General features: G+C 42.3%; 5 protein-coding genes across 11 annotated transcripts; 3 read left to right on the forward strand and 2 right to left on the reverse strand.

The window, feature by feature from the left end:
* The first annotated feature begins 689 nt into the window (after nt 1-689).
* On the forward strand, nt 690-33,872 carry LOC135884876 (tropomodulin-2). 6 transcript variants are annotated; one of them, XM_065412443.1, is made up of 10 exons: nt 690-815; nt 4,760-4,916; nt 20,529-20,651; nt 22,779-22,858; nt 24,046-24,058; nt 27,488-27,618; nt 29,197-29,304; nt 30,631-30,774; nt 31,096-31,240; nt 33,838-33,872. In XM_065412443.1, exons 1-10 carry the CDS (start codon nt 690-692, stop codon nt 33,870-33,872), a joined length of 1,062 nt encoding a protein of 353 aa, XP_065268515.1. The 6 variants fall into 6 exon arrangements, with proteins under 6 accessions (XP_065268515.1, XP_065268516.1, XP_065268517.1 ...); XM_065412444.1 differs by lacking the exon at nt 24,046-24,058 and adding an exon at nt 24,374-24,380; XM_065412445.1 differs by lacking the exon at nt 24,046-24,058 and adding an exon at nt 26,629-26,668 and having other exon boundaries at nt 22,779-22,801.
* Nucleotides 33,873-90,694: 56,822 nt separating this feature from the next.
* LYSMD2 (LysM domain containing 2) lies at nt 90,695-119,152 on the forward strand. Of its 2 annotated transcripts, XR_010561716.1 has the most exons (4): nt 90,695-90,941; nt 96,256-96,593; nt 101,133-101,278; nt 102,759-103,087. XR_010561716.1 is itself a non-coding variant. In XM_065412044.1 (3 exons), the coding sequence occupies exons 1-3, from the start codon at nt 90,711-90,713 to the stop codon at nt 118,379-118,381; spliced, it is 618 nt and encodes a 205-aa protein (XP_065268116.1). In that variant the 5' UTR covers nt 90,695-90,710; the 3' UTR covers nt 118,382-119,152. The 2 variants fall into 2 exon arrangements, 1 of the variants encoding a protein (XP_065268116.1); XM_065412044.1 differs by lacking the exons at nt 101,133-101,278; nt 102,759-103,087 and adding an exon at nt 118,333-119,152.
* A 14,554-nt stretch (nt 119,153-133,706) lies between these two features.
* SCG3 (secretogranin III) lies at nt 133,707-178,071 on the reverse strand. The gene is made up of 12 exons (XM_065412275.1): nt 177,984-178,071; nt 177,252-177,304; nt 176,590-176,635; nt 176,279-176,497; nt 175,013-175,155; nt 173,791-173,950; nt 173,273-173,461; nt 167,005-167,118; nt 145,182-145,265; nt 144,134-144,262; nt 139,785-139,865; nt 133,707-133,825 (listed from the first exon to the last, which is right to left on the reverse strand). The coding sequence occupies exons 1-12, from the start codon at nt 178,069-178,071 to the stop codon at nt 133,707-133,709; spliced, it is 1,425 nt and encodes a 474-aa protein (XP_065268347.1).
* An 8,704-nt stretch (nt 178,072-186,775) lies between these two features.
* AP4E1 (adaptor related protein complex 4 subunit epsilon 1) lies at nt 186,776-216,506 on the forward strand. The gene is made up of 21 exons (XM_065412714.1): nt 186,776-186,931; nt 188,448-188,519; nt 190,330-190,453; nt 194,039-194,112; nt 194,524-194,645; nt 195,512-195,671; nt 196,239-196,405; nt 197,413-197,486; nt 200,612-200,734; nt 200,829-200,938; nt 201,352-201,491; nt 202,666-202,778; nt 202,928-203,046; nt 204,069-204,371; nt 205,154-205,268; nt 207,513-207,648; nt 209,062-209,320; nt 210,210-210,785; nt 213,574-213,758; nt 215,509-215,666; nt 216,234-216,506. The coding sequence occupies exons 1-21, from the start codon at nt 186,776-186,778 to the stop codon at nt 216,392-216,394; spliced, it is 3,447 nt and encodes a 1,148-aa protein (XP_065268786.1). The 3' UTR covers nt 216,395-216,506.
* A 14,696-nt stretch (nt 216,507-231,202) lies between these two features.
* TNFAIP8L3 (TNF alpha induced protein 8 like 3) lies at nt 231,203-231,769 on the reverse strand. Its single transcript, XM_065412486.1, has one exon. The coding sequence runs from the start codon at nt 231,701-231,703 to the stop codon at nt 231,203-231,205; it is 501 nt and encodes a 166-aa protein (XP_065268558.1). The 5' UTR covers nt 231,704-231,769.
* Between the last annotated feature and the right edge of the window lie 56,589 nt (nt 231,770-288,358).

Raw genomic sequence — 288,358 nt, forward strand, 5'->3', positions numbered from 1 at the left:
TTTATAATTTGTACTCAGGTAAAGGAGAAAATCCCTGGAAATATTCATTTTTAGGAGGGGGTTCGCAAGACACGACATTTTAGTGAAAGGGGTTCACAGGTTGTTAAAGTTTGGGAACCACTGTCCTAAATTAATTCCTATTGCTAGGATACTTGCTGCATAGGCCGGCATGGTACTGTCCCCACTCTTAGGCTACATTTGGAGCTAGGAGTGTGATTCCCAGCTCAAGTAGACATATTTGCACTCTCTCATCAAGCTAGTGTGCTAAAAACAGTAGTGTAGCTGTGGTAGCCCAGGTAGTGGTGAATGGCTGCGTGGGCTAGCCATCCAGAGTACAAGCCCACCCAGACCCCATAGGTACGTACTCCCGGGTACCCCGCAGCTACACTACTATATTTAGCATGCTAGTTTGGTGAGAGCTAGCGTGAATGTTTGCTTGAGCTGGAAACATACCCTTAGCTTCAAGTGTAGATGTAGCCTGACACTGCAGAGCCAGAGAAAATGTTTCCTTTTTTAAATTAATCCATAAACAAAATTCAAATGTGACCCTCTGAGCTATAGGTGTCTAGTGTAAAAGGAGACACTGACAACCGCTTATTGTTAACAGTGAGTGGAACACCAAGAAGATTGCCTCCTGAATGGTTGAAATTTCTCAGGAAAGCATTGAGTGACGCCGTGCTGCAGGAGCCATGTCGCTGCCATTCCGAAAGGAGTTAGAAAAATATAAGAATATCAATGAAGATGAAATTCTCAGCAAACTATCGGAGGAAGAGCTGAAACAATTGGAACATGTTCTTGATGACCTTGACCCTGAGGTAGGTAATGGGACAGAAACGGGACTGATGTTTCAAAATGAAGTAAAAGAGACTGAGGCTTACTTGTATTCAAGGCACATAGAGGTGATCACGTGTTCTAAAGGATAAGGCACTAGACTAGGAACTCTCAGACCTTGGCTCTGTTCCCTGCTCTGCCACTGATGTGCTGTCTGACATTGGGCAAGTCTTTGTGCTACCCCTGCTCTATTTAGGCAGTAATTTCTTCAGGACAGAGATTCTCTTACTATGTGTTTGTACAGTGCCTCGCCTAATGTGGCTTTAGTTTGGTTGGGGCTTCTAGGCACATCTATAATCAAATCATCATCATCTGTTTGTGAACATCACATTCTTTTGAACTTCTGAAATATATTGACTCTGTATTTTCAACTTAAAAATTTTTTTTAAATGGGGAAAATTTGCTTTGCCAAGACTTAACTGAGCCAAACACTAGTCATCTCCACTCAATTATACAGCAGCAATATCTCTAGAGCTCTACATTAAGAAAATATGGTAGTGTTGCAGACTTGCAAATGGCATGCACAGTATGCTTAGAAACCTGTGACCTGGAGAAAAGATTACCTTTCACTTTAAGAAAGATGGGGCTGAGGTCACTGATATGACTGTTGCTGGGAAGCTTGCACTGTGGGTGCTTGCATAATATCAAAGCTTTCAAATTGACCTAGGAATTTAACTATCAGTTTGCTAGTTTTCACCAAAAGAAAATATTGGTTCCAAATGTTGAACAAGATAGAATGGAATGGAACTGGAAAGTACTTTCAAGGACACTACAAATTATTCAGAGACATTCCATACTGCTAGCATTCCAGTCAACCCAGCTTCCTGGCCAGTAGAAATGATTTTATTTCCTAAACTAGCAGACCAATTCTGGTTGACACTGGAGGGAAAATAAGGATGAAAAAAAAGGTTAATCATTTCAAGTTTCTTAGCACTCTATGTGAAGATTAGCCAGTAATGGCAATGACCAACCATATTTTCCAGTAAGTACTTTCTGTACACTCAATTTATTTACTGAATATTAGACATCTGTACTGGGATAAAAGTGGGGGGGATGGAGAAAGAAGAGTGGAAATAGAAAAGAAAAAAAAAGAGGGGAGAATTGGAAAGAGAAAGAGACACCAAGAAGAGTAGGTAAAGTTAGAAAAGGAGGGAGGTTAACTCTTTCCTCTACCCTTCACCTGTCCTGTTTATTTCAACTGTCAGCTTTTCAGGTCAGAGACTGTACTACTCTATGTGTACAGAGTTTGCACAATGGGTCTCAGTTGGTCCCTTAGCACTACTGTAAAAAATACAGTTAATAAGGGGTAGGAGATATTTGTCTGAGAGTACTTGAGAATGTAGTTTTAAAAGTTACATCTAGTCAATACATTGCTGCACATTATTTGCCACTGAAGAATATTATGTAAAGAAATGGCTCCACTTAAAAAAAAAAGTACCCTATAGCGGAGTTTAAATTCAGAACATTATACAAACATGGCATCACTCTCTCTAAAGTTTGTGAGTAAAGGAATAGCCAGCACAGAATTGCCAAGAACAAATCATGCCAAACCAACCTAATTTCCTTCTTTGATAGGATTACTGGCCTAGTGGATAGAGAGGTAACAATAGATGTGATATATCTTGATTTCAGTCAGGCCTTTGATGCAGTCCCACATGATATTCTTATAAGCAAACAAGGGAAATACAGTCTATGTGAAATTACTATAAGGTGAGTGTACAAATGGCTGAAAGACTGTACTCAAAGAGTAGTTATCAATGGTTCACTGTCAAACTAGGATGGTGTATCTAGTGGGGTCCTGCAGTGGTCAGTCCTGGATCTGGTACTATTCAATATTTTCATTAATACTTGGATAATGGAGTGGAGCGTATGCCTCTATAAAAAATTTGTAGATGACACCAATCTGAGAGTGATTACAAACACACTGGGGGACAGGAAAAGAATTCAGAACGACCGTGACAAATTAGAGAGCTGGCCTGAAATCAATACGATGAAATTCAATAAAGGCAATTAGGAAGGAAAAATCAAAGGCACAACTACAAAATGGGGAATAGCTGGCTAGATCAGGGGCGGGCAAACTTTTTGGCCTGAGGGACACATCGGGTTTCCGAAATTGTATGGAGGGCCGGTTAGGGGAGGCTGTGCCTCCCCAAACAGCCAGACGTGGCCCAGCCCGTGCCCCCTATCCGACCCCCCCCCCGCTTCTTGCCCCCTGAAGGCCCCCCCGAGACTCCTGCCCCATCCAACCCCCCCGTTCCCTGACAGCCCCCCCGAGACCCCTGCCCCATCCACACACCCCTGCTCCATCCACACACCCCTGCTCCCTGACTTCTCCCAGACCCCCCGCCCCTGACTGCTCCCCGCCACCCCATCCAACCCCTCCTCTCATTCCTGACTGCCCCCCCAGAACCCCTGCCCCATCCAACCACCCCTTCTCCCTGTCCCCTGACCGCCCCTGGAACCCCTGCCCCTGACTGCCCCCCGCTGTCCCATCCAAACCCCCTCTCTTTCCTGACTGCCCCCCCGGGACCCCTGCCCCCATTCAACCCCCCTGCTCCCCACCCTCTGACCGCGCCAACCCCTATCCACACCCCCACCCCCTGATCACCACCCCAAACTCCCCTGCCCTCTATCCAACCCGCCCTACTCCCTGCCCTCTTACCGTGCTGCCTGGAGCACTGGCAGCTGGCGGCGCTACAGGCGCGCCTCCCAGAGCACCAGGACAGGCAGCCGCACCACCCGGCTGGAGCCAGCCACGCCACCGCGCAGCACAGAGCACCAGGTCAGGCTGGGCTCTGCAGCTGCGCTGTCCCAGGAGCTCACAGCCCCACCGCCCAGAGCATTGCACCAGCGGTGGGGCAAGCGGAGGCTGCAGGGGAGGAGGAACTGCGGGGGAGAGGCCGGGGGCTAGCCTCCCCGGCCAGGAGCTCAGGGGCTGGGCAGGACGGTCCCGCGGGCCGTAGTTTGCCCACCTCTGGGCTAGATGGTACTGCTAAAAATGATCCGGGGTTATAGTGGATCACAAATTGAATATGAGTCAACAGTGTGATGCAGTTGTGAAAAAAGCTAATATCATTCTGAGGTGTATTAACAGGAGTGTTGTATGGTAGGACATGAGAGGTAATTGTTCCACTTTACTTGGCACTGGTGAGGCCTCTGCTGGAGTTCTGTGTCCAATTCTGGGTGCCTCACTTCAGAAAAGAAAAGATATGGATGGCTTGGCAAAAGTCCAGAGGAGAGCAACAAAAATGATAAAAGATTTAGAAAACTTGACCTATGAGGAAAGGTTAAAAAAACAGGGCATGTTTAGTCCTGAGAAAAGAAGACTGAGTTATAATTATAAGAATTATAAGTTTTCAAATATGTAAAGGGCTGTTATAAAGAGGACAGTAATCAACTGTTCTCTATGTCCACTGAAGATAAGACAAAAAGTAATGGGCTTGATCTGCAGCAAGGGAGATTTAAGTTAGATATTAGGAAAAACTTTCTAACTATAAGGATAGTTAAACTCTGGAATAGGCATCCAAGGGAAGTTGTGGAGTCCCCAGCACTGGAGGTTTTTAAGAGCAAGTTGGACAAACACCTGTCAGGGATGGTCTAAGTTTAGTTGGTCCTGCCTCAGCGCAGTAGTCTGGACTTGATGGCTTCTCGAGATCCCTTCCGGCCCTACATTTTTGTGATTCCCTGATTCTATGAAATGCTACATACCCAAAGCTTCCTCATCAGGGGCCAGATTCTCAGCTAGTGTAAATCGGCATAGCTCAAATGATGTCAGTGGAGCTATGACAATTTATGCGATCTGAAAATCTGGCCACCGGTGTCTGTGTTTTAATAGTATCATGCTGTCATGAGACTTGAGGACTTCTTGAGGTCCCTCCCAGACCAACGTTTTTATGATTCTGTATCTGCATCTCATATATTTTGGTAGAATGCACTTCTGCCGGCGGGCTTCCGACAAAAAGACCAGACCAGTAAAGCTGCCACAGGCCCTTTCGACAGAGATCGACTCCTTTCATACTTGGAGAAGCAAGCACTGGAACACAAAGACAGGGAAGACTTTGTGCCTTTTACAGGGGAGAAGAAAGGTAATGGTTCACCTTCACCAATGCCTGCACTAAGGTGGTATTTGAACATATTAATTACCAGCTGTGGGGCCTCTCAGGGAAATTAACCAGGGGGAGGTGGATGGAGGCCAAATCATAGGCTTTAAATTTAGAGCCAAAAATACTTTTTAAAGCAAACCTAATAAAACGCTAGTTTTATCTGTGATCTAGTGTCCTGCCCACAAGACCAGGAGCCAACAGCTCCGGAGTTCTAATCCCAGTTCTTATAGCAACTCCCTCTGTGGGCTTGGGGAAGAAGGTGTCAGTCCAGCCAGGTGCTGGGCACTGTGCCCCCCAATTCAGCAAACCACTGAAGCACTCCCATTGACTTCACCGGGTCTAGTCATGTGCTCACAGTTAAGCATGTGCTAGAATATTATTATGGATCAGACCCTTAAATAGACACTGTCAACTCAAATATCACACTCCTTTCTGAATAATTGTTACCTCCTATTGCTATAAGTAACACCTAAGATCACCGTAAAGGAAAGAGATTAGAGCAAACAATTATTTTTCCAGTTGCTTTCTTTGTACATTTGACAGCACTATTCACACATTCAGTTTCATCATTCCTCCTATTTTTATAGGGGTTTGCCATATAGCCACAGAGGAGAGAAAAATATTTTAAAACACAGGAAAGAGTGATTGTAAAACCCCAAACATTGGCAAGGTGACTTAGGCAGGAGTGGCAACTACTTTTAATTCACTCCTTAAACAGCTGACTAGATTTCAAGTATACTGTGTCCCTTTAACATCACTGCCTCATTTTCCTCATCTGTACATTGAAAATAATATTAACACTTGCCTAAGGCCTCCTATCAGCAAGGTACTTAAGCATGTACCTAACTCTGAGCATGTGAGTAGTTCCATTTATTTCAAAGCAGCATGCTTAAAGTTAGGAATATGCTTAAATATCTGGCCAACTCAATGACTAAATGATTAACAACCTACTCTGACCCCCAAGAAAATAAATGGCAAAATTATTGATTTTAATGGGACCAAGATTGGGCTCTAATTACTGTTTACAAAAGTGCTTGGAAGATATAAAATGCTTAGGGTGACCAGATGTCCCAATTTTATAGGGACAGTCCTGATATTCGGGGCTTTGTCTTATATAGGTGCCTATTACCCCCCACCCCCTGTTCCGATTTTTCACACTTGCTGTCTGGTCACCCTAAAAGTGCTATTTGTATGCTAAGTGTTGTTACTATTACTACATTTCATTTTCCTCCTTTAAAAAAAAAAGACATCATAAAAAAATCTTTTCAAAGAGTGATGACACCTAGATCTCTCTAACTGAAGCATTATTTTAGATCATTGCACATTGTCGTCCCTATTTTCTTCCCCAGCATCTTATCCGGTTTTTAATTTTAATGACATAAGGCCTGATCCTAAGCTCATTGAAGTCAATGGGATACTTACCATTGACTTCACTAGGTCAGAATTGGGCACATATTGTTTAGAAAGGAAAAACCAGTCTATCTAAGCAGGGATTTATTACTAACCCCTCCTCTTGTGTGACCTCTTATGCAGAATCGGTTAATATCATGTTAAACGACTACAGATTTCCTTTCTACTATTGACTAATGATTCTTCTTATGAGGCCTGTGCATGGATTTAAAAAAACAAAAACAAAAAAACTTGATCTGATTTTTAAACAATTATAAATCGTATTTTTAATTTAAATATATTTTTCTTTTAAAAAATAATCCTATTTAAAATTTAATTTGAAATTATGGCAACCTATGTTAAGCTATACATTTACCATAATCTATTAAAATTATTTAAATTAAATAAAAATAATATTAAGCAGTAAATGCTAGCTGCTAAAATTTTAAAGCAAGTCAAATTGTTGAACTGGAGAAAGTCACTGACTAAGCACTTGGAACTAGAGTCTGCTGAAGTGCTAAACCAGAGCTTTTGACACTACTAGCCTCTTCTGTAGAGGTGCAGAGAGAATATTTACTTCATTTCAGGTTATTCAGCAAGTTCATGGCAATAACTAGCTCAAAGTTGAGAAACAGATTGGGAGCTAAAAAAGCAGGAAAGCTTATTTTCCTCATCCAATCTATAAATAAAAACTAGGTATGAAAGGACAAGATCTACTAGTTCTAAAATCTTGAAGGATATGGTGACTAGACACAATCAGTTCAATTCACTAACGACAGATGATACATCCTTTATTTAATAAAGCAGTTAGTTTTAAATACAAAATGTATTTTGATAAACTTTTTTCTAATGTATCCAGCACATTTAAGGTAGTATTATTTAACTAATAAAATAATTTTAAAATGTTGTTTTTGTGTATTTTTAACTGAATTCCAATTTACATCCATCTAAAGTTTGACACAAATCACAAGTAAAAAATAATCTATTAAACAATATATAATTCATAATTTTCTAACATAAAAAGTGTAAAAAATTAAGAATCTGAATAAATGTGTTAAGCTATATAGTTGCTTAAATAAATGTATGTATATACTGCATATCATTCTGGTTAGCAAGAAGTACTAAATTCAGTGTAAAGGCTACATTTAGTTACAAATGAATATATTTTAATCAATGAGAATCAATCTTTCTTTAGGAAAGTAACTAAAAGGTACAAATGCAAAACATGATTAAAATTGATACTTTAAATCAAGTTTCCTGCTTGCTGATTTGAATCATGATTTAAGTTGGTGATTTAAATCACTCTGCTTTAAATCAATCCACCCTGGGCATGTGCATATTAGACTCATAGACTTTAAGGTCAGAAGGGACCATTATGATCTTCTAGTCTGACCTCCTGCACAACGCAGGCCACAGAATCTCACCCACCCATTCCTGTAACAACCCCCTGACCTATGTCTGAGCTATTGAAGTCCTCAACTTGTGGTTTAAAGACTTAAAGGTGCAGAGAATCCTCCAGCAAGTGACCTGTGCCCCACGCTGCAGAGGAAGGCGAAAACCCCCCAGGGCCTCTGCCAATCTGCCTGGAGGAAAATTGTTTCCCAACCCCAGATATGGCGATCAGATAAACCCTGAGCATGCGGGCAAGACTCACCAGCCAGACACCCAGGAAAGAATTCTTTGTAGTAACTCAGATCCCACCCTATCTAGTGTCCCATCACAGGCCATTGGGCATATTTACCACTAATAGTCAAAGATCAATTAATTGCCAAAATTAGGCTATCCCATCATGCCATCCCTTCCATAAACTTATCAAGCTTAGTCTTGAAGCCAAATATGTCTTTTGCCTCCACTGCTCTGTCACAGTCATGTCTGATTTTTAATGATTAGTTAGTGTTAGAGGTAAGATTTGTTTCCTTTTTGTCCTGTCTACATTAGAGAATTGGAACTTCCGCTGCTTGGATCCCCTCGCAGACCTGACACACACAACACACAAAATTGCTACCCATGAGGCGCAGGATTTCACACCGCCCTCGGGATTGCCCTTGCTCTGTGTAAGGCTAATCATTGCGTTGTCCACCACTGTGTCACTCTGCAATGTGATATTGGGTAGTTTTTCATCTTTAGGTTTTCTTTGGATACTCTTAAAAACACACAATTCTTCAACATGTCCTGGTTGTATTAACCCTGATTATTAATTTACAGCTTCTGTGATTTAGTAACATCACTGTTCCACAAACCACAAATAACTGTACTTCTCACCTATCCCTCAGCATAGAATCAGCTCAGCTTCCCTTGCACCCAAAGCTGCTGTTATCTTAGTTATTTAGTGTAAAGTAAGTACATCACAAATGCTGATTCAGGTGGTTATTAGAATATAGTTATACCAGTGTTTTTATGCTAAAGCAATTATTCCCTTGATTTCTCTTGTGTGTGTCCCTCATTTGGGCTCTTTGTCCCAGATTAAGTCCCCAGTGTGAGCCTTAGCAGATAAAAACATATGAAAAGAAACCTCATGGCCACTGCATTATGTAACTATTTGGCAATTATCTAAACAGGGAACTCTGCTCTACTCTCATAGAAGTTGGTGGCCAAATCCCTTGAAAATATCTGTGCCTTCCTTTATTAAGACTGACTATATTCCTATATTATTTTAAGATTTATCTATCTAACTAGATCAATAATGACAATTATGTCCCATTCAGCACCATAGCGTCCGAGAACTTGGTGATTTGTCCATCAATTTGTGTGCTGGTTTTAGTGCATGACTTCAGGAAAGAATCTGCCAACTTTAAGCCTGGCATTCCCTCATGCTGGGACTGTTGGAGCCTGTGTGTGCTGTCATCTGACTGAAGTGCATGTCTTAACAGGAGCATTCCATAGAGGTTGTTTTCACACACACAAAATCCTGGCTACACTGAAGTCAGTGGCTAAACTCTCATTGACTTCAATGAGGCCAGAATTTCGTCCTGTGTTCGCTGCCTTATTTTGCTGTCCTCCTTCCCTCTCTGCTACATAAAGGGTGAGATACGGCACGTTGTAATTTGAATCCAATAAAATGTTACTGAGACACCCATCTACCACATAAACAAGTACTGTGGGCTTTCTACAAGCTGTAAAATTAGTCTTCTAATGTGATGCTGATCAAATCTGATGAATGTTGTGTAAGGACCAGGAGCAAGTAGGGCTGGCTGTAGATCTTAGCACCAGCGTTCCTAGTCTCAGACTTATTTAGCTTGGCAAAACTCATTGAATAAGTAACTATGGCATGATTGTTTTGAAAGATTAATGGCTAGATTCTCAATTACATTAGGGGCTTATCTACATTGGGAAATTGACTGGAATAGCTATTGCTGTAAACTATTCTGAATGGCTGTTCCAGGATAGCTTCCCAGGGGGACACTCTATTCTGGAATAAAAGTCACAAGCCCTAAGGCCCCTTTAAATTCTACGGCCAACATAAAGGGGCTGGAAAGTGGGTGTGCATATAATTTAGACGCACTTTCTGGCCCCTTTACACTGCTGGAGCAGTATAAAGAGGCATTAGTGAAAATGAGAATCAGGCCCTACAATTTCATCTTAATTTTAAGGCTACCCTGTTAATTAAAAATTAAGATCTTGGGTCTCCGGTTCTGGAAAATTAGAAACGGAAAGCACAGAAGCCAATATGCCCTCCAGCACAATTCCCCTTTGAGGGATGTCTGTATGTCAGTGGGATTCAAGTGCATCAAGCTTTGTTTAAGGTTTTGTCACTATTTTGCACTTTGTTATTTGTCTTCCACTAGGAAATATATTCTTTCAAGCTTAACCTTTGGAGGAAGCATTCCACTTGCTAAGTGACATTTCTACATGTTGCTATGGGCGTTATGCAAAGCTTACCCTGCCATGGAAGGTCTGTGGCAAGCTGAAAAGAAAAAGGAGATGTAGTTTAAAATCCAGCTCCTCCCCCTTCTCCTCAAAGAGTTTGTGGTCCATCATTTTTCCTTATCCAGTGTTTCTGCCTTCTTTTGTTAGCTTTTCATCAGGGAGTTCTTGACAAAGAAGCCTCCAGCATCAACCAGATGGCTGAAAGATGAAATTTAGTTGCCTGCATTGGTTCTTATATGTTTAACATTGCCATAAGGTTTTGATTATGCTACACAACAAGCCAAAACAAATTCCAAAGCTAATGGGGAGACATTCAGAGGAGTCAGAACACAGGAAGTATTAAACACTAGCTCAAAGGGGACTTAAGGGTATGGAGAGTTGCCTTGTAGCTTATTATGCTTATTTGCCAAATACTGCAAGTCCCCAAGTTATGTGGGACTTGCAGTATTTGGCAAAAACAACAGAGCATATGGCTTGCATTATAGTTTTGGGCCTCTGCCATAGGTTAGCTTGTTAACTTGCTACATTAATTGCTTTAAGGAACTAAAGGTTCAATCCTGTAAAATGTTGAGTGCTCTGCACCCAGTTCAACAAAGCACTTAAGCATGTGCTTAATTTTAAGCATGTGAGTAATCTCATTGATTTGAATGGGATTGCTCATGTTCATAAAGTTAAGCGCATGCTTAAGTGCTTTACTGGATAAGGGTCCAAGTATTCAGCACCTTTGAGGATTGCACCCTAGATGGCCAAGAATTCTGTTGCCACAGAGACCACATCTCCGCATATGCCCCATGATAGCAGTTATCACTGTCCAAATGGTATTGGTTGTCTGTCCCCAGATTTGAGCCTGAAGAGTGTAGAAAATGGGCATTGCTTTTGTAGGTTCCTCATTTTTGGAATTTGCTCCCACTTGCAGGCTGCCAAAGCAGAGGTTTGGTGACTTTCAAGAGCTGATGTGAAACACACCTTTTTAGTCTGGCCGTCTCACTAGCAGGGGGTTCATTATTGTTGAGCAGCAGTGAGATGGTGGGAGATACGTCTGATTTTTATAGCCACAGGGAATGGCAATCCGTAATGTTTACTTTGTGGGTTTTTGGACTAGCTCTTATCTGTAACAGATGCTCTAGCAATTCTTATATAAGAGGCAATAAACTCCAGTTCAGGAGATACGCCTATTGACCCACTGCATTATACACCTCTACCGTGATATAACGCGACCCGATATAACATAAATTCAGATATAACGCGGTAAAGCAGTGCTCCGGGAGGGCGGGGCTGCGCACTCTGGTGGATCAAAGCAAGTTCAATATAACCCGGTTTCACCTATAACGCAGTAAGATTTTTTGGCTCCCGAGGACAGCGTTATATCGGGGTACAGGTGTATAAATACAGCTGGATCAATTGTCAGCCACGTTTGTACAATTATGGGGCCTGTCCCTGCATCACTTGTAAGTTAATGAGAGTTTGGTGCACAGGAAAGGCAGGATTAAGTCCCAAAATGTTAAACACCGATGATGATACTACATAGGCTCAATCATATTAAAAAGGAATCCTTTGGCAGGACACAGGAATGAGACTATGTAGGGGCCGTATTGTGGCTAAAATTGAACAGGTTTCGGGAATGGAAAGGATGATCCCGTGGCTCAGACATTTGACTGGCAATCAAGTAACCTGGGTTCAGTTCTCGGCTCTGCCACAGACTGCACAAGTCATGTCATCTTTCTTCCCCCCCCCCCCCATTTCCTGTATCTAAAAGAAGTACAATAATCCTACCTTTCTCTCTGCCTTTGTTTAGACTACAAACTCCTCGCGGCAGGGGCTCTCTCTTACTAGGTGTATGTACAATACCTAGCCTGTTGGAGCCCCGACCTTACTTGAGGTCTCTCGGTGCTACGAGAATACAGGTTTATTTATTATTAACAACATTTCCCCTTCTGCTTCCCTTGCAGAGGTTGCCCCTATGTGACACTAACAAACAGTAACTGAAAAATAACCCAGTTATTAAACATTTTAAGATATGACCATTCAAATTTAGACTGTAAGTAGTAAAAGTTGGGTACATCCTTGCTTGCATCCAGTACTGCTGTTTCCAGTCAGTCCTGCAGCATTATCCTTGTTTTCTATAATATCTCCTGTCCTTGCCAAACAATTTCATGTTGGGTCTGATCCAGCTCCCATCAAAGTCAGTGGAAAGACTCCAATGGATCAGACCCAGGAGGATGAGTGCTGGGAAGGAAAGGGGAAATCCACGCTCTCTGTATGTGACTAAATGTGAACATTTTTCAATCAGCTGAAAAACAAAAGAAAAAAGGAGGAAAATAATGACTAAACAAGAGCTTTTTTCACTGAGCTGTTGTCATCAGCCCCCCTACTCCCAAGAAGAGACCATCGATCTTTTATGTACTCATAGTGCCAAGAATACTGTCAGCGTTCAGCAATAAAAATGACAGTCATTTTCAGAATGAATATGGGCATTTTCCCCCAACCCTTTACTACAGTAGGTGCTTTTCTGATAATGGATTCATGTTTAAGGGTTATATAGCCTTCGGGAGGAGAAACCTAACTAAAATATCAAACAGCTGATAAGAGTGAAAAGTTTAAGTATTTTAATAGGAGATTCTGGCTGGTAGAAGGTTTTGTTTGGAAAGACTCTTTTATTTATTTTGTTTTGGGATGATAAACAAAAGTCAGTTTTTACTCTCCAAAGCTAAAATACTGTTGGCTGCTTTGCCTGAAATGTTGTCAGCTTCTTCAGGCTTTTTGGAGCTTTAAGACCTATGTCTGGTGTTGACTGTAACCTCTAGCATAGACTCCCTTACAATATTGTTAGTGGTGAAGCCTATGGTTAGGGTTGCCCAACACTTTCCATTATAAGACCCTGTTTTCAGTTACTTATAACTTTGCCAAATTTAAACTGTTCAGGCTGAAATTTCCATGCCGAGTGTCTACTCCAGGCTGATTTTTTTTTTGAAAGTTTCAGCTAAAGTGGTCTAGCTGTTGCCAAGAACAAAATTGGGAGAAGGGGAGAGACATTATTTTGTCGATCCAAAGTAAATTTGTCCAGCCGTTTAGTTGAGTCTCCATGTTTTAGAGCAGGGATTTAAAATTGTATGGTGAGTGTCACCCTGGTGTCAGGGCTGAGCCTTTTGTGATTCCCATGAAAATTTGCCTGAGTTATAAGCCTCTGAAAATTTTAGTTTGCACATGCTCAGTAGAGACGTGGTAGAGTCTGGCAGCTAAATTCTCCATATGACTTTCCCTTTCCTCTTGCTCTGCCATGCTCGTCTCCTTCAACCTCAGAGACGGCTTCTGCCTGTTTGACTGCCTCACCCACTGAGGCAGACTAATATTGCTGTACTCAGATCTGAGGTCCCATGGGAAGGGCCCTTAAGAACTGTTCCAGGATGACTTGGTCCATCATTTTCTCTACTGACCTAGTCTCGGGGCCTAGCCAGGAACCACAAGGTCCCATAATCTTTGAGCCACTACCCATTGTTGTTCCTACCAGGGAAATGGTTCAACCCAAAACTGGATTCTACATGTCTTTGGAGTCAGTCTCGGTTTATCTAAAAGGCAGCCTTCAACACAAGCTAGGTGCCCACCTGCTTGTCGCTTACTGCTCAGTAGGCTTCCTGTGTTTCGCCCATCAGGAAGGTGCTGTGTTCATTCTTCCCCTGCTGCACTTGTCATTCTTTCAAAGATACAGAGAAAGGCCTCCGGGTCATCACCTGGCCCCAGCTTCACAAGACCAGTTACCAGCCAGACTGAGCTTCCCTCTCCATCACCAACCACATTTCCCTAAGTCCCTTGGCCCAGCTGCTTCTGCAGCCACTCCTGTTGCTGGAAGTGGGCCTCTTACCACTGCTGTTGAGTGGCAAATTGTACCTTTTGTTGCTTTTGCAGACTGCCCATCAACTGCAGGACTATAACTTGAATCTGCCGCTATAACACAGTTGTCTGCTGCTACTGTTGCACCATCACCAATAAGCTGATCACCTCCTCCATCTTCTTAATTACCCAAGCTAGATGGGGTCAGTCAATCCTTGAGGCTTCACTTTCCCCCTTTCTTTTTTTCTTGGCACCAGCAATCCTCCTCACTCTTCCCCTGTATCAGGGACTGATTGCAGTGTCTGCGTTCTCCACCACATATAACGTGGCAGGGCTTCTCCCAAGCTCGCAAAGACACAGTGCAGCACCCACAGTCCCTTTGAGGCATGTTTCCTGTCCAGACTTAAACAAAACTGCTTCCCCTCCCAGAGGATTCTGGTAGCGATAGTGGTAGTGTTCGGTGATGCTGCTACTGCTTCATCAGCCAGTGCTGACTCACTGGGTCGCTCTCTGACCCTTTATAGACTCAGATGCAGCTCCCCCTCCTTAACTGGCCTAATTGGAAGCACTTGCTCTCGCACAGCAGAGCTGGACCTACTTCAATTACAGGGGCCAGCCAGCCACACTGTGACAGCAACTTTGGAGACTATGAGAACTTTTGAGTGCTTGAGTTTGCACAGTTAACGATCTTTTAATATAAGATTGTCGTGGGGTTTTTCGTATGTTTATTTGTTTTGTTTGGGATAAAATCTGATATAGGGTAAGTAGTCCCTGATGGAAAGGTGTATTAATGTGACAGGAGTTATACTAGACTGTTTTTATATTACTAGTTTTCAGCTTTCAACTGAATTGAGCCTGGCCAGTTTTCTTGTTTATAACTCAGTGTATTGCTGGTAAGAATTCATTTAATTACATTTTAAATAGAGTATTTTTAGTGAGGAATTTAAGTAAACATCAAAAGGAAAGAATACTTTACTTTAGATGGAAAATGTGAATCTTGTGTGTAATTTATGTAAGGCAGAGTTCCAAGATTACTGAATTTCACATCAAAGGTCACTCAAACATTCTGTAATCAAGAATAAATAGGACTTCATTTTTTCAGTGATTCATCGAATATAAGAAGTAATAACCAGAAAAATTTAAAGCAAGAGAACAAAAAAGACTCAGGCTGCAATCTGAGAATTACATATGCCTGATAAACGCTTTTTATATATATAAATATACACACACACACACACATATACATACACACAAGCTGCATGGAAAAAATATGAACCAAAACTCCCATTTGTATTTCAAACTCTACTCTTTTCATCAGTATGGATTTCTCACTGTGCAACAGGACAATTGGCCTACAGTAAGTGGGGCGGTACACAGATCCAGAAGTGTGTAGAGAGGCACAAAAATCAAATGCACATTTTGTCTAGGTTATACAAAAGCTGAGTGTGCAGTAAGCAATTCAAAAGATTATTTCATCAGCATTTTATCAATATAGGACTCTGGAATGGCAGCTCTGACCTACTCTGTAGGTCCTTATTGTTGAACATAGTTATGGCAATGATTCCTCTTTATGCTGTTGGAATGTGGCTGAGAGGTTGAGAAGTGTTGCTAGGACCTATGCAGCTGGACAACTGGGACAGCCATTTCTGGAGTCTAGGGGCTCTATAGTCCCTCTGATGAGGGATATGAGGAGACCAGGCAAGAAGATATAGACAATATTGTCAACATTTGTCAGCCCTGCTGTCCTTGTTTGGGATTTCATTTCTGGAGTTTAGGGCATTGTCTGGCTAGTTCATGCTGCTCAGTGCAAGGTCAGTAGCCTACTGGTATCACCATCATGGATGAAGACAGGTCAGGTCACCTCAAGGTCTTTCATCTACCTAACGTCAATGGCTGTCATGTTTCTTTAAGGAAACATACTCAACAGCCAATGGCCCACTCTACTGATAGTTTACTTAGATATTCTGATTACTTTTGGTCCTCTACCATTGAAAATGTGGGTTTGCTCCTTCTAGGTCATCCCGGTGCACAGATGATTCAAGACAGATGGGTGCATGATGACAACCAGACACTAAGTTTTATCAGCTATAGCCTAGGGGGATTTAAATCTTATGGTATGGCTAGGAGCATTTGCTTTTTCTTCACCATAGCATCTGCAAATCACATCTATCAGCACAGTTCTGAGTTGTGGATAGTCTGACAAATGTAACCTGCCTTCATTTGGAAACAGAGTTAAGTATTTCTTGCTGCAAGTTTTCTATGTACTACACACACAACACTTGCACTTGACTGTTTTCTTTGATATTGCTGGGATGTCTCTGAATCATGTCATCTGTAAAATGAGGATACTTACCTACTTCACAGGAATGTACTAAGGGTGAAATACATTTATGCCTATAAAGTGCTCCGAGATCCTTGGGTAGAATGTGCGACAGAAACAGAAAGTATTATTTTATCAGTCACTTGTCAGCTGGCATTTTAAGCAATTCTTCTTGTAGAACAGAGATTTTTTGTAATAAGAAGATGCCTTTAAAGAATGGAAGAGTTTGTGGGCAAGAAGGGAAGTAAACTTCTGGGCCAGTCATCCTTGACAGTATGTCTTCAATTTTCATTTCAAGAGTTTCTGAGCCCATTCAGTCTTTAAATTCATTGATGGAGGCTGACAGTACTGAGATTGGTGCAGACTTGCTGGAAGAGATAAATGAACTGGGTATTATCTGCCTAAAAATGCTAATCAGGACCATCATGGAAAAAGATTTAAGCCACAGAGGCATGGAGCTATTGAAAAGCAAAAGACACAGGAATGTGTAATTGAAAGGAGCAATATCAGAAGAACATTCATTTATAGTGACAAAATGGCATCACTGAGACAAATGAAAATAAAGCTCCAAGCATTTGATTTACAGTGTCAAAACTTACAGAAAATAAGACAATTTAGAACTGACAATGGACCAAATCCACCTCTATCCAAAGGTCATTGCAGTCTCAATACAAAGGGATTATCAAAAGCCTGATAGAAATTTAGTTGTTTAGGACTAAGGCACAAAGGGAACTGCTCAGCTGTATTTCTGCTAAATGAGTCTAACAAATTGGGAATCACTGATTTATCAGATTGATGGGTATTATCCAGTGCACTTACTCCACTGCTTACAAATGACAGTTGTCTGTTTTCAAAATTTAAATGAGTATAGTAGTGAACACAACATAAGCTGGTGGCTTGGCTTTTAATGTTGTCCAGTTCCTCATGAAAGTGAGCTAGATTTTCCTCTGATGCAGCTGTCATAGACTGGAAGTACCATAGAGATTGATGATCTTGGCCTTTGAGAAAAGCTACATGGAAACACCTGCTAATGCCCACATAAGAATAGTGTACAGTGGGGGGAAGAATTGAAAGGGTCTAGGATAGGTTGTACAAGGGTCTGTGGCAGGGAAACTACTTGGTCCTTTGGGGACATGTGGTTAAATCTAGCTCAGCTTCCCCAGCCTTGCACAGGTGGTCATGGGAAGACTGATCATATGATTGGCTGATGAGACAGAGGGGGCAGAATGTCTTTGGGAAAGTTGGAAATTACAGAGAGGCAGTTGGGGAATTGAATCCTCCTTACCCCGGTACCTGTGTGATAAGCTCAAATAATGGCTGTAGCTTATGGGAAGAAGTAGCAAATACATCTGCTTCACTCCTAGTTTTGTGCTCTGTAGTCCTGGGATCAGCATATGGGCCTTGGGAAATGTCCTTTTCAATGAATATCACAGAGTGCTGGATTAAATAAGAAATCCACAGGGCTACTGAAGGAGGAAGTGCAGTCCCTAAGAATGGTTTCACAGCTTATGTGCCCTTGAACAGGCTTCTGTTGAGTGGAAGGTTCCTGCAGAGGGATTTTTTGAATTGTTTTCAATTCCTCAGAAAGCACTGTCTTTAAACAGACCCACATCTGCCTGGGATTAGCACTCAGCCTGGTTCTACACCCATACAAGTAAATGCCCAATGGTGAGTACTTGAAAATCCCAACCACTGACACTGAAGGGTATCAATTTTATCGATAGCAGTTTTTATCTTATTCAAAATGATAATGCAAAACACTTTTCCAGGTACAGATAGAAGTGTCACCTCTTGTAGCTGACTGGGCCATGGGTGGTCATGCCTAGTGATGGAAGCAAGAGTTCAGCCTACCAGTTAGAGCTGGGTCCAAGATGGGTAGAGTCCAGGAAACAAGTCAAGGGTCAGTACCAGAGAGACAGAAGCCAAATGACAGAGCCAGAGGGTAAACCAGAGCCATAAGGCAGAGGGGGAGCCGTGGATCAAAACTGGAAGTCTGAAGCCAGAGGGGAGCAGGGGCTGGAACAGGGTTGGAACAAGGGCTGAAAGAAAGCAGGATCAAGGACTGGACCAAGAACAAGCACAGCTGCAGGCACGGTAGACATTGAGAAGCTGCTGACCTGCTCTGGGGGCCAGTATTATAAGCTAAACCAGCAGCCAATCAGGGGCTCTGTCAGTTCCAAGGCATTGCAGCTGGGTTTAGTGGTTGCCTAGCAGCAAAGTTAGTCAGGGAGCAGGCCAGCAGCTGGTCCCAGCTGATCTGTTCCTTGACGCCCCTCTCTAGTTATCACAAATAAATGGATCCCTCTTTTAGGGATGTTGCAGATAACACTTCTGCAATCTTTGGGATGGATCTCCTTTTCCCAAACCATTCTGTCCAACCTGCACATGGAATCCTCCACCACTTCCTCCCCAGCTTTTAACATTTCAGCATCTATCGTAAGCCTGGCGCTTTCTAACTGTTCAGTTGGCTTATAGCCTTGGTTACTTCCTCAAAGGTGATTGCTTTTAGTGATACAGGTAAGTCCACTGTTTCATCGCATCTCTCAATGAGTGTTAGTGGTTCTGACTGGTTAAGCACAACCTGGAAATGTTGCATCCAATGGGCTCTCTCTTCTTACTCTGGTTAAAACTGTACCATCTCGAGCCTTCACAATGCCACAACAGTTCAAGAATTGTGATGTCAATTGTTTAGATACTAGAAAAAGCTTTTTAGAATTCTCTTTCTTGTATGCCTTCTCAGCTTCTTTTACTTTATTTTCCATCCATTCTCTTCTCTGGCTGATATTTTAACTTCCTTGTCTTTGTCTGCATATTCTTGTTGCAGAATAGCTCGTTTGCTGCGTTCCTGTGCTTGTCGAATTCTCTTCTTTAATTCTTTCCTCTCTTCAACAAACCACCAGGGATTGGTTGGAGCCATTCTTCTTTCTTACATCTTCTCGCCCCCACTGTAGTCCTGGCTGCATCAACATTTGCTTCTTTGAAAAACAATGGCAGTTTTTCAATGTCATCCATCTGTGGCTTTAACTCTTCAAATCTATCGATTTAAGGTTGTTACTGGCATACGGCAAGGTTGCATACTATCCCTACTTCTTTTATGCATTGTTATAGACTTTGTGATGAGAACAGTGATGGCTGCTGCCAAGAACACTGATATTGTTTGGACAAGAGATAATATGCGAGACTTAGATTTTGCAGATGATATAATATTGGATTCCAACTTGGATGGAATGAAAAGACTCTTTTTGAGCATAAAAGCAGAAGTGGTCAAAGTGGGACTTTGTATCAGTGCATAGAAGACCATGATCACGGAGGCAGGAGAGAATGCTGTCAGCACTGTCAAATGAGTGACTGATGGAGAAGAGTTTAAAAGAGTTGATGACTTCATCTATTTTGGAGGTACAATATCTGCTAATGGTCAGCTCACTAAAGAAGTGAGGGCAAGAATCAACAAAGCCAGGGGATATTTTTTCAGTTTGTCAAACAGCTGAAAGAGTAAGAAGATACATCTACAGACTGAAATGAGACTGTACAATGTTATTGTTCTCCCAACGCTACTGTATGCCTCGGAAATGTAGCAGATGGTGGACGTATACAACTGGAACTGACTGAATTCCGCCAGTATTGTTTAAGACTAATCTTGGGGATTCACTGGCGAGATCGTCTAACCAATGTGGAAGTGTTGTGTTGCACAGGTCAGCAGACTGCAGACTCAATAATCAGACAGAGACAACTACAGTGGTTTGGCTGTGCCATCGGGTTACCCCGTGGCAGAAGCACAAGCTATATCTTAGATTGGGTCCCCCCAGAGGGAAGAGAAGGGATGGAGGACAAAGAATACCTTACTGCAGGATGATCAAAAAGAATGTGACCATCATCCAGACAGCTTACCATAGAGTCAAATATCTTGCTCTGGACAGACAGTAGTGGGAAAAATGGATTGTCGCATGTGCCACTACGCACAGGAGATTCCAAAGCTAAAGTATAGATTTTAGGACCTTTGCTTCCACAAAAATAAACTACCCCAACATACAGTAGAAATGTGCTGAAGGTGTAGAAATTAATAGGGAAACATATATTGGTGCACAATATAGAACAATACTGTTTACATAGGTCTCCTCCCTGTACGGTCAGGATGGGGAGGAGTTGTCACAGTAATTCAATATTCACTTTTGGATTTTTTCCCCCCTTAGGAAAAATATTTATCCCTAAAGAAAAGCCCATAGAAACCCACACCGAGGAGAAGGTAACCCTGGAGCCAGAATTAGAAGAAGCCCTGGCCGGTGCCTCTGATACTGAACTCTATGACCTTGCAGGTTAGTTAATGTGTTTGTAAGTGTACGGTCTTCTTCAGCCCAACACTGCCTGGCCCTTCCACCAGGAGTTTGAGTTGTCACAGCATGCTCTATTCTTACACAGGTTAGACCTGGTTATCTTCAGCCTCTCTATCACTCACCCTATTTTTAAGCCCTTTTGGAATCTAGGCCTCTAAAATGCGCACAGATGTTAGAAATGTGGAGCAAACACTGGTGCATAAGTGTTAGTATCATCTCAAGCCTGCATCGTTCTAATGGTGTTGCGAATGCACTTAGTTGTATGTACTTCGAGCAGGGGGTGTGATTCACAGCTTGAGGAGACACTTGTGCCAGCTATCATCGAGCTAGCATGCTAAAAATCAAGTGTAGATGCCTCAGCACGAGTGGCAAGAGGGGTAAGCACCCCAAGTACGGACCCACCCAAGACCCTAGGGACATTCTCGAGGTGGTTAGCTGCTCATGCTGCTGCTGCTACATTCTATTTTTAGCATGCTAGCTTGATGAGAGTTAGCATCAGTATGTCTCCTCAACCTGAGACTCGTACCCTCAGCTCGAAAAGTAGATATGCCCTGAGTGTCTTTTCACTCCAAGTGTATTTAATTTCCACTGTATCATTGGAGGTGCTCAGCACCTTCTAGAATTGGGCCTTCAATATCATTCAGAGCATTTGCAACTGTTTTCACTATTTTGTAAAAGACACAATGTCGTGTACCCGCAAACATATTTCAAACAACCAGAACACTGCCCAGCTACACCCAATGTGCATCTCACACAAAATACGCTATCTACAAAGTTTCTGGTTCATATTCTACCCTCATTTCACACACTGTTACCACTGGTGTGAATGAAAAGACTAAGGATAAAAAGTGGCTCTACATTAGGTTTTTTGTTTGTGTTTTACAATGGTCAATACTAGAGCTGGTTGGGAATTTTCCATTGAAAAAATTATTTTTTGAACAGAAAGTTCATTTTTCACAGAAATAAAATTTTCCATGGAAAATTTCAGCTTTACTGATTTCTTTTCAATTTTTCATTGGGAAAATCTAAAAATATTTCAGTTTGAACTGAGTTGAAACATTTTGTTTTGAGTCAGTTCAACATTAAATGACATCTGCCTAAGGTGCTGCATTGCAACAGAGGAGTTGTAGTTTACATGCTGCATGCCCCCACTCTCTCCTGCGTGCTGAGCTCCTTTACCAGACTATGTCTCCCATGATGCACTTCAGTCTCTCCCCTCTGACCAAACCCTGTGGTGAATCATGGGAGCTGTATGACTGCGGTACATCATTCAGCCAAAACAAATGTAGAAATATCAGAATTTGACCTGGGATGGAAATTCCAGATTCTGCTCAGCTGTAGTCAGTACCCAACTCCCTGTACAGCACAAATAAAGACTAATATATGATTATCTAATGGCCCTACCAAACAGAGGTTTGCAAATAGTCCATAATGGCAGTATAATAGTCACAAGTCATATTATCTGTAGACAGTCACTCTCTTCAGTGTCTGTGTAAGGAAAAACTGAGTGTAAAGAGTGAGTCATTCATTTTTGATTCATAGATACCTGTGCACAATAGAAAGGATCCCTCAGGTCCAAGCAGGCAACTAATCCGAGAAGGATCAGATACCCAACCGTTCTGTTGTTTCTGATAGAATACTGTGGAAACTGCCTCTGTACTAAGATAATTTTTATTTGTTGCCTCTTTTATTGAACGCTGGTTTCTTTCATCAGCCTATTTCTAGTTCTCATATAAATCCTTATTGCTGTGTCTTCCATTATGTTTAAATGTTTTATTTCCCCCTGCCCCATACTTTAGCACCCACAGAAATCCCAAGATGGTTATGATGTGCATGTATGAATGTAAGTGTACCAGGTTATAGACACATAATATGCATGCTCCACTGGTGCATTTGTAGGAAAGAACCTATAGTCAAGTTCTCCAAACTTTCAACTTATAGTATTAGAGGTTAACCAAGCCTCACCTATGAACACATATGACCCAAGACAGTAACAACGCTCTGATTGATAATCTAGCTAGGGAACTAAATTGGAATTTGTAAAGTGCATGTTTCTTTTGCAAACTTTATTAACATTGGATTCTACTACTGGCATTTTTATGTTTATAGCTGTTCTTGGGGTGCACAACATGGTCAACAACCCACAGTTTGATGAAGAAGGAACCAGCAGCAAAGATGGAAAAGGAAGTGTGAGAAGTAAGTAAACACATTTCCTTGTGTTCTTAGGTAGTTATATACATGTTGGGGCGTGTTGGTCTAATAAGTATCACTGGACCAATCCTTGATTAACCCAACATCATTAATCATGAGGAGGAACTCTTAAATTAAATATAATTTAAATTAAAAATTCATACTATCAACAGTGTGCTACACAAATAAATCACTCTAGCAGGGAGCTCAGCTTTCCTCACAATCAAGGCTTGCTAGATAGCCGTGGCAGAGAGGATTGGAAGTGCATAGCATAATAATAATGGGAGTGGAATGGGAAGCTAAGGCATCTATGTTTCCATATCAAGGGGCAAATGGATGTGGAATTCCAAAGGCAGTAAGTTGAGCACTGGCATCTGCAGTTACTGAGAAATGACCATGTGATCATTATGCAAGTCAGACCATCTCATCCAATCACAGTACATACATTTGCCTGCCCTTACAGCTGTGGGCCACTAACTGGGTAGTATCCCTAGCTGAGACAATTCCAGGTTAGTACAACTTGATGCTTGATGTGTTTCTAGCACAGTTCACAATATGTCAGGTCCACCAAGCTGCATTCAGCACTGTGAGGAGGGTACTTGAAAATAATGCTTTCCCTCTTATTGCATCTGAGCTGTCACTTGGGCTTTTTTGTTGGACTTAAAAATAATACCCCGCACACTTTAAATAATACTATTGTTTGACTGTTGTGTGTTCTTTCTGTGGTTAAGTACATTCTGCAGGAGGTGTAAGCACGCAGAAAAATAATAACAGTCAGAGTTGTTAAAAAAAAACCTAAACAAAATTCAAATCTTATAAATTCCTTTTCATCAGAGATGATCCTGAGCTGCAGAGTTTAGATCAAGATCTGAACTTCCCCTAATGTTTGGAGTTCTTTGGTCCAGGGGTTTGGCTCAGCCTGTCCGCAAACTTAGGGAAGCTGCAAAGTTTGGATCCAATGCCTTTGCACATCCTGAGTTCACCGATGTTCAGATCCAGGGTTCCAATTCTGCGTCCCTCTGTGTATTTCAGTATTAGATTGTGATGGGCCCTTGCCTGAGTACACAGGAAAAGGTAGCCACACAAGAAGTCTCCCCTCTTGTATGGGCTGTGACAATAGCAGTTGTTGTCAGCAGGGACTTTTCATCTCCGCCCTTATCTGTGTGAAGAGATCACCCAAGAGGAGGACATGGAGGTAGGCAGAACAGGACTGAGATATCTCTGCAACCCTTCCCAGTGAGAATCTGTGCAAATTGGAGGCTATCACAGAACATGCAACTTATTATGGTACTAATTCACATAAACTTGAGCTTATTTTTGTTGCATTGGGTCACAATGTCAGCTATGTGGGTTTGCTAAACTATGCTCCAATCACAACTTTAACACCAGAAAGTTGCTCTGTCAGATCACTTTGTTCCTTGGTCCAAAAGCAATAACTTTTCCTAGCTAAGTGTAATTTTTCAGTAAAAAAGGGGAACACATTTCAAGAGCTGATTGTTAACATGACAAAACAGTTCCCTAGTTAAAGAAATAAGATAAAATTCATTGGCAGTGGCAGGCAGCATAACAGGAGGAGAAAATCACTGCTAACTACTCATGACATGGTAAAGTAAAAAGTCTACTCTGTGGACAGGGTTACAATCTCTAACAAACAGTCCTTCAATGGCTGGTCCTTGGCTCTCAGCTTAGTAGAATGCTGCTACAAATGCAAAAATGTTTTGGTGTAATTTTTAGTTTGAATCCAAAGGGTGGTGAATTCTCCAAGTGCATTTTATTAGCAATCTCCAACATCAGTAACTCTCTGAAGGCTGTTACTGGAGTATTTATGGAGGCATTGGGAGGTCCTGTGGGGAGTGGACTGGGACATGCTCCATAGCAAAAAGAGTTGGAATCTGCTCAAATAGTGAAATCCAGTTCAAGGTTTATGTAACACTTAAGTTCTACAAAGAGCTTAGGTGTGATTTAATTGGTGCATTGGCTTTGTCCTGTCCCAGTGCACCAGGATGAGTGTCACCCATTGCACCTCATGGAAGTGCATGTAAACTTTCAGGTTTCAACACAAGCCCCTTGAATAGAACATGACTTTCTGCACTACAAAAAAACCATGTTTAAACTCAGTTGTGGTCAGTAACACATTCCTTTCTTGGCTGTAGCAGCTTGGGTGGGCAAGGCTTATTATTCATCTCCACAATTATAAGCTGGGGAATTATAGGTATTAATTGTGTTGTATGCTATGATTTTTATGCATCTCCTGGAATGATTGATTTTCTTTTATAGTACATGGCTGCCAACATTAAAAATTGTATTGCTTTGGAGCAGGGATATGCAAAGACTTCATAAATCTTGGTGTTGGCAGAGAGCTGCTTTTCATGCTTTGATAGTTTTATTATTTAGAATGTGCGGATGTTGCAATTTTACAAGAGCTAATTGAATTTATAGATGGGCTGCTAATGTCAGAGATGGAGGTGGACGCTAAGGGGCCTCATCATCATAGTCTTTGATGTTAGCACTGTGTGTTTAGAGGGAAAGGGGCACTTTCTCAGAACATAACCAGATATATTCACAAGCGTATCTCCCTTTGCAGGCTTTATGGCAGGACCATAAACCCTGGGTTCCTTTCAATATTGCTATTTTATATCCTGTGCAATAGACTACATGCTTCCCTCAGAGTTGGATGCACATGGTTGGCTCAGAGTGACTGCATTGGGAGCTTTGCACATAAAGCTGAGGACAGAATTTGTCCCTAATGATACAGCTCAGGACTCTGGTCACATACCATAGGCTAACATGCTTCCCTTCCCAAGGACAGATGCACAGAAGGGGCTGGTACTAACCTGACTGTGTCTGCAGGTTCTCCGGTGCAGACTTCCTACCATACGCTCTCCTTTGTGGTGATGGGGTCAGAACTTCCAGGAGATGGCAAAGATCTGCAGTAAAGGCAGGGTCCAACCCAGAGTAGCTCATAGGATGAGAAAGGGTGACTGTCCACTCCAAAGGGCACAGTTTGGGTTTGGTTTTAATTTCAAGGAAAATAGATGTTCATTAGATTTGCTGGAAGGGAATGCAAAGGGGATACATTGCAGCACCCTAGCAAGCACAGCGGCTCAGCATCTACACCAGAGGTGGTCAAATTACGGCCCGTGGGCCACATCCGGCCCGCGGGACCATCCTGCCCGGCCCCTGAGCTCCTGGCCGGGGAGGCAAGCCCCCAGCCCCTCCCCCGCAGCTTCAGTGCACCACACCGCCAGCGCTCTGGCCTGCTGCTCCTGCCGGGCAGCGCGGGCGGCGTGCCTGGCTCCGGATGGGCGGTGGGGCTGAGAGCTCCTGCTGCTCTGAGCAGCATGGTAAGGGGGCAGGGAGCTGGGGGGGGGGTTGGATAAGGGGCAGGGGGTCCCCGGGGCAGTCAGGGGATGGAGCAGGGGACGGTTGGATAGGCGTGGGAGTCCCGGGGGGGGGGCTGTTAGGGGACGGGGGTGTGGATAGGGGGCGGGGCAGTCAGGGAACAGGGAGCAGGGGGAGGTTGGATGGGGCGGAGGTTCTGGGGGGGGTGTCAGGGGATGGGGAAAGGGGGGGTGTGGATAGGCATGGGAGTCCCGGGGGCCTGTCTGGGGGCAGGGGTGTGTTTAGGGGTCAGGGCAGTCAGGAGACAAGGAGCAGGGGGGGTTGGATAGGGGTTGGGGTCCCAGAGGGCAATTAGGGGCATGGGTCCCGGGAGGGGGCGGTCAGGGGACAAGGAGCAGCGGGGGTTGGATGGGTCAGGGATTCTGAGGGGGGCAGTCAGGGGACAGCAAATGGGAGGGGGTGGATAGGTGGCGGGGGCCAGGCTGTTTGGGGAGGCACAGCCTTCCCTACCCAGCCCTCCATACAGTTTCACAACCCCGATGTGGCCCTCTGGCCAAAAAGTTTGCCCACCCCTGATCTACACCATGCCTGGCCTGGAGGAGGTGCAATATACTCCTCCCTCCATGCCAAGTCAGCTCTGCTGGCCGGTGTGGAGAGGGGAGTGTGGTGTGGCCATGCCCTTACCTAGCTCCTGCCCTTTGTAAGAGTCCTGCAAGGGCACTAGGAAAGAGAAGGCCTGTGCTCCCAACTGCATTGTAGCTGACCCCTACAGAGAGATGTAAGAATGGGGGAGAGCACGGTGCTGGTCACAATTTGGTGTATAACACTAACTCTAGTGTATATAGCACAGTGAATGTCATACCATACACTTCATGTCACCTTCATCTGGCTTTGTTAATGGGTCTGCTAGAAGGTTGCCCCCCAGGAAAAGTATTTTCTATGACTTTCCCACAAACTGGGAAAAGAAGTGTTCTAAAGTGTATCTCAGTTATTCATCTCCACGCTTTAGCTGCACTTTCTTTCTTGCGTATAGCTGCACAAACTAATAAACAGTGGGAGAGCCAACTGAATGTGATACCATTCTTTACTGGCCACAAAAGCATCAGCATCTCAGAGAAACACTAGTCAGAAATCCAGAACCCTCCCTCCACAGCTCACAAGTATTCATCACAAACATGAGATTCACCACAGCAACATCCAGCGTGCCTCAACCCAAACATAAGTGAGAGTTCGGAAAAGCCAGTTTATTTCCAATGATGCATGTTTAATTAGATCCTGTGTTTCAGATGTGGTCAAAGGTGAAAAGGTCAAGCCAATTTTCGAGGAGCCACCGAATCCAACTAATGTGGAAGCAAGTTTGCAAAGGATGAAAGCAAATGACTCTAGCCTCCTTGAAGTCAATCTGAACAACATAAAGGTATTTGGATCGGGGTTGTGGCTTCATTTTCTTTGCTGCAGGAGGGTTCATCTGAGATGACAAGATTTACAATGTTTTTTTAGAAACGTGGGGTTTTGTTTTCAAACATGTTGCTGCATTGACAATATTTGGGAGGAACAGGACACTCAGGAGAGAAAGAGGGGCAGACAGGAATTGTCCCAGTTATTCCAAGGGTCACCAACACCTGACATTGAATTAGCTGCCAATTAGAACTCCAAGCAAGGGGTCCCTTCTGCCTTCATTTCTCTAACAGCTGGTAAAGCAAGATACCTCATGGGGCACCCTGGGGTGCTGCCACAATTTGTATGGGGGGGTGCTGAGAGTCATTGAACCAAACTGTAAACCCTGTATCTGATGGAAACCACTTCAAGCCAGCGGGTGCAGCAGCACCCCTTGTTCCAGCACCCATCGGGGTACCACACAATTATTGGCCTAATTCAGTTAGCCCACAGATGAAAAGGGAAAAGTTGGGAAGCTCAGACGCAGAACAACCTCCGCCGCCTTTGTCTGCACAGTTTAGAGTGGCTGGTTGGATCTAGGAATAGGATAAAGCTTTGTTAGTGTTTGCTTTGAGCTCAGAGGTGGTGACAAATAGCAGCTCATTATTTTTTCCTCTTTCTTGTTTCATATTGTTTTAAAACTAAGTAATTTTCTAAAAGGACCAGCATGTTGAGTTGATTCATTGTATCCTTCTCTTTATCAGTACAGCTTGTTTGGTAGCAATCTCACCTCCAGGTGTCTAATTCCATATCAAGACAGGCTTATGCCCAAAGCTGCCGTGCCTGTTGTACTAAGGGTTTATGGATTGGTTATTCACCCCACATCACACTGTTTCTGGACACGAGTGTACATTTGAAAAAAATAAGCAATACCAATGATCCAACAATACAACCACAAAGCTGTACCACAGCTAACCACTCACTCTCACCTGCCGGTAACAAATCCGCAACCAATTACTAGACCTCCTCGCAGCCAGCAGCAAATTTGTGTCCCAGCTAAAAAGTCAGATTTAACAGATAAATTTTCGCTCCAGCCCATGGGGCCAAACTCAGGCTTTGTCAGATTGCAAGAGGGAGCCTATGCTGACGATGGGGGCCCGCCAATGAGAATATTATGGCCATGCTTCAGGATTTCAACCCTGGAGACAGACAGCAAGAGATTGCCACCAGCCTTAATTTCCAGGATGGTGCATGGTAGAAGAGATGCCTAGAGGATCATCAGTTCTCAGACTGTTTAGGAATTTACAAATAAATCAGCACCTTTCATTGCACCTGGAAATGAATACGAAAAACAGGGCAGAGCAGTGTTTTCACTTTGGCCTGCCTTGCTTAAAAGGTGGTGGCTGCATTCTGCCCTAGCTCAAGGCATTGAGTGGTCTTCAAGGGCAGCCGCAAAGCTGAGCAAGTTACAGTACTCTGGCCTGACGGGCTTTGTAGAGCACAGGGAATAGCTAAGAAGTTGTACAGAGAGGCAGTGTTAATTAATGTAGCAATCATCAAAATAAATGTCTGGTGATGTGATTGGCTGTAATGTTTACTGGGGTTTGTCTTAATGTAGAACATCCCAATTCCGACGCTGAAAGAATTTGCCAAGGCTTTGGAAACCAACACCCACGTGAAGAAGTTCAGCCTCGCAGCCACTCGAAGCAATGACCCTGTTGCTGTTGTAAGTTGAAACACGGCTTGAAAAGACAGAACTGTTCACTAAGGCTGCATTTGTCTCTAGGAGGGTGTGGCGGGGCGACAACTCACTGGCGCAGCCCCTCCTGCTGGTTGTCCTGGGAATTAGCTCTTCCAGCCCAGAGCGCCCTCTGCAGGCCAGTGTCTCGCCTGCCACTGGCCCATGTGTTCCTCCCAGACCCCGGTGCCCTTTACATCAGGGTTCTGCCCCTAGCAGTAACCCACAATCTGGGTCTCCCCACCCAGGGGAACCCCCAACTCGCTATCCCCACCTTGCCTCAGTGGCTTCTGCCAGTCCCTTCTAGCCCCCATTCACTGGGGCAGACTGCAGTCAGTAGCGTAGCTAAGGGGGGAGCAGCCGCTCCCCCACTGAGCACAAGGTGGTGCCTTGTCAATTTCCTGGCACCTTTGTACTCACCCGGGGAAGCGATTTTAAAAAAATAAAATAAATTTTAAAAGTGCCACCCGCTGTGGTGCTTTTATTTTACTCACCCGGTGGCGCTCTGGGTCTTCGGCGGCACTTCGGCAGCGGGCCCTTCACTCGCTCCGCGGGTCTTTGGCGGCATTTTGGCGGCGGGACCTTCAGTGCCGCTGAAGACACCCGGAGCGCCGCCAGGTGAGTAAAAGCGCCACAGCGGGTGGCGCCTATTTATTTTTTTTTATTGCTCCCCCTGTTCCCTCCACCTGGCTACGCCACTGACTGCAGTCTGTAAACCACTCGTCATCGGCCAGGGGTGTTAGGATCTGCTGCCTTCGCCTATCTCTGGGCAGCCCTTCTGCAGCCCCAGTACCTTTCATAGGCCCTTTTCAAGGCCTGCAGCCTGGGGGTTTTTCAGGCTGGAGCTCCCCAGCTCCCTCTGCCCTTCCCCAGCACTGCTCCACCTTGGGTACTCTTCTCAGCTCCCAGGCAGCCAGGTCCTTCTCTCTCAGATAGCTAGAGAGAGACTCCTTTTGAGCTCCTGGATCACAGCCCTTTTATAGAGCCAGCTGTGGCCTGATTGGGATGTGGCCCCAGCTGTGGCTCCTTCCCCAATCAGCCTAGCCTTTCCCTGCTGCAGCCCTCTCCAGGGCTGCTTTTAACCCCTTTTTGTCAGGAGCGGGGTTACTGCCCCGCTACAGAGGGGCTTGTTTTTCAGATGTCTCTTGTGACTGTGCACAGTGGCATTATAACCTGTTCTGTTCTAGGAATACACTCTTCCTCCATGACTCTGTTTGCAATGCTTTTCTAGGTATTAACCACAATTCAGATTCTTGGTGTTATCTGAAGCTTTCAGAGTTTCAAACTCATACCACCTCTTCCCTGACTCTTCAGGCTTTTGCAGATATGTTAAAAGTGAACAAGACACTGAAGAGTCTAAATATAGAATCCAATTTCATCACTGGGGCTGGCATTCTGGCACTGATTGATGCACTAAAAGAGAATGAAACCCTGACAGAGATCAAAATTGACAACCAGGTAAGGAGCGGGCAGTAAACTGGTGCCTGCTTTGTTTAGTTTCTGGTAGGTTCCATATGTTCTTCTATAATATTTTAGGTTTGGGATCTGTCAAAGAGGCAAGGCAAAATCCTATGGATCAGACTTTCTGCACCTCGTTCCCAAGCACATGCTGCTAAGCAATAGAAAACAAAACTGACAAATGCTAAAAAGAAAGCCCAGAGGAAGTTCTCCAGAGATGGGTTTCTCTCTCCAGTTTGTAGCACATTACTGAATGTAACCACTTCTCTTTCTTTTGTGAGAAGATGTTTCCTTTTCTTTTCACTGTGTGTCACCCAACAGAGGCAGCAGCTGGGGACAGCTGTAGAGATGGAGATTGCCCAGATGCTTGAGGAGAACTCCAAGATTCTCAAATTTGGATACCAGTTCACAAAGCAAGGTCCAAGAACCAGGGTAGCTGCAGCTATTACTAAAAATAACGATCTAGGTAAGATGCTACAGACATTCATCGGCAATTCTTGCAGGCCAACTCCTGCCCTCCTTATACATTCTGTAGACAAAAAATAATCAAATAGTGCCAGATCCTGAGGTCCTTAATCAGTTTTTACTGAGTCCTTTCTCAGGCAAACACCCATTGACTTCAGTCTGGGTTTGCCCCAGTAAGGACTTAGCAAAAAATGAACAAATGCATACTTTGGTGCAGAGACTTTATTTTTTAGCAATACTTAAACATCCTGCTGAATTCCCATGATATGCTTTATTTCCTGAAATTCTAATTGTCCCCAGCAGGATAAAGGCTGGTTAAATCTCTCATCCTTATCATTTAGACAATTACTCTAGAATGTTGCCTTCTCCTGGTTTGCATCTAGTCCGTTTTCCTCTTTTGCATTGGCAAATTATCACTGACTATTTAGTACAATAGAATACTTCATAAAACCATATCTGGAAAAGCACAACATTGGAAGCAGAGGCAAAATGACGGACATTTGCACTGCAAGGCTTTGGGATAATGCAGTCTGTTTGCCAAGAGCTTTAATGTTTACATTAAAGGAAGTTCATAGCCAGAGATTGTCATTACTGGCATGCTGCAATGAGAAGTATTCTTCCCGCTCTGCCTGTTTTGGTCTGGGTATTTCAGAAACCCAGTATCACAAACATGGTATCCCAGTGCAGTTTGGTAACACCAAAGCCTATCTAGTATGAACAGCATTAATCTGGCCTTATGGCTCAGTGCAGACTGAACAGGGTTACAGAATAGCTAATGCTGTGGATGGCAAGGAGCACCAGCACAAAGGACTAGTTAGAACTTCCCAGGCCCTCTTACAGTGCATTGCTGAGTGCCAGGGGACTCCTCCATTGCATTGCAGGGAATAAGACATCACCCAGAGTAGCCCTGCTCAGGGCACAATAGTAGAATGTCATTGATCCGTGCTTCATTAAACTGCATCCCCCCAAAATAATCCATTTTCAGTGCAGATTTGTGGGTTAATTAAGGTTTACTGTATTATCCAATGGCCCATGCAACCCAGAGATCTATTCTGAGACTAAAATGTTTCCTTTTGGGTCTGATTTGTTATTTTCCTTGTTGTTAGTAATCAGTACCATGTGAAAGTATATTATAAAAAGTCTGATTCTTTCATACAGATATGTTTCTCACAAGGACATCAAATGACTTAACCATGCATATTTGCATGTAGTGTTAGCATATGGAACAACAGAATTTTTACTTATTTCGTAACCCCACAAGAGAAACTCTTGCAATTGGAACAGCTGTTGATTTTTGGCTACATCACCCTTAAATGAATCCAATGAGGAGGATCTAGCACTCCCACACAGCCCACAGTACCTGTTTCAATTTAGTTGGAGCAATATGGCCTTTAAAAAAAACAAATGATACAAGCCATACTGATAACCTAAATTTAACCATTGGAACAAAATACCAAGAGGAATGGTGGATTCTCCATCGCTTAAAGTTTTCATATCAAGACTGGATGCCTTTCTGGAAGATATGATTTAGCCAAACCAGGGCTGCCCAGAGGATTCAGGGGGCCTGGGGTCTTCGGCGGCGGGGGGCCACCACCGCCAAATTGCTACCGAAGACCCGGCTCTTCGGCGGCAGGTCCCGGGGTGGAAGGACCCCCCGCCGCGGGTCTTCAGGGCACTTTGGTGGCGGGTCCCAGGGCGGAAGGACCCCCCGCCGCCAAATTGCCGCCGAAGACCCGGAGCGGAAGAAGCTCCGGGGGCCCAGGCCCCGCGAGAGTTTTCTGGGGACCCCGGAGCAAGTGAAGGACCCCGCTCCAGGAGCCCCGAAAAACTCTTGTGGGGGCCCCTGCGGGTCCCGGGCCCTGGGGCAAATTGCCCCACTTGCTCCCCCCCCACCCCCCCCGGGCGGCCCTGAGCCAAACTCAAGTTTCGGAGCTCAATACAGGCATAACTGCGTGAAATTCTGTGGCCCGTGGTTACATGGTTACTCAGACTAGATGACGTAGGTCCCTTTTAGCCTTAAACTATGAATCTGTGAAACCTCTGGACACAATCCTGTACCTCCTAGAACAGGGATCGGCAACCTTTGGCCTGCCAGGGAAAGCTGCTGGCGGGCCGGGCCGGTTTGTTTACCTGCAGCGTCTGCAGGTTTGGCTGATCGCAGCTCCCACTGGCTGCGGTTCGCCGTCCTAGGCCAATGGGGGCTGTGGGAAGGGCGGCCAGCACATCCCTCGGCCCGCGCCATTTCCCGCAGCCCCCATTGGCCTGGGAGGGCGAACCGCGGCCAGTGGGAGCTGCGATCAGCAGAACCTGCGGACGCTGCAGGTAAACAAACTGGCCTGGCCCAGCCCACCAGCGGCTTTCCCTGGCGGGCCGCAGGCCAAAGGTTGCCAATCCCTGTCCTAGAAGATACTGATGGGCCAACCCTCCCATTGATTTGAGTGAGAGTTGAAGGTACTATGCACTTTCCTTAACTCAGTCCTTGAGAAGGGAAGTACGAATAACCCAGTTTTCTAGTCCCAAATAGTGTCACATTGAGACGTGTGCTTGGGTGCTTAGTAAGTTAACGCTGAGAGATGGTTTTTTATTTTACTGGTATAGTTCGTAAAAAGCGAGTGGAAGCAGACCGGCAGTAGCCATGCCTTGGAGGATGCAAGGAGGTATTGAATGCAGCCGACACAACGGCAATCTCACAACATCCACTGGTCAGAAGGGAAGACACTGGAAAATCATTGTAATGAAGGTTGCTCATTTCCGTTACTGTCCCCTTTAACCACTAAAATTGTTAACTTTCATATTTAGTTTAATGTTTATGAAAATATGATTGTGTTATTGGAATATATGAAGCTGATATCCACAACCTAGGGGTAAAATATGTCTTACTGAGCATCACCTGGAATCACATTGAATCTTTTGTAGTCCTTTTTTTAAACTCTGTTAAAAAACGATCGTTTTACATTGATAAAGGATTCTCTATATACAATGGGGCTTTACCACCCTGTCCTGCAATGCCTTAAGCATGTGAATAATCCTCACTTGTGAGAGTAGTTCCATTGAAGTCAATGGGCTGCTCAGGTGAGTAGAGACTACTTATGCCAATACCGGTTTGCGGGATCACGCCCTTAGGCCCCAATCCTGCATTCAGATCTGTGCAGTTGGAACTCTACACTTGTACAGGGTTCTGCCTTTGTGGATCCAGATGTAGGATGCATTTGTAAGTATTGTCAAAGCCTATTGTTTACATGTGTTTAAGTTAGGCTGATCACGTCATCAATATTACACTGACGTGTATTCTTATTCCATGATGTAAAGTAAAAATATTAGTGTTGCCAAACCTAGAATACCTTAACATTAACAATGTCACTTTGTTATTTTTCTAATCCATTGAGGATTTTTAAAAAAAAAACAGAATGCCAGGTTTGCAGCTATAAATCTCATTAATGGAAACCAGTATACTGAGCAGTGCTCGTTTTGCTTTGAACCACACTGTTGACTGGTTTTTTAATTTCTGGTATTTATGTGCATTTATTAGTACAAATGACAGAATTGTTCTCAGGACCGGTTAGATAAAGAGTGAGTAAAATATTTAATCCAGGGCGGCAGCAGCTCTACCCGGAGATGGATAACAATCAGAAGAGTAACATGTACCAATCACCTAGTTTACATTTTTAGCAGCTGATTCAACACTCATTGTCTGTTAAGCAAAGTGCTTAAGCCTGTGCCTGATTCCAATGGGACTTTAGCAATATTGCTGAAGCACTTTGCTGAATAAGGATGGACGTAAGTATGTGTTCCAGTGCTCTGCTGAAGCAGGGCGTTAACCCAGAATTCTGCACATTGCGCTGAACACATGGAAGATACTTATGCAGCAGCAATTAAACCCAACAACATTAGAATGAATCAGTGGGGTATTGTGAAAAGATTGTGTGAAGCGTTTAGTTTGCAATATAATTTCATTGTATTGTGTATAGTTTTATAGTATCAGACATTAATTTCTAGCCATATATATGTATATATATATTGTCTTTGCCAACATCTGAGTCTGTTAAATAGCCGGGGGTTCACTTTGATCATATTTAAATGTAATGCAAGAATTAAGGAAGGATGCTATTAACTGGTTTAGCTATACTAATTCTTTCAGAAAGCTAAAGGTGTTTAACTGGGGCCAACAACCTGCGGTATCCTTGAAACATTAGCCTCTCTTCCCTCTTTCTGACCTACACACGCCCCATCATTTGTGCTGGCAAAAGAGTTCTGGCCAGGGGAATATGGAAAGGGAACGAATGGTGCTCTGACATCTTTGAACCCGCAGAAGACATTGGGCTGGGGTCTGTTAATCAGGAGGGGATGGAGTCAGGGGAGCAGTCAGGGTGTGTGGGATATTCCCCTCTGAACCTGGCAGATTCCTGAACAGAAATCTTTCTGCGAGTCAGTGCTGCTTCAGACAGTATAAATTCACTCTCTATCTGTCTAGTCTATGTCATCTATGCCTCTTTTAAAATGGGTGGGACCAATGGCAGCACTGCTCCTGAGGGGTGCAGTGGGGGAGGGCTGGATCTCTGCTCTATGGCCCTGGTTGTATAAAGCACTTAAGCACATGCTTAAGTCCTAATGACTTCCAGACAAGCATAAGTGCTTTGCTAAATCAGGGCCTAAGAGTAGTATCCACAGTACAGCCATCTTCCCTGAGGAATCTAGGGTTCTGAAGGGCTTTCAAGGCCCTCTCCCTCCTCCAGTGCAGGGTTAGAAACGCCTCCTCCTCAAGGGAAGAATGGGAAAGAAATTCTATGAGAGGACCTTGTGGAATTACCAGAGGGTTTTCCCCACCCCCAGGCAGGATTTGCTGTGAGAATGGATATAGACACACATAGTCTTAAAAAAAAGGGAGCGAATTCCTTCACATGGTCCGGATTGTGCATACCCTTATGTGAGCAGTCCTTAAAGCCAATGGGGCTACTTGCATGCGTCACAACTACTCTCGCATGATTGTGGGTTTGCAACATCAGGCCTGGTATGGGGGAAGAAATTTGATTCAAGTATCCTTATCCCCAAAGCCAAAGATTTCTGACATGGACAATCTTCAGCCTGAAAAGAAATTTGTTCTGACTCCCACACATTTTCCCTATTCCCTTCTTTAGGTTTTTTTTTTTTTTTTGGGGGGGGGGGGGGGAGGAGCAGCGGGTTTCCAAGTACATCTGGCTATTTTTTTTAACATTTTAATGATTTTTTTAAAAAATCAGTTATGTCTTTAATGGGATCTAGTGTGTTCAGAACAAACAAGCGTGATGCGTTTATAGTCTGAACCTCCACTCAAAATGTAAATGACACTGTATTTGCATGCAGCAGTTCTGTAACGGGCGGATTGGTATGGCTGCTTTGTGATGTATGGCAGCATCTCCCCCTGTGTCCATTTGAGCAGAGCCATTGTGAGGTGGCTACATTCATGTCAGCAACGGTTTGTAACATTCCACTTGATGGGCTAAACAAGGAAACAGACTTTGGGAAGTGCGGGTAGTCTCACCTTCCCTTCATTGTCCATGACTGCAGGCATCATGCACAGATAGCTGTTTTCTAAGAGAGTGACTCTTCAGGCACTGAGTTTCTCCTATTAAGAGCCAGATGGTGCCCATGCTGGGGGTGGCCTGGGGACATATAATTCTGGGTGTGGGGTAGGAAAGGGATCGGGGAGACATTGTGTATACTGGAGCTTTCCAGTGCATGACATCCCTTCTCTGGCCTGCCAGCTCTGCTAGCTGGCTTGGGGTCATAGCTGCGCCTCCCTTCTGCCCCTTTTTCTCTCTTTTGGAGGGTTTGCTCCCGAGGGGGCACTTGCAGGGAACAGTCCTTGGCCTCAGGAAAGCACAGGGACTGCAGTGGCACCAAGTGACTGCCCAGGAGTCATGAGGGGACCTCCCCTTCTTGCACATCCGCATGAGGGCTGGCCATGATCTAGCCTTAAGCATTTTATAGTGAACATAGTGACAAACCATGTATGAAAATATAAGGCTGTATTCACTATAGCTATAGCGAATCTAGTGCAGTTATCGGTGGTCTAAATATTAACCTTAAAACAGAAGCAGTTGGCCAGTTAAAATCCCCTCTACTAGTATTAAGGGGGTTAATATTTGACTGGGTCATTTTTAAGTACAATTCCAAGCAGATGGTCATATTCCCAATCAAGTAGCTCTGACACCGGGGCATAAATAGAGGCCCCCTTTTTAAACAAAACAAAGACTGGGAGTAGCTGGGCTCATTTGCACATTGCTTCTCATGTTGATAGTTTGGGTTTTGTTTGTATTTTTTATAACATTTTTCATGGAAAAACTCAACATGTGCATATCCTAACATTTGTGCGTGTTGTAGAGTGCACTAAGGAACGTGAAGTGTATGTGTTAAACACGAGAAGAAAATGTTTGATCTGGAATATAAATGATTGCATGTGCACAGCGTGGTGCATTTTACACAAGGGAAGGGGAATCACCAGAATATGTAGCAGTGACTCCCAAACACCTTGGCTTTTATAAATAAACCTTCATAAGGAAATTGGCTTTCTGTGTTTACTTGCAGCTGTGCTAAGTGGCTGTCAATGCATTGCCACAGATCCTGGAGTAAGCAACTTTCCTCACCCTCACGGCTTTCACTTGCTCTTGAGAATCATTCAAGTTTCACATTCTGTCTCCCAGGTAACAGAACTTCAATGGGAATAAGGCATGTATTTGACATGTATACGCAAACCCGACTTACGCAAATCCACACTTACGGGAAAAGTTCTGTAAGCTAGAAATAGGAGGGTTTTTTTTTTTTTTTCCGCGTAATGGTCGGGTATATGTTTCCGACTTACGCAAAATTCGAGTTACGCAAAGTTTTTGAAAATCCTACATCTTTAGGGACCTAAATACCTTTAAAAGGTGCCTAAGTCACTTTTAAAAATGGGCCAGAGGCTCCTTAGCCACTTAAGCACTTTTGAAAATGTTACCCCAGAGCTAGTCCAAGGCCAAAATGTGAGATACTGACCTTTTTAAGATGACATGGCTCCCAGATTAAGTACATCACAAAAAAACCAGAGGAAGCAGGAAAAAGAGGGGCTCTTTTGTAGAAGCACGACTAATGTTTTCTATAACCTCAGTTTCAATATTCTGCATTTATGATCCCAATAATTTGTAACTAAGTAGTGAATTATAACAGTAGGTTTATGCAAGACAGTGGTAAGTATTGCTTCAAAGAAAGAAGTGCAATTTACAATAAGGTGCTGGTACAAGATCTCATCTGAGCTAAAAGGTGGCTAGATTGTTAGAAGGTTTAGTTGTGAACTCGGTTTGGCCTTGGATGTATTTTCCTCATTTTAGTGTTGTGCAAGATCTAAAATCCAATTCACATTCTTGGCTTTGGGATTTTAAAATGAATCTCAGTTGTGCTCATTGCAGACTTCGTTGGACTCTGCAGATGTGTTAGTGATCGAAGTTTCCCAACACGTCTCAGCAGGGATGAAAACTGATCCAACAGAACAGCCATAAAGAGCTTTCTAAAATCTAAGAATCAGCTCTCTGATCCCCTACAAGATTAATCAGTCATTTATCAGATTAGCAACAGAGCCTCTCACTGGTCAATGGACAGTGACGACTATGACATTATTTTCTTCTGTAGAATATTTTTATACAGCAAATAGCCCTTTGTATTCACAGCAATTATATGTGGTGACACTCTGGTCAGTAGCAGCCTCATGCGGGTTATTGCTGATGTGCATGTGTGGTTGTTAGCACACGGTTGCTATTGCCAAATCAGGAGCTTGCATCAAAAACATACAGTATGCCATATTTCACCTTGGAGTATCCCTCCATAGCTCATTTTATGGAGAGCCTGCAAAACGGGCTCTCCATGGGTTTTGGATGGTATACATCTGCCCTATGACTCCTCACTGAGTGTGACCTTTCAGTGGTCACTCTGCCAGATTTTGCCCCTATTAATTTATATTGGTTTCTTCCAATGTGTACAGACATCTACAGATGTTCATTCAATGTTCTATGGGCAATGGGAGTTAGGCACTTTATCTGCTCAGGTGCTTCCGTAAATTCCACTAGAAACCATTCTGCATCTTTTGGCAAATAAAGGACTGTGTAAATCTGGCCCTAGGGGCCTACCCCATACCTTACAATACACAATACAATATCAAGGACTGCCCTTACATAAATAACTAGTTAGAAAAACTGAGGAGTGCAGCATGCCCGGAAGGCTATCAGATCCGAGATCAGGAACCCGCTCCAGGAATGCCCTACAGCAGTGAAATAGCTCTGACTGAACCAGAGCATGTACTGCGCTACAGATATTTTCCTCAATAGAAAAGAAAAAATCTCAAAAACACTTTCTAACTGTTTGGGCTCAGATTTCCAGCCAAAGCTTTTACTCAATCTCTGGACTAAATAAATCACACTCACACTAGCTGTAACAAGTCTTTCCGAGTTCGTGTTACAACAGGCTCAGTACTCGCCCCACATGACGTTAATAACTAAACATTCATTGATCCTCCCTCAGTTCAACCACCAGTAGATTTTATTTTGCCTGCAATAGCCGGGTGACGGGCTAGATTTACTTGTATAATAAAGCTGAGGACAGCTGCGGTCTGCCCCTTTATTGCAAACTGAGTGCAGCCCGTGGGTATCTGACAGGCAGCCAGTGCAGCTTGGGTGCCCCAATTTAAAACATTAAGGCAAATCCAACTCCTGCTTCCCACTCTTGCAAGCATGCAAGGCAGAAATGCTGCTTTTCTGTTGTGTGAGGGAGGGGAACGAGGGAGTGCAGGCAGCCAGGAGCCAGCACAGGGCACATTCCTATCCCCATGTGAGCCCCGGGGTGGGGGTTGTACTGCTCACTAGGACTAGTTGTCAGAGCATGTGAACAATGTGGTCACATGAGTCACCCCTCGGTCTCAGTCTCCTGGGTGATACCTCAGTGGCTTGGAGTGGCAGCAATAACATAAGCTTTAGGGAGAAAATGAAAGGGCTGCATGCAGTGGGAGCTTTGTGGGGGTGTTAGGAAACTCCTAGAGAAAAGGGGAAAAGGAGGGAATTGAAGTTGTCCCCAGGCTGGCTGAATGGGTCAGAAGGAAGCGGTGAGGTGCTCTGTAGTCTCTGTAACTAGACCCAAATGGACCCCCCTAGCCTAAGCTTTGGCAGTGTCCACCTAGATAGGTCAGTAACCATTTATTTCATTGTCATCTGATCTCCTCCCTCTATTCTGAGTAACCCTGGTTTTGAATTGGACCAGTTGGGCTTTGCTTTGGATTCTTTGCGGACTTCACACATGCCAGCTTTGAGAGGCGGACCCACCTGCCAGCCCAGCTCTCCAAGGCAGTGCAAGGGGAGGTGTCCTAGCTCGGGATTCTCAATTCATAGGGCATGTCATGTGCAGGGCTGTGTTGACAGATGCAGGGGAAACATTGAATGCCTGTAGATGAGTGTAAGGGGCTTAAGGGGACACTCCTTCACCTTCAAGCTTCAGCACAGTTGCCATCACCCTTTTACTGCGGCTTTAATTGAAGGCCAAGTTTTACCCTTGACCAATTAACGTTACTCCCACCCACTTGCCCAGACACAGGCTGTGAGGAGACAGACATGAAAAATCTTCACTGGCCTTCTAATTTCTGCCTTTACTCCCACCCCTACTTTCACTGACATCTCCCTGGCTTTCTGTCATCTCACAGCACAGCTGCTGTGTGTTTCGATGAACTTCACAAAAAATTACGGGAGGAGCGCGTGTTAATGGCAGAAAACAGTGCTAATGCGACAGCTGTTTCTGTGCTGCTGTTTGCAGGGAGAGTCAGTTGCGAGAAGAAATTGGTGAGACAAGTGCTTTGAGATCTTTGGGTGTAAGAGGTTATAAAGGTCAGAGGATTATTGCTCTCTGCCTTTGGCTCTTTCACACAAAGGCAAAGGGCTCTTTGGAGAGTGGTGCTTGGTCCTGCATCCTTTTCACCACATGGCTCCTTTTGAAGTCAGTGAGAGTTTTGGCTGTGAATGGGCTACAAGACTGGGGCCAAAGGTTATTCGAGGGCCATGCTCTCAATTTGAGTTTCCATTGTAGGAGTCAACTTCTCATCCTGCTCCTCTGGCTTTTCAATATTAAAGAGTAATGTAAAAACAGCAGAAGATTCTTCACTTACAAAAAGAAAAAGGGATTGAAGCTATTTCCACAGAATCTCTGAGCATGTGTCTTGATTGCTTGGCCCTCATTCCTGTCTACTCTAAGTTCTGTCCCATATGGGGCCTGAGCACCAATGATTACAGGCCGAAGTAAAATCAAGTGGAAGTTTTGCCTCTACAAAAGGTGCAGAAACCTTCCCATGTGAGTGAAATTCATGGCTGCATGAATGCAGCAAGCTGAATTTACCCATGGACCTTCGCCTCCCTCTGCTGCCATTCACAGCAGTAAGGGCTCCCCACCCTTGTCTTTTTGTGTAATGATCAAAAAAACAAATTTTAACGATTTGTATTGACATGAAAATGTTTGGTGTAGCTTGAATCCAGCATTCCAGTGGCAGGGATGTGACTCTGCCAAGGCATTTAAAGTAGCTCTGGTCAATTTCTTTGCCTGTGTGAGTCTCAATTTCTCTGCATCCAGGGCACCACATTCTGTTGCCAGGGACAAATTGCAGCAAACCTCTCTGAAGGCTGGTGTCCAAAAAGCAGCTCATGGTCAGCTCTCATTGCTGCTGGTTGGGGAGGGGAGGGGAGGGGGCAGAGAGAGGGAAAGTAACATTCCTATAAATATTCTAATATTTGTATTTTTAATTAACACAATTCCACTAGGTGCCAGTATCTCTGCATAGAAATCAGTAAATCTCTGTTGTAAAAGGCTTTTTCTTCACCCTGACATCCATTTAGAAACTGATGAACATCCACTACAGCTGAAACAGAGGAGGCTGAGCTAACACTTGGGGTTTGCTGCTGCAGAAAAAGAAAACAAAAAACACCCCCCCACCACCACCTCCGTCTCATTCCTGCCTGAGTGGCATTTTTAAAGCAGAGTTTTGCTCGGAAGGATCCAAGCCACAATGAAATGCTTTAAAATATTCATGCTATGCTTGTCCATTCTAGTAAAGCAGATGAGCACAAACAAAAGCAGGACGACGGGGACTCCCTTAATGAGGGTCTGGCTGCCTCCTAGAACCATCTGCCTGATTTAATCGAGTCTGACATTAGAGAAAGACACTCGGGGGAGCAAGAAAAAGGCAGCTAGGCTAAAGCAATTGCACAGATCGTTTGCCTCTCTGGTCTTTGCTGATTTCAGTTGGTACTGAAAGCCCTTTCAATATACTGAACGGCGTAGGATCCGAACGCTACATTTCAAATCGTGCAAATTAGATCTTGCATCCTGTGCATCACTACAGGCTCCGGCCCCCCACGCATACGCCCTTTGGAGTGCGAGTCAAGCTGTACCAGTGAGTGCTGTATAAATGAACAAAGATACAAAGTTATCCGCTGTTAATTCCGGCATGTTCCCACCTGCACAGAACATGAATCTGACACAGTGTTCGGAGCTGTGGGATAACAAGGCTACAGAGCTAGGAAATGACTGAGTGGTACCTGTCCAGTAGGCCACTGTTAGCATTTCCTGCTAGTCCATACACCCAATGCGGCAGCTGCACACGCTGGGGGCTAATTTCACACATTGATCAGGGTTTATTGGAAGTCTAATGGGCATTTCAACCATATCACTAAACCTCCACACTGCTGGGCAGAACAGAAGGACCCACCCTGGAGGGATTTCCTCCTCACTGTTACCTGACAAAGACCTGTTGGTATCTACCTTTGTCCACTAGAGGGCATACTAGCACTTTAATACATTGCTGTATATTTTCTAATTTGCTTGCTGGTTTTTTGTTTTAACATTTCTTTAGCTTCATACTGTCTAGTGCAGTGGTTCCCAAACTTTAACAACCTGTGAACCCCGTTCACTAAAATGTCAAGTCTCGCAAACCCCCTCCTAAAAATGAATGTTTCCAGGGATTTTCTCCTTTACCTGAGTATGAAATATAAAAGTAGTGATCTGGGAAATATAAAATTTGTTTTTATGACATGCTTATTACACACTATTTATTATGAATTATTATTGATAATTACAGTATTTTTATTACATTATGAAGACAGCAACACTCTTCCAAGTTCTCACTTTCGCAGCTTGTATCACTTTGAATAAGCCTGTTCTAGGACAAGACTCCTATGTTTCATCAAGGAGTATCAGATGTGAAACAGCATGAAGGGGTATTTAAGAAGCCAACTCAAAGAGTTCCTCCTCCACAGTCATTCAGGTGTTGAGCAGTCCAGGCAAACAACGCACATTACAACAAAGCTTAAACTTGTTCTTCATAATAATTTTAAAAACACCACTAGCTGCCTATTTAATTTTAAAAACAGCAAAAAATATCCACCTCCTTTTCCATTTCTTATAAGGAGTCTTGAAGTTTAAATCTCCTCAGTGTGATAGATATGCTTGTTTTGATCTGCTTAGCTCTTGGAAGTCCAGGGGCTCCAGCCTGCTGGCTCCCTGCTGTCTGGGGTCCCTAGGGACAGCTCTGTCCGCCATTTGGGAATTTTTCCCCGAGAGCCCCCTGTAACATTTTGCGAACCCCCAGGGGTTCACAAACCCCAGTTTGGGAACCACTGGTCTAGTGTATAGAGCATGGGACTAGGAACAGCCCAAACTTCAGAAAGTAAGGGGGATCTGCTCAAAAATAATCACCTTCTAAATAATTTACTCAACGATTATTGCTGAGCGTCCCAGTTGGATGTAGGGTGCAGGGTGTATTAGGAAGTGTAATTGAGGGTAACTACTGTAATAAGCTTTCCTTTTGACCCATTGGCTCTGTCGTGCATTTCGAGTGACACAGTACGTATACTGGGGGAGACCCTGGACCAGATTGCATTCTCGTGTACTTAAGCAGCACTCCAATGAAGTCAATGGAATTGTACCCAGTTACTCCAGCTCTGAATTTGTCCCCGTATATCATGTTTGCATCACAAATCAGCACTAATGTGGAAGACCTGATGCAGTGGATCATACAAGAGAATGAAAGTCTGATATGCATAAGCAAGTCAGACAAAAGTACCCAACATCCGGCACAAATCTAGAAAGAAAGGCGATGGGAGGTTATGCTACGTGTCCCTCCCCATTACAGGTGGTCATCACAAAGACTGGGAGGGTACATCTTTTGAAAGTTTATTTCTACAGTGCAATCTATGCAGATGTATGAAAACCAAAATGGTGATAAGTTTTAATTCCAATGTCATCATGTATTGGCATCCGTATGTTATAGCCATAGTCTTAAAAGCAGTTTGACAGTGATTAATGGAAAGTTCACAATTGTGCTTAGTCTCTAAGCAGATGTTTGCATGGTATACTGTAATTTTAGTGGAGTGTTCACGCAGGGACAGCTCTAGCTTTTTTGCCGCCCCAAGCACGGCAGGCAGGCGGCTTTCGGTGGCCTGCCTGCGGGAGGTCCCCGGTCCCGCGGATTCGGCGGCATGCCTGCGGGAGGTCCACCGGTCCCGCGGCTTCAGCGTACCCGCCACCGAATTGCCACTGAATCCGCGGCGGACCTCCTGCAGGCATGCCGCCAAAGGCTGCCTGACTGCCGCCCTCGTAGGGACCGGCAGGGTGTCCCCCGCGGCTTGCCGCCCCAGGCACGCGCTTGGAGCGCTGGTGCCTGGAGCCGCCGCTGTGTTCACATGAAAAATCGTAGGTTGTCTCTAATAACATGGAAGTTTCATTCTTTTGCTCCTCTCACTCTGACTTCTTAATTAAATGAGTAAGTCCGTGAATGTTGTTTTAATCGCTGTGTAATGCAAACACTGTCCTTGATCAGGAGTTAGAGGGCACGATCCTGCACTCCCCTGAAATCAGTCGGGGCACAATCCTGCACATGCTTAGTGTTAACATCATACATAGTCCCATTGACTTCAGGGGGAATATCCACAAGCTTAATGTTAAACTCCCACTTGAGTGCTTACTGCTCTGCCGGATTGAGGCCTCAGAGTTTCAGGTACCTAAGGAAGACAGGATCAGGTCCATAGTTTGCAATTATAGGACCACAATTTACAAAACTGCTCAGTCCCTGATTCTGTGCACACAATTGCTGCATAGGCAAATGTCCAGTTAGCTGCCATTCAAAATCAATGGTCAGCTGATCCATCTAAGTCATGCTTTGTATACATAATTGCGACCATTACCCTTGCTGTAAGTATGCATGCACATATCTGGATTTGTAAGCATCTGTTGTTCTGACCATTTGGGCACAGCGATGCTGTTTGTAGCCGTCTCACTTAGGTTTTGTCGAACAACCAACTGTTCTTGTTTTCAGGATGTTTAATGTGAGTTTAAACATTCCATCCTAGGTAAGTGAGGGCTCAGCCTGCTAACGAATTTGCAAGAAAAGTTTGACTCTTTTGACGGGCTGATCCTGCCATCCTAAACTAGGCAAATCTCCACTGAAGCCAAAGGGAGTTTTTGTCCAAATCAGGTTTAACTGCTGGATGGGACCCTGAGGGTAAAAATCTCATCCCCAAGACACAGCAGAGTTTGGGGGAGATAGAATTCCCCTCCCAACCTGCAGTGCTGGGCATCTGCATAGAGGCTGCTGATCTAATGACCACTGAAGTCAGTGGGAGCCTTTCAATTGATTACAAAGGGTGTTGGATTAGATCCCAGAGCCGTGGGGGCTAATAGTGCCCTGGCCTACTGCACCTCTTCTTAAGGGTTTAAAATACACCCTTTCTGCTGCTAGAGCAGAGCAGCGTGCATGGATTTCCTGTTACCAGGCTGCATCTGAATCTTACCATGTTCATGGACTGCCAGGGGAAACCCAAGCGAGCACCAATTCACTGCTTGTTCTCTGCTATTCATCGTCACAGGATAAATGGTGACGAGAGCCCCTGGGATGCATTCCCATGGAATCCCCTTGGAGTTTCACTGTCACCTAGCATTAATTAATGTCTCCTTATTGGAAAGGGAAACTGGGAAGGAATCAGCTCAGCACATTTAGTGAACAGCCAGCCTTGAAACAAGTGCTGGGGTTGGTGTCCAGTCTAGCACCAAGCAATCTACAGTTCTCTGGGCTCTCAAGAAATGACTCCTCGGGGCAGCTGGGAGTGGCGTTTGGTAGGTGGGGGCTGGTCGTACATTCTGCAGGACAAAGCAGCAGCCCGGGCAGGATTGCAGAATGTGTCATTATGAATTAATGAGGGGCGGGGGGAGACATTGGACAGAAATGGGGACCCGGTTTTAAACTCAGCCTGCTGTTTTCTAACAGGTGCAACAACCTGTTAGGTCTGGAAATATTCCCTCTTGCCTTTCCTGTATCAAGTCCAGCTATTGAATGAAGCAGTAACAACTGAGTGCATTTTCTGGGGATTAAGAGCTGGTTTGGAGGAATGGATGGAAACCACCAACTCCAGCTGGTCATCGATCCCTAGAACACAGCCTCTGATGAGGGCTATATCCTTGTAAGATCAAACACATTTTTTTTCAAAAATGCCCTAGAAGAGGAGGTTGAGATGAGGAGAGAGAGAGAGAGGTTGATTCTAGAGGAGGCCCTAGAATCCCTGTTGTACTCCCCATTTTGGGCGTGCGATTGGCTGATACAGGCATTGGGTCACACGATTCCGGGCATTCCTAGATCATTAATAAATACTAATGTTTTGCACTTGTGTAGCACTTTTCATCAGAGTTCAAAGTGTTTCACAAAGGTGAGTACCGTACTCCTCCCATAGTACAGATGGGGAAACTGAGGCATAGATAGGTTTAACAATTTGCTCCAATTCACACAGTGAGTCACTGATAGAAATCTGTGAACACAATCCAGCTCTCTGAAACCCCATTCCACTAGATTGCGTTGCCAGGTATCTTACCCTGTCAGACTAAATTCAGTTACCAGCCATCCGTTTGTTTCCAGTATAATTATTCCAGATCTCAGCCATATTTTCTCTTTTTCTCCCTCTGGTTCAGTGAAGCCTGTGCTCACTGTAGACAGTCGAGCTGGGAGATTAGCTCCCATCACATACATATGCAAGCAGCTTTTGAACATAAGTAGAGCAGTAAAGGGAGCGTGACTCATCCAAGAGCATCTGGGGGCGACGTTGTCATGACAACAGAGCTTTTAACTTGGTATCTTTGTATTATTCAGACTTCGGAGCTTTTAATTAACGGCTGGATTCCTCTCCCTCCATTTTCCCAGATTCTTAATATTTCCACCTCATTCACAGTGCAAGGGAAGCCTCGTCCAGATTTCAAACAAGCCAGCCAACGATCAGCACAACAGAGAGCCAGTCCACACAGCCCATGAAAGAAAAGAGGGCAGGCCCTGGGGTTTAAAGAGAGGCACTAAATAGGGGACAGGCTTTCCAGACGAGGCCAAGTTTAACCATCATCCCAGTTAAAGGGCTTCCCCTGCGAGTCACTGCTCCTCAAATCCTCTGTACATGGGGGGCTAAGCATGGAGGCACCCTCCACGCAGCCGTAAGGACAGCCCCTGGCCCAGAGCAGATCCCCTGCCAAGTCGATAGGGGTGAATGAGTGTGTTCAGTGCTCTCCGTTCCCCAGTCACTTTGTCCTCTCCCGTCTCCTTGTGCAGACACTGGACCTCACGGAGAGCCCTCCGCAGGCAGGATCCCAGGAAGGGGAGAAGCTGACGTCAAGGAGGCAGCTACACAGACAGGGAGAGATCCAGAGTTGGTGTGTTCCCTCCACACATGGATACGGAGGGAACGATCCTCTCGCCGCTTTGGGCTGCAGTTGGCCCTTCATTAAAAGTCACTGGGGAGCGGTGAGTATGGATGTCGCTGGAAATGAAGTGCTCTGCAGGTGGGAAGTGTGACGGGTTGGATCACAGAAACCCCCTTGGGAGCTGCCACCCAATGTACTAAGACTACCCCTGTTCCTGTTTTCCCTGCCAGCTCAGGACTCCAGCACCCTGTCTTGCTGAGCCAGACACTCCCGTCTGCTCCAACACAGACCCAGGGTCTGAATCACTTGTCCCAAAGCTGCAAGTTTACCTGAAAACAGCTCACAGAAGTGTGCTTGTCTTTAGCACTCAGATGCCCAACTCCCAATGGGGTCTAAACCCAGATAAATCCGTTTTACCCTGCATAAAGCTTATGCAGAGCAAACTCATAAATTGTTCGCCCTCTATAACACTGATAGAGAGATATGCACAGTTGTTTGCTCCCCCAGGTATTAATACATACTCTGAGTAAATTACTAAATAAAAAGTGATTTTATTAAATACAGACAGTAGGATTTAAGTGGTTCCAAGTAGTAACAGACAGAACAAAGTAAGTCACCAAGTAAAATAAAGTAAAATGCGCAAATCTATGTCTAATCAAACTAAATACAGATAATCTCACCCTCAGAGATGCTTCAGTAAGTTTTTCTCAGACTGGACACCTTACAGGCCTGGGCACAATTCTTTCCCCTGGTACAGCTCTTGTTCCAGCTCAGGTGATAGCTAGGGGATTCTTCATGATGGCTCCTCTCTCCCCTTTGTTCTGTTCCACCCCTTTATATATCTTTTGCATAAGGCGGGAACCCTTTGTCCCTCTGGGTTTCCACCCCCATCACTGGAAAAGCACCAGGTTAAAGATGGATTCCAGTTCAGGTGACATGATCACATGTCACTGCAAGACTTCATTGCCCACTTGCCAGCACACACACATACAGGAAGACTCACAGGTAAACACAGCCATCTGCGGATAATGGTCCTTGTTAATGGGAGTCATCAAGATTCCAAACCATCATTAATGGCCCACACTTTACATAATTACAATAGGCCCTCAGAGTTATATTTTATATTTCTAGTTTTAAATACAAGAGTGGTACATTTATACAAATCGGATGATCATACTCAGTAGATTATAAGCTTTGTAATGATACCTTACAAGAGACCTTTTGCATGAAGCATATCCCAGTTACGTTATATTCACTTATTACCATATTTTTCTAAAACTATCCCAGTTACATTATATTCACTTATTATCATGTTTTTATAAAACCATATAGACTGCACAACGTCACAGGAAGTTCTGTGCAAAGGCACATGTTGGGCCTGGTGTACACTACAGTGTTAGGGCAATGCAAGGCTACTTACATCAACCTAACTCTGTAAGCGTCCACACTAAAATTTCACTCCCACTGATGTAACTTAACGTGATGCCGACTTAACTCCACCTCTGCGAGAGGTGTCGCATTTAGGTCAACATAGTTGGGCCAATGCAGTGTTAGTGTAGATACTGCGTTACTTACATCGTCTTTAGTGGCCTCCAGGAGGTATCCCACAAGGCCCCACCTTGACTACTCTGGTCACCGTTTTGAACTCTGCTGCCCTGCGGCCAGGTACATGCCCCTCCCCTTTAAAGCCCCACAAATTTTTGAAATTCCATTTCCTGGTTTCCTGGCGTGCAGAGCTTATCTAGCAGCGCACGAGCATGCCTAGCAACTGCCCAGCTGACCATGCCGACTACACGCTGCAGACACACTCCTGCCTGGACTACGTGGGAGGTGTTGGATCTCCTGGGTCTGTGGGGAGAAGAGGCTGTGCAAGCACAGCTCCGATCCAGTCATAGAAATGTCGATATCTATGAGAAGAACACTCGGAGTATGGAGAAGAAGGGCTACAAGAGAGACCAGTAGCAGCGCTGCGTGAAAGGCAAGGAGTTCCAGCAGGTGTACCAGAAAGCAAGAAAGGCCAACAATCACTCTGGTGTGCACGCTGACTTGCTTTTACAAAGAGCTGCATGCCATCCTCAATGGAGATGCCACCACCACCCTCAAAAGCCCGGTGGATACCTCAGGGGAGCACGAGTCACAGGCCCCTGCCATGAACAGCGAGGTGGAAGTGGAGGAGGAGGAGTATGGGGGACAGCCAACTGGCGGATCCAGCAAGGCAGTGAGCCAGGACCTGTTTTTGACTCCTGGACAGTCCAGCCAGTCCTGAAAGTCCAGCACAGGTGAGCCTGATGATGGGGAAGGAACCTCTAGTCAGTATGCAGTTTGCTTTGAAATTGCAGGGATGGAATCCCCAAAGTAGCAGGGCACATCCGTTGATTTACTCTTTTTTACTTGCGCTGGAAGAGGTAGAGAAACAACCAAGAGAGGTAGAGTTGCTATCTGCTTCTCATTCCCCTGTAGAGTTAAGCAGAGGCCCTGCAGAACAGTTTGTTTATGTGCACTGGAGTGTCCCATGAATCCTCAAGGAAATTTTTGTGCAGCTAGTCTGCAATTCTCTGCCCAGGTTTTTGGGCAGGGCTGCCTTATTTCTTCCACTGCGGTAGGACACTTTCCCACGCTACTCAACGATTACTTCAGCAGGCACAATTGCAGTACACAGGCTTGCAGCAAACAGCCCCGGTCTGCAGCCAGATGCCTGCAAAAGCTGTTTCCTTTCAGCCTCCGTTACCCTCAGGAGTGAGATATCAGCTAAAATCACCACTGTCTGTGGAAAACGGAGCCAGTATTCAGTTCAGCTGACCTATCTGCATATACTCATGCCTATGCACTATCTCCCTAAATTCTTCTTATAGCCCTGGTATCCAGCTGCTCAAAATCAGCAGAGTCATACCACCTCCGCCCTGCACCCAGCAGAAACTTTTCCCCCTTTGCTTCAGAGATATTATGCAGGACACAGCAGGAAGCTATAACCACTGGGATATTTTTTTCACTGAGGTCCGATCTCATGAGTAGACAGTGCCAGCGACCTTTCAAACGTCCGAAGGCACATTCAACTGCAATGCTGCATCTTCTAAGCCTGTAGTTGAAGCACTCCTTGGTGCTGTCAAGGTGGCTGGCTTTATGAGCCACAGGAGTAAGGGGTAGACCGAATCTCCCATGATCACTATTGGCATTTCAACATCCCCAGTGGTAATCCACCAGTCTGGAAAGAAAGTCTCTGCTTTCAGCTTTCTGAACAGTTCTGTGTTCGTATAGATGCACATGTCATGCATCTTCCCTGACCAGCCCGCATTGATGTCAATGAAGCATCCCCGGTGATCCACCAGCACTTGCAATACCATAGAAAAGTAGCCCTTTCTGTTGATGTACTCTGTGGCAAGGTGGTCTGGTGGCAAAATAGGGATGTGTGTGCCATCTATTGCCCCTCTGCAGTTTGGGAAACCCATTGCGACAAATCCATCCACTATATCCGGCATGTTGCCCAGAGTCACAGTCCTTCGTAGCAGGAAGCAATTAATGGCCTTGCATCACAACAACCTCCACGGTGGATTACCCAACTCCAAATTGATTCCCAACTGATTGGTAGCAATCAGGTGTTGCAAGTTTCCACAGAACCATCACCATTCGCTTCTCCACTGTCAGTGCAAAGCTCATTTTGGTGCAGCTGTGCTGGAGAGCTGGGGCGAGCTCAGCACTCAGATCCAGGAACGTGGCCTTGTGCATCTGAAAGTTCTGCAATCACTGCTCGTCATCCCAAACCTGCATTACGATGCAATCCCACCAGTCAGTGCTCGTTTCTCAGGCCCAGAACTGGCACTCCACCATCTGCAGCTGCTCTGTGAATGCTGCCAACAACTGTAAATTGTTTCTAATGTCCCATAGTAATCTAGCTTCCAAGGAATCGTCATATTCCCTGTGATTCCTCTAGCGGCTCTGTAAATACTGCAGGATCAGACACTCTGTGCTCACACACTCATCACAATAGTGCAGAGCTGTGTAGGATCCAGGCTTCTGACACAGGTGGCAGACAGTGAGGAGGAACATGCGAGTTTGTGAGGATTTTTGAAAAGAGGTGTGAAAAATTATGGGATGCAGATGACATTATGGGATGGAGAACAAGGCATTATGGGACATTGGAATCATGTTCCCAGTCACCCCTGTGTGACTTGTTTGGCCCCACGAGGCTTTGCAAAACCTTCACAAAACACCCTGTGCTAGATGGTGGCGAGTTGCACAATGGGGGCATGTCTACACTTACCTCTGGAGCAATCGATCCAGCAGGGGTCGATTTATCGCGTCTAGTGAAGACGTGATAAATTGACTGTCGAGCGCTCTCCCGTTTACGCCGGTATTCCACCAGAGCAAGAAGCGCAGGCAGAGTCGATGGGGGAGCGTCAGCAGTCGACCTACCGCAGTGAAGACACCGCGGTGAGTAGATCTAAGTATGTCGACTTCAGATACGTTATTCACATAGCTGAAGTTGCGTAACTTTGATCAACTCCTCCCCCCCCATGACCCCTCCCCCCCAGTGTAGAACAGGCCAGGGATAGCTACCCTTGGTGCATGGCTCTCTGCATCGATGCAAGTGCTGCTAGTGAGGATGTGCACTGTCGACACAAGGAGCATAATGTGGACACACAAAAGTGGTTTAATTACTGCTGCAGGTGTGTGCCAGCATAACTTAGGTGGACATAATTTTGTAGTGTAGACATGGCCTTAGTTTCTCAGCTCTGATCCTGGTGGCCAAAAGTGACACAAACCCTCTCTCCTCAACCTCAGGTTTATCTCCCTTCCCTGCCTTTTTGTTATCATTTAAACAGACACTCTTTCCCCAGGGATGTTTCCATAGACATTCAAGATCTGCATGAACGGTTTCACTTTACCCATCCCTGGCCAGTCGAAGATCCAAACTCTGTCCTCTGACTGCTGCACATGGTTCCATTATTGTTAATGGGGGTAGGGGCATCTCAGGGCACAAGGTGGCCTGTGTCAGCCGTTCTGGAATCAGCACCTCCTGCCAGTCACTCAGCTGCCCTTAATGCAAGAGCACACCCAGCAGTTTGCAAATAAACTGTATCCCAGTTCTGTGCAACAATCCGGAAAGTTTGGATTTAGCGTGGGCGGAATAGCTGGGATTCTTGCTCTTTTCAATTGCTGTAATAATTTGGGTTCTTCGCAGCAGATTCAGCCCGAGACAGAGCTCCTTCAGCTGGGATTTAGTCTACGTCTGGGAAAACTGGGACAACTGGCGATTAAGTGACTTGCACAAGGTTAAAGATTTAGCACAATCCTTGGAGATGCTGAGGGCCCATCGTCTCTAGCAAGAGACAAAGGCAGCTCAGCATCTTGCAGGATCAGGCCCTTTATTTGATGTCCCCTCACTGTAACATTTTCCTTTTGGAAGCGGCAGCATGTTGGCAGAGAGTTCTGTAACAATGTGAAACAAAATGGCATTATGCTCTTTTTGTAATTTAAATCATTTCCAGAGACACTGGCTGCTGATGAGAAAGAGACTGCACTCTGGGGCTTAGATGCACACTCATACCCTCCAGGCAGGTCAATGGGAGCTGGGCATTCACAGCTGAGAGCAGGGTTTACTTTACATGCAGCATCCCCAGGGGTTTAAAAACCAGCATCAATTCACCATTACTGTATGCAATACACATCTGTTATGGCTTGTTTTCTGCGAACTGTACTTTTAACTGGAAAGACCTCATACTCTGCTGCTATTTTGTGTTCAGATGCAGTATAATATGTCCTGTGCTCTCCCAGGAAGCCCTTAGTTTTGTTTGGCAGCAGCCTAGCATAAAAAGGAGACTTTTTTTGGTGGGGGGTGGGGGTAGAATATACTGCAGGGAGTCCCATTACTGTGAGATGATCGCCATTCTTGTGTTCTGGGCCATCAGTTTCATGAGAACTGTGTACCACTGATGCACTAACTCTTGGGATTATGTATATGAAGAGTGTGTTCAGATGGAAGGAGCAGTGGGAAAGAGAGAGGGTCTGAAATCTACCCCAGTGGCTGTTCGAAAGAGGTATTGTGAAATGTGAATCAAACAGGGAAGGAGGAAAACCAATCCTGGGGAAATCTGTCCTTCATGGTCAGGATAATTAGCTGGAAAAGGCTTCATAACAAAGGAAATGCTGGTTACAACAGGTGCTATAGAACACCTCTTCGGTCTCAAGATGAAAGCAAGAGTAGATGGTGACAGGGTGCTCCAGGGAGGACAGAAGAAGCAGCCAGGGGACAAGGTATGCAATTAGCCACAGAAGAGCCGCTCTTCAAAAATGAGGATCTGCAATTAGCTGCTCGAGGGAAACGGATTATCAATCTGTGCTGAGCTCCCATAGAGATGGGCTAAACAGCTAGTAATTGAGGTGCACAGGCCACCTCCAGGAGAGACAGGACAATGAAACACTTCCATAAAACAATTAAGTTGCTTCTTCTTCTTCGGGTAACCCCCTGGATGTGAATCCCACATGCCTTGCTGACAGTTCTGGAAGCACTGCCTATAACCTTCCTCCTCTCAACTAACGTGGCAGGGTGCTCCCCACCCCGAATTTTTACAATCATCTGGCTCCATCATATTCTCCTTGTGGTACTGAATGGAACAGCAACATTGCTAATTAAGAGTCTGCTCACACCAAAAGGACCATATATGCTCCCAATTACTGCTTTCGCCTTTCAGTCTAAAAATTTTCCAGGCTTGGCTTCTGACTGAAGACTATTTCTTATTTATTTGAAAGTTGCAACAAAACCAGCTAAGCTGTTATTAAGCACCAGGGATGGGGGGATGTGTCTATATAATATAATACAGCACCTCCACCCTTTATTCTCATATCACCAACACCGGTCTTAGTCATCCAGATACCCCATAGATTCATAGATTCTAGGACTGGAAGGGACCTTGAGAGGTCATCGAGTCCAGTCCCCTGCCCTCATGGCAGGACCAAATACTGTCTAGACCATCCCTGATAGACATTTATCTAACCTACTCTTAAATATCTCCAGAGATGGAGATTCCACAGCCTCCCTAGGCAGTTTATTCCAATGTTTAACCACCCTGACAGTTAGGAACTTTTTCCTAATGTCCAACCTAAACCTCCCTTGCTGCAGTTTAAGCCCATTGCTTCTTGTTCTATCCTTAGAGGCTAAGGTGAACAAGTTTTCTCCCTCCTCCTTATGACACCCTTTTAGATACGTGAAAACTGCTATCATGTCCCCTCTCAGTCTTCTCTTTTCCAAACTAAACAAACCCAATTCTTTCAGCCTTCCTTCATAGGTCATGTTCTTTAGACCTTTAATCATTCTTGTTGCTCTTCTCTGGACCCTCTCCAATTTCTCCACATCTTTCTTGAAATGCGGTGCCCAGAACTGGACACAATACTCCAGCTGAGGCCTAACCAGCGCAGAGTAGAGCGGAAGAATGACTTCTCATGTCTTGCTCACAATACACCTGTTAATGCATCCCAGAATCACGTTTGCTTTTTTTGCAACAGTATCACACTGTTGACTCATATTTAGCTTGTGGTCCACTATAACCCCTAGATCCCTTTCTGCCATACTCCTTCCTAGACAGTCTCTTCCCATTCTGTATGTGTGAAACTGATTGTTCCTTCCTAAGTGGAGCACTTTGCATTTGTCTTTATTAAACTTCATCCTGTTTACCTCAGACCATTTCTCCAATTTGTCCAGATCATTTTGAATTTTGACCCTATCCTCCAAAGCAGTTGCAATCCCTCCCAGTTTGGTATCATCTGCAAACTTAATAAGCGTACTTTCTATGCCAATATCTAAGTCGTTGATGAAGATATTGAACAGAGCCGGTCCCAAAACAGACCCCTGCGGAACCCCACTCGTTATACCTTTCCAGCAGGATTGGGAACCATGTAGGAAAAGTTCCTCAGTCACATAGAACACCCCAGCTGCCCTCCTCCAATGTCTTCACTAATCCTCTACATTTTTCTTTTTTCCTTCCCAGGTTAGATTTCCTGCTGCCAGCCATTCTCTCACTTCCCAAACCAGGGCTGCAGATCAGTCAGCGACAATGAACAGCACTATCTAGTAGTCTACTTTGGCATATCCCTTCCATCTTAACTTTCCCTTTAATTAAAGCGCTCAGTGTGCCATGGCTTTAAACATGCATAATGTCCTATTCCAAAAGACACCAAAAAGTGTCATGGCCTCGTTCTTCCACATCCTGAGACATGCACAGTGCATTTTCCCCTTATGCCCCTGAAATACACAGGTAAAGGAAGTATTTGTTGTGATTAGACAGGTGACTAACTCAGCTAACGGCAGAGCAACATGATTCAACAGGAACAGCAGCACAGTTATTTGCTTCCAAGACTTTATTCCCAGGTTTGTGTGTTCACAGCTTGTAAGAAAGAAAAATTCTTCACTCCTTCAGTTCCCATTGAAATTAATGAGAATAAGAGCACTCAGCACTTTGCAGGAGAGGGCCCTCTGCCAGATGTGGTAATTACCCATCCTGGAGCACAGCACAGCTATTGGGGATGGATGGAAGGAGCTGTCTCAGAGGGGTACCATCCAGAATCCTTCCCTCACCTTTCTCATTCTTTTGGTTTCCCCTTGACCTTCCCTGGGGCCAAGAAGAGTTGCAAGTGTCTCCCTCCAGAGCTGAACAGTGCCACTTCTTAAGGCTATCGGAAGGGATGGCTAGAGATGCTGTCACTAACTTCAAAAAAGAACAGGAGAACTTGTGGCACCTTAGAGACTAACAAATTTATTTGAGCATAAGCTTTCGTGGGCTACAGCCCACTTCATCAGATGCATAGAATGGAACATACAGTAAGAAGATATTTATACATACAGAGAACATGAAAAGGTGGAAGTTGCCATGCCAACTCTAAGAGGCTAATTAATTAAGATGAGCTATTATCAGCAGGAGAAAAAAAAGTTTTGTAGTGATAATCAAGGTGGCCCATTTCATTCAGTTGACAAAAAGGTGTGAGGATACTTAACATGGGGAAATAGATTCAGTTTGTGTAATGACCCAGCCACTCCCAGTCTATTCAAGCCAAAGTTAATGGTATCTAGTTTGCATATTAATTCAAGTGCAGCAGTTTCTCGTTGGAGTCTGTTTTTGAAGCTTTTCAGTTGCAAAATTGCCACCTTTAAGTCTGTTACTGAGTGACCAGAGAGGCTGAAGTGTTCTCCTACTGGTTTTTGAATGTTATGATTCCTGATGTCAGATTTGTGTCCATTTATTCTTTTGTGTAGAGACTGTCCAGTTTGGCCAACGTACATGGCAGAGGGGCATTGCTGGCACATGATGGCATATATCACATTGGTAGATGTGCAGGTGAATGAGCCCCTGATGGCGTGGCTGATGTGATTAGGTCCTATGATGGTGTCACTTGAATAGATATGTGGACAGAGTTGGCATCGGGCTCTTTTGCAAGGATAGGTTCCTGGGTTAGTGTTTTTGTTGTGTGGTGTGTGGTTGCTGGTGAGTATTTGCTTCAGATTGGGGGGCTGTCAGTAAGCGAGGACTGGTCTGTCTCCCAAGATCTGTGAGAGTGAGGGATCATCTTTCAGGATAGGTTGTAGATCTTTGATGATGTGCTGAAGACAGACTAACATGGCTGCTACTCTGAAACCGTCACTAACTTCGTTCATCCTAGGGACTGAGCATGCCATCTCCGCTGCACTCACAATTGACAACTGAAATGGACATTCACTACCAGTGCAGCTAAAGAAAACTTTTTGCCAAAGTTAAAGATTTAGGAACAGATTCTGATCCCAGTTACACCAGTGTAAATCAAGAGTAATGCTGCTGGCTTGAATTTCTCTGGCTTTGCACAGGTGTAAAAGGGATCAGAAGCTAACCTTTATTCTTCATTCAGTTCATGAAGGATTTTATGAAAACATATTTTGCAGCATAGGTGAATCACAAGATATGTTTGTGACAAAACACGAAATGCAGAGATAGGAAGAAATTACTAGAGTACACCACTAAGGTGTCAGAGAAATAATAGATGTACTAGCTTGCAAAAGCAGAAGGAAACCCATTACCTTAACATGATAAGTGCCACCTTAAAATGAATCCTTGTGTACAACTAAAAGGCTATTTTTGTACATAGGTAGGAGAAATTAACAAAATTTCAAGCATAGAGGCTTGCAAACAGGATAATCATATTCGTAAACTAATGTGTTTGCCACTACGATACTTGTTCAATTAATGCAATTAGGTGACTAAGAGATACAAGTATGGCATGACGACGTCCATTAAATAGAAATATATTTTAGTCTCATTATTTCTTGGAAGACTATATTCAATGGCTTTTCTAGTGTTTAATCCCAAGAGGCTTTACCTTTAAAATCCCAAAGTCATGGCAGGTAAACACATTGAATTTGCTTCATTCACTTGAAAGGATTAACATTCAATATGGGAAGCTTCCCTCTTTATACAAACAGGTGACGGAGTTATTGCTGCAGAGATACTGTTGTGTACTCTTACAAGAATGGAATCAGTGAGACAGCCCAAGCAAGGGTGAGTAATGATGCGTATTTCCTGGAATGACTGTCAAAAAAGAGCAATCATGAAGAGGTTGGGACTGCAAAAATCAAGATTTGCAATGCTGTTAAATGAAAAGTTATTCAGCGGCAAAGGTAGGTATGATTTGTAACAAAGCTTTTAAGGAGATGAGCCCAAGCCCTGCACTGGAGCAGCCCAGATGGTGCTCAATAGTCCAGATCAGTGGTTCTCAAACTGGGGCCGCTGCTTGTGTAGGGAAAGCCCCTGGCGGGCCGGGCCGGTTTGTTTACCTGCCGGGTCCACAGGTTCGGCCGATCGCGAATTCCACTGGCCGCGGTTCACCACTCCAGGCCAATGGGGGCTGCTGGAAGCGGCGCAGGCCGAGGGATTTGCTGGCCACCGCTTCCCGCAGCCCCCATTGGCCTGGAGCGGCGAACCGCAGCCAGAGGGAGCCGCGATCGGCCGAACCTGCAGCCCCGGCAGGTAAACAAACCAGCCCGGCCCACCAGGGGCTTTCCCTACACAAGCGGCGGCCCCAGTCTGAGAACCACTGGTCCAGATCATTGCTTGGGTCAATTCAAAGTCCATAGCTACAAAGGCAAGAATACAAGTTTATGAACACTGTTTGTACATAAGTAGTGCCTAGAGGCCCCAGCTGAAATCGGGGGCCCCTGGACTGGGCATTACATAAATACATAGTAATATACAAGACAGACAAAGGGTGAGAGAAAGGCAGTATTATTATTTCCATTTTACAGATGGGGAAGTGAGGCACAGAGGGATTAAGTGACCCACCCAAGGTCACACAGGAAGTCTCTGGCAGAGCCAGGGAATGCACTCCAATCTCTTCAGTCCGAGCCCAATGCCTTACACACAAGACCATCCCCCCTCTCTATTTGACACCTTAGTCATTAGAACAAGAAGCCTTCTAGATCAAACCACTGCTATTATAAAAACACATGGAGGAAGTTGCAACAATATTTGGAGAAAATGGCCTGCTTAAAAGAGAAATCTGATTTCATGCCATTCATTTGCACTTCCTTATTTACTCTAGTTATCCCAGAACGCATCAGATTCATTTTTTAAGAGCGAGAGGTGATAAAAATGTTGCAAGTTTACAAATCAAAACTGAATATTATTTGTTTTTCCACTGCCCTTGCTGGTGTATTGGGAAAAATCCTATCCTTACATGACATACATTTTTTTCAAAGACACTAAAATAAAATCAATAACTGGAAATTAGCATGGTCTTTAATCTGATGCTGCAATATCTGGACAGAAGGGTGTTAAGTTTTTGCAAAAAGTCCAATACTGAAAACAAGTTTTTATTTATACTTAAACAAACCTAATAGCTGTGATCGCTATGGATTGCAAAGGTCACTACATAAACCAGTCCCAGTAATTACTGTTATTTGTTTTTCTTTCTGTAACAGTATTAAGAGAATAATTATAATTTACAGAATGATTAAACATTTCAATTAACATTACTTCCTCTTGTCAAGTGCATTCTGGAAGGACTGTTGTGCAATTTATGTGGTTAGTCTGCAGGGCACAACTTCATTTCCTACACAAAGGTTTACTTTACTTGTTGAGCATGGAACAAATCTTCATTTTAAAATCTATGGTTTTTGTCACTCGAAGTATAGTCTGCAATTTGTTATTTAGGTCATTTTAAATTCACAGCCCAAGTCTCAAAACTACTGCCAAACACTGTCTACCTGGCCTCATATTCCTTTTTAATGCACTTATCACTGCAGTGTCTAACCCCAGGCTCTCTCAGGCTCTATGAGTCATTTTAATAAACATTTATAGAAATTACTAAGTGCACTTGGTTTCCATGAGGGAAAAACACAACTTTACAAAATAACGTTCTCATCAGACCCATTTTATACCCACGGCACTTCCAGCCTTCAGTGATGATGATGTTCTTGGAAACAGGTTCTTGGAGATTTTAAATTAGGTTAGTGAATGTATGTCTCCTCTGATCCTGCTTGGTCTGATCACAGGAGCAAATTTTACTTTAAAGTTGGAAAGGTCACTTATATATAAAACCTTGCCTTTAAAAACATCCTTCTTTTTTATTACTCTGCTTTCATTGTTAAACTCCTAAATTACTATTAACTAGGTACGTGAGCCATTACATGGATAGGGTAGAACCGTACTTGTAACAGAAGAAATGAACACGTGTGATAGCTGAAGTTAGAGCAGTAACTGACTGATGAGAGCACATGGGAAGTGGGCCCCTTTTAACCACTTAAGGAGGTTGCTATGTTCTGTATATTTTAGTCTTCAATTTATGGCTTCCATTTTATCTTATCTAACAACCTTCCCTGCCTAATATAGCCCAGATATCAAAGTCCATGGGATGGGGTTCTGAAGGAAGAAGTTGCTGCTAGGATAGGGTTACCATATTTCAACAATCAAAAAAGAGGACACGGGGTGCCGCCCTAGCCCCGCCCCAGCCCTGCCCCCTCCCACTTCCCGCCCCCCTCAGAATCCCCCTACCCCCTACCTGTCCCCCCCACCCTAACTGCCCCCAGGACCCCACCCCCTATCTAAGTCTCCCTGCTCCCTGTCCCCTGACTGCCCCAACTGCTCTCTACACCCCCTTCTCCCGACAGCCCCCCCAGAACCCCCGACCAATCTAACCCCCCCGTTCCCTGTCCCCTGCCTGCCCCAAGCGCTCTCTACACCCCCTTCTCCTGACAGCCCCCCCAGAACCCCCGACTAATCTAACCCCCCCTGTTCCCTGTCCCTTACCTGCCCCAACCGCTCTCTACACCCCCTTCTCCTGAAAGCCCCCCCAGAACCCCCGACCAATCTAACCCCCCAGTTCCCTGTCCCCTGCCTGCCCCAATCGCTCTCTACACCCCCTTCTCCTGACAGCCCCCCCCAGAACCCCCGACCAATCTAACCCCCCCTGTTCCCTGTCCCTTACCTGCCCCAACCGCTCTCTACACCCCCTTCTCCTGACAGCCCCCCCCAGAACCCCCGACCAATCTAACCCCCCGTTCCCTGTCCCTTCCCTGCCCCAACCGCTCTCTACACCCCCTTCTCCTGACAGCCCCCCCAGAACCCCCAACCAATCTAACCCCCCGTTCCCTGTCCCTTGCCTGCCCCAACCGCTCTCTACACCCCCTTCTTCCTGACAGCCCCCCCAGAACCCCCGACCAATCTAACCCCCCAGTTCCCTGTCCCCTGCCTGCCCCAAGCGCTCTCTACACCCCCTTCTCCTGACAGCCCCCCCAGAAACCCCGACCAATCTAACCCCCCCGTTCCCTGTCCCTTGCCTGCTCCAACCGCGCTCTACACCCCCTTCTCCTGACAGCCCCCCCCAGAACCCCCGACCAATCTAACCCCCCGTTCCCTGTCCCTTGCCTGCCCCCCCCCCCCCCCCCCACCAGGCCGAGGGAGAGCTGCGGGCTCCACGTGCAGCCAAACAAATACAGCGCTGCTCTGCGGGGGAGGAGGGAGCGGGGGAGGGGGAGGGACTCTGGCTGCTAGAGGCCCCAGTGGCTGCGAGTGGCTTTCAATCAGGCACAGCCGTCCAATCAGCCACACCGCACTATGCATGAGGGGAAGGGGGAAATCCCGGACATTTCTACCTTATTAGAAATCCCCCCCGACGGCCATTTAAAGCTAAAAAAGCCGGACATGTCCGGGGAAACCCGGACGGATGGTAACCCTATGCTAGGATCTCCTTGCAGCAAACCCCTTACACTGCAGTGAAAAGGTCACACAGGGGCCATCCCTAAACCTGGCAGATTGCTCAGGATCTATGGAAGGCCAGGACCAATCATGCAGAGACTCTGTGCTTCTGCAACAGCTGAGCTCCCTTTTCTCCCTGGCCTCATGGCTCCATTGGAACCCCATTGCCAGAGACCCTCCCTGGCCACAGCTCCAGAGATGGGATTATACAGCCCTAGGCAGTAGTATCTTTTCAGTGTAAGGCCCATCTCAGCATGCCCCCCCAAGCTACACTGCGTGCTCCTCTGCTGCAGTATGTCTACATACGTACGTACATGTCTGTGTGTGTGTGTGTGCGCGCGCACATGCGCGCGCGCCTGCTCCAGGACTCTGACCAAAGGAAGTTATGTTCTCAGGTCACAACAAGACATCACACACGGATCACTCATATCAAAATGCAATGGCCTCTTCAAAAAGGGAGAGACGCAGAGGGGATGGGCTGATGTAGCTAGGAACATCCAAGAGCGGGATTCTCCCAGTGTTGGTGGGGAGAGAATGATGGCTGAATAGACAAGTTCAGCCCCTTCACCTGCCGTACCCACAGCTCCACCCCAACATATGTTATAGCTCACATTATACCCACTGAGCAATGCAATGACAGTGAGTGTGTACACACATGCAAGAGCATTTTAAAAATATTAATATATAAACAAATACAGTACTTATGTGTTCTCCTCCCAAGCCAGGAGATCTGTCCACTCCTCTGCCTGCACCCCTCCCCTCAGGTCAGGGCTCTAGATACCTTGTGTTGCCACCTCTGAGGTAAAAAACTCGAGGACATCGGGATGATCCTGAACTCATAAACTGGACAGCTGGCACCATGTACAGAGCACCTTGACAGATACCTCAAAAAAAGAATAGCCCTGGGAAAACCTGGAGAGGTGGCAACCATACGGGTATCTTCCTCCCACACTCCCCACCCTGGGCAGGACTGTGGATACCCCTTCCTCTCCACCTCCAACACCAGGGGCTCTTTATCCTCCAACAGGGACAGGGGACTCACCCCCTGGCAGAGGTACCTTCCCCTCTGGATTCCAAGTGGGACCTCTCTCTCTTCCCGCCTGTGATGAAGTGGGAATTTTTTGTAATTTTTTTATGACTCCCATGTGCGCCTCAGGTTCCCTCTATATTTTATATTGCTACCCATTTTTTTTCTTTGATGTATTTCTTCTCTGTACTGGGATGCACAAGCAACCAAGTTCTTTCCTGATGCTCAACCTAGTTCCACAGGCCAATACATCTTTGTACTTTTAAGGGGTTGCAAAAGCACTGGAGGAAGCTCAACACACAATGTTGTAGGTTTCTCCCTCAAGGATTTTAAATCCACTTCTTATCAGGCTATGATAGAAAGACTAGCTGAATAGGCTAAAGGCAGGTTCTGTCCATTTGTTGGTTCTCTAGCAGTTCAATCCATCATAAAAGTACCTCACATTTGATTTCTTTTGAGTTTCATTCAGAAACTTAGAGCTAAATAAACCTGAAGTTAGTCATTTTTCTGCCCCAAGTCAAACTAACTTTTTTCCAAGTGATAAAATGTTGGGTAAGCATGGAATGAGATTCAAGAAGGGAATGAGAACACAGGCCAATTCCTGTTGACAGTTACAACTGTGTAGCCTTATTGACTTCAGGGAGAACAGATTTTTGCACAGGAATAGTTTTTGGTCCCTCTGCTTTTTCACACCTGGTATAAGCAGAATCTCATTCACTTTCCTCCCCTAAACTCTGAGCACTTTAAGAAAAAAAATAAAATAAAAAGCAAGGTCTGCTTGATTTACACATGCAAACGAAACAGGAAGCTCTCCCTTCATTCTACACCAGCCTTAAACAAACACAAGACCTGATGTAACAAGGGTGTCACTACAGAAGCCTTGGTTGGACTGTTCTTTTGAAAGATCCTTAATGGTTCTTTTAAGATGCTGATTTTTAGTGAAAGTCTTTTTGTTCAGGGGGGCAGAGAACACAACAGGGAATAGCTCTGTTTTGTCAACTCCTAGTCATTTAAAAGCTGAAAGGCTTTAGATTAAGTTTGTTTAATGTTTGCACTGTGATTTTTGAAGAGCTAACATAGTACAGTGCTAAATATTATGACTGGGCAACCATCTAAAGATCTGTGTCACTTCTAGTTGTTACCTTTTTCTTACAGAAAGCTTAAAACAAATGCAAACCATAGGGGGCTTGTTCACACAGAACTCATGCTTAAAAAACCTCATGTCAGAGCTGCTGATCATACATTCTAGAATAGATAATACTTAGTCCTGCCATGAGTGCAGGGGACCGGACTAGATGACGTCTCGAGGTCCCTTCCAGTCCTCTGATGCTAATTGTGGAAGAGCTTGGTGACAGAATGGCCTGATGTGGTGAATCACTGGAGATTAACTACACAAACTGGGTATCATTCCATAAATAATATTTGGGTTCAATGTGAAAACAGTAATTCATTGTCCTCAGCCAGTGCAACACTGGGAGGCAGCTTTCAGAGCAAGACAGCCTAAAATACAATGCCACCCCATGTAATTTTCCCACTACTACTTCCGCTATTTCAGTGGATTTTACACCGGAGTGGTTTTCTTTAACATAATAAAAGCTGGCTGCCTCCCAGACTGCAGTCGGAGTGAGATAGGCTATGTGGTGTAGAGGCCATAGGTTGGGGGAAACACCTGCAGGGCTTGGCTTTGCACTGTGCCATGTAGAGAGCTGAGGATAGAAACACAAGGCTGAAAGAGGTGAGCAGGATGGGGAATGTTGCAGTGTTCACTCTCATACAGATGAGCACTCCACTATCTAGGAGGAAGGAGGCCTACGAGAAGGACATTGTAGCATCCCTCATGCTACCTCTTACTCAGAAGTATCTGTTTGAAGAATTGAGTGTAGTGAGAGTAGATTAAACTTGTTAATTTTACATAAATAAATAATATGTAAATATGTGTGTAGATAAATGTTCCATGACTTCATAATTTTTTTTGCAATGTGTAATTCATACTTAGGCCATTCCCTCCCATTAGCCGTAGGCCCCTCATAACCGTAATCCAGCCCTGCCCGTAGGATCTGGCAGATTGCAGGGGGTTCCTCCAAGAGATATTCCAAAGCTGGGGGCATCGCACGGATCCTGTGAATCCGTGACACCTCCACAAACACAGCACAGGCTGGTGAGGACGCAGTCTGTTGGCAGAAAGAAGCTCTCCTCTGCCTTCTAGCTCCCCCTGATGTCTGAGTGTGGCACTGCTGAGTAGAGCCCTGGCACAGAGCAGGGTAAAGAGGAGACTGTTCACAGATCTGAGGCAGTTTTGGTCTTCACCTCTTCCCCTTCCCTCCCTTCAGGGCTGGCTGAAAGTTGGAGGGAAAGGTCCCTTCTAGTTCCCCATTAAAATTACGGCCATTGGAATATCTGTTACAGAAAAGCAAACTTGACTTGGATTCTCTAGTCCTACACCTTGTGTGTTCCTTGACACCCAGGCTCAATTAGGACCACGTGGGTATGAAATGATACCAACAGAATTCTCCCTATGCTTACAGCTGTGGTAGCATTTACACCCTCTCTGCTGTCTCTTTACATCAGAGTCAATGACTGCATGTGGGGCAAAGCAGTGCAGAATCAGACCTTCCCACCACTTTTTGCTTGAAGGCAAGACAGCGAGGGTCAAATTCTTCTCGGTTACACCTAAAGCCAGTGGAGTTGCACAGGTGTAACTTAGAGAAGAATTTGGCTTCCAAATACCTACACTGGTTCTAATCCCTGCTCTGATGTGGACTCCTTCTATGGCTTTGGACAAGTGGCCATAATCTTTGGATCCCTGTCTGTGAAACATGCTGTAAAACCATAAAGACATCTGTGTCTAAAGACATGGAACTAACCTGACCTATTAGAGAGATAAGGTGGGTGAGGTAATGTATTTTATTGGACCAACTTCTGTTGATGAGACAGACCAGCTTTCAAGCTACACAGAGCTCTTCTTCAAGTCTGGGAAACAATTTGTTCCACCTTGTATTTACCTGTGACTCTCTGAGTATGTTTCCCAGACCTGAAGAAGAGCTCTGTAGAACCTCAAAAGCTTGTCTATCTCACCAACAGAAGTTGGTCCAATAAAATATATTACCTCATCCACCTTGTCTCTCTACTATGTCAGGTTAGTTCCATGTCTTTAGATGCAGATTGTCTTTATGATTTTACATGTTTCACCACAGCTACAACAACACGGCATATATCTGCTATCACCCTTATCGCTACTCATCTGATGGAAACCCTCTCCAGGGTCTGTATGCTCTTTTAAGGAGCAGGGATGCCAATGTACCATAGTGAAACCCCAATCCTGTTTAGCTGCTACTGAAATATAAACAATAATAATGAGTGAGGGAGTCTCTCATCATAGGTAAACTGGGGTGCTGCTAATATTAATGGCATAATGCACTTTTTGATGAAGAAAAGTGCTCTGGAATTTCCAGTTAAGGAAGGTGTTTTATACCAATGACTCATCTTTTTCAGTACAATGTTGCAAAGAAAAATACAGTAAGCTCAAGTCTGACACTAAATGCTAATGAGTTCAGTGATAGTTTCATGCTACATGAAGAGAACCTGCCAGGTCAACTAATCAGGAAACAGCAGAAAATTAATGCTGAGAAACAGAAAACACCTTTTCAATCTCACAAACCTATTCATGTGGCCAGAGGTTAAGAAACTAATTCAGAACAGCCTGAAGCAATTGCCTAAAAGGGAGTTAAGACATGAAGCAGGTTACAGAGTATCTGTTTGATTATCTACAGGACTGGAGTTTGCATAAGGTGGGTTTGGATTCTATCAATTCATTCTTCTGATGGCCTTACAACTTTGGAGACAAATGAAAATATCTATTCAGCTGCTGAGAGCTATCTGACCAGATACAACAGTAACGAACTACTCCTTGTGGACAACTCCATTCAGGTGAATTAGCTAATTGTGACAGTTAGTTCTGTAATTCTGCCAGGTTCCCTGCCAGCAGTGGAGTTCATCTTCGGAAAAAGCAAACTCCTAGTGCCAAAGAATAGAGCAGGCATAGTGGGGCAGTCTATTTAAAAAAAAAAATAGCTGCCATGTCTTGTTAATATCATTTGCAGATACACCACACAAGACCAGATGGATGCTGGACTCTGTGGAAATTAAAGGGGGAGAAAAAAAAGCGGTTGGAGAGGGTTTCAGCAAAGAAAGGGGTGAAAAGAGGGCAGACTTTCAGCAGTCTCAGAATCAGCATTCATACTCTTATTCATGTGCTGTATTTTGCTGCCTTTTAAATCATCCTTCTAGGGACACAAGATGCCAGGAGTAACAACACTATGAATATGTTGTGGGGTTTGAAATTCAAGGGACTTACCTGTCACCAACAGTAAGCAGCAATTTGACACAAGTCTTACCAGCAAATATCTTCTGCCATCACCAACTCCTCACCCTACAGCTGTGAAACGGAGCTTAGATGCGGTAAGCTTTCTAGAAAACCCAAAAATGGAGTGACAATCCAGAGCAATACCATGGTAAACAGTCATGAGAATTAGAGCTGGTCTCTCCATTTCTTTCACTGAATTATTAACCTTTTCCTATGTACAATCAAAAGCAGCATCCCCTTTCAGTTTTATTTCAGATTCTAGTGTTCCCCTCCCTGTACATTGAAGCACAATTCACTCCACCCACAGACTGATCTATTTTATTCCTTTCCTTTAGGCTTAATCTTTTCTCAGAAGCCCAGGTGATGGCTTTATGTCCCTTCATCACAGGGACTGGAAACTCAGATTTCTAATGACTGTGCCTTCCAGGTGACCTCATGTCAAGGCTGTATCCCCACTTTGAACTTTAGGGTACAAGTGTGGGGGCCTGCATGAGGACTTCTAAGCTTAACTACCAGCTTAGATCTGGTCCGCTGCCACCATTCCCTTCCCTGGGAAGCTTTGAGAAACCTTTCACCAATTCCCTGGTGAATACAGATCCAAACCCCTTGGATCTTAAAACAAGGAGAAATTGACCCTTCCCCCCTCCTTCCTTTCACCAACTCCTGGTGAATACAGATCCAAACCCCTTGGATCTTAAAACAAGGAGAAATTGACCCTTCCCCCCTCCTTCCTTTCACCAACTCCTGGTGAATACAGATCCAACTCCCTTGGATCTAAATATAAGGAAAAATCAATCAGGTTCTTAAAAAGAAGGCTTTTAATTAAAAAGGTAAAAATCATCTCTGTAAAATCAGTATGGAAAATAACTTTACAGGGTAATCAAACTTAAAGAGCTCAGAGGACCCCCCTCTAGTCTCAGGTTCAAAGTACAGCAAACAAAGATAAACACTCTAGTAAAAGGTACATTTACAAGTTGAGAAAACAAAGTAAAACTAAGATGCCTTGCCTGGCTTTTTACTTACAAGTTTGAAATATGAGAGACTTGTTTGGAAAGATGGGGAGAACCTGGATTGATGTCTGGTCCCTCTCAGTCCCAAGAGCGAACAACCCCTTAAACAAAGAGCACACACAAAAGCCTTTCCCCCCCCAAGATTTGAAAGTATCTTGTCCCCTTATTGGTCCTTTGGGTCAGGTGTCAGCCAGGTTACCCGAGCTTCTTAACCCTTTACAGGTAAAAGGATTTTGGAGTCTCTGGCCAGGAGGGATTTTATAGTACTGTACACAGGAGAGCTGTTACCCTTCCCTTTATAGTTATGACACCTCATTACTCCTGTGTCACACTGTTGTTTAATACCCTGTGGTACTGTATATTCTACAGTTCAGGTCTGCTTGTTGCTTTGCTTGCTTTACTCTTAGGTGCCTGGGCACATTTCTGGTATCCCCATATTGTAAGGCTTACCTGCAGCGTTATTTAGAATATCTAGCTGTGAGAAACATTTGTCGGCAGAGGCAGCTCATGAAGTTCCAGTGATTTAACATTAATAAACCACACCTCAATGCAATTAAGCGGGGGGGGGGGGGGTTCATTTCATCATGGTGACAGTGATTGAGTTTATCTGAATATTTTGATTTGATAGTTGGGTTCCTATTCTGACATCTTAGCTCATTAACTTTCAGTGTAAATCAATGTGATTGGTTTATTTTAGCTGAAATAATTCACCAAACTCTAAAGAATTGGGCTCAACCAGAACTCTGGATACAAGCATCCCTAAAGGTTTGACAAGTTTGGGTCTGGTTCATATCTTTGTGGCCCTAGCCCGTGTCTATTGTTGTAAGGCAAGGCAGGTGCTATTTTGAGTCTGGTAAATGAAACATAAGCTGCCAGGAACCCGTTCACTGTCTCCTTCAGTAAGGGTGGCAAAGGCACCCAAACCCCTACATGCAGCAATACTTAAATAAGCAAGATCAACACTTCTCTAAAGCTCCCAAGCTGTTGCCATGGCCTGATTGGCTGGACAGTAGCTAGCACAGCACAGAGAAAAGCTGAGTTTTACAGTGCATGCCTCCTGGAGAAATACTGGTCCTTCTGAAAGATGACATTGCTGACTGGCAAAAACTGGGGAAGAGGACTTTGCTTAATATTTGGATACAACACAACAAACAATTCCTAGCTGTAGCCTGACTTCGTACAATACATACAGTCTACAGCAAACACATCTGCCTTAGTTATTTAATATCTTTGTTGCCACACTACACCAGATGTCGTTCCTAGAACTTAATTTACACTTTAATATTAGAGAGACAAGGTGGGTGAGGTAATATCTTTTATTGGACCAACTTCTGTTGGCAAGAGACAAGCTTTTGATAGAAGATATTACCTCACCCACCTTGTCTCTAATATCCGGGAACCGACACAGCTACAACACCACTGCATACTTTAATATTAGTAAATCAAACAAAGTCAGCAGTATCAGACTACAAAACCTCAACACTGTACTTGTAACTGTAACTTTCTGAGCATTTCCTTTTTATGATCCTGACTTTGGAACAGCTGAGAGAGAGACTGCACCCCAGAGAATCTATCCCCTGTTTAGTCTAAGCCTGGACAGAACTTCAGGAGTTTAGTTAGTGCTGGGTAAATATCATGCAGGGTAGAAATGAGCAAAGAAGGTCATATTTTCTGTACATCACCATCTAGTCTCAGGGCTTTGATTTAAGGTGCTCCCACTAACTGGGAACAAGCAGTAACCATTTCTGAGGCAGTGGTACAGTATTTGTTGCCTTCCGCTGAGCTACATTAATGAGGAGTTATTTTATCAGTAACATTTGACATTTATATTTCATCCCAAACGCTCACAGAAAGCTTCACATACTACACACATAGCTTTGCACAGAGAAACTTGCACATATAAATAATACTCTTCAACCTAATATTTTCAAAATCAAAGCTGGCCCAAAAACAAATAGAGCAGCAGATTAAATTTACTACTGATGTGGGTGTTAAAATAGAACCGGAATCTTGGCTCCATAACCTTTAGTAAAAACTAAAGACCTCTCCATTCCAAACTGTTGCTGCAAAAGAAATTAAAGCTGCTGTGTTATAAAGGCACAAATGGACTTGGCACACTATGCGGAAACTTCTGATTAATTACTGCACAATCTGGTTGGATACAGATGGCTCCAGTTTAGCAGTGACATATGAACCTCGATACACTAAGAGAGGATTTCCAGACACGCTCAATAAGAACATTGATCCTTCAGATGAGTCCTGGGGCACTAGTCGTGCAGAGAAATTGTATCTCAGAAACACTTTGAAAAAGTAAATACAGATTCTAGTGAGGAAGCAGGTGGGATGAATCAGCTGCTCCCCAGGCACCCACTGGGGGGCAGTATTTCGGTACGGCTCAAAGTGCAAAGGGACAAAAGGAGGGAGGAGAACACTGAACTTCTAAACCGGTTCCACTCTCATCCTTTGAAATTTTGTTTGTAAGTTAGAATGTTGAACTGCCCCTCCCCCTATATTAAAGGGGAGATGCTTCTCTGTGGAAAGAGTGTTACTAAATGGAGAATAGGAAGAAATGAAGAGGGCAAAGCACTTTAGAAGGGTAAGAAATAGCACCCCGAAACCCCCAACACACATTGTCAATGCCCCCTCCCGACTCTCTCATCTCCAATAACACCGTTAAACTCATTGGATCCTAATTCTCCACTGCCTTTCACCTAGTGCAAACATTTTCACCTGTGCACACTAGGGGTAAAACAATACCCCATCAAAAAGATTTCATACCCACTTTGTACAGAAGTAAAGGGCTACACTAGGTGTGGGAGAACATCACCCACTTGTAAAGCAGCTTATGAGGCTAAAAGAGCACTTGGAATACATAACCCCGTGTACACGTTCAGATGCTTCCTTAGAATTACCTCTGCCCTCCCACCCAAAATAATGCCCCCCTGACAATAGTCATACATACCATGTGGCAAAAGCATCCCCCTCTAAAGAGAATCCCCTCCTGGTTCCAGGTGCTGAGTCTTTTTTCATTTTCCACTGGAGGCTAACCTACAAGAGCACTTATATAGCCTAGAAAATGTCACCACTGTTACTGATGAGAGCAAAGTCTCCTGGGGTGCATTAGCTCCGTATCAGGTGGGCCGGCAGCTGATGGAAAATTAGCAGGCTCAGAGCTCTGGGACATGAGTAGACTAACAAGTGGAAGAAAAAATGCACAGCTTGAACATTAAGAAAATTGTTTGCTTTTGATTGTTTATTTTAAATGATACATTGGGGAAGCAAATTGGAGCCTAAGGGACTCAATGCTTCCTGTAAAGGATGGCCCCGATTCTGTTCTCATGCCACTTTTACACCTGGTAATGCCACTGGAACTACCTGACTTACACTAGTGTAAATGAGATCAGAACCACGGCCAATGCCTGTTATGCAGGTGGATGAAGGAGAGGGGAAAAATGGAGTGAAAGAAAAATGAAAGAATGAGAATAGAAGACCAGGCCAGGGGATGGCAAGGAAAGGTAGGGAGAAGGAAGGTGTCATGGCGGAGGTATTGGGGAGGGTAAGAATGGTCCAGTAGTTAGTACATGCAACTAGCAGCCTGAAATCCTGGGTTATATTTCTTCTGTCCACTGGCTCCATGTGTATCCTTGGGAGTCTCACCTGCAGGACCTTGAGGGCCAGTTTTGGGTGGTTGCACCAGTCAGAAGCTTTTTATTCTATTGTATCCCTTCTCTTCAACTCTTGCAAAGTGCATAGCTAGGGGCCTACCCAATTCATGGCCATGAAAAATGCGTCATGGACTGTGAAATCTGGTCTCCTCCCATGAAATCTGGTCTTTGTGTGCTTTTACCCTATACTATGCAGATTTCATGGGGAGACCAGTGTTTCTCAAACTGGGGGTCCTGACTCAAAAAGGGGACTGCAAGATTATTTTTGGAGGGTCACGGTATTGCTACCCTTACTTCTACGTTGCATTCAGAGCTGGGCAGCCGGAGAGCGGCGGCAGTTGGCCAGGCGCCCAGCTCTGAAAGAAGCGCCCCGCCAGCAGCGCAGAAGTAAGGGTGGCAATACCATACCATGTCATTCCACCATTACTTCTGTACTGTTGCCTTCAGAGGTGGGTGTCCAGAGAGAGGCAGCTGCTGACCAAGGGCCCAGCTCTGAAGGCAGCAGCACAGAAGTAAGGGTGGCAATACCATACCATGGCAACCTTACTTCTGCACTACCGCTGGCGGCGGCTCTGCCTTCAGAGGTGGGCTCCCGACCAGCAGCCGCCACCTTCTGGCCGTCCAGCTCTGAAGGCATTGCCACCGCCAGCAGCAGTGCAGAAGTAAGGGTAGCAGTACAGAACAATAACCTTGCGACCCCCCCCCCCGACTCCTTTTTGGATCAGGACCCCTAAAATTACAACATTGTGAAATTTCTGATTTTAATATCTGAAATCATGAAATTTCTGATTTTTAAAATCCTATGACCGTGAAATTGACCAAAATGGACCATGAATTTGGTAGGGCCCTATGCATAGCAAATAACTGTTGTGTGGGAATGACTGAACCACTCTTCTGAGGGTCAGATCAGAAAGATTTGCACTTCCTTGTGCTGCTCCTTTTTTCAGCACCCAGAAGCAGCTTTTCACTATGTGACATTCCTCATTCATTGATGCTATAAAATTTTGCACTAGGTTTAGCATCTTCCTTTAAAGCCACTACATAACCACCACTAGGGAAGGTAAAGTATCCACTAAAATCTGATTCTTTCTGAAGCAGCTATTCAGGACCAGACAGGACGATACTTTTCTCCATGCTCTGCTTTTTGCTTTGGGTCGCAAAACCAGACATGCGGTTAATTTCTGCCTATCGTACTCCAGTGGGTAGTTCAACTGAAGTCAATTGACTACATGGCTGATAAGTATATTACAGTGCCACTGAATTTAGTACATCATGGGAGTGAGTTGAAGTCAATGCAACTACTCACATTAGCAGTTTTGGGCCATCTCCATGGTGCCAAAGGCGTGTGCAGAGTCTGTGGGTCAGCAGCCATGGAATTTACTGTATCATAGCATTAGATTATGCTAGATTATAGCATTATAAATGGAAGGAAGGATTGTCTAGTAGTTAGAGCATTACGCTAAGATTTGGGAGACTTGGAGTTCAATTCCCAGCTCCTCTGCATACTATGTGACCTTGGGCAAATCACTTAGTCTCTTAGTTCTCCATTTTACAAATAACAGCACTGCCTCATCTCAGTGTTTTTTTTTAATAAGATGTTAAAGATTTGGAGGCATACTAGGGACCATGTAAGTACCTCTGTCTGGTAGCATAAATGTTAAAGATTTTTTGGAAAGTTAAAACTAATACAACTTTCTCATAAGTGTCACATATGGGACTCTGCTTTTAATAATTTGTATTTCAATATTATCCCTATGTAGTGGAAACTGCCAACCAAAACAAAACTGGAAGAAAGAACAGAATGGTCTATTCCTGGAAAGGGCGTGGGGGGTTCCACCTAATTAGGCATGTTTCCTCTTAGCCCACTGGCTCTTGGCAGAACTGACTAGAGCCTCTTTAGTAAAGAAGGTGCATAATAGCACTTCAAAAACACCACTCAGAAAAGTTAATACATGAAATGTCATTATATTATATTCTCCATGGGAAAAACAAAACATTTCGGAGAGTGAATCATCTGCTCGCCACATTGTCAGCTGAGGTATTTTGTCATCAAAAAGATTAAGCTGAAAACAATCCTCTTCAGGTACAGTAGAGAACAAATGGGGTGAAGAGGGAAATCTATTTCCATATTTCTTTTCTTCTAGCTATTGTACATAGGCTGTTCCCCATGACACAGCTGCCTCTGTTATCTTACTGCTCGTTTACATTTTAATGGAGGTCCTGTTGAATATCCAATTACAGCCAAATTTGTTACATTTATTAATCTTTCTAAATGAAAACTGTAGTGAGGTCAGAGAAGGTTATTTTCACCGAAAACATACCTCTGTGCATGCTTAAATATTCTATGGGACATAAAGGCATTATGTTAATCCAGAGCACATCTAATTGAAATGATTAGTAACTATGGTGCAGTGGGCTGATGTTAAAGCTATTGCAGGTGCATGGCTTAACTGGGAGGCAGGTACACATGAACAGAGTACATTGGGAAATGCAGTTGCGGGGAGGATGAGGCAGTGTGAAAGCAAAGATCTGTAATCAAAATTAAAGATACATTTAAACTTTTCCCTACTGCACGGTAACCACCAATGTTCTACATTTCCAGCGCACTCAGCATGAGTTCTCACAGATCAGTCCTTCTTTAGAAATAGAGTCTGTAAAATGGTATCGTGGGGGTTCCATATTATTATTAAAAATGGTCAAATCTGGGAAAAATTCCCAGGAAAATGTTCCCTTTCTTTGTCAAAAAAGTTTTGCTTCAAAATTTTCAACCTACTCCATTTATTGAGCCTTTGTCTCACTACCCTGCATCTGGGGGAGTCATTTTCCACTATCCACTATACCTGTCAGATGCAGGAGCATGTTACGCTCACTTGGCACAGGTGTAGATGATGACACAAGGTGTGAGGTCATGAAGAATCAGGCCCATCGGGTGGAATGGAAGTTAGGAGTCTAAATACCTTTGTGAATCCCACCCACCATCTCTCAGTTACTCCAGTTTAAACAGGCTCAGCGTGCAAAGAAAATGATGCTATTTTCTAACGGCAAATCTGCAAACTCAGCTTGAGATCTGAATGGCAAAATGTGTTATTTCTAATTTACTCCCCATCACTAGTAATTCTGAGTCAACCACAAATGTTGTACTAGAGGTGTATTTAAGAATTAGTTGAAGTGTGCCCCTCTAATACATGGCATGTGATGATACGTTTCTAGTGATGATGCATGAATCCAGGAAAGAGCCCAGCGGACTATTTTAGTTGTAAACTGAGCACATTTAGTCCGCAATTCACTGAGAAACAATACACATGGAATCCCAGAGTGCCATTTTAACAATCTCTTCTCAGAGCAGAGCAGCACTTTATGTGGTTTATGGGACTAATGAACATATGCTGCCTCCAAACACTTCCTACTTCTGCTCTGTTGCCTTCTTCATTTGAGGATTCATTAACCAGAAAAACCTGTAAACTCTCTAATATCCTAGGAGTTTCTGACTCAGATGAAAGGTTGGCAAGCAATAAAATGGCAAAAAAAACCCACACACAAAAATACTGAGTGTGCAGACCTGGAACTACAATTCTGAAAAACCACATGGGTGTCCTAGTGATTCCTACCCAGCTGCAGTGCCAGGGGCAATCTCCTCACCTACCAAGCTATGCCAGTAGTGGTGCCCAGAGTACAGCCCGCAGGCCCAGTGTGACCCATGAAATTTTACAGGGTAATCTGTGCATGGCCTCCTCTGTACTGCAGAGGCACTGACCTACAGGGATTCTATCTTGCTTGGAGCCACATGGCTGTGTTGATTAAGAGGCGGCATTGCAAATGTGGGCTAAATGAGTTGCACATTGTATTTAAGACAAGGGCAAATGTAATCTAGTCTATTTTTAAGCAAACGTAAACTGAGGCCCCACGCTCCTGGCTAGCTGTGAGTGGGGCCCTTATTTGGGCAAAGTTTGACTACCACTGCACTAACACACTGGATTCTATTGTTTTTTGTGTCCTTTTGGATGAGATACTGGGACCAAACTCCCATTGACTTCAATGGGAGCACCATTAAACCCTGTGCAGGTTCTTCCATATCACATACCCCCTTGGCCTGGAGTGTAAATGAGATGTAAAGGTGATCTCTTGCTGCAGGATGCCTCGAAGGACTGCTTTAAAATTCTCCATCAATTTTACAGACACTCTTAATATTTTTTGTATCCACCTAGGAGCTGCCTCCTACTGCAAACATTTAACGTTCACATAGTCATTTGCGTGCTCTCCAAGCATGACAGGGAAGAGAGGGACATCTTCCCGAGAAACAGTCTCCAGTAGAGGATGAAGAGTGGGTATGGATTTAATTAGGGTCCTCATGCTATCTTCAGCCTAATCACTTCACTTGTGCAGTCAATTGTTTTGGTTTGAGAATTAACCTAAAGAAAACTGCAGTACTTTACCAATCTGTGCTGGGGGACGGGTATGCCCACTCCTTTAATAAAATTAACATTGCTCCTCTCAGGTCCCTGGAGAAGTTTTGCTACCTGAAGAGTATGCTGTAGTAGCATGCCACAATTGATGATGAGGGTACTCACCGCATAGCCAAGGCCAGCTCTGCATTTGGAATGCTGTTGTACTGCCTGTGGAATGATAGGGGCATCAAAAGAAGCACTGAGCTAAATGTCTGTCGGGTGCTTGTGCTCACAACACTTCCATATAGTTGTGCGACATAATAGCATATCACCACCACATCAGGAAATTTGGTCATCTCCACATATGCTGTATTCAGTCTATCTGCACGGTCAAATGGTGGGACAAGATTCCCAATATTGAAATCCTTAGTCATTGTCGGATGTTTGGCATTGAAAGCGAGATAAAGACACGCTGAAGTCAAACTTGAAAGCATGTCAGACTGACCCCAGCAACTGGGAAGAAACAGTCCATGACAGAGCAAGGCGGAGGCAGATCTGTTGTGTCATGGTTATTGGCTTTGAAGCAAGGCACATTAATACCTTATATGAAAAAAGTGAACAGTGCAAAGCAAGGATACAATTGCCTGCAATGGTCATGAACAACCTTATCTTTCTTACAGTAGGGCGTTAGAAGGAGATTTGGCACAAATGGCAGTTAGGGTAGGCACCTACTTTCATTGACTTTCAGTAGGTGTCAGATGCTTAAACAGTCATTTTACCTTTGAAAATCTCTCCCTTACAGATCACTACGCACACATTGGAACAGATTCTGGCCTCAGTTACTCCCCCGTAAGAGAGGAATGCCACTGAAATCATCACACTTGTGTAGCTGAGATCAGAATCTGGCTCCTAGAATTTAACATGGAGGCAATTAGTGAGGAGAACACCTCATTTTATTTTATTTTCACAGAAATCCTTGAGGAGATGACTTTGCAGAAGGGTACTTTCCCCATTTCACATTCCACCCACCTATACATCCACACTTACATATTCTATTCACAGGTGGTGCCTATATATAAGTAACTCTGCCTTGAACTATTTGAGAAAGCTTTTTGGAGCTGGGACCATGCCCTCCTCTCTATGAGAAGCACCTAGCACATTCTGGGTGCTATGATAAACAAGAGAAAGAACCATTACATTGCAGTTACCCAGTGTCACGTAGACCAATTGGTATGATTTGTGTTACCTTTGTGCTTACACGAGAGTCTAGCTTGTAAAACCTTACTCACGTGAGTAGTCCTACTGATGAGTAAGGGCTATTTGCACGAGGAAAGGCTGCAGTATTTGGCCCCATAACATCATTCCTTATAGAATATCCTCACATCTGTGGAAATGCAATGTTTTGAATTAAAATCTGAGTTTAGTTAAGCTCTCGGATATTTTTAATGCATCTCTGACCTGAGTACCAATGTAGAATACAACTGCCGTAAAATCATGCAGAAGAAGTGGAAAAAGAGATTATCCACTCTTCTCTTCCTCTTTTGAGACTCAACACTTAGGAACCTCAGACTAGGGGTGTCAAATACAGCCCATATGACATACTCGGAGTCTCCAGAAACTTAGCTTTCATTTTTAAGAAAGCCAGTTTCTAGCTCTCACGGTTGCAGAGAAAACCTTCCAAATGTGACACAAGTGTAACCGATGCAGTGATGGCTGCCTGAGCCCGAAGTCAGCTCAGACAATGACTCAGAGGAGCGAACTTCCCAGTCCCATACAAATCTGGTTAGAGAGTCAACTCTAGAGCCCAATGATGAAACTTCAGTGTAAATATTAACTATGTGATCACTCATTATTGTAGAGGAGGCCATGGGATTGGGCAAGTGAAGCCCATTGGTTTGGGAATTGGGAGTTGCTGCAGGAAAGAACATGCAGAGAAAATAACAAAGATATGGGCGGGAAATAGAGAAAGGAGGCTGGGAAAGGAAAAGAAACAAAGGGTAGGGATAGCAATGCCCGTGGATTCTCCTGCTGAGCAGTGAATGCAATAATAAGGCACTGAACAAGAAATAAATAATATTCAACCTTTAGTTACTACTGATGTGGTCATAATCCCCCCTGGATCTCTATGCAAATGTCTTACTGACCTCAGTGAGCATTCCACTGTGTGGAGCGTATGGTCCTGAATCTATATGCTGGCCCAAAGATCCTAATTAAGTATAGAATTCAGTCCACTCTTACACATAAGTTTGACACCCCTGCCTTAGACATAGACAGAGCCTAGTTTTCTATCCAGGCATGAAAGGGATAAGAAAGCACCTCTGCCCGTTCCTCAGAAAATCCTTCCTTCTCTTACATTCTTAAACTAAAAAACACTGGCAGGCTGATATTTCCCCAACAGCAATCAGCCCATTGCAGAATTCTATATTATGGTCTCTATAGTTTACAGTAAATTGAATGTGGTATCATCACTGCTAATAATACATACACTTTTTATTTTTATTTTTTTCTTAAAAATACAACCTCATGATCAAAGCACTTTAGCATCTTTTATGTTGTATTTTTAGAATATAAGGATACTTATTACAGCAAAAAATGGTTTAGCAAACAGCTCTAGTTCAAATATTGTTTTCTGTAATCCTCTGTTTTCCGTAATCCTCTGTTTTCCTGTGCATTTACCTTCTACTACAGAGGAGGTGAGAGCTAGTCAGATCAAATATCATTGCCACATCTTAGATACAAAGGTCCCTAAGGAGATAACATGGATGGAAATTTCCTATTGTGCATTTCTGAAAATACCCACTAAGAGTGAAAATCCACAGTGTAATCCATGTTACTTTGTAATTGGAGACAATATCAACATTTACGGGAGAACAGGCAGGGTAATCATTTCAGAGTCAGAAACAACAATCTCTAAAACATGCAAAAACTTGTGTGACACATCCAGAAAAAGGAGGTCATACATAGCCTTCAAAAGGTTTATTACTAAAATAAATTTGTCAGCAGTAAAATACCTTCTGATAATTTTAAAAGACTATTGCATGTACCTAACCTAGGGGTAGGCAACCTTTCAGAAGTGGTGTGCCGAGTCTTCATTTATTCACTCTAATTTAAGGTTTCGCGTGCCGGTAATACATTTTAACGTTTTTAGAAGGTCTCTTTCTATAAGTCTATATTATATAACTAAACTATTGTATGTAAAGTAAATAAGGTTTTCAAAATGTTTAAGAAGCGTCATTTAAAATTAAAGTAAAATGCTGATCTTACGCCACCAACCTGCTCAGCTCGCTGCCAGCCTGGGGTTCTGTTCACCTAGGCCGGCAGCGGGCTGAGTAGGGCCTGCAGCCGGGACCCCAGACCTGGTGGTGGGTGTTTCAGGGGTCAGGGCAGAGGGCTGGGGGAGGGGGTGCAGGGCAGAAGGCTGGGTGTGTGCTGGGGTGTGGGGGGTTCAGGGCAGAGGGATGGGGCTGTGGGGGTGCAGGGCAGAAGGCTGGGTGTGTGTTGGGGTGTGGGGGGTTCAGGGCAGAGGGATGGGGCTGTAGGGGTGCAGGGCAGAAGGCAGGGTGTGTGTTAGGGTAGGGGGGTTCAGGGAAGAGGGATGGGGGCATGGGGGTGCAGGGCAGAAGGCTGAGTGTGTGGGGGGCTTCAGGGCAGAGGGGTGCAGGGCAGAAGGCTAGGTGTGTGTTGGGTTCAGGGCAGAGGGCTGGGTGTGTGTGGGGGTGAAGGGCAGAAGGCTGGGTGTGTGTTTGGGTGTGGGGGGTTCAGGGCAGAGGGCTGGGGTATGGGGGTGCAGGGCAGAAGGCTGAGTGTGTGTGGGGGGTCAGGGCAGAGGGATGGGGCTGTGGGGGTGCAGGGCAGAAGGCTGGGTGTGTGTTGGGTTCAGGGCAGAGGGCTGGGGGCATGGGGGTGCAGGGCAGAAGGCTGAGTGTGTGTGGGGGGGTTCAGGGCAGAGGGACGGGGCTGTGGGGGTGCAGGGCAGAAGGCTGGGTGTGTGTTGGGGTGGGGGGGTTCAGAGCAGAGGGCGGGGGGCGGGGGGGATGCAGGGCAGAAGGCTGAGTGTGTGTGTGGGGGGGTCAGGACAGAGGTGCTCGGCTCGTGGGGGTGCTCCCAGCCCCCTGCCCTGAGCGGCTCATGGAAGGGGGCTGGAAGGGATATGCCCTGTTCCACCCCCTTCCCCCAGGCTCCGTCCCTACCTCTCTCTGCCTCCTCTACGGAGCTGTGTGCACGCTGCCGCTCTTCCCCCTCCCCATCGCTAGGGCCATCAGCTGATTGGCCAGGGACGGAGAGGAGGCGGGGCAGGAAAGCACCGCTGGGGGAAGAAGCGGGGGAGAGGGGAAGCTTGGTGCCGCAGAACCAAGATTCTGCCTCCTGCCCCCGCAGGGGAGAGCGGTGGGGCTGAGTGGGGTTGGGGGCCGGGACCGCGGCAGGGAGCTGCGTGCCACTCAGAATCGGCTTGCGTGCCGTGTTTGGCACGCGTGCCGTAGGTTGCTGACCCCTGACCTACCTATAAATAACGCCTCTTAAGACAACTGAATGATATTTGCTTTACCTGTCAAACACCTTTTAACATTGATTCATATTGCATATTCGGCTCTCCGTATCAGCAATATTAAACAATTTTTCCATTTGGCTGACTCTTGCTGAAAGCTTCTTTAGCTGAAGTAATTGGTCTAAGAGTAATTCCATCTCCAGGCAAGTGCCCAGAAATTTGTAATATCCATTGATCAGCTCAAGAGGTAAAAGTTGAGATGAGAGATGTGGTGCTGCATACATAGTAGGCATTTTTAGTAAATGCTAGGGGACAGTTCTTCATTTGCTAGGTGGGATGTGGTTGAGCTGCAGAAATTCTGGTCAGGCTGAATTTAGTGGGGAAGTATGTAGTAAAAACAGTGCAGGAAGTGATACGTTAATTTCTTGCCGTCTCTTTGTTTGGCTGGCAAACTCAACTGGACAACACAGGGAAAGCCTCATGTTTCCTCAAACTACAAAATACATTGTATGACTGAGGATAAATGAAATAACTGTTCCCTGCAATCAGGCTGTGTCCATTTGGCCTTTTGTGCTGCTGCATAGCTGTCCTAACGCTGGCTTATTTAGCCACAGGAGATTTAATCAAATGAGCTTTTGGGGTGATGCAGAGCTGCTGTAGTGACTCCTGAGGCATCCCTCTCACTATCGCTGGTGCACATTAGCAGAGCAGCCTTTAAATTTCTCTAGCTTGTGCCTGAAGATTTGAATGGTACATATCGACTCCAGGATCAGCATGTGGTGCAAGGTCACTTTAAATCACTTTTGACACATCTATCTTGACTTATGTGGAGTGTTCCTAGGATCTGGACCAATAAATGTGATTCATTTAAAACCCTACAGACTATCTGATGTATACTGATGCACTTGATTTTTCCAAATAGTATATTTATGTGAATGCAGAGTTATATTTTATATAAATGTCCAACCAGACGCTTGGCGCCCCATCAATTAATCAGCCTATTCCCACTCTGGTCAACACCGCTCTCTGACTGCCACAACCTCGGCTGTGAACAAGTTTCTGCCTTAGGATCCCTGCACTTGAGTGTGCGCTAGTTGAAGCCAGGATGACTTTGGGCTGAATCTAGCTTCAGGGCTCTGTGTGAGCAAGAACTAAGCATGTAAGAGGTGCCACATTTGCTTATGCTGTCACTGCACTTCCCAGGTCACATTCACTGTTTTGTGAAATGCTTTATATTAGAATACATTCAGCCAGAAAGGCAAAAGGCAATATATGAGATTGCATTCACAGTGTGCTAGGAGTAAAGCATGCTGTGCATTAGACAGATTTTTGTTGTAACGATGATAACAATACTTAATAAATTGTGAATCCATTGCTCCCATATCAAAAAAGTATATAAAAACCCAACTGAAGGCCAGTCTTACTCCTAGTGAAGTCAACAGCAAAACTGCCACAATGTGTCATGTTACAAAGGTGAAGAATCACAGACAGAATAACTATCTCTGCTTCACTAAGCCTGTGCCTAGAACCTTCCCAAGCCCCTTCCACAAGACTTCCTGCTACAGATTTAAACAAACAGTACACATATCCTTACAGCACATGATGGGAATACATGCTGTCTATGAATTGCCTTAGCCCAGTGTTTCCCAAACTTGGGACGCTGCTTGTGTAGGGAAAGCCCCTGACGGGCCAGGCCGGTTTGTTTACCTGCCGTGTCCGCGGTTCACTGCTCCAGGCCAATGGGGGCTGCTGGAAGCGGCGGCCAGTACATCCCTTGGCCCGCGCCATGTGTCCCGATATTTTCTTCCTCTCATCTGGTCACCCTACCTAGGGAGCTGGAGGGCTAACTCAGCCTGGCTGGGGAAGTTTCCCAGCAAAACTTTACAAACTGGGAATCATCAGTGGAGAAGGAAAAGCCCAGCTGAGGGATCTTGCTTTCAGGTCCCTAGAGGCCAGTTCTCCGGGGGAACCCTGCATGCAGGCCTGAGACTTACTAGCTCCCCACACAGCCAGTCCTGCCCTTCCCCTGGCTGGCTCCAGACTGACTCAAAAAATGGCTTCTCCCCTTTCCTGAACTCCCTGGGAGGGGCATTTCACTCCCTATTGGTTGCCGGGCAGACTCTGAGTTTGCCTTGGCTCCCCCTCCCTACCAGGGACAGTGTGCCTCATCCCTGAGCTGCCAGCAGACAGAGCCCCAGGAATCTTGGTAATCTCCTTGGGGGTTACACTCCATCTCCCCAGCCTGTTCCCCTTGACCCCTTGTTCCTCTGGGAAGATTTACAGGACCCTCTCCGGTTTTAGTTTGGGACAAACTTTCCCCAACCAGATAAGCTCTGTGCATAGAAATCAACTCTTCCATTTCACAGAGAGCTGTCACAAAGTCTATGATAATTGCATATTCTTTAACATTTGAATATTTCATTAATAATTTGACATATAGAATCATAAAATGAGGGCTGGAAGGGACTTTGAGAAGTCATCAAGTCCAGCCCCTTGCACTGAGAAACCTATACAGTTTCTGACAAGTGTTTGTCCAATCTGTTCTTAAAAACTTCTAATGACGGGAATTCCACAACCATCCTTGGAACCCTATTCCAGAGCGTAACTACCCCTACAGTTAGAAAGTTTTTCCTAATATCTAACCTCAACCTCCCTTGCTACTGATTAATTCCATTACTTCTTGTCCCACCTTCAGTGGACATGGACAAAAAATTAATCACTGTCCTCTTTAGAATAGTCCTTAATATATTTGACGGCTGTTATCAGGTCCCCCACTCAGTCTTCTTTTTTCGAGTCTAAACATGCCCAAGTTTTTTAACTTTTCCTCATAGGTCAGATTTTCTAAATCTTTTAACAGTTTTGTTGCTCTCCTCTGGACTCTCATCAATTAATCCACATCTTTCCTGAAGTGTGGCACACAGAATTGGGCACAGTACGCCAGGTGAGGCATATGACACCAGTGCCAAGTAGACTGGGACAGTTACTGCCTGTGTCTTATATATGACACTCCTGTTAATACACACCAGAATATTGGCCTTTTTCACAACCGTTTCACACTCTTGATTCATATTCAATTTGTGATCTACTATCATCCCCAGATCCTTTTCAGCAGTACAACCTAGCCAGTTAGTCCCCATTTTATAGTTGTGCATTTGATTTTCCTTCTTAAGTGAAGTACTTTGCACATATCTTTATTGAATTTCATTCTATTTCAGACCAATTCTTCAATTTGTCAAAGTCCTCTTGAATTCTAATCCAGTCTTCCAAAGTGCTTGCAACCCCTACCACTTGGTATCATCTGGAAATGTTATAAGCATACTCTCCACTCCATTATGCAAGTCTTTAATGAAAATATTAAGTAGTACCAGACTCAGGACTGACCCTTGCAAGATCCCACTAGATACGTCCTCCCAATTTGATAGTGAACAATTGATAAATACACTTGGAGTACAGTCTTTCAATCAGTTGTGCACCAACCTTATAGTAAATTCATCTAGACCAGGGATTCTCAACCTTTTTCTTTCTGAGCCCCCCCCCCCCCCCAATATGCTATAAAAACTCCAAAGCCCACCTGTGCCACAACAACATTTTTTCTACATATAAAAGGCAGGTCCACCATTACGGGGTAGCAAGCAGGGCAATTGCCACAGGGGGCCCTGTGAAGCTAAGTTGCTCAGGCTTTGGCTTCAGCCCTGGGTGGCGGGGCTTGGAACCCCAGGCTTCAGCCCCATGTGGTGGGGATTTGGCTTTCTGCCCTGGGCCACAGTGAGTCTGATGCTGGCCCTGCTTGGCGGACCCCCTGAAATCTGCTCGGGGTCCCCCAGTGGGCCCCGGACTCCTGATTGAGAACCACTGATCTAGACTGCATTTCCCTAGTTTGCTTCTGAGAATGTCATGTGGGACTGTGTCAAAATCCTTACTATAATCAAGAGATATCACATCTACTGCTTCCTCCCTTATCCATAAAACAGTAACCCTATCAAAGAAGGAAATCAGGTTAGTTTGGTATGATTTGTTCTTGACAAATTCATGCTGGGTATTCCTTATAATTTTATTACCTTGTAGGTGCTTCCAAATTGGTTGTTTAATAATTTGTTCCAGTATTTTTCCAAGTATCAAAGTTAGGCTGACTGGTCTATAATTTCCAGGGTCCTCTTTGTTCCTCTTTTTAAAGATAGGTACTAGGGCTGTCAAGTGATTAAAAATTTAATCGTGATTAATCGCACGATTAAAAAAATTAATCACGATTTATCGCATGATTAATCGCGCTGTTAAACAATAATAGAATACCATTATTTAAATATTTTTGGATGTTTTCTACATTTTCAAATATATTGATTTCAATTACAACACAGAATACAAAGTGTACAGTGCTCACTTTATATTTATTTTTATTACAAATATTCACACTGTAAAAAACAAAAGAAATTGTATTTTTCAATTCACGTAATTCAAGTACAGTAGTGCAATCTTTTTGTCATGAAAGTTGAACTGACAAATGTAGAATTAGGTACAAAAAATAACTGCACTCAAAAATAAAACAATGTAAAACTTTAGAAACTACAAGTCCACTCAGTCCTACTTCTTGTTCAGCCAATTGCCCAGACAAACAAGTTTGTTAACATTTATGGGAGATAATGCTGCCTGCTTCTTGTTTATAGCGTCACTTGAAAGTGAGAACAGGCGTTCACATGACATTGTTCTAGCTGGTGTCACAAGATATTTATGTGCCAGATGCGCTAAAGATTCATATGTCCCTTCATGCTTCAACCACCATTCCAGAGGACATGCATCCATGCTGATGATGGGTTCTGCTTGACAACTATCCAAAGTAGTGTGGACCAACATATGTTCATTTTCATCATCTGAGTCAGATGCCACCAGCAGAAGGTTGATTTTTTAGTTTCTGCATCGGAGTGTTGCTCTTTTAAGACTTCTAAAAGCATGCTCCACACCTCATCCCTCTCAGATTTTGGAAGGCACTTCAGATTCTTAAACCTTGGGTCGAGTGCTGTAGCTATCTTTAGAAATCTCACATTGATACCTTCTTTGCATATTGTCAAATCTGCAGTGAAAGTGTTCTTAAAACGAACAACATGTGCTGGATTATCATCTGAGACTGCTATAACATGAATACATGGCAGAATGTGGGTAAAACAGAATCAGAGGCATACAATTCTCCCCCAAGGAGTTCAGTCACAAATTTAATTAACGTATTATTTTTTTAACGAGCATCATCAACATGGAAGCATTTCCTCTGGAATGGTGACCAAAGCATGAAGGGGCAAACGAATATTTAGCATATCTGGCACGTAAATACCTTGCAATGCCGGCTACAAAAGTGCTATGTGAACCTCGTTATCTCTAGACTGATTCTTGCCTGCATATTTATACCTACCTCTGTAAATTTCCACCACATGCATCTGACGAAGTGGGTATTCACCCACGAAAGCTTATGCTCCAATACTTCTGTTAGTCTATAAGGTGCCACAGGACTCTTTGTCGCTTTTTATAGATCCAGACTAACATGGCTACCCCTCTGATACAAAAATATTTAGTAAATTTCAATTAGTATTCTATTGTTTAGCAGTGCGATTAAAACTGCGATTAATTTTTTTAATCGCGATTAATTTTTTTGAGTTAATTGCATGAGTTAACTGTGATTAATAGACAGCCCTAATAGGTACTATGTTTGCCCTTCTCCAGTCCTCTGAGACCTCACCCATCCCCCATGTGTTCTCAATGATAATTAGTAATGCTTCCAAGATTGCTTTGGCCTTGGCTACACTCGCGGATTCACAGCACTGCCGCGGCAGCGCTGCCACGGCAGCGCTGTGAAGCGCAAGTGTAGTCGCGCCACCAGCGCTGCGAGAGCTCTCTCGCAGCGCTGCAAGTACTCCACCTCTCCGAGGGGAATAGCTTGATTACACTGGCGCTTTACAGCGCTGCACTCGCTGCGCTCAGGGGGGGTGTTTTTTCACACCCTGAGCGCAGCAAGTGCAGCGCTGTGAATTGCCAGTGTAGCCAAGGCCTTTAGCTCAGTGGTTTTCAACCTGTGGTCCACACACAGACTGTGTCTATGGAGTCTGTGAAAGGTTGTCATTACCAAAGAACAATGGTTTTCAACCAGTGGTTCAGAGACTCTGAAATTTTTTAGGGGTCGCAAATGAAAAAGGATTGAAAACCATTGCTTTAGCGAGTTCCTTAAGTACCCTAAGATGAATTTCTTCGGGCCCTGCCAACTTGAATACATCTAACATATCTAAATATTTGCTAACCTATTCTTTCCCTCTTTTGGATAATAATCTCTCATTTGGCCTCTAGCCTATGGGAGGGTCAGGCCTAAGGTCATTCGCTTAAAAAAAAGTAGAGCTTGATGGAAAAAAGTTTGAGAACCACTGCAAAGAGCTCTCTCTTTTGAATGTGGGCCACAATGCAAATGAGTTCACCCTTCAATCTGGTTTGATAATCTCATCACTGCTATGGCCAAGATCCAAATTCCTAATTTTTTATCACGTCTGTCTCACTGGCTATTCATATTATGGCCATACAGAAATGCTGACTGTATCACTGTCAGCATAATTAAAAGACAGAATTGTTTTTAGTTTGACTGTTAGAATATAGGAAAAATTATAAATATAATAATCCTGGGAAAATAGATTAATAGGCTTTAAAGTCAGAAGGGACCAGAATGATCATCTAGTCTGACATCCTGCACATTACAGGCCACAGAACCTTGTTAAAAATCCTTGTTAGAGGATTTGGGTCTTGAGATTTTGGCTGTAGTCAATTTTGTATGTGTGTTTAGCCAACAACATTAGGCGATTACAGTCGCAGCCATACAGTTAACAACAACTTACACACAGCAAAATCAAGTTGAACTTAAAGTTACATCTTACAAATATTTAATGAAACTATAAAATTGTATTATGTGTGCTATCAAAATACAACAGTTACCTTTCTAAATAGGAAAAATTGTATTAATCACTTTTATATTTATCACTACCTAGCTATTATACACCTTTGTCCAATCATTATTAACTTTAATGGGAAAATTATGAAGACAGATTTGCATATTGAAATTAAGTGTAATGAGAATTAATCATGCATTCATTGTGGAAAGCAATAACATGATGTTGAATGCCAAACCATGGAATCTCTCAGTTCAGAAACTGACTTGCTACTTGAACATCAACATGCATTTATAATGTGATGCAGGCCGCACTGAGAGAGTGTCAGAAATTGCAAAGAAAACTGTTCAGTTTTCCTTCTGAAAGTGTGCTCTGCCAATGCACTCTGATTTGTTTATGGAAATGTAAGTTGTTTGCATACGTATTGGCAATAATAGCATCATTTGTTTAAGGTTTGCATATGACTATATTGGAGATAATGCCATATATAGACAAGCTCTCACTGAAAGATTCACTATCCCTGATTAACTTTGACTATGTCTACACTGCAGAGCCTTGGGGTATGTCTTCACTACCCGCCGTATTGGCGGGTAGCAATCAATTTATCCGGGATCGATATATCGCGTCTCGTTAAGACGCGATATATCGATCCCCGAACGCGCTCACCGTCGACTCCGGAACTCCACCAGAGCGAGTGGCGGTAGCGCAGTCGACGGGGGAGCCGCGGCCGTCGATCCCGCGCCGTCTGGACCCCAGGTAATTCGATCCAAGATACTTCGACTTCAGCTACGCGAATAGCTGAAGTTGCGTATCTTGGATCGATCCCCCCCCCAGAGTAGACCAGTCCTTAGTGTAGATGCAGCATATGCTGATGCAGGAGTGTTTCTACTGGGGTCGGAACACCATCTCCCAAAACAACATTAGCTATGCTGACAGTATCACTCTTCTATCGGCATAGCTGCATCTAAACTGGCTACTATACCCAACTGACATAGCTATGCTGGTATAAATGTAGCCCAAGCCTTCATGTATGACACTCTTATTCTGGAATAAGGGCTTGTCTACACTACCAAGTTTTGTTGACAAAACTTATGTCAACACCCAAAAGGCGACAAAACAAAAATCGCCAAAGGGTGTTCACACTTGCTCCTCTGTCGACAGATCACATCCACATTGGGGACACCATCATCGACAGGGTGAGCAATGCACCATGGGTATGTATCCCACAGTGCAGTGTTGTGGGAAGGAAGAGCTGATCGCTGCACATCTTGGGATTCTCTCTGAGTACTCCCACAGCCCCCTCAGCTGCCGAGAGCAACATCATGAGTAGCTCTGTGAGCTCTCAGTGCTGAGGAATGGCAAAGCAGCACAGCAGTCTACCTACTGCTGTGTTCCTAGTTCAGGGCAGAACAGGAGCATTCCAAAGATTTGCTCTTTGTTTGTTCCTCAAAAGGAGCATCATACAGATACTTCCCGGAGCTTTGAAAGAGGAGGGGTGCATGTCTGCAGGGCAGCAGCGATCAAAATACTGAGCAGAGCAATCAGGGCAGGCATTGTGGGATACTGGCAGAAGCCAGTTCTGTCAACAAAACAACCAGCAGTGTCTACACTGGCTCTTTGTCTCTCATATTGGTGGAAGTTTTTTGTCACCAAAACTGGGCGTTTTTCATGACAAAGGTCCCATTGTACTGTGTACGCTCTTGCAGTTTTGGGCGACAAAACTTGCCAGTGTAGACAAGCCCTTAGAGTGCCTTATTCCTCTTTTGCTTAACCCGCGTCAGAAAAACCATTATTCTGGAATAAGAACCCACTACTGTGGAATTAATTAGGGATTTAATCAGGGATTTCTCCATGTTTAGACAAGCCCTGAGACATACGCAGAAGTCCATTAAAAATCTTTGTTCAGTTATTTTTATTTATATACATTGCATTCAGGTAACCCCTTAATATTAGTAAAAATATTGTAGGACGTCCCTCTATGGAACTCCCGTCAGCACTCCAGAGGGCCCTGGGTTATGTGGGCTTGACATCTGTTAATTTATTTTCCTAGTCTGTCAGCAATAATTGATGTGATTGCTCAAAACAGCATTTTACCAAGGTCCTGAACATCTCCCGTCCCCCCATCACATCCCCTGTTTTCATCCCCAACCCACTTGCTCCCCACCGACCTACTCCTCCAGGCATCCTTCCCTGGGAACTACTCCCTCAATTTTGCTCCCTGAACCCCAGATCTGCTCCTCCACTGCCCCTGCGACTCCACACAGCTCTCCCCCATCCCCTCCACTCGCTACCCCTCCATTCCGCACCTGCCCCTCGCTCAGCATCTCCCCCCCTCCCGGCGCTATCGCGGCGGGACAGGACAGGACGCAGAGCATCAGCGAAACTCCGGGCGAAGGGCAGAAGCTTCAGCTGGGCTTCACTTCTCTACTAGGCATGCGCACAGGCTTCGCGCATGCTCCTTAGAGCCGCAGCAGGGGTTTGCGCGTGCGCAGACGGTAGACGCAATTCTACCTGAGGCCGCGCACTTTTTTCCTGTTGCCCTGACTGCTGTGGTGTCATCGGCGCTTGGCCGGTCTCAGCCGCCCCTCGCTGCGGTGACTCGAGTTCCTCTGCAGCCGGCCATGCCCATTGCTCGGCTCGCTGCTGCGGAGGCGGAGCTCGCCCAGCACTGAGGGAGCCGCCGGCCCAGGGGAAGGCGCGGGTCATGGCAGAGTTCCCGCCAGTGCCGCTCTCCCTGCGGGAGGAGCCCCCGGCCGCCCGCTCTGGCTCCGAGTCCGAGTCGGAGGCCGAACTGTCGCAGAGCCTGGCCCGCACCAAGATCCGCTCGTACGGCAGCACGGCCAGCGTAGCGGCCCCCCTGGCGGAGCGCTACCTGGAGCATCGCCTCAGCGCGGGCGACACGCTGCAGGGCATCGCGCTCAAGTATGGAGTTACGGTAAGGGCGGCCCGGGGAGCGCCGAAGGCGGACGGGCAGGTCCGGGGACCCCGAGCCCTGAGAGGGGAGGGCGCCCTGGCCCGGCGCGACGAAGGATGGGCTTGTGGCCGAGGCGCCGCGCAGAAAGGCTGCTGGGTCCTGGCTAGGTCCCTGGGACATCGGGCGAGTCACTAATCTCCGCGGGCCCGCGTTTGTAGAAGAGGAGTCACGCCTGGGCCCGACCGCACCACGTGTGCGCAGGCCCAGCGCCGTGGGCCCTGAACTCAGCTGCGATCTGGAGCTACCAGAATATAATTAATGGGCCAGACCAGTGGGAGTGGGGGAGGAGTTCTCAGTTCGGTGTGAGACAGCGCAGCTGCAGGAGGAGGGATCCCTGGCGAGGTATGAGCCACTTGGGGTCTGGGCATGGGGGGAAGGAGGGATACCCAGCCAGATATATGGTACAAGAGCTACGCCGTCTGGGAAATCCTTAGCCAGCTGTGAGTAGGGTTGCCAATTTTGGTTGGATGTATTTTTGGAGTTTTCATCACATGATATCTTTAATTAAAGATTAATCTTTATTTCCTGGAGACTCCTGGAGGGCAAGCCTGGAGGGTTGACAACCATAGCTGTCAGCCAGAAGAAATGGGATGGAGAGTGACAGGAATCCTTGGTTAGATGTGAGCCATCTGAGGTTGTGAGAGGGATGGGGTGAGGTGAGAATCCTCGCTCACTGCTAAGGGAGAAGAAGGGGGCGTAGAGAGGAAAAATCCCTCCTCATCACATGCAAGTTTGGGGGGACAGTAAGGTGATGGGGGAGTTAATGCCTGGCCCTCCATGAGCCAGTGGTTTCTAATGGAGGAGGGCTCAGTCCCTCCCTGGCCATGTGTTAAAGCAGAAGTTGCAGGAATAGATGAAGAAATGCTTGGCCAGCTGTGAATAAGAGAAGACCATAGATGGGGACTCTTCATCCAGGTGCGAGTCTTTAATAAATGTATTGCTGCAGTAATACATCCACAACCATCCCTTAAAAAATAATAATAATCTCAAATTAATATCTACAACATGACAATGTGGCCCAGTCCACTGTGCAGGCTCCAGGAACCTGTACATGGTTGTTTCTAATAAGCTTTTCCAGATCAGCATAGATAGGAATTTTTTTTTTCTTGTGAGAGCCATGATCCATAAGCTGTGCTATACATTACCCATGCAAACCGCCACCTGCTCTCTCTAGCATCATGTCATAATAGTTTTCAAACCAAGTTTCAGCTGCCCTAAGGGAAAACATACTAAAAACCTTCTAGTAACAGCTTTTTATATACAGTTATAATTAACAATATTTGGCTCCCATTGTGAATAAGGTCAAAGTCTTTATTTCCTTTTGGAAAGAAGAGTAACTCTACTTTGAGTCAAATCCTGATTACTCCTTACTGATCGGAGTAATGCTGTGGAAGTCAGTGAAGTTACTCTGGGGTTTTTTGGTGTAAATGAAAGCAGAATCTGACTCAATAAGACTCTGTGAATAAGCTGAACTGGTTTGCCATTAGTTTTTTTATACACTCACCGTTGTAACTTAGTTTTTTCTCACACATTTAAAAAAAAACAACCCTCTCACGTATAGTGACAAATGGTGTTGGAAATGTTTAAATTTGGTTTTTATTCAGAACTGGGACTACTGCATTGTAATTCAATTTAATTAAAATACATTTGTATAAATGTATTTCTAAATAGGAACTTCAGTATTTCAGAGTGGCATTGTAGCATGGAATACTAACATTAAAAATTAAGCTCAATTTTTAACTTTGATTTAAATTACTTAAAATACATTTCAAGCCAGACCAGTCAAAGAATACACCTGAAACAAAATAGTAATCTAGCCCTCAATTTCAGATGTCAAGATGTGCCTTTTTTTAGTTCTCCCTATTTAAATTGCCATTGTGACAGTATAAGAAGTAAGTACTAATTTTTCACTCCCATTTGCTATCTACCAGACATTCCTAGCAGTCTCCTTAATTTACCAAGTCTTGAATAAAGGCTTTAGAGTTTTAATGCCCCCATAATGTAAACAGAAGATTTTTTTAAAATAGAAACTTAGGACCAACTTTTATTAAAGAATATCTTTGTATATGCCTTATAAAATGAAAAGTGCTTTAGCAGCAATCCCAGTCACACTTGGCTCTGCCTCATAGGGCTAAACCAAGTCACTGACGTTTAAGAGAGTCTTTCTGTTGACTGCTGGGAGTTGGATCAGGTCTTACTTCAGTAGGGGCTCAGAGTGATGTGAACGCAACATCCTCATCTCTTGAGAGGGTGAGGAGGATGAAGAACTTGCACCTCTAACAATGACTTCCTCCAGCTGTTTAAGAAGAGGTATTGATTGTCTTTAAAGTAAACAAAAGGTCCACATATTTGCCCTTCACCAGAAGAGTGCTGGCTACAACATGGGGCATCATGTTTATCTACCATAGGTATCTTTCAAGTTGCTCTTGCCATTCTATCCACGTGCCAGGTAGGGAAAAGGATATCCAAGGCCTTATTTATCTACCCTACTTTAAACAAAAGTTTTCTGCTATGGCTCCCTTCCTTATTGCTCCCATTGGTTGTAGCAATGATGGGAGCATTAGTGCTGACAGTCACTGTCATCTAGACCTGTTCTGAACAAGGGTAATGTAGTGTAGACGAAGCCTACAACTGACGAGAGATCACATGGGGGCGGAGGGGAGATGTTAGTTTGTGGTCTTTAGTGTAATCTCTTTGGTAATCTGGGAAAATTTTGATGTTTATAAATAATATATTTGTAAAGATCTATCAAGCTGATTCTGTTAAACACCAAATAAAATCTTCAGTCGAAATATTCTAAGAGAATAAGTGAGTGTGGGTACGTCACTGTGGGAATTTAAAGGATGATGGCTAGAATATTGTTAAATGTTGCTCCTACAAAGCCAAGAAGATGTGAGCTTTGTACAATGTAAACATTAATCCCTTGTAGGGTGACCAGATAGCAAATGTGGGGACAGAGGGTGTGGGGGGGTAATAGGAGCTTATATAAGAAAAACCCCAAAATCGGGAATGTCCCCATAAAATCGGGACATCTGGTCACCCTAATCCCTTGCAACATCCCTAAATAAGTGACTACTATTGGTATTTTTATTTTACTGTTTGTTTTCTCCAAACATAGGGTGCATGTATAATAGGAAAGTTCATAAGCATTTTCTGCCTTGGTACAGCTTCACCTATGGCTGTGTTAAAAAACATTTTTTACCACCAGATTGTCCAGTTCCAGGGTTGAACAACATTAAAGTTAAAATACCTGTACTCTGTTTGCATTGCAACTTCCAAACTTCACTTATTTTTACCACAGGTGGACCTATGCCAGTGCAAAGAAATGCTTATGAATTTTCCCAGCATAGGAAAGGTCACAGTGTCAAATTCCACTCACATTTACACCTACGAATCCTTATTGGAGGCACTGAAGTTCTGTGAGTGTAACTGAACTTAGTCATCAGTTCTCAAGCGATGTACCCAAGACTACTCACAGAATTTTAGAGTGGAGATTAAAACATAGGGGTCCCTTACTCCTACCACTAAAATACATGGGCTCTCTGAAGGGCCACAAGAAGATATACTTAAGCAGTATTCCAGGGAGGAAGAACAAACCATCACTGGCAGAGTTACAGTGAAGCATGATAAACAGCTTTAGGGTGCATTATTTATCAGCTATCATTTTGCTAGTCCCTTTACAAATGCAAGTCATGGTAGACATATTGGGTTTCAGCCTTTGTGCTACAGTTCTGTAGATTGATTTCTCCTTTAAAGAAAGTCATGCCTTCCAGTTACCAGTGTAATCAGAATTTTGGTATCGAGCAAGTAAATGATTCTGTATGCTTTGGTGGCTTCTGGTTTCTGGGGCCTTGGCCCTGAGATGTTCTCCAGACTGGAAGCTGGGGCTTCATCTCTGGCTTTGCAACCTATACTACCTAGTGAAATGGAGCAGTGTAGGGAGTGCACTGTGATCCAGCTGACTCTCCCTTGTGGGGAAGGTTGGAGAGCAAGAGGCAGTTGCAGGCAGGTCCCAACAAGGTAGGGAGATTAAAATAAAATTTCACATGATTGGATGTAGCAGAATGTCAGATTCTAGTGTAAAAATGCTAAATTCCATAACATCTTAGAAAATGGCAAATTCCACAGCCATGAACTCCTGGGAAGCACAAGGCCCTGATAGAGATGAATGAGGCAGCTCACACTTCTCAGAGCTATTGTTTCAGGCTCTCTGCAGTTATCACTTCATCAGTTTGCATTTAGTTCCTGTTTTTAAGGTTCTAGGGCTAGAAACAATTAAAAACAAAACTGAAAGCGGAGATTGTGCAGCTATGGGTGACTGTCACGGCAAATTCTGCAGCTGCAGAATCCGTGGGGCCCCTACCCATAATGATAGAAAGATGGGCCCCACTGAGATGTCAGTTTCTATTGTGTGATGGGCAGGTTACTTAGATCAAGATGGAGCACCCAGTGGTGAGACCTCCAAACTGCATTTTGATATTTGTATAAATTGATTGTGTAAAATAAGGAGGGTAGCCACTGCTCATGCTGTAGAATTCCAATGGCTGGTTTTGGCCAGGAAGTGACCACCTACAAAATATGGGACCAAGTTCAGGACCTAATTAGAGATCTCTGCATTTATGTAAAACCAAACACACCAAAGCAGGGAGTGGCACCACAGATTAAACATATTCGACTTCTCGAAAACCTATGCAGTTCACTATTTGTGGGTCTTTCAAGATAGGCAGACAGCTATATGGTCTAAACATCTTAGTGTACCCCTGAAGCCCTAAACACCTTCACATGCTGGGATTACTTATACTTTAGGTCTAAGTAATCTAGGCAGTTCTCTGGGGGTTACTCTCTCAGACTGGCCCCAACATGAATGCAAAATAATGCAGCTTTTTTCCTGCATTATTGTGTATTCTTTGCTGAGCAAAGGTGACCTAAATTTGGGTTCTGAAGAGAATGGAATACTCAAATTTAGGGAAAGTTTCTTTATGTAGAACAAAAAAATATACCCTTAGGGAGACTTCCAGTAGCATAAAGCCTCGTGCATGGACAAAGAAAGCAAAGCAAAAAGGCTGAGTTAATGGCAAGACAAAACATAGTTGAGAATAAATGTTCTATATGCAATAGCTCCTTTTATATTCTAAATTAAGACAAAGTAATTGTTTCAAGGAAAGTCCTCACTTATAAAACTGCTTGACTGTTGCGTATTTTGAGGATGGTGGCATTCTGTACTTTACAGAAATCAGTACTACTTCAATTTAATTGTTTTTCTTCTCTCTTCCAGATGGAACAAATAAAACGGGCAAATAAACTATTTACCAATGACTGTATATTCCTGAGGAAAACGCTGAATATTCCAGTTATATCAGAGAAGCCGTTACTGTTCAATGGACTTAATTCGCTGGAATCGCCTGAGAATGAAATTATTGACATTTCTCTTTGTGGTGAAGGACCAATGACAGTTCAGGAAGAGAGTAGTTCTTCTTCTCCCAGTCCTCAAGAACCTGACAATCAACCTGCTGCACCCGAAGAACTATCTGCCAAAGATTTTCTACATAGACTGGACTTGCAGATTAAGTTGTCCAAACAGGCAGCCAGGAAACTAAAAGATGAAGATATCAGGTAAACTTGACTTTAAAATGAAGCATCTAATTTCAGACTAACACTTACTCCTTTTTATATCTGAGTTTTCATAAGCCTATTTTTTGTGGCATTTGGACAAACACTAGTGATATTTATGTCTATAATCTTTCTAATTTAGGCTTATTTGCAGCACCCATCACAAATCACATTTATCGTGTCGTGTAATGGACTATAGGAAGGTTCTTGGATACTACGGTGATTAGGATAGTATAAGAAGCTATCTAGAATAACAGTTGTATCTAAGCCCTGGCTATAAATCAGAGAAGGAATAACGTTGTGTAAAAAGTGTTGGTATAACACAGATTTCTTATTTGGTAGATGGTTATCCATATAGGCTCTGATTCAGCAAAGTACCAAGCACCCAAAGACCCTGTGGGAGCTGAAGGTGTGTAATGATACATTACTGGGGCCCCCCCAAGCAAAAATCTGAAATGGCCCCCAAATCACATTTGTAGATGTGCCCAATCTCATACAGCTTTCCTTTCTCACCCAAGCAATCCTCATTCCCCCTAGTAGCTGTCTATTCCTCCTTTACCACTCTCATACATTCACCTTCCCTTAGGCCTTGCCTTCACTAGGGAAAAAGATGTATTCTTAGCTAAGAGGGGGCTCTAGTGGCTTCATCCCATATCTCCATACACAATCCCCTTCCATAGGGGGGTTGGCCCTTCCTTCTCAAACATGCACGCCATACATGCTCCCTGGGGGTTCATTATTCCTTCTCCTCTCACATACCTTTCTCCTCCTCCTCTTAGTGCCCCCCACGGCTAATCATCCACACTTTTCATGTTCACCCCTGGGAACCTCATTCATTAGTAGTTCCTTGGAGTGAAGCCAGATATCAAGCCTTGCAGCAGTTGTTCCTTCCAGCCCTCTGTTGGCTTCAGTAGGGAGATACAGGCAACTGCCTGCCCAGGTGAGCTGCTCCTTAAATTGTATATGAGAAAAACCACAGTGCGAAGAGGAGGGCATGCCAGCTGCTGAGAAGGAGCAGCTATCTACTTCTCCAGCTCTCAGGAAACAGAAGGTGGAGGTGGAGCATCTCCTTTCTAACTAACCAATGAGAGGCATCTCCCTTCTCTCCCCAATGAGAGACTTGGACTGCAAGAGCCCTTGCAGTCATTTAGGCTGCAAGATCAGTGTTTCCTCCTGCAAGGGCCCACGTCAGAGTCCAGGCCTCTCAAAAACTACAAATGCTGCAGGGTGGTACTTACAGCCTTAGTGCTCAGCACCTCACAAGACCAAATCTGCTGTATCAGATGAACTAAGTTAAAATTCTACATAAGAATGGCCATACTGGGTCAGACCAAAGGTCCATCAAGCCCAGTATCCTATCCTGTCCTCTGACAGTGGCCAATGGCAGGTGCCCCAAAGGGAATGAACATACAGGTTATCATCAAGTGATCCATGCCCTGTCACCTAATCCCAGCTTCTGGCAAACAGAGGCTAGGGACACCTAAATTCTATAATTTAGTATCTTATTGTGCAATTAAATATATTTTTAATGCTGTAAATATACAAGCATTGTTCCTGAGCTGTATGTAATAGCAATTAGAATAGCTGGGCTAGCAGTAAGAATATTTGTAGGAGGGGATTTGGCAATACAATTCTAGTGTTGAGTTGCTGGACAAACCCCTTGTCATGTACGACCCAGTGAGTCTAGTTCATTTTTCACTGCACTCTACACAGAGCTCCCTTGCCCTGAGGATGCGTATTTAGGTCTGTTGTCTCACATAGAAAGCTGTGGATGCTCTGAGTTAAGAGTCCTGTCTGATTAGCATACTTGTGTGTCATAGGGTAGACTTTCTGAACTGCTCTCTTCTTTAGCTCACCACTGTTAAGTCTCTTGTCCATCTCTTGATATGCATCTGCATATTTGACTGGCATAGGCTGCACTGTTGTGCTGTATTTCCCCAAGCCAGATTTGGGTCATGCAGAGGGGGAAAAAAACAAAAACCCCTCTCTCTTGCATTCTTTGGATACAAAAATCAAAAAAAGAGAAATAACTCTTTCCTACCAGAAAATAAATAAAGCATATAAAACATTTTGCGAATTTCCACACAGAAGAGCAGTTGTAAGGAAACCAAATAGAGAAGGGAAATACCTTTTCATTCAGAAAGGGGGGAAAAAAACATCTGAAGCATAATAAAAACTCAATATAGCTTAATAAACCATTTTAAATGTTTGGTTTTCCATTGGAAACCTGATATCTCCACAGCCCTTCCCCTTTAAACAGTTATTGAAACAATAAACCATTGCAGAGCAATTCTGAATTTGAGAAGGAGTTGAACCATAAGATATGACGTCCACACTTCCAATTCATCTCCTCTTCCACCAGTCAGAGATTGGACTCCAGGTTTTGGTTTGGTCTGTTTTGTGTGGATAGGAGGTCTGGCCATGAAATCCAATTTGGATTCAGATTTCCACCCCTCTCCACGTTTAGGGGAGTACAGATCTGGATTCCCTGTCCATTTCATGGGTTAATGGTATTCATCTGCCACTATCATTTAACTTGCGTCATCTTTAGCATGGTTGAGGACACTGTGCAGGACATTGCTATCTTAATGGCCTCTGCTGATGAATCTCATGATAAGCCTGCTAAAAAGGTGACATTAACATGTGAGTACGTGTTGTTGACTTAGCAGTTAAGCTGGGCTGACAGAGACCACAGGTCTCCAGCAAGGATTTTGCTTATTTTAACATCCCTTGCCCACAATAAAATGTTAATGTATAGGAGGGAATTCATTTCAGGACCTCGACAAAAAAGTAGTTGTGTTCAGCATGACTGGTTTAAAAAAAAAAAAGAACATTTTACTGTTCCTGTCTGCTTCCTTATGTGTTTTCTGGATCATAGCTTGGAAAACAAAATTTTATTGCTGCATTTTCTCCCCAGTCAAAGAGTCAAAAAAGGGCAAACGGCATTCACTTTTGTGTATGCATCGTTAACAAAATTACAAGAGTACAGATTTTTTTGGGTCATGATGCTGCATGAAGCACAAAAGCACAGCTTGATTATATGATTTCATTTTGAACCTCCATTTAGAAACTAGATTGTCAGTTATAGTCACAGGAAAAAGCTAATTTAGGAGGCAGAGTAAGAATAAATATGTAAATTTAATGGATAATGTTACTGAGCTACATGGGGGTTTTATTCTCCCCACAACTTCCATAGACTTTAACGGGAGTCAGGTGCTACAGCCCTGACAATGTGCCCAATGTGGTGGGAGGGGGCACTTATTTGATATCTTTCTAGTCTCATTTGTAAGTCTTACAGCATTTCAAACAGATGAGCACTCATTGAAGTGCACACAGGTGGGTTTCAATGTATAATCAGATATCTCGTGAACTTAGAAGCAATTGAGGCATTACAATTCTTCAAATGAGCATGCTGTTCAATGTTGCAATATGTGTAACTTTTACTTATGATATAGGTGGGATTTCACCTGTATTGAGTCACCTAGACCTTCATCAGTACTGTAAAAATAAAATTAAACGTACAAGTGTTGCCTTAAGCATATATGGCACTTTATCCAAAAGGACCCCAAAGCACTTTACAGACTGTGGACCAGAATCTGATCTGTTACATAGGTATAAATCAGAGTAACTCCCTTTGATTTTTATTGGTTGCCCTGGATTTATAGCAGTGTTAGTTCAGAATTGGGCCCTCTGTCAGTCTGTATATAACCTAGAAAGTTTTGTGTAAGTAATATAAACACTCTTCCCAAGTCTGCATCTCTTCTTGCTTTTACTGTTGTTAACTACTGAACCCTCTTCATAGCTCCCCAAGTCATTGCTCTCCAGACTCTAGCATGTGCAGAATGGTGTTGCTTGCCTTCCTACATACCCCACCCAAAGAACTCTCGGTTACCACTGTTTCAAGATCCCATTCAAAATTGCCGTCCTTGTTTTCACATCCTGCATGAATTTCTCTTCTCCCTCACTTTTTTTCTAGCATGTGCCTCCTCTATCTTGCCATTGTTTAGGAAACCTGCTTTTCTGCAGCTTCTGACACCTGGCAAAGTCTAATATTTTTTTCCCCTCTCAGCTCTTCAGTTTTATCTGAAAACCTCTTTTCTCCTGTGCATAGAATATCATTGTCCTCTCAGATTTAGGGTGGGGAAAAAAGCACGGATTTAACTCTATAAAGCCTTTTAGGATGCAGCTTGTGTTAAAGGTGCAATATGTACACAACATAGATGCATTGTAATGTTATCATACCCAATGGATTATGGGACCTTGAGCACAATTTGGCCACTCAGTCAATGTTGCTCTGTCGTCATTACATGTTAGTATGGTATGGCTATAATGAAGACCTTTTTATATGAAGGTAAAAGTGAAAAATAAGTAAAAATGCTACATTTCAGCTACACTGTACATTCTATTTCAAATGGCCTTGGCACATAGTAGAGAGCTTTTCGGATAATGTGAGCTTATGGGATGTACATCAGCATTGAAATGTCAGTTTGCAAAGATGGAAGAAAAGCAACATGTTCTTTATGTTGCTGCATCTTGAACCAGGGAGTAGAAGAATGGATCTGAGGTCTGAGTAAAGAAGACACCAGCAGCAGCAGAGGATTGACTCCAAAATTTGAAAAACGATCACCTTTCTCCTGTCAGCATGTCTGGGCTAGTGTGACATGCAGGCTAATGGGACATTGCATGTGGTAAGTTGCTCATTCAGTACTTTTTCCCTTAAGGTGTGTGGGTTTTTTTATTTTTTTTTAATTTAAATTCTATCACATGCACTCTTACATAGTGAAACTCAGTTACACATGCTAGGCCTGATTCCTTATGCTTAACAGTTCTGCAGGCAGAGCCACTGCAGGATCAGGCCTAATGTAAATACAGTACAAGATGAATACTTGAATTCAATTAACCATCACCTTCCAAAAATTCTAGCATTTAACCATGCCCCTTGAAATGACCTCAGTCTCCTTTTGTAGGATTGCTTAGTGGCCAAAGTCTCAGCTTTGGAATACTTACACCAGTCTCTGCTATAAATACAGCCTTTCATCTTTCTTAAACAGAAAACAGAGTAACATGTAGGTTGTGAAGGTGGTCTTTTGAATTAGACCTTAAACCTGAAGGCACTGTATGCCTTGCGTGGATGTTAATTCCATGTGATCTTTAACCACAGCCATTGTTGTGCTGTGCACTATTTGGCTGCTGCCATCCTCCCCAGAGGTGACTGCATTTCAGTAGTAGTATATATACAGTATTTATGAAGAACTTTGTGATCCTTCAGGGGTCTTTATACATGTAAAATTATTACTCAATCTCTGGCCACCAAGCAAAGAAATGTAAATATGTCAGGCCTAGCATGCTGATATATTTAGAGAGACAGAGGCGGCGGCGGGGCAGGGGCATGGAAGAAAGCAAAATAAAAACAGTCAGGTTACCCTTTGATTTTTGCACATCTGCTTTTTCCCTGTCTTGGTATACTTTAAGAGCATGCTTCCCAAACTGTTATCTACTGTGTTGTCTGCAGCAAACCCATATAATGCAGATGTCAGGGATATGAAGGATGTGTTGTAATTGTTATCCAGTTTTACCCCGGCTGGCAGAAAAACAAACACTTTGTAGGATTGAATTTTCCAGAAATTATTCACTAAAGGTTCTGTCTTGCCCGTGTGTGTGTTGTAAAAACATCTACTCTGAATGTGTATGCAATTAAGTAAGCTATAGGGCATTACATCCAGACATAAGTTTTATGTTGATTTTTTTTAAACATTCAGATACCAATAGATGATTTGTAAGCTCTTTAAAATATCATTAAGAGAATTCTGTTGGGTGAATGCAGTAGGTTAGGGCATGGGGGTGGGGGCATGATTTTTAGTTTGTGCCTTATGACCACTGGGCTGGGGGGGAGGAGGAGGAGGAGGAATGGATATTTAGTGATTCCCTCACATCAGAGTTTAGAATGATACTGCATTTGAAGAGAGGCACTGTAAAAATCCTTGTCTGCATATATAAGCAACACCCTGGCTGCTAGCTAACTGCAAACATGCAACATTGGGAACAGAACCTGTAACTTGAAATTCTGTTAAATTGCCTAGTACTCAGCTCATTCACTGGGAGGGAAGATGGGAGCAGTTATGAGATCCATGATATGAAGTTGTTAATTGGTTCTTGTTTTCTTTACAGTGCTCCAGTACCATCAGCCAAAAGAGAAATGTAGAAAGACCGCAATGAACTGAAGAAGCATTTGAGGATATGTTGCGTGTTCCAAGAGCTATTAACTTTGATTAGTGTTCCTTTTACAACTGTTGGATGCTTGGTAAAAGTGGGGTTAAAGTATCAAATGAATGCTCATTGTCATATGTGCTGTAAGCAATGACTGGTGTTCATTATTTGTGGGTGAGAAGCATTTGTACAGAAATCTGTACAAATGTCCTTCTGTACCTGCAGTTTGTGTTGGGCTGAGGATGGCAGGTGCAAGTTGGGATACACAGCACTATAAAAATGTTGTAATGCTTTCTTTCCATTCTCATTTCCTGAAGGAGGAAGTGAGAAAGTAACGTATCACTTGTCTTCATTTTAATGTATTTAAAAATCTCTTTAATAAAACTTTCCATTTTGTTTTTAATGAAAAAATGTGTGGTCACTAAAATCTGTGGCAAACTTGTGTATTAATATTGTGATGTGTGCAAGTGTTCATTTGGGGCACTTGTCTCCCTGAAAGGCGTAATATATGCAGCTTGAATTACCTTCACCCTTTGGTAGAAGGTGTATATCTTAAATCTGCCCTCGTACAGCCATAACTTGCACTTCTGAAAATTATTGTTTTTAAGATTAAAGATAATAACTTCTGTGGTTTTGAACCATATAACTGGCGCAGCGTTTCTCATTAACTGTAGTACTAGGGAGAGTATGGAGCTCAGTCTTGAAAGGTCTTCTCATGCAAAATTCCCATTGTCTTCAAGGAGAGCTCCATTTATGGATGGATGTACAGGGCTAAGCCCTCAATTAGTCATCAGCAAGTTTTGAGTCTTCTTTGGGGTGACTAAAACAAGCATTCTAAGCTTCCTGGCCTGTGCTTAACGTAACAATGAACAGCTCTGCTTGGATTCAAGTCTGTAATGACTGTTACTAATGCTCTTAACTTGGAAAATAAAGCTTGTTCTTGAGCTTGGTCATGAACCATGCACCATATTGGGTGCCAGTATATTGTATGTTATACCGACAGCTACATTGGAGGTCAGAACACACTAATATATACACAACAGAAGTGCAGATACTAAATAATGGATGTGGAGAAAAGTTTGTTTCTTATTTGGGTATCCTACTCCTATTTACCCCTCCAATCTGCTACAGCTGACCACAAGCACATGTGGAACCTGCAATTGAAGGCAGCTTCCAATTCCCAGAGGCCTGTAGTTTTCACAATCTGGTAGAGGTGCTGAGGGCCCTGTTACATTGTCAGTGGTGGGAAATGGAGTAAAGCTATGTGGGCATGAAAGCTATGATTCTGGTCATCCCTATATCTCTGTTTAGATAGATTCTTCCAGCAAAAAGCCAGACTTGACATCTTCAGGTGGGAACGCCAGTTTTGTTTGTTTGTTTTTACTAGTTTTTAATAGGAAAGGACCAAATCATTAGGAAAGTTGTTTACAAGCTAAGCAAATAACAAACAGGAAAAATCCAGGAAGTCCATAAATCTCTTTCCAATGCACAACCTACAACCACAAAAAAGGAAAATATTGCTCCCAGCCCAGTACAGTTAGAGTGTAATAGAGCCTTCAGGACCATTCAGTGACATGGTGGCATCATCAGTTACATCTTGTAGTGCAGGAAGCTGTTATTTCAATGATTGCCTAGCCCAGGTCAAAACTTAAGGAGAGACTGTGTTTAGTTAATCTGTGAGACGAGAACCAAAGAGATATACAGTGGCCTTCATAAAGATTCCCCTTGATATTCATTACAGCTGAATCTTGTCTCTATCATAAGACATCATTCTCCTGCAGAACAGTAGAATATAGACTGATGCCATTTATTTTTTCAAGGCTGCACAATTCTCTGTGCAAAGTATACTTGATGAGGTGCGCATACGACCTATCAGATTGGCCAGTGCAAAATTATGTACAGATCTGCATGCTGTGGTGTGTTGCTCTTAGACCATTTCAGTATATTCTGAGAACCTGTCAACACAGTATACCCAGAGGTCCTTGGACCTCAGGTGCCAGAGCAATGAATGTCCCTCTAACTAGTGACTAAAAGTATCTATTATTAAATAGAGGTACCATTTTCTGGGATGTTAGTCGCAAGATATTAGATTTATCACTTGGTTTGTTTTATGTGGGCACATTTGGGAGCAGGAGATGATGCAGGCTACCTTCACCCAGGCCTAAGGCACCTGAGAAAGCAACAGACAGAATCCAGCTCTTGTGCTTGAGTGCAAGACTGGGGTACCTGTGGTACTTTTTTGTGCCAATAAGTTGTCAGTAGCATGTAAGGAGTATGGCTCCCCTTATACTTCCTAAGGCATTGTTTATGTCTCTCTTGTCTAGGCCAAATGCCTCAGAATCCCTCTGCTTGGCTAGCCCCTCCAGCAAGGAGCAGGGCACAGTTTAAACCTCGCTTTGCAGAAATAAGAATTATGGTAGTCCTCAGCCCATGTAGTTCACTGAGGACCCCGATCATTCCCCAGTACTTCTGATTTATAGTCCTCTGGTAGTTAATGAAAGATCCTGTGGTACTTCTCAGGATGGGTGGTTTAGCTAGGTAAGAGTGGGCTCACTGACTTGTAATAGCTGAATTCCAGCACTGCTTTGTCTTTAGAAAACTTATGCTTTGCTAGAAGGAAAGTTGACAGTATATATGACTGTGCCATCTTCTGCTTGACATGCAGTAAAGAACATTCTAGGCACTGACTTGAAAAATCTTGTAGTGTCAACATACAGTGACCTTAGAAATTGTATTAAATCATACTGGTCACAGAATGAGGTTTTTCTGCTGCTGATCATAGTCTTTCCTGGGTTTGTTAATGGATTCCAGCCAGTATCAAAAGCAAGTTAAGTGTGAAGACTACATTATTAAAATAGGTTTCAGAGTAGCAGCCGTGTTAGTCTGTATCCGCAAAAATAACAGGAGTACTTGTGGCACCTTAGAGACTAACAAATTTATTAGAGCATAAGCTTTCGTGGGCTACAACCCACTTCTTCGGTGCCACAAGTACTCCTGTTATTAAAATAGTGTGGTGGTTAAAAAGCAAGGAGACTTACCCTGTGGAATATTGTGATAACTCTGATGTTGAATAAAAATACAAAGTGCTTGCTAAGTGAGATGATAATTGTAGTGACAGAGCATTCTTGCATAATTGTAGACATTGGAAAAGTGATAAATACTCAGTTAACATCATACTTTTGGTGTGGTCCTAAACAGGACTTATTTTCAGTGAACAAATGGGGAGAGAGAAATTAATGTCTCATTCTAAGACCAGTCTATCTGCTGTCAGCCTAGTGCAGCTTCCAAGCTCATCAAAGAGTGAGGTAGGCCTGTTATCTGGAACTAGAGGAACTGGGCTCTGTGATAAATTTCTGGCATTTTAAAATAGCTCAGAACATGCAATAGTGAGTTCAGAATACAAGTGTTCGTCTCCAGTCAGTATTACTCCACTTTCTCTGATCCCATCTGCAGTGGTGGCCCTAGGAAACATAGACAACTAAATGTTTTCTATTAGATCAGTGTTTCCCAAACTTGGGACGCGCTTGTGTAGGGAAAGCCCCTGGCGGGCCGGGCCGGTTTATCTACCTGCCCCGTCCGCAGGTCCGGTCGATCACGGCTCCCACTGGCTGCGGTTCGCTGCTCCAGGCCAATGGGAGCTGCGGGAAGCAGTGGCCAGTATGTCCCTCGGCCCGCGCCGCTTCCAGCAGCTCCCATTGGCCTGGAGCAGCGAACCACGGCCAGTGGGAGCCGCGATCGGCCGGACCTGCGGACGGGGCAGGTAAACAAACCGGCTCGGCCCACCAGGGGCTTTCCCTACACAAGCGGCGTCCCAAGTTTGGGAAACACTGCATTAGATCATTTAAAACAGTGGTTCTCAAATTATGGGTCGGGACCCCCAAGTGGGTCGCGACCCTGTTTTAATGGGGTCGCCAGGGCTGTAGTTAAACTTGCTGGGCCCCAAAAGTCCAAGCCCCACCGCCCAGGGCTGAGGCCCTCAAGCTTCCGCACCCCCCCGAGGTGCGGGGGCTCAGGCTTAGGTTCATGGAGTCTTGTAGTAATTTTTGTTTTCAGAAGGGGGTCATGGTGCAGTGAAGTTTGAGAAACCCCGATTTAAAATATTCAAGATAGTCCCTTCAGCAAGAACAGAAAGATTAGGAAATATTGTAAATGCTAGGATATCTGGATCTATTTCGGTAAGGAAAAAATTGGCAAGATTTCTATAATTATTAAACATTTATGGGGTGGCAGCGCCTGAAGATCACAATCAGGTTAGGCCCCATCGTGCTAGAAGCTGTACGAACACAAAAAATACCTTTCAGAGTTTAACAGGGAGGGGATTAATCCCTTTCTTCCAGGTAAAGCAGGGCCGGCTCCAGGGTTTTGGCCGCCCCAAGCAGCCAAAAAAAAAAAAAAGCCGCGATCGCGATCTGCGGCGGCAATTCGGCGGAAGGTCCTTCGCTCCGAGCGGGAGTGAGGGACCGTCCGCCGAATTGCCGCCGAATAGCTGGACCTGCCGCCCCTCTCTGGAGTGGCCGCCCCACGCACCTGCTTGCCAAGCTGGTGCCTGGAGCCGGCCCTGAGGTAAAGGTAGAACCACAGTTGCTATTCCTGAGTTCAGGGATTTTCAGTGTTCTGGGCCAGCTGTTAACAGTTAATATCCCCATTTGTGGTATATGAGGGATTTGCTGTGGGGGCTGGGGACTAAGTCTGGCAGTGAGAATCAGCAAGGAAAGCTCTCTAGGGAGGAGAGCAGGTGCTCTGTCTTTCTCCAGACTTGGCTGAAGTAAGCTGTGCTCTATAACTACTTTGGCTGAGAGAGAAGTCCTGTTGCATTTACATTTGCTACATTTACTTTTTTTTTTTTAAAAAACTAGTAAAGTGCATCAAAGTGTTTAGACTCCACTTTGCTGTTCAGCTGCCTTTCCTATGCTCACCCCAATTCTCATTTTAGGGGCTTATTTCATGAGGTGTTACTATTTGTCAACGTTGATATAGTTTGTGAAAATACCACACACGCCTTAGTCTAAACTTCCCCTTGACTTCAGTTTTGCCTAAGTAAGTTCTGCAGCATTGGGCTATTGGTCTATTTGGGAGCACATAAATAAATCTTTCACACAAAGTGTCACTGTCATGGTGTAAACAAACCCTAAATCCTGAGCCAGCCAACTTTCAGTAGAATTTACCAGTAAAAAGGTCATTTACAATTGAAAACTGGAGGCCTCAACCAGCATTCAGCCTTATTTTTCACTGGCTCCTGACTAGCACTCAGTCTGTTCGTTGTAGGCAATGTGTCGGGACTCATTGTATTAGCTTCCATTTTATACTTCAAAATGCATCAGGTTTTCCTCATCTCACTTAGATCACAGAAGCTAACTAAAATAGAAGTTCAGGATGGAGAAGACCTACTTGTATCTTTCCCCCCCCAAACATCAATTTTAGGAACTGTAAGCTTCCGTCCACTGCATGGTACTGAAGAGAGCAAATGAATTTGAGAAAAGAGCCATAGTCTCATGGAATGGAGCTAGCATGTCAATGCTGTCTCCTTCCCTGTCCAGTCAGGCCAGTCTATGTGAACGCTGTGCAGTTGGGACTGTCAGTTGTAGGGCACAACTGGGGAAAAAGCTATGCAATTTCTAGCCTATATTCTGTGCTTGCCTCCCCTCGTCACATGGCTGCAAACCCTTCCCACTAGAGAGCGGATGTACCTGTTTTCAGAAGAGACTTCCCCTTCTGGGAGGGGTATATGTGGCTTAAATAGTACTCAGCTTTTGGACTGTGGAATACTTAGAAATTTAAACTAAAATCTTCCCTTGGAAAAAGTTTTAGGTGGATTGCATTTCATACCTTGCTCAGCATGAATGTTATATTTGGTTGACTTTATTATGGTGACATTTACCTGCTGTTCGATACAACATTTTGTGTATTGTCATCTTGGTTGCCTGAGTTTTGGCAATTGGCCTACAGTGTTTCCATTTTCAAGAATCTATTAGGTATCAGTCTGACATTTGGATTTGTCCCAGTTCTGAATCAACATACAGTGCTACCCCTTGCCCATTTTTGGCTGCGGATTTGCAAACTGATTGTGGCATAGTTCTCATTTCACTATTAATTAACTGACTTATGGTTCCCTATCATACCTTGATGGTAACTACAGTATATAACTATCCTTGGATCGTAGTATTCCTTGGTTATTCTACATTATAGATGCTTTGCCTTAGTCTTTAATAAGAGTATTCTTTTCTCCATGCAGAGCATCTACAGCTCCCATTGATGTCAGTAGGACTATCATGTGAATAAGGGTTGCAAGTTCTTGTCTTCAATGTTATGGAGCCACATCGTGACACCATAAGGTTTAAGAGCCTCTTTCATTCCAAGTTCTTATTTTCAGATGTTTAACTTTTTGAAAAATTTACCTTTGGGGCTGAAATCTCTCATGTTTATTCTTAGCCCAAAGATAATTTTTTATCAAAGTGCTTTAACTGTTTGAGTTATCCAGCTTGGGGAGCGGGGGAGAATGGCATTTTTCACATGAAAAAAATTAGTTGAGCTGCTTTAAAAACAAAAATGCATGGGTTGCTCAAATAGGTTTTTTGGTAACAAGGAGTCTATGCAGATCTTAAATGCCAATTAGAAAAAAAAGCCACGTTTTTCTACTACTTTTCTAACAATGTACCAAGGCTGGGCACTTTCTAGACATGTCCATGTTGCTGGAACTCTATATTGAAATTCATGCAGCTGTTTATTTAAATGATTGCGCAGTATATGCCTTTGTCAGAATATGCGATAGCGCATTCAAATAAATGCAATTGCAGTTGCATTGAAGTGTGTGATCTCACACTGAAATAATGTTTTTAGGACATGGTTAAACCTTCAAGCGTTTGTCATAAAGCCACTGCTGCCAATTTTAGCATTGTAACTTTTGAAGAGATGTTTTGGATCTCAGATAATTATGGAATGTAATTTCTAATATTAGAAATATTGAAAAAAACTAATCTTCGGACTATTTGGCACTGAGCTAGTGCTGGGTAGTTGTGCTGCAGTATATTTACATCATTGCTCTTTTGTTATGCCTTTCTGTAATATTCCTTACATATGTTTCTGTGACTCATTTTCATCAAGCAAAAACAGTAGGTGGACTGATTTTCTTCAGACATTTTAATATTTACACTAGCTTTTCATCTGTCAGTCATTGTGTTAGTAATATAAAGTTTGAAGTTGTTGGCAACATTTTCTGTGCTGCAATTTACTCTGTTTAAAAAGCCATAGCAAATTATTGGTCTCTTGACTAAAGATAGCTTCAAATGTTTCAGAGTTCTACTGTAGCTGTCAGCATTCTGCCTTAAAGTACCATAACTTGGTTCCACGTCAGTTGGGATAAAAAGTAAGCTCTCTTTGTTATGGGACCATGATATAGACCCTTCTGCATTACCAGGACTGACAGCTCCTTGCCTGTCCAGTCCTCTCTATTAGGTCAAGCTACCAATTGTCAAACCTCACAACCCCCCCTCCACCCTCCCAAAAAGAAAAAAAGAAAAAAAAAGAGAACACCTTGGAACCATTTTTTCTCTCTGAAAACAGCTCTGTGCAATGGGGAAAATACACTACCTTCATGTCCTAATGTGGCATTGGCAGCTTATAGGTGTGGTGGCTTTTTTTAGGATAGTTATAGAAAGGGTAAGGGGTTTCAAGTTCTGAATATTTTGCTAGATATGGAGGTACTCCAGAACTGTGCATGTATTTCTATAACAGAAACTGACCAACCCTTAATGAGACAATCATTTTTTCAAGAAGGGGTTTACAGACCCCCCCTCCCCAACTTAAAAAGGTTTTCATAATTTTTATTTCCCCAGTAAAATCCCCACCCCCCACTGTCTTGTTTCTCCTGGAATTTTTGCAACTCAAACTTTGGAGCCTTATGCCAGCAGGTGAGAAACAGTGGGTGGAGGATGTATCCAGGAGTTGGGGAAAGACCGGTGAGAAGCTGTCTAGGCAGGGGGATTTGATCAGATGGAGAATCTGAACTATTCTTAAAATGGCCATCGTTACACAGTGGCAGCCATTTTAAATGGTTTTAATGTAATTGGGTTTTGGATAAAAGTCGTACGAACACAAATCTGGCCACCTGGAAGGATTCATGACCAAATCAAATCCAAAGAGGGATGTATCTTATCCTAAGAAGTAAATTTAACATATGCATAAAAGGTCTAAGTGCCTGTACAATATGTAAGAATAATTCCAATCCAAGGGAAGAGAGCCCTGAAGGTCAAAAAACTCCAGTTCTGTCAGATGAAGTCTTCTGACCTTCAGAGTCACATGGGTGTGTATAGACTCCTCACACTGCCTCAGAACAGCTATAATTTTCTGCAGTGAGTGGTCTTTTCTTGCAGTGTGTGGTTTTTTAATTCTTTTTTGCTGCTGCTGCTACCAAACCTCCCCTGAGCAATTTTTACTGTGTTGGGTTTTTTGGACCGCAAACATCCAATACAACTTTGTTAGTGGCATTTTCATTTGTTTTTCATCCACCATCAACAAAAGCAGTATCAGAGCTTTCTAGTGCAGCAAAAATATGACCAAGCAGACAGTGCTCAACTTTTACAAAACAAGAGAAGTATTTTACTAGTGAAAAGAGTGGATTAACTTTTATGACCAAATTCTACTTGCAGGACTCAGGCAGGCAAATTACTGAAATCACCAGGTCTACTTGCAGAAATAATATAAGTAGGATTTAGGGCCTGATTTGCACCCCATTAAATGCAGTGGGCATTTTCCTTTTGATTTTACTGGGCTTTGGATCAGACCCCTGGATTGTAGGTTATACCAGATGCTCTCATCTTAAATTATAATTTCCAGCATAGCCTACAATACATTCTCAAAATAAAAAAAAAAGTGACACCAGCAGATATTTAGACTTCTTAGGCTAGGTCTACACTACGGGGGGGGGTCGACCTAAGATACGCAATTTCAGCTACGTGAATAGCGTAGCTGAAGTTGCGTATTTTAGGTCGACTTACCTGGCTGTGAGGACGGCGGCGAGTCGACCGCAGCTGCGCCGCCGTCGACTCCGCTTCCGCCTCTTGCCGCGGTGGATTTCTGGAGTCGACGGAAGAGCCATCGGGGATCGATTTTATCGCGTCTTCACTAGACGCGATAAGTCGATCCCCAATAGATCGATTGCTACCCGCTGATTCGGCGGGTAGTGAAGACGTGCCCTTACAAGTAATTGTAACTGAAGCTTATTTATTACAGAACCTGAACAAACAGTAATCAGCATTAAAATTTGTTTACTAATGTATCTTAGATTTGTGTATTTCCTCCCTACTTGAAAACAGATGGTGCATAAGAGAGCCTTATTACATGGCAGAAGTCCAAAGCATTATGGAAGGACATTGTTTATTCAGAAAGCATCTTCCTTGTGTTGTACTGTATTTACCTGGGTTCAGAGCAGCTGTGCACATGCAGACTTCATAGTGCCGCTTTAAGCTAGTTGCTGCAAGGACTTCACGGATTACCTTAGAAGGCTTCAGTGGCTAAGAGATTAATGTAGTGGATCTGGATGCTGTTTCATTTGAATATTCGTGCTAGGATTAGAAAAATGCAGCATATGATCTCAAATTATTCTTTAGGAATACCTACATCATGTTACACTTAATCGTTGTTATGGGCTGAATAAATTGCTCTCTCAGCTATCTTGCTGCGGTATTACTGAGATGTGCCTCCTGTACAAACACTTCAAAAAGTTTGAAAAAAAATATGTGATAACTGCTTCCAAACTGAAAAACAGCCTGTTTCATAATGATGGTTCATCTCACTTTGAGAGCGTGTCTTTTAACATTATGGAGAAGTATTTGTCTTTGAGTCATGCGAGATTGAAACATCTTCAAACTCTGATTTATTTTTTCCATTTTAGCTTAACTCCATCTCATTTACTGTCCTAGATTGTCCCACTGTGATACTGACTGGCAGTCCAGTAATATTGACCAGTGCAAATTATTCATTCCTGGTTAAATAGTTTAGTTAGGCCATAGAGCCTGATCTCTGGCTTTTGCTTCCATTGAAAACTGACAGTCTTTCTTTTATTGCTGATTTAGGGCTAGATCATGTTATCTGCATACAGCCCAGGGTAAAGGGAGGAGTATAGGCATATTGTCCTAGGGAAAGCACTGGGCGCTATTAAAAAACTCCTTTGGTGCACTGTAGGAAAAATAGTAATTTGCAGCTTTCCTTTATGTATTGCACCATTCTGCTGGCCAGTGGGGAAAGCAGGAGAGGTGGAGCTACAGTCTGGGTAACCCCTGGTGGAAGGAGGACAACAGATGACATAAGAAAACTATTGAAAGAGAGGCCACTGTCACTGATACAGACTATGATGGAGCAAGAATCGTGGCATTAGACTGACAGATGGTAGTAAGACTGGGTTGCCTCAGGTACCATGTGCCACAAGTTACAAGAGCATAAAATAAATATGCAGTCTCCGGGTGGAGCTCTCCACCATCATAGCACTGTGCACACAAATGCTTATGTCGGTGTAACTTATGTCACTGTGGGGGTGGTTTAGTCAAACCCCTGAGCATAGGGTGACCAGATAGCAACGGGACAGGGGATGGGGGGGGGGGGGCAATAGGCGCCTATATAAGAAAAAGTCCCAAAAAACAGGACTGTCCCTTTAAAAACGAGACATCTGGTCACCCTACCTGAGCCCCTCAAATTGGAGTCTGTCATCCTGAGCTGGGAGGCTCACTGCCACGGGCTGTGTAGACATATTCCAAGTGTCCTCCCCAGGGAGGATGTAATTTTCAGGAACAAAGTGTGACTGTTTCTAGCGGTATGTATAGAGACTTCGGCAGTCATGTCTCTAGTACTAGTTCTCTGTATAGGCATCCATTTTGATTGCAGATCAGTTTTAGAATCATGAGATGTATGAATGTAAATTTATTGTTCTTTCATACTAAAGATCCCTCTTCACAAGAATAACAAGATGCATTATATTAATAGCAGAAGGAAAGGTGGAAGTATCATTAGAGCATAAAATAAACATTATGCTCTAATATAATATAATAACATTGTCATGTTATTTGCTTGTTATTTTGAGTTGGATGGAATTTGAAGTAACAGCATCTCTCAGGGCAATTTTTATAAATGAAAGTTTTATACTTAGGCTGCATTTATCAGATGTTTTATTCTCCTACTCTCTTTCCAACTCACTGCTTTGTGGGAAGGGAGAAAAGAGGACCTTAAATTGTTTTTCAGTAATCTCTCTACTTTCCTGGACAGAGTTCTAAGAAAACACGTGTGTACAGTTATTTGAATTTTGTCTCAGTGATTACCATGCATAGGTTGTTACATCAAATCAGATATTCCCTGTGCCACAAACTCCATGGTCCTGTTTTATCCACACTTGACAAACATACCTGGAATTCTATTTTTTACATCAAGATATCTGCAGTATTCTTTTGATTGATGAAAAAAAACATAAGTTCAATTATGCATGTTTAATACGAGTTTTGTAATGTTGGGATTGAAAAAAATCCATTTGCCTAGGGCAAGTCGAATCTTTCCTGGACATGTGCCATCAACTTCTATAAAACTCAGCCTTTGATTTAAAAAAAAAAGTTTGTAGCTCTTCTAATTGCAAAGTTAACTATCTAAATGAGCCAAGTGTAATCAATGCAGTGCTATGCAAGTCTGCAGAGAAGCAGCTTCAGTGCCTCTGCTGCTACTCAGAGCTCTGAATAATGCATACTCAGTGATAATCCCAAGGCTGCACAATAGCAAAATTGCTTAACCAAACCAAACCATTCCATTCAAATAAGATGCTCGGATCAGATCTTATGACATGAACACTTTTGCTGCATTTGTTTGAACTAACACCTTGGGGCTGGGATGCTGTCTTTTTATTTTTGTATTGCAGTAGCACCTAGGAGTCCTAGTCATGGGCCAGGACCCCATTGTGCTAGGCAGTGTATAAATGGGTGAAAAACAAACACAATCTCTGCAGTAAAAGTTATAACTTTTTGTAGAGTTTAGACCATTAGATCATCTAGTGTGATCTCTCCAACTAGTGAACACATGGGTGCATGTTTCTAAGTCTGTTTTACATAGATTGCCATCATATGATGCAGGCATGCTTTTGGTACATTCCTTATATCTGCTATTGCAAGAAGAAGGGAAGATAATTTGAGATTGGAATTTAACAGACACAGCCAAGTATGCTTAACATGTTTGTTAATTAAACGTTTTGCACAGTAGGTGCATATTGTGTATGTATGTGGGGAGTTCTTGGCTTTGTACTTTAAGCAGTGTTTATAACAAAATATGCTTTAATTGCAGCAAGAGAGGTTTAGGTTGGACATTAGGAAAAACTTCCTCTCAGGGTAGTTAAGCACTGGAATAAATTACCTAGGGAGGTTGTGGAATCTCTGTCATTGGAGGTTTTTAAGAACAGGTTAGACAATCACGTGCCAGGGATGGTCTTCTAGAGAGAATACTTAATCCTGCCTTGAGTGCAGGGGACTGGAGTAGAAGACTTCTCGACATCCCTTCCAGTCCTATGTGCCATTTTTATATTGGTCTTCTAAATTTGTATGTGAAGGGATAAGTGTACTTGTTAAAGTGAGCCCCTAATTAATATTAACAAATACCGCATTATGCAGTTGGATTTCCTCAGAATCCATTTGCTAGCAGTGCATTTTTGTGCATTACAGGTTGTGGAACCCAAGTCTTGATTTTCTTTGCCTCATTGTTGACTGAATTTATATATATGAATGCTTTTTATACCTGCAGCTTTACCAACTAAGTCCAAATGACAGCCATACCAATTTCTTGGCCTCTCAGGCGGTTTGCTTTGACACTCCTCTTTCCCAATTTCCTTCATTTTTTGTGTAGTCTAAAGGTACATGGTTCCTTAGTGAAAGTGTTGCCAGTTGAAATACAGTCAGTTCCATGTCATCCACAAATTATACAATTATGATACAAATGGATGGGGAAAAATTAAGACTCTGAAGTGTCCTATAGTCTGTTCCTTTTAAGGAGCACAGAAAAAATAGTAAGAAGTTTTCTTCCCCAGGATCTCCTACTTATATCCTGTTTAGCTGCTGTTGCATTTTTAATTTGAAAGCTAACAAGGTCTACTATGTTTACCAGCAAGATGAAATGGGTCAAAATTTTAATGAGCTATCCTTCCCCTCATAATCAAATTGGTTCTAGATGTAAGGGTTTGTGCAAATCATTGAAACAGTTGCCTTTGTCTATAATTTACTCTTCAGACTGGGTTTTGATTTTTGAATGTAACCTTTCAGCCTGTTATCCCCAGTAAAAAGGGAATACTCTGACCTAGACAGTATTAGAGGGCTTAAAATCTCTCTCACATCTTCTCTGATCTCCGGCTGAAGTTGGTGGGTGTGTGTGTGTGTGTGTGTGTGTGTGTGTGTGTGTGTGGTTGTTTTGGGGGGCGGGGAAGCTAAACCTCATCCCTCTGCCCTGGTCTGCAAATAATGTAGAGCAGGGGTCGGCAACCTTTCAGAAGTGGTGTGCCGAGTCTTCATTTATTCACTCTAATTTAAGGTTTCGCATGCCGGTAATACATTTTAACGTTTTTAGGTGGTCTCTTTCCATAAGTCTATATTATATAACTAAACCAGGGGTCGGCAACCTTTCAGAAGTGGTGTGCCGAGTCTTCATTTATTCACTTTCATTTAAGGTTTCGCGTGCCAGTAATACATGTTAACATTTTTAGAAGGTCTCTTTCTATAAGTCTATAATATATAACTAAACTATTCTTGTATGTAAAGTAAATAAGGTTTTTAAAATGTTTAAGAAGCTTCATTTAAAATTAAATTAAAATGCAGAGCCCCCCTGGACCCGGGCAGTGTGAGTGCCACTGAAAATCAGCTCGCGTGCCACCTTCGGCACACGTGCCATAGGTTGCCTACCCCGAACTAAACTATTGTATGTAAAGTAAACAAGGTTTTCAAAATGTTTAAGAAGCGTCATTTAAAATTAAATTAAAATGCTGATCTTACGCCACCAGCCTGCTCAGCCCGCTGCCAGCCTGGGGTTCTATTCACCTAGGCTGGCAGAGGGCTGATCAGGGCCTGCGGCCGGGACCCCAAACCTGGGGGGGGGGGTTGTTTCAGGGGTCAGGGCAGAGGGCTGGGGGAGAGGGTTCAGGGCAAAAGGCTGGGTGTGTGTTGGGGTGTGGGGGGTTCAGGGCAGAGGGATGGGGCTGTGGGGGTGCAGGGCAGAAGGCTGGGGTGTGTGTTGGGGTGTGGGGGGTTCAGGGCAGACGGCTGGGGGTATGGAGGGTGCAGGGCAGAAGGCTGAGTGTGGGGGGGTTCAGGGCAGAGGGATGGGGCTGTGGGGGTGCAGGGCAGAGAGATGGGTGTGTGTTGGGGTGGGGGGGGTTCAGGGCAGAGGGGTGGGGGGTGCAGGGCAGAACGCTGGGGTGCTCGGCTCGTGGGGCTGCTCCCAGCCCCCTGCCCTGAGCGGCTCAGGGCAGGGGGCTGGAAGGGATATGCCCTGTTCCACCCCCTTCCCCCAGGCTCCGTCCCTACCTCTCTCTGCGTCCTCTACGGAGCTGTGTGCACGCGGCCGCTCTTCCCCCTCCCCCTCGCTAGGGCCATCAGCTGATTGGCGCAGGGACAGAGAGGAGGAGGGGCAGGAAAGCACCGCTGGGGGAAGAAGCAGGGGAGGGGGGAAGCTTGGCTGCCGCAGAACCAAGCTTCTGCCTCCTGCCCCTGCAGGGGAGAGGGGGGGGGGGAGGGGGGCCTGAGTAGGGCTGGGGGCTGGGACCGCAGCAGGGAGCTGCGTGCCACTCAAAATCGGCTCGCGTGCCGTGTTTGGCACGCGTGCCATAGATTGCCGACCCCTGATGTAGAGGAAGAGGGCCAACTCAGTAGCTGGCCAGAGTAGGATGGAGGTTTTTGCTCAGCTAATCATTCAGGGTTACAGGTTTGCTTCTTTCTGCTCCCAACATTGGATACCCTTAGAGGATATCCCTGTACGTTTTTTGGCGGCAGGGATTGTCTTTGCTTCGTGTTTTCACAGTACCTAGCACCAGGATCCCAGTTGTATTACACTAGTGCTTAGAAGCTCCTACAATAATAATGTACAACACTCTCTTTCCGAGAATATTCACATTCATACCAGTGATCTAGGAAGGCAAGGGAGAGCAACATCACTGAAAATGGGACAGGTTCTGCACTCACATGTCCCTCATGTTGCTTCCTGCAGTATTGGGGATGTAGCGAATGTAGAGTTTTGCTCACTATTCCTGTTTCCTAGCACAGGTTCTGATGATGAAGAATATTGTGCTGCTACTGCTTTTTTGAACCTACTTTCAATTTCATATTCTTGTTGAAGCCATTACTTAGTATCTATAGTATTACTATACAATATACATAGTAATGTAACTACAGCTGTAGAAAGTGGTGAGATCATTGTGTTTCTTCATGGATAGATGTGGGTGTCTGCTTTATGACAGCAGTTTCCTGATAGAGATGTATGTCACTTATACATCTTCCTAAACTGACTGTGATGTTAATTTTCCCCACTACAGAGAGGAGGATGAGGAAAGTCCCTATGCAACTTCTTCCTATCACCAGTAGATGACCGACACATGATGACCTGCAAACATGGAATGAAGATACAGTTCTTAAAGAACTAAATAATTGATTCAAAAGCAAGCCTTTCAGACTGATTACCGTGGTGTACTTTTTACAAGTCATGAATGGGTAATTTCACTGACTAATTGCACTGAAATTATTTGACCTCTTCTGCCTTCCGCAGGTTAATTTCCTTAAATTATATCAATAAGAGGTGTAAGCCTTGCAAAACTAGCAATTGCCTTCATATTTCTTCTGTGTAAATTGTAGCATGGTAGCAACAATATATCCTTGAAGTCACCTTTATGCAGGATGCATTTATCTTTAGTATACAGTTTGTAAATACTTGTTAAGATATAGTGTGAGATATTTGATTAAATATTTATGGAGAAAGTTACACTTATCACTGGCAAACTTAACTATATAAAATGACTGAAATTTTATGATACTTACATCTTGATTCTGCAGTCCCAATGCAGGCAAATTTGCCACGGAAGTTTTGCCTGCAGCAAGGCTGCAGAACTTATCCCTAAGTTTTGTGTGTGTAAGTGTGCATATATAAATAACATCTGTGTGTTCCTGTAAAGGATTAATTTAGCCCTCAATTTTGATTGGGTAAAGAAAGCGTTTAGGGGAAAAAGTTATAGTAAGAGGTATTTTTCTTTGTGTTATAGTGACATTTGAATTGTTCATAAATGTATTCTTGTGTGCAGATATATTTTCAGTGTAATTTTATTAAACAACCCCCCCCCCCATAATAAATGAATATTCTTCATTATGTAGTCTGTCTGGTTTTCACTAATCCACTATAGTTAGGACTTTTCCATCAGTTTTTAAATGGGAATTTCAGAGCAAAAAGTGTGTGCTTTTTATTGCTTCAATATGAGTAATAATCCATCTTCCTGAAGTTGCAAAGATTCTTTACCCCAGCTTTCTTTAATTTTTACACTGAAATATCAAAATTGGCAGGTTCTTGCTTCTCATTTACTTGGAGGACTTTTGCGATCTTTAGAGGACTGGAAATATGATAGGGGAGGCCTAAACCTTTTCATATAAATTGCTTCCATTTTAATTAGTCTATTTCAGGGGGGAAATTGGCCACTTTCTTAATGAGCACTAAGTAGTTGATGTTCTCACTAACCCATCAAGAGGGCTAACGATTAGGAAATCTGCACTAAAAGCTAGAAACTGAAGTAGCTACGTCTGCTTCAAAGGGACAAATTTGATATTTGTACAGAGCCTGAGGAAACCTACTTTGTGCAGAGATATGCAAGAGATCGTGGGGGGTGGGGTGAGGTGAGGGAGTAATCCTTTCCCCTTACCAAATACACATACACAGAGCACCAGCATAGCCATGGCTGATACATGTACCCTCATACTACATGTGGGTGGCTCTCCATTTCTTCCTCAAGCTCCTTTTCTGTGTTGCCCCAGAGCACTGATTTGCAGTAAGCAGGAGTTGTGGGGTCCTTGATCTCTGCTGTCCAATGCAGAACTGCCATGTGCAGGATGGAGATGGGGATGAAGAAAGATTTCATTCTCAGATAGAGTTAAATCTCTAGGTATCCAGAGTGATATGGTATATAGTACTAGAAAGGAAAACTGCCCAGGGACTGGGGAGTGATGGTGATAAACAAAATCTCACCACTGTCTTGACTTTGTCTTTAAAGCATACATGCTTTTAAACTGCCTGAAATATGGAAATCACAATCTACTAATCTGTGAAAAGGGAATATAGAGTCCATGGGTAAAGATTGAACACTAGAATCATTTAATGGCTGTGTAACTTTCATTGCTACAATCTGAGAGCAAACGTAGTGTTTATGCTGCTATTGGAGACATCCTTTGGTTCTCTACACAGTTCTGTCAAAAAAAACCCTCTTTAACTCCTAAAATCATTTGTGCTATTTTAGTATTGGGCCTCTCCGTAAGCGAGACTGTTAACCATGTTATTGTGTTGCATGCACAAGTGAGGCCTAGAATACAAACAAATACATTTTCACTTGTGACTAAACGTTGCGATTCATATCTGCAAAGCTGAAAAGCAAAAACACCTAACATGCTCTACCCACTTGCGTTGTGAGAGTCAGTGTTAGAATTAAAGGGCTGTATATCTCTACAGCATTGTGTCTGAACTTCTATTTGTGGCCCATCGAGATCTACAACCTATCCTGAAAGATGATCCTTTACTCTCACAGATCTTGGGAGACAGACCTGTCCTCGCTTACAGACAACCCCCCAACCTAAAGCAAATACTCACCAGCAACAACACATCACTGAACAAAAACACTGACCCAGGAACCTATCCTTGTAACAAAGCCCGATGCCAACTCTGTCCACATATCTATTCAAGTGACATCATCACAGGGCCTAATCACATCAGCCATACCATCAGGGGCTCGTTCACCTGCACATCTACCAATGTGATATATGCCATCATGTGCCAGCAATGCCCCTCTGCCATGTACATTGGCCAAACCGGACAGTCTCTACGCAAAAGAATTAATGGACACAAATCTGACATCAGGAATCATAATACTCAAAAACCAGTGGGAGAACACTTCAACCTGTCTGGCCATTCAATGACAGACCTGCGGGTGGCTATCTTACAACAGAAAAACTTCAAAAACAGACTCCAGGGAGAGACTGCTGAGCTGGAATTGATATGCAAACTAGATACGATCAACTCAGGATTGAATAAGGACTGGGAATGGCTGAGCCATTACAAACATTGAATCTATCTCCCCTTGTAAGTATTCTCACACTTCTTATCAAACTGTCTGTACTGAGCTATCTTGATTATCACTTCAAAAGTTTTTTTCTCTTACTTAATTGGCCTCTCAGAGTTGGTAAGACAACTCCCACCTGTTCATGCTCTCTGTATGTGTGTATATATATATCTCCTCAATATATGTTTCACTCTATATGCATCCGAAGAAGTGGGCTGTAGCCCACGAAAGCTTATGCTCTAATAAATTTGTTAGTCTCTAAGGTGCCACAAGTACTCCTGTTCTTCTTTCTAGAAAAGTTTCTTTGCAGAAATGGATGTGCTTGATGCAAGGATTCATGGGAGCTAGAAAGCTGTCACTGCTCAACCTGTGGTTAAAGGAAATTAGGTTGTTATTTTAAATGAACAGCAAAAGTGGAAACAGCATCAGAATTGTTGTGCTCCAGGAAAGGTGATGATCCCATTGTTTTCCTCAGTAAAAGGATTTCAAATTGCCAGATGTACGACTCCCTAGGGATAGTGTTAAAATTGATCCAAGCTCTTAGCCCAGATTTGGAGCTGCAGGCAACTGTTGAGAGTTTTATTAGGTTTCATGGCTTGAGAGGGTTTTTCTTTTGACTAATTATTTTAAAAATACTATAGAATGTATCACTAGATAGGCTTATTTAACATTGTATTGTCATCTCAAGCTCTTCATTGATCCACAATTCAATACTATAAAAAACCTGCTTTAAAAATGAAGTGTATTGATGTAAATTCCCATTAGTATGGGCTGCAAGCTTGAACCTTTGGCATAGAGAGAGCCAGCCAGCTCTGGAATGAATTGACATTAGCTGCAATCTCAGTTACGAATTTTTTTTACAGTGACTTCTGTAAATCTTATTTATGTTCTTGCTACAGTCATTTTTCTACCTGTCTAGAATGTCTGTTGCATTTAATCTTCACAAGAGACAAAGAATTGGTGTTTAGGTTGTTACTTTCAAGCACAGTAAATAACCCAATTTTTATATTGGTCCTCTAAATTTGTACGTGAAGGGATAAGCAGTGAATCAGTTCTAAGGACAGGGAGGTCAAGAAACAAGTCAGACAGGACTGTACAAAATCCAATATTGCCAACCCAAAATGTTCAAAAATAGTTTAAAAATAATAAATTTGGGGTTATTTGCCTTCTGGTTTGAGCCTTTAGGATACACTGAAGTCATATTTTCATGACTTTCTCTGCAACCATGAAAATAATTTACTCACATTCCTATTTACCCCACGGTTAACTGTGATAGAAATTAGACTTTGATTCAGGAAATCAAGTGAAAAGTTTTTGGGAATGAAAACTAACATAGGAGGGGAAGGAGAGAAGTAATTTTATACACAATATGCCATCATGGAATAACATGAGCACAAACAGAATCTGCTGAAGTCTCAGAGACGTTATCAATCCGAAATTTATGTCACTTGGAAAGTGTTGGCTCTTAAATTGAATTAGATTTAGTTGCTACACCAAGCCTGGCAAAAGAATGGAAGTCTGAGATTTGTAACCAGAAAAAAATTCCCCTTGCAGTGGGCTTTGTTTCCATTCACTCCCAAGAAGGTAGTAAAATACATCCAGTATCTCAGACATTTGTTCTGACACTTATCAAAAGGTGCATTTCAATTGTACTAAGGATTTCACAAACCCCCATAAACAAAATGGGTTTACACAACTTTCCGGAGAGACCACCCGTTTAAGCTACTTCCTTCCTGGTCTCCCTCCATGTGTGGGAGAAGGGTAGAGTTCCTTTATTTCCCAGTATGCCTTGTTCCAGGCTAGTACTACCAATATTGTTGTCCTTGTGGACTTAATTTTCTAACTCCTTCTGCTCTCCTAGTTCTAAGGAAAAAAGGGACTAGTTGGAAGCCACTAGGAACCAGTTTGAATCTTTACCACTGAATGAAGAAAGGAGTTCCTGTTCATGGAACAGAGCCTTGGGCCCTAAAGCCAGAACCAGCAACATAGACTTCTTTATGAACCTCAGATTACTGCCCCCAAACCACTTCCTCCTTCTTAGCAACCGTATTCCCAGAGTTTGGCAAGCGTGTAACAAGGCTAAATTATGTACATGAGAATGGGTAGGTTAGATGTCAACAGTACTAACTCATGTGAGACAGGGTTGCAAGATCAGGCCCATAGCAAATCACCAAGAAAATCATTGGTTAAATATTATAAGCCATCCACATTTTAGATCTGAATTAAAGGAATTGTCAAGTTAGAAAATAAGAGATATTATAGAGAAGTCATCTGCAGTCCACAGAACTGTAGAATACTGAAAGAAAACACCTAGTGTCTTGTCGGTACAGACATTTTACCAATTAAACTGGTGCAAGTGTGTCCACATACAAAATTACATTGGTTTAAGTAGGTTTAAAAAGCACACCTTGTTTAAACGAGAGCAACTTTGTGGACTAAGACCAATGGAGATATTTTAAGATAGTGAACCTAGATCCTTGCTTTGGTATAGTAGCACAACTGATACCAAAAGATGCATGTAGTTCTCCACCAGTACTGTTCTGGGCCTGAATATTCAGAGTATTCCTTTGTTTAACAGGAATAGTCAGTTTTCCCAGTCTTCATATAGGTTACATCCATGCCAAGATCCAGCATCAAATAAACTACAAGAAGAGTATGTTGTGTATGGTGTGTGATATGAAGTGGGCAAGTTTTGTATCTATTTACATGTGTGTTCCAAATATCAGATAACATGTTTGCAAGTTAGTTTATGAAATACAAGGGCAGTGGTTGGTGGTTTTTATTTATTTTTTAAACGAAGATATAGTTCATTTTAATAGAGATTTAAAATGTGAATCAGTGATTAGAATTAGAACGGTTATCACTCACCATATTTATGAAGCTTTCATCTTTGGGAACTCAGCTACCTTTCAGAGAATTCACATAACAGAATAGTAAAATAAAAATGTAACTAAACCTAGATGATTAGCCAAATCTCAGATTTCTTAATAAATGTGATTCTTCTTCTTTGGCTATTTTAATGAGAAAAGATAGTTCAGACAAGCAACGACAACGTATTTGAGCGTCCTTTAGAATAATTGCAAGTGTCCCATATTTGGTTGCATACAGTGTGCTTATTGCATTAGATCAAATCTGAATAATTTAGCAGATATTTCAGCCCATCTTTGTCTTTACATTTTTATTACAAATAAACAAATTTGCACTCTGAAGTGAGGCTAAAAAATAAAAAAACCTGTAAAGTAATGGATGTCTCCCTGAAAGATTGTGATCTTTCTAAAATTTCTAGTCTAAAGTTAATTACAGAAGTGCACATTGGGTCTGACATTGCAATGTGTACTTGGGCAAATCTCTGTTTCACATGGGGCTCATACAACACTACTATGCTAAAGCACACTAGGAAACCTTTCATGTGCATCTGCAGAGTCTAAAGAGACCAATTAATGCACAACACATTTGTCTGTGTTAGAAATCACGCCCCCATAACGTGCATTACCTGAATGTGTAAACAAACTCTCAGGTAGATTGCAGATGATGCAAAAGGTTTCATCCTAGGCTGATCATGTTAGGAAGTTGTTTTGTAGACAAAAATGTCTTGTAACAAAGCTGAGTCTGTTTTTTTGCTAAGCGTTACAAAAAGTCATTTAATAGAACAGAACAGTTTATTATTCAGTCACTCCAACCAATTTCTTTAAAAGGCAGAGTAATATTTTTTGTAGGTTCCCATGGGCTTTGGTTTACATGTTTTGTTGCCTACATCTAAAAAGCTATTCAATAAGCAATCTTGTTTCCTACTCTGAGAGATGGCTGACTCTTTGAAATTACTCACTGTCTCACAAACAAGTAACGAGAGATAGATATGGAGATTTTCAAAGCAATGGAAGGGAGAGAGCCAGGTCTTCCATTAATTTTAATGAAAAATGTGTGACTAAATCCCCTTCACTACTTTGGAAACTTGAACCTATATTTATTTTGCTTTGTAAAATGAGCCCATTTGAAGTTTAGAGGGCATAGTATGGACCATTACCACTACCAACTTTGCAGTTACCATATCCAACATCTCCATATACTTCTCAGGGATTAAACTAAACATCACAACATCCCTGTTATGTAGTAGATAAGGGATCACTTCATCCCCCTGACCTGGAATGCAGCAGCTGTCAAACAGCCCACTTTTGTTCTTTATATTTAGCTGTTCACTAGAAATAAAGGGCAGTACTTATGAATACAGTAATTTAGCTTCATATATTGCTCTGATTGTCCTTCCTAGAACTGGAGAGGAGTCCAGACTGTAAAGTTCCAATTCAGAGGTGGACTGGAGCTTCCACAAAGTTTGCAGGAGTTCAGATCTGTGGCTTTTGTTTGGGCCCATCTCTAGCTCTAAACCTGAAGAAGAGCTAGATTATACCTCATTGATTTAATGCCTCTGGTGTGCAGGATCAGGCTCTCCAGAGTACAGAGGAAAGCTCAAAATGATGTAGGTTTAATTTTTTTTTAGCTTAAGCATTTGCTGTGGTTTCACTTTTAGCATTTGTCGTATTGTTTGTTATGTACAGGCCTAATCCATTTAAGTAGGTTGGAATGCAGTCATTGACTTCAGTGGGAGCAGGACTAGGGCCTCATTAAATTAACACCAACAAGATACACGTGGGCCTCAAGTCATGGGTATAGTTTCATTATAGAGACCTCAAGGCTGCCTTGCTGAATGCTTCTAGTTATTCTATGTTACTTTAATGGCACCCAAATGCTGCTTCCCATTACAGGTAAGCCATGATCTCTGCCCAAGGAGCTTACAAACTATTTCAGACATTCTGCTCTTTGCATCACACGTGGAATAGTTGTACCTTATTTGACAAGCCAAAACTGCTTTATTTATATGGCCAGTACACCATATAAATGATCAGGAAACATCAGGAGATCTGTTGCTCTGGATCCATTGTAACCTTTCACTCCACATTCTTTATGAAAATATGCTTATGATATGAATATGACATAGCAGATATACTTTATGCAAGGTGGTGCATGTAAGATATTGGAAAGGTTTTGATTTACTGAATCTGATCCAAAAATGATACAGGCATACAAATTGTATCTGAAGTTAGGAATATTGACTATGTATCTGTATTTCAAATGTGTTACTTTGAGTGTCACCCCCAACTAGCCCTTCAGGTACAACAATGGAAAAGCCAGACAGGGCTAATGGCTCATTAGCAAAAACAATGGACTGTGAAAGAACTTAGTCTTCCTGTGAACACTCCAGACAGCGTACAAGTAATGGCTGCCACAGCCTTGCAGAGACCTGGGTCTGAGTCACCTGGTACTGGACCCACCCCTTGGAATGCCAGTGTTCTGCCACTGGGAGACAAAAGGGTTCCCGACTTACATAAGAGCTATGTGAGGCAGAGGAGTGACATCATCATGGTTCTCCTCTGTCTCCCCACCCAAAGAGACACTGAAAAACACCCGAAAGCAAGAACTGAACTGGGGGGAGAAGGTTTGAGCCCAAGCTGGAAGGGTGTCTAGCTTGTGAGTAACACCTGAAGTCTTAAGCTGGAAACCTGTGTAGCTGCCTTTCAAGACTTTCTCTGGGAGATGTCCACCTTAATTGAATTGGCCTCGTTAGCACAGACCCCCCAATTGGTAAGGCAACTCCCATCTTTTCATGTGCTGTAATATTTATACTGCTTACTGTATTTTTCACTCCATGCATCTGATGAAGTGGGTTTTAGCCCATGAAAGCTTATACCCAAATAAATGTGTTAGTCTCTATGGTGCCACAAGGACTCCTCGTTGTTGGAGCTGATCAGTGTTTGGGGAGAGGTGGCTGTGCAGGGACCCAGGATGCCCCGTGATCACCTCCCCCCCACTTCCCACAAGACCCATTGTCAAAATGGGGAGAGCGGCACTGTGGGATAGCTGCCATAGAGAACTGCTCTCATGGCAATGGAAGTGCTGCTAATGTAAACACTCTGACACCTGAGGAATTAAGTGAGTACACAAACCAGCGCTTTACTTTCACTGGTACAAGTGTAGACATAGACTTATTCAGGAAATAAGCAGGGAGAGGGAACCCAGGCTGGTTGAGCAAGAGAGGTTCAGTGAAATCCCAGTACATCAGGTGGTATCCCAGAAGGGGGGGGTCCAATCCATCACATCCATATCTAACAGTTAGCTAAGTACTGAGATAAAATCTTGGTCCCATTGAAGTTAATGGGAATTTTGCACTCATGCATTGTGAAGGGAGGCCAGACTATGATTTCAGTTATGCCTGGCTAAATCCAGAGTAGTTACACTTAAATCAATGGAGTTACTACAGCTATTCCAGTTGACAACTGAGATGAGAATCTGTTACTAGAACCTTCATTTCAACCTGTCTTTCCCAAGAGCTCAGTTGGCTTGAGCTTCCACTGTCCCCCACCCCAGGTAGGTATTTACATCTGTGTGGGAGAGGAACTCACTACCAGAGCAAAATTGTAGTACTTTAGTCTCATTTTTCACCAGTGGGAGTAGCTAAACAAAGCTGCAAGGTAATAGAGCATCATGCCTCCTGTATTAACCAGGTATCCTGTAGACTAAAGATGTTATCTGGGTCCTTGACTGCATCACCAGTGGTAGCAACAGTGGAAGCTATAGTGCAGATAGGGTTCAGGCCTGAGTATGCTACGTCTTCCACTGTTGCGACAACTGGTGGTGAAATGTGGCTGCAAAGTTTGCTGGTGAGGACACAGCTATGGCTACTCCCTTTGGGGCGGATCCTACAGTCCTTATTAGTCAGAACTCCCATTTACCCTGAAACAAGTTTTATAACTAGGATATCTCCATTAATTTATTTTATCTCCTAGAACTGGAAGGGACCTTGAAAGGTCATTGAGTCCAGCCCCCTGCCTTCACTAGCAGGACCAAGTACTGATTTTGCCCCAGATCCCTAAATGGCCCCCTCAAGGATTGAACTCACAACCCTGGGTTTAGCAGGCCAATGCTCAAACCTCAAGTATGGACTCTAGAAGCTGGCCTCTATTCTTAGCTGCATTGGACATATATGTGCCAAGATTGCTCTGCCATACTGACACTTAAACACTCAGTTATAAATATAGGTTTTCCTGGTAATAGCGCTGAAGTAGTCTAAAGCTATTCAAAAGATGGCTGCCTGTAGTAGGCTCTTACCTCTTCAGTGTCAGGTTTCAGTTTCTCCCTTGGAGCTGTGCCTCAATTTCCAGCCTGTTGCAGGGTCATTTGGAGTATTCTGAGTGCTTTTGGTCCACCAGCCAAAGCCAGAAGTCCACTCCTTCAGGGGTAGCCAAAGAGTCCAGAACAAAACAGTTCCTTCAGCCCTCCCCAGGCTAAGCAGTTTGTTGGTGCAAGACTAACAGTCTCTTAGCCCTTAACTTCCATACTCATTGAACGCCTAGGCCTACTAAACAAGCCCCCATGCCAACACCAGGCCTTAAGACCACACCAATGCTTGGTTGCCCCTTTCCATTTTCTCAGCCTGCCTCTTGATGGATTCTTTTCAACAGCCCCTCCTAAATAACGTCCCCTGCTCTCTCAGTGCACAGCCAAACCCCAGATCTGCCCTCTCCATTTTTCTTTTACATTTGAAGGAAAACTGCTCCTTATATTCTCTGGCACTCCTCCCAGCATGCCTTGCAGCAGCCTACAAATCCCAGGGTCCCTCATGGGACTAGCCATCCCAGAATTCCCTTGTTCCACAATGAACCAGGAGTAGGGTGTGCTTGACCAATAGGTGTCGTGAAAGGGGCAGAATGCACTCTGTTACACTGTCTAAGGTTTGACCTGAACTTGGGGCCCAGATCCTGAACTGGTGTAAATCTGTGGCACTCCATTGACTTCACTGGAGCTATGCCAAATGCATTAACCCCAGTTGTGGAGCCGCGTCTGTGTATGTTACACAATTAGCCTGTTAATGTCTTAGATTTATTTAAATGGCAAACATTCACTTTCTTTGGCCTGACCTTTTCGAACATGGATTGAAAAAAAAAATAAAGAATTTGCTCTATTCAGATGATGTATGTTGCTGGTTTTTCAGATTGCTGTATTTTATATTTCATACTTTAAAACGTGAATATACGTCTGTGACTGAGTGTGTGCAGAGTTCATTTTAAAACTGCTTCACTGTGAGTTCCTCAGTATACTGTTTGTACACATCCTTTTATTCCAGTGAAACAAAGGCTTCTGCCACACAGAGTGAAGGTTCCCATAAAATGAATTAAATTGATGCTCTCCCATTAGAAGCACTGTCCATGCTTTTTCCTGTGCTTTTGAAATAAAGGCCTCCAGTGGAATTGTTCAGTGGTTACCACATATTACGGTTGAGTTTCGTAATTTTGAATGCTCTGTGACTTGCACAGAAGGCAACTGCTCCAGCACACTGATAGCTAAATGGTAATAAAAATGTACTTTAAATATGTTGAACCCCAGGAAACAGAAAATAAATTAAAGGACTTGGTGCTTACCAGCAATGTCTCTTTATTGCTACTGCAGGGGAAAGTTTCTGCATTTGGTGAGGGAAGGGTTCTTTAAGATCCTGAAATGTTTTATGTATTAGGACATTGGCTGTCATTGTATCAATCAATATGAGTGACAGTTTCAAGGGGACTGTTCTCTTTGTATAGTCCTTGTTGCTTCTCACTATGACTCTATTGTTACTGCACATGCAATTAACTTTATTTGCTTGGGAAGATACTATTATGTCCTTGTATTTGTATCAATTATATATGAAGGGAGAAAAATATTTGACATGTGAGAGCCCCAATGACATGAACCAAAGTGAGTGGCATAGGGACAGACAATACAAAAAACTTGTTTGGATCAGAGCTGGATCAAGGAAGCTGCGGGCTGGTTTTGCAAAACCTCATCAGTTTTAAAACACCAACAAGAGCAGTGGTTCAGGATCTGAATGACCAAAGTTCTGGTGGGGGGTGAAGAGTAGGGTGTGTAAACACTTCTGGTTTTGTTGTACTTTTCTGATGAGCAAACCAGGCATTTGTGCTTTCAGCTTTGCAAAACCTTTTTCAGTCAGGGTTTGTAAAATCAAAACCTCAGGGGGATTTGGACTGGGTTCCATTGGACTCAAATCACCAAAGAGAGGGTGTGTCAGATAAAAGGTTTTGGTTTTGGTCCCATTGCTAGTGTGGACAGAAGTGTGGATGTAGGGCTCAGGCTATGAAGTCTGTCCATTGACTTTAGAGGGCGATAGACAGCCCATAATTCCAGCCAACATTATTCTTCAATCACTGGGGCCTATCATATTCACATTGATAACCACGAGAAAGCTCCTATTGATTTAGTGGGGCAGGATTGGGCCCTTCAAGAGCCAGTCAATGGGAACGATGTATTTAGTCCATTTCAAAAGAAAAAACAAACCACCCTCAACTGCTGTAGCTTGTAGCAAAGTGTTTAATAAAGTACAGTATCAGAAACAATATTCTAATAGAAAAGCTCATACTGTGAATACTGTATATTTTGTACTTGTTACAATTGTCAGTGATAATTTAGATAGTGAAGGATTTTTTGATGCATCTAGCAGAGATACAAACAGAACAACATAGACAAATTTCTTTTGTGGTATTAGAACTAGAGATGTGCAAGGATGGAAAATATTTCCCCTAGTGGTAGTAGAGAAAATGCTGGCAGAACATGGTCTACTGATTTCCACCAAGTGCCCCGTAGCAAGTTGCATTCATAAAAGGCTATTAACCTGCAGTACCACTTATAGCTCAGATCACTCTGACCTTCATTTAGCACAAGTCACAGCTGTTTTGCAGCATAGGATGATGCATCAGACTGGCCCTGTCTTGTCACGTTATGAAAGGTGACGTGACTGCCTGAACTTGACTTGATGTGCCACCAATCAAACCAGCAGTTGAAACAGTCACATAACCAGTTGGACCAGCTGTCAGGGGGAGAAATGAATCCAGCATAAACAATGGTTTAAAAATGTGTATCTACTCACCAAAGTAGTGCTTATCAAAATGCTTATCTACTCAGCTTTTCATGTTGACTTCAATGGGACTACATGGGCGAGTGAGTACTCAGCAGGAGTCAGGGCCACACAATGAGATTCTGACGGTCGTTTAGAGCTGGTCAAACAATGGGATGTACGTTTTTGGAACAATTTTCTCAAAAATTTCATCCCTTTTTGGTCGAAATTAATAATTTTGCAAAAGTTCAAAAAGTTTCATTAAAATTGCGAATTATTATAATTTTGGACCAGGTCTGTTGTGGACACTGATTGCCTATAGACTAGTCACATGTTATTGGCTGTCCGTGCCTTTCTTATGATGTCACACCCCTGTGCAAGCTTCTGACAATACACAGCTAGGATCTAATCCTTGAAAAATCATTCAAAAATATTCTGTGACCCATGATGTTGACAGAAGAAGAAAGGTAAACAAAGGGAGGGAGGGGAAAGCGGTTGGGGGAAGGAAGCAACTGTAAGGAGGAAGAAGAGGAGTCGGGATTAGTAAAATAAAACGACGACAGTCTTGATGTGCTGTTGCCTCCCAAAGTGCCAAGAGTTACAGCCACTTTTAACTGACTTTCTCTTGTAACCCCCAAATTGGAAATGAGTCAATACTTCCAATTTAGTTTTCAAACAAGAAAGTGAGCTGAAAGTAGCTGGTGGGCCACGAACTGCTATCAAAGGGTAACTGATGTTTTGAGGGGCATGAGGCGGAAAAAGGAGTCTAAATAGTCTAGGGAACCTTAAAATGGGGAGCAGATGAACAAAAGGAAAAAGTAAAAGAGATAAGAAGGGCTAGGAATAACCCCCCCACACACGTTAATTTGAAATAGCAGGGGAACCTTTTCCCCATAATTTTCTCTTATGCGGCTACTAGGTACTGTTTTTCATAGCAGAAAGGTACACATTACTCAATATTCTTTTTGATTTTGTAAAAAAAATTATAATTAGTGAGCAAAACTATAAAGCAATAACCCACACCAGGGTGCATATAAGCAGAGTATGGTGCGCTTCTTGGATGCTTGAAGGCACTGATCAATCCATGCACCAACAGCCTTCTAATGTACATATTATTATGGCTCATTGCTTTAACGTTTGATTGAAGTTTGCTACTGGTAACATTTGTAGGTCTTTGCACTATGCTGGCAATTGGCCAGAGTTCATTCTGGCCGTCAGGCAAAATGTAGTTCAGATCTTTTTCCTTCTAATTCTCAAGAGTGCTGAGAAAATAAGGAAGTAGGTAGTCTCCCTATGTGACGCTAACACAGACCTTGGAGTATATCGTACATCCACAGCTCCCTACAGAGCCAGACAAGTATTTACCTATAGTCTCCATGGCAGTCAAGTGAACATCCCGGATTTTAAAAAGAATGTCATATGGGAGTTAATCTCAAGCATCCAGGAAGAGGCCAATGAGTGCAGGAGACAGAATTTTCCCAGCAGCTAGACTAGAGAACTCACTTAATCCCACAAAAGCTAAGCCTGAGAACTTCCAGAACTAAATTCAAACCTCATTGCTTTGCCTTCGCTTTTACATACAACAGAGAAAGAGAGAGAGAGAGAGAGAGAGAGTGAGTTTCCCCATAGTGCTAAAGGAAATAATATCACCCAGTACAGTTCAGAGGTCAATAAATGGACCATTGGCCTGATTGTCGGAAATGCTGCACTCCTGCCACTCCCATTAAAGTCCATCTGAAAATCAGGCCACATGTTCCTAAGCACATCTCTAATTGCAAGCTCCCCTCAAAATGATTTCATTATCTTTACATTTTTTACTTAGCAATTCAAAGCTATTCACACTGTTATGAGGCTACTCACATCAAGAATGCAGCTCTTTATACATGCACAGAGAACTGACAGTTATCAAAGGATACACTAAAGAACTGCTAAGGGTGTTAATGACAATGTCTCTACCATGGTTGGCAGTGGAGACTTCAGCTCTTTCCTGTACCACCTGTATGAAAGGCAGTTGCAGTGTCAGAGATACATTAGTTAGTTAATGGCACACGTACTCAAAGAGCTGTAATAGTGAATGTGCAAACACAAACACTGACAGGACTAACGATGATCCACCAATGATTTAAAAATAAGACATTCTAGACATAAAATAATATGGAGACTAATGACAATTTTAATAGGGAAATTATTTTCAAATATTTATTTGTAGAACTAGTAACTGTAATTCATGTTCTAATAATGCCCTTTACAAATACATACAATAGCATCTTTGAAAAGCTAACGGAGTGAGAGCAGAAGGATGCAGTGTCAAAATAACTTTCTTTCAAAAACACATGGCTTTTCTACCGGAGCAAACCAAATGCAGATAGTATGTCAAAGAGAAGGTTTTGTAGTTTACCCTGTTAAGTATAAATTTGATGTCATAATTCGGCCTTTGGGGTTGATGTCTGTGTGTAGGAAAATACAGTATGCAGTCAGTGTACATAGCAATAGAGCTCTTCACTTTTGCCTAGAAAAGATTCAGTACAATGCAAACAGAGCACTTTCTAATGATATCCTCAAAATAACAAATCTGAGGTCACTGAGCTAGGAGTGGGTGAAGCTATACTATAGTTTCCTACATGTTGGGCAGTCAAGTGACTTCACCATCCTTCCTGTGTTTTTACAGGCTGCCGTATATGCGCTTGATCACATCCGCCTCTTCTTTGTCAAGGATGCCCTTGTCCACATAAGCATCAGCTTGCTGATCAATGAAATCCCTCAGCTTTGAAAGATCATAATCTGCAAAACATGAATTCATGAACACCATGAGCTTTCCCCGCTTTGCTGTTTCACCTATGAAACAATGTAATTGTAAACATTATCCACCAATTCCATTCTCTGTCACCTGGGAAAGAACGGAACTTACTACAAATGAATCTTGGCATAGTAATAAAAAAACACCCTTGTGCAAAGTCCTCTTGTATGTGAGACGCAATAAGTATTATTAATCTATCTTTCCTGCTCTGTAATAGTTTTTTTTAACATAGCTCATCCTTCAGTCCAGTGGTTCAATGTGTTGGAAGTCTGTGCATGCAGAAGTTGTTAAGGCTCTATTATGTTCCCAGTTATCATGGACTTCACAGAAAATACTAAACTGACTATTTCCCATCAAAAAAACAAAGTTTGCGTTCTTCAACTCTCTGACAGCTTTTTGCTTACGACAAACTACCCTTCCTGAGAACAGATGTAAGAAATTCAAGAAATCAAATCACTGGGACTAAGTGGAAAGGATATGATTATTCAGCTTTGGCAGGCTACAAGAATCATTTCCAGATTTGAAAAATATTGCAGTGAGTTGTCTGTATGTGCCAGTCCACATTACAAGGATTGAAAGACGCTCTCCATGTTTTGCTGCACTGCTAAATGATAAACACAGGGGCCTAAACCCAAGCATTTGCCTCTATACAGCATAATGCAGGCTGAACACCACTGAACAAAACCTTGCTATGATTGAAAATGTTACTGTTTTCCATGGAAGAAGTGTAGCTTTGGGCACCGATTCTGCAAAGAAATCTGAAAAACTCTTCCTGAGTAGCCAATGGGCAAGCTTAACTCTGACATCAGATACAATACACTAATGCACACACAGAGGCAAGATTCAATGGAAGAATCAATGGCTGGCAGTCTGGAGAATACCAGTGTTCTAAAGATTTACGTTAATTTAAATGAATGAATATCTTTCCTAGAAATGTATTCCTGTTTAATTTTTACAGTATGAATTATTTAGTCCATGAACAGAGCCATCAGAATTCTCATAGAAAATTTGTTGCGACTTGTTCAAATGTGTATTATCATATAAATATGGATTTAAGAACTTCTTCCTCTAACTGTGCACTATTTGCATAATCGACCACAATACCTTTCTCTGCCGTGTAATGGTTGAATGAGTAAAGAGGGACGATGTGCAGGGACACTTTCAAAAGCAGATGAATTTATGCAATTCAGTTTTTGCAATGCAAAGAGTTAATTATTGGGGCAGTGGTAACAGTGCAATGATAACAGTGCCAAGAGCAGGGGGCTGGAAGTCAGGACTCCTGGGATGAAATCTTGGTCCCATTAAATCCAATAGGAGTTTTGCCACTGATTTTTATGTGGCCAAGATTTCACTCCTGGTTTGTGTTCCATGGTCTGTTACTGACCACAGGTAAATCACTTAATCCAGCCTTCCCTCAGTGTACCCATTTGCATAATAGCTATAATAATGCTTTACCTACCTAATAGTGGAGCTGTGAGGTTTCAGTAATGTTTGTAAAGTGCTGTGAGATTCTCAGATGAAAGGTAAGTGAAAAATATTTATTGTAATAGTCTTATTTATTTATTATTAACCATTTCTATTCGCCTCAAACCTTCCCCTTTTTAACATGATACTGCAGGAATGGCTATCAGTAACACTTTACCTCCGACCAACCTGACATGGAACATTTCTTGTGGACCTAAATTAGAAGGACTGAACACTTTATAATCTTGGCTTGTGTTAAAGGGTCAATATTAAAAGGATGTAGTTCCTGGGAAATTTCTGTGAGAGCTGTGGCAGGCTATCAAGGTAAGGATTCTGAAGGCACTAGTTTAAGACATCTGCTCAAATGACAGGGCCAAATGCAGCCTTGCTGTGAAAGTGACATGACTGGTGGAGTTTCACTGGGGCTGAATGTGGTCCACAGACGTCAGACAGCAGAATAGGCCAGAGATGGGACATGCTCTCTTCTTTATGTGGAACAGTTACTATAGTTAACTGCATACACATAAAAGGAGCTGGTGCCCTGTTAGTACAAATTTCACATTTAGATTAGGTTTCAATACTAACCCCATAACTTCTTGCTCTGGAGCTAAGATAGATTATCATAAAACATTTAGCAAAATTGAGAATGAGCAGACTAATTTGCAGAAAGTGAAAGGTAACACAAGACAGGCCTGCATTTAAAAATATATATGCCAGGTCCTTGCAAAACATGGAAGATATTAAACACACAGTCTATGAACCCAATCATTGTACACTGAGAACTCTTACTGAGCCCAGTAGAAGCAATGCATGTGTAAAGGCTGCAGGATTGGGCTTTTAAGAGAGCACTTCTTCTTCGGCTGAGACACTCCGCAGTGTTGCCAAGCTGTTCTTGGTGCAAGACTGCATGGGATAGGCAAAGATGGCTTTGAGTCTTTATGATCCCATGAGCTGAGGGCCTGCCAGAGACCAATCTAGTTCTCAGCATAAGATAGAGCAGCCCTGAGGCTGCTCTAAGTAATGCCTAGCTGAACATAGCCTCAATAGCATTAATTCTAGGGGTTAGCAGGACTTATGGATGCCCCAGCCATGCTCCCTTTTCCCTGGACATGCATGCACCTTTATACGGGGGCAGGGTGGAAAAGCTGTGTATGAGCCTTCATGGTGGCTCTATGCCAACTGAGGATTCCTATAGTCAAAGGAAATGCCTGGGGACCTGATCTTCTGGTTTTACAGCTGCTTTGCATGACCAGAGCATGGCAAAATAGCCAGAGAAGGGTAAAGGCTCTGGTTTTTAATATGCAGATAACTCAGTAGCATTAATGTAAGTCTTAGATGCCTCCATGATGAAAATATACCCAATTCTTCAGTCTTTACTCAAGCAAAATTCCCATTGATTTAATTTCCAAAACCCCCAGATTCACTCTTGCTTTACATTAATATTTGCAACTACAGAATCAATTACATGGAAATTTTATGGTTTAATTAAATGCTAATTGAAATTGCAACAGTGAAGATTTTATCCAATTTTGGCTAATTTGCATATGTAAAATGGCAACATTTTTGTATTTTCCTCTTGAACTCAGCATATGTCAGCTCTGTGATATGCCTATTAACTGCAATATTACAATACTTCTTTACGCCTCATTGACTGGAATATGTAAACAAAAAAAAATCTTCTTTCACCCACATCTGAAACAAACACTGAACTCTGAAATGGCCATACTAAATTATACTGAGGCTAATTTGCATATACAAATAAAGTCAATTGGTGGTATTTCCTAAAAATAATCATCAAAATCTTTCTACTCTATGAATGGTGAGAGTGAGTGTTATGAAACTTGATGGCTCTCATTACCTAAGTATTTTGTGAACAATTCAAAATATGCTGATTTGCATATACTAATTAGGTAACTCACAGTTATGTTTCTGAGGACTAAAAATTAATATAGAGTTAATCAGAAAGAAGGCAACCTTAAGGGCTGGGAGCTATGCCAATTTACACCAGCTGAGAATCTGGCCCTAAGAGCGCGGATCTCAAAAGTGGATAGAGCATTCAAATAATGGCCTGATTCACCACAGCACCGCTCATTTTATGCCAGTGTAATGCCACCAATTTGCCTGGGTCTTCAGCTCCCACCAGGGCTGGAGACAGCACGGATGGGCCCACAGAATCAGGGAGCCATAACTGGCTCCCTAATGATCTGCTTGTTCCCCGGTGTTCAGCAAAGTTTGGTTATAGAAGAGAATAAGGCCAGAAATCTAGCCCCAATTTCTATTAATGGTCACCTAAATCACATGGGATTGTTTCTGTTTCCTGATTGGATGACTGACTTTTTTAAAACAGAAAAATGGCAAATAGCAAATAAGGGCTGATGAAGTCCCAGAGGGAATTTTCAGATGAATAATCATTTCTGTTAAAATTCATGAAACATTCTGGACTTGCAAATATTTTCCCAAGTAAGCTGACTCATCCAAATACTCACAAGCAATTACTAATACAGGCCCCTGAGTGGAGCAAATGTGCCATGTTTATGCACAAATGTATTTGTGAATCACCTTTTGTATTATTCCACCACATCCAATTTGCTAGTTTGAAAGTAGACAAAGGATTGACAAGCACATAATCTTGAAGTGAAGGATTATGGCCCTGTATGACTCAGTCTGGGATAAACTTACTCAGTTTGTACTCCATTTACCACCTCTGCTAGATTTTTGAATGAGCAGTTGCCAGAATACACAGTATAGAAGGGGTAAACTAAGGGGTAAAGCATCAGGAGATTAAAGATTTTATTCTCATTTACTTATAGTTTAAGTGTAAATGAGAATCAGGCCCTAATAGTATAAAATATAATGATGTTCAAGATTGCCATTGTGGATCCATTAATTTAAGGAATTCACGCCAGTACATCTTACTGCTTTTCCAGAGAGATAAAATGCTATTATATCTGTAGTTGAAGTCATTTTCAATTTGCAGTAATGCTGGGGAAAAGGTTACTGTGAAGAGGAGTGAGGGGCTGCTCAGGAAATGGGAAACAGAAAACAATCCCATGTGATTGAACACTAATTGCTGTAACAAACACACTGATAAATGGAAATATTTATTGGAATTGGCATGAACATTCTACAGTAAAATGTAAGCCTGCCACCAACTATAACTGTTGCTGTGGGTTATGGGGAGAGGATTTTAAGAGGGAAGGAGTTATAGGTGAGAAAATTAGGTCATTATTGGTCAATCCAAACATCTTATACTGAGCTTCAACAAAGGAAATGAGTGTGTCAAGCTGTAGTCATGCACTGATTAAATAGTGCCCATCTTACACTCTGTCACACATAGGGGCTGATGAGAGCACGTGGGGCAGACCCAGTCTCAACTCCCGCTCCTCCTTGGCTGGTGGTGGAGAGCTTCCTCTCCTTTTCCAAATGCTTTACACACTTTTCCCCACCATGCCTTGTGGTTTCTCCTTACCACGGACAGGTTGATGGTGGAAATCCAGCCAATAGCATCAGGGCTGAGATAAGAGCTGGGATGCTGGTTCTGTATGATGCTTTGAGGGAGGAGATTGCATGGACAAGCCAAGTGGTCCTGTTATTCCTGTGGATCCTGCCCTTGCCCCTCTACCTCTCCCCAGCCTTTCCACACTGTTGCAAGCCCCATTTCCTAGGAGAAGAAAGGTATTGGAGAACCAGCCTAAGGAAGGTTGGGCAGCTGTTTCAGTCACTGTTCCTCTTCTACAGAGCTTAACGTGTGAAAGATGCACAGTGCCCTTAGAGCCAATCCTAGGAGAAATTAATAACGCCATAATGCTCTTATCCTGCAGATGCGATTCCTAGATGTTTTCACCTTGACTGTTTATGAAACAAAGTCTACAGGATTAGAGTTTCCTGCTACTTGGAATGGGATGCACAGCACTAGCACAATGCCATTGGGTTCCCACAGCTGCATGCATATATTAAAAAGCTCCTCTTCATGAATGCTAACAAAATAATCCTTAAAACACTTCTATTGATCTCACGGTGTAGGACTGACATTCAATGCACGTTGCAAGGCTTACTTATTATTCTCTGGATTTCAGTGAGTGGGTGCTTAGGTGGGGGGATGAGGGGGTGCAAGGAGTTTATGTCCAGCAAGTTAGTCAACATAAATTTTGTTATTCAGGGCCAGTCTGGACAGGCTAGTTTTTATATTTTGTAGTAGTTCAGTGCAATATTTAAATATATTTCCATAAGATCATGGAGCTTTATAACAGACTGTTTCTTTAATTTGTACACATCGCCTACATTTGGTCCTAGACTACTTGACAGTGATCCTAGCATCATTAATTATGGGGCTGTCATCCAGACATGTCCATAGTCTCACATTTTATATTTCTGTGATTCAGCTCATCTCATCAGGCTAATTTATACAACATAATTTATAAAACAAATTGTAATCTGAATAGTGTCCACCCCACATGTGCAAGATTATTCATTTCATACCTTCTTTATTTCCCTGCTTGTTGTGCTTCTTCAGCCATTCTATATTCTTCCTGATGGCTTCCAAATACGCCTCAGCTTTCCCTTGAGGAACAGATGAGAGATCAATCAAACACCCTTCACCAGTGATTGATGCAGCTTGTTTAACTGAGAAAACTTGGTTACAGTGAAGGCAGATTAAAACTGTTCTTAGTTTCCATTTAAGGGACCAGCCCTGTCATCCTTATTCAGGCAAAATTCCCATGCCCGGCTAGCAGATCCTGTCTGTGAGAGATTAGTCAGCTCTGATATGAATTTATGGCCATTTCCTCACTTTGATTTGTGTGTGCAACTCCCGTTGATATCCAGAGATATTGCATGCATGGACTGGGGTCAGTCTGTGGTGTTTAGAGCACAACAGCTGTTAAACAAAGATTAAAGTGTTAAGACATTGGGGTATGATTTTAATAAGACTGAAAGCTTTGTGCATCAGCTCACATACTAAAAACATCAGAAGCCTCTTCTATTGACTGGTGTAACAGTGTACATCAAATATAAGATTGTGATGTTCCGAAAGGCATAAGAAAAAACCTACAACCTGAAACGCAGGCACTGTATTAGCTGAGAAAAGGAAAGCATGAAAACTATATAATCTTGTTATAGCCTTTATATTTTGAATTTTGAAATGGTGTCTATTTTTAGCTCCAAGAGCACACAGGTCAAAATTAGTTCAAGGATTACCTAATAAGGCCCTGAAGGGAATGTAATAGATAATAGATTCTGAATTCTTAACTTGGCTAGAGCTTTATTGATGTAACATGCTCATATTTGTCAGGAAAAGACTAGTGCGATTAGCTTGTGGAAGGCTGTTACTGCCTACTGTGCATATCTGATCCCATCAATAAGTGGATACAATAGTAAATATACTGAAACCTTTGAGCTAGGAGTGCAGAATTAGCATGGAAGGAAGTCAGTCTGTGAAACAGCAAAGCATGTTAGATGAAGAGACAAAGGATCAAATACTGATTTAATTTATACCTGTGCAGGTCCATTGAGTTGAATGTGGTTGTGAAGGTCTGAGAACAAAATTTGGCCCAAACTGGATACATCCTCCATAGAAGACATCCCACCACTAACTAGGGTACCTTGCCTCAGATTGTTAAGTTATTCTGCAAAATTCGGCCCAAACTAGATACTTCCTCCATAGACATCCCACTACTAGCTAGGGTACCTTGCCTCAGATTGTTAAGTTATTCTGCAAAATTCGGCCCAAACTAGATACTTCCTCCATAGACATCCCACTACTAGCTAGGGTACCTTGCCTCAGATTGTTAAGTTCTATTCTGCAGTTGTGGACTTCTCACTGCTACTGGATGCTCAAATAGCCACAGCAGCAAAAATACCCACTTCTCTCTGTATAAAAGTGCTATATGGGGGCTATAAAAGTGCCCCCCATCCTACTGGGTGCCAACCTAGGCATGGTGACTCATGAACTGTGACCTCTAGGCTTGATTATTGCAACTCGTTATGTCTAGCAATGAAACCACATATGCTGAAAAAGCTCCAAGCGATACAAATTATAGCAGTTGCCAGCTTGGCAAGCAGGTTGCCATGAACATATCATCCTGGTTCATCACCCTCTGTACTGGTTCATCAGTGAACATAGAATCCATTTCAATGATTCTGCTCTGATATTCAAAGTCCTCCATAAGACTGACCTCAGTTACCTAACAAATCACCCGTCTCTGCAACCACAACCTCCCATGACAGCTACCTTCTACTGGAACAATGAAACTGTTGACCATAGAGGAGGTGTGTGAGTGTAAGAGACAGACTGTCCATGGGAGATGTAACTAGACTATAGAACTCACCTCAGCAACAGATACAAATGACCCAGGAGCTTGCCACTCTCATAGCTAAATGCAGAACACATGCAAAACTTAGCTTTCCCTCAGTAAGTCCTACACACACACACACACGCAAACCACCACCACCCAAAAAATCCTATGAAGGAATCAAAGTATTTTTCCTACAAGCTGCAAGGGAAGAAATGTATACAGAGAAATTGTTGCTGTTCTATTTAAGTACTTGGGAGGGGTTGAAACATAATAGTGATGGGCACTATGGAGATGCCTTGACACAAGAGGTTTAGCTAAAAGTACATTTGTGTGAATTTTGGGCCATTCCATGTCTGAAATACACACTGGCAAGACATGCTGTTTTCCGTGGATTTGCTGTGTGGTATGCCAGCCGAGTTGGGTTTTTTCCACTTACTATGGATTTCTGTGGAAAGAGTAGCTTATGGTCAGGCTAACCTGCCATTGCATGCAACATTAAATGCTGTATTGAGGCAGCTGGCATGATAACCTGTATCAATGCTCTGTTTCCTCTTTGAGCTGCTAATTTGCTGCCAGAACATAAAGTTCTGCATAACTTTGAAAAGGCAATTGCTTATGCGGACAATAGTTGTTAAAAGCACCCTCACTGTCTAGCAGTGGGCCGTCCAAATTGCTTCATTCTGTAGAATAGACAACTCACTGCCTTTCAATATCAGCTTCTCATAACACAGATTGGAGAAATCAGTATGCTCAGTCCAGAATACCGAATGCACCGATGATCTTAGGTCACTAAAACGCCACAGATGCAAAGAAGCAATATCTCACTGCACTAGTGTATTAAAATGCATTTGATCTGATTCCTAATGTAGGCTATCGATTCTGTAATAAAGGATTATGGCCACAATTCAGTTAGGCACTTGGATCTGTGTATTTAAAATTAGGCACATGCTTAAGTACCTTTCTGAATCAAGGCCTATGTGCAGAGGTTTATGAATAGTATGAAACAAAATAAAATACATTTTAGGAGACAAAATGAGAAAATAGTACTGTTGCTAGTGGCATCCTTTGAGGTAGGTTCATATTTATTCGATAATGTTTTCACCCCTCAGCTCATAGAGAGCCGAGAAACGATACACTAGCTGCATACACACTGCAATCACAACTACATTAATGAGTTATCGTCACTCAGCCATTGGGATTGCTAAAGAATCATTTTAAGAATAATTCATAAAATGGTAATTAACCAATTTAATAAATTAATTGATACTTTTTTGCAGATAATGGACTAAATTAATGATATTTTGACCTTACAGATGTCAGCAAGCAAGCCTCTTTAAGGAGGCTGTTAATCACTCCAGTATGAATTTCTTTCATTCACGCCTTAAAACCTTAAATTGCAAAGGGTTAAAAATCTTAGAAAAGAAAAAATACTATTTTAAACACATATTGTCTTATTTTCATAATTTAAAAATAAGCATTTCTGGTTCTTTTCTGAGCACCTTTGGGATTCAAAACAGATCAAGGGCCCAATCCTGCTCTCGCATTGGACTCAACAATATAACTCCTATTGACTCCACTGTACATGGCTGCACTATCCATGCTCTTTAAAATACATTTTAAACAAAATAATTGGCACTGAGAAACTTCTCAGGGCAGAGAGACTGTCTTCCTCTGCTTTACATGGAGCCAACCATGTCTAGTGCTTAAACAAGTACTAAATGATAATATATATGTGACTATACTGCATTCACATTTAAGGGATCTCTTCTTCCCTCAATGTGTACGTGTATCTGATTTACCTTACCCAGAATTATGCTCTTGCGTAAAGAGGCTGCTGATATTCCATTTCAGTCACTAGGGTAGTTTAAGGATACTAATAATCATTCCAGGCTGTTTAGAGGATTGGTGGCAGGGAATACAGACTGCTGGATTTAAGCCAAAGTGCTAAATTAGAATTGTCATTACTCAGTACCAGTTTATCTGAAAGGCCTGAGCAATTCCAATCAGTTTAGGGGTCAAAGAATATATAAAGAAAGAGAACTTCACAGTGCAGAGAAGAGCTAGGCGGGAATTCACTAGCTTGGGTTGAAATTCATGAAGGTCTGCCGCCCAGCAGTGTTGGGTGCATTTCGGAAGAGTAGGTCACATATGCATGAATGGAATTGTATTAATATTAGGGCTTGTTGAAAATTTCCCATCAATGGGAAATTGTTTTTTGATTAAATGAAAATGTTTATGAAAAATGTCTGCGTTCAATGGAAAATTTTGATTGTTCATCAAAACACCATGCACGCGACCAGCATGTCAGCTCAGAAAATGAGAGTTCAGACCCAAGAGTTGAATAGGAATTGGTCCCATGCCCGCACAGAGTGCTAAACACAGGACCAATGGGCTTGTCTCATTACAAAATTATTCCAGTGGTGGTTTTATGCTGTATACACACAACTGTGCCACTCTGCTGTGTATGTAATCCACTGCTAGCCTGACCAGGAAAAATATCCAGTCATTCGGTGTACAGGCTAATAGCAAGAGTACCTTTTGGTTCTTCATTGTTTCCTGCTGTATTTTGTTCTTCCACTTTTGTGGAATCCTTCAATGTTTCATATTGTTTTTCCATTTTAGCTGCTTCTTCCTTTGTACTGTCTGCCTCTTCATTGCTCTTATCTAAAGAAGTTGCAATCAGAACATTCCCTTACTTTTGTACCATACGTACCATAAGTGTTTTGAAATCACATCATTCATTGCTAAACATGAGCATGTTCTTTTGGGAAGTTCAAAGACTTTGACTATTGATTCAGAAAGAAACTCATAGAAGCCTGAAAATGGAGCATCTCTAAAGGTCATCTCCTGCCTTGGTCACTGAAAATGCCTACCTTTTCTCTTGCAAACACTACTTCAAGTCAGTCAATTAAGATATACACCTCTACCCCGATATAACGTGACCCAATATAACACAAATTCGGATATAACGCGGTAAAGCAGCGCTCCGGGGGGGCGGGGCTGCGTGCTCCGGCGGATCAAAGCAAGTTCGATATAACGCGGTTTCACCTAGAACATGGTAAGATTTTTTGGCTCCCGAGGACAGCATTATATCGGAGTAGAGGTGTAATAATATACATTCCCTAAGGGCTGGTTTCAAAGTTCATGGAAGATTATAGGAGTTTCTCCATTGACTTCAATGGGCTTTAGATCAGGCCACACAATCCACAGAATGGGGCCTGTCTTTATTTTTTTCTTGTATTGCAGTGAGTACAAAGAAATCAGACCCATCGAAGTCTAGGGCCAGGTCCTCCAAAGCATTACACAAGGGTTGTCCTTGCATATGGGTAATACTCACTGAAGTAAGGATCGTCCCCAGTGGAATAAGGACACTCGTGAATAAAGATTTGGCGGTTTTGGCAATTATGTGACAACTGCTCCCTTCCAGCAGACACGATAGTTACAGCCCTGCACTTTGCAGGCTCAGACCCTTAAATTACCAGTCTGACACCTAGTTACATTAGTTTACTTATAACTAAATAGATTGAACAACAATGTGTTATTAAATAGTGATTGCAAGGAGATAGAGGAATAGAGTAAATACCTGCTAGTAGCTTGTTTTTGGTGCTGGTCAGGGGGCTTTCAAGTTTACTCTTTGTCTGCAGAGCTATCATTGCATCCAAGTTTTCTGGAAAATGAAAAAAACCTAGTTACTCTCATACTGAAAATGATAGTGCCCAGTTTACCCACCTGGGCAAGAACACGGTTAAATTGCCTTTCAAAAACAAAAGGGTTACGCAAGGAATTAATAATTCTTGTCACCGAAGATATAATGTAAACTGTAAAGGCAACTGATTACCAAGTAACAGAATAGCTATTTGGCTACAGAGAACTGTGAATATTTTTAAGTTAGAAAATATGCTACAGCACCATAATATGGGTACCAAATAATACCAATATGCATAAAAGACAGCATGAGACTATAGATCTATTCAAATTAGAGTATTTAAATCATCCAGACTCTTCTTCTTCCATTTTGATTCAGTGAATGAGCTGACAAAAATAAAGACCACATTGTACCTACCAACTGCTTGCCTTGTGGTGTAAGGAATGAATGTGTGCAATTACAAACATTATCTCAATCAAAGCTGCAAGCAGCATGTTTCTTTTTCCTGGAAGGAGAATATTCCCCTGAACAGTTTCTCTGACAAGTGCTTTTATAGTCTAGGTGGGAAATTAGTCCAATAAAAAGGTTTTATGTGATATTTAAAGTGGAATCAACTTTTAGAAAGTTGACTAGATTAAAACAGCATTTGTACAAGTGCCTCAGAAAACAAACATTTATTAAAAACTTAGCAGACTACGGTGACTTTACGCGGCCCTAGGAGACTGTAGAACAATACTTTCTAGTACTTTAAAAACCTTTAGGGCTAACTCTTGTATCCTACAAAAGTCAAAGCAGAATTTGGCTCTTAGAAGGAAAAACATTAACAACTCAGATATGATCAGTACATACTAGTACAAGGAAAACAAAACCCATTAGATATTGTGTTTAATTACACACATGCAAATGCAGATTATCATGTAATTAGTTATGCTTTCTCATTTATATTGTTGCATTAGTCTAGAATTTGCGTGTTCTTTCAGCAACCTTTTAAAAGTACAATTGAACATCAATCCACAATTCTATACTTAAGAAGATAAGAATGGCCCTACTGGGTCAGACCAAAGGTCCATCAAGCCCAGTATTCACAGTCTTCCGACTGTGGCCAGTGCCAGGTGCCCCAGAGGGAATGAACAGAACAGGTAATCATCAAGTGATCCATCCCCTGTCGCTCATTCCCAGCTTCTGACAAACAGAGGCTAGGGACACCATTCCTGCCCATCCTGGCTAATAGTGATTGATGGACCTATCCTCCATGAATTTATCTAGTTCTTTTTTGAACCCTGCTATGGTCTTGGCCTTCACAACATCCTCTGGCAAGGAGTTCCACAGGTTGACTGTGTGTTGTGTGAAGAAATACTTCTTTTTATTTGTTTTAAACCTGCTGCCTATTAATTTCATTTGGTGACCCCTAGTTCTTGTGTTATGAGAAGCAGTAAACAACACTTCCTTATCTACTTTCTCTATACCAGTCATGATTTTATAGACCCCAATCATATCTCCCCTTAGCCATCTCTTTTCCAAGCTGAAAAGTCCCTGTCTTATTAACCTCTCTTCATACGGAAGCTGTTCCATACCCCTAATCATTTTTGTTGCCCTTTTCTGAACCTTTTCCAATCCCAATATATCTTTTTTGAGATGGGGCATCCACATCTGCACACTGTATTCAAGATGAGGGCGTACCATGGATTTATATAGAGGCAACATGATATTTTCTGTCCTATTATCTATCCCTTTCTTAATTATTCCCAGCATTCTGTTCGCTTTTTTGACTGCCACTGCATATTGAGTGGATGTTCTCAGAGAACTATCCACAATGATTCCAAATCTCTTTTTTGAGTGTTAACAGCTAATTTAGCTTCTAAACTTCTAAACCAACAGCTGCTCTGTGAGATTTTTGAGTGGTTTGATTCTGGGTTGCTAACTTTTCCTTTGTAGAAATAAGTGAACCATTCATTATTAGATATGCTGACTATGGAAGAGTAGATTATTATGGGATTAGTAAAAACCTTAAATATTTTAAATCATATTTTACTTATGAGGCAATGAAGAAAACACACAGAGCTAATCATTTTACCCATCTTCTAAGAGCATATTTTTCCAAAGGAGAGATCAAAAGCACTGCACCCTAAAGGTTAGATTTTAAAGAAACATATTTTACTTCACAGCAGATAACCAGGAGCAATTTTGCCCTACAGCTGGTGAGAAATATTATAATCCTGCAGGGCTGATGGAGTCATCTATATTTTTATTTACATTAAATTAAAATGGCAGTTTTTTGTTGGCTGATACAATGTTTTGCATGATTGCAAATCTGTTTATACACAAAATTAAGTTTCTTTGTAAAAACTTTTCATTTATTATACATTTCTGTAATATGAGATTGTGACCTGGCGACATCTACTCAGCTAAGGAGGACTGGACTTGGTAAACAGTTGGATGAGAGACCCACAAAGAAAAAAAAATTGTGTTGTAGGAAGTCATATTGATGTCTCAGTAATCACCTACTCCAAAGCTCATTGAAGTCAATGGAAAGATTCCCATTGACTTTCATAGCCTTTGAGTCAAACCCTCAGTTATTTTTCATTCTGAATCTGTACTGTGCCAGTACACCAACATGGTTTGGGGGACTACTGTGCTGCAGGAGGTAGGATCTTTTGGATAGGATGTAAAATTGAGGTCCTTGTGCTTATGTTCATTAAATTCTGGATCAATTTTAACCATGCAAATAGATTTGCTCTATACATTTCTCTTGCAGTTTCAGTTGGATAAATTATTCTAATTCACATTCTATTTTATGCTGTTGTGAAGTATTGCCACTTTTTTTTAGGCCCTAATCCAGCAAGCCATTTAAGCATATGCTTAACTTTAAGCAAGTGAGTAGACATTTGAAATCAACGGTCTATTCAGATGCTTAAAGTTAAACATATGCTTATGTGGAATGATTGATTAGGGCCTTCCATGCTCCACCCCAGAAGTGATAGCATTTTAGTGGCAGGTGAAATGATCCCTATATTATGGAGAGACCAAGAGCTCTCCACGGTTAAAGTTACAACAGGGTTCCACTGAAAGGCTGATCTTCAAACCCCTATATAAATCTGTAGATGTATATTTCTATGTTACCAAATATGAATGAGAAGGAAATTCAAAAAGATTTTTAGTTAAACTTTTTAAAAAATCACTTCTTTTTGAAATTTTCAGACAGTGGCATCTACATAAGCACCAAAATGCTTTAGGAGCACAAGACCCAATGGGATTTGTGCTCCTCAGTCACTTCACTGCTTATGCAATTCCCATCCACTTGCCTAACATTCTTTGTATTTTTCTATATTATCAGGGCAGTCCAATTTCAACTCAATTTATTGCTGTTAAACAATACACATTATCGTCTTGTTGAGTACTCTGTGCACAAGACAATAATGTCTATTGTTCACCAGCAATGCAAGTATATATACATATCTCAATATATATAAAAAATTAGCATCGTTTATCAGTAATGAATTGGGGTTCATCACTGAAATCAACACAGAACAAAACATGATGATGGAAAAAAGTTTCATCTTCAAAAGCTGATGTATAAAACTCTAGTCCTCACAAGTAGATGTGGACAATTTCTTATACAAGCCCTTTCAATAGGGCAGTGGTCCCCAACCTTTTTGTGGCCAATAGCACATTCATGTTTTCAGAAGAGTGTGGCGAGCGCCAACAACTTTTCAAGGCTTATTTTGTATTTGTACATTAAATAATACGAAAAACATCATATTTAATATTACATAATATATGAATCCATAAGATAAAAAAGGTAATTTTACATGTAAAAGGTATTAAGTTATTCAGCAATTACTCTTTCACCTTACCATGTGAGTTTGCTCTTTTTTATCGACCTGTAAGAAAAATTAAGGAGTTTTTACAAAATAAATATCATAAACAGTTTTCATCTTATTTATTTTAAAAAAGTAAAACATTGTTCAACTGCTGGTTCAAATATATTTATTATTCTTACTTTAACATAGATAGCCAATTATGGTTAATTAAAAAATATTCTTTGTATTGTTACTTGTATCTGGATTTCAATAAACAAACAAATATGAAAAAAAGTTAAACACAAGTTAATCATACGCGCTCATCAGCACTTAATGGAAAATCGGTATCATTAATTCACGTGGTTTTTCTAATAAAGTCAGTGTGATTTTTGGCACTGCATTTCTTCAGCCAATTTTTCGTAGTTGGGAGAGTAGGATGATATTCCCGTTCGTAAGCAATCATCAAGATGGGCATCTGTAAGCCGAGATCTGTATTTTGATTTTAGGATGTTCATTGTTGAAAACAGAACTTCGCATAGATAAGTGGAACCGAAATAAGATTTTATTTTGTATGCTACATTTTTTAAGGCAGGAAACTTTTTTTGGTCAACCAGATTCCAAAAGTTTTCATCTGTTGCGCAGGATTTTAGAACAATATCATTTTAAAGGTCCAAAATCTCCAGTTCCACATCTTCTGTTCTTACTTGAATGAGACTCGCAATTGATGTAGCCATTTCTGTTACCTCTATTTGGCAAGTAAAAGGTTTCACAAGAAAGGCAACTACAGGCTCAATGATGGTGAACTGTTGAAATCTCTTTTCAAATTGTTCCAGAAGTGTTTGAATGTGGATAACAAATGGTGATGGGTTAAAATCACTGTCACATACCATTTTCTTCATATGTGGGAAATGTACGAGAGACTTCGTCTTCATATGTGACATCCACAAGATCAGTTTTGCTTTGAATGATTTTACAGAACCTATCATTTGAGCCACACGTTTGTCTTTTCCCTGGAGCTCAAGATTTAAAATGTTCAATTTGTCAGTGATGTCAGCAAGAAAAGCCAAGTCCATTAACCAGTTGGAGTCTTCTAGTTGCTCGAAGTTCTAATTTGTGGACTTCAGAAATTCTTTGACCTCTTCAATTAGGCTTAAAAAACGTGCAAGAACTTTACCTTTGCTCAGCCATCGTACTTCTGTGTGCAAGATAAGATCAGATTGTTTATCATCAACATCTTCCAACAGGGCCTTAAAAAATCGGTGTTGCAAAGGTTTCGCTCGAATAGAGTTAATTATTTTAATAACGACATTCATGACGTGTTGAAAAGAAATAACTTTGACGCACAAAGCTTCTTGGTGGATAATGCAAGGATAAGACAAAGTTTGGAAAGGATTCATTCTTCTTGCAGAGTGCAATGAATCCATTGGCGCTGCCCACCATTGCTGGTGCCCCATCAGTGGTGATCGCAGACAGCTTGTGTAGTGGCATACTAATTGATGTTGCGTATGATTTGAATAAATTATAGATGTCTTCACCCTTTGTTCGCCCTTTCATAGGCAATACTTTTAGTAACTCTTCTTTTACGGTGAAGTCACTAAATACCATCCTCACCATAACTGCCAACTGCGCTGTATCCGATACATCTGTCGACTCATCAAACTGCAGTGAAAATCAGTCACATATTTCCAAGTCATCCTTTAACTGAGTTTGCATGTCGCTTGAAATTGCATGTATCCTCCTCGTAACTGTGTTGTCTGATAACTGCAAGCCTTGTATTGCCGACAAAATCTCACGCTTGTTAGAAAATCCTTGAAACAGTCAATCAGCACCAGTCAAAAATGCTTCCTTCAACAATTCACCATCTTGAAAAGGGTTTTTCTTCTTTGCGAGCAGATGAGCAATTTTAAAGGAAGCAATAGTAGCACTTTTAGACTTTACCACTAGTGAAAACAGATTGCTGGGCAGATAGAAGAAAATTAATCAACTCAAATCAACTCAGATTTAAGTGGATGGCTAATGTCAAAAGAGCCGTGATTAGTTTGGAAATGGCGTTTGACATTATGTTTTTTCGGCACTGCAACAGTACCACCACACAATAAGCAAACACATTTCCCTTTATTTTCAATAAAACAATAGGATTCTTCCCACTCTGCGTTGAAATAATACATACGTTGTCTTTATTTGAACCACTCCTTTTGGGGCAAAATGTTAAAAAAATAATAAATCGCAAAGCACGAGAAAACAGCAGTATCAGTGCAGCGGAAGAATACTCACAAAATATACAGAAACACGGGTCACTGACATCCCACTGCGTGCGCAGGCGCAAGCAGAAAAAAAAGAGCGGCGATACACGAGGGACGAGAGGTTGGAACCAACAGCACGCGCATGAGACAGCCTACATCTGCACTACCATGATACTACTAAATCGGGTAGGTCATTCCGGCGAACGAAAATGAGACCAGTTTGCGCTGGGCAGCGCGGAGAGAAGCCGGAGAGAAGTCGCGGCCCTGCGCCTGCCGGGGACAGAGAACATCTGTCCCCGGCAGGCGCGGGGCCGCGGCACTACTTTTCACACCTTGTCACTAGGCGGGCGCACATAAATGCCCCGGTGGGTGCCATGGCGCCTGCGGGCACCGCGTTGGGGACCACTGCAATAGGGAGTCCTTTTTACAGGCAAAACTTTGAAGCTGCCTAGTTAGCTGCATGGCATGTTAACATTCATATAAACATTTAGCAAACTACTGTATTTTCAGTTTCATATATTGGGAGTTAGCTGTGCAAGCCATTCATGGGGACTGCAATGACACGTTCTCACACACAACAGTGATATGATTACCCAAGAGGCCAGATTCTTATTAAACAGGATTGGTTGCTTCCTTTTTTCAAAATTAATTTCCACTCCCCCCCAACAGTTTTCATTTTTTCAAAGCACTTGTGTTTCCATCAGATGTGGATGGACCACGGTTGAATAATGTTTGCTTTGAGTTACATTAATGGTGTGAGTCATCTTCAGAAATGACATGTGCAGGGCCAGTAGCTAAGCAACTGAATGTCCTATTTGGTGGTCTAACAAGATCTGATGACTTTTCTAGTCTGGTTACCCTAGCAACCTATTTGTTACAGAGTAAGAATTCATAAAGGTGTTGACCTTTTGTCAGCCTGGCCACCTCTTTGTAATGGTACTAATCAAGGCAACAAAACAAGAGCTAAGGAGCTAATGGATGTGACCCAGGTTAGTAAAACAGCTATCCCAAGGGCAATAGGCTTTGAGAATGTTATTAGCTACCATGAAGGCATTGTTGTCTAATGGTTAGCTCCAGAAACCAGACATCAAGCAGATCTGGTTTCTACTCCCAGCTCTGCCGCTAGCTTACTCTACATCAACGTACTGGCAACTATCAGCACAAACTCTTATGCTGAAGCTTGCTACAGTATGTAAAACTGATTTTTTTTGTGACCCGGGTAACTACAGGCCTGTTAGTTTAACATCTGTAATATGCAAGGTCTTGGAAAAATTTTTGAAGGAGAAAGTGGTTAAGGACCTTGAGGTCAATGGCACTTGGGACAAATTATAACATGGGTTTACGAAAGGCAGATCGTGCCAAACCAACCTGATCTCCTTCTTTGAGAAAGTAACAGATTTTTTAGATAAAGGAAATGCGGTGGATCTAATATACCTAGATTTCAGTAAAGCGTTTGATACGGTACTGCATGAGGAATTATTGGTTAAATTGGAAAAGATGGGGATTGATATGAAAATCCAGAGGTGGATAAAGAACTGGTTAAAGGGGAGACTGCAGCGGGTCGTACTGAAAGGTGAACTGTCAGATTGGAGGGAGGTTACCAGTGGAGTTCCTCAAGGTTCGGTTTTGGGTCCGATTTTATTTAATCTATTTATTACTGACCTCGGAACCGAATGTAGAAGTGGGCTGATAAAGTTTGCGGATGACATAAAGTTGGGAGGTATTGCCAATTCGGAGAAGGATCGGGATATCCTGCAGGGAGACTTGGATGACCTGGTAAACTGGAGTAATAGTAATAGGATGAAATTTAATAGTGAGAAGTGTAAGGTGATGCATTTAGGGATGACTAACAAGAATTTTAGTTATAAGCTGGGGACGCATCGGTTGGAAGTGACGGAAGAGGAGAAGGACCTCGGAGTCCTGGTTGATCGCAGGATGACTATGAGTCGGCAATGTGACGTGGCTGTGGAAAAAGCTAATGCGGTCTTGGGATGCATTAGGCGAGGTATTTCTAGTAGGGATAAGGAGGTGCTGCTTCCGTTATACAAGGCGCTGGTGAGACCTCATTTGGAGTACTGTGTGCAGTTCTGGTCTCCCATGTTTAAAAAGGATGAACTCAAACTGGAACGGGTGCAGAGAAGGGCCTCTAGGATGATCCGAGGAATGGAAAACCTGTCGTATGAAAGGAGACTCGAGGAGCTCGGTTTGTTTACCCTAACCAAAAGGAGGCTGAGGGGGGATATGATTGCTCTCTTTAAATATATCAGAGGGATAAATACCAGGGAGGGAGAGGAATTATTTCAGCTTAGTACTAATGTGGACACGAGAACAAATGGATATAAACTGGCCGTCGGGAAGTTTAGGCTTGAAATTAGACGACGGTTTCTAACCGTCAGAGGGGTGAAGTTCTGGAATAGCCTTCCGAGGGAAACGGTGGGGGCGAAAGACCTCTCTGGCTTTAAGATTAAGCTTGATAAGTTTATGGAGGGGATGGTTTGATGGGATAACGTGATTTTAGTCAATAAGTCAATAACGTGCCATCGCTGGTAATTAGTATCAATGGTCAATGTGGGTCTGGCTGGAGAATCTTGCCCAAATGCTCGGGGTTCTGCTGATCGCCATATTTGGGGTCGGGAAGGAATTTTCCTCCAGGGTAGATTGGCAGAGGCTCTGGAGGTTTTTCGCCTTCCTCCACAGCATGGGGCAGGGGTCGCTTGCTGGAGGATTCTCTGCGACTTTAAATCATGATTTGGGGACTTCAACAGCTGAGTCAAGGGAGAGAATTATTCCAGGAGTGGGTGGGTCAGATTTTGTGGCCTGCGTCATGCGGGAGGTCAGACTAGATGATCATAATGGTCCCTTCTGACCTTAAAGTCTATGAGTCTATGATTTCTTTACCTGTAGTTAAGATTGCTATCAGGTGCCATGATCATCACATTCTGTTTAAAAACCCAGCATTTCTATGCTGCATAGGAACAACACAACAGAACAAGTCTTTTTGCAGAAGTGTTGTTTAATACCATAAATTTTTGTCATCAGTCAACTTTTAAATTAAGTTGACAAGTGAACAAGGTTAGAATGTGAAAGTGCCTCCTAGGCACAGGTTGATTATGCAAAGAAATTATATCTTTCCAGGAAATGTTACAAACCCCCAGAAACCATCATGAAAAGATAGATCTGTGTACACAGGGAGAGAAGTATCTGCTTTCGATATTATTAATTCAGCTAAACATTAGCATGGGCAGATTACTCACTGCCCACTAACAAGCCCATAGCCATTTAAGTAATAATAATTGGCTCTTACCCAACAATTTCAAAATGGTTTATGACAATAGATTAGTATTACTATCCCATTTTACAAATGGGAAACTGAGGCAGAGAGGTGTAAGATGAAACAAACTGAATGCAGAGTTTAATCAGCTTCACATCGGTCTCATCCCATCAAAAGGGGTTATATGAACTACTAGTAGCTAGAGATGGGCCTCCAGCACCGAACTAGAGGTGGTTGCAGTCATGGAATGGAGGCACCACTGGTTTTGCTGATGGATGATTCACTCTTGCCCACAGACAGGAGAAAGATGTCTGCTAGATCTCTCTGTGGCATTGGTTATCACTGATCACTGTCCTTCCTCAGAGGGAAGCACTAAAATGGCCCACATCCTTCCTCTAGGGATACTGCAGAGAGCTGTGATAGTGATAGGTAACTGCCCCTCTGCCTCCAGAGAACTCACCTCTGGAGTGTCAAGTCTCTCCTCCATCCTATTTAACATCCACACCAAGTTAACAAGAGCAATCATAAGGCAACATGGTCTCAAATGGCAGCGACATTCAGACAACACCCAGCTCTACATCTTTATTACTTCTGCCACAAGGAGCACCATTTCCAACTGTTCCATTGACCAGCTATGATCAGCACCTGGATGTAAGCAAGCCGGCTGAAGGTGAACCCGCACAAGACAGAGGTGGTGGTAGTAAGAGGGAGACACTTTGAAAATATAGCAACTATTATCACATCCTTTTCTACCAAGGGAGTCTGCCTCCATATCATCAGCTCAGACCACAGCCTTTAGGTCCTTCTAGACTCCCCATTGCTATGCTGTTTGTTTGTTTGTTCCCCAGGACCCCGAAAGGGGTAAGCATCCAAAGGGACTCGGCCGGAGAGCTGAGACTCCATCCCCTTCAGAGTGCTACAGCCACTTGAGTGACCAGATCTGGAGTTAGTGTGTAACCTATCAACACCCCAAGGGGGCACTGGTGAAGGACCAGAACCCTGACAGTCTGCCACTGGCTAGGGGTCTGAGGCCTATACTGTTTGTTGTATGAAGCTCTAGCTGTGCTGCTCCATTCCTTTGTGACATCCAGGCCATATATAGGCATAAACACACAAACATCCACAGAACTGGCCCAAGCTACCTAAGAGAATGCCACTCTTTCCATTATAATAACCTCCCCTGACAGCTACATTCTGCAAGAAACATGGAACTCTCACCCTCAAGGGTGAAGTGTGGGAGAGCAGGAGACAGGGCTTCCTAAAAAAAGTTATGTCAATATATAATGTATGTACACCATGTGGCCAGCAAAATTGCCCTCCCGAGGCTGGGGTGTGGCTCCTTCTTACTGTTGATCATCTGTCAGAACACAAGGATCACTGGGAAATTCTGGCAGAGTAAATGTCTAACTCTTACTTAAGCCTTGTGAATTTCTCATGCATGTTTCTGGTACTTCTTCCCAACACACTTATCACCAGAATATTTTTACATGTGAACGTCTCCTTGAGAATCTGCCTGCCTGCCTGAGTGGTGTCATGGCCGAGTGTTTGCGGCCGAGTGTTTGCAGCCTCATCATTACCACTCACGAGAGAGTCATGTCATGTCACAGACCCCAGGTCGGGGCAACATGCCAAGAGGGGCAGGCTGGTCTGAAAAGAGACAGATGCAGCCTCACACACTGCTCTCTTGGTAATCAGCAATGAGAAGGAGAGGACACTCTGAGGGGCAGGGCCGGCCCACAACATTTTGCCACCTGAGGTGGGGAGCTCAAATAATGCCCCCATACCCCCTCACTTGGGCCAAAACTTTGAAAGGTCTCAATTCTGCCTTCTTCCTGTTCTACTCCTCTCATGGTACTGCTCTGCTACCTACCCCAATAAAGGAGAATTAACTTAAAATGCCTTGTTCAAAAATTTTAAGTAACACAACTTTCAAATGCCTGAACAGCAAATGTAACTTTTCTTGTCTGCATAGTAAACACTGGCATTTTTATCTGTTTGAATAATCAAAATGGTGCTTTCCGTGCCTTCTTGGTTGCAAAGATTTGAACTGCTTCCTGCTGAAGGTCCACAGTCTGGACCAGCCTCTCTTGTGTCATTGTGGAGCATAGATGTGTTTTTATTAACTTCAGCTTGGAGAAGCTGCGTTCTCCACGGCAACTGTTACAGGAAGTGTTAGAAGTATGCGCAGAGCAACAAAAGCATTTGGAAAGAGGGTGGTCATCTTATTTGTGCACATATATTCCAGAACAGCCTTTGGAGTTGATCCTGCTGAAATGTATTTTGAAAGGGCTTTCAGTTCATCACTAAATCACTCGCATCAATATCGCGCATGTCATCACATGTCAACACTGTCTCTAGCGCCCTGCATTGCTGGTGTAGGTCTTCTTCAGGTATAGTGAGGAGTTTTGGAATGTCATACAACATCCCAAATATACTGCTGTGTTCCTTGAGCTGCATGAAACGTTCTTCAACTGACTGTATTGCACAACCTAGCACCTGGTTAAAGAATTCAACTTCGAATTGTTGTTTGGGGTCTCTTATGGGATTAGCCCATGTCTCGTAATCAAAATGTCTTCTTCTTCTTCGGTGACTCTTGTATTCTTGAATGGGTGGGAAAATAGCTTCAGTGTGAAGTTCCTCTGCCAACTTCTGTGCACTCTTCAGAACGTTTTGAAATCCCTCATCTGACCGGTAAGACTGTAGGTATGACTTTGCTTTGTCCAGTTGTTCCATTGCTCCAGATATATCAAGGTCAACACCTTGGAGTCTCTTGCTTACAACATTTATTTCAAGCAGTATGTCATGCCACAACACTAAGCCACACAGAAATTTGAAGTTATGTATGTTTCTGGTGATTCCATTTCCTTCTGCCACTGTTCTCCCACGAACAGTTCCTGTCATAGCATTATCCTCCATAATGGCAACTATGGCATCATCTATCTTCCCAATTTGGTGTTTGATAGGCTTTATCACCTCCTCTCGACTTTCCCATCGTGTGGCACTCAGTGGTTTCAGTGTCAGAGAGGATGTTCCCAGATGTTGCTTCAAAATTTGCCATCGATGAGTTGATGCAGAGAAAAATACATAGATGCTTTGAATTACATTAAAAAATTCAGCAGCCTCACTAGAAGCTGATGCTACATCACTGACCACCAAGTTCAATGAATGAGAACTGCATGGGACAAAAAAACTCGAGGGTTTAACTCTCAGATCCGTGTCTGCACTCCTCTGTTCTTTCCTCTCATGTTGGCACCATTATCGTAGCCCTGACCTCTCATGTCAGCTATCGCAATTTCCATATCTTCCAGCTTTTTAAGCAGCACATTTGTCATACCAGCTCCTGTAGTATCATCAATGTCAATAAATTCTAGAAAATGCTCTCTGACAGTCACCATTGCAGGGACATTTTCACTAGGTTCTGTTGTTGTTACAAAACGCACCATTAATGTCATTTGTTCCATATGGCTGATGTCAGGTGTGCAGTCCAGAATAACAGAGTAATACTTTGCTGACTTCAGATCTGCCACAATCTTGTTTGACTTTTGTTGCCAGTAACTGTATGATCTCATTTTGAATTGTTTTTCCAAGGTAGTGGTGTGTGTACATTTCTTGGGTGGTGACTCTTCTTAGATGCTCCTGGAGTACAGCATCAAACTCAGCCATCAGCTCCACAATTTGAAGGAAGTTTCCATTGTTTGGCACATACAGCTGATCTGAAGTGCCACGCAGTGCTAGATTTTGGGTAGCAAGCATTCTCACAATGGCAATGAGCCTTTTCAGAACATTTTGCCAGTAAAGAGACTCTGATGCAATCTTCTCTTGATGCTGATCATCTATGGTGGCCTTTAACCTTAGTCTCATCTCAAGCTCTTTCCACCTATGGAATCCTCTCTGGTGATTTGCTGCCTTCTCATGGCATGCCAGATTTCTAGCCATATTTTTCCAGTCCTTTGTTCCTGTAGAACCCAATGCGGCTGGAAAATTAGACTGGAAGAGTTTGCAACAAAAACAGTATGCAGCATTCTGGGTTTTTGAGTACATAAGCCATGGCCTCTCCACTTTGTCACCATTGGGGATTTCACGCCAGTAATGTGTTGGATGGAAACTTCTATTTTCATTGTCTTTGGGGAACATGAAGTTTTTCACTTGCTGTGGCCCATGGAGTACAAGGAAGTCCCTCAGGCTACTGCTCAAGTGGGTCCACAGTCCTGGATCATCTAGACTTAAGGAACTAAACTCAGCAGTAGCTGTTTCTTGCGCCTCCACCTCACTCTTCTCTGATCTACACTTTTTTTCAGGAATGTGCATGGTTACATCCATTTGAGATGGAGATATGGATGCTGCAGTAGCTGCCAGGTCACCTGCACTCTGACTAACTGGAAGATCAGGCATCTCCTCACCACTCACATCCTCACTGGGTCCGGAAGGCTCACTGTGAACAGTTGTGTCTATGTATCTCAGGAGAGCTCCTTCCTGCTTAGATAGAAAAGCTTCCTTTGCTTTCTTTCTTCGAATGCTGCCCCAGAGGGGCGTTTTCTTCTTTCACTCATGACTGCTGTTCTGTGCCAGCTATAGAGGCTCTCAACACTCAATTGAAGGGGACAAATAAGCAGGCTGGTAGCAGGGCCTGAGTGAGGGAAGATATCAGCGTCTTAAGGGCCTAACTGGCTCCTACTACTTCAGTTGACTGCCTGTTCTCCTCAAGTGGGTTCAGGGAAGCAGCAGGAAACAGGAAGCTCCCTGAGAAGCTGGTGTTAATCAGTCCAGGCTCCTGGGGGTGCTAGAGAAGTACATAAGAGGCTCCTCCTCCTCCTCTCTCTCCCTGCAGCTCCTGCTGCTTTCTGTTATTCCCTCTCACCTTTTCTCCTGCCTGCCTATTATGTCTCTTGTGCCCTCCTTCCTCCAGCACAGCACTCCACCCTCTCTGTGCATCTAGAGCAGAGAGAATACACATGCACCAGCAGCAGACACAATTTTCTACACTCTGGGTCCTAGTGGCGACCCCCCACAGTCTGGCACCTGAGGCGGCCGCCTCAGTTCGCCTCATGGTAAGGCCAGCCCTGCTGAGGGGGACATCACAATTAAGAGTTTGTTTGTTTGAGGGGGAAGCAGTGTCAGGATTTCCTTTGTTGTTCCTGTTTAATCTCCTCCCACAAAAGCTGGGCATCAGGCTAACCCCTTCATGCGGCTCAGGATAGCTAGATGCAGCTCCCACCAGAGCAGTGGTTCTCAACCTATTTACCATTGTGGGCTGCATATGCAGCTCTCTCTGTGTTATGTGGGCCACCTCCACACAATATATATACTACCTGTATGGTCCTGAGGATGTCACATTGGCCGCAGCTGTGTGCTGATTGGGCCGCAGGTTGAGAACCACTGCTCCAGAGGATTTTAACAACATCACTCTGGGGTTAGCCAGATGGGAAATCTCTCAAGAGCCATATGATGCAATTTCTCCTCCTATCTAACCCCCTCCCTCTCTGGGGCTGCTCATGCTGCCTGTACAGCCCATTAAATAACATTCTGATAACATACAGCTTGCGAAGGGCACTGGAGTGGGATAGGGGGTATGTAAACCCAGCCTGGAGGAACTTAATTTGGGAAATTCAGATAAATGGCACCCTCCCCCCAACATCCTAGTCCTAATCCCACATTTATGGTTTCAGTGCTCAGATGTGCCTACAGAGACACTGACTCCAGAAGGCAGTCCTTACGCTGAGCTGTTAAATAACAACAAATGGGTAGGCAAATGGTCCTTTCCCCACAAAGAGAAAACAGGTGACAGGGTGCAAAGCACCGGGCTTTCAAGAATCAGAGAAACCAAATTAATGCATCAACAGAGAAGCTATTAGGAGGGCTGGCACTTATAACAACAGATCCAGGGGGAGAGTGGGAAGAAGCAAAGGGACATTGAAGAAGAGCCATGGCATTTGCAAGAACAGAGGAATGAAATGCAATATCCTCCTTTTAGTTTAAAGGATGTTACATGGGGTTTGGAGAGTCAAGAAGGGAGGAGTGGCTCACTGAGAGGGGGCTAGTACTACTGAAACAACTGAAACCTCCTTATAGTAATTCAGCTGATGCGGTCCAGCCCCTGTGGATATGCTATGACCTCACATGTCACTCAGATTTCTCTCTTGGCCCAAGATGTCCATATCTATACACTACAATATGGGGCAAATCCTTTCAGAATCTCAATGCCATGTCCTAGGCCGGCAGTCACATGCTTTTCATTCTAGGGCTGCCATTGGCTCTTTCTGGAGTCAGAGCCGGCACTTTCGCCAGACTGAAGAACTCCCACTTGAAGCCTCTAGGGCTTTGGGTGGGAAAGGAATGTAGGATCAAGTCATTATTGGAATTGTTGTTCTGGGACAACCCACAGAAGCGCCACACGGTCTCTGGGGAAAGCAGGAAAACCATTTGACCTGTTTTGCTATTGAAGTCAAAGCCATCCCATAGATTGGCCAAGGGAGACTGACCGCCAATGTCCTTCTAGATAGGAGTGGATGGATCCAGACCATCCCTTTGGTGCCTCTTTATGGTGCGAAGGAGTGGATTTGGCCCTCAGGGCGCAGGAGAGCTGACTGGCCAACACATCTCTTTTTTGAGATGGAAGGCTTAGGGCCAAACTGAGAGGTGACCTACATGGTGGTGAAAGTTAAACATTGGTAAGTGTGTATATATAAGTAGATGTAATTTGTTCGTTGATGGGGACAGAAGGTTGTAGCAAGAAAAGCAACTGGCACTGTGTAATGAGGGGTTTGATAAGACTTAATTATATTCATGGGGGTGCCCTCCTTATGTCACACCTGCTTATACACTCCTGCCACAGCCCTCATCCTTCCTTCCCCTCCTCATGTAAGTTACATTCACCAACCTGTGTGTATCCTACATTGTCAGGGAGGCTTTCACCTGACAATTCAGATGCAGTAATAGTGAGTGAAAGAGGAACATGCTTCTGGACGCTTTTCTGCTCTCTGCATTACGCTATTGGCTCAGTCCTGATCCAACCTAAGTAACTGGAAATTTTGCCATTGGTTTCAATGGAACATGTTCAGGCTCAGTGTCTGGAGTGGCTATATTGAGGAGTACTGCACAAGCTTGGCAGTGTACTCAGCTGTGTCCTTGTGTCCCAATTAAAGGCCAGGTTGTGTCTCCTGGGCACTGGCCTGTGTTGTGGTGGAGCTCTGAGGGGCACTGTGTAGGAGGGCCAAGGAAAGAACATCCACTTTAGCATCCCAAGGAAAGAACACCCACTTTAGCATCCCAAACAGTAGCGGAGAGAGCATGAGAGCAGCACAGCGAGTCAGTGCCCCCATGGGATCAGAGGTGCATTTTCCCAGGGTATGCAGGGTTTGGGGTCTGCACTCCCTGTGTCCTCAAAACTTTCCACCAGAGAAAATTTTTGCAGCTGAACCACATGGAAATTCCTGTGTCTTCTTTCCCCTCCCGGTGGGATTTCCTTCAGAGGTACAATTTGGCTCCAATATAGTGTTACAGTAAAACTGTATTATTAGTAATATATTTAGAGAAGAGACAAACTAGTTTTAAAAACTCCGGGTATGTCTACCCAGGCGATTGCTCATACGGAGGGTGCGTGCCTATCTATGAACCACCTACCCACTGCTGGTATGTCATGTCATTTGGAATCCTTCTCTGAATTGCCCATCAGAAACAAATGACAAGGCGAAGGGGAGATGCATGGAGACATCTGTTCATGTCCAGTTCCAACCAAAATAATCTCCTACTCAGTTGTGGAAGGGGCTAGAGAATCTGACAGTGATTCAGAGCTGAAGGAAGGAGGTGTGAAAGAGGTGGCTCTGTCTCAGAGTTGAAGCAAGGAGGTGGTTCTGACTCAAACACTATAAATATTGAAGAGATGAAGCCATGTCTATTTTTCCTCTTAGCCACCAAACTGGTGCTTTTGGTTCTATGGTATCCCTACACTTGGGGGATACATGGGGTTAGAAGTTCACGTGCTACTGCAGATTTTATTGAATTGGGATGGCAAAGGATAAGATTGCTACAATATTACTTCCATAAATGCTATGCCAACAGGTAAAATGTAAACCCTAGTCTCTAAAGAGTATAGGTTAAGTGTTAAGTACCACAATGAAGTCCGATTTGTCCCCTGATGCCTTATAAGTATTTGTCCAGCTTCTCTTAAAGCTCTGTTTACATTATACTCCAATATTTATTACAAATATTTTCCATAATGATTATAAAGGGACTCATTATATTTAGGGATTTATTTTGAAATGTGGTAATTCATTACCATATTTAAATGAACTGGAGCTCTTTTGGGAGCCATGCTATTTGTTTGGAATCCTGGGAGGCTTTCCCACTAAATATTTATTAAAATTAGATGATTTTCTGTATGCATTTAGCATCAATAGAAGAGTGGGATGACAGATTAACCCGCACCCATCTTCATCTGCCCAACCAGAAAGAAGGAAACCCGAGCCTCACAACCAGTTCTAAAGCACCACAGGACAGTTCTGGATTAGCTTCAGATAAATTAACCACAATTCGACACCTTTAAAAAAAAGAAGGATTCACCTACACGGAGATACCCTTCCACCTTAAAATGAGCTGGGGTGATAATGGTGGGGGAGGGGAGAAGAACCCACATACAATACACTGGAGAGGAGACTCTCTCAGCACCCAGAGAAACTTCCTTTCTTTGTGCTGTTCAGCCTGTGCATTACCGACATATTTATCTCATCGTTATAGAGACATGCCTCGGATGGGAGAGACAAGCTGTCAAAGGGAAACTCCATCGTGCTTCTACTCAGCACAGTGAAAGAAAGCTAAAGAAGGAAAGTGAAATGTTGTTCATACTCCAATATTAAAATGGTGCATTGCACAAAGATCTATACAATGTGGCATTGATCCTGTCCTGCTGAAGTCAATGGGAGTTTTGCCATTAACTTGAACAGGAGATGAGGCCAGTCAGCATCTCTCAGGAGGCCCTCAGCACCTTGCAGGATTTGGGCCTTTAGTGATCAGTCTCAAACTCTTTGTAGAACATCCAGAATCAGCTAGTTGTTAAATAAATAGAAGCCTTATCTTCAAAGTATAAACATAATGAACTATCTCAAGTCCTATTCGGCATACAATAACCCAACTTCTCCACTCTGAAGGGCTCTTGCTCCTTTGCATTGTTCAGAAACTGCATGGATTCAGTCTCTACGATAGATTTTCAAAGCAGTCTAGAGGACATTAGACACATATCTACAATTAGCTTTAATGGCAGACAACATGTCTAAATCTCATAGACTGCACTGAAAATCTCACCCTGCCACTTTAAGTATTGGATTTTGAGCAATGTGTGTTAGAGGGATGTAGATCATCTGCCTTATTTGCTTTATTATTTATTAGGTGCTGAGGAGTATGAAGTGTAGAGAACAGCTGTCTGCCCTTTCATCTATGCATCACTTTGCATGAATTTTCACCCCAAGTCACCAACATTCCTAGATCTCCCTGCTCCAGAAATTCTGCTGCTCCTCTCCACTCCCCAAGCCAATGAAAATAGATCTCCCATACACCAGAGTTTAATATTTGAAATGTATGCAAGCTTTCTGGAATTTTTCTAAGCCCAGGCAATACAACTGTATCCTATATCCATGTTGTCCTTTTTATCCTGACACCCTTTATACTCTTTTTTGGCTGCAAACATTTTTACTAAAATAGCATCCAACCTTCACAGGGCAGGGGTACTCCACAGAAAGAATCTGTAAAGGGGAGGAGTCTCCCTGGAAACATACTGCAGAGCTTTCACATTGCTGAAGAATTCCCCCCTCCCCCCCGCCCAAGTGTGGCATCAATAGTTAAAAAGTGGAGTGTTGGGAGGATAGCTGGCATTCTGCCAACAGCGGGACAGTTGCCCAGTATGATGTGTTTTGGATGAATGCACATTTTACCTTCGTTTGTTCCAGCTTCTCTTTAATGCTTCCAGACTTGTGCTTTCTGCTAGAGTGCATCACTGGTTTTACATATATATTGTTTCTTGATGTCTGGCTTCTGCATTATGGATTATATTAGTCACATTACAAGACTTTCAATATGTATTGGTTTTATATATTTAATTATCAATTTTGTTTTTCTCTGTGTGCGTGCATGTGTGTGTGTGTGTGTTTCCCCAGCACCATCCTTCAGCTAGATCCTGTGCAACTTAGGGCTAAACCTAATAGCATAATTCACTGTTGCAGCAAGACATTTTCCCCTGGAGTGGGATACAGTGATGATGACATAATGCTGTGGTTTCAAATCCCAAACCAGCTGTCACTGGTAGATGCATTTAAACTCACTGCCTCTATGTCCATGGAAGAGACACAAAAGCTTATGACTTGATTTAATAAATGATTTATTATTTTTAATATATAATTCAGGGATGTAGTTTCCACATGGCTTCAGTCATAAGACAGGCAAAAGTAAATTATGCAGCTTAATGCTGTAGTAAAACAGGGCGAGAATATGTTTCCATCTGCCCAGATACTCTAAGTATTTCCTCCTTTGTCAAGCAACATGGGATTTGATGCTGCTTACTAATTCTGGTCTGAGGGAGCAATTAAATAGCTGTGGATTTTTTTTTTAATAAAGGCAATTTTTTCTTCTTTCTGACACACTTTTATAATAATTATATTTTTTACTGTGTATGTGTTATACATTGAGCCCATATCTGTAGCACCTAGACTGCACTAAATAGCACTTGTGCATATGCCAGAATTTATGTGTATATTAAATCATTTTGTAATGTTTAGATGTATAACATTGACTATGCCACTATACCAAGCTAATCTTCTCATATGTTTTCTATCCTTGAACTCCTGAAAATATTTGCTCAATCTATGAAGGTCAAATTTAAAGTCATTTCTCAAGTCAGTCAACAGTAAATCTAAAAAAAGATTACCACAGAAGCAACTTGAGACCTATGAAAGAGCTTTTTCCATTACAGTAAATTGCTTTGATGGAGCACAAAAAAGATCTATCTCTGTCTCTCTACAAATCACAGGTTTGCAAGGCATAGCCGAACTACATCAGTTGCCAGAAAGAATATGTTTTGTCACCAAAAACTCTTAACCTAATCCCTGTCCTCTTCCCCACCATGTCATCCTGGCAATTTGTTTCCAGGATCAAAGTATTTATATACCCCAAGCAAAGCCAATTTGAACAAATGTCCTAAATATTAATAGGCTAAATGTGTCCCTAATGTAACTCCATTGACTTTAGTGGAGTTAGATCAGAGATAAAATGAGCCCATTATGTTTTGGCATGATACTATTGAGAAAAGCACACAAGTCACACTATCTCCATTTGCGACGATGATAGTGAAACCTCCACAGTGCTTATGTCAATCACTTTATTGTATGTGGCACCTTTAATACACATACAGAGACTGTGCAGTAAAGGATCTAATACTGACAGATGTTGTCTCAACATATGATGCTTTTAGCAGCCCCCTAGAATGGAGTGCAAGACTTGTCCAGGGATTTACTACATTATTTAGAGTACAAAAATAATCAGAGTGTATTTTCATTATGAGCTACAGTACCTTCTGTGACCAGGTTATTGTAACAAATCCACGCAATTACAGTAGGATCCAGTAATCAGATATCTGCAACTGTCCATGTCATACAAGGCTATGGGCTCCATAAAAGGTCACTGCTGATCCTGGCTCTGTGACAGGCTGATTTATTTAGCTGAGAGGTCAAAAACTTATTATGCAAAACCAGACCAGGGATAGTTGAGAAAGTGACGGGTCGAGGAGAGCTCATGCAGATGAGCCCTCCTCCTGCATCCTGGGCTGCTCAGTTTGAATGGCTATGAATGCTTAATGTACAAGAGTATGTGGATGCCAAAAGAGGAGGTTTATGAGGGTGAGTTTATATCTCTTAAAGAAAAGGGAATTTGCATAGCCAAGAGTGATATGAAGGGGTTCTGGGAGCCAGCAGCCTCAGAGCCTATTGTTGAGCTGTGACCCAAAGTTACAATGCAGCAAACTTGACCGATGGTGGGAGATTTACGTGATCCAGGTCCCCAGAATTAGGCCCACTCTACTATAGGTGTTTGTGGATGGCAGAATAAAGGTCCTAATATGTAGGATTTCTTTTGGGAAAATATAAGGGCCTGATTTGTCACCAGTGTAATGCCACTGAAATTAATGGAGTTACACCAGTGTCAAAATGGAGTAACACTGCAGTGAATTAGCCTCTACATTTACATTTAATTGATAACCTTTCATTTCATAAGACGAAAACAGTGAAACATATGAAATTCAGCACTGTTGTAAAGAATGAGCATAAAAGTGATGCCTCAATATTCTGAGTGATCACACCTGAAATAAGACTGGCATCAAGTGGGATGACAATATAATTATCGCTGTTAGTGGTATAAGAATTTAGGATGAATAACGTTATTATAAAGAATAAAGTATGTGCTCTTACCCAGATACGAAACACCTTCTTCTGGTGTGATTGTTCCATATTTAACCATCATCTTCACAAAATCAATCAATGTCTTCATGATAGTTATCAGGGTTTCTTTTTCTTTTGCCTCCTCTGTGTTAAGGGACAAAGCAAAATATAAGTAGTCAGAACTATGGCCAACTCGGAGAAATTCAGTCCTGCAAACTTTTTGTCAAGTTCATGGATAAAAAACATGTCCTGGTCATGAAAAGAAAAGGCTGAGATGGCTTAGTGAAGAGGAGAGGTGTCCTATGTCTTATATAATGAACTAAAACTGCTCCTTCAAAGCTGTTATGGCCTACTGCGGAAAAAAGTACTGTAGAGATTTATTCAGGCCCAAATCTATTCCCCTGTAGCTGACCCAGAACAAGTTTGCAAGGCCCCTGAGCTACAAAGCTGTAGGGGCTGCATCTTATTCTGAGGAGTTATTCACCCTCAGAAGTTGCCAGTTGCTCCCTTACCCAATTTCACTCGTTCTGTAGGGCACAGTGCATGACTTCATTTGGGGCTGTCAGCAGGGGAGCCTCCCCAATATCTGATGTGGAAGGATGGGCTCTTCTCACCAGGAATCACAATGGACTCTGCAGCCCAGAGCACATGTCCCGGGCTACGACCTTCATAATAATGCTTGTCACTTAGGCCTAGATTTTTAAATGTATTTAGGTGTTGCTGTGCTCAGCACCACAACACCTACCAGATTTAGGAACCTAAATATCACTTTCAAAAGGGATTTAGGCACTTAGAAGTCTAATCCTATGGACAATCAATTAGGCATTGTGATGCTGAGTCCAGCAATGCATCAATACCTTTAAAAATCTTGGCCTTAGCTTTTCTATACAGCTTTTTGTCTGTGTATCTCAAAGCACTTTACAAAGGAGGGCAAGTATCATTATCTCTATTTTACAGGTGAGCAAACTAAGGGTATGTCTACACTGCTGCAGGAAGTGAGCCTTCCAGCCTGACTCACGCTAGCAGGGCTCAAGCTAGCACACTAAAAATAGCAAGTGTGGCTGTGACTTAGGCAGAAGCTCAGGCTCTCAAGCCCACCTGCCCCCCCCCCAGGTGTGATCTTGGGTGGCTAGCCTGAGTCTCTGCTAGAACTGCCATGTCTACACTGCTGTCTTTAATGTACTAGTTTGAGTCCATCTACCTGGGCTCGGAGGCTTACTCCCAGCTTCAGTGTCGACATACCCTGAGATGAAGTGACAATGATCACCCAGCAGGCCAGGGACAGACTCGGGACTAGCACCCAGGCTTTCTGACTCCCAGTCCACTTCCCTAGCCACTGGACCACATACCTCTCCCCATCTTCTTCTTCATCTGGGAAGAGCCTATCCCAGTGTTGGCATTATATCCTGCCCTGCACTAGCAAGATAGCTCAGCGACTCTCTGCTTGGGCACTACTCCTCTGCTCTCCCCAAACTTACGCCTCAGAAGAGTGAGCCCCTAAATTGTCAGCCTGAAACAGAGTGGGATAAATGAAAACAAAACTATATTTTACCACTTTAAAGTCTATTTAATTAGTCACATCAAGAAGATTGGTCTTCAATGACAATTACATTATTTTCTCATGGCGACATTCACTCCTGTGCAGAGGGGTAGCATAAGAGCTATGCAGCACTTACATCCCATGTAAGTCCTCAAAACATGGATGCTCCTCTGCACAGGGCTGTATTTCACCCTCACTGAGTAGCTATGAAAGCTGATGTCAATGTAGATATAAATATGTTGGCACTTTTACTTGAAACTCCTACAGAATATGATGCCTGCATTCTCCCCTCGAGCAAAGACAGTACAATCAACTGGCTGCTTATTATTTAGAACTTGAATCACTAGTCTTCGTACCTACACTACAGAGCTTTTTTCTTTAACTAAACAGACCTGAAAGAAGCCCAAGATCTAGGATGTGATGCACGGAGTTTATTTATTCATTTATACATGGCACTAATTGCAGTAGCATCTGGATCCTTCGCTTGAATTAAAAACATATCATTAAAATAAATATTACAATCCTCATAGCCGAAGCAAAAGACTGCCTTACTGTGTAAGACCAATAACTCCCTGTGCTGGCTACAGCTCGTTCCGTACCACCATTCAAATAGTCACTCAAAGGCCTGCCACCACACCTACTCCACTTCCACTGACGATTGATGGTGAATGATTGGATGGAACTTAATGCACTGGCTTGGCAGCTGAGAGGGAGATGTCATCCAGTGAATTTTTCTTATCTGGATTTAGCATGGATACATGGGTCTTAAGCGATTTGCATCATTTAAAACATTTCAGCTTTAATGGGAGAGGAAATCCTGTACTGGTAGGATTAGGACCCTAATTTACAGCGCCCTCAATGCTACAACTCAATAATACCATTTAAAAAACAATCGGAAGGTCCTGATAACGGAGGGCTGAACAAGTCTTACGCTATAAAGTCTCAATTTATACATAAAAAGAGCTTGATGTTTCAATAATGCATATTCCACAGTCCTGGGGTTTTCTTTTACAGGTCTCATGTCCATTATATTTAACTTCCCAGCTCTAATTATACTCCAAAGAGAACTGAAGTCAAAAAAAGAAACAAAAGCAGGAAGCTGCTTGCTCTAATGAGTAATTTCTGCATGTTTCTAAGGGGATAAACTCACAGAAATATGGCTGTAAATTGAAGCTGCCTGGGGGTAGAGGTGTGGATCTACACTACTGGCGCTTCAACCAAGTGAACCTAAACATGAGGCTGGAAATAGTGGCTGGAAGAGAAAAGGCTTGAGAGGGTGAGATTACTCCAGCTAACAGGGTTAACCATGGAAGGAAGGGCAGGCTTTATTGTAGAGTGCTCACCCCCCCTCCCACCCTGCCCCAAATTCCCTTTCTAACATCTCCAGGGCAAATCCTATTCCCAATGTTGGATACTGGGGGGGGGGGGGAGGGGGAAGGGCAGGGGGCACAAGAGGAATCATCCCTCAAGCTAGAGAGTGGCAGTGGAATTATTCTGAGGTTATTATTGCAGCCTCTGGACTTCAGCAATCTACACTGCTGTTGTGCCATCCCCCACTCAGTGGAAGTTAGGCTGGTAGACTAGCTCCCATTGGGTGAACAGACAGCAAGTGTGAAAAATCGGGACGGGGGTAGGGGGTAGTAGGAGCCTATATAAGAAAAGGACCCAAAAATTGGGACTGTCCCTATAACATCGGGACATCTGGTCACCCTAAGCTCCCAGAACCCTTTTGTGCACTGAGGTGCAGGAGATCCCTCTGAATCATGCTTCCCTATATGGAGGGGATGCAACCATCCTACTTCCACAGTGCAGCAAAACTGCATCAGTTCCACTGTTCTCAAAGCCTGATGTGACTGCAGGAGGTAAAGGGGATTTGCCTTTATTTGAATTACCATATTGTGCAATTAAGTGGAGAGTAAACTGGAGTACTCCCCTATCTGTTGTCTGCATTGGCTTGTTGCTAGTCCTCTTGTGTTGTACAGTGTATGGTATAGTTATTCAGAAGTCATCAGGACTTTTCCTAACATAGGCAGGAGCAATTTTGGCTCAGTAATCCAGAACATAAGGAAAGACCTTAAATCCCAGCCTCTGTTAGCCCTCTGTTTTTGTAGTAGAGCAAGCACTAGTAAATAATTATATCTCCAAAACTACAGTATCTGTTCCAAATGCTGCCTTAAATATCCCAGCTTCATGTTTCCAGCAATTAGAAACATCTTTCTCACTCTTCCTTTGAGTAACAAAGGCTCAGGATAAAAAATGCCTTTTTTTTTTTTTTTGCAAAGCAAGACTAGAAAATCAGGGATTAAAGGTCTGATGCAAAGTTGATTGAAACCAATAGAAAGACACCCAGGCTTTGAAGCAGACCCCAAATTTTAGTCCATCAAGCACAGGTAGTTGGATGAAGATTTTCCATTGTGGGTGAAGTTGGGATGTGAGAAAAACATGAGATCCTGACACTTGATATAATGTGAGAGATTTAAAACCAAAAAAACCCCCCATCTCTTTGAAATTCCCGAAATGCTTAACAGGAAAATTTATCCAGGATAAAAATAACACCCAGGTATGTACAGAAATTGTGGTAGAAAATTTATTCTTGCACCAGAAATGTATCTCCTTCCAAGAACTACAAGATAAAAACCAGTCTGGAGGCCAGAGAGTGGCCCAGGTACAATCAGCTGAAAGCTGCACACACGGTTTATTGTACAATGTCTGAAATGTCCAAGAATCTAATCTAGAAGTGGTCTTATCCTCCAGCAATCACAATGAACATCTTATATCTACAACTGGATAGCAGACCTTGAGGTCAAAACTCCTTGTGATAGGAAATTATTTTGGGGGGCAAGAATTAATGCCTTTTTGAAAAAGGCTTGGAATAACATCTGTTCCTTATGCTATAGAGTAGCCAGGGTTTGCCATGAAATTAATACATTTTAATACTCTGGAAAAAAATTACTGAACCCCTGGAGAACTTCACAGGCTTGGGCTCAGGGATTTTAATCTTTTCTGTCAATGCTTGAAAGGTGCAGGGACAAAGCAGCACATGTCTCAGGACTGTCCAGTGAAGAATACTGGAAGAAAATATAATTCTTTAAAGGCACATCTTAGAGAAAGATATGAACATGGCAATGCCACTTTGTATATGGGAAACTCATATCAGATCCATGGGCTCACAAAGGGGGACAAAGTGTCTCAACAGAAGTTTATGGATTGCCACAAGGGTATGACTCACATATTGGAAAGATGTATCTGCACATTCAGCGTTGGGATGGATCCTGACCCTCTCAGGGCCTACTTCTTAGCCAGTGATTTTCATGATAAATGGGAGCTAAAGTTAGAGCTATATTTAATAAAGTGTGCATATATCCTCCTTTCTTGCCCATACGTACCCCTGACTTTTCTCAGTACTTCTGCTCCTCATTCTTCTCTGCTCCGTTCTATCACAGCTATATACCAAACAAGTCATTGCTATTTCTGCCTCAGCAGCATGAAACTCACCCACCCCCACACAGTTATGTGCATGGCCTTCCGCATGCCAAATTGTCACTAATGTGCACAGTGAGGAATCAGGTCCACTGTCAGACAGGACCAGGTGGAAACAATTTCCCACCCGTGGCAAGGGGCCCGGCAGCACTGGGGAGCTGCCTGAGCAGGTTTTTACATTGCTGCCAGTAAGTCAACACACAGCTGCAGGGTGTGATTGCATCTTCTCTCTCATGGTTTGATACAGGCTGGCAGGGGAGGAGGGTGGGATACAAGAAGAGATAGAGACATATGCAAAGGCTGGTGCCCAGTTCCTTGTTCTTGACAACCTACTGAGCCACACAGGTCCCTCTCTGATCTGTGAGCAGTGAGAGAAGAGGAAGAACCACCACCACCTCAGGCTACCCAGAGGAAGAGAACAAAAAGAAGAACCCAAGCCTTCTGGAATGGAACACGGAAAAAAAATCCTCTCTGGTTCTGGTTCCTGCTCCCCACTCATTGCCTGTGGAGATCGGTTGGGAGAGGATCCAGACTTCTGCAGAAAGAGGAATCTGCAGAGTAAGTGGTTGCTGGCTACGATGGGGAGAGAGAGAAAGAATGTTGCTGGCTGGGGGGAGTAAGAGTGGGCGTGAGACGGAGTGTGTGCTGACAGGGTCTGTGGCTAGGTGCCACAATCTAGCTCATAATAAACTGGGACAGAATAATGCCTAACTCCAGAATAGCAAGAAGTGATTCAGGGCTTTCACTGCAATATATAACAAAGTCTGTGGTTTATGAATAGGGTGGGGAGGCTAAGGCCAATTTACCAGCATGTTCATTGTGTTGATGATAATGTAGCCTGATTCACTTTTTGTATCTCCCTTAGCTTAGGAGACAAGGGTGTTACTGGAAATATCTCTGGGTAAAAACAACCTGCCATCTCTTTCAGCTTACATCTTAAAGGAAGGAGATGAACAGAAGAAGAATTCAAGGCTCCTGGGTCTCACAGTACATGCAGGGTGGGGCTGCAGAGGTAGCATACTTTGCACCTGGTGAATGAAGTTCATCACATCACTCTCTCTAGCGGATCTAGAAGTGAGGGTGATGGGATCCAAAGGGAGTTGCATTCAGCCTCCTCATCTTAAGGAAAGTCCTTAAGACATGGGGCTTTGAAGTTAGAGGAAAGGGGATTTCAGGCTGAGAGGAAGAAAACGGGGGAATCCTTTGCATCCAGCTTTTTCCAGCTTTTCTTACTAAATATTTCTATAAACACATGACAGAGAAAAATATAGAGTTCACCTGAGTTAAGACTTTTTAGTAGTCCATAAAAGTTTGGGAAATACTGGAGGTCCTCAAAATTATCCTCAGAAGGCAGCTCGTTTCTTCTTTCTAAGACACTGGAGGAGGGCCAGGTGTTATCCAAAGTATCATCAATTTCTCCATTCATGACACCAACTTGATCAGCGACGTTTGGTGTCTCCACAAACAACATTGAAAAATAAAAAAATATATAAGTACATGGATATGATTGATATCATTAAAAGACCAACAAACACACAGCATAAGAAAATGATGCTCTCAACTAGAGCCAGTAATTAGAAGGCGGTCAATGAGTTACTCAGTTATTCCAATTTAGGATCTTGTTATAAACTTTTATGTAATGCATTGCTCATATTTTCTAGCTGTTGGCATTTCTTTAAAAATCTTTTTATCATTTCCAAATTGAACTAATTATTCCCTGAAGCATAGAACAGTGCATTGGTCTTCTCAGACTATTTGGTAAGTGAGTCAAAACGATTAGCTAATAATAATTACCATCTTTTCCTCCTGCTTTTCTTCTGTATCACTGTCTGTTCTGCTTGGAGGGTAATCAAGATCTTCTGACTCCTTCTCACGATCTTTTGCTTCATTAGCAATTAACTGCTGTAAGACCTCAGCCACTTCATCCTCTAATGTATAGGCCTGGCTCTCTGTGATCTGTTAATAATTTAATAATAGGATTTGGTTTTTTTTAAATGTAATATGTAATTTGAGAATTGAACTTTATAAACTCATTCTATGGTAGTTAGTTACTTATTTGGTTACTTAGCTAGCTTGAATGTAGCCAAATTAAGTTAAAAACCTACACAGACATTCCCCCCCCACTAAATAAAGGACTGCCTTTTGCTATATATCAGTACAGTGCCTAGCACAATGGGTCACTGAGCTGATTGTAGCCTGTAGATGCTACTAAGAAAGAATACATATGTGACAGAGTACAGTTATATAAAGATGGAAAATAAAGTCAATTGTCCACAGCTCCACTCAAATGCATTTGCTCCTTTATGTTACTTCTTAACAACTATTTTTTGAGCCTGGACTCAGTCCTATAACTGTTCCACACAGATCTCCCATTCAAATCAGTGGGAGTTCAGCATGCAGCAACTGCAGGTTTAATAGGATAGATAATACTACTAATAGATTAAAACATAAGGACTGGGTAGAACCGTAGGTTAAAACACCAGCCTGTCATCTCTGGAGACCTAGAATCAAATCCATTTTATGCCATAAATCAAAACAACAAGCAGCATTTATTGCGCCAGATTCTCAGCTGGTGTAAATCACTGTAGTGTCATTGAAGTCAATGAAGCAATGCGGATTTACACCATTTGGAGCATCATTCACAAAAATCACAAGGCACTTGACAATACAAAAGAATTCAATGAAAACAAAAAGTGAAATGGAAGTAAAAATGAGTGTGCTGCTCTCCTTCTTGTCCTCAGTGGACTTTTATTTACACACCATAAAACCACTTGGCATCTTTCATAGCAAAGCTCAGGACTGGAACAGCAGGGTTATTGCAGGGTAAGATTGATGTGCAATGGCACAATTGAATTGAGAAGGTTGCTTATAGCCTGACTCACACATGCTTCCTGATTCAAGCCAGTGTCATTAACTTTTCAGTTGCACAGACACCGCATTCAGCCCAACTATTAAAAAAATAAGTAAGGGAAAATAAACTGACAAAATAGCTAGATGAAATGATAACAGGAAACTTACTAGACCCAAATTTAGAAGCTTCGAGACAATTTTGTCAAATACGCCTCTATCATTTTCCTCATAAATTCTCGTGGCAATCTTCTGGACAATGTCTTCAGCAGTTAAGGGAGTGCCATCTAACTGATGAAGACCATCTGGATCATCTAAAAGGATTACAATTTAACTATTCACTAAACACCTCTATTTCATTTGATTTAGATATCTTTTTTTAAAAATATCTGTACGTTGTTTTCTCCTTTCAACACAAACATCCACTTTTCTTCAAATGTTGAAGTAGGGTGACAGTTATGCTTTGCCACAGTGTTTTGTAAAGCATTATATCAATAACAACACAATGGTCTTAATGCACAAGTGCTTACCCTCTTCTGAAAAATGCCTTTCTCTGGCTGAAGCTTTCTAATGAGCACAAATAAGCACAGGGAAATATATTCAATTTCTGTTTGTAGAAAAGTACTTTAAAATGATATACCATTGCTCCCCTATATGCTTGTGTTGTTGGTATTTATTTTAATCATATGGCTTTGTAGAACAAAACAGGTCACAGCATTTTATTTTTTCCTGTTTGGATTTCAGCAAATCAAAGGTTCAACCCTGCAACCCTTACTTATGCTAATAATGCCATTCTAAGCCGATGCGACAGTGAATATGATGAGCAGGCTTTGACCCATGGTATAAATATAAAACACCTTGAGCCAAATACTGCTTACCTTACTCATAGGACTTACTTAACCCACTGAAGTCAATGAACTACTCCTTCAAGTAAAGCAGGCATAATCTGGTCCTAAATAATTTTTCCTTCTTCACTATGTGGAAAATAACAAATGTGCTAAATAATAGACTTAATATCTGAAATAAACAGGTATGCAAATTAGTTAGTTCTATATCACTAATACATTAAGTGCACTTTCTTTTACTAATTGAAATGTATATGTTTTTATTTTTAAAGTGGTTTCGAGGTATAACATCATCAGATACCCCTGCCACTGAATATGAAGGCTCTAAAAAAATATGCAGATTACACATTTGGAGCAAATCTATGGAAGTTTTCTGTGAAAATTGCTAATAATTGTGAAATTCTTTGTGCTTTTGTGTCAAGCTGCACTTCCAATGTGGTAGGTTTCTAAAAAAATTGACAATAACTTAAATTTATAGGCCACTATTGAGTATTGTGTATTTTTAGGTAGGTAATTTTGTATGATCCATAATTGCAGTAACTTGTATGAAAAATCAAAGCTAGACGTTACTGAAAAGATTATTATGAAATACCTTGAAATTTATAATCCAGTCCACTTTTAGTGGAGTCATAGTCATCTACCAGCCTGCGGTTCTTGGTGGAGTCTGCATCATCAGGGGCCGGTTGTTGATGATCATATAGGGAGCTTCTTATTGATTCCCTCTCCTTTTCATTCCTCTCTTTTCCTGTTACTGACTTTAGCAGGTTCAAGTCATCAGTAAAGGAATAATTTCTGAACTCTGGCTTATTTTCTGGAAAATTTATTAACACACATGTCATATAGTCTAACCCTGGCAATATTTTACTATGTAGATTAATATAATTAATAGGGGACATGTTTTACCTGTAGGGACTGTTTTCCTGATCTTGCCTGCCCCAGCTTCAGCAATCTGGTGTGTGAGAACAAATCCGAGATGGGAACAATGAGTATGTTGTAATCACTCAGTCTATATTCAGTTATGCACAATACAATTTATTTTATCAGCCTTTATTCTGGAAAAGCTGTAGGGCCTGACTTGCACTCTTTATTCATGAGTTAGTAAGTTTGCCTAGGTATGATCAAGCCCTTAGGGTTGATGGTGGGTTGTGGTGGTTTTTGTTTTGTTTTTTGTAACATGGTTTCTTTGGGTTAAAGAATCTCTTGATGGAAAGTTGTAATATACTGCAGATTTGTAGATGGATGCTGATCTTGCTTTCCTTGTTCACCCCAAACTCCCATTGACGTCAGTGAGAGTTGGGTGCAAAAGGATTTGTTGTGCTGTTGGAGCTGACGGCAGAACTTTTGCATCTAGGGCCAGTAAAACTTTCTTTTAGCTCACTATTAATACTTAAGAATTACTAAAAAGCTAAGACATTTCACCAAAGGCTGCCAATATTCATTTTACTCTTAGAGGTTTTGTTCAGCTGTTGAGAGTCTCATCAATCTCACAACTGAAAGCTCACAAAATTATATTTACTACAGTTACAATGTCAAAGAGCATTTGGATAATTTTTCATTTTACCTACCTGTTCCTCCAATGGTCTCTCTTCACTTAATTCTCTGTTGTATATCCCTTTATCTAGAATACATACATATGTATATTCAGTTATGGTAGGTGTTATGCACACAGAGGCAGCATAATATTTAAAAAATGAATTGTAGTTTTTTTCCTCAAAACACATGCACTGAAAATTGACGTCGAATATAAATCCTTGTGAAATAAAATCAATACATCTGGAAAGAAGGGGGAATAAGCTAAACATATAAATTAGGGGGGGAAAAGAAATAGTTGTTTTTTCCTCCTGTAAGAGAAGGCACTACATACTGGACTAACCTTATGCTCTCTGATCAGAAAAATAACACACATTAAAAAAAAACTTGTGTAAGAGCTTGACTAAAATAGCAATAGCGTAATCGGATTGGCATAATCAAGAGATTAAAAGATCTATGACATCCAGAACACTACCAGAGAAAGAGCGAGAGAGAGAAAGACTTGAAAACTACTGCAGGACACATAAAACAGCTCTTGGAAAAGAACAAAAGGTGAATAAAGAACCGATCCTCACCCCTCTACCTATTTTTTAAAAAATCTATTTTTAGTTTAAAATGCCCCCTCCCACACCTCCAGTTCAGTGTGTTTATTCCTTGGGATCTAATCGTGTTTAGCCAAGGGAGAGCAAAGTTTTAACTCGTCCTCATTGATTCCATGGGAAAGTTTCCCCATCTCGGTGCAGAGGGATAATGAGGCCATGACTTACCTCTGCTGCCCTCGGGCTTAGGGAAGCCGTGAACCTGGCTCACGATCAGCGCCAGGACCTGAACCAGCGTCGCCCAATTGAAAACCATCCTTGTGGCCTTCGGGGTAGCTGCTAGAGGCGAGGCTGGCTGCAGAGCTCGCAGGGAGACGGGCTCGCTAGCTAGAGTGAGAAATGAGGAGGCTCCCTGCTTTGCACAAGCCGGCTTTGTGTGTAACCTGAGCCCCGACCCGCAGCGCCGACCCCCGCACCAGCCTGCGGCGGAGGCACAGGGAGCTGTCCGCGCCTCGTGGTGCTGAAGCCCCAGGAGCTGCCGCGGCTCGAAGCGGGCGGCTGGATTGAGGGCTAGGGCGAGGTGCCGTATTGTTCAGCCCCTTGTTCCCGTCCCTGGCAGAAATGGATGAGCTGGTCCCTGTTGATAGCTCGGGACAGGAGTGGGAGGAGACGAGGCGGGAGGAGGGGGGGGGGATTGCAGATGGAGGAGCATGCGTGCACCACCTGGCTCCACAGCACTGGCTAACCCTGCTGGATGGAGCTCTCCGGGCCAGGGCTGGGAAGGCGCTGCTGCTGCTGCTGCTGTACTAATGAGCTCCCTTTCAAATGCAAAGACAGAGGCTTCCCATTCCCCTTCTGATCTGCAGGAAAACAAGATCACCGCCTAGCTCGTTCCCGGGGAGGCGCCAATGTCATCGTCCCCATCCCACAGGAGAAGGTCAAATCTGATTGAGGCGTTTTTATGATATCCATCAAACCGATGCACATGGCATATGATTCATGGGCAGCGTGGGCCAGCTTTATTTCCTAATTGCATTGAGATGGGACTGAATACAACGATTTAATTGAAGGGCAATCTTTAGGAGAAAGCCCAAGGGAGAATCAGATCGTGTTATTCAAAGCCCAGTGTCACTGGAAAGATTTGGTTTGGACTCAACACAGAAAAGCAGCATGTTACAAGCTTTATACTCTTTAAAGGTGAATTTCGCCCTTCTGCAGCAGACCAGCCCATGCACCACTTAATTTCACCGTACAGGCACATTCATCAATTATTCTTTTTATTCCATAGGCAGGACACCATCAAAAGTTTAGCCCCAGCACATCTTAACTATGAAGTTTAGAATAAAGAAACAGGAGCACAACTGAAAAGAGAAAATAGATCTAGAGGCTTATTATGAATAACCAGACACGTGATTATATATGTAAATTAAAATGTAACCACAGCAAATACTCTACTGTGATTCCCCTGCAATCTGAGGAATATATTTCTTCATCTCAGTTTTATGTTAGGAAAAAAGGTCATGGCCTGTGCCTGCAGCAGTTCTATTTCAGGACTAGTGAGAATCTTAAATAAGACTATTGAGCCTGCTTGAAAAATGGGAGATTAATTATGGTAACATCTTCAAAAAAGGCTTCTAATTTTGCACCCACAGTTAACTGTGGATGGAAAACTGAAAGTGCAATTGAAAAAATTTCAATATTAACTAACTGATTGCATCTCAATAGTTAGAGTGGTGATAGCTGATAGAATTTCTGTCTAAAGAACCTGGGTTTAGAAAAGCACTCTAGGTATATTTACCAATCTGGAGCATGCTTTTGCAACTCTGAAATCTGAGAACAGAGAATGCAGTAGAGTAGTTCAAACTCCAGCTAGTTCCTTATACCTATTATTATAGAAATACTTGGAAAAATGTGTAGGATCACAGAAATGTAAATAATGGCATACATGTTAGTAACGTCTCAGTTTCTTATCTGTCCATTTAGCCATATATCAATCTATCTATATTTGTATAGAAGCCACACTGGATTAATAGCCACCCCTCCTCCATACAATTTTTAATAGAATAGTGGTAGCAATGATGGAAGCTCTTTTGTACATAAGATTCCCTGCACCTTGCTCAGAGAAAGTCAAATGACATTCAGTTAAACACACTGGTAATCACAGGAGACATATCTACATTATGGCTCTCACTGTTACTACCACTGTTGGAGCTGTACTAGGGTTAGCAATGATGCAGGAAAACATAGTTACGTTAAACAGAAGCTGCCCCACAATTTAAGACCACATGGGATAAGCAATTGATTATAACTGGTAGTTTCCAAAAGAAAATATACAGCATTTCTTTCCATTTAATTTACAACTGCAATCAGAAATCAGATTTCTAAATAGGTGCAGTATGGGCACATATAATTGAACCAGTTTTTACTTGCAAGTACAAAGTACACCCACAGTGCTACAGACTGTTTCTGAACATTTGGCCAAATATCCTTTACTAATACACTAATAACAAGCATGAACTACAAACAGGGGTTCTTAAACTTCATTGCACCATGATCCCCTTCTGACAACAAAAATTACTACACGATCCCAGGAGAGGGGACCAAAGCCTGATTCCACCCAAGCCTGGCCTCCCGGGGTGGGATGGGGGGGGGGCAAAGCCCAAGCCTCACCTCCCCTGGTTGGGGGGAGAGGGGGAGGGCAAAGCCGAAGCCCAAAGGCTTCAGCCCCAGGCAGGGGGCCTATAACCTGAGCCCTGCCGCCCAGGGCTTAGGCTTTAGTCCCAGGCAGTGGGGCTCAGGCTTTGGCTTTAGCCCCAGGCCCCAGCAAGTCTAAGCCAGCCCTGGAATCCAATTAAAACAGGTCGCCATCCACTGTGGGGTCCCGACCACAGTTTGAGAACCCCTGCACTACAACATATAACAACACAATATCCACTAATAATCATCATCAGAATATATTGAAGGAATATCATTGTCAGAAAAGTTACTTGGTAAAAAAAATCCACCTTTTTTCTCAATATATCTGTGGCTTTATTTGGAATCATCTACTTGTTTTACAGACAAAAATACGTTTTTACTATTTCCTACTCCTCTTCATACTGCAGACACAGACGACAAAAAGCATGTGTGGTATTCTATTTTGGCTCACGAATTATCAAATAAGCTCCTATTGTAGAACTGTTTGTTACCGGTGATGACGCATGAGCCAAAAAGCAGACAATTTGACTGTCAAATGCCACGATGAATTTACAGGAATAGCAATTAAAAAATCCAAACTCTTTATTAGTAAATTGAGTAAATTTGACATGCAGACACTGAGAATAAATATTGATCCCATCAATGTTATTTTACAGTCACATTTTGGAATAAAACCACACTTCAGGTTTATAATTAACAAGAAAAGCAGGAATTGAATATATTACATGAATGCAACATTGCATCCTTATGCTATGGGAGCAGTTTTATTTTGTGTTCTTTATTTCTCTATCTTAATGTTGCATTAATGCTAAATCTCCACATTAAGCATCCTTGTTATTTAAAGGGAAAGAAAGAAATTGTTAGAAAAAGAGTTATTAGCTCACCTGAATCATCCATAATAGAAATACCCAAAACTGGTCATCCTGAACAGTGTGACTTGACCCCTGATACTACAAATATTTATATATGTGCATAACTTTATGCATAGCAAGTAGTCCTGTTGACTTCAATGGAACTACTCACTGCACATCAAGTTAGTCATGTATGTAACTCTTTGCAGAATTGAGGTCTTAGATAACATATTCTTCATGGCAGTTTGTCTTTGTTCTATTTTTACAATGGGGCTAGGGTCTCTAGGTGCTACCACAATAAAAATAAGAAATAATGAAATTGAGCTAATCATCCTCCAGAGCTTATGCAAATTCCATCATCTTAGAAGAGTTATTATCTCCATTTAACTGAAGACATTTGGTGTGCAAAACTTAGAAGCTTTGCCAGCTTCAGCCACACAGTAGGATGTCTTTAAGAGATATTCTAAACTGTGTTGTCCTTAAAAGATGTAGTCCTTAAAAATATCTAAGAACACAAATAGAAAGCTTTTAATACATCTTCATGAAATTGCCAACTTTAAATGTTTTAATTTTCAGACTACAGACCTGACTTTCTTCTTAGTTGTTTTGTTAATATCAGAGAGGTGCAAAAACAAGCCAACCAATTTAAAGCTTTTATCTTCAAGTCAAATTTTCTGATCAGACATATAAGGAAAATTATTTTCCCCTTGCAATCATAGAATTCAAAAATGGTTGACACAGTTTGCTCACTCTCTAAAACAATTAATCCTTGGGTTGAAATTAAATATGGGATATTTCAATACAAAAAGAATTTGAGAAAATCATGTAAAACTAAAAAAAAAGGTGTATGTGTCTGTATTTTAAATGGAAGTAGGCATTCAACCTTAGCAAAATGGAGAGCCTGCTATTCTGCTAACATGAGCAAGCTGACTGACTCTCACTGATTTCAGTGGGACTAGGATTTCCCCCTATTTACTATTCAGCAATGGAAAAAAGCTTTCACATCTGTGTTCAAAAATACATCAACGATTATGTGAGCATAGCTTGTAGCAATTGGTGGAAAATCCCATTATACCAGGCCTAGAAATGCCTGATCTCAGAGATCAGAGAGAAATGAATAGACAGTGTATTTGCCTTTAGGGGATGAAATCTAGACTGAGGTGGTCAGTTAGCCACTGTGGTCCCTTCCTCCACGTATTTATGCCATTGCTGTTTTGATGCGTGTTGTGTTCCACCCTTAGCATCATCTGTGAGAGTCTCCTTCCATATAGACGCATGGGAAGCCACATTGCTGTGTTTCTGGGCAGTTCTGAGGCATGGCCAAAGCCTGAGGTATGTGACTGACAAAGAAAGCAAGAGATGGCCTATCACCACCATACCTATTCTGTTTGATTCACTATTGAGATGTTGACTCCTGCCTCTGACCAGCCTATGAAGACAGCTTCCATCACCCACTTGTTAAATTTTCAATCAAGCACCTTAGTGTTTTCTTTCATGCTGCCCTTCATGCTTGGAAGGAGCTCCCCACAAACATCAACAAACTACCTCACTAATCCTCCTTAAGGCTCTTCTTTGCCATGATGCCTCCAACTACTTGAAAATGATTATTAAGCTGCTGGTGTACTGAGACCCACAGCCTGTCATGTTGACCAATACTGTCTTTTTGTTTCCTTACACTCCCGCAGATGCCTGTATTCAGCTGTTGTTCTTGTCCCATACTTAGACTGTAAGCTCTTTGGGGTAGGGACTGTCTTTTTGTTCTGTATTTGTACAGCAACTAGCATAATGGGGTGCTGGAGCATGAACAGGGCTCCTATGGTAATATAAATAATAATCATGTTAGTGTTTGCAGTATCAAAACCACATGCTAGTTAAAGAGACAGTACTGAAACACACAAGCAGCCTTAACATTGTAAATGATGTGTCAGATCCCTGGGTCTGTCTGAAGTGTACAGAACGCATGTAGGGACAGTGTGGTGCAGTGGTGGCACCTTTCTGCTCCTGTGATCCTGGGGCCACTGTGAACAGGCCCAATTGCCCAGCATAAGGGAGAGCAGGCTGAGGGCTGCTTTCACTCATGCCATTGTTCTAAAGAGCAAAACCACAACCAGAGATTGGCACATGCTTTCCTCCAGCTTTCCTCCGCTGTGCCAGCAGGAGGGAGGTGGCTAAGAGCCTTTAGGGTAGCTTCATGCCACTGGATAATCCATTTTACATTGATGTGATTGTACCAGGGCAGACTATGCTATCTCTCCAACCACATTCCATCAGCTATTTGGTACAGCTGCTGCATCACACCACTAGAACAAGTTACCTAAGGAGGTTGTGGAACCTCCAAAATTGGAGGTTTTTAAGAACAGGTTAGACAAACACCTGTCAGGGACGGTCTAGATAATACTTAGTCCTGCCTCAGTGCAGGGGACTGGACTAGTTGACCTATCGAGGTCCCTTACAGTCCTACATTTCTATGACACTATACCAGGGGTTGGCAACCTTTCTGAAGTGGGGTGCCAAGTCTTCATTTATTCACTGTAATTTAAGGTTTCACGTGCCCGTAATACATTTTAATGTTTTTAGAAGGTGTCTCTCTCTCTAAGTCTATATTATATAAATAAACTATTATTGTATATAAAGTAAATAATAGTGCAGAGAGGTGAGCGGGGCTGGCAGCTGGTATCCTAGGCTGGCAGCGGGCTGAACGGGGCTGGTGGCCAGGACCCCTGCTAGCAGGGGGCCGGTGGCTGGAACCCCAGACTGGCTGCAGGGCTGGCGGTCAGGACCCCGGCTGGCAAGGGGTCGGCGGCCGGAACCCTAGACAGTCAGCGGGGCCGGCGGACAGAACCCCAGACCGGCAGCGGGCTGAGCGGGGCCGGCGGCCGGAACCCCAGACTGGCTGCAGGCTGAGCAGGGCCGGCGGTCGGGACCCCGGCTGGCAAGGGGTCGGCGGCCGGAACCCTAGACAGTCAGCGGGGCCGGCGGACATAACACCAGACCGGCAGCGGGCTGAGCGGGGCCGGCGGACAGAACTCCAGAACGGCAGCGGGCTGAGCAGCTCAGCCCGCTGCCGGTCTGGGGTTCCGTCCACCGGCCCCGCTCAGCCTGCTGCCGGCTGAGGGTTCCGTTCATCCAGGCAGGCAGCGGGCTGAGCGGGTCCGGCGGCCGGGTATCCGGCTGGCAGCAGAGTGCCACTAAAAATCGGCTCGTGTACCACCTTTGGCACACGTGCCGCAGGTTGCCGACCCCTGCACTATACTATAGGAGTCAGCCCAATATTTATTGCTGAACCAAGTTAAAAAAAAAAAAAAAAAAAAAGCAAAGAAGCAAGCTTCAGCTTTTGATAATTACACTCTTCAGGTTACAAAACAGAAACTGAAATTTAACAGAAACTGATTCAGATTTAATAATGTAAAGGTTAAAAGGGGCTTCTTAAAAACAAAAAAGATCAGGTATTGGGTAGGATGTTTCACTCCTTACTTACAATGCATTTACACTGACAGAAAACCAACAATCAGAATTTAAAAACAAGATGGAGGATAAGAACAACCTTAATATACAACAAAAAGAAATTCTCCTTAAATTAATCATTATTTACAAAGTAGATGTTTATTGCATATTATGGGTAATGTGTCTGGAGAGAGTAATTTCACAGTACAAAAGAAAGCCATCACAACTGAGAAAATGATTCTTTCATTGCACATTGCCACGATCTCTCAATTTAATTATGAAATCTGAATCAGTGTGTGATTGTACCTTTTTGTGTTTTTCAGCCTTATCCACGCTGTTCCCATTGAAGACAATCACAATACTCCCATTAACTTCACTGTTGAAAGATCAAGCTTACGTCCTATGCTATACACACATTTCTTCACTTTCAAGAGTGGATGCAGCAAAACCAAATTTTTATCTCTAAATGAAAAGCTACTGAGAAAAACTTTAACAAATTAGCTCCCTGGGGTATTTTAATTTATTTCTTTGGGGTTTATTTTGTTGTTTCTGCTACTAGAAGAAAAAGAGAAAAATCTCTTATTGATATTTTCCATTGGAATAAAGGATCTGAAAATTCAGTTAATTCTGCTACTTAACTTTAAACTCATTCTTTTTAGACTTTCACAGATAAATAAAAGACCTATAAGCATGTAACTGATTCGTTACAGCTTTTAGACATCAAAATAAGCATTTTACTAACCTATCCCAACACTGCTTCCCTCTTGGGTTGGCAGGATGGGTGGCCATCGTAGCGTTTGAGATTTTGTGAAATGACTTATGAAGAAAGTATCAGAGGGGTAGCCGTGTTAGTCTGAATCTGTAAAAAGCAACAGAGGGTCCTGTGGCACCTTTAAGACTAACAGAAGTATTGGGAGCATAAGCTTTCGTGGGTAAGAACCTCACTTCTTCAGATGCAAGTCACTTGCATCTGAAGAAGTGAGGTTCTTACCCACGAAAGCTTATGCTCCCAATACTTCTGTTTGTCTTAAAGGTGCCACAGGACCCTCTGTTGCTTATGAAGAAAGGTTACCCAAAGCAAATCTTGCCATGTTTCAAAGCCTTGTGCGAGCAGTTCTGTCTGTGAGTGAGTCCTGCCTGATCCCAGGACCCTTCTGTAAAGACTGAATCCCCTAGATGTGCTCTCCAGCTTAGAAAGCGGTGTTTCAGCTCCACCTTCAGGTTTACCAGGCTATGTGTGGCAGGGTGTTGGGAGTTAAGGGAGGCCATGAAGCCTCTCAAAGAATTGGGCGTTGCCACTCACCAGTGGCGACAGCAGGGAGCCGCACAGCAGATGGCCAGCTCTGCTCCCCCACACAACTGAGTTGTGTCCATATGTAGCCCATGTACTACTTGCTGTGCCGAAGTGAAGCGGATGTTCAGGGCCCCGTAACACTCCCCCCTCTCTGTGCCGGAGGGAATTCCAAGTCTCCATGCCCCCCAAGCTCAGACAAGGGTCCTAGGGAGAAAACCAGAGTTGTCAAGACCAGCGCACGGTGCTAAAGGGGCGGACTCCTACTCTGGGCCGGGGCCCCGGCCCCACATGCTTAGCGCGCTGGGGTGGATCAATACGGTCTCGTCTGTCCGGGAGAACGGTATAAGCTGTCACCGGCCGCCTGCAGGGGCTTCTGGGCACCACCCCGAGCCTCGGGCGGGAGCGCTCCGGGCCCAGCCCTTCAGGCCTTGCTGGGCACGGTGCTCGGGCGGGGGTCGCTGCCTTCCCCAGGGCTCCCTGACGTCTCACAGCACCACGCCCCGGTACCCACCGGGGGGCGGGGACTCGGGCTGCCTAGAGCCCAGGAGCCTGCGGCTCTACGCGCCTCTTCCCGCACCAGCCGCGCCCCGGCCACCCGCGGTGTCCGCTGTCCGCGCCGGGAGCCTCAATAAAGTTGTTTAGTCAGGGAAACCGGAAGTGGGGGCGGGATCAGGCCCTGCCCTTCCGGGAGGCGGCAGGAGGCGAGTGGGGGGCCGCCGCCGGCGGGGCCGGGCATGAGCGACGTGGTGGAGCGGACGCTGAGCGCGCTGCCCGGCCTGCTGGGGCAACAGGACCCGGGGGCCGGGCCCGGAGGAGGTCCGGGTCGGGTCTCGGCCACCTCGCGGCTGGGCGGCTTGATCCGGAGCATCACCGCGCTCTCCTCCAAACATGTACGGGCTGGTGGGGGGCCGGGGTGGCTCCGCGGGGGGCTGGGCCCCTGGCCAGCAGGACCTTCTCCCCTGTGAATTGTAGCCGTAGCCTCGCCCCCCCCCAGGCTGAAAGCAAGCGGTGAGGCTGGGTCCACGGTCCCCTTCTCACCCGTGCCCCTGGCTTCCCGCGCCGGGTGTGTCTCATGCTCTGGACAGGCGCGAAGCCATGGGGGTCCCCGGTCGCCGGGTATTAGAGTAGACGGGTTTTCGGTCAAGCAGCTCCGCCCCTGCGCTGTGAGGTGTAGAAAAGCCTGAATGTGGAAGGTCAGCAGGTGCTGGCTGCTGCCTCTGGGGTGAAACACACCTGTTCAGCCCTGCCCAGTAACATGTTTTTCTTTCTACCCACCCAGCCTATTGATATGCCCCAATTACAATAGTATCTGGGTGCCTCATAGGCTTTAATTAGGGGTGCCAGTGCTCCAGGATTGTCCTGGAGACTTCAGGAATTAAAGCTTTTGTAATTAAAGATTATAATGTGATAAAACAACCAAAATTGGCAACCCTACCATTCATATATTTATACTTAGTATCCTTACCTCGCCCCAGGTAGAGAAGTGCTGTAAACCCCTATTTTACATGTTGGGAACTGAGGCACAGAGAGGTTAAATGGTTTGTCCATAGTCACACAGGAAGGCGGTGACAGAGCAGGATCTCAAAACCAGAGTCTAGAGCCCTAACCATTGGACCATCCTTCCTTCTAGTTTAGTACAGGGAGTAAATATGAATGCAATACACAGTGATCAGTTTTTGTAGGAGTAGGTGTAAATAACATGATGTAACTTGGCCAGGACACAGAGGTAAATCCCTTATTATTCCTAAGAGTGCATGCTATACAAATGGGCAGGACCTTTGTGTTATCTGTTGTCCAAAATAATGCATCGTGTCATTCCCTGACACCATGCTGTGTATTATTTCAATACTGATTTAGAAGAAAGAGTGTTACTGGCTGAATTACCACTATCACTGTCTAGGCACTAGACTAGAGGTCTCATCTAAGTCCTAACTAGGGCCAAACTTGCTGAGCTTGCAAAATGGCTGCAGAATGCAGTTTCTGTTTTGAAGGGCATGTATTAAAACTGTCCACTTTAAAATATTTTCCAAGTCCAAGAATATAAATGAAGTACTGTCAGACCATTTAAACTCAATAAACTTCTGTATACTGTAATACAGGCCAGTGGAAGACTGAGCAGATGAAAATGTAGATATGGAAAGTATACCATTTTCTGTGCTTTAAAAAAAACAGTATGTGGAAATCTAGTGAAACCCTTTGAAGCTGTAAATCTAGTGAAATTGGAAGTGCAATAGCTTTGTAATATTATTTATAGAAAAAACAAATGAAGACAGTAAGATTATATAAATTATTTTTGATAGAATTCTAATAGATCATGCTTTCCTTGCAATCTTTCATTTTTGTTTCTTTTTTTTACCCCCCACAATTATGCAAGATCTTAAAAATATTTAAATTATTCTTTTATAGGAGGAAGAAAAATTAATACAACAGGAACAAACTAATTTGAAGGCAACAGTTTCTGCTCCCACTACAACACTTGTAAGTTTTAGTCTTATTTGTAATGAAATTTACCTTTACTGTAGACTGAATTTAAGAATAGCAATGTGCAGACTTGTGCTTGGCAGGGTGAGTGAATACTTCTGAGTTTGGTATAGTTGGTATACACTAGAGCAGGGGTCGGCAACCTTTGGCACGCGGCTCGCCAGGGTAAGCACCCTGGCGGGCCAGGCCGGTTTGTTTACCTGCCATGTCCACAGGTTTGGCTGATCGCGGCTCCCACTGGCCGTGGTTCGCCGCTCCAGGCCAATGGGGGGGGGGCGGGAAGCAACGTGGGCCGAGGGATGTGCTGGCCGCCGCTTCCCGCCACCCCCATTGGCCTGGAGCGGCGAACCACGGCCAGTGGGAGCAGCGATCTGCCGAACCTGCGGATGCAGCAGGTAAACAAATCGTCCCGTCCCGTCAGGGTGCTTACTCTGGCGCGCCATGTGCCAAAGGTTGCCAACCCCTGCACTAGAGAAATCTTGCATTTGTTAGCACCATTACTAGAACATGCTGTACTTGTAATACATCTTATATCTACACCTAGGTTTTTGCAATGGTGCCCAAGCAGTGAGAGCACCATTGCAACTGTGCTTGCTTGGAGCAAGTAGGTGATGCAGCTGAGCATGTCCAATTACTCCTCCCAAGTGCAGTCTTAGAGTGCTCCTGCCCATCTGTTTGTGCTGTCTCAGAACACTGGTTCTATCATCTGTCAAGTTACCACCCACTGGTTGCTTAAGATTAGTCAAGGGAATTCTCTAATGCAGACCAATGATTACAGATTTCAGTCAAGCATGAGATGCTTCTGTGTTCATAATAATTACATTTCTAACATTGCATGCAGTTCCATTGTATATGCAATTTAGGGATTATCTATACTTGAAAGTTAATTTGGATTAAGGTAGCATGTGAATTTAAAGAGCAAAAGTGGTCCCGGAATAACTCCATGTTTGGATGCTCTTATTCTGAAATAGGTTTGTCCACACATCATGATATTCAGGAATAATTATTCCTGAATAATTCCATGTGTATACAGACTCTTAGTATGGTACTATCTTTTTGCTACATTGTCACATCGCAAGATCATGTTTAATTTGTCACTCAAAATTGGCTTTATAAAGTTGTGGTCCACACTATAATAAAAATGTTTTTTAATAGAGAGATTATTTAATGGAACCATTTCTCTTCCATTTGCGACTGCACTGACCACTTTCCTCCCATTGGTGATACAACAACAATGGGATGTGGAATCATTTGTGGTATTGTACATATGGTGGTACAGTGCCTTGTGACTATTCATTTTAATACCCATGATGGTCATAATTTTGTTTTGAATGCAAGGATGCCACTCATAGCCGGATAACATGATCTTTATGCATGGGATTTGATGAAGTTTAGTTGTAGTTTAACTTAAATTTGTTTTGAAACATTAGTACACCTCTACCCCGATATAACGCGACCCGATATAACATGAATTTGGATATAATGCGGTAAAGCAGCGCTCCGGGGGGGGGGGGCGCGCACTCCAGCGGATCAAAGCAAGTTCGATATAACGCGGTTTCACCTATAATGCAGTAAGATTTTTTGGCTCCCAAGGACAGCGTTATATCGGGGTAGAGGTGTATCACATCAAATATTGATAAACTTTCATTTTAGAAATGTTAAATTCTGATTTTAGAAAAAGTAGTGCTTTTTGTTTATAATATATACATGGTGTCAGTCTCAAACCCCAATACGTTAGAGGTGCAAAGAGAAACAGAGCACTTATAACTATTCTAAATTTCTTAATATTTCATTCTTGGTATTTCAGAGACTGATGAAAGAATGTATGGTGAGACTAATCTATTGTGAAATGCTGGGATATGAGTCCTCCTTCGGATACATCCATGCTATTAAGCTAGCACAACAGGGAAACCTTTTAGAAAAAAGAGTTGGTATGTGTATAAGACTGGTATATGTTAATATTGTGCTCAAAATTGCCACAAATGTCCCCTGAGATTGGGTTGGAAGTCATACTAAATACAAGAACTGGTTGAAAGTTTTCTCCCACTTTCCACAATTTTATTTTCAATATTTTTTCTTTTTGGGGAAAAAAAATTCAACTTGACATTTCAAAATTTGAAAATACAAAATTATTTGAATTTTAAGGAGCTCTGTACCTGGTTGAAAAATGGGTGCAGAGGGGAAACCATAAAAAAAACAAAACCTTTGTATTATTTAAATAATTTTTAATATCAGGTCTAGTAAACACTAGAGACATACAAGCATTTTCGTTTAAAGGGTATTTCAGACACATTGGCTTGAAGGTCAATTTCCCATGAGAACCTTTATATATAGTTGTCATAAATAACCTCTTAAAATAATATAACTGGAATATTAAAGAGACAGTATTTAGTGGAGTAAAAGTATTTCCAAATTGAGAGTGCCAACTCTCCGACATTCAACTGTATTTATGCTTTTGTAGGGTTTTATAATCTTTTCTTTTCAATATTAGTGCAGTGCCCTTTAAGCATATTCTTCCATGTCTTTGGGTTAGAGGTGGTTTGTGACAAATGAGGCGAGAGGGAAGATAATGAGAGCACCAGTGCAGAAGTCTATGGAGAAATCTGACTGATGGTGTAAAAGAATTTTTGAAATTTTACGCCACATATTTTATGGGAGGCAAAGAAGAGTTTCATATCTCTGTTTTAGCTACAAAGTCTTATCAGTAGATTTGTTTCAAGGAGTTGACTTTCTGATTAATCTGGGGGTATCTCCAAGAGGTTGCTGATTCAAGTGTCTTAGTGAAGACATTTCTTGTTGTGTTGCAGAGAAAATAGTTCAGATGTGTGCCAAATTATCTGCATCTGCAATAGCAAGGCAATATATTGGGTAAAATAACTGTTAGGTTTTCTGTGTTTGAATTGCAGCTGGTATAATTCACTCAAGCGCTGGAGTTGGATAAACCTTGTATCAGAAACTGTAATTTTAGATCTTTGTCCTTCCTGACTATTGAAGACCAGTGAAAAGGTGCTCAGTGTGATGCTCGTAGGAATTAACAACACCTTCTTGTGGAAGGCAGGGTGCAATCTCTTTTGAAGACTGCTTGTATATGGCCTTTGATCAAGAGATTATTTCTTGACATTGACAATCTGGCTAACTGTCAACCAGTTTCATATCTTCCCTTGTAGGTAATATTATTGAGAAGGTTGTGTTTGACCAGTCTTTTCAGTATCTAGATGCCTCAAATCTCCTGGACAGAAAAACAGCACTCATTGCTTTGGCTTTAGGATCTACTAGTAATGGAGAATGAGTAGGTGTCTATGCTGATATTATAAAGTTGTTCAGTTGTCTTTGGTACTGCTGACTCTACAGTTGTATGCAATGGTGGACAGGGCTCTTGAGTGTCTCCATTCTTTCCTGGGTGAGTGGTCCCAGGAGTTTGCATTAGGGAATTGTTCATCTGCCTCAAGGGTTCTCTTGTGGAGTCATCCTCCATCTTGTCACTCCTCTTGTTCGGGGGGGCGGGGGGAGGTGTACACATACCGAACAAGAGGAGAGGCAGATGAACAATTCCCTAATGCAACCACCTGGGATATATATCTGGGGCTTCTAGGAGTGTTAGTGAGGTGGCATGGGCTCTCATGTCTTCGGTATGTTCATCTCCTCTCAGTTGATCTTGCCATTGTGTTTGAGTGTTAAGTGGCAATCTAGGCACAAATGAGAACAAGTTAATTGAGGCTAAATCCAGATATGACACAGGTGATGTTGGTAGGTTGGGAAAAACCTCCGAAGTGGCTGGCAGGGATTATATCGGCTTCCTTGACTGCAGGGTTGTGCCCATCACACCTTAACCTCCTATTTCGTTCAAGTTTGCCACTTGAGAGTTCAGTTGGAAAACAACTGCTGTTAGACAATAAGGTAGCACTGTTATCGTGAAGGCTGCTTTTTAAAAATCCAGGTCTGGCCAGAAGGCTGTGGTTTCTTCTTTGCAATATGGAATTTGCTATTATAGTCCATGTCTTTATCACTTACTGATACTACACTACTGCCATGTACTCATTGTAGATTACACCTGAAATTAATTCAGACACTGAAGGTAGTCCAGAATGCAGTGATCTGATTGTTTATCACTGGTTTATCATACCAGGAGACATTTCACCAGTGGTTCAAGACCTATCTATTGGTTCCTTTCTGGAATCTAAATAGTAAAACCTTAAATGGCCTGAGCCCTGCCGGTCTGTGACCCACAAACTATCCCCATGTAATAGTTCCACCTTTTGTGATCAGAAGAGGTGCTTATTCCATCAGGGTCCTTGATTCTGGAATTTAGTTCTCGCCTTAGTTCCAAATGGTTGAAGTCTGTGACCTTCAAGCCATCCCCAAACCCTGTCTGATTTCCTGGATATCTGAGGAGGGTGAGGGCATGAATGGGGTTTGAGCTGTGATAGAGGATTTGTTTGCTCTCCTATAATTATATGTGTTGATTTGTGTTATGGAATTGGAATGGGATTTATGGGATTTAACTGACTTTTTGTGTGTTTGTTTGTGTTATTTTAATTATGTCATAGTACCTAGAGCTCCTTTAAATAAGTCTGTTTTATAATTACCAGTCAAAATAAATAAAAGAATAACTTAATTGAGTAACACTAGAAAATATATAGTGTTGAATTATGTAATTTAGTAAATAAACTGGGACACAATCATTTATTTAAAACTAAAATTTGCTATATTGGTGTCTCCTTACTTAAAAATAAAGTGCAGGCTGCTTATGGGTAGTTGTCTGGTCTAGGGAGAATATAATTTTGTTAGTATGGAAAAAAGCATTAATTTCCTAATGAATTGTCTCTTATATGATATCCTCAGTGCTTTAGATCTGACAGCTTTACAGAGTCCTCTTAATTTTGGACACAGCTTGTGGGTTTCAAGTCCATCCTTACTAAACACTACGACAAGCTAAATATCTCCAAGCAACCAGATTATAAAAAACATTTTATGAAACATTTAATGGAGTGCATATACACAGCAAACCCCCCACGGCAGTGAATCTCAGGGTACGTCTTCACTACCCGCCGTTTCGGCGGGTAGCAATCGATTTATCCGGGATCAATATATCGCGTCTTGTTAAGACGCGATATATCGATCCCCGACCACGCTCACCGTCGACTCCGGAACTCCACCAGAGCGAGCGGCGGTAGCGCAGTCGACGGGGGAGCCGCGGCCGTCGATCCCGCGCCGTGTGGACCCCAGGTAATTCGATCCAAGATACGTATCTTGGATCGTTCCCCCCCCAGTGTAGCCCAGCCCTCAGAGTCAGTTACTCGGGCTCCGAAACTCACTGCCACAGAGTTCTTTTCTTTTTTTATTTTCTTTTCATGTCTAGACTTACCCACCGAGATCATATAATCTACCAGTATTTTCACCTATGATTTGAGTCGTCGACTCTTGTGTTCTGGATATCTTAAGTTCTCCTGTTAACATTTGGAAATAGTTTAGTACTGGAAAAGGTGATGGAGGTTTTTTGTTTTTTTCTTTTGTAGGTTACTTGGCTGTTTCTTTATTCCTCCATGAAAATCACGAACTGTTGCTTCTGCTTGTGAACACAGTTGTGAAGGTACAGCTTTATGGGCGGTTTGGAGAAAAACATTACACTAACTTTATAGGCCAGTGCTTTTCCAAGTATAATGCCAATTTTAATTCTAAATTATGTATTTATTAATAAAATCTACTTGTTTGTCAGTTAACACTGAAATAAGAAAAATGACTATCACTTGAGCTTCTTAAGGGAATCTAATGTATCCTTCTCCTGTGGTTATAGTTTCAAGTTGTGTAGCAGTATTAAACAAATACAATGAAAATTTCACAGAAAAATTGAACAATCCCTTAATTAGCAGAGCATTAGAGAGCAGTGCTTCACAGTATAGCGTAAAAAGTGGAGGCTTTCCCACATTTGGTCTTAGAAATGAAAAGTTTCTCATAGTTTAAATTAGAAATGACCATTTTGTTGTCTTAATGACTGTGACAGGACTTGCAGAGCACTAACCTGGTTGAGGTGTGTATGGCACTTACTGTTGTCAGCCAGATCTTTCCACGGGAAATGATTCCAGCTGTACTTCCCCTCATAGAAGACAAACTTCAGCATTCTAAGTATGTATTCACTTATAGGAAGGATTTCTGGCTTTGTTAAAAATTTGGAATGTCCTAAAATTTTGATGTTTTATATCAGTACATAAATACTTCTCTTAAATACTGTTTTTGCTCTGAATCCTTCCTTAGTCATTATTCACAACTTTGTGTTCCTTTTCAAATTTTCCTTTTGTGTCCCCCTCCCCTCTTTAGTTTATGCATTCTTGATTGCACAATGGATGTCTTTTGTTTTGCTTAAGCATTGTTGATGGATAAATGTCATGTAACTTTATGCATGTGGAGATACTGTTGCACTATGTGGGTTAAGAAGTGTTTGTAGTGTAAATGGAGTAACAAATTGTACCCTTGGAATTCATTACATCACAGAAAGATCTATGCCTGATTTTTGGAGAAGCTGAGCATGCACAAACCCCACTGAAGACTGGTGAGGTGTAGATGCTCAGCCCTTTGATTATCAGGCCTCGTAGTTAATAACATTACATACATGAAAATATAGAGCTAGCTTGGTGTACATACTAAACTAAAAGGTAGAAGAAGCATAATCTAACTCCAGGAACTACTAAACTCTATGCTTGCTGTGCCACTGACTCATCATATGGCCTTTGCCACATTACTTATCCTCTCTGTTTTCTCGGTGTCCTCACTTGTAAAACTTGAATGATAATACTATTTCAGAGGCATCATGATTTGATGCCTAGTTAATATTTTTAACTAACTAGCTATAAAAGTGGGAAATGTTACAAAGTCAGTAGTTTTCATAAAAATAAAGTCTCTGTTTCATAATATAGAGAAACAATTTAGGGTAAGTAAAACTTCTATTTAGGGTCAAGTTGCTTGATCTTTTAAAGAAAAATGTTTCTCTTTAGGGAAATTATCAGAAGAAAAGCAGTTCAGGCCTTGTATAAATTCTATCTCATTGCTCCCAACCAAGTCCAGCACATCCATGACAAGTTCCGGAAAGCCCTGTGTGACAGGGATGTTGGAGTCATGGCTGCTTCTTTACACATTTACCTTCAAATGATTAAGGTAGGCTGAGAATTAGAAGTCTAATTGAACATATAGGCTGGTTTTTAAAATGTACAAACAACTGTAAAATTGTTCTGTAGGAAAATCTCTCTGGAAGGATGGTCTATCAACTTGTTTTCAGTTAGTTATGAAGGTGAATCGTGGTAATCTGTACTATATTCATTAGCATTCCAACCCTTGACAAAAGCCCCAGCTGACCTGTTCGGAGCCTGACCCTGGTGATACGCACCTTTGGCATAATGGCCTTGTTTTTAAGTCCAAAGTTTAGGTTTTTTTCAGTGTGTTATAGATTATGCTGAGGATTGCCTGCGGATTCAGTGTACCATTGCAAGGGAAATGCTTTGTCATATTCACAGTCTTGTTGAAAATACAGGGAAAACACTTTAAGCTTAATAAAGCAAAAAGGAGTTGATGTTGGGGTTTGAGAGGAAGAAGTGATGGGTTAGGAAATGGAACAATTAATTGAATAATAGCTAATAAGATTATATTCCTGTCATGGCTTTATGGTGTATTTCTGAGGCACTGTACTTAAAATATTTGAATTGTATTTCTCTTTTCCTTGTCTAGAAAAATGCATCTGGATACAAGGACTTGACAGAGAGCTTTGTATCCATTCTAAAGCAGGTAGTGGGAGGAAAGCTTCCTATAGACTTCAATTACCACAGCGTGCCAGCACCATGGCTACAAATTCAGCTCTTAAGAATACTGGGGCTGTTAGGAAAAGATGATCCAAGGTAACCAGTTTCTTCTATGTAATAAATTCTTTGAATATAGAAAGAATACACAGTGAGTCATTATTTTGTGGTAACCTAACTTTTACTGTGCTTTCATGACACAAAGGAAAATAAAAGATTAATACATTCCATTTGCTCTTTATTAACAAATACTGTGAAAAGTTATTTATTGAAAAGTTATACTTACCTTGTTTCTCAGCTCCTGTGTGTGTCAGGCAGCTGATTATGGGATATGTGGTGAGAGACACTTGTGGACTTGAGATCAGAATTTCCATTAATTTGGTTGGTAATATGATCACAGTGAAAATCCAAGACAAGACAGTGTAAAAAGAGTGCTGTCCTTTGTAAGGGTTTAGTTCAGGGGTCGGCAACCTTTCAGAAGTGGTGTGCCGAGTCTTCATTTATTCACTCTGATTTAAGGTTTCGCGTGCCAGTAATACATTTTAACGTTTTTAGAAGGTCTCTTTCTATAAGTCTATAATATATAACTAAACTATTGTTGTATGTAAAGTAAATAAGGTTTTTAAAATGTTTAAGAAGCTTCATTTAAAATTAAATTAAAATGCAGAGCCCCCCGGACCGGTGGCCAGGACCCGGGCAGTGTGAGTGCCACTGAAAATCAGCTCGCGTGCTGCCTTCGGCACACGTGCCATAGGTTGCCTACCCCTGGTTTAGTCATTTGTGTTCTCTAATCCTCTTAGTAAATAAGACAGACTTTTGGTTGATCAGCAAGGAATGTATTTTTAGTCTCTCTTGATGCAATAGATGGCTTATTTGAAAGTAGCAAACATCTTGTGAGATGCCATTTAGAGCCAGATTGTAGCCCTTACTTGCTCTAATGAGAATTCATTAATATGAATAGTCTCATTGAAATCATGTGGAGCAGCTTGTAGGATTAGGATGTTGTTTTTTCACTAAACAGGTATGTACAGGTGGTGTTTTTTGTGATTAATTTACTGGGCTTCAAATAAAGTGAGAACTGTTTTACAATTTTTATTTTGTAACAGGACAAGTGAATTAATGTATGATGTTCTGGATGAGTCTTTAAGAAGAGCAGAAATAAATCATAATATTACATATGGTGGGTGAGACTATTTTGTAGAAGTACAAATATTTGCAAAGAATGAAAATGTAAGTGTTTAGTTATTGTTCTGTTGACATGAGTAACTATTCTTTTGTTTAGTAATCTGGCGAGGTCATGAATTTGGGTATTGTGACTGGTGAATTATAAAGCAAGGAAATATAACGTTAGTAATGTTAACACATGAACAGAAATGATATATTCCTGTATAATGTAGTTTTGAAATGTTTTTCAAGTGAAAAATATTTATTTAAGGGGAAACAACTAAATATTTGTAGATCCAAATTTGCGTGCATTCAAACTGCTGCATACTATGTGAAAGTCCTCCAAATCATGTTGGGCTTACTCTTTTCCTCAATATACAACATCATGTACTTGTAAAATTGTCAGTTGCACAGGTGTATTCATTATAGTAGCTAATATAAAAAAAAATGGTGATATTGCCTTGTGTGTCAGAAGGAAGGACTGGACTTCAGGTTTCTTTAAAAAACAAACAAACAAAAAAAACCTTCCACATGATTAGTTGTTGAGAAACTTAACAACAAGTGTGTGTGTGACATCCTTTCCTTTCGCAAACACATTTGTGATCTCTTGAGTTGCTCTCTAGAACCTGTTGTTAAAATTATTTCCAGAGCTCATTGACACTGATGCATGTGAAAGTGTGTTTTGACATAAGGCACTACAGTAAATCTTATAATTGTTGCAAACAGCCATGTTGGTTTACTGTTAAAAAATATTTGACATTAGAGCAGAATCAACAAGAAATAATACTTTCAGACTCCTAAGAGCATATTGCAAACTATGGAGAGTTTGAAAGACGTGTGGGTTGGTTTGCTTGTTCTTGATATCTTTTTCAAGCACAAATATCTAAGGTTCTAGAACACTAAATTAACAACTGTTCTTTTACTCTTTAAAAAAAATGTTGTATTTCATGGTTTTAGAACGAAGCCATAAATGTTGCCAGCGATTGATAGAAAATTAATACTTGGTTTTGAAAGTGTCTGAATAACAGTGGAACATATGCCCCAAAGTTCTAGGAGTCTGTTTCCTTGACTAGGTGTATTTTCTAAGCATTAATGAAAGTGAGATGCACATTAAATGCAGAATACTCCCCCACCCCTTTTTAATTTTTTTTTTGGCAAATGACACACTGATTACAACCATCCGTTCACTGTGTTTCACTTTGCTTGTATGTCAGAGGTGTGCTTTTATGCAGGAACAACAACATAAACATTGAGGGGTTTGTTTTCTTAGTGTATGATGGATTTACACATGCAACTCTCAAGAGAGTTAATGTGCATAAATTCTCTGTACAGTGAGAGGAAATTGGATTCCCAAGACTGAATGTTAAATACTTTAGGGATCAGAGTAGACAACCATATGTGAAAAGCCTTGTTTTGGCACTTATCAAGTACAATGTACACAGAGAACAGAATTTACATGTGCATTTCTTTGCTCACTATATGCTAATTATTGATAAAGTGCTAAAGAATCTATGATGCAAGCCAATGTGAAAATGTTAAAATCCGATTACTTTGTTGCAAAATAGCCAATCCTGTAATATTAAAAGCCATACCTTGAAGACATTCCTAGCTTGTTGCATGTAGCTACACAGTTAGTGCACATACCTTTCTAATATTTAGTTTAATTGCTAACAATTGATAGATTCTGGTCTGTTTATCCCATGGCTAACCTATATGAGATGTGGAAAAAGCATGTGAATTGCTGTCATGGTCCTAAATACCAGTTGGCAATCTAACTTGGATATTGAATTTTGCTATTGACTCACCTAAATTGGTGGCCTAAAAGATTAATTTGTATCTCCTTTCCTTCACTTCACTTGTTTTCCCATTTAGCTTTTCCCAGCAGAAATATTTTTTTTTCCTCAGAGGAATTATGCCCCTGAGCTCTTGTCCCTTTTGTCTATGTCATAAGGTTTGTTGATCTTGGTTGTTCATAATGACTTCCTAACTGCTGCTGTGATAGTCCAATGATAATTTTGAGTCTCTGTGAAAACATTTAACTTTTACTTTTTGCTTCTTTTTGGACCTCCACACTATGTAGTCTCCTCAGTGGCTATATTTTACAACAAATTTCAGGGCTGGGAAGCTGTCTACAAAACTGAAGTTAAAAGTTAAATAAATATTTTTTGAAAGAGAAAATAACCAAGAATCCAGTTCTGCTCCCATTGAAATCAGTGAGAGAGTTGTGTCATTAATTTAAGTGAGAATAGGATTAGGCCCCAGTCCATATGAATGTGCCTTACCTGAAAGTCAGTCAGAATACTGGATGGTGGAAACTTCTGTTCAACAAAATCAATTCAGACTTTTCCGTACACTAAACATAAATGGCAAATCAGTTTTAGATACATTTCTCTCCCTAAAGACTTAATAATCCTTTGCTGGGCCCCCAAAGTCTTGTCTGTTGTTGACAGTGAAGTATATTCTTGTGTGTGTGTGTGTGTGTGGGGGGGGGGGGTTTAAGTCAAACTACTGAGCTTCTGCCCACCCTTTCTGTATTTCATCTATCCACCCTACTACATAAACTGTAGTAGGCTCCCTACCATATACCAGATGTTACTAACAATAACTGCTTGCTAAATTTTTCTACTTTAAGAAACAAACATTATCATCTTCCTCTGATGTCATCTTCCTGGTATGTGGATGATAAAGCAGAGAAAATACTTCCAGTCACTTGTGCGAAGTAATTGAAATCCCACTCTGCAATGGTGGCTATGTACCCAACCTAGCCATTGTCCAGCTACATTATTTGGCCTCTTCTAAACAGGACAATCTTGAAATCTCATCTAGTTGGGTGAATCACATTCATGGGAGATGCAATAGGGCTATTGCTTGCCTGAAAGAAGGAAATTTTTTCACATCCAAACAGTAACACTTGTTTAAAATATTTAATGAGATAATTATTAATATCCCAGAAATCTACATGCAGCATGCATATTATATTTCTTAAAAATATTAAGCCACAACCCCTTTCTAGAGAAATAGTCGTCATTTGACATGAAGATTTTTTTACTTGTATGTGCTAGCTTTTTTATGAAAACGCATTGTTATAGAAATGTCTATTCTTAAATTACTGCTGTTTACCATTTGTTGTTTTTCCCCCAGCTATCTTATTTGAATGTGTACAAACAATTTATACCATTTGCCCCAAATCTGACCTGCTTGAGAAGGCTGCCAAATGCATTGGAAAATTTGTTCTATCTCCTAAAATTAATTTGAAGTATTTAGGTAAGAATACCTGATCATCTCAGCAAGAAGATTTTAATCTGATCGTGTGTATGTGATCTTTTGTCATATCTTTATGCAATAATTTATTTTCTAGGACTCAAAGCTCTGACCTATGTTATCCAGCAGGATCCTAATCTGGCACTTCAGCACCAAATGACAATAATTGAGTGTCTTGACCATCCTGATCCTATCATCAAAAGGGAAGTAAGTTGATTTTTGAATGCCCATAAAGAGAGCTTAATGTTTAAAGTTCATGCTATATTAATGTCATTTTCGAGTAAATGCCATTAATAGTACAATAGTGGCATCATCAAACAAAGGCATATTTATATTGTTTGGCTGTGGTAACTGTGTGAAAGGAATTAAATAGAAAACTTGGTCCTCTTCATATTCTGTTTTCTCCTTTCCTTTTCTACAAATCTTTTATTTCATTCTAAAAACTGTCTAAAAACATTTCTTAAGAAGATAAATGCCAGTATGATGTGAGAATAAAACAATATATTGTGTTTAAGATTTTTGTCCAATTTGGCAACTATGTACTAAGTTCCTGTCTGTGTGTCGCTCCTGTGTTGTGTGATTAGTTACTTAAATGTTGTTTCTTTTGTTTTCCCCTTCAGACATTGGAGCTTCTCTATAGAATTACCAATGGGCAGAATGTAACTGTCATAGTTCAAAAGATGCTGGACTACTTAAGACAAAGCAAGGAAGAATATACCATCATCAACTTAACTGGCAAAATAGCAGAATTAGTTGAGAAATATCCTTTTCTTTTATTGAAGATTTAGAGCCAGAGCTTCTGTTACAGCTTCATGTGACATCACTATTCACATCCTCCACAGATCATTTTGTGGCCTTCCAGGAAAAAGAGGGAAGCCAGGATACGATAATTCTTTTATTTCAAATGTAAAAAAAAAACCAGAAGAAATAATGATCTCAACATATTTTTTTTATTTCATCACAAAGTAAAGGGCACTGAAGCATTTGGGCTTTGCTTTGGAGTTCACCTTTTAAGTTAATAGTAATAACCTTCTCCTAAAAGAAAACTTTAAAAAGCATGCACTGTAGTGTGAAGGAGACAGGGCTGGCTCCAGGCACCAGCATTCCAAGCAGGTGCTTGGGGCGGCAATCTGCAAGGGGCGGCATTCCGTGTGTTTTTGCCGCCCCAAGCAGCGCGCCGAATTGCCGCCGCGGAGGGTGGGGGCAGTCCATGTGCCGTTAGGGTGGCACGCGCGTTTCCGCAGTGGCGGCAATTCGGCAGCAGCTTTTGTCTTCAGCGGCCCGTGGCGGCAATTTGGCGGCTTCTGTCTTCCGGCTGAAGACAGAAGCTGCCGCCGCGGAAATGTGCGTGCCGCCCTAACGGCACACAGACTGCCCCCGCCGTCCGCGGTGGCAATTCGGCGCGCTGCTTGGGGCGGCAAAAACAGTAGAGCCGGCCCTGGAAGGCGAGAAGGAGTTTAGTGCCTTATTGAATCGGACTTCAGCACTTCCTAACCGTGAGTATGGTTTTCCTAGTAGAGTGCAGCTCTTCCAATGAAATAGATAGTTGTGGAGCATGATATGGCTTTGTTTTAAAAAAAAAAAAAAAAAAATCCCCAATAGTCCAAAAAGCATCCTCATTAAATGAGAACACTGCAGGACAGCAATGGGGCAGGCTTTGGGATTGCGAAACACTCAGAAGAAAAAAGATTCACAATTCCATATGGTAACACTTTTGGACCCAGAGGCTCTGGGAAAACTGCCCTGTTTGTCCTTTTTCTCCTTCCTTAGCTTGGAAAACATTTCAATAGTAAACACTTGTCTGTTCAGATATTCCATATGTGTATGTATCCTCAAAACTTTTTAGATTTTTTTTTTTTTTTTAGATTGTAAGTAACAATAGATAAACATGATATACTAGTGTACATCTTATTTTCCCTTAACGTTCTGGATACATATGCCCCTGACAATGAGTGGTTCATCCAGACTATGAATGCAGTATTTTCAGTAGGAGGAGATGTAATGCACCCTGACATCCCAAACAACTTCTTGAGGCTGCTGGCTGAAGGTGGGTAACTTACTGAATTCTGTAAAGAGAAGCCATGCTTTGTTAGCTAATGTCTTGGTTTTATTTTTCTAAATCTGTCTTGAATTCTGAGACACATGCAGCATAAGTTTTTAAGCAAAGATTTAATAATGTGTCATTTTTCTTTTTAGGATTTGATGATGAAAAGGAAGATGAGGAGCTACGGCTTTATGCTGTCCAGTCTTATCTTTCTTTGCTGGAGGAGGAGGATACTTTTTATCCACAGAAATTTCTTCAAGTTATGAGTTGGGTAAGGTTGCTGCAGTATGAAAATATGCTAGATGTGAAAACTGCCTGTCATAAGTGATTGCTTTTTGAACTTTATATTCTTTTTTTTTTTTTTAAAAGAACGTATTACACTGAAATTTATTCTACCAACCACCTGTTTCAGTGGCTGTGAGATTTTCTGTCTTTTCCATAGTAAGGCTGTATGTGTTCGTGAAATGCATTCGTAACCGTATGATGACCTGCCAAGATGCTGAACTTGTATTCTGTGACACCTGTGAAAGCAAGCAGATTCCACTTGAACTGGAAACTGAGCAGATGGTTAATTGTACTTGTATAGCTATTGGGTTAGCACTGTGCTAGGCAGCTACTTGATTTAATGAACCAAAAATTGGCATCCCACTGATGTATTTCACTTGCATTTTCACAAACACAGTAAAATGTAATCTCAAGCATTTTCCATTTAAAACTGAACTATAGCTTGGAAAACCCTATCTGCACTAGAAAATCTGCACCTTGATGACTATAATTGTCACAAATGGGTCCCCTTGAGCCAGTGCTGAAAACAATTTAATTGCTAGGGTAGACTTGACAGACATTGTTACAGAAAACAGTTTTGATTTGCCAACAGAAACCTTAAGTTGAGATTTAATAAATGAAAGTAGTTTGATCTGCTATGCACTAATAATTAAACTGTTTTCAGGGTTAGAGAGGATTGGTTGCTGACCACTGTTCTGAGTGGTGGTCAGTTTTGTAGAGTAGATAGAACTACAGTGAAATGATCTTAAACTGAGGACCAGCCAGCAATACTCGAAAACCAGCAGACCCTATGTCTCTTTCCACAGAATATTGCTTGTTTTTGTTTGGATATATAATGTAAAAAATTCTTTCTAAAGTCCAGAATTTAAAGGATTTCCTTATCTTATAATGGTTTGTTTAATGTGAGGTGGACTTTGTTAGAGTATTACCATTACATATTAATTTCCAAGATGAAAGCACTGATGCCTGTGTAACTGAATGTCTGTTATATCTGTGTCTTGCTCATAGGTTTTGGGGGAGTATTCCTACCTTATAAATGATGGTGATCCAGAAGTCATTATAACAAGACTGCACAGGTTGCTGAAGCAGACTTTTGTTACTTCTGAAACTAAAGCCTGGATTATGACTGCAATCACTAAAATGTCATCCCGTATGTCCTGTTCTAAAACAGTTGATAAACTAATCCAGGAATTCAGCACTTCTCTAGACACATGCATGAGGCAATATGCCTTTGAATTAAAACATCTATGTGAAAACAAGGAGCTGATGAAAAACTTGTTTCCACTTGATGCCAGTTGTGATGAGATAATGGTAAGAAAACTGTAATGTATGTATTCCGTGCTTAAAAATTCATGTATTTCTATAAAATATGTATTTTTAAATGATTATATTTAGATATGTCTGAGAGGAAAGATGCAAATCTATCAAATCACTTAGAATGAGTTGCAATGAGCACTCTTAATGGGATTCTTGATAAATCTTGATGTGCTGGTGATATTAAGAAGCACTGAGCAATGAAGTTGTCATTTGCTATGCCATGTTCATATTGGTTGTTTGATAAAATGGATTTTTTTAGGAAGGCAAATTCAGCCTCTTGTGTATATCCAGTGTTATGCAGCATTAGTTTGTCTTTGTGGTTCTACTTTTTGTTAGAATAGCCTACTAGTAGTTGAATTGAGGTATAGTATTCAGGAAGGGAAATGTTTACCTCTCTGACTAATTTTACTGTAAAATTAGTATATTTACATGGTGTTCAGTTAGATTGTGTTGGGATGCAAGTTCTTTTGTTCAAGATTTCTTGTCCAAACATACCAGTGAGATTGGAAAATTGTAGAGAGGCTAATTATGCTTAAGACCTACCATCCAAATTGATCTGTTTTAACATGTTAACTCAATACCCTCTATATCTAAAATACTCCCTTGGACGATAGTGTAAGTATGGAATACATTATCTTCTTAGTGATACAGGTGTGAGAGCTGTGAGATGTCAGTATGCTGAATTGTTATAAAATGGAATGTTCCTTTGTTAAGAAACATTAGTTTCATTTAGTGGAAAGATTCTGATTATTACCGTCTTTCTGAATTCAACGTAGGTAGATGCTTCCTTATCTTTCCTAGATGGGTTTGTGGCTGAAGGACTTAGCTGTGGTGCAGCACCATATAAACCTCATCACCAGAGACAGGAGGAGAAGCTTTCTCAGGAAAAAGGTGACTGTTGCTTCGTATTTATTAAATGTATGATAAATTAGCCAAACAAAACAAATTAAAATTTTAGAATAACGTTGGTGTAAGAACACCATTGATTTAATTGCATTAATTGAACTTTGCTTCAGAGAGCATCTTCCCCAGAATGTTACCTCTCCATTTAAAAATGTCGTCCACAACTGTAGGAGTGATTCATTGCTTCATAGATTTTAAGGCCAGCTAGAACCGGTAAAATCATATTGCCCAGCTTCCTGAAATACGTAGGTTATAGATGCAGTGCTTACAAACAAGGCCTGGTCCAAAGTCCATTGAAGTTGATTAAAATTCTCCAATTTACTTTACTGAACTTTGGATCAAACCCATAGTGTGCACCAGGACCCTATCTTTCATATTCAGCTTTTGATTATGCAGATGATCTCAGGCTTCTCTGTGATGTTCTTCAGACCCTCTGCTACTTTGTGCCACTTGCTTAGCTCACCCTTGGCCACTGGGATTCATCCAAAAAACTCTTGTTTATTGAAGATTGAACTAAGCCCCCTTTGGGACTTGGCTAATGCCATACCTGATTAGGATGTGTAACTTCCATCTACAAATAGCTTGTTGCTCTGGAGTCCAGAACATTGTCCCATGCTTCCTGGCAGCTTGTGGGATTTGGGGGGTGGGTGGGGGAGAGGGAGGGAGAATTAAGATAAAGGCAGGGAATTCCAAGTTTTATAGTACTTAGCATTCATGTCTTGGCCACACTATTGTCCATCAGAATTTTTTTTGATTGGTTTCTGGACTTTGCTTTTTAGAAGAAATATCACTTTTGCTTTATTTATATAAACGGTGTAGATAACGGGATATCCCTTATAAAAAACGTAAGTAGAAAGATTCTATAGATTTAAGAGCAGAATTATTTGATATACCCTATCTTTAGTATATATTTAGAATGCATTTTGTAGCTATTTTGTGAAAAAATGCACAAAAAATTGTTTTAAGTGAAGTCCGGAGGAAGATTACAAGTGTACAATGTTGTGGTTCACCGTGGAAAATGAAAGAGAGTAGTCTTGTGCATAGTATGGATAGTTCTAGCATTTGGTTTTCTTAAGCAAGGTAGGTACTCCTGGCTTTCTGTTAAGTTTTATGGCATGTACTGTCCTGTTTTTCTGGGAAGTGAAATCTTAACTGTGGAAACAGGTGATATAAAAAAATCACACTTTAACAAGTATTTAACATTGATATTGGTTGTGGATGCAAATATATTTAGTTCCCCTTTGTTTCATGTGGAAGAATTGATGGCTAAATTACTGGTATTTACCTTGTCAAACATCCCCAAGTGGCGGTCTGGTAAAGTTTGTAAAGAAACATTTATAGAAATCAAATATGCAAACAGTGGTTCTTCAGGTAGTCATTTGTATCTTCTACTAGTTTAGACATCTTTTTAAAAAGAGGTTGAAATAGTTAACTTTAATTTAATAAGGTTATTGCTGACAGTGTGTTCAGTGACATGAAAACCTTATGGTTTTGTGGAGATCTAAGTGTTTGTGATAATTTATATTGAAGTGTTGTTTGTAAACATGTAGTTAAAAACCCAAATCCTATACCCTCCAAGAAAACTTCTGCAAACACAAAAGGTTATTTTCCCCTGTTAAGGATCTGAACAGAAAACCATAGCAGCTTCAATGACTGCCCGCATGCTCCATTGCCAAGAGAACAGTGCTATAAGCATGAAACAGTTTGAGTTCTCCTATGTATGTGCTCTAAAAAATTGTGTGTGAGAGAGAGAGAGAGAGAGAGAGAGTGGGCAAACTTAATGTGGATTCAAAACACATTAGAGGATGTGCAGTCTGAAGAGCACATGCAAAAGTTGGTTTATTTTGGTCCTGTGCAGTGTCTCTTGAAAATAACAATAAAAAAACAGTATTGACAATAATTTTTAGGGGAGAAAATATCACTTCTGATTTTTTTTCAATTTAAAAAAAAAAAAAGTTGTATGTAAATTTATGTATGAACTAAGCAGGTGAATGTGTACATGTTTCTTTTGAGAGAGGAAAAAGCCTATCTGTCTAAACTAAAAAAAAAAAAAAAAAAAAAATCAGCAACAGGAACAACTGGTTTTAATAAGGATAAAATCCTGAATGTAAAAACTGAGAAATGACAAATATTAGCTAGAATAACTTGTCTTTTTCTAAAAGAGCTAGATTTTTTTTTTTTTTTTAAGTTTTATGATCTATCTTGATAAATGCTGTTCTGTCTGTATTGCAGCTCTGAATTTTGAACCTTATGGATTGTCGTTTACTTCAAGCATGTCTTCATCCGGCTTCACTGGCCGGCAATCTCCTGCTGGTCTTTCTCTTGGTTCAGACATGTCTGGTAATAGTGCCGAGATAGGACAGAAAGAGTGAGTTATTCGATCTTTGAACTCTCATATAGAATTTCTTGTGCAGTTAAACCTATGTTCTTGTCAGGAGTTGAATTTTTGCTACTTGTTTAATCACATGGACTTAGTTTAGAACAGTGGTTCTTGAAAACAGCTATTACGCAAAAAGAAATCACTATGCTAATCCAGTATACAAAAAAGAAATAATCAAGGATACCTTTTTTGTCAGATTAGCTAGAAGAAATTTATGCAGTGAAAATGCACGCTTTTCTGAATCTTACTCTTCAGACAGTACAAAACTCTGTAATAAAGGAAATTTCCTTAAGTTTCAGAGATCCGTGAATAATTATAGTTCCACACAAATGAGTTATTTATTAAATGGGACTTAACATCTTTCAAATATCCTGGAACAGCTGGATGCTCCTCACAAGTACTGTTGAAGAATTTCTGAAATGTGAACTTAGTCAGCAATTCTCTTTTTATTAGCACAAGGGAAAACATAAAACCCTACTCATTCGTTGCACTTACAGCCATAGAATATTTACAGGGTCTGGCAAGTCTTGTGCTTTATCTGAGAGTCTGTCCAGAGTGTTCAAGGAGATTCTTGTGCTGGTGTTGAGGTTAGTTTTAGTTGAATAGAAAATTAACTCATCTCAGATTTTTAAAATAAAGTCCAAACGTATAATGATGTGCAGCATTTACAAAGTGCTTTACATCTTCAAATATATTACGGGTTTTCACTACTTACTAAGTGCAATACTCCTATGAAATAATGTATTCCAGTCTCACTATACTTCTCATCCCTGGCTTCTCATTGAACACCTTGTCAAATTCTAGATCCCATTCCTAATCTTCAAAGCCTTACATGGGATTGTCTCAATTTATCCAAGGAAGTGCCTCATTCTAGATGATTGTGATCTGTCAAAACAATTCAGTTCCGCTGGAACAACAGAAATATCAATATCAAGAATGAGACTTGTGTGTGCAGGAATCAGTTTTCTCAGCATCTGGCCCATGTCTGTTAAATCCCACTTCCTGGATCTTCCTCATCTTTAGTGACCCCACCTAAATTACATATGGTCAAATCTACAACCAAAATATTTATAACAAGTGAAGGAAAGAGAGAGTTTTTTGTAATAGCTGATGTATATAAAAACCTAGATAGCTGAGAGCAAACTGGGCATAGTATCCACTTCTTGCTGATTTCACAGCAGGGACTGAGTGTGTATTTGAGTGGTGCTTTGCTAGTAGCAGAGAAAGTTGCTAGCATGGAATGTCCATGCAGATAGAAGAAGGCTAGTTTCTATTCTCCTGTCCATTGGGATGTTAGAGTGCAAAGTGTATGCAAATTTACAGAAACCTCTGTAAAAATGGCTTTGCTTTTCGGAATAGCACTTTCACAAGCTGACCCTGCTTTATTACATATCTTTTTAGGACCAATTGTCTGAAACTTGATGGTGTGAGGAAATTATGGGGGAAAGAAGGCTACCTCCCGAAAAAAGAGAACAAAACAGGAAAAGAAGATAAAACACAACCTGTTCCTCAAGATAGCATATTAATGGCACATGTAGTTGATCCTCCTCTGATGCAGTCTGAGCAACAGGTAGTCAGCCTTTCAGAGGAAGAAAAGGAGAAGCAGCAGCTAGCATCAACATTGTTTGTTGGGCTAGGGTCAAACAGCACTATCAGTCTGGTAGGTGATTTTTATAAATTACAAGTTACAAAGTTTACAAAATAGCTGTATTTAATTTCAGTTATTTATATACAGCTGCTCTCAAATCAGTGTTCAGTAGCATTTAGAATGTGACATGAATTAAAAAAAGGATATTGGAAATAGCTGTCATTATCTAAAGAACCTGTTTATCGGGGCGCCTAAAAAGAAAGGAGCAAAAAATACTTTAAATGACAGATTTTAAAATCAAATAACTTCTTCGGTTATTAAAGGCTTTGGAGTGAATTGTCCTGAGTAGCCGGAACTCCCCTGTGTTCACATTGCTCTTCCATGTTTGCTTGCCCTGCCTCCTCACAAAGCTCAAACCTATGCTAAGCTTCCCAAGTATTCGCTACCTTTAACGCAGCTTCAAAAAGCCATTGGAGGTTGCAGAGCTCACATACCTGGCAGTACGGGTTAAGACTGACACGTTTTTCATAACTTGTCCCTGGGTGTGGTAGAATGTGAGAAGTAAAATCACTCACCATTCAAAGAATCTTCTACTCATGACCTTTATCAGCACTGCTTGTTCAAATCTTAATATCTTATCCCTGATTTTCTGCAAAATCTTTATATGTAGATGTTTTTCAACAGAAGATAAAGAATTTCCTAATTGTACAGGAACCACAATGATGCCTGCACTACAGAACAACTCCAGTACCCCCAAAGTAACTTCTTAAGTGTCCTATGCAGTGTCCAGTGCATATTTTAAAACAAATCTTTTATTTAAAGGTCACCTATGTTGGACAGTTAACTTTTATTTGCCCTTTGTCCCTGGTCCTTCCAGACAGGCTTCACTCTGTTAATTAAGCCAATCACCAAGTTAAATAAAATAAATAAATGTAAAAATCTCTTCTGTTTTTTTCTTCAGATGGGGAGAGCAGACATCATCACTCAGAAGTTAAAAAAAAAATCAAAAATAAGTGAAACCCAGAATAGCGAAGAAGCATCTAGCTTCCAAAATATTGCTACCTTGCCTTTCAGTCCCTTACCTGGTATAACTCCTAACAATAAGGAAAACTTTCAGGGCAGTGAACATCTCGGATTAAGGAAAGTCTCACTGAGTTCTTCAGAAGTTTTGGAAACTAGTGTATCATTTGATACGTCTCAATCCGTAACAGAAGCTGGACTGGATGAGCAGCTTTCAAACTGTAGACTATCGACATCTTCTTTGTTTGCTGATAGTAATATTGAAGTTTTTCAGCCTCCCCAAAATGTTCCAGATATAGTTGCCAATAAGGCCCCCTTGAGTCTTTGCTTACCAGAAGAACTAGCTGGTCACCCTCATTCAGAAATAGTAGAGCTTTGTAGCAGTGACATCCTGACTGTGTACTGGTGTAAAGTTTGGACAGATGACTGTTCACTGCTTGTCCTGTTTGTTGCCAACAACAGCACCTCACCACTCAAAACTGTGAACCTAGTGTTTGAAAGTGCAGAGCATTTTAAGGTAAGAAAATGAATTGTTACTTGTACAATAGAAGAGAACCATTGGTTTCCTCTGTTTTCTACTTGTGACATACAGTGAGTTTTTCTTTTCAGGTAGTTCAGACAGTTGATAAGCTTTTGATGACTTTTAAGGAATCAGACATGTTACTATTCTTGTTCTCATGTAGTGAGGGCAATGAAGATATTTTAGAGATTTCTTTAGGACTTCAGCTACATCTGGGATTTGTACAGTAACTCCTCACTTAAAGTCATCCCGGTTAATGTTGTTCGTTGTTACGTTGCTGATCAATTAGGGAACATTCTCGTTAAAGTTGTGCAATGCTCCCTTCTAACGTCGTTTGGCAGCCGCCTGCTTTGTCCACTGCTTGCAGGAAGAGCAGCCCTTTGCAGCTGGCTGGTGGGGGCTTGGAACCAGGGTGGACCAGCAGCCCCCTTATCAGCGCCCCACTCCCCTAAGTTCCCTGTGCAGCAGCTGCCCAGCAGGCTAGCAATTGCAGCTGTCCCTCCCCCCACTGCCATGTGCTGCTCCTGCCCTCTGCCTTGGTGCTGCTCCCGGGAGCCTCTTCCTTGCTGGGCGGGGGGAAGAGAGAGAGGGAGGCTAATGTCAGGGTGTCCCCCTCCCCCCTGCTCCTGCACCCCACTTACCCCATCTCCATGGTGGGGGGGGAGAGAACACGACAGAGCTCAGGACGGAGGGAGCTTCCTGGCAGCAGCAGCTGCTGTCTCAGCTTGCTGATCTGATTAAAAAGGCAATGTACTTAGAGTGGGATCAGTGTACTTAAAGGAGCGATGTGCATCTCTGTCTCTCTCTCACAAAGGGTGTCTCTCTCTGTCTCTGTCTGCCATGCTATCTCCCCTCCCTCCAGTCGTGCTGCCTTGTAGAGTGTGAGGCTACATTAACAACAACGGGTTAACCCTTGAAGGCTCAGCCAAAAGCTAGTTCATCATTTAGCAGTAAGGCATTCCCTGGGAAATAGCCCACCCTCTTCCACCCTCTGACTTCACCACCTCAACCAAGCTTCATCGCTGTGTACAGTATTAAATTGTTTAAAATGTATGCTGTGTGTGTGTGTATAGTGAAAAAAATTTCCCTGGAACCTAACCCGCCCCCCATTTACATTAATTCTTATGGGGAAATTGGATTAGCTTAGCATCGTTTCACTTAGTCGCGTTTTTCAGGAACATAACTACAACATTAAGTGAGGAGTTACTGTATATTGGTTGGTAAAGGAGGATCACGGTAAAAAACTTTTAAGGATGTAATAGAAAAATCTTATTGATTGAACCTCAAACCTTTACATGTGTTAATTAATATAAGGGTATGTCTACATTTGAGCTGGGAGGGGTACACACACCCACACTGGCTCTGCTTGAGTGACTGCCTAAAAATAAATGTGTCCACAGCAGTATGGCTGGCTGTTTGGGTTAGCCTCCTCGTGTACATTCGGGTATGTACTCAGGTGACTAGCCTGAGCCGCCGGCTGTGCTGCTTGAGGACACACTGCTACTTTTAGGCACTACTGCGAGCAGAGCTAGCATGGGTACATGCTTGCAAGCTGGGAATCACACCTCCTAGCTCAAATGTAGATATACCCTAAAAAGTATTTATGGATTGCTATAAATGTCCATGGATCTTGCTATATTCTAAGATGTGGCCATTCGCACATACCTGAAACATGGTTAGATATCCTCAGAATGACAGTATATGCCAGTCATAGTATTGAGCGTTGGATATTCAATGTTCATAAGAGTGCTGACTGATCTATAGAAATTGTCCCCTGTTCGAAAGCAGAAGGGTAGACTTTTGGGATAGGAGGGGAGAGGGAATCCACTGAAAGGGAGTTCAGGTACAGAGTCATGAAATCTCATTGCTAACTGGATCAGTGGAAATAAGCAAAAGGCTTATTAGAAGTAGCTTTACCAGGGGCCTGGTAATGGGCTTTGATGCCTTTTTCCTGTAGAATTTCTGGTTTGAATCATGCTAGGTTGCTGCTATCACATATCTAGTTGGTTATGTTGTTCTTAGCTGACAAGTGTCCATACCACAGACTGCTACCACAGTTGGCACCTGTGCGGTGGCAGAGTGACAGTCTCAGCAGAGGCCAAAGACTGAATGTCGATGGAAATGGAATCTTGCAGTTTCACTGTCTGCCGTGTGAACTTGTTTTGAGGATAAATCAAGGCTTTCAGTTTCCAGGGCTGTCAGTTCAACAACTTTCCTGAGCACTAAATTCACTTTGAATAGTCAGTCAAAGTGTATTTCTGTAAAATTTTACAGTTAAACCCAAACCAGCAGTACAATAGTCACGGGTAAATTTACAATGTGGTGGATAAAACATTCAACAGTACTATGGTTCTATTCAGCAATGATGGAGTACAGTGAGAGAGCAGTTCAAAGCGCGTTCTCTGTTTACAAGATTTCCTGTTTACCCTCTGCTAAAACAAATGGCTATTTTATAATAAAATCCTGGTAGAGAAGTAGTTAGCATTTTGTTGAATTGACTGTTTGGAATGTCATTGTTTGACTAGTGAAACTGCCGTGTGCATTTCCACAGAAGTTAAATGTAATTTAGTGTGCACGTTGGAGTGGGATTGTCCTTTTGTGATCCTGATCTCACACCTAATGGAAATTGGGATTGATGTTATTGCAGTCAATTAGGTTACACGAGTGTAAGAGCAGAATCAGTCCTGGTGTGTTCAGGGATTGTAAACTCTGGATTAGCAATTTCTAGTTGACAGTAATCTGAATATTTTCTATACCTCTGTTAACTTTTTTTCTTTATTTGTAGATCTTTGAGAGTCTTAGCTGTCATTTTCCTGTAATAGAAGCTCAAAGCATGGAAAGCTGCCAAAAGTGTGTGCAGTTGGAAAAAGTCTGTACAGAGGGCGTTCTCTCTGGCTCCATTAGTTATCATCTAGATACGGATACTCATCTTGAGTTTTCACTAACTTTCTCACTGTCAGATTTCATCAGGTAAATCGCTGATAAAATAACTCTTTTTTTTTTAAATCTGGTATTGCAGTCGAAGTAGTAAATAGCACAGGTTGGCTCAGGAGGCTGATGATGGGAAATAGAGGCTTCTGTCTGTGGGCTGTTGGTTTTTAATCTAATTCAGACTGGTAATGTTAGTACAGTATGTCACCACTTGTCAATGGCCTATTAATATGTGAAATAAGTGTGTTGGCGTTAGTCTGGTTCCTAGAGGCCAGTAATGCCATCACAATTCCCCCCATCATCACAACTGGCTCCTTTGTTGGCAGTCTCAGCAGAAAGAGCCTGGAATGAAGAAGCATGGAGACTGAGCAACCCGCTCATCTTTAATAATCATCTGTCCATGTTGAGCATTCATAGCAGGGGCAGTGTAAGGAGGCTAGTACAGCAATTGCCTGGCTGTGCCTATTCTTATAAATTGAGGATTTCAGAAATGAGGAATGTCAGTCCAACGCCTTCAATGAGCATTAAAGCTCACGTTGTATTCATGGCTTTAAAAATTATATACATATTGACTTTCACAGGCTTTTCTGCTACCTTCCCTTTTGCCTTTTAAATGTATATTTGAGATAGTGAGAAGTTTTTCTGTTGTAAATTAAGATGGCATGATCTAAATTCCTTGCATTGTACTAAGAGAGAGACTGAGATTAGTAATTCAGGCATGAATCTTTTTCTCCTCTTCTCGCCTCCCTCTTCCCAACTTCTCTCCTTGGAGTTTAGCTTTTTATTCCAAATAATAAAAAAAATACTTGTCTCAAAACCACACTGTAAAAGATTAACTCTATTTTGTTCTGTACTAACACTTTTTTTTTAGTATCTACTTATTTGCTACCATGGAAAATATGGTCTATTTTGTGGTGTGACAAGGCACTCAGTAATGTTGCCACAAAGGTTTTGGATAGTAAAGAATGTTAATACCTCTGACTGCAGAAGATAGCTTAGCTTAGTTTTGGTGTCTGCCCAAATAATTATCTTTAGAAAGGATTCAGTTACCTAGATTATCCAAAATATTGATTTCCACTGAATTATGAATTCAAGAGCTAAGTACAAAATCCCATAAGACTACTGAATGCTTTTTCACTTGGACACATTCACTGGAAATACTAAATACTCTTTTGGAGTGTTGAATGAAACGGATTGGACAGAAAGGATAATAAAGGCATGTTGCTTCAACAGAAAGTAAATTGTAAATCTTTGAAACTGAGTGAGTTTATTTTAAATGCAGGGACCCAAATTGTGTGAAAGGACCGACCACTTTTACTGTAAAAACAGCTCATGCTCTTTATTTTTCAACTCTCAATGTTTTCATTCCTGAAGTAGTGGAAGTGATATTTTGTGTTCAAGCAGCCAATTTAAGTTTTTAAATTAGACTTTGTACTTGAGAGCAACATTTATAAGGTTTCCATAGTAAACTCTTTATTTCAGGGGCTTATAACTTGGCAATTTAAGTGGCATTAGTCTGAAGTTGGTCAGCACTAATGTTTGATTTAAGTTAAATTACCTTTTTTTAAATTTAATTTAATTTAAAAAAAATAATTTAATTGCTGTAAAAAGCAACTCAGGCTCTTTGTATTGTGGAGTGGAAGGGTTGTGTTTCGACAAGTGCATTTTTAAAATTGTTTGTTTGCTTTGCTATATAACGGTTTTCAGATACAGATTATTTTGGAGATCAGCTATATTCAGAATAATACAGAGGTGGTTTTACTCAGATTTGTGTTAAATCTTTTTTCAGACCAATGAAAATGACCACTGAAGACTTTGGGAGATTGTGGCTGTCCTTTTCTAATGATGTGAAACAAAATCTAAAAATGTCACCTTCTCAGGGATCTCTCTCAATAGCTCTGAATGCCCTGAAGCAGAAACTAAAGCTCCATATTGTTGAAATTATTGGTGAGTGAATTAACATTTATATTCTATATCTTGGTGCTGTAAGTGCCCATGGTTTTGCACAGCACATATGTTGTGCCAAGTAAATAAAGTTCCTGCCCCAAAGAGTTTACAGTCTAAGACTCTGATCCTGTAACACCTGTGCACGTGAGTAACTCTACACAGTCATTGCTCCATTGGCTTTAGTAAGTCTGCTCAGATGCTGATGGCTGGTGTGTAAAGGTATAAGTGGGTATAATACAATGGCAAATAATAGTGGCATGTTCTCATTTTTATCTTAAGTTCTTCCCAAAATAGATATGTTTTCAGAAGTATTTTGAAAGAGGTGAGGGAACTGGCAGGCAAGCTTTAAAGGTTTGTGTGAAATAAGGCATGAAATTGGGAGTGACAAGGGGGCTAATTAGGAATTATGTTTGGTGAAGCATGGGATGAGTTGCAGGTGTGAGAGAAGAAGAGGGCAGAAAAATACTACATTTGAAAGGACACTTCAATTTGAATTATATTTAATATGAATTGCAATTATTTCTTTTAGTTTTAAATTTATTTGTTGTTGTCTTTGTTGTTTTTAAGGTAACGAGGGAATAGCGGCATGCCGACTACTTCCATCAGTCCCCTGTCTGCTGCATTGTCGTACTCATGCAAGGACACTGGCACTCTGGTTTAGATCCTCTTGTTCTGCTCTTCCAGACAGTTTATTGTATCAGTGTCAAAAGGTGATGGAGGAATCTTAATTGCAACAGTGCCTGCTTTTCTAACCTATTGGTGTAAAAATAAATACATACAAAAGACTTACAGGGTTACACAAATGTTTACCAAAGCAAAATGAGTTAAGACAATACTCAAAAGTGGTTTGACCTTTCCCCCTCTTCCCCCCCCCCCCTTCGAAACTGGCATATGCCATATGGACTAACAGGAAAGTAGGATGATCTACAATGTGCCTGCAGAAATGTGCTCAGGATTGTACAGTTGCTGACAAATGACCCGATGAAGTATTGCTAACTGTTTAAATGAAATGTATATTTCTTAGTTTATTGTAGATGATTGAAAGTATTTATTTTCTATTATGTAATTTTTGTATGTAGCAACCCTTTACTCTTAGGAGCAGCTACTTAGTACTTAAATATTATTTTAAGGAAAACATCACTGCTATGAAGTCAGCTTTATACTGTAAAAATGACTCAAATGCTTGTCTGTAACATTAACATTTACTTCATTTATGAGCTTTTTCTAAAGCTGCATTTTAAGCACTATTGGAAACAAGACTCATACTGGCTGTTGCACGTGGTATGTTATCTTACCACAGAATACAAGTGCACGCTTCATAATCGTTTCACTGGCTTTAATTGGTCAGAAGTACTGCACGGGATCTTTCAGTCATTCACCAGTTAAGGATTTGACTAATGGCATCCAGACAGTCTTTGGAGAATGGGAGAGGTGTCTAAAACTGGGAGTCGCGTAGTGATAGCTGAATTGGATGGAGATCCATTGCTAGCCAAGTCATGTGTATGGTATCTGCAGCTCCTTGTCATTTTCATTTTATTCCTCTTCTTCACTTGCCTTTGGTAGAAGCCTGTAACAATCATCAAAAGAACCGTGCATGTCCCAAAGAGATTTTTCAAAAGGATAGTAGAGGAAAATATTAAGACTGTATTTATCTTGAAGGTGCTGTGTATTTAATTTGGGCTGAAACATTTGAATTTACTTTGTTTTCTTTTATAATGCTAATTATCTATTGATTGGTTGTCAGTCTTTGCGAATTATTGCTTATACATGGTTTGGACGTAATTGTGTGGTTATGAATCTTTCTAAAGGCTTGTTTGCACAGAGCAGCAATGTGCACTATGGGGGTGTGATTTCTAAAGCACACTAACTGGTCCAGGTAGACCCTGCTGGTGTGCACTAAAAGTTCCCAAGTGTGTTTTACTCTAGTGCTCTTTGAAACAGTACTACATTGAAGTGCATTAGGGAACTTTCAGTGTGCACTGGCAGGGTCTACATAGACCAACTAATACACAATGTGTTAGTGAGCTTTCAAAATCACACCCACAATGTTCATTGCTGCTTTGTGTCCACAAGCCCTAAGGCTTAATAGCTCTAATCAGCCTAGTGTGCATGCTGTGTGTGTCTGGATTGTTTCTCCCCTTTGTCATTACCATTCCCAAAATCCAGCATCTAGGCCTTGGAATCCCGTGATCTGCATTTATTTAGATCACATCACTGTCTTGCACAACTTTACAGTAATTCACAAGTAGCTATTTTTTCTTTAAATTTAGAAGAATTGACATTTGTGCAAACAATGCTTGCAAGTGTGGCATACAAAGGAAATGGGATTCTACATCAATTTGCATTATTCTTATGCTATTTTTTATATTGAAAAGGAAAACCTTAGGAGGTATCTTAATATTCTCGGTTTTCATCTGGCAAACATCAGTGTCGGAGGAAAGAAAAGTATTAATTGTTTTTATTTGCCTCATTTTGTTAAATGTTCATAAAATCATATAAAGAATGTAATTTTGATACACCAGTGATTAAAAAGATTGTTTTAAGAACTTCTTTTAGAGGTTAAGCCAATTGTCTTATTACCACAGGTACTACGACGTAAGAAAAGATCTTTTGGTCACTGCTATTACAATACCCTCTAATTGAGGAATTTATTAAAATGCACTAAATCTGTAAATATATTAAACATTCTGCATACATTAAATAACGTATATTTAATGCTCTGGGACAATTTGTATGAATGAAAGCTTATTTTAATTTCCCTGCTAGTACAGAATGTAAATCAAGTTGGGTGCTATAATTGGATTTCAGTGTATTATAAAAAGTTACAGTAATATCTGTTCTGGCCTATGAATTTTTCACCATTTCTTTAATGGGATGTTGAGGCTCTTCTGATATGAAACAAACCAGTAATGCCTTCTGTTTACTTGTAGGTGTGATGCTCCTCTTTATCCTTACTTTTTTCCACCATGGTTTGTTTAATTTAACCATATAGTTAATACACTTTGAGCTGTAAATATGCAGATTCTGAGAAAACAATCAAGGACCTTATGTTGCTGTGACATAAAGGGGTTTGCTCGCTTGTACCCGAGGTACAGCCTTTATTTTTAGATTGTCCACCAAAACTATTGTGTTAATCTCTCATTGTGTTTACACTTTTCTGTAATTTAATAATGTGCGTGTAATAAAATCTCCAGCCCAGTTTTACAGCTGTTTTAACTGGACATATGTCTTTGGTGCTGTGTACCTTAACAGTGGTACTATTAGAATAATGGCATTTAATATCATTGAAGAATTGTTCCCCAACATAGATGATTTGTAATTTAATGGCTGCAGGTCTAGACTACCACTGCCAAGAGATTAAATAAAAGACAGAAAAATGCTCTGTCTATACCGGCAAGCATTGTGTACATAAAAATTAAATGAGATGTGCTAGCAAGCAGGGGCAGAAGTTTTTACAGAATTACAAAAATGTATATGCTGAATGACAGAGTACTAGCCCCCATTAGGATTATTCTTTCTCAGTGCAACAAAATAGTGACAAAGAATGTAGCATATGTATTTCACTAGGTTTGCTCACCACGGCAATTAGTAATGACAAGTATTCCAGCTTCAAGTATACAAAGTGTAGATGTCACATTATCTTTGGGTCTATTATTTCAGCAGCACTTTGTATCCCATGGCTTCTTCATATCCTTTTTGGAATTGAGCCAGATTATGATCTAGGCACCACAGGAAAACTGTGTGGTTGAGCATTCATGCTTTCATCATTCCTAGAGTTGATTAGTGCAATGATGTTATTGCCTACAAAAAAACTTGACAATGCTTAGGCTGCTGGTATGCTGTGATCACAGCCTATCTTGTGGATATTGTCTCGTATCCTTGTACTCCCCTGTCTACCTCTCTTTAGAGCAGGGGTTATCAGCTTTGAGCTTGCCGTTCATATGGCACATTGCTGCTAGAGTTTGGGGGCAGGAACTGGGAATTCTGGGGCTCCAAATCTAGCCCTGAATGCATCTGTTCTGGAGCAAGTCAGTTGTACCTCTCTACATCAATTTCCTGATCTGTAAAATGGAGAGCGGTGGTGAGATGGACATAGTGGTGTTTATTTAGATCAGTTTTTCCCAGACTTGTTCCGCCGCTTGTGCAGGGAAAGCCCCTGGCGGGCCGGGCCGGTTTGTTTACCTGCCCTGTCCACAGGTCCAGCCGATTGCGGCTCCCACTGGCAGCGGTTCGCTGCTCCAGGCCAATGGGAGCGGCGTGGGCCGAGGGACGTACTGGCCGCCGCTTCCAGCAGCTCCCATTGACCTTGAGTAGTGAACCGCGGCCAGTGGGAGCCGCGATCGGCCGAACCTGTGGACATGGCAGGTAAACAAACCGGCCCGGCCCGCCAGGGGCTTTCCCTACACAAGCAGCGGAACAAGTTTGGGAAACACTAATCTAAATAAACACCACTATGTCCATCTCACCACCGCTCTCCATTTTACAGATCAGGAAATTGATGCAGAGAGGTACAACTGACTTGCTCCAAAACAGATGCATTCAGGGCTAGGTTTGGAGCCCCAGAATTCCCAGTTCCTGCCCCAAACTCTAGCAGCAATGTGCCATATGAACAGCAAGCTCAAAGCTGATAGCCCCTGCCCTAAAGAGAGAGAGGTAGAATTTAGGTAATTCTACTACAATTTATATTGTCCTTACTCTAATTTTTATAATGAAAACCTTTTAAGAGGTTAAGAGTTCTCACTTGGCAACCACATCAGTGCTGTAGGGAAAAAAATACTCTGTTTGTTCTTATTTTATTTTGTCTTTTGTATAACACTTAAAAGATGCCCTACAAAATAATATAAGTATTATTAATTATATAATTCCAGTTTCAAATAGCCCACCTTTGTTACTCATGTTTTGTACTGATTAATTCACTATGGTCCCAGCTGTGAGATTTGGAAACCTGAGCCTTTATAAGACAAAGGAAATTTTGCCTTACCTGTTAAAGTTCCCTACTTCATATTTTTTTTTAATTAGGTAGTGCAAACCACATAGTTTCTGTATTAAATGTCTGGTTCTTCTTCGAGGGCTTCAGTGTAGTCCCACATGTGAGAGCCAGCCTCTAGAATTGAGGTGCAGAACTATATAAAAAAGCAGTGTCCACTGCGAGGTGCCAGGAGTGTCTCTCTTAAGATGATGTAATCACTTCTTCTGTATAAGGGAGCACACCTCTTTCTTTTGCCTGCAATGCAGGGAGCTAAACAGAACTCTCTCATATGCCTGCAGGCTAATTAGCTAGCCTTAGAAATACTTGGTTTGGTAAGATGGCGCTACAATCCATTTCTGCCTAGAACACCTCACCCACTGTCCTCTGCAGGGCACTGCTTACTAATCTCCCACAAGTGGGAATGTCCGGAGGCTTACTAGTAACTTCCTCAAAAATTGCCTCTGTGCCTTCACACTACCCACCCGCCGCCTTCTGTGCCCCGTAGTGCTTTATGTTTCAGGACTCTGCGGCTAGGGAGAAGGAACTGATGTGAGGAGTGTATCCCCATATTTAGATGACTTCATCCTAGTACAAGGGCACTCCTGCACACCCAGCAGATACAGCATTTTTATATCGTTCTGCAGCTCAACGCTAGAGGTGCTGTGCTGAAGAACAGCAGTTACTAGTAAGTAACCCCTATTTTTAGCAATATCCTAGAGTTATTGCAAGTTTAGAGTTTATGGGCAATTCTGTGACAGAACAGTCTGTCCTGTGCTTAACAATCTGATTGACAATTCTGAAGCTGCCACCATGCCTGTGGAAGGAAGGAAACCACATTGTGAGGGTTGACAGGACATAAAATAATTGTAAGGTGAAATTCTCTCTCTTATTGGGCCCAGGATTTCCCTTTATTTCTGCTAATTCCCCTTTCTTCTCACCTGTCACTCTCCCCAAAACTAAGATTTGCAGCCAGTGGACTGAGAGGGAATTACTTATTTAAAATAATGTCTGAGACCCATCCATCTTCTCTCTAGTGTCCATGAAATGAGCATTAATGCAGCTATAAAGCTCCAGTCGCCATTGCAGGCTATGTAGTCTCATGTGAAGGCAAAGCAAGAGAAAGATACGTGGCATTAGAGTGTACAGGATATAGGAATCACTTCACGTGAACTCTCTTCCCTGGACCCGCTCTGTAACTCTCTGCTGCACAGATTTGTGTTGTCAGCTTCTGTGAATTTAAAACCAGGGGGCAGTAGACGTGTGTGTCAAACTGAGCACTAATTATGTGCTTAACCACCATTTACAAGACTATCCATATTCTAATGTGGCTGTATTTAAAGCTTATAGTACACTTATCCTTATACACTGTACTTTTTCTTGCGTGATTCTGCATTTATACGCACATCTGCATTTGACCTTTTTCCTTGTAATTTATTGGTTTATTAGTTAGCATAGTACAAATTATTTCTAAAAATCCCTCAAGCTATGTGCTGCGTTCACTCTTCCTAAGAATCTGCTGGAACACAGATTCATAAGGATGAATAGATCTGATTGAGACTTTACCTGGAGGTCAGGAATAGCCACCATGCCTTAATTTAAAATTGGGATATTTTGCTGTGTCTTGTAACTTGTGCAAAACCTCAATGTTGTGTCTGCATTTTAGCACTTAGCGCTTGAAGAATTGTCTCAGGCTGGCTTTTAAAGCTACATTGTAGTTAGAGAAAATGTAATTATTGAAGTGTAGGATTTTGACTCGTAGTCTGACCGAACCAGGATGACACAACTTCCTTTTGGTGTTTTATTGTGAACTAAGGGCTCTTTGTTTCTGTAGCAACCTGCAAAAAATGTCAGACAATGAAATCTTTGCAAATTGGATTTTATATACAGTGTACATCAGAGGGCACTGAGTATACTTTAATTGTCCCATGTAAATAGAACTGAGTTATAGAGATGGGAGAAGTTGAACGGGTTTCTAAAGAGGATAGATATTTTACAATGTTTAGCAAAGTCAATGGTTATTTTCCATCTGACATTCATAATTAACTAGTTCTTCCAAAGTGCCCATGTTGTAATGGAGTTAAAGGAGGAGATAGCCAGACCTCACAAGAGCATTCTAAGGCCAGGTCTACACTAAACTTACATCAGTAGACCTACATCATTCGGGGATATGAAAAATCCACATCCTTCAGCAACGCAGTTACATTGACCTAATGCCAATGTAAACAGCACCATGTTGGTGGAGAGGGCTTCTCCCGTTGACATAGCTACCACCCCTCATGGAGGTGGATTAACTATGCCAATGGGAGGAGGTCTCCTGTCGTGTCTTCACTAAAGTGCTACAGTGGTGCAGCTGCAGTGTTTTAAGTGTAGACCTGCCCTAAAACTTCTATTTTTGTGTAGTTGCCACTATGTAGTAATTCATCCTTCTTTTGATGCTGATAGTTGCTACTTTGTTAGAGAAGAGGCTGTTAGGGGGGAAAAACCTGTTCCTTCTGCCTGCATTTGCAATACTGCTTTTGCTCTCACAATACACATCTGAATAGGAATATCCATCATATTTATTGTATTTCAAACTCCCCTATTGCAATCACATTATATCCCTTCCCATAAATCTCTATTCCTGCTCATCCCATAATTTGGGGAGGAGCAGAGAATCGTTCTGTTTAATGGACAATAGTCATTTTGGTGGTTGTATATAGTACCCAGATATTACATTGATACTTTCCTTGAAAATGCTTGAGAGACCATTTTTAGACACCTGTGTTTAAACCTGCTGTATTGACACCTATCAGCTGACTGACCTCTTTCTGGCATAAAACAACTTGAAAATCCTTGCTCAGTGTGTGTGTGTCTCTCTCTCTTTGACACTGTTACTTATCTAACATTCTACATATGGAAGGGGAAATAAACCTTCTACCATCTATTGTAAGACTTTCTTTTGCAATGTTATTGCTGATATGAGACTCTTGTACTGTAGCTTCCAATTCCATTGAATCCCAGTCACGTATACACCATTCTACAACATATTTGCAATAAGTAAGACAGTATTGTGCTTCATATTGTTTAATAAATAGACTGCATTATGAATGCCACTAGCCACCTTCTCAGGATGTTCTGAATCATACTTGTATTATTCTTTAATATTACTATTACATACCTAAAATATTTGACACAAGTTTTAATGTAAACAAGAATGAAGTGAAGAATATTGTGTCTAATCTTCTGCCTTATATACCAGGCTGAAAGCAGTGGTTTAGTAGAAGCAGGGCTGGTAAACGGTGTGTGACACTTCCTTTTAGTTGCTTATAACTTTGATGAACTTTAATCATTTAGGCTGAAATTTTCCATGCTGAGTCCACTTAAGGCTGAAAGCTTTGGAAAATTTCAGCCAAAACGATTCAGATGTTTGAGAATGAGATTAGGGAAAAATTCCATGTTTTGTCCATGTTAAAAAAATTCTGGCAATCCTTTTCTTTGAAATGCTCTAGTGCCCCCTTTTGTTGGAGTGGGAACTTGAAATTTGGCAGGGAGCCTGACTGTGTCAGGGATGTGCCTTTTGACACCCCTCCAAAAGAAATCTGCCCTAATTTGGCCAAATTGTAAGGCTTGGAAATATTGCTGTTTGCACGTGCCCCTGAGATTTTAGCAGCTAAATTTCCCAAAGATTCTGTCCACACTGAGCATACTCAAGGCTGGATCTGAGCAGGACTTTCCTTGGAATTGCAGTTCTGAGCTACTTTCAGCTGTACCTAATCTGGGCAATTAAACAGAGCATATCTCAGTGACCACCTGCTGGGCCTAAGCAGTGTGGGGGAGGAAGCCGTCTGCTGTGAATGTGGAGGGAATGAGAGTCAGAACTTTGGGGAGGGGGAAATGGAAACGTACTGGAGGCAGGCATGGAGGGGGAGAGGAAAACTAGGTGTTGGGGTCAGGAGGAAACTGGGAGCTGGGGGGACTGGGCCTGGCTGGGCAAGGAGAATGGGAGCTGGGGAGGGAAATGTGTGGGGTGAGGGGACTGGGAGTCACTGAGTGGAGGGAAGACTGAGGTCAGATGAGGAGTTAAAGGAGAGACTGGGAAGGAGAACCACTGGGGGAGAGGACACAGGGCTGGAGTGTGTGGGGAGAACTTGAACAAGAAGCTGGGGGTGGGACACTGAGATTGGACAAGGAGATTGGGACTCAGTCAGTGGGGACAGGAAATGTGAGAATGAGGGGCACTGGAGGCTGAGGTGGCAGGTGAGAGAGATTGGCCAAGGAGCCCAGAGGCAACTGGGAGGGGCTGGGCAAAGAGACTGGGTATGGATACTAGGGCTGGGGGAAGACTGGGACGGGGAGTCCAGAACGATGTGTGGAAAGGCACCTTCTCAGCTTTGGCTCAGAGCTTCCCCCTTTGGCCTGGGTAAGTCAGCCTCCCACTCTGGATGGTGTTTATTCTCCCTGCTCATGCCATGCTTACCCCTGAGGGGAGTCTGCTTTTCCACACTCGCGCTATTAAATAAAGAGCAATGGTGTTTTCAAATCCTGGGCAGAGGCTGTTGGCTCACACTCACGTATCCCTAAAAATGTCAATGTTTTAGGTGGAATTCTGGGGAACGTGCAAGAGCTGCGGGGAAATGTGGGGAAGACAGCACTAGTTTCAGGGCCTAGGCAATTGTACTGCAGGGTCCTCACTGCAAAGAGGGGCATCAGCCATGAGATCTGCTTCTGGAGTGCAAGCCTAGAAGCCAAAAGCCAGGAACAGAGCCTAAACTCTGCCTAGGATCAGCTAGCTCTGGGCATATGGGACTCAGCATTTGGATCCCCTCACAGCAGTGTGGCAACTGTCCAGTAGGAGGAGCTAGTCCACCTCTCTGAAATACTCCTCTCACAGGGATGTTGTGAAAATCAATTCATGAATGTTTGTGAAGTATTCAGGAACAATAGTGCCACAGAAAACCCTGTGAGGAGACTAACACTTCTGCCTGCAGAACAGTGTTTGAATAGTGTATAGTAGCTAAGGCTTGTGACCACACTGAATGATGGGGAAGAAAACAAAATACTGAATAGCTGCACATTATGTGATCACTGTCCATCCTGTTCATTGAGTGAGGCAAGGGTCCTGTGGAAAAAAAAATATAATTAGTCTATCCTAATTCATATGCACAATGGGGCCAAATTAAGGGTGTGCAGACAGCCTTAATTCTGGCATTTCCTCACTTTTGACCCCTAATGTTCTTTTAATGTAGTTTTTGAATATATTTTACATTGGTATATACTGTGTGCTGAAATTCCTATGCATGGTGGCATTGGTTGCAATCACAGACACTTAAAGCTGATAGAATCATAGAATATCAGGGTTGGAAGGGACCTCAGGAGGTCATCTAGTCCAACCCCCTGCTCAAAGCAGGACCAATCCCCAACTAAATCACCATATCCCTAAATGGCCCTCTCAAGGATTGAACTCACAACCCTGCATTTAGCAGGCCAATGCTCAAACCACTGAGCTATCCCCCCCCTGCATGATTTAATAATCATTGTTTGATCTAAAGAAGCAACTGATACTAAAAGTTCTGAATGGGCCTATGAACTTTGTTTGATAATTATACAGGTGATGGGTTTGTTCACACCACACTTGCCCTGAAATGGTTAATGCAGACTGAGAAGGGGGTTAATGAACCTGACAGACCACAGCTGAGGGGAATCAGGTGCCCAAGTAATCCCCTGACTGAGGGAGCCCAGCTGTGGAGTGACGAGCTGGGTTGGGTTTGTAAGGACAGGAAATTGGAAGCAGAGGGAAAGTATGTGGTGACTCCCTGGGAGAAGGTAGGAGCGTTTAGAAGCTATAGCGGCAGGTAGCTCACAGTTACTTCCATAGGTACCGGAAGTAGGGGTGCTGCTGGCCCTGCACACCTGGGCTCCCAGCCTCAGCTCAGGGGGGAAGGGAGCTGGTTTTCAGCACCCCCACTATTAAAAATGTTCCAGTACCACTGGTTATTTCCTGGATGGGAGGAAGAGGTTGACAAACCCTGAGAGTGGGGACTGCCAGAAGGAAGGACAGGGCTCAGGGAAAGGCAGGAAGGTCCAGGAGGGAACAGATCTTGGCTGCCCACTAGAGGGTCCCTGAGCCAGAACCTGGAGTAGAGGGTAGGTCTGGGTTTCCCTGCCAGCCACTGTGGGAGTGACACCAGGGGGAGCGAATGGGAAGACTGCCTGAGACTGCTAGTGTGGAGAGAGACTTTGATTCCCCGAAAGGGGGAAATGTATTTAATGACCTGGCCAGAGGACCGAGTCACAAAGAGGCAGTTCCTGGAGCAAGAGAGGGGTTATGGACTGAGAGAGAAGGATGGAGAGACGCCATGCAACTGTGGGAAGAGGCACTGACCCTGCAAGGCTAATTCCCAGAATGGTCAGGAGGCACCATCCTAGCGGTGAGTAGAGCACCCCATCACAAGGTAGCAAAATGACAACTAAAAAGAAACCAAAAATACAGTGATCACAAATCATTTAATCCACAAATATTATGATAATACATCATATACTTTATGGGTGACAAACATATTATTACATACCAAGCCACCAGTATAAAAGTAAACAATGAATATACAGGATATACAAGTATCAGAAATACTTGAAAACATTTTTTCCTCCACTTTAAGGCTACTAAAATTTATAAATAAAATGATAGACATTTGGCTGTTTTCTAAAATACCAGAGTCTGAGTACTGATATATGCAAGACATAAAAAGAAACCACACACAGAGTATCATTTTTCTTTCAACTGTCGTCCTTTTCGAATGGTGGCTTTATTCTGGCTTTATTTGTTTTTTTTTTAAAGTCTTACATGCACTTAGCTTGCTCCAAAAGAAAATAAAAACTCCCGCTCCCCCTCTGAAATTTGATATGCTCTGTGCACTAGGATTTGTGAATTGGATGTATTATATACTCTCAAAAAAAACCAAAAACCCATCAGTTTGATAAGTAGTGCTCTGGGGCAGATTTTGGCCAGTATTGCATGTAAATGTAGATTATTAAATATGGTTCTGGTGAATGCCTACATTTTTACCATGTAAGGCAAATCTTGCAAGTCCTTCTGCCCAGATTTTATCTCTGTATTATGCCACAGAAGGGCAGTCCACATTAGTTGCTATTGAACAGAAGCGTCATGGATTCAAGGGAAATGGGTGGAAAATCGCTCCAATACAAATGGTGCTGCCATTTTAGATGGCTTGTTTTCTTGTGCATTTGAAATACACTCTTCGAAGATGAGAAATAAGAACACTTCTGATTGTTCATGTGAAACTGTACCCCTTTAGTATACGAATCAGGTAGCTGGGCATCCAGCTATCTAAGGATAGTTGCACTATAAAGGAAACATGGGATTCATATTGCAATGCATATGACACAATTGTTTTGTAGGGGAGAAAAGACGGAAGTATAAGAAAATGTTCTGAAGTCTGTTACACTAGAGTGTTTTGAATAATGTTCACATGTGAAAACAACTCTCTAATACTGATGAGATCAGTGATCTGCTCTGTAAGCATTGCTTAGGTAAAGAAATGGCTTTCAAATACATAATTTTTCATGAGTTTTAAAAATATGCATCTAATTATTGTAATACACCCTTTGGTACAGTATTTGTCATCTGTGTTGTCTGCAAGGCTATCTGTCATTCGCATGTCATCTAAAAGGAGGTACAGTCTCAAACCAAAGTATCTTTAGAGCTGTGAGAGTGGATGGACCCAATGGTGGGAGGAGAGTTTTAAATGTATTCTAAATCTGCTGTGTCTGCAACCCAAGGGTGAGTCACTATAAAATTAACAGAATTTCAAAACAGGGAAAGGTTAATACATCAAGACACACTAACATTTGATACTGTTGTAGATTTGCTTTCTAGTGGATTCCCTCCTAAGTACCATGTTTTAAGGGCCAAATCTTAACCTGCTGCATGCACTTGTCCAGGGAAGTTCGGGAATATAAGATGCCCTCTTACTCTGCACAAATTATTCATATCATAAGGCCATGGCATGGGACAGAGAGCAGCTTCTGTGGCTCCAGCCCGACCCCAACATACCAGGCCGTGCAATCAAGGCAGCACAGATGGGGAAATGAACTCTGCCAGCTTTAAATGGTAGGACTTGATGACTCCATGATCTAGCCCTGCGTAACTTAATGGATATTTTGGCTAACTATATCCCTGCTGTTGGAGGATATGTTATTGCACACTTAGTGATAGAGGGCTATGTTCACTAGTTATAAGGAGCTAAAATGCTTGAACTATAGAAAATGCTGATTTGCCAAAACAAAGTTTTCACAAAACAGGGTCAAGTTCAATGCATTTCCCACCTTGAAAAAATGTTGAGAAAAATATTTGAAGTGAAAAATTCTGATTTAGTTGGTTCAAAACTACTTTTTGTTTCAAAATTTAAGTTAATGAGCCTCAAAAAAGCTTTTATTTATTTATTTTTAAAAAAGAGTCAAAATTATTGAAATGAAACATTTGGATTGACTCAAAACAAAAATCTGCGCCACCTCCACCCCCGGTTCCTGAATGTTTTTGAAATTTCACTTTTTGCCCTGATTTGAGATGGGAAAATATTTTGAACTCTCAAATATATGCAGTACAAAAAAACTGTTTCTCACCCACCTATGTTGAGTAGACCAACTCGTTTTCTGAGACTGACCACTTGGCATATTTCAGTGAATGTCTTGCTTCTAGGAGGCCTTGAAGTATGAAAATGTTCTATCATAGAGCCTACACTTTCTGTAGTGCTCTGCTCTATTGCAGATAGAGCACAAAGATTAATGGGTGCAATGTAAAGGTTGAAATTAATTAATTAATTTGACTTTTGGAGGATTTTTTCACAACAAAGTTGGCTTTCAGATGAACTGGTAATGCATTTCCCCTCTGCCTCTAAAAGAGAAAAGTCACCTCAGTTCAATAACGAGCAATATAATTCTCTGCCAGCATTTTGTTTGGTACCAGGATTTCCTCAGTCTTAGTTTCCCAATAGCAATGCTAAACTCTTACCTAGTGGGTTTTTTTTTTTAATTCAATAATTTCAGAGCAATTTACAAAGAGGAAATTTTGCAGATTGGGACACGGAGAAGCTAAGTGACTTGTCAAAGATTACAGAAGTCCATGGCAGAGCTTGAATTGGTTGTTTTAAGCACTATACTATGCTGCTTTCTTTTGTGATGCTCTGGACTGGGGATTACAAAATCTGGACTTTTGCCAGGACAGTTGTGCTGTTGCAACCACTGTAACTTTTCTGCAAGTTCTTTAGTTCATCCTTGTTCTGTAATAGGTGTTGGTGTGTGTTCGTGTTTTTTTTTTTTTTTTTTTAAATGTGTATAGAATAAGATGCAATAGGTACCTTGATGTTGCTCCTAAATTTCTCATGTTAACAAGCCCTAGTTAAAGAGGTGTGGATGTTCTATACTTAGATGGCACTGTGAAAATACCAGCTTGGCCCCCGTTTCCCACATTTCACTATTTGACTGTAAACACAACTAATTACGATGGACATACACTAAGCCACAGCTGAAAAGTTGTTTCATACATTGAATATTGTCTTTTGAGAGCTTTTGCCATTTGCAGGTGGAAATGGTATTTCAGTGGAGAAGGAAGGGACAGATGATGGCTACATTGATCCAGTAATATCACTATTCCTCTCAGGTGTTCAGCATTTGTATCATGGTGTTCTTCAGCAGGAAACTTAAGCTCTGGCACTGAAAACAGTAATTGCAGAGGAAGTAGCATGGCCCTCTAATCTAAGCCTATTTGATGTCACGGTGTGCTTGAGCCTGTGGGACCCATGTTGTTGTTGAAGCCAATGTTGTACTTCATGATTTAGTTTCTTCATTATATTTGACTTTAGAGTCACTGAGCTGTTTTTCCAGAATCAAAATCACAAGTTTCTCACTTCTATTCTCAGATGCAAAGCAAAAATCTCTAGTGGGAACATGCTTCTTAAAGAAGCTTCTCTACTCTTCTCACTTCTCCCCATTTTATTAAGTTCTGCTCTCCAGTATGGTCTTAATCACCTGCAAAATTGGAGATGTGCTCTCCTATCGGTTCCTGACACTACTGAAAGGAGAGAACTTTGTGCCCATCAGAACCCCACTTTCCATCTAAGCCTCTGAGATCTTTTTTAGGAATAATAAAAAACATATACAAGAAGAGTTTGGGGATCAATTCCATGCAACATCCTTTCTGCTTTTTCCCTTCTATCTTTGACACAGCCACGTGTCTTGAGTTTAGGTTCATTTTCACACAACAAGACCCCAACACAGATACTGAGGTTATGATGTGCTGTGATCTTGTTCTGAATAATAAGCATCAGCAGCCCTATTGACTCCCTCCTTTGAAAAGGCTGAAATCTCTGTGAACTGAGAATTACAATTTGTAGCTTTCTGGTTTGGTTTTGTTTTTCTTCTTTATAAGCCAAGTGAGCACATGCTGGTTTCTGATGAAGTCCGTGTAGTAGGCGGATGGTTGGAAGGAAGCTCACAAGCTTTGCCACAACTCACCAAGTATGGCCAGTTTGCAGCTCTAGGAATGAGGTTTTGTTTTGTAAAAGGCAAAGTTTCAAAGGACTTTCTCATCAAGTAGTTTGTTGATTCCATCACAGATCTTTTTGAGGTGTGGTCGGCAATCCCCATCAAGGCTATACAGGGCAGTGAGGAATTCCACATCTGCAAAGTGATTGAAGACATGGTTGATACGCCCATGGGACCTGGGCGTCAGGTGTCGCTCTACCAGTTCGTGCACCAGGTCTTTACATTCATTCAGAAGTTCTGCAAGAACATTTCTATCAAAGGTGTATTCTACTTCGTAAAAACTGACAATTGTCATGGCTGTCTGATTCAACTTCTTTCTGAATTTGTCTACGATTTCCAGCTCTTCTTGGTTGAATTGATTGTTTCGGTAGAGGATCCCAATTTTTATTGCCACTTTAATCAAGTCCTTCATAATTTTGTGAGCTTCCTTCTTGTTCCTTGTATGTTCTCTAGTTACTTTATATAACTCATCAAATATTTCACTGCTTGTGTCGTCGATGAGCATGTTAGCCATAGTTTTGGTAGCCATTTTACTCAGGAGCTTTTTCTGTGCTTGCAGCGCAAGGTTCTTTGAACTGAAACAATCAGGACCTATTGCAGAGGAGGAAAAAAAGAAGAAAAAGTTAATTGCACTTTAGAAATAACTTGCATAGAGTGGCAAATTAGCAACATGTACTACAGGATGTTGTTTGTTAGCCACACTTATAAGGTGCCTATAAGGTTCAGTGGATACTCAAGGGATAGGTCACGTCTTCAATATTGTTTTTCCATCAGTCCTCATAGCCTCAGAAGCTCAAGTGTCAATATACCATTTTTGATTCCTAAAATCTGGGGGTGGTTGTTGATGGTAGAATTGAATATTCACGATATACATTTATTTTATTACTTTGTCCTTTGGAAACACTAAAACTCTATGCATATTCTTGGTTTTAAAATAGACACAGGTTTAAAATGAAAGCTTCCTCAGCTGAAAGCTTGTTGAGACAGTGTGCACAGAAATGTAAATTACCTGTCAAAGACTCTGTAAGATTTAATGTGGTTGAGAAATACAAGGTCCATGAAGAATTACAGGTCTGGTCACTGGGTGTCACTATTGCTCCATGCTTGAAATGATTAGGCAGCATGTTTAGAAGAGCTGACTGCACAGATCCATAAACAAATTTGTGTGTCTTCAATCTATAATAATGGTGCCTTTTTGGCTTTCGTTGCCAATGTGCCTAATTTGAGAAACTGACTTTTACAGAGCAATTTGTATTTGAGCCTTTGTAGAAATTTCTCCTGCAGAACAAAAATATCTGAGCAGTTTTTTACATAATCATCATCATAAACCTGGGTATCTTGGATTTTACATCCACATGGCTGTATTAATTTACACCAGCTAGGACTGTCACTCAGCAAGGTACTTAAGCATGTGCTTAACTTTTTAAGCATGCATAGTCCCAGTGAAATACCTTGTTGAATGAGAGCTAAAGATGATTGCAATATTTGACATACTCCTGTTTGTCATAAATGGTGGTTGTAGTTTGGTTGGTTTTGGGGGGGGGGGACAGAGTTTACAGGGGAAAACATAAAAGGCAATTGAGTAACTGTATGAAATGCTTCTATAATACTACGCTTGAAGTGTTTGTACGTGGAATATAAGAAATTTGGTCTGTGTAGTAAAAGCAATGATAAATGGGTGCAAGTCAGGGAGCAGAGAATCTAGAGGTAGCCAGCAGAATAGTCACTTTTAGTAAGAGAATCGCACCTCCACACCCCGCTCCCAACCCACCCGGTCTCTCTCTTTACCTAGTTGTTTGTTTGAATGACAGTAGCTTGTAGAGGCCTCAATGGAGATTGGGGTCCCATTCTGCTAGGCACTGCGCCAACACATAGAAACTGTCCCATCCCCAAGGGTGTAAAAATCTAAATGGATAAGATAGACCAAAAGTGAGGGGAGTGAAGACCCAGTGAACTGTTAGCCTGAAGCAGGAATAGGGGAGATAGCACAGAGAACTGGACAGCTGGTGCTTCGCTCTGTAGCGGCACCCATGGAGTCCGTGAGATCCTGAGACTCCAGTAGAATAGTACCTGTGGAACAGCTCCATGGCCATGGAAGAGGGGATTCCTTCCAGCTGGACCCCTTTCTTATCTGAACTTTGGATGTGCCTAAGGGCAGGATTTGGCTCTAAATTAACAGACAAACTTTTCATAAGCGGAGTGCTACTGTCACTGATGCAAAAACAAAGCTCTACTGTGACTCTTGGTCACTTTGTGGAGTGGAAAGGATAAAATAGCTCCCCCTAACTCAGATGAGATATCAAGCAAAACACTGTAATAGATTTTTTTTTTTTTTTTAAAAAGGGAAACTATGGTGAAATGAAGCTTCTTTTTCATCTCTCTCACAAGTCAGTAGCTCAGCAGTCAAGGCATTATTGCAACATTGACCATGGTGTGTGGTACATTGGAAAGTGCTGCTTTGAGAGGTTGGGACTAAGTACTATGTTTCTGGTAGCACCTCCCATGGGCTAAAGGCTGAACAAACTCAAAAGAAGGCCTAGTCCTCGCCCTGTAGAATCTACAGAGAAACAGCTCTCATTTGCTGAGACTAGTCTGGAATCTATGTAAATTTGCAGCAATCCCTACAAACTGAATACCCACACATCTTCCCCTTCTGCCCTACCTTGGGGCCATTCGCTTTCCTGCTCCAGCAAAGGTAAGGGCAGGTAGTGCCCTATAAACTCCAGTGCTCAAGCTGTGGTGTTGCCAACATATGGTTGGTAGGGAACTTTATTGGATCACTATCTGCCGTGAGTCAATAACAGTATCTAGCAGATGTACCTGGATAGATTCTCAGAGGCTGCTGCCCTCTAGGGAGACTAGGCTGGCCCTTGAAGACCTATTCCAGTACTGGAGAAAGGCCCAAAGGAGAGGAATAACCATAGAATTTCTGCAATAATGGGGCTGAAGGCAGCTCTAAATTACATTATATGTCAATAGTTCCCAGGGTAACCCTAGCCATAGAAGCTGGTAAAGGAGCTTCTAGGAGTGGTGCCAATAAAGGAGGGCCGGCTGGCGGGGGTTGCACTTGCTCAAAGTCCCATCGTTCTGTGGAGCTGGGGGACTATGGCCTGACTGCTTTTGAGCAGTGGCCCCAGACTAAATCAATCTGATGGCTGCTGCTGGAGTGTTTTGGAGCATTGCTCTGGCTGTGTGGTCACAACCTGACTGACACGTGACCTGGCCACTGTCTCAGATATTTTGAGTCTCATTATTTTGGATTCTTACTAAAATAGAGTGAGAACATGCTTCTGAGATTACAGTGAATTAGAACAAGTTGTTTTCCAGAAGAATTGTTTCACTACCTCATATATCTGATACCAAAACATATGAAATATTTTTCTGACTATTCCAAAATTGGCCGTTCAGTTATTTTTGCTCTTTTTTGCTAGTTTAAAAAATAGAAGATGTTGAAGCTTTGAATGTTCAAGCATTATATTTCTTTCCTGGTTGCCTAATACAGCTGTGTAATTAACCAGGGCTTGGGGGAGGGGTGTGTGTGTGTGTGTGTGTGCGCGCGTGTGTGTTTCAAAATGCAAATTGAGTGACTAATTTTGAATTAAATGTGACATGAATTAGTGCAAACAGCTCTTAATCTGATAACTACTGAATTAAGGGTGGTATTTTAAAAAGGATTATTCCACACAGCTACTGCTAAAATTCCTAGTCTTAAACAGCCTCTTTTTACCAATCTAAAACAACCAGGGAAACATGTTAGAAAGGAATAATAGGAAACAATGGTTAGCACTGATAAAATGTACATTTCAGTTATTCAGATTACTTCATCATGGGTACCTTCTGATACCCTTTCTCCACCGTATCTGAACCTACAAGCCCATCATCTTAGATCTGGCCTTCAGTGGGACTCAATCCAGCTCCTCTTAAAGGTAATAGGAGTTGGATTGGGTGGGCCCTTGTTTGCAAAGAATCAGTTTTGCAATGTGGGTACACCCTGTTTTGTGTGCACAAGCCTCCGTGTGTGTGTGTGTGTGTGAGAGAGAGTGAGTGTAAATTAGGGTTTTAGGGAGCCAGCTTCATGATGGGTCCGTATATACACAAGCTGCACATTACCTCTGGAGCTGCAGTCAATTGCACACATTAAAACAAGCATGCAATATTAGAGGCTAGATGAAGGCTGGCTGAAAAATTAGTTTATGATGATGCATATTAATGACACAACTGAAGTAATAAAATTCAGATTTTTATTATATTTCAGGGTAATTATTGTATTCTAATTCAACCTTTTTCTTAAAAGAAAATATTTTTCTTTGAAGTCTCTCTCTTTCTTACCAGGGCAGTTTTTTTTCCTTATGCCGGTTTGATAACTTCAGGAGTTTATAAAATAAGAAACGAGCCAGTAGGCTTTGAACATAACATTTTATGTCACCACTATGGCAATTTGATAAGATTTACATCTCGGAGTACAGTATTGGGTCATGAAAGTACAGTACCAGCTTGCAGCGATTCCAGGGAGATTCTGTTTTGTCTGAACAATGTACATTTTATTGAATGTGAGCTCTTTTCACAGGGGGTCACAGTTTCCTCTCAGATGGGCCTCTGCTACTTTGATCCTTGCTTTTGCCTCCTTTGGGCAAGAGCCAATTGTAACACGTTCTGTCTAGAGCCATCCACAGCTATCACAGGGCTGTGACGTTTCCTGCAGGCTCAACAATGCTGGCTAAGAAGGACACAGCACCTCTCTGCTCTGTGAACTCCATTGGCTCTGTGTTTACCTCCCAACAACTTTCAAAGGCCTGCTCCTAGTCTACGAAGCTGTGAACAGAATGAGACTTGGTTACTTCAGAAATGGCGTTGTCCTCCATGACATTCCAAAGCCGTGTGTCTGGATGTTAGGGGCCATAGTTGCTATATAAACATTAGGGCTGTCAAGCGATTAAAAAAATTAATCGCAATTAATTGCACTGTTTAAACAATAATAGAATACAATTTATTTAAATATTTGTGGATGTTTTCTACATTTTCAAATATATTGATTTCAATTACAACACAACAGTGTACAGTGCTCACTTTATATTTATTTTTGTTTACAAGTATTTGCACTATATTCACCTAATACAAGTACTGTAGTGCAAGCTCTTTATCATGAAAGTTGAACTTACAAATGTAGAATTAAGCGCAAAAAAACTGCATTAAAAATAAAACAGTGTAAAATTTTAGAGCCTGCAAGTCCACTCAGTCCTACTTCTTATTCAGCCAATTGCTAAGAGAAACAAGTTTGTTTACATTAGCAGGAGATAATGCTGCCTGCTTCTTGTTTACAATGTCACCTGACAGTGAGAACAGGTGTTCGCATGGCACTGTTGTAGCTGGCGTCGCAAGATATTTACGTGCTAGATGCGCTAAAGATTCATATTTCCCTTCCTGCTACAACCACCATTCCAGTGGACATATGTCCATGCTGATGACGGGTTCTGCTCAATAACAATCCAAAGCAGTGCAGACCAATGCATGTTCATTTTCATCATCTGAGTCAGATCCCACCAGCAGAAGGTTGATTTTCTTTTTTGGTGGTTCGGGTTCTGTAGTTTCTGCATCAGAGTGTTGCTCTTTTAAGACTTCTGAAAGCATGTGCCACACCTCATCCCTTTCAGATTTTGGATGGCACTTCAGATTCTTAAACCTTGGGTCAGTTAGAAATCTCACAGTGGTTCCTTCTTTGTGTTTTGTGAAATCTACAATGAAAGTGTTCTTAAAATGAACATGTGGGTTCATCATCCAACATGAAATATATGGCAGAATGCAGGTAAAACAACTCTCCCCCAAGGAGTTCAGTCACAAATTTAACGCATTATTTTTTTTAACGAGCGTCATCAGCATGGAAGCATGTCCTCTGGAATGGTGGCCGAAGCATGAAGGGGCGTACAAATGTTTAGCATATCTGGCACATAAATACCTTGCAATGCTAGCTACAAAAGTGCCATACAAATGCCTGTTCTTACTTTCTGGTGACATTGTAAATAATAAGAGGGCAGCATTATCTCCTGTAAATGTAAACAAACTTGTTTGTCTTAGCAATTGGCTGAACAAGAAGTAGGACTGAATGGACTTGTAGGCTCTGAAGTTTTACATTGTTTTGTTTTTGAATGCAGCTATGTAACAACAACAAAAATCTGCATTTGTAAATTGCACTTTCACAACAGAGATTCACACAAGTACTGTAGTGCAGGTGAATCGAAAAATACCATTTCTTTTGTTTTTATCATTTTTACAGTGCAAATATTTGTAGTCAAAATAATATACACTTTGAGTTCAATTACAACACAGAATAAAATGTATATGAAAATGTAGAAAACCATCCAACATATTTAATAAATTTCAATTGGTATTCTATTTAACAGCGCAATTAAAACTGTGATTAATTTTTTTAATCACGATTAATTTTTTGTTAATCATGTGAGTTAACTGTGATTAAGCGACAGCCCTAATAAAAATAAAATATAGTTAAGGTACATTCCATATGGCCAGTGCTGCTGGAGTGAACCAGATTTAGTCTAATTGAGGGCTAGGGCCACAATATTCACAGTGGTAGGATCCCAGCTGTAGAACTCCTGGTCTGAAAAGTCTGGGGGGGGGGTTCTTTTTTTTTTTTTTTTTAAACATCCGGAATGATGCTATAAGTAACATCACTCCTGAACCAGTCATAGGCAGGGAGCGAACCCCAGACCACTAGATATAAAAGCCTGAGCTTCTACGGGTAGAGCTAAAGGACCAAGTAGGAGGCAGTAGCAGACTCCTAAATCCTGTTGTCTAGCCACTACAGGGGGACAAAGAGCCAAGTTCAGATTTTTAAAAATCTTTGAACATAGCTCTTTCTCTCTTGAAAGTTTATATTTGTTTTGGGTTCCTGCTTCCAAGTATTAATCTGTGCTCAGATACCAAGCCAATGATTGCCTTTCAAAGATCATAGCTAGCCACACTGATTAGATTTCAGACATTAATGAGGTCTGGGGGACAAAGTTTTACTCTAGGGGTACGTATACACTTACCTCTGGGTCCGACGGCAGGCAATCGATGTTCTGGGATCGATTTATCGCGTCTTGTCTAGATGCGATAAATCGATCCCGGAAGTGCTCGCCGTCGACGCCGGTACTCCAGCTCGGCGAGAGGAGTACGCGGCATTGACGGGGGAGCCTGCCTGCAGCGTCTGGACCCGCGGTAAGTTCGGACTAAGGTACTTCGAATTCAGCTACGTTATTAACGTAGCTGAATTTGCGTACCTTAGTCCGAAGTGGGGGGGTAGTGTGGACCAGGCCAGTCATATCTTTCTGCCTTACGCTGTGCTTTCTTCAAAAATGTAACTCCTTAGATTTTTTCTATGTGGCAAGCAATCTCTTACTTTCCCTTGAGTAACAGGACAGAGTACAAACAATTCTATAAATGCTGTTAGCTTTTTAGGACCACTAATAACTGAACCTACAGAAAACAGCTTGTATCTGGGTAATGATTAGACTGCATTAGGAATTTTGACATTTCAGCATCTATTGAAATGCGACTATTTCTGACTTCAGATCTGCACTGCAGATCCCTAAAACATCAAATTACTTGTATATTTGAAATATGTTGTCAGCAACCTCCATACTAAGCAGTATCAAAAATACAAAGACCTGGTTTAAGCAAAGAGGGCAGAATTTAAGGCAGAACTTGTGTTTTACACTGATAGCAGAAGCCAGTTTAAGTATAAATAACAGCTGACTTTCACTAGAACAGTAAATGTTCTTTGGCATCCTCATATGAGCAGCCAATAGAAAGCTGTCTAGCTTATATTTCTTATAGAAATCAGCTATCCAAAGGCAAAATGTGGCCCTCTGGGACATAGAGTGGAACTGGCTCTGAAAGATTTTTGATCTACCAACCAATTAATGAATTGTATTTACCTATCTATACATTTTTTCCATCTGTGACAGATACAGCCAGCTACATTTTCTGCTGGTGTAAATGGGCAAAACTCAACTGAAGTCAGTAGATAAATGAAGGGGGAGGGGGTTTAGCTCCCTTTTATGGATAGCCAGCCAGCCAGTAGCTATAAACTCCCTCTTAGTAGCTGTTCTCTAATTGCTCTATCTGTAAAGGGTTAAAAAGTCTCACTGCTATGCATAGGTAAAAGGAAGTGAATGGGCACCTGGCCAGAAGAGCCAATGGGAAGGCCAGAACTTTTTAAAATTGAAACAAGACTCCCCTTTTGTCTCTGTCTGGTTGTTCTCCTGGGGAGAAGCGAACAGGGCAACAACTATGCTGTAAGAAGCTTGGGGCCAGGTATGAAAAATCCCTATTATCATACCTAGAAACTACTCATTTGAAACCCCAGATATGTAAGTAGATCAGGAAATGTCTAGGAAGACGCGATTAAGTTTATCTCTTTATGGCTTGTGGACTCCTCTATGCTAACCCCGGATGCTTTTGTTTTGCTTGTAACCTTTAAGCTGGACCTCAAGAAAACTATTCTTGGTGCTTAATCCTTGTAGTTACTCTTTCAAAATCTAGCAAATGCCTGAGTTTCCAAAGGGTGTGTGTGTGTGTATTTTTAATTTACCTTTTTTAAGAACAGGATTGGATTTCTGTGTCCTATGAGGTTGTGCACATGTTTTTTCGTTAGCTGGTGAAAACAGCTGATTTCCTTTTTTTTTTTTTTTTTTTTCCTTCCTTTCTTTCTCCACTCTTAACTGGAGTGGGGGTGAAAGGGCTTGAGGGTACCCTACAGGAAGGAATTCCCAAGTGCGCCTTCTGGACTCTCAAAGGGGTTCTGCACTTGGGTGGTGGCACCATTTACCAATCCAAGGTCAGAGAAAAGCGTAACCTTGTGAGTTTAATACTCCAAGCCTGGAGTGGCCAGTATTAATTTTTAGAATCCTTGAGGGCCCCCACCTTCTGCAATCGAAGTGCCAGAGTGAGGAATCAGCCTTGACAGTAGAGTTGTGTGAATCTACATGAGCATAGCAGCTTGCCCAGTATATGGGTAACTTCCTTCACTTCTTGTCTCAACACCTATTGATGAAGGCAAACAATGGCATATATAAAAATATAACAGTGAGACATTGAGTTGTTTGGCTATATGTATTTTGTGATCATAACAGCTAGGAGAGGATAACTGGTTGCCATTTGTTGGCCAAACTGATGTTGGACAAGGCATTTACCAACATCCATTTTGGCCATTTATCATTCTTTGTAGAGACAAACGACACTGTATATTATATCTACAGAAGATATTGACAGGAAGTCTGCTCTGCATTAGTCATCCAGAATGAGGTCCTTGATAGAATACAGATAATGATTAAGTTAGGAAATAGTCTGGAAAGGGAGGAGTGTGGCTAGATCACCCAGGAGCTGAAGAGGCCTCCTTAAGAGCTGCAACCAAAGTTTAGAGCTGAAAAATCCTCAGGCTAGGGTAGCACCAGTAAAGCTTCCTGCTCTTTCTAGGAGTGAGTGCCCACCTATTGGCACTTGGTGATGAAAATGGCATGTAAACACAAGTATATCTACTATGGTGCATCAAACCCAAAAGCACATAATAGAAATGCTGAAAACATTTGGTAATCGTAGAGACAAGACTGGCTATAAAGAGACTTTTATATCTGTTTTAAGAGATTTTGAAACTAAAATAAAGACCATCTGCAATGTTCTCAAAATATTTTGATTCCAGATGGCTGAATTGAGTACAAAGTGTTTAGGACTGAGTGCTCAGCTATATTATTTGCATGTAAATATGCATTTACTCATTATGTACACATTTCATGGAATACCAGAAACAGTGCACACTCCCAGAAACACAATTCACAAAACAGATTCTGCATGACTATTAAATGACTATTAATGGAAACAGACTCAGACCCAGTCCACGTGAAATATAAAGCCACGTTACCAATAATTGTGTTCAAGCATAGTTTGTTGCTGGTACAACAACTGACAGGTCTGGATGGGTTTTTTTCTTCCCTGAGAAACCGCTAAAGAATATTAACGAGGGGTAGGGATAAGGCTAATATGATGCACAGACAAAAATCCCTCTACATGCTCAACAGGGAATCTGCGCTATCTATTCCCCAGTTTACTGTAGCATGGACCTGGCCAGGAGTCACTCATGTGTGGGTTTGCTATAACTGAGATGGGATCCTCCTGTTATGTGAGGATGGATATACAAGAATTTTCTTGCTTTGCCTTACAATTGCTCCAGTATGCCCAGGCTGAGCCTTTTTGCATGTCTGGCACTGAGAGCTGTGAAATATGCAATTTAGGTTACTTAATCAACAATCATAGGGCCTATGTTGCTTTCTTCCCTCTAGCTCCGTGGTTCTCAACCAGGGGTCTGGGGCCACTAGGGGACCAGAGCAGGCTTCAGGGGGGCTGCCAAGCAGGACCAGTGTTGGACTCACTGGGGCCCATGGTGGAAAGCTGAAGCCCCGCTGCGTGGGGCTGAAGCCCAGGGCTCTGAGCCCTACCACCTAGGGCTGAAGCCTGAGCAACTTAGCTTTTTGGGGACCCCTGTGGTGTGGGGCCTCAGTTGCCCTGCTTGCTATCCCCTAATGCTGGCCCTGGCTTTTATATGCAGGAAAACAGTTGTTGTGGAGCTTTTCTAGCATGTTGGGGTGGGGCCTCTGAAAGAAAAAGGTTGAGAACCCCTGAGCTAGCTGATCACAATGGGAGTTGTGGGTGTTAGCTCCCATCTAGGCGATCAATCTAACCACGTTAAGAGACCCTTTTACAACAAAGATGTCTAGACCTGTAAAAGCCCAAGGCTGAAGCAGGGGTTCCGACCTGGTTAAAATGTAGTTTGATCTCATGCACACTGCAAGACCAATCCATGTTTTAAATGTCATGAGACTATCTGGTTGTACCCAGCTCTCCCAACCTGGTGCTAGTTACAAAGGGGAAGCTTGCACTGCCATGGTCTGTGTTTGTGCCTATAGTGTAATAAACACACTTCAGCTCTCAGTTGACCTCAAGCTAAAGGTAAAAAGGGCTCATGGAAGTATAGCAGTAATTACCAAGGCTCAGATTTTTAAAGGTATTTTTGGCACCTAACTCCCATTGATTTTAATGGGAGTTAGTTGCAAATACCCTTGAGGAACTGGACCATAGTGTCTCATTAAAAACCATTTGCTACCTAAATTGTTTGTTTAAAAAGATATTCCTGAATATGTAAAGGCTTCAATTTAAAAGAAAACATATTTTAATATCTAAGGAACAGACTGGAGCTAACAATAGTGCAGCTAGTGAAAAGGTGGGCATTCCATCAAATTTCCAGCAGTAACTTAAGCCTGCCAGAAGTGGATTTGATTATAATAAGTGCTAGGTACATTTGTTAATTGGAATGTAATGGAAAAGAAATAGGTCACTGTCACAGAGTCCCCGGGCGATGCTCTGGAACTGCTCCCCACAAAGCCAGTCAGGACTTTGGGGAGCCTCCTCTCCCTTGGAGCAGACTGTCTTCAGGGCAAGAAGCTCACACGGCTTCACCTCCTGGGTCTCTCCTGGGAGCATTCAGCATATGCCCCTCTGTGCGCTTCCCACAGTGAGTCTGCCCAGGCGGGGTCCTGGGGAAGCCAAAGGGTTCTGCACCCCCACTTCGCAGTCAGACGTGACTCTCAGCCAGCCAGTAAAACAGAGGTTTATTAGATGACAGGAACACGGTCTAAAACAGAGCTTGTAGGTACGGCGGCGAACGGGACCCCTCGGCCGGGTCCATTATGGGGTTCAGAGAGCCAGACACCCACGTCTGCCCTCACTCCTCGTCCCCAGCCAGCTCCAACTCTGAAAACCCCTCCAGCCCCTCCTTCTGTGGGCTTTGTCTCTTTCCCAGGCCAGGAGGTCACCTGATCTCTTTGTTCACCTTTAGCTATTTCCTTGCAGGGGGGAAGGGGCCCTGGCCATTTGTTGCCAGGGAGACAAAGTGTCAGTGATTTATGCGCACTGGCCTTTCCCCACCACCTAGAGACTTAAGAAATGCATAGGGGAAACTGACGCACCCACACAGTATTCAGAGGAAACATTAAGAACAGTCCCACTTCATCAGTCACACTTTATATTAAGGGCACATTAAACCTTTAACTAAAATGATCAACATCACATGTCCAAATATACAAAGTAAATATCTTTAAATCAAACTCTAAAGCTCTCAAGCATAGTTTTTCTTACATTGCCTATCTGTAAATGTCTATTATTGGTGGAAATATTTCTATTGGTTTGTGTGTGTATGAAGAACTTGACATTTACTGACATTTACCAATAAAATCTAAGCCTTCCAAGCCTATTTATAACTATGGCTCATCCCTATCTGTAACATCTATTCATCATGTTTTAACCATTTGTAAACTATTGTACTAAATGTACTTAATATTAAGTGTGAGCAAGAAATTGTATTGAGCTGCTAGGTAGAATCATGACTGTACACTAAGAAATAGCTAGCATGGCTTTAGAAAGGAGAGGCTGTGTAAATAACTTTTATTTCTGAGAGTTCTAGACAAGGTAGTTAGTGGTAGTGCACTGCAAATTATTTATTTCCATTATCAGTCTCCAATAAAATTGTGTGTGACCTTTATCTTCGTTAAGATTAAGCTTGTAGAAATGAGCAGTAGGACACAGGATCTGGTAGAAAAAGAAGCAGTTAAAGTATTCAGAATGTGATTGTGGGACAACCCTACAACCAGCCTGTTTGCTGTTAGTGTGCATGTTACTGTGGAGTAACTGCAGGATCTGCACAGCAGAAATATTCCATGTGTCTGATAACTTCAAACCAACAAATCCTACAGACCAGATGGAATTTATCAGTAATTTTTAAAGAAGGCCAGTTAAACATGTGCAAGTCTATAGGGCCCCATGCTCAAACTTCTAAAGCTTTTACATTGCTATTATGAATATGTGCCCATGTGTAAAAAGGCAGTTTGATTTCATAACGACATGGGAGAGAGCACTGACAAGACACAACTATGGTACATAACTAACTAGAGGAGATCTTAGCAGTGTCCAAATACAGGGACCCTAACACCATTAATCTTATGTACGCACTGGTTTGGGCAAATTCAGACTTGACCGGCAAGTGGAAATGAACTGGGTTGTGTCTTCCTATACTTTGTGTATGTTACAAAATCAGCTCACCAACTGGCATCATCTCTTCAAGAGAGGCCCAGGCATGGACTAACTAAGGGTGATGGGAGAAGAGGGTCAGGAATGATGTAGTCTGATAAAGCCATGCGAGAGAATTTGCACAGCATCTTGCTCTAGACAGCTCTTCTCCTTCATGAGCCCATAATCAATACTTGAATAAATACGGGGAACAGAGAGTGGGAGAATAGATTTGCCAATTCTGAGTATGTATGCAGCGTAGGTGTGTGGGTCCGAGGATATTAAATAGACTAGGTGGGGGAGGTAATATCTTTTATGGGTCCAACTTCTGTTGGTAAGGGAGACAAATTTTCAGGCTGACAAACCCGAAGAAGAACTCTGTTGGTTGGAAAACTTGGCTCTTCCATCAACAGAAGTTGGTCCAATAAAAGATATCTCACCCCACCCTGTCATGCGGTGTGTGTACATTTCAGCAGTTCAAATATTCAAGGGATCTAGAGTCTATTTAATTTGGGAATTGGATGTCCAAATCCTTTAGATGGCTTTGAAAATGTCAGCCCTATAGTTAACTTTAAAATGATTGGGCAAAATTCATCTCTAGTAGAGCTCCATTGGTGTGAATGGAGTTCTACCAAAGATGAAATTGACCCACAGTGTGAGAGCTTCATAAGAATCCTATTTAATTTTATCTACCTAAAAACTGACACAATTTGGCAGTTATGTACCACTGTTATTTGACATTGCAGGCAAGAGTCTTATGTGCAGGACTTGAGCTAGGAAATAACTCTGACAAAGGAAGGTTTAACTGAGAGGTTTGTCATCATACACTATTAGCCCAACTCCATTGTACCAGAAACGGAGGTATTACACATCAAATGCTTCATAAGCGATGCAGCTGTGGTGTTTTGGACATAAAGTGAATGTGGCCCGAGCAAGTAAAAGCAATGAAGTTATTTGTGAAAGTTGCAAAACCTTGTACGGTAAGAACCTCCACGCATTAAAAACTAAAACAGGGATGTTAAAATTTAATCACAAAGTAGGAAATAGCCTCTGTGAAACCTGACTTTCAAGTGATCCCTATTTTGACTTTGTTCCCTTTTGTGTTATGACATAAGAAACGCTGTGGTGTTCCCTGTATAAGCCAAAGAAGCACAAACCTATTGGTTAATGTTTGGTGGTTGATAACCAAGATAAACACACACAAAAAACAAGCCAGGCTTGTTTCCTTAATTGGAAAAGTCCAGTAGCTGTAAGGAGGAGTGGGTCCGGCTGGCTAGTGAGGCAATAAATTCCAATCTATTGTTTACTATAAGTTTTAAAAATGCTTCTTGATATACTGAACCCTGCATCTTATAAAAATATTTAAATACTTTCAGTGTTACGGGAAGATTATTTTGATACCAAGTGCAAACAAATGTCAAAAAGAAAAATGCCCCTAATATGCAGAGAACACTCATTTTAACAAGAGTAAATACACAAAGAACATGAACTCACACATCAAAGGTGCGAATTAGAACAGGGAGGAGTTTGCAAAAAGTCCAGCAGTAATAGACTAAACAACACATGCTTGCCAAAGCCTAGTTTCCCTGAACTCTCCAGCTTAGTTTCCCCCCAATATGCCACAACAGAAAGCAAGAAAGGGTCACTTCATGGTATATTGTGGTTATGCTGTAGCTATAGCCAAAAAAGCCACAGATCAAAACAATACTCTACCTCCCTGGAGTAGTCAGGACAGATTATGGATGCTCCAGGAGAGGTTCATTGCAGGGAGCAGGAGATGTGAAAGGAAGTCATAATTCATGTGCTTTGCATTCTCTAAACAGGGAAGGAAGCCAGTAGCATGGCAATGGCCAGGTTTGGCCCCTTGTGATGGGGTGTCCACCCCACACAAGACTTGAAGGCATTAAGGTGGCCAGGTGAGCCAATTAACTCCCCAGGTTTCACCTGAGGAAGGAGCCAGGGAGCAGGGATTGATTAAATGGGACAGGATAGAAACACCCAGGAGCTGAGAACAGAAAGGAGCTTTAGGCTAGCAAACCCAGGGAAGGGAGAGAGCTGGAAAGGTAGGAAAGGCTCAGGAGAAAAGCAGTAAGGGATAAAATAGGGCAGACCTTGGCTGCTGATGAGGGCCTTGAGCTGGAATCCTGAGTAGAGGGCAGGCCTGGGTTCCCCTACCAGCCACACAGTGGAGAGTGGACTGTCTGGGGCAGTTTGCCTTGGAAAAGTTTGATACTCTGGCAGGTGAGGACCACAGTGACCTGGGTGATGGGCTAACTCACGAAGAGGAAGCTGCAGCTCCTGGAGTGAAAGAGGCTGCAGAGTGAGACAGGATGGGTGAAGAAACTGTGAGAGGAGGGTGCAGCACCTGGAAAGAGCTAATCTCTTGAGGAGGTGCCACTAACAGAGTGAGCACCCCATGACATATCCCCTGCCCTTCTATGCACATGGGCAGGGCTGTATACGTGACATTTAGCTCCCCATATTGCACATATAGCAATACAATGTGCTTCTAAGCACCCAGATGGTCTCTAGGTGTTGCTGGTAGAACAGCTGGAGTGGAAATTACCACACAGTGTTGTCTCAGATATTCTAGCATTTCTCTGTACTTTTGAGATAGGGAATGATTGTGATATCTCAGCAACATGTGGTAAATACAGACTTTTTAGGGGGACCACTGTGGTGAAATGTGTTAACTACTATAGCACATTGTCTGATGTATCTGTGTGACTCATGGACACCACTGTGTAGAACTTTTAAAGAGAGAAGGTGGGTGAGGTAATAAAATATATTACCTCACCCACCTTGTCTCTTAACATCCTGGGACCAATACAGCTACAACACTGCATGGAGCTTTTAAAACATTAGTAGACACCCTGAATTGGGTAGGCCTCTGAATAACTACTGATTTTTCAGGCTATGCTCTTCTATATTACTAATACTATTTACCGTAGTAAATTCCGGGCATTAAGCCGTGAATGCTTCAACTGAATCTTTTGAAAATATTTTGTTTTTGTTTTTTCTCCTCCCATCATGACATTTCTTAGACACCTGCTTTCTTTCAAGAAATACATTTATCTTCTGATATAACGTGCACTTAGAAGTTATTGTGCGGTGTAACAGACGCCTAATTATAAGGATAATTATCCTCTTTAAAGAAAAATTATACTTGTTGCTGTAAGGTCCTGTTGTGAAAATTATATGACTAGACAATAACAAACGTGATAGTCATGACAGAAGTATTTATTCCTCAATAAAGACGTGTCCTGAGTTCCGTGGAAATCTCAGGGATGTAATGAACACCAGGCCAACTGTCATGATGAAGGAAACCTCTCATGGATCTTTCTAAAAGAAGAGTAGTTAATGATAATGATTACCTTTTGGGGGAAGATGGTAGGGGATATCAAGAGTAGAAATGATCTTCCTGCCAAAGTGTAATTTGCCACGGAGAATGTTAAGCAATGATAAATCTTTTAAAATCTTGTGACTAATAATGCTTTTCAGATAAAACACATTATTCATTGTAGCACCTCTTCTTTATAAATGATAATTTGCATAAACATTAAATGAATTACCTTGCTATTTAGTGCTAATCCTGATAGACATTTATGACCAGACTTTCCGAAGAGCTAGATAGGCCGAGTGCTGAGCTCCCTAGAAAATCTGGCCCTTATAGTTTAGGCAGTGACCACATAGCTAACCTTCCTGGAACCAACACGCTGGAGTAACATGCGTGAAAGCTGCTTTGACTTATGGTACCAAACTTTTTTTCTCCTAGCTTCCATTAATGGATATTGTTGCTCCTTGCTCAAGGAATGTAACAGAAAGAAGATGTTTGTCTTTCAACGAATCACATGTTAAAAGGCACACTCCCAAGGTTTATAGGAGTAAAACCCATCCCCTAAGAATAATATTCTGTACTTTACTTTACAATGTCCCATGATGATGGATTTTTAAATTCTCCCACTATAAGAGTTAAGTGTAGGAAAATCTTTGCTCCTAAAGCAGGCTAAACCCAATATAGGTATCGTGTAGACATGGTGCATGTTGCACTGTCACTCTGCTGCCCCTGCTGGTTTTGTTGTAATGAGCTGACAGGGGACTGAACTTTGTAAGAGTCTCCTGCCCTGAGAGGTTCACAGGGCATGAACTTGTCACACTCTCAGTTTTGTTCTATCATAATTGTAGATCTGTCAGAGTACTGGAGACAACAACAAGACTTTAGGTTATTTCATCTGAGGCAAACTGTTGCAATTCACAGTGACAGAATTTCCAGTCCAAATGTAAGTTGAGCAGCATAAAGTGTGTGTGTGTGGGGGGAGAGTCACAGCTCTATGGGCTTAGATAGCAAGGAGTTCACCAAGCACCGTGCCTCATGGAGTAGCTAAGAGCTCTAAAGCACTGGGAAAGTGTCCAGGGGTTACTGCAGCTAGTGTAGCTTTCCAAGGGATGCCAGCTACAGGTCTCACTAAACGAGCAGCAGCTCTCCCCCAGCAACAGTGTGTCCCCTGATTCCCTTATGAGTGACTGCAGGACAGGAATTATATCAGGTTTTGTAATTTTGCCTTAGTTAATCCAGATTAATTTTCCTGTATGTCCCCATGTAGACGAGTCCTTAAATTCTATACAAACTGTTTTGTTTCACTTACAACATATGGTAAATGGACCTAACGTGGTTCAGGGATATTGGTCCAGGCTCTAACATTGGGACTGGACAAACATAGTGGTGAGATTTTCATCGTCTTTTAAAGCAGATACTTATATTTTTCTGGATTCTGATTAGCTGATGGTCCTCTAAGTTATAACACAGATTGTAAATCAGATCTGAAGATATCTGTGTAAGAACCTAGCAGCCTTGAAGATCTCTTCCCTCTTGATCCAATGAGACTATTGATGTTATCAGCATTGATCATTGCTAGCTTTGTGTGCTAGCTCATCACTCGCTTAAATGTAAAAATGTTTTATTCTAACAAACTTTGAGATCCCTTTAGATGCTTACTGCAGACAATTTCACCATAGCCTTGTCTAAACACAAGAGTTGTATGGCTTTGACTGTGCTGGTATAGTGTGGATGCAGTTATAAATGTGCTTACCCAGTACACTTTATTTCTCTGTGGGAAGGGAAACAAGCTATACCCGTGTCAGCACACTCATACCAGTATAACTGTGTCCTTGCTAGGGGGCATATCGGTTAAAATAAAATCACACTCCTCACTGAAATGGTCATACCAGTACAAAATCTCTGTAGACTAGGTCTAAGTGTCTGCATGCCTCTGTTGTGCTCAACATGAAATCTAAACTCAATTTGTCAGCGCTGTTCAATGCAGTGGCAATTCAAACTTCAATCAATCCCTTGTTTTCAGACTAGGAGTACTAGAAACAGAAAAGGCAGCAGGCAAGAGTGTGCAAAGAGAAGTAGTAAATAAATGGATATTGCTTTTGGGCCTGCCCACAAGACTTTTTCTAAGTATCAGCAAAGGAGCAAAACACATTACTTTAAAAGGTATTAAAATGGAGTACATGCTGTTTAAAAGGATACTCTACTGGCTTCCTGAATTTTAAAAAAATAATCAATTAGAGTGTGCAGCTGTACATAAATCTTGTTCTGACAAAGATGAGTTACAAGGGAGATGGTCAGCCCAGTCAATTCCAGTCTCTTATTCCCCAAAATGGGAAAGCTCCCACTTCGAATAATCATCTCTGATTCTGGATGATTGAATCCAGGCAACTTGGATTCATCATACTGTCCATACTCAGAACAGTTAGCTCATATGATTGGGGATTCATTAGTAGAAGGAGAACCTTCTTCACCCTAGCAGAATCGTGGCATACAATCCCAGTTTTTCTCTAAGCCACCATAGTCAATCAGATTTGGAGCCTAATGACTGCTATAGATCTCGTAGCCTCCACCTTGTACCATTCACCTACTTCAGGTCCGCTCTATACCAGGATGTCCTGTAAGGATGACTCAAAGTTAGAAATAGGATATCTGGGGGCTTCCATGTCTATGGAAGAGAACAATGGTATGTCTTACAGGAACCATAATTCAATAGATTATTCTTCCAAGATCATCTCTGGAATTTGTCCATAAAGTCTTAAAGACTATCTATACATATTTTTAATAAAAAGGGGAGTATATTTTTTAAAACATGAAAAAATTAATGCACACTAATAAAACTACAAGCTGAATACTAAATCATAATAAATCGAAGAGGATTATTCCTACTGGAAAGGTACGAAGGCAGATTCTCATCCAGATTCTACTTCACCTTAGTTACCAGACCTGTGTGAATAATGTCTGCCTTAAAGTAACAGAGCATTCGCTATGTAAAATAAGCATTATTTGCTTAATAGTAACGAAAGAAAAATCCTTGGGCTGTGTTGGAAGAACGGGAGGAAAGTTGACTGCAATGCAGTGATGTGTTTTTGCCTAGGGGTTTAGACTAAAGGTGTTGAGCACAATATAAATACTTAGATAGCAATGCACCTGACCCTAAGTAACATAAATAACATCATACAGTGAAAGCCTTTAGAGGATGAATGTTAATGAGGATAATCGGATTTTTACACTTGCTCATTGGATAGATTACAAAACATGTCATGACAAGAGGAACATCCTGATACTGGAGACAATCTCGGTCATCAAGGAGTCCCTATTAACAGTTCGCACTAGGTGTAAATGCTGGTGGTATGGAAATTCACTCTCAGCACAGCCTTTTACTGCAGGAAGATGACATGAAAATGATCCTGAAAAACCACTGAACAGCTATAATAATTTGTCTCCAATAGGTCATTTCATCACTGTGGCAAGGCATGTATATAGCAGAGGATATTCTCATTGGCCCTCGGTGGTATATCAGTGTTTCATTTACACTGATATATCATTCAATACATCCCCATTATATTGTCAAACAAGTACCTCGGGATTGTATTTTTCATCAAATGGGAAAATCTACACATGGCTGGCTGTGTATTGGCAGAAAAAAATCCTCCTTTCTGAACTCTGTAACAGAATGGTACAAATCTCAATGGTAATGGTAGCTGAGCAAGGCCCAAAGAAGCTGCCCCCATCAGGCCTCAATTCAGCCAAGTACTTGAGCGCACGTGTACTATGACTACTCATGTGCTTAAAGTTATTGCACGTGCTTAAGTACCTTGCTGGATCGGGGCCTTAGTACATAGTGAAGAAACTATCAGCCAATATAAGACTTACTGAAGTCAGTGCGGAAAGGGGCTTTTCATTGACTTCAATGGGAGTTGAATCAGGCTCCAGGTTAGTATTTAAACTGAAAGGGAGAAGTGTAGCAGCACAGTCACCACACAGTCACAATCCCACTGCTGCTTCAGATGCCACCAAAACTATTGTCCTGACATCTCATGGCACGTAGGCAATAGGACAAAAAGAAATATTATGAATCCTCGCCTGCTAATGCTCCATCCTGTAGTGTAGATGGTCACTCAGCACTATCTTACTCTAGTTTGCTGTTTCCAAATCTCCAGCATGGATTTTGGAGAGAGTCTCTGCTGCACTCTGACCAGATAGTATTTAGAGGCTGTTCTACTCTCCTTCCAGAGCAGTATAGGTGTGGAAATTTCAAGGTGAAGCAGGAATGTTGCCAAAGGAGGCTGAGGCTCACCTGACTTCTCCATGGTGCTTGGACTTTCATCCACTCTTATGGGAGCTTGTTCTGACACTCTTGTAGCAACTTGTGCAAAGTTTACCCCTCTTATTGCATCTAATGAATTGCAAACTCCTTCCTTCTTAGCAGCTTAGTTCTGCCATCCTTGCTTGGACAAAGCTCCCACTGAGTTGGTTGGGAGTTCCTCCTGACTGAGGGTGGCAGGGTCTTCCTATTCAACATTCTCTCTTCTAACAGGGCATGGGGAAATTGTCAGCTGAGTCCAGCCCTCTGTCTCCCTGTTTGGCACCCACCCTCCATAGGGGAAACCTATGTTAATTCCCAGCTCAGAGCTGAGGCTTTAACCATTGCCCTGCTAGACACCTCATGGGAGTTGTGCACCCCTTCACAGATGGTTTTTTGAAAATCAAGGACCAGATCAATCTGGTCTCAATTCTGGAAATCTGTTTGTTTGAGTTTCTCAACTTGCAGCTCCATCCATGTGAAATATTTATAAACGGAAATAAAACTATTATCATCATATGCATTGTGGGCAGTGGAAAGTGGACTGTTGTCTGAGAAGCTGAAACGAAATGTATTTGTGTTATCGTAGCATCTAAGCCCCCATGCACAGACCAGAACACCTCTCTGCCAGATGCTGTACAAACACTGAACTAAAAGATGTCCCTGGTCTCAAAGAGTTTACAATCTAAGTAGAGTCTGTTATGGTAGGCTTAGAAAGGAATAAGTATACCTGTCATGAGTTAATGTTTCTCCACATACCAGAAATAATCTTGAGTACTTCCTGAGAGTTTGCACAAGACTTGGAAAATAATGGCCTAATGGAGGTCACAGATATTAAGATCAGTGCATGTGTTTTATTGCTATATAAGGTATAAACCGTTAGTGTATGTTTAAATAAACTCTTCCAGCTAATAAACTAGCCGAATGTTCTTAAACCTCACTAAATGATTTCACGTTTGCTAATGAAACTTCCCGACATTACTTAGGCAATAACAGAAAATCTACAGTCTGCCTACAGTGACATAGCACAACTTAAAATATTTAATAAGAAAGGTTAATGGACCATATTCACGTCTGGAGAAGGAGGTCTCTGTTTATCCTCTTTCTGGTTGTATTTATCACTAATTTGAGTTGCTAATTTTCTGCCATTGAGTCCTATACTGTATTGCATTTGAAGCTTCACTTGGTGAAGTACTGGGAAGAACTTAAACCAAGCTGAACTGATCTTAATGGAGTTATACTTGTTGCCAAATTCAAGTGCTGGCCAGCTTTATTCCCCTCTCCTCCCCTCAAGTCTATTCAGATTGTTTCTTTTGAAGTGATCTGTTTCACTTCCTCTGGGCCTAACACTGCAAAATGCTGAGGGCCTCCTTGGAGGTGCTGGCTGTTCCAGGCTGCCATTCCTATTGGGGTGAGCTCAGGGTTCCTAGCACATCCTCAGCATTGTGCAGCATAGAGTCCTTCATGGTTGCTTGTCTGTCTCTTTCAAAGTTTATTTTAGAAATAACATGTTCCCATCAGCCTGCTGCCTGTCTGTACTCCTTTTGAGCTCAAAGCCTGAAGACAATTTACTATTAACTGCTTTTCAATGTCCTTTCCCCATGCTTTAAATACTGTAGTGCTTGCTGTGAAAACAAATGTCCGAGCGTTCCAAGCTGCTTGATCCTTCCAGCACATTTAATAGCCACGCTTCCTATGTGAGAGATAGGAATGATAAAGCCATTTCTTACAGCACATGGACTCCCCAAACAAGTCTCTTAGAGCAGCTTCATACTGCACTTAATAAGCTGCAGCGGCACTGGTGCAGTTGTGATGCAGTAGCTACTTCGCTTTAGGATGCTACTTCGCGGGTGGGAGAGTTTCTCCTGTCGGAGTAGCTGATTCACCTCCGCAAGAGGCAGTAGCTATGGGAGGAGCCCTCCTGTTGGCATAGCACTGTCTGCACCTGGGGTTAGATCAGGTGTGGATTTTTCACACCCCTGAGCAACTCAGTTATACTGATGTAAGTTTATAGTGTGTAGACTGGGCCTTTGGGCAGCCCAGTGAAGCTAGCATGGTATTACATCAGTTGGCATGTATTTAACTTTAATATACAAGCAATAACTTGTGAAGAGGCCTGTGATAGAGTGTTACAGGCTAACAAGTGAGCCAGCCCTCGGGTCACTTAGGGCAGGTCTACATTACCGCTTAAGTCGATCTAATTTATGTCGCTCCGGGGTGCGAAAAAGACATGCCCCGAGCGATGCCAGCAACACCGACCTAAGCGCTGTCCCCACCGGCGCTATGCCAACGGAAGGGTGCTCTCTCGTCGGCATGGGGCATCTTTACCAGACACGCTACAGCAGCGCAGCTGCACCTATGTAGTGCTTCTAGTGTAGACCTGCCCTGAGATGCTAATTACCTCCCCAGAGAAAGCTGATGGAGGTAGATAATCTGGCTGGCTGGGATAAAATGTCAATTACCCAAGGTCTGATAAAGAAGCATAGTAAAGAATCGCTGGGGAGAGAGACAGGGAGGGGAACAGGGCTAGCTGAGCCTGGTCACATGGAGGCATCAGAGAAGGGAGCCCTCTGTTCCCCTCAGGCCCCGAGGAGTAGGCCAAAAACACTGTAGATTGTTGCATGGGGATTATTGTGGTAGTGGTGGAGGAACTTAAAATAAAAGGGTGCTGTGAATGCACAACCCGTGGAGTCTGCACAGTTTCTGTGAAGAAGACAGGAGTGAAGGCACACCCTGTTAAAGGGCTGCATCACACAAGGACATGAGATCAGAGAATGCCAAAAACCTCTCTCCCTCTTCTATGTCCAAGAGGATGCCTGGAAATCAGAGAAGCACTTTAGGACTTGTCGTTTTCATTCTAAAAAACTCAGAGCTTAACTAATGGCTACTGAAGTCAAAAGGATAATTAGTGAGCTAGCCTTCCCAAGGCTTCATTCCAACATCCATGCCTGGAGCAGATTATGCTAAAGCCACTCTGCTGTGGCTTCCTCCCTCCCTCTCCCCTCCAATCTCAGGGCTCCAGTAAATCATACACACTCTAAATCAATTTTCAATTAATCTCTCAAGATCATCTGCTAGCTCCTTCTCTAACTGGCAACATTAATGCTAGAAACACAAAAGTGATTCAGAGAGCTGAATGCAGGAATTTATACTGGGCAACGCTGAACTTTTCCCCCTTTCTTAATCCAGGCAGCTACACTAATTATGAATGTTGTTATACTTTCATCAAAGATGAACTGAGAAATCTGATTACCTATGCAATGGATTTGGGCTAGGAAATACTGAAGTTGCTCAGTGCTATATTCCGAGGACAGAATAAACTCTGGGAAGACAATATGCCACACTTTACCATTCAGTATCTATCAAATAAAAAATATATGCCTCTGAATGTGTCCTGGGAAACACTGGTTACACTTGTAACTATACTGTCTAATGCTGTTTAACCATGTGCTTATTACTTGTTTTATATTTACCTATGAATGATCTTAGTTGTATTGCTTGCTTTTTTATCTGCAAAAATAAAAGAATCAATGAAAATATACACCGAGAGAGAGTTCCCATCTTTACCTCCTAAACCCCATTGTTCTAAAAAAGTCATTTTACAAGCACTTATAATAAGCTCTTATTGCAATGTCCTGGGCATTTGCTCAGAGAAACTAAAGAATAAAATGCTGAAGGAAAAACGTTTTGCCTCTGATTTTATTTACAAGGTTCATTGCATCTCCAAGCACTAGCCTTTCCTGCCAGAGAAACTGCATCTAAAGTAGTAAAGCAGTTTAATGTTAAGTAGGGTCAAACAGATTTAGGACATGATTCAACTCCAGTAGAAGCTAATGGGAGCCTTTTTTTGACTTCAGTTCTTCAGAGGGATGAATTTTTCAGTGTTAGTAAAGGCAGCAGAATCTGGCCCTATACAATTGTGATGTTACACATGACAATAAGGAGGCTGCTTCTCCAGAATATGCTCCCCTTGCCTCCCACTCCTCCTTTAGGTTTGATCCCAAGAGTTTCTCCAATGAGACTGAATTAACCTCTACCAGATGCTCTTCCATACTTCTTTTAGATGGATTGTTATTTAAAGGGGAGTGTGATCTGAGTGTAATCTACTATACATTTTAAGAGATGCATGTTACACTGTCATTCTTTTCTCAGACTATATGGTCATTGAGTATGACGTTTGGCATTATTTTTCCAATTTCTCACAAGCTACTGTCCTTAAGCACGCACAGTCCAGGGGACACTGCCTGAAGTAATGGCTTGAATTCAGGAAGGATGTCTTTGTGGTATTCAGGCTCTAATCTTCAAGGCTAGGGACTGGATCAGCAAGTGCAAAGGGGGACTGATTCTACTAACTGTTGTTTAGATGTGCTTACATGTTACTATAGTGAATTCTCCAGCAAAGAGATCACTGAAGTCTTATTGTGTCTGCTTTTGCCTCCTTCCTCCTCCTCGTTTCCGTCATGAGATGATGATATGACTTGTTTGGAGTAATGGAATGTAAATTACTAATGTCAGAATGTGCGTATTATGACTGACTTCTTAAAGAAAGCAATATCCTTGCTTAATTTTAAAAGTGAATGGATAGAAGGGCTAGGTCACCAGAACAGTAAATAGAAGACCGGGGTCAGGAATAGCACAAGGTGAGGATGGAGAGATTTGGATGTACCCATGCATTAGATGCTAAAAATCAAATAACCCTGCGATAGCATTAGCTCATTCCACTAAGGTGTGCTGTCATGGTTTATGAAGTCTTCAGAACCCATAGATTCTATGTAGTTGCTTGGCTATCATTCTTTTCATACAGATCAGCTGCTGTATGTTAAGTGCAGTTGGCTATAGAACTGTATACCATATTTCTCTGCATAGTGCTTCCATAAAACATACTGCATTTTCCCAATCCAGAAAACTAACACAGGAATCATTTCCTTCTCTGCATGTCTCATTAGAATAGCAGGAATGTTTAAACCATTACTATTTGACATTCATTATCTAGACAGTGGTGAAATTTGCCTTAATTTATTCTCCTGGGTAATTGTAGTAGTCTGACCACAGTCACTCCTCCATTATAACTGGAAAACCTACATCTGAAATAGGGCTGTACTGTATTTCGTTGGGTGGTGGGGTTAGGAAATGATCGCCAGCAGGCAGCGATTGACATGACATCTACTGACTTGTTCTTCCTTTGCTGTTTTATAGGCAGTTGGCATTCCAACAGCAGAAGTATTTCCTGTTTGAGTGCTCTGTAAAGGGAATGAACACATTTAATAATTTCCCCCTAGCTACAAAGATGCACAAAAACAAGGCAGAACACTCCCCATATTCCTCCTCCAAAAAATAACCTTGGCAATTCCATTCATATCTCCCATCACATGGTCATACAAGTACTTCTGCCTTCAATGTTTCAGCAACTGCTGCTTCTCTTTTCCCTGTCAGGGCCCTGGTAGCAGTGATGCAGTGTTAAAATCTTAGTCCCATTTCTAGTGGACAATCCACACCTCTACAACTGGAACTCTTCTTGGCACGGGATTGAGTGGGATACTCTCTCACTCATAGAGACCAAGGACAAGGCCATGTGGCATGGCAAAGTTCGCTCTACCACTGTTCAGACTGTTCCTGTCTTGTGGAAAAGCATGGGGCAATAACAAGTTTGTCAATAAAGCACCTTTCATAAGCACTGAATTCACTGAAAAGAACAGAAAAGACCCGGTTCCTTCTAATCACCCACCCCTCTGCTCCCTTCAGACAAAACAGAGCAATGACACAAATACAGTTAATGGAGTCTCTGGTCCCTTCCCTCACTCTGGTGCCTCAAGAGTTAACATATTAAAATAAATGACATATTATGCCAAGTTATCAATACATAAATTGTACAGTGGCATATAGCAGATTTATAGATGCAACATTCACCCTGGGGATGACAAGGAAGTAAGACAAAAATACAGAACTCTTGTCACTCCCCTTTACAATCACATCTTTCTCATGTGATATACAGGCAATGCTGTGTGGTAACTATCAAGAAAGCTGTTTTGTAATCACAGGCATTCTCCAAAGCATCTATACGCACTAATCACTGGCTGCAGGTTTTTTTGTTTGTTTGTTTTTAGCCACAGCTTACGTTGGTCCCTGTTGCATAGTTTAGGTTTAATGTTTAGGTTTGGTCAGGGGAGGGGAAATGCTTAGCAAAACTTTATGGTACTAGAAATGTTTGTGTGGAATCAGAAGAACGTTCAGTGGAAACAGTTTTGCTTTGATTTAAACATTTCCTTGTAGAATTTGCAACATTGCAGCATTTTGTTAATGCACGAAATCCAGAAAGTGAAATGAGCTAGTCTGTTGTCTGACTGAGAGATGTGCCAAAAGTGAACTAAATCGTGTGAGTGGTGAGGAGAATTAAGTATTAATGTCACTAAAGTCCTAATAAGTGCTAGGAGTTAGTATCACAGATGACAACACCTCCATTTAAAAAAAATATTTCCCCTTTAACAGCTACCATAAGGGACCTATTCTGCTCTGTTACTCCTGTCCAACCCCACTGAGTTAGAGAGAGAATGAATGAACAGCCATTTCCTTCTCCAGTGCCAGAGAATAGGTCTCAACACAGCGCTTTCAGTTGTACCCTGATTAGAATGGCTGGTGGCTCCGGAGACTCACAGTTGCCAGCTCTGGTATCTGGCTTATTTTCAGCAGCATTTGTTTGTTTCCTGTTTACTTTTAGCTGCCTCTCACTTCTAATCAAAATTCACTTCTTTAATAACTAAGTGCTCCAGAGCCAAATCCTGCTTAGCCTGCTCCTGTGGCTAGCCTTACATGATGCTACTGATGTGAGTAAAATGAGCAGGATTTGGCCGGAACATGAACAAAAAGAATTCCAGGCTTTTTTCTTCCCATACAACTTCCAACACTTGTCCTAAGTCTTTGTCTGCATTGAGCAACCATTATTTCCATGCAAACCTACTATAAAATATTTATATTGCAGTAGCAGCTAAAGGCCCCAAACAGGGGTCAGAGCACCATTATGCTAAGCACTATGCCAGCTTAATGAAAACATAGTCCCTGGCCCAAAAGTTGCAATCTTTCCCATCTACTTTGCCCCACAATTCTGATCCATATTAATAGACTTTAAAAAAAATCTTTTGGAAATACGGGGCCAGATCTTCATCTGATGTAAACAGGTATAAAGCTGCACAGATTTACACCAGCTGAGGATCTGTTCAATGCTGGGAACCAATTATAACAATGCAAATCTCTTTTTAAATGGACTGAAGGAGAGCAGTTGACACTGCAGACATAAAATAATTGCTTGTACTACTGAGCATATATCATGGTCATGTCTTCCGATTCAATCTTGGAAGATGCAAATTCATGATTTACGGCTATGGTTTGTCACCATTTTTATGCAGATCTCCCCACTGATTTCAACTGCGAGTTCTGTCTAAAATTAATGGCATGATATGGCCCATGGTGACTGTTGCTTCAGGACTGTATTAGTCTCCAAAATGTATTTTGTTACGTGACTTCAGTGGAATACAAAATATTTCTAAGTCACAAAAGGAGTACGTTACTGTCACCATAATATGGGTTAAATCCAGCCTTCTCTGAGGAGGAAATGCTATTTGCCACCAACTCAGCAGGATTATTTTACATGATTGAGAGAAATTTCTGCTTTTGAGGAAATTTATGGATGGAACCAGACCCTTCGTAAATATATAAAGATTTGGGTTGATTTCAGCCAATTACTGAAGAAGCTAGCCAAGTGATAATGTTCACTGAGATTACAGGCTGGCATTACCTCTAACTTCTCTGTATGGCTGTGTTCTGTATGCCTTTCATACGGTCTCTATGACTGAAGTGGATAGTTTGTTTTACAACAAAAGCCTAGCACTTTTCTTTTGGATCCTTTCATGTTATTGGAATTAATAGGAGTCTTCATGTAGCTATTCACCATGTGAAATGGTTCCCGCTTTCTTTTTAGCTGTATTGATCTATAAAATGTAGGATTCAAAGTTGCTCACTTATGTTTTTTTGTCTGTTTGATAATGAAAATGTACAAGAAACTTATCTTAGAGGCTATCTCAATGTTCTTGGTAAAGTCTGGATTGAAAAAAGCATTCCATTGGCGGTGGAGCTAAGATAGTAGTTTAACCAAAACTCCATACTTTATTGCATACATTGGGTGAAATTCACACCTGTACAGAACCCCAACACAATACCTATGCACCCTGATTGTGTGATACAAAGGCCTGTGCTGGCTCTGTGCACACAGATGAATTTCACCCCTTCACCACAGTTATTAGCTCTGTTATCCCAGTATAACATTAGAGAAATATTGGATCTAGGCTTACAAAGTCCTAGCCTTAGAGGATATGGTCACAGCATTGTGGGCATGTGTAATATGGATCTAGGCACATCTGGAGTAACATCACAGAAGTAAATGGATTTACTTTGGATAGACACTGGCATCACAGAGCAGAATTTTGCCCAGTGTCTGGCTGGCTGTGGGGGAGAAGGGTGAGGTTTAAAAAAAAAAAAAAAAAGTGGGAAGAAAGTGGTGAATAACAGACTAGATTGTTGGATGAGGAGTTCTGTATCTCACCAGGTATTGCCCTTCCATCATCTGGCACAGTAAATTACTCAATGTTACTGTAGAGTTAGCTTTGTTCTCTACTTAAAGGCATATAACATTGTTGTGACAAGGAAAGGCAATTTCCCTTATCCAGTGTACACAAGCTCTCTATGTTGCAGGAGTCAGTCATTTTCAAGGGATTGCCACAGGACTAACCACTGCTTTCTGGCACTCCAGAGCAGACACTTAATAGGCTCATTTGGACTATGTCTGGATTATTTATTGGCTACATTACTGGTGTTCATCTGGTTACTGAGGAACATTTACAAGGCTTAAATAGAGGTTTCTCATGCGTCAAACCTAGCAAACTGAAATCGGATTGTGTTACTTGGAAAAATGATTTACAAAGATGGAAATTATTCTGGTCCAAGGACTACAGAAATAGAACAGCACAAGCCACTCCATAGCTGCCAGCTGAAATAGGAGCCCGTCTTGTACTGAGTATGTTTCTGATTCCTTTCTTGGGTTGCTGTCTGTGAGTTCAAAAGAAAAATCTTGTTCAACTAAGTTTTGAGCTGCAGAATTTCCTTTCAAGTTGGAAGGGATACACTTCGGGTGCATAGTCCATGGTGCTGTCCCTCAGGTTCCCTTTGAATGCTAAAATACTACAGCACTTAAGAGATGAGAGATCTGTAGGGGAATTCCACTGGGACTGAGGGACTGCAATCCTTCTATGGTGTCTAGAGGCCTGGCCCAGCACCTCCACCACTGCTGCCCTGGCCCATATGCTGTAATAGTGGCGGTCACCGCTCTCTCTCCATGTGGGAGTTTTGGTTGGAACTTGTAGGAAACCTGGTAGTCAAACACATTAGTCCTGTTTCCCCATCTCCCTGAAACCTCCACTGTGTGCTTCCATGAAGCCCTGCTCCTCAGTACTCCAAGCATGCAATCATCCTGCATAGCTTTTTCAGTCACTGGCTACTGAGTGGAACTGCATCACTGTGCTGGTTTGGGGCCTTCTTTGCAGAATATATATTCAGGATTTGGTATTTAGAGATCAAAACACGGTGCTGGTTTTTATGACGCTTACCTTACATAAGGTTCAGTACTGGAAGCATTCTGGGCATAGAAATCATATAGGAGTCAACGGGCTTGCAGGACCGTATGTGATTACGTAGGAAATATTGGACAGGTGGGTACTGCAGGGACTGGATGAAATTAATGGCTGAGAATGATGTACCTTTGGTACCAGGGAGATGGTAAGTGCTCAGAGTGGTAGATTACAGAGCACCTCTACAATTCCCCTACACCTTGTATGTGTAGGGTGACCAGATAGCAACTGTGAAAAAACGGGACAGGGGGTGGGGAGTAATAGGCACTTATGTAAGAAAAAGTCCCAAAAAACGGGACTGTCCCTTTAAAAACGGGACATCTGGTCACCAATGTATGCGTAGATAGAAGCTGTGGCTATTCCTAGTGAGTGTGGGGAGTACAGACTACATGTCTGTAGCCGCTCACCCAAGCCATGGTATGGTAAGAGATGTCTTCTAATAAAAAGGAGAAGGAGTGAGTGTGTCAGTGCTACAGTACAACAATCCTGGCCTCTGAATAAGGCTGAGAGTTAATCTAATGAAAGACATTGGTGAGCCACAGCGTATGGCTTAATTTACGTTGCTCGCTACCTCCAACATCAGTCCCTGAAACCACAAACTTAAAATATACTAGAGGGAATTAAATCCTCATGGTGAAATGCTGCACCATATTTGAAGATTAGCAGCAAGAACCCACGAGCCTCACAGAATGCTACAACGCCTCATTGCACTCCCGTGACAGATCAGAGGGCAACAGCCCATTAAAACACACCTTTTTGTATTCATGAAGCATTCGTCATTAAAAAACCAAACCTTCGTGATTGCACAAATTGACTCAGTGCCATGCTTCCTACAGCTCTCTCTTCACTGCAGGGGGCCAGGGAGCCTTCACAGAACTCTCACTACCAACTGAGAACAATGGGGAATAGTCATTTCAAGCCAGAATTTAAAATCTTTATGATTTAGTCAAAACTATTCATTATGAGTGACACTCACTACTGTGAGGAGTCGTCATGCAAAGCCCTTCATACTGCTTACGTCCCTCATAAACCCTTTCCAGTTAATTGGCGCTTCGGTTGTGCAGCAGACCCTTCCTGATCCCCTTGTTTAGGGATGGTTTTTCACCCCATAATATCTAATGTATTCATATCTTTATTCCCCATGCATGAAATTCATCTGAATAAGGCATTATGCATCACTTGAATTCAGTGTAAAGCCCCACCAAAGCCCAGTGAAGTCAATGGGATCTTTCCATCGGGCTCTTACTGAGAAGAGGATCTTATCCATGCCTCCTGCACTGGTGTGAATTTTACTTTCTTCCTACAGCAGCATCCAATCTTGTGCTTTAACCTTCTCCAGCCCCTTGACAACTGCTGACTTGTTGGGCTTGTTTCCATAAGGGCACTGATCTGCTCCTAAGCTGCAGTAGCGTTTCTCTTCTGGGTTGCAGCCAATCTGGTGGCCTATCTCAAATTTTTTATTTACAATACATCTAAAAGCTTTTTGACGTCCCAATCAGTAGTAAAATGAAATAGTCGTTGATTTCCTAGAAGATATCTCAGTCTTTACATCATTATAAAGAGGAAGAAAAGTAGAGAGCTGAGAGATAATGAGTCATAACTTTTAAGTATCTCCTATTCTGTCAATGGAAAAAGATCTATATAATGTATATGTATAAAAAATATACACAGAGATTTCTAAGGACTGGTAATTATAAACACTCAGAAAATATTAGCAAACTTTAAAAGCTTTTAGAGTATGTTGTACACAAAAAATATTGAAGTTTTTGACTGTAGAAAATATCCAGCTTGATAAACCATCCTAACCCAGAATGATGGCACTGCATAAGTTAATAACCACCGCTAGGGAAATAACACCAGCTAACTGAGTATAGATCTAACCCAGGCAGCACTGTTTATATTGAGTTGTCAGTCATTTCCTGAACATGACTGTCTCTATGCAGTGCATAACGAAGGTGCTTATTATATTAGTGATATGAGGGTCATACCTTCTGTCGTGATTCCTTATTTGGAAAATAAAATGGAGCTACAGCAATGTTTTCCCCAGCAGATATCAAAAATCATCTTGAACTATTAGAACAGAGTTAGGTTTCAAATAACTCGTACAAGGTAGGGTTTCTCGGCTGGTGAAGTACTTAGAATAAGAACTACTTGTCCTTTTACAGATTTTTTTTTTTAAAACAATTGGAAATTGATGTCCTAATTAAAACTGTTCCCTTGAAGCAGTATATTATGTCTTCACACCCTCAAATGCTACACCCTAGCTAGGTGGAGGCAAGAGTAAGCAAATCAGCGTGGACTGGGGGGAGGGAAGGGGAACACACACACTTTACCCCCATCTAGCCACACATAGATGCCCAAGAAATCATACTGCAGCCTGGGGCTGCATTACCTTTCCTACTGTGCCTTCCCCACCACATGAGTTCTGGGAGTTGCTGTGGCCAGAGGAGTCCTGGGAGAGTGGGCACCCTTAAAAATATGACACATGTTCATTCACCTACTGATGCTTGTGCAACCAGTGCTTAATGTTCTTCCAGGCCCAGCCAGACCCTTCATCCCCTGACACAACCCACTCTTCTGAGCTTTTCTGTGAACAGCAGGTGGCGGTCATGTTCCTTCTGCATGCTGCAACTCCTACCGTTTGCTTAGGTCCCCCTTGGAATCTGAGTGGTGCTGGCCGGAGCTGAGCACTCATGGGAAAAGTCAAGAGTCCCCTTCAGACATTCCACTAAGATACATCCAAAGCCCTCATTCCAACACCACTGGCTCTGTCTAATCACCCTTGCTGTCTAAATAGCACCCTTGCTGTGTTCAGAAGTCTTGAACGCAAAGCTATAAGGAAGTCACCATAACACACTATAAGGGATTATCGTGAGGATGTCTTGATTTGTCTTCAAGATTGAGCCGTTTATGATAGAAAGGGAGATGTAGCAAATGGCAACCAGGATGGAAATGAGGATCTTAGTATGAAAATAAGAGAAATCAACATCTTTTGGGAAAGGAGGAATTACAAAGGACCTCAGTGTACTGTAGTATGTACAGATATGAAGCAAAAAACAAAGAATAGGAAGATACAAAGCTCCACAAGCAAATTTACATAGACTACGGGGGCAAGAGCATACCTATGGAAGTGAAATGTGATTTGTTCATGAGTAAATGTGTGAAATAATGCAAGACAGCAATAAGAGCAAATAATATTGTACGTGTGTATGTATAGATAAAAATACATATACCAGTATTTGGAAGCAAAATATTCTGAAATGCTGTTCAGCTAGTAACTCTAAAGTAACATGCTGATGTAGGCTTCCTGGTTTATTTCTGTTGTAATTTTCCCCTCTGTTCGCACACTAGTTTGTACTTACCTTGTTTAGTATGACATATGGAGCTCCTTCTACTGTAGCGAGGCTTGCAAATTCCATAGCAATTCAAGTGAAAGAGTGCTAACGCTGCTTACAGATGTGCCAAAACTATGACAAAATGAAGGAGAAACAGAACTTTCAAAGATATTGATGGTGGCCAAAACCTCATGATGGAACCCATTAACTTTACCATTTATCTTTATGGGAACCGGCTCAGTCCCATGTCAACTGATGTCTGGCTTAGCAGCAAATTAAACACTTCCAGCTTGTACCTTGTTTAATTCAATTCCCGACTCTGCCATAGTTTTCCTGTGTCATCCTGGATAAATCCCTTAATTTCTCTGTGCCTCAACTTGCCATCTGTAAAGTAGGGATAATACTTCCTTTCCTTGGTGCTTTGTCTAATTAGCTTTGTAAGCTCTTTGAGGCAAGGACTGCCTCGCTGTTTGTTTGTATAATGCTGAGCACAGTGGGGGCCCTGATCTCAGTTGGGGCCTCTAGTGGCTACTGTAATATTTCAATGGGAGTTGCAGCTATTCCTTATCTCACAGGACCTTGCCCATGTAGCATAGGAATTTTCTGAACGTCATAGAATATTATACTGAGAATCGGAATCCAAAGTCTTGTTTACTGAATACCCAAAACGTAACTTGTGTGCACTCTGAGGGTGTCTACACAGTGTTTTAAAACCAAAAGCTTGTCTCTTTCACCAACAGAAGTAGGTCCAATACAAGATATTACCTCATCCACCTTGTGTCTCTCATACCCAGGGACCAACACTGCTACAACACTAGAAAGGTATTGACAGACCAGTTATGAGCTTCATATAGCATGAAGTTGTATTTGGAGTGGACTCAAATTTCTTTCCTAACGTAATATCAGATTGTCATGTGTATTTGGAAATAAAATACGAGACTCTTTCCTCTAAGCTGCACTAATTCGAGATCTTCCCAGCAAATAAGGCAATGGTTTATTTCCATAAAAACATAATATTGAACCTTGTGCAGGTAAATAAGGGATGCAGAGAAAGAGGGATAGCAAGTGACTGTTAATATACTAATACAGTAGAACCTCCGTTACAAACACCTCAGGAATGGAGGTTGTTCATAACTCTGAAATGTTCATAACTCTGAACAAAACGTTAGGGTTGTTCTTTCAAAAGTTGACAACTCAACACAGCTTTGAAACTGTACTATGTAGAAGAAAAATGCTGCTTTTAACCGTCTTAATTAAATGAAACAAGTACAAACCGTTTCCTTACCATGTCAAATCTTTTTAAAACTTTCCCTTTATTTTTTTTAGTAGTTCACATTTAACACAGTACTGTACTGTATTTGCTTTTTTGGTCTCTGCTGCTGCCTGATTGTGTACTTCCAGTTCCAAATGAGGTGAGTGGTTGACCGGTCAGTTCATAACTCTGAGGTTCCGCTGTATATTTATATACCCGAAACCTTTTTTATTCACAAATCCGTTTTAGTGGATTCCTTTTTCTTTTTTCTTTTTGGGGGTGATTAACAAAAAAAGAGCAGCAGCAGCATCCTTTATTTTTCACCTTCTCTTCTTTCCTTCTGCTCCCTCCAATCTGTAACCCTCTTCCCTGCTGTCTTCCCCTCTTCACAGAACTGATCCCTGATTTGTAGTCCATCCACTCAAAGATAGACCATTCTTTTGGCAGACTGGTAACCCCATGTGCCAAAGGAGATGTGAGGAAAGGGAGTCAGAAAGTATAATAATACTCATTGTTTTCTCCTGATCACATGGATTTCTCTCATTGTGGCTGTCAGAATTCAGACTCAAGCTGAGAACTTTCATTAGTGTTTGCAGCAGGATGGGATGTCACAGTTAGGGGCAGAACTGCTCAGCATTCTCTGATTCTCCTGTAGATCCTATCCAAGTATTATACAGTACACGCAAACAAAAAACGATCCTTTCAGAAAGCTCTCTTGTCACCAGACTGACCTAGCATAAATCACCCGTTTTTTAAAATGTGCAATACAAGACAGTTAAACATAAACTTTATTCTGTTTCTTCTCTTATGAGCTAATTAACTACATCTCCGAATGGACTGGAAATGATTACTGTACTATAATGCTGTGGTTTCCTAGCAACCATGAGAGGTAAGTTGGAGACTGTGAAAGAGAAACCCGAATAACAGTATTTCCAGACACTGAGGGGAATCTTATTCCTAGGTTTATTTGCTGGTTAGCTAGTTAATTATTTTCAGTTTCTTTCTACTTGCCCACTTCAAAGCTACATCTTAAATCTTTAGGTTGTAAGGGAGAGATTTTTCAAAGCCACAAATGGCAGTTAGGCACTTAATTCCCACAGAATTGATTAGGCACTCAAGTGCCAATTGTGGATTTGAAAATCTCCTTCTAAAATGTTGGAAAAACACAATCCTGCCTCCAGCTCCTAAAACGAGACAGATCCATATGGCACCCAATCCCCTGGACCAGGATTTTTGACCAGAAGGCTTGCCTGAATAAAGGCTGCAATTGTTTCAATGTAAAGGCATATTGCTTCAGAGTAAAGTATGCAAAGAACTCTTGAAAATTCTTTAAATTTTATTAATAGTAGAAAGTTTAAATGTAATTTAAAAAAAATCCTGTGGCTAACTTAGTGGACTATCTTTTCTTTATTGCTCTTTTGAGCTCTTGAAATACTTTTGTCATTTGAAGATGCTTATAGTTACTTACAATATTTTAACTCTTTAGTAGAGGTGACACTATGCCACTGGATTCCAAAAATAGTCAATTTTTCAAGGCAGTTTACAATAACATCCTAACGACCAAAATTTCAACAAACTCCGTCAAAGCTCTCAAAATCACTTTGCACCTCGCTATGCAATTGCCACTCAGATGTGACATCATGTAGCTAGAACTCTGGATTTCATTTTTATCTTGGAGCAGAGAAAGGTCTCTACCACTTTTTTAAAAACTGTTTTTGTTTAGGGGGAAGCCAAGGATGAGAGCCTTCTTAGCTATGCTGGGAACTTTTGAACCTGGGAAAAAACCTCCTAAATAGCAAAGTCAAAGGCCCTTGCCTATCTCTTTTCAGTATTGAAAAAATTCCTCCATTCTTAGACCAATTGAAAGAACTGCTCAGCTATGGTTCATATTACTCTGTATTGCCCAAACAGCTCCCAAGAGCATTTTATAATAACCAGTGAGACAGGCAAGAGCGTCCTTGTAAATGTATCTGGGTATGTAGAAACTGATTAAAAAGTCCGAGTTGAATATTAAATGTGATTAGATTTTTGTTTTGCTCCAGGCTTTTTACAGAGCAGAAATCTGTGCTATTCTCAAACTGAAATATTCCTTTAATTTAAGTCTCCCCTTTAATATGGTCAGAAATTCACTAACAGGTTCAGAAAACAAACCTGAATCTACTTAAAAACAAAAGAATTTTACTTAGCTATTGCATTTCTGAATCCTGTCAAAGTGGTGCCAAAAGGTGTCAGTGGGGGGGAGGGGGAGGTTAGGGGCAGCGAGGGACAGTTCCTCTTCCTGGAGCACATTATGCACTGGCATAGCAGAGGTTAAAAATAAACTGAATTAGTTAAGACAACAGCTCCAGCCTGCTTTTCATTTACAAGGATGGACTGAGAAATCACCAAGCAAAATGGCTGAATTTAGCAACTTCTACAAATCTATCTCTTCTCCCTTTTAACTGAATGCAGGGCTCTGGGAATCTTTGGCTAGAGACTTGGAAACACCTGGACTAATCCTGTGTTTTTTATGAGCACCCAAAACTCCCATTGACCTTAATGCTGAAATCACAGGAGGAACTTTGTTTCTAGCAAGAATAGAGGAAGCGAGTGGGGCTGACTGGTGTAAACAAACTTCACGGCATAGAGAAGTGGAGTTAATTGGAATGAGTGTTCGTTAGTGGTGACGCTTGAATTCTTCTTAGAGATGTACTTTAAATTCATACTGCTTCCTGCTGAGATGTTCAAGGCGTTTGTTTGTTTGTTTGTTTGTTTTGTTTCAAGAGGTTTTATGAACACTTTAACACCTACAACTGAACTTCAGCCTGGACAGCCCATATCTGGCAATAGGATATGTGAGCATCAGTGCCAGTCATTTTGCGCACCAGTTTTTCTTCATGATACGTGGGTTTAACTCCCATTTTTTCCAATGGTCTTGGTCTAACCTGTGGGCTTGATCCTACTTTCCTTGTGCAGGCTGAACTCCCATTGACTTTAAATTGGATCAAGTTAAGCCCAACTGACTACAATACCACATACTCATTAACCCTGATAAACCAAACCTTTGTGTCTCGAACTGCTAACCTCACCACCCACAGTGGCTGATTTGTGGGTAAATAAAAGTTACACACCCTTTGTTCTGGGCTAATCTTTCCCTAGTGGCAGCCCCCATCCCTGCTTATTGCTCTCACTTGAAGAATAAATATTGGGTGCTCCCCAATCTGGCCAACCTCGTGCATGTTAAATGAACCTGTCCTCCTTTGAACCTATACAAGACTGCCTGAGAGATACAGTAGCAATCATTCTCTCTCAGTGCCTGTAAATTTTCTATCCTCCTCTACTCCCAATGGTCTCTGAGTGCTAAAATCTGACATAAGTAATTGGATCTTTGACCTGCTGAAGCTCCTTAGATGGTCCTTTTGGTATGTCTGGTTACAAGCTCAATGTCCCCTTCCCTAGGTAACGGAAGGACCATCAAAGCACTTCTCTTATCCTTCCCACAGAAGGAGTCCTCCCTTTCCTATACTCCAAGGAATTTCAGTCTGCTTAGAAAAATAATCCAGGGGAAAGCCATAACCCTATGAAAGGACAGTAATCTTCCTTGTAGTTTATAGGTTCCAATGTTCCTTTTCATGTTACAAGTCAGTGAGAGCCAGTCCAGATTCTTGAGAGAGACTGTCTGTTTAGTCTAGCTTGAGTCATGTTCGGAACAGTCCTACTTTTGTAAGATTTTACTCCTGCCATATATGGCATTGTTTTCATTGTTGAGGAAAATCAGTGAAACATATGTTTAAAGTAGAAAATGGTATTTTCAGGTTTGTCAAATTGTGTATCTATTGCCCATTAAATCTGCATGCTATTCCTTTAATCCCACTTTTTGTTCTCACTAGAAAATGCAAAATACTGTGGACTCAATCACAGGTTTATGTTTAGGGGTATATTTTTAAAGGGGCTAAAACCCACCTTCCTTTTACAGATGCAATTTGCACCCACAAATAAGTATCAATGCAATAAGAGAACTTGCAGCCCCAATTTAATTGCAGCTGCAAGAGCACATGTTCAAGTTGAAACTGCAGAAGGAACGCTGGCTGCTCTCATAAAAACTCTCTGCCTTTAGATGCAAAAGGTGGTTCTCATGTTTCCATATAAGGTATATTCTCAAAAGGCAATAAAGTCTTTGTTAACGACAGACCTCCAAGGCAGCCTTCAGCAGTGGCGATTGAAAAGGTGGCCTTCTTCCCATTGAACATCTGTGACCCACCATGGTGTTAGTATCACTGTTTCCTAGGGGTGTTCTATTTCAAAAGGAGGCACTAAATGCTCAATGAGGTCATTAAAAGATTCCAAGATGATTTTTCACCAGATCAGGGATGTTAATTTAGGGGTGATGTCCCTATGTAAATGACTACATTCTAACTCCTAAAAATTCTCTCTAGTTTTGTTAGAGGAGTTCTTAATCTCCTTTCCTGAAGACTGCTATTTAATGTTTCTGGTGCAGAGTGACTACCATGTCCTACCCACAAATGGCTACTGTCCAGTGTCTGGAGTGCAATTCTTATATACAAGAATTGCATGTAATATATGGTAACTTATTTGCTTTACTATGACCTCACCTTCCCTTTCCCACACATTTTCATGTTGCATCATGTCATAAAATAGATTGAGCTCATTGGGGCAGGGGCTGTGTGGCTGCTTTTGTGTGTGTGTGTGTGTGTGTCTGTACATTGCTTGGCACCATGATGCTTTGATCCATGACGGTGCCTCTCCTGCAAATGAGTGTTTAATCACCAAATATTTATGTGTATATTTTTCTGAGTTGACGGGCCTAAAATTGTAAGTAGCAGCAGGAAACAAGTGATAAGATAATTCTTCCAAGGAAAAAGTAGCTTTTCAGTAATAACTTAAAATGGATTTGTGCTCACTTCAAAAAGTAGGTTTCAGAAAATTGGCTTCTTCAGATTCAACAAGATCAAACATCGCATTGACAAACTTTATTGAAGCAGTGAGCAGAACACTGAGTTTGAGGTGAGCTTTTTTCAGTTTCATCATCCTTATCAAAATGTAACCCCTGTTCAGCTCCATTCAGGAGCAGTCTGTGTTGGTCTTCAACACACAAACGATGACAAAGAGCCATCTGACTCTTCCATGAAAACAGTTCAGGTCTCTACCTGTCTTGTATCTTATCAAGTTCCAACCCTCGTTTCTTATCTTGTAATGTTACCTAGATGTTGCACAAAATGAGCAATTTGAAGAAAATATTGAAGCATTTCCTCACATGTTTACTACTATATACTCTATCGATTAAATTCACCTCTGTGAGAGGGCCAGCAGAAGGACTGTGTACTGCTTAAACCCCATGTGAAGCCTCTTTGAACTTCAACCCAAGTGAAGAGAAAAAATTAAAGGCAGAACTAAAAGAATTAACGCAGCCATTTAACAGAAGATGGCTAGTAACACATGAGGAATGGGTCAATAATAGCTAAAAACTTCCATACTGGAGGGGAGTAGGGCTGCCAGATTTGGTGGGATGTATTCCTGGAGGTTTCATCACAAGACAATCTTTCATTGAAGATTAATCTCTAATTCCTGGAGATACCAGGACAATCCTGGAAGGTTGGCAACCCTAGAGCGGGGAGGAATGCATTCCTGATTCTACGCCTGAAAAGAAAACCGGCTATACTTTATTTGTATTGTGGTACAGTCATAGATCAGAGCTAGCATGTACAAACACAGAACAAAAAGACAATAGCTACCCCAAAGAGTTTACCAACATGCTGAAGATTTCATCCAAGAATGCAGACTAAAGTATGACAAGGATGTCTTTGCTTAAACAATGAAAATACAATGGAAAAAATTGAGAGCTCTTCTCAGGTGTAATCGTCCCTTCTTATTTCTGTTGTATGGTTGCTGAGCACCCTATTTAAACCTTTAGCTACTTGAAAGATGCTACAACATGCTTGACATTGCAATCAAGATGGGGACACTGGATAGTTTCAGACATGTTATGTAACCCTAGTACCTCAATGCTTGCGGGCCTCTAAATACCCCAGGGCCAAGCTATACCCTAGAGACTTGGCAGAATAAATGAAATGTACCTTTTACATTAAATTAATGAAAGCTAACAGTATAAAAAACCCTTAAGTCCTCTAAACTGAATCCCTAGGCAGTTTTGCTAACTCATATTTAAAACCCCAGTTCATGGAAACAAGTGATTATGAGAGAATCTCAATTTTCATTAATTTAAGCCCTCATGAGAAGCTTGAAAACATGACCCGAGTTCCCTAAAGGCTCAAACCAGAAGGCAAATAGCAGGAACCCCAATCTCCTGATTTATTTATTTTTTTTAAATGCTTGGGGTTGGCAATAATTGTAATTGTAGTAGTCGGAGTACTGCCTCTTCAGAATGAGAGAGGTATGACCAGCATATCCACTGAGAAGGCTGTATGGCAGGGAATTCTGCTCCTGTGTTGCTACAGGCCAAACGTTGTTGTTTCATCTCTGTTAATGAAGGGCTGTGCACAGGCTGAGCTCTCTCTCTAATGGGGATGGGCTCAGATGCACCTTGTGTCAGGCTCAGCCCAGTTCTCTAGGTGAAGGGAGTAAATTCTGGGATCAGCTGATGGAAGCTGGGTGACTTAGAACTAGACCTGCCAGGGTATAAAGGGCAGACTGAGGTTTGGCTTGTAAGTACAATCCTGTAGGATAAAAAGGCAATTGCTGGAGGAAAAACTTAGCAAAAGTGGGCAGAAAGACTTTCCTTAACTCCCAGGCAGAAGGGTTTGGGGAGTGAGACCTGCAGGGAGTAGATACTCTGGCAGAAGACCCTGGGTCAGAGGATGGCACATGGTTCACAGAATTTACATTAAACTGTTTTATCTATTTGGGAGAACTAAAACTCAAGCCCTGAAGAAAAGGGACTGAAATATGCATGCTGTTGGGAGGGCTTTAGATACACTGACTGGTGAGTTGGCCTATTGGATTCTAGGCTGTTTAACTCAGCTATGTTAGAGAGTCTTAAAATCTTGAGCAGCAGAGTATACAACAAACCAACAGTAGAGATGGGCCCAGACCAAAACCCTGCATCCAATTCCAGTCACTGAATTTTGCAGAGTTCAGATCTGGACTTGATCTTTACTGTTTAAGCGCATCCCTAATTTGCAGGGAGTAAACCTGGAAGATCCCCACTACATTAGAAAACATGCTAATGGTCATGAACATGCTAACAGTGGCAAACATTTTGTTCTGGTAACTTATCCTTCAGTGAAAGGTCTTCTCTCTCTCTCTAGTTCAGTACAAGAACTGTGTGTTTAAAAAAACCTACAGTTTCAATTTGTGGATTCTATTTTTATTCAAATATGCTTTCTGCCACATAGCTAGACAATCTGAATCAGAAGCAAATAAAAGGATGTAAATATGTTGCTGATTTCTCTTGAACTGCTTTTTTAAAAGGGAAAATAGGAAATTCCTATCATTACTTGTAGCATTCCTTTGCTTTGGCATGGCTTGTCAAAGAATTATCTAATCATTTGTTTTAAGATGTCAAGTGTGGTTATGATTAGTTTTCATACAGCAATCTCCTTTGAGCAATTTATTGCCCTTACTTCCCTTGCTCCAGCCAGCACAGAAAGCATGTATATACTTGGTGTTTAAGAGCAAGTGTCAAATATGAAATTGCTTCTTGGCTTTTGGCTATTGTGAAGTTTTCATGACTGATATATTATGGTAACTGTATTAATGAGTTTTACAATTACTATCCTTCTCCCAATGCACTGCATTAGTCTTACTTTCTATTTATTTGTATAATAACTCGGATTGGGGCCCCTTGTGCTAGGCACTGCAAAAACACAAAGGGAGGGGCAGTTCCTGCCCCCAAAGAGCTTAAAATATAAATAGACAAGGCAGACAAAAGGTGGGAGGAGGAAACAGAGTTGAAATGAATTGCTCAAGGTCACATAGCAGGTTAGTGGCAGTGGTGGGATTAGAACTCAGCTCTCCCGACCGTCTCATAGACTCATATACTTTTAAGGTCAGAAGGGACCATCATCAGACACACTCAATTTTGCATCATTAAGCAAACTTTTGCAAGATTTCCCTATCTCCCAGTCCCATACCAGCGATTCAGTATTTATATTAACTCTGGGCTTTAAAGAGGATTCTATCTATTTTCCTAATGTACAGTTTGGCCAACCTACTGTTCATCACTTTGACATTGTAACTGAGATCTGTGCACCTCTTTAATTCAACATTTGCCTCTTGGAATATCAGGAAGTTGCCACGTGGCTATGTCTACATTGCAGCTGGGAGCAAGCCCTCCAGCCCAGGTAGACAGGCCCGTATTAGCTCAACTTGAACTAGTGTCCTAAAAATAGTGGTGTGGATATTAGTGCACCAGCAGAGGCTTGTACCCACTCTACCCCCTGAGTGGCTAGTCCAAACCTACACTGGTTCCACAACAGCCACACAGCTATTTTTAGCATGCTAGTTCGAGCTGAGCTAGTGCAAGCCTGTCTACATGGGCTAGGCGGCTCACTTCCAGCTGTAGTGTAGCTGTCAACTTTTCCCCTGCTACACTGGCAGCAGGAAGGGGTGAGCGGTGTACAATCTGTGGCACTGTAGAGTCAGATCATCATTTCTCTGGGTGGTCCTCCCTGAACCAGTTAGATCAGTCTTGCAGCAAATGTAGCGCGTGGTGTCTAATTCCCTTTTGTGCAGAGGAGAATGTTCTCCCATAATGTGATTCTTTTTTATTCTGTACATTATGACATAAGCAGAAGGAGGCAGGGGAAGAAACTTGCAGACTCAGCTCTAGAATTCCTGACTTTCTGGGTATGTGACTTCTCGCAAAATCTTGCTTTTTACCTTTTGAGATCTGGATTTCAAAGTGAAAGCTGCATTAACACTAACTTTGTTGTTTTTTTTTTGCATGGAACAGGTGTATATGCATGTGTCTCTAAGTGAATTTCACATTAATTTATAAATACTGAAAACATGTTAGTAAAGCCAGTGGTGCCTATTCTGACTCCCAGCCCAGTCCATATATGCAGCTTCAAGAGCTGGAAAGGAGCTGCAAAGGGCGAGGGTGAATTCCCCTAGCACAGAAGCAGCACAGGGCTGCTATATGTAATCCATTCTACCCCTGGGCTGCAGGGTCATTGCTGCAGGGTTTCTGGGCTGTGGTGCTGTCCATGAACAGTTGTGGGGAGGCAGGCTGGGGGATTGCTCAAATTTATGTTCTGTTCTGGCCCTGACAGCAGCCCAGAATCCAGGTGGCGCAAAGATGACTTGGAGTCGCCTTTCCCTTTGACCCACGGCTGTGCCTCTCAGGAGATACGGGACAGAATCTGTCCCAGCAATTTTAAAGTTAGTCTTTCAGATTTGTTTGAAATGTGTAAAATGATTTAAAAGATCTGTTCTGTTGGTGTACATGTGTCTCCTATTAAAGGTAATGAGAAGCAGCTGTTAATGGAATTACGTACATGCGCCAGAAAGCTAATAGCTTGTATTCTGTAAACTGTTGTCTCTTTGTTATGTGAACAGTTACATGGTTATATGTGCTCTTATAAAATAAACTCCTTTCCTGGAATGTCTATGCTTATAGACTTTAATATCATTTTAAAAATATTCACTGCATTAGACTGGAAGCCTGTAACATTCAACTTCATAATCAAAGCTTCTTGTAAAGATTATAAAAAACACCTGATTAACTGGACAACATATTGCTATAAAAGCTACTTTAGTGTCTAAGGATTTTATTCTCAAGCAACTTTTTAATCTCTTTTTACATAACCATATGGTCAGTACAGCAGAGAATGCGCTTGCATTGTTGCCAGGGATGATCTAAATAAGCATAGCAGTCCTAAATTATATTCGTCAGTAAGAAGCATAACCATCTCTTACCTCTCTTTATCAGAAGTATGAAAAATAAACTATCCCACAATTACCAGTTTATTATAATGGCACACGTCTGATATGGATTTCCATCAAATGTGGCTACAGGAAAATGTAACCATATTTATAGAAATGCTGTCTCAGGCCCCAGAATATGCTGCGGTATAATCGATAAACCTTGTATAGTTGTGGTTGCCTCATACGGTTATTTTGCAGGTCAAGTGATGCTTCTGTATTTCAGTGCGCAGGCGGCCGAGGTATTTTTGTTGTGCCTTTCCACCATCTCACTGCTGATTTATGGTAATTGCCAGAAAATCTAACTACATTTCCTTCTGATAAAATAAGGAAATGGAATGATGGTATTAACAGAAATCCAGCTGCTACAAATCACTTGTACCCTTCTAGGACTGTGCTAAGGGAATTTGTGCCTAGGTGAGCTGTGCAAAGCAAACAAACTGCATTCTATGTAAGAGCAACAATCATTAACTGCTTACAATATAAAGTGATGTAAATTTACATGGAACTTCAGGGAACATGTATTCTGTACGTTCTGTGAATCCAAATTTATCTCATTCAGGCAAGACCAAATCACACAAGACAGCAATGAGAAGGGGGGAGGAGGAGGAATTTCCTGAATAAGTGGGTTTAAGATGGTATCTGAAGGAGAGGGGAGAGAGCTCTTGGATGAGGACAGAGAAAAGGTTGCAACTCACTTTTGCTCACACCTCCACCAACTCACATCTCCTCCTTTTGGGTCCCTAGGTGTCTCCTCATAGGTGTGTATGTGGTAGACCTCTGCAACACACTTCACTGGAAGAGGCTGCCCTTGTCCATGCCCTTTGGCCAGAGACTGAGTAAGGGTTTAGGCTCCAGATAGCTCTTGCCTTTGCTCCTTCTCCTCAGAGGTTGAAGAACTTTGCTCTATTTGGGGCCAGTCTGTGTGAAATGCCACACAACAAACTCTTTAAAAGATTCTCTAAAATTGGAGAGAGAATGTTACTCAAACTGTCTTCATAATGTAATTCATGTGAATACTCTGCCAAAGCCCGGAGAGGCAGGCAACCCTTCGCCTCTCTACTGAGAGAGGAAAATTTACATAACTAGAAAGCAGTTCCCTTCTCTGACCTCCCTTGGTCAGTTTGACAGCCTCATGCTGCTGTGTCCAGAGCCAGATACGTGTATCTCCCTCACCTGATCTGCTGCTGAAGTCCAAGCGTTTAGTATCGATTATCATATTAAGGTTAGGTTACACTCGTGTTTCCCCACACAATTACTTGCTCAGGTGTGCTGTCTGTCTCATTCTCTGGCAAGTTCCCACACTTACCTGTCTGCACATTCAGAATTTCAAAATCCCTCTTGATCTCTCTTTTTACACATCCTTGCTAACCAAGTCCATTGCCCTTTGTTATAGGGGTGACATAGCGTCGACCTGCTGAGAACACCCAATTTCTATCTCTGCTGACGGTGAGAGGAAAAAAATCATACTCCCCTTGTCAATTTTCTACTGTCATGAAATATAAACTATTGACAGACCCACTCCCTGTCTCAACAGCAGAAGGAAGAAGCCAAGACTGGGAGGAGAGAAACAAAGGAGAGATGAGTGGGAAGAATGCAGGGAGAATTAAGTGTGTGTGTGGAAATGACACAGATGGGGCGGGGGTTGGGGGGGGGAAATTATGCAGGGCCTGAGAAACAAAGATGAGGAGATTCAGTAGGAAGAGGTGGCTTGTCAATGGGGGAATTTCCAAAAGGAAGGGTGTGACGGGCAGAGCACCAGGAGAAGATGGCTTCTGTAGCAAGATATTAGCCTTGAGTGAGAGGCAGTGAGGCCAGAGAGGGGAAAAGTTTAAAATAATTAAGATGAGAGCTGATCCTGGTATTAGTAATACAGAAAGGGAGAAGGGTGGACTTTGGAGATATGAAAGGTGGAAATGCAGCAAAGGAGCTTTCCAGTTACTCCTGCGCAGCTGAGTAATGGAAGGAGGTAAAGGCGAGAGGTGGTAGCCAAAATTTTGGCTACAACAATTCTGAGAGCAAGGTGCAAGGGACTCAGCAGCATCAGTGGCCTTAGACACCCAAGAGGAGGGGCAGAGTCATGGCCCTAGTCCTGCCTTCCTTTTCGGCATCCTCAAAGGTGGGAAGATCACATGCTATTCTTTTTTTAACAGGTGTTGACACCCCTCATGTTTTCATCTTGTAGAATTCTACCTGCCCCTATTCACTGCAGGCAGAACGTCTCCAGATACTGCCATGCAATGGTGTTATCTGCAGTATCGACCCTAAAGTGACACTGGTTCCTAAGGCCACAATCTGGTCTTTTATTTTCTGAGAGGTCACCCTTCTTATAACTGAACTTTAAACCACTTGCACAAACTAAAATCAGTGCAATTTTCTTTTACAACTTGCTGAAATTAACAATTGTATATAGTTAAAAAGAAACCTAGTCCCCCAACCTCCTTGGAGAACAGCAGAAGGTACACTGGTCTGGAGGATAACTGAATACCAGCAGATCAACAACTGACTGCTGGAGATGCTCTGAACCTTCAGACATCTCACTTAACCCAAAATTTAATGGCAGAAGCCTGGAATTTTGGTGGGTACTGCTATTCATCTATCTTATGAATCTGTTTTGTTCCTGGCTTTCCATCTACTCAGTGTGATCTTTATAAGATCAGTGCTCTGAGAAGGAACGTTAGTGGCAATTGCATTTGGATAAATAGACTGATCTCCTTTTAGTGGTCCAGTAAGAGAAATCTCAGCCATGTCTGTCCTGATAATGCCAAAATCCTTCTTAAGAGGCTGATACCTGAAACTAAGCTGTAATGACTGATATATCAATATGTTCTTAAAAACAAGTACATGTAAAGGAGAGAAAAGATGGACAAAGTGTATAATCATATGTAGGTTAGATATACTAGCTCATTAGCATTTTTGACAGCGATAAGGTCTAGTTATTGGGGGAGGATTGGGTGGAGTCTGAAAAGCCTAACCAACAGTGGTTAGTTCAAGAACTAATGGCCATATTTTAAAAGCTATTTAGGTGCCTTTAAACGCAGATAAATGCCTAGTGGGCTTGTCAAGCACTTAACTCCCAAGGGGTTACAAATGTAAATATCAATATTCAGGATTAAAATGTAACTCTGCATTATTTACTTTAACATTAGGCAAATGTCAAGGTTTTCTTGGCCAAATCAAAACAGAGGAAAGATAGCTATCAAATAAATAATAATCTTCCAGGATTTTACTTGCGTCCTTATTTAGCAGATTATTATGGTATAGAAGTAGAGCTTCTGACTTTAGGTTTAACCTATAAAATACCCCCAATAAAAAACAAATTAAAGTGGTGTTTATCCAATAAGCACTGGAAACACCAGAAATGGTTACTTGGATCCAGCGGCTTGTCTACACAGAGCAGCAATTTGGACAACAGGTGTATGACTGCTAAAGCACACTGAAGTGTTGTGCATTAATTGGTCTGTGTAGACCTGTTGGTGTGCATTAAAGGTTGCCTAGTGCATTTTAATGTAGTGCTGTTAGAAACAGTACTACATTAAAGTGCACTGAGGAACATTACAAAGAAATTACTCATTACAGTATATACTGCTGAAATGAGTAATGAATATACATAACAAATAGTACAGTATATACAAAGAAAAAGAAAAACCCATAAAACTATGAGGTTTTGGACATCTACATAAAACTCAAATTGCTAAAACGAAACCCTGACAAATGAAATTAATAAACCCTGAAATACAGAAGCCCTGTGACTTTCACTTCTACTGGAACGTCCAACAGAGGAGCTCAGTATTATACACACAATAACTAAATCTCTCACAACCCTGCGTGGAATAAACATTCACCTCTGAAGTGAAACACAGTGGTGGTTGAACAGCTTGCTGCAATGCAACACATGACAGAAGTGGAGAAGACTGTGTCCACCTGGAACTGTAGGGCGTTTTGTGTTATTACATGAAACATCACTGAATCTTTAAGTGCAGCTGCAGGAAGCAAATGATTGAAATCTGCTCCCCGTATCTTCTTGATGCAAAGGAAGGAAGAACAGCGCACTGACTGTGCAGTGAGGAAGGACTTCATTATCAGTTATGAGAGGTCGTATCACTGATAGCACATAATCTGTGTTGCACAGCAACTGTCCATGCACAGCATGGGAGACCAAGGCAGAATGAGGCTGAAGAATCAAGATTGTGTGATAAGCCAGTTAATAGAGCAGTGAGAGAGGTAGAGGTAAGAGAATTCACTTCTGATCTGTCAGCAGCTACAATGAGAAGTGCCTGAGAATAGTACATTATTTTCTATTGAATGTTCATAAAATTAAGCCCTAAATTCCAATCTGAAGCAAACCATCCACTTGAGGGACCAACACTACAGCACAGTAACAAAAGGTCATGCAATGCAGCAATTGCTAAGGTACAGTAACAGCACGTTTGAGGTCTGACTGACTCTTCCATCACGGAAACCAACCAAACTCCGTGACTTAAACTTGGCGTTCCCAGTGAATAGGGAGTAGTGGCCACTTGGATGGGGGAAAGAGTTGTGGCCTGCACACACTGTAGATTCCAAGGTAAGCAGAGCATCATCGTGCAGATTCTAACCCATGTCCAGGAAGGGCCATCTCCTCTATGGCTTGTGTTATGCAGAAGGATGAACTAGATTATCACCGTGGCTTTAAAATCTACAAAGCGTAGGCCCACTGACTTCAAAGGAATTGCTCACATGCTTAAAATGAAGCCATTGCAGTTTCCTGGCAGTTTTGTCCCAGGATCCAATCGCTGCATGAAAAACAGCTGCTCCCTGGCCTTCCCCCTGCTTACACTATGTCCTCAACCCTAGGTCACAGAGGGGCTTCCACAGGTTTCTAGGGAAAGGCAGGACTGTGTTGCATCGACTCCACTTTACTCCAGCTTTGCTAACCTCTCTGTGCCTTCCAGCAGAGGGGTGAACAGAGCCCTTTGCCATTATCCAAGTAGTTGGGTACGCTGTTGGTGAGTGCAGCCATGAAGCAATGCACAGTGGCTTTTATGCAACATGTTAGTTGCTTTCCCCAGTGTTTATGAATACTGTTTATTTGTTGTGTAAATGTCTTGCCAGATTCTTCCTGACTAGACCCTATTACGCTTCCCAGTTTGCTGATTCAGACCTCTGTTACAGAAAGGCAAAAAAAATAATTGCTAAAATATAAATAAAAAAGAACTCCCAGGTTTTCACCCTGATAAAGTGCAGCCTTTATGTCCACATAAATTCCACAAATGATCACTGTGCCATTCCAAAAAGTAGTTGCAAACATTGCAGATACAGTTTCAATACTGCATAACCTCCATAATTCCTGTCTCAAAGAACATTGCCCCAGGATATTTTAACATTACTATTTATAACACTACTTTTATGTTTCTAAATAAGTCTGTTTACAAAAGTATCTTGGCTCTGTCTAGAATGGCTTTTGACTGTACTTATCAAGATAAAATACAAAACAGACTTGTACTGCTCACACACAAATGTGTATGCAGATCATATAACATGATAAATGATTTGCAGACAATGATTTACTAAGCAGTCCAAATTAAATAATATAACTGATCAGCTCCAAATAAATAATGCATGTTTTTAGAGCCCTATTTACATTAATGAATCATTTAAAAATCTGATACTGTTTACTAAGTGCATATTTATTTCCCATGGTAGAGTTTAGATAATTTATCAATTTTTAATATGCATTAAGCTTTTTGTGCCCGATGTGATAGGGGAAAATCCTAATTCATTAAAGTCAATAGCAGAACCCCCACTTACTTCAAGAGGGCCAGGAATTTTGTCCACAGTGTATACTTGCTTTGGCCACTGGCAGCATACAAAATCCTAAACTGTTAAGTGTTAATGTTCTATAAAACCCCATCACCAGTTGAGAACTCTACATGGGGCCCTAGCTGCCGTCCTGCCAAATTCCCATTGATTACTGTGAGAGTTTGGCCTAAAAATAGGGTTACCAGATAGCAACTGTGAAAAAACGGGATAGGGGGTGGGGATAATAGGCGCCTATATAAGAGAAAGTACCAAAAATGGGACTGTCCCTTTAAAAACGGGACAGCTGGTCACCCTACCTAGAAAGCAGGGCCAGCTCTAGCATTTTTGCCGTCCCAAGCACCAAAAAAAAAAAAAGCTGCCATCGGCGGCAGCTCTACCGCCGCTTCATTCTACGGCGGCAATTCGGCGGCAGGTCCTTCATTCCGAGAGGGAGTGACAGCCCTGCCGCTGGACGTACCGCCCCCCTCTTCGTTGGCCACCCCAGGCACCTGCTTGCTATGCTGTTGCCTGGAGCCGGCCCTGCTAAAAAGGGCTCCAGAATCAGGCTTGTGATAGAATAAACTTTCAAGGGTGTGGGGGGGGCCTTACAGTGCTTTATAGGAGAGAGAGGTTAAGACGTGATATATCTATCCCCGAACGCGCTCACCGTCGACTCCGGAACTCCACCAGAGCGAGCGGTGGTAACGCAGTCGACAGGGGAGCCGTGGCCGTCGATCCCGGGCCGTGTGGACCCCAGGTAATTCGATCCAAGATACCGATTCCTCCCCCCCCCCCCCAGTGTAGACCAGCCCTTAGTCTTCATAGATTTTAAATTAGGCCCACTGACTTCAAGGGGACTACACATATGCCTAAAATGAAGCCTTTGCAGGATCAGGGCCTTCACTGGTAACTTGTCCTCATTTCTTCAGCATCTTTTTGGTATGAAGTTAAAAAACTTGATTCTGCTTCTGAAAATGACTTTTTATAAAATAATCCCTAGATGTCTGTCACTCTTATTCTGTGGCTATGTTATATTCTAAGTATTACTTGCTTAATTTTGGGGGGGAAAAGGTTCCATAGGATGATCACATTTTATGGAGTAAGCATAACTAATCTATAGTAAAAATCATGAAGCTGGACAGGGTATGTGCTGCTTTAAAATTTGGGATGTAGTCAAAATGTGTAACTTTTTTCCCCTTAATAAACTGGGTTATACAATGTATGTGTTGAAAAGAATGAAGACATGTCTAGTACTTCTAGTGTGGGACAAGTCTGTCCAGACACTGAAGTCAAATATATTTATCTTACAATAGTTAGCTTGAGTACAAAGCAGGGATGGATGAGACAGAGGCTGTGATGGATGCCAAGTCTTGGATGGCTGGATAGTCTAGTATGGAGATGATGATTTTTCAAGTATAACTAACATTTATCCCACATTATTGAATACAAGGAGCTTTTTGCGTACAATATACACATGTGAAGTTACCATCATGACACAGTACGTTCATGAACATGGAAAAAGTACTTCTGCTCCTCTTGTAGACTCAGCTTTAATTGGCTATTGACGGAAACAAGACTCCTGGAATGTAGAGATTAGACTCCAGCTGGACCAGCGAAGGTGTCTAAGGGACTCTTCTATCCTTTCAGCACCTGGGCAGCAGGCTGTCAGAATGCCGAGGTTTGCACTCCCTGAATGCAAGGGGGGGCCAGACTAGCACTGCTGGAGGTATTTCAATCCTTCCAGGGGTGGTGGGGGGTTTGTATTTATATTGCAAAAGCACCTAGGAGCCCTAGTAATAGACCAGGACCCCCCTGTGCTAGGCACTGTACAAACACAGTAGAAAGACAGACCCTGCCCAAAGTGATTACAATCTAAGTGTCCGTGAGCGGCCAGAGCCCTGCTGCCCTATACACCAGCTAGGACTGGTGCTGAAGGGAGTGCATGCTGGATATCTAAAAAGTGTATGTGCTACTTCTGAGAGTGAAATCCTAGTCTCACTGAAGTCAACGGCAAAACTCCCATTGGCTTTAATAGAGCCAGGACATCACCCTAGGGTGCATCTCCTGGTGGCATTCTGCTGCTACACTCTGCAGGCAGAATACCTCTGGCCACTGCCACGGGGTGCTGCACTGACGAATTCCTCCCCAGCCTCTCTTTCCTCCGCTTATGAAATAAGCGATCCCCTAGATTTCTATGCCTGCAGTAGTAACTGAAAGTATGATTATCAAACACCCACATACACATATATACTGCACTGTACATATGGAATAGTAGGCGAAAAAGACCAAAAAAAACAAAAACCCAACAACACAGTGCTTTCTCAGAGCATATGTGGATCCAAACAAATAAGGAACAGCTAGTAAAACAATTCCTTTAGACAGAAGGTGGGGAGAGCATTATTGTGCTTCTCCTTTGAAGAATTACCGTACATACTACCTATTTAATTCTGCTGCCCTGTATGACCGGGGAGACCAGATTTTTTTGATTTTTGTACAAGGAGGAAAGACAGCGTGGATGAAAGGGAGGTTTAATACAGTGCTCAGCATTAACTGCTGGAAGTTAGCAGGCTGTGAGAAAGTGTGTTTAGGGCAATCTTTAAACCATTTTTTTTAAATAAACTCTTAATCTCCACAAAGTGTTGGTAAGAGCTGTCTTAAAGCAGCTTGTCTCTAATACTGACTTTCCTTTGTAACTCAAACCAGTGAGTAAGATGTGATCATTTAGAAGAAATTATATATTTTAATAGTTCATCACCCTGAATATAAAACACATGACAGGGCACTCCCTTAATGCAGGAGGCAAGGGGATAGATGTACAGCCTGATGTTTATCTATTACCTTATAAAGCTATTAAACAAATGATAAAATATGCAACAGGACATCACTTGCAGATTTACCTCATCGTAAAACTAGGCTGGCCAAAAGTAAAAAATAATCTATAGGAAACAAGCCTATACTGTTAGGGGACTTCACCAGAAGGGACCTAGCCATCCTAGAGTTCTATACTGTCGCCCATCGCTGTAGTATCTGAGTGTCTTTCATGTAAAATCAATAGCAAAGTCTCTAATGGACTTTTCCCTTTACAGGAATTGGAACTCTGCTTGGGCTAGGTTATTTTTGGAGGGGAGATGGTGATTGGAAAGGGTTTGGGAATAAAAAGGGTGTTTGGATTGTGAGTGGCACTTTCTGTAGAAAGGCATTCTCAAAGGAGAAGGCTTTGCAATGTTTCGTAATAGATCTTTTCCATCTCTACTCTAATCACAAAATAAGTCAGACAACAATAAACATGGGCATGATTCTGATCTCGCTAACATATTTTTGCTGGTGTAACTACACTGACTCAAAGGAGCCACTCCTGATTTACACCAATGTAAGTCAGATGAATCAGGCCCTTCCTGTGACTAGATTCAGAAATCATGTATCTGCTATCATATGTAAGAAAGTCTTTCATTGTGAGACACTACAGTAGACAGCTTTGTTGGTGTCAGGGTTACCAACCAATGACCGTACGAAGTTAAAACCTGAAGATCTGTATGGGGGTGGGCAGGGCCGGCACCAGGCAACCAAGCACATGCTTGGGGCGGCACCTGGTAAGGGGCGGCCAATCTTGGGGTGGCGGGGGGCGGCGCGGTGCGGCATTCCGCAGGGGGGCGGGCTCCGGCGGCGCGGCGCTCAGCGTGGGGGGGGCGGCGTGGGGCGTGGCGCTCGGGGGGGGGGGTTCCGGCAGCGCGGCGCTCGGCGGGGGGGGTTTGGGGGGGGGCGGCGCTTTTTTTTGCTGCTTGGGGCAGCAAAAAAGTTAGAGCCGGCCCTGGGGGTGGGGAACCTTTCTATTGTACAACTCTTCCCTTTGGACTGAAATTGGAAAACTATGTGCTGGCAGCTAGTACTACTGTAAAGTAATGTAAAATCCAGCATTACAGGGAACTGTCTTTATTCACTTCCTGTGCTGGGTATCCTTCAATTACTGGACAAGTCAAGGATTACTCATTTATTTTGCTCACTACTTAGGGATGTGGGTCGGTTGGGGATGGCAGAGGAAAGTGTTTTTCCATCAGTGGTTTTCAGTCTTACCTAAAAACTATGCAAGCTCCAGCCACCAGAAAGCAGCTGTTTTATGTTTTTGTGACAGTTACAAGTTAAGACACTCTAAAAATAAAAGCCTAAGGATTTTGCATGTCTGGGCTTGAGGGGGGAAGTCTTCCCTTCCAACTATGTGGTCAAATACTTGTAGTTCTGGATAAAAAGAAAAAAAAATTGCAGCCCCTGGATATAAAGCACAATGGACCAGATTTGTCCCCAGGCAAGCTTTGCTATGTTCAGTGTGTCACACCATGGCTGAATTTAACCCCCTAAGCCAAATCACACTGTTACACTAGAGCAGGGGTTCTCAAACTGGGGGTCGGGACCCCTCAGAGGGTCACGAGGTTATTACATGGGGGGGTCGCAAGATGTCAGGCTCCACCCCAAACCCTGCTTTGCATCCAGCATTTATAATGGTGTTAAATATATAAAAAAGTGTTTTTAATTTATAAGGGGGGAGGGGTCGCATTCAGAGGCTTGCTATGTGAAAGGGGTCACCAGTACAAAAGTTTGAGAACCACTGCACTAGAGGAACCAGTTTGACTTCAACTGCCTGGGTGTAACAGGGAGCAGAATTTGGCTGAATGCTTTGTATTCTAGTGTCTTAGTTCTTCAAGCAACAAAAGGGGGAGTTATTGCTTTTGCTGTCCCTGAAGTTGCAGTGGAATGGAAAGGTGCAAGGGGGCAGCTAGGGTGACTTTTCTGTCTTTGGCAGAGTTCATCACCTGTTGGATCCTGCTAACCCGCTGTTGCTGCACCAGTGGAGGACTTATGAATAAAGTATTTCACTTAGAAAGGAAAATCAAATGTGCAACTACAAAATGGAAAATGGCTAGCTATTAGTACTGCTGAAAAGGATCTGGGGTGATAGTGGATCACAAATCAAATATGAGTTGTCAATGTGATGCAGTTGTGAAAAAGGCTAGTATGGGTTGTATTAACGGGAGCATTCTATGTAAGGCATGGGAGGCAATTGTCTGGCTCTAGTCAGCACTCAGGCCTCAGCTGGAGTACTGTGTCCAATTCCAATTAGGAATGATGTGGACAAATTGGAGGGAGTTCGGAGAGGACAGCAACAAAACTGATAGATGTTTTAGAAAACGAACGGGCACGTTTAGTCTTTTTGAGAGAGAAAAAGACGGAGGAGAAACCTGACAAGTCTTCAAACATGTTAAGGGTTGTTATAAAGAGGACAGTGACCAATTGTTCTCTACTGAAAGTAGGAAAAGAAGTAATCTGCTTAAGCTGCAGCAAAGGAGATGTGGTGAGATACTGGGAAAAACTTTCTAGCTCTGAGTAGTTAAACTCTGGCACAGGCTTCCCAGGGCAACTGTGGAATCCCCAGCCTTGGAGGTTTTTAAGAGCAGGTTGGGCAGCCGCCACCTGTCAGGGAAGATGTAAGTTCACTTGATCCTGCCTCAGTGCAGGAGGTTGGACTTGACCTTTGGAGGCTCTTTCCAGCCTGACATGTCTATGATTCCATCATCCACCCTGGCTCACATGGGGGCGAGCAACTTCTTGCGCTGCATTTGGAATGCCCCAGCCTGCAGCACGGGGCGGGTGCTGGCTTATTCCCTCAAGGGAGGAGATTGCTCCAGGACCCACTCCACCTCCCCCTGCACACATGGAGACCTCTAAAGCCCCCGCCTCCCTCTGCAAAAGCCACCCCTGCTCCAAGTCCCCCGCAGCTCTGTCCTGCCCCTGGAGTTGCTGTAAACTGTGTAAAGTGACAGGAGCCACCCCCCTCCCCCACTCGCCCTTCGGGCTGGAGCCGGGTCCAGGCAGCGCAGCGGGTCCCGCCGGCAGCCGCCCTCCCTACCTGCAGGCGCGAGCAGCTCCCCCTCGCTCAGCTCTGCGGAGTCCGAGTCCATGGTGCAGCCGCCCGCCGCGCGCCGGAGCTCCGAGGGGCGCCGCGTGCAGCCCTGGGCTCGCCGCCGCCGCGCGGAGAAGTGCAGCTCGGAGCTGGGGAGAGCGGAGTGAGCGAGGGAGCGCGGGCGGCTCCGCTCCTGTCTCCTCCCAGCCCGGGCGCTGGGTCAGCGCCGCCACATGCAGCCGCCTCGCTCCGTGCCATTGGCTGCGAGGCAGGCGGGCCCCTCGGGGGTGCATGGGGGGCGGGAGGAGGAGGCTCCGCGCTCTCCCTAAACTTGTTACATGGGTTGATCTAATCACCGGCTGCGGCTCCGCAGCGTCCCCAGCTTGGCCGCAGCCTGCGCTTGGCGGGCGCTGCAGGGAGCTTGGGCCCCGGCCCAGCCTCATAACCCAGAGCCGTGGGGCCGTTCGCTTTCGGTGCTGTGGCTTTTGCTGGTTGGCCCTGGGTCAGTGCACGGGGCTCTCCTGCATGGCTATGCCTGGGTATGTCTGGGGCTCCCTCCCTGCTCCCTTCCGCCCACAGGAAAGGGGGCTTTGCACAAAGGGCAAATAGAGCCT

The sequence above is a fragment of the Emys orbicularis genome, chromosome 10, assembly GCF_028017835.1.
Source record: "Emys orbicularis isolate rEmyOrb1 chromosome 10, rEmyOrb1.hap1, whole genome shotgun sequence".
Classification (NCBI taxonomy): Eukaryota; Metazoa; Chordata; order Testudines; family Emydidae; genus Emys; species Emys orbicularis.

Bases quoted from the DNA above. Each gene is read 5' to 3' on its own strand.
- TNFAIP8L3 (XM_065412486.1), bottom strand. From the start codon at position 231,703: ATGGCTACCAAAACTATGGCTAACATGCTCATCGACGACACAAGCAGT.
- AP4E1 (XM_065412714.1), top strand. From the start codon at position 186,776: ATGAGCGACGTGGTGGAGCGGACGCTGAGCGCGCTGCCCGGCCTGCTG. The intron at 196,406-197,412 runs GTAACCAGTTTC...ATTTTGTAACAG, and splicing joins TTAGGAAAAGATGATCCAAG to GACAAGTGAATTAATGTATG. The intron at 203,047-204,068 runs GTAAGGTTGCTG...TCTTGCTCATAG, and splicing joins TTCTTCAAGTTATGAGTTGG to GTTTTGGGGGAGTATTCCTA.
- LOC135884876 (XM_065412443.1), top strand. From the start codon at position 690: ATGTCGCTGCCATTCCGAAAGGAGTTAGAAAAATATAAGAATATCAAT. The intron at 29,305-30,630 runs GTAAGTTGAAAC...CTGACTCTTCAG, and splicing joins GCAATGACCCTGTTGCTGTT to GCTTTTGCAGATATGTTAAA. The intron at 31,241-33,837 runs GTAAGATGCTAC...TTACTGGTATAG, and splicing joins TACTAAAAATAACGATCTAG to TTCGTAAAAAGCGAGTGGAA.
- LYSMD2 (XM_065412044.1), top strand. From the start codon at position 90,711: ATGGCAGAGTTCCCGCCAGTGCCGCTCTCCCTGCGGGAGGAGCCCCCG. The intron at 90,942-96,255 runs GTAAGGGCGGCC...TCTCTCTTCCAG, and splicing joins CGCTCAAGTATGGAGTTACG to ATGGAACAAATAAAACGGGC. The intron at 96,594-118,332 runs GTAAACTTGACT...TCCCCACTACAG, and splicing joins CTAAAAGATGAAGATATCAG to AGAGGAGGATGAGGAAAGTC.
- SCG3 (XM_065412275.1), bottom strand. From the start codon at position 178,071: ATGGTTTTCAATTGGGCGACGCTGGTTCAGGTCCTGGCGCTGATCGTG. The intron at 176,498-176,589 runs GTAAAACATGTC...TAAATTTTCCAG, and splicing joins CAGGAAAACAGTCCCTACAG to AAAATAAGCCAGAGTTCAGA. The intron at 173,951-175,012 runs GTAAGTTTCCTG...AATTATTAACAG, and splicing joins AGCTTCTAAATTTGGGTCTA to ATCACAGAGAGCCAGGCCTA.